Genomic DNA, 288358 nt, shown 5'->3' with positions numbered 1-288358 from the left:
GAGTTTCCAAAACCTGTTATTCCAAGTATCTCCATTGTTACTGATCAGGAAATAGCTAAATAAGATCTTCTAAAGAATGGTCTGATTAGGGTGGAATAGTTTTGACATTCACAATTCCCCTGAGGCCTGAGGAAGACTAGTCTCTCCAATGGGTCTTGTAAACATACCAGCTATGAAATTACAATAGTTAGAGATAAGGGGGAAGGGAGAGAGAGAGAAAAAGAGAGAGAGAGAGAGAGAGAGAAAGAGAGAGAGAGAGAGAGAGAGAGAGAGAGAGAGAGAGAGAGAGAGAGAGAGAGAGACAGCAAAATCAATGTTTTGTTGGGTACATTGACAAAAACCAATTAGGGGACAGTCCCCTTTGGCATAAGAGTGTACATTCAAAATAAATGTTCAATAAACCTTCAGTTCAATCAACCACACCCCAAGGTTCATTCTTGATCTTGATGTAATATAGGTTTTCTGGTATCTTTCTGAAACAGTTCATTCTCTGGATTTAGGAGTCAGCAAGCTTCTTCCTTGAAGATATTTCTCAAAAAAAAATTTCAAAATCTTGAATTTTTTTATTAAAATACAATCCCCGCCTAAAGTGGGTGTTAAAAAAAATATCCGTTCAGCTCAGGATGCATTGTTGAGTTATGGGGTATATGAGTCAGTTATTAAAAGAAATCAAAAACAATAAAAACAAAACAAACAAAAAACAAAACAAAAATATATAAAGGGAAAAATATGGAAGAAAGTTAAAGTTTTTTGGAGAAAGAAAAAAATTCAAAATTGGAATCAAAATACCAAATAAAATGTATATAAAATGTTTAGTAAACAAGAATAAATTCATAATGGGCCCTTGTACAGGTCTAATTTAAAGTAAGTTTCTATCCCACAAGTCTATAGGAGAGAATGCAGTAATATGTCACTTACCCATTTGCAGCCAATACTATAAGAAGGAAAGGAACTAAAATTCTATTTTGATAGTGAAGTGTCATTCCCTGGTCTGACTTTTTTCATTCTCAGTGATTTAGGGAGCCAGCATGTACTTCACAAAGGGTGTAGATACAAGGAAGTCCTACGACTTAACTTATGTAAAGCATCACAACCTCAAGTCCACATTAGTATTTCCTGTGTGCTCTTTTGGCACTATTCAGGTTAAGTCTGTGCTCCTTATTTTATTCCCACTTCCTGGAATCAGTCACAAACATCAATCATAGTCCCATAACAATTTATCAATAAATGGCAGGTTCCCACAGTTTAAAGCTTTGGGGTATGCATTGATATTATAGCAAGTATATATATATATATATAAAACATATTACTGCAGAAAAAATATTTAATTGTATGCAACTTTAGTACAAGAAATAAGGAAAAGGGGAAAAATCAAATATTCTAATCAAAATAAAAGAAAAGCAATAATAAAAATAGAAATAAAATAAATAAAAATTAAAAACTCTCCAGGGTACAAATTTTGAAAACACAGTTGAAATTGGTCCATCATCATTGCATATTTATTGTGTTTGTTTCTTGGGCTATAGATAATAATAATGGTGGATTTCAGGATGAAGAAAGGACTAGTATGACTTAAATGCTGTCCATTTAAGACTTGGTTTTATCTAATTTTGCCTTTTTTTTTGTTTGGGCAGTCTGATTTCTATTTAAGACTATATCATTCTATTCTCATAAGCCTGGAACAAATAGATAAAGTCCTAGGGAGAAAATAGTAAATGGATTTGCTTGAAATCCAGTAATTTACTGTTCCTTGATATTATTGACCTCAAATATAATCATGTGTAATAAAGTATTAGAACAAATTAAAACAGTTCAATCTTTTCAAAAATCTTTAATACATAAATACTGTTAAGACTTTTAGTTTCATATCAAAAGATTTCTAGAACTGTTAAGCAACTCAAATAATTGACAATAGTTTAAATATGAATGATGAGCAAACATGGCCCTACTTTATAAACACAGAATACATCTTCCATAAAAACTAATGTGTACATTAGGAAATGAAATATTTCCTAAATCTTAATTAATTATTTCATTAAAGATACATATAATGTTATTAAACAATAACATTCAATCATTAATCAATATTCAACCACAACTGTTGATAATGCACATACATTTTCAGGTAAATTTAACTCACTCGACAACTAAACCAATTAAATTATCAGGGAGGGTTCAGTTACTTATTTCCCTAGTTAAATCTTTTACACAACTCACATGACTTTCAGGAAAGCTCTATTTTTCACATCTAAAAAGGCTTTTGACTTAGTGCCTAGAAAGCAATTTAGCAAGCAATTTAATTTTTTGAAGGAAATACTAAAGCTCTCCCATGGCTTTTGTTCTTGAGAACAGAAATGGCCTGAGTGGAATACTGTCAAATTTATTTTTATAGGGGAGGGGAGTAGAAAAACATTTTTCAAGACAGTGAAGTTTTGAAAAGATAATCTGTAGTGATCTATAAGAGATGAGAGAAAAGAAATCTCCACTACATTGACGTTCTGTGTATAATTGTGAGGCAGATTAAGGGAGAAAATATTTTTTTTTTCTTTCCATGATTGCTTATGAGGAATTTGGATGCTTTTCTCCAAGCATAGTGAGGTAAAAATTCCCCAAAGATAAGGATTTTAAGAAGACACATTTCCTTCTCTATTGTTAATCAGAGGAGATCTGTCAGCAGAGAAATTAGCAAATACTAAATTGATCTTCTAGGACTTCTTGTCTTGGAAAAGAATGTATTCATTTATCCTTCACTTATATACTGGGGCTAGGTCACCCCTGTGCCCCTCATGTCCATTCAGTATTTAATTAGTTTAACAGCAATCAAGTGTTCTCCCAGGAAATAATTTTCATTTCTGTTCTTGGATAATGGAGACCATACACTATCAGTTTTCTGGTTTTCATAGTAGCATAAAATATAGCCCTGTGATGTCAGCAAATGCTTTCTCCATTCAGTGATAATACATAATTTTTATTACTATTAATGGTGTAGCCTAGGTGGAAAACAAAGGCTTGACTATCACCCAGTTCTGCTGGCAAACTTCCTGCTACACATGTAGAATGGTCAAAATAATCACTATAGTTGCTGCTCTTTTATATTCTAGATACTTCTTGAAGAGGGGTATATAGGAGAGATGTAAAGAACTTAGAATACTGAGGGAGTGGGATGGGGTTGAAGAAATAACTGACTCTTGTTTAAATTATGAATTTTCTCTGTTTCTAAAATCTTATGAAGACATGCAGAGCAAAGCACAAACTTGCTTTTCTCCCCTAGTGATTCCTCTTTAAAAACAATGCTTTAGGAAATAGAGGACAACTAGAAGACAATCAAGAAGGGAAAGCATTAGCACTAGGTAGTCATGCAGTGACTACTCTAAAATCATTTACACAGATTGAAGCATGCTAAATCTCCAACCTCAGAGGTCTAGGGGTATCCTTGTAGGTCTGGATCCTGAAATATATTTTTCCTTGTTCCTTAAGACATTCAAGTTAGATTAGCTATAAGCCATGGCAAAACCTGTACTCTTGAATATTTATCTTCAAATAACTTTTAAAACATGAGATAATTATTATCAAAACAAAGAAGTGAGGCTAAGTGTTCACCATAGAGAAAACAGATACAAGGCCTTTCTCTTTAGAACATTGTCTCTCCTTTCACCAGAATATACCAGGCAGAAAAGAGTTATAAAAGAGAAAGAAGAGGTTCTCTGAGTAGTCATTATCTTTTGAAGGCACTTTCTGTTCCAGCTAAGCAGTAAATTAAAGAAGATATTCTTTCCCAGATGGCTAGCAGGCCAGAACAATTTCCATATTGTCTATATGAATTCTAAAGTAGTTACTACCATCAGTCTAGCACTGTTCAGGCTCATATGAACTGAGTTTATTGACTTTTCTCCCATTATAGTTATTATACTCAGGAAAAATTAAAAGATCTATCATTAATTGTATTTCTATATCAATAATAATTCAAGATGGGTAAATATGGGAGACTTTGAAAGTAATTTCCAGAATTGAATCTGGTAAACAACAATGGTAACCTTTGAAAAGTGACAGGAATAATTATTAATAATTATTTAGTAAACTATCTAAACTTCAACTGTTAACAACTGAATATTAGAAGCAAATAGATAAAGTGAAGAATATAGATTATATAAGGACATAACCAGGGTTTTCCAGAGTCAGATTTTATTAGCTCTTAATATATTATTGCTAAATTTTTGGTGTATATATTTACCCTGCAAATTTCAGCAAATGCTGAAAACTAGGGTTTGATTGGTTATTTGGTTCACTTTTAGACATAAGAAAGTGGTGAAGAAAATGTTTAAATGCATACTAAACTTAAAAGTGTAGCTGTAAATATATCTGTTTTTGTGCTTATTACTCATATATTATCTGATAGCTTACCACTATAGAACTATTCATAATATTCTGCACTGGTTTCTGCAATGTAGGGTCTAGAAAACTAGTGGGCTTTGGATAAGCTAAATCAAACTTTGAGATTTCCCCTTTCTTAACTTCATTTGTAACCTATTATTAGTACAGGAAAGATTGAAATAATTGAATTTCTTAACTTCAAAATTTAGAATAAAAATTAAAAAGCTAGGGGTGAATGAAATAATGATATCACTTTAATTCCTGTTTGCATGAATGGAAGATTAGGATTTCTGCAACAAGTAAAATAACATGGAAATAAGTTATTTGGAAGAATATGATGTTTAATTATAATATTTCCTTAAGGTATTTGAGGTGCATTTTATCCTGAGTTATTGATAAATAACCTTCACAGAAAATGCATTCATCATTTTCTATAGGGCATATAATTAAAAGGAATTTTTGAATGAATGACATAACAAGCATTTACTAAATGTTTGTCATTTGCCAGGCTTCTGACAAATGATGAAAGGACTATAGGATAGCAAAACTAGTTCATCTGGAAAATGAAGAGAGAAATGTCACTAAAAAAATTTGGAAATAGCTACTGCAGGCACAGGAGATATGGTCTTTCTAATGATTTCTTGCATTTCTTAATTTGCATAAAGCTTAATGATTCTGGACAAAGTACAACTTCATTTTTGTTGGGCAAATTTTATTTATGTAAGGTTTTTTTGTAATTCCCATGAATATTTCTATGCTAAAACCATATGCAAACCAACTGAATTAGTTAAGCACTATCATAACTATATCAATCTTCAGAGATATATACAAATAGATATTTATACTTAATTATATTTTCTTATGAATTTAACTACACCTCCCAGCACAGAACATCATGAGACTTCCTCTCCTTAAGAAACAATCTGCCTAAATTGCTTTGCATCCTCCCCCCTCCCTTTCCCTTTCAATTTCCCTAATTATATCTATATCCATTACCATATCTATATCTATCCATATCTACAAATATCTAATCTCTTTGTATTAGTAACATTAATCTGTATCATTTATACATCCCTAGTAAATGCATAACAATATAATTGTATATGTAGACATATATAAAATATGTATTTATAAATGTGTGCACATGCATATATATGTGTATATATATTTATATGTGTGGATATCACTTGGCTCCCAGTCTAGAGGGTATAAAGCTATCAATTTAGACCATTTCTAAATCGAATCTCAGAATCTATTATTAAAACCTTTCCAGCACTGTGAGATCTGTATTACACTACTATCATCTTAAAGAACATAAATTTTTCTCCAGAATCACAAAAAGGCACCAGGGAAGGACATTAGTGAAGATATGTACACATACATTAGTGCACACACAAGTACATGAAATAACAATATTTTATATTTTGATGGAATAAAGTTGCTATATATTTACACATATGTACATCTTTTTATTTCCATATATATTTTAAAATATGAAAAATAATATGAAAGTTCATCAATAGATTTGCCAGCATTAAAGCTTTTCCATGATTTGTAAAAGTTAAATAATTTCACTACTTCATCTTCATCCTGAAAGATCACTTTAGCCATGGGATTCATATTGCTATTATCCATCCTTCTGATTGCATGGCTCTCCCTTGAAATTTAAAGACATTATACAATCTATTTCTAAATTTTTCACCAGACTCCAACATAGACCACTCTAGAATTTTTCTGACCCCCAATAAAGGATACTTTCAGAGGCAGAGACAGGGACTCACAGACAAAGGGACAGACAGAAACAGACATAGATAGAGACAGAGACAAAGAGGGATGAGAGAGAAAGAGACAGAGAGACGGATGGAGAGGGGTTATAGATTAATATCCCTTGGTCCTCTATAAAGAAAAAATCAAGCAACATATTTATTAAATACCTGCTATATATTATACCTGGTAACAGGAATATGAAGACAAAAGAAATTATACTACTAGAACTAAATGGGTTTAGGGATATATAAAAACAGACAAAAAATTCAAGTGATAAGACCATTGTAGTTTATTATAGCTATTTCTACCTTGATGATGTATGAATCTGTGAGAAGTAATTCAGTAAAGCTGAAAGCAAAAATACTTGACTTGGAGTTTTGAAACATCTGTTTTTGAGTCTTACCTCTGACACTTTAGTAGTACCTTTATGCCTATGAGATAAACACTTAGACTCTCAAGTTATTTCTCTAAAAATGGCAATAATATCTGTAATACCAAACTTAAAGTGTTATTAAGAAGCCCATGTAAGATAATACATTTTGGTAATTTTCAAATCTTATAGGAAATTATAAATGTCAATTGAAATTATCATCATCATCATCACCATCACTACTATACCCTACATCATCATGAATTTCTCTAAATTGACTTTCTTCATCATAATTTGAGGGGAAATATATAGAGGAAATGATCTTAAATCCCTCACCAAATCATTTGTGTATAATAAAGCCAGATGCTCATTATCTGCAGCAACGTAGGCAATCAGTAGTGTGGATAGTCCTACATAACTGATCACATTTGTATATAGCTTTAAAATAGTAGATTAAGGGAGTGGAGATTGTCTTGGAATGGATAGTCATCTACTCTTTTTTTTTTTTGAAATGTTATATCCTGAAATATCATACAAAAGACTTATTTAAGAGAATACCATTTGCTGAATCTAAAAACTTCCCCCACTTCCAAAACCTATCTCCAATATAAAAGTTACTGATTCTTTTTGGGTTTCCTCAAGAATATACATTAGACTCTTTTATCAAAATTGGGAAATGGTCAATGAGTGACTGCAGAGTGTATTTATACCACCAATATAAATATATTGATTGGATGAAAATAGCCATAACATTAACAACTTCACATTTTATTGATTGGTATCTAGCTTGGCAGGGGAAAAGTATGCTGTTTATAGATTATTTTAGATTGTAGCCACATGCTATCTTATTGTAAGAACTAAGCAGCATGGGTTAATGACAAAATTGATTACTTGCCATTTCTAAAATATCTAATTTCAAACTCATTCCTCAAGTTGATTTGATAAGAAAAAGTAAAACTTTTTTTCTCCTGATTTGATGTTTCTTACCTTTCTTACATAAGTTTCTTAGCTTTCAAAAACCCCCACACAGACAACCAAAAATAATTCCATAAAATCAACAATAAAATCAGTCAAAACAGATAGGAGTCCAGAGTGAAGATGAACAAGCAAGGACAACAAGGGAGAATGGTTGCTGACATACCTGGCTTTAGTGACATTTCTGTAGTCTCTGGGGTAAGTCAAAGAATAAAAGGAGGAAATTCACAAAGCAGCCCCACAGGGCAAAATTCATAACCTCAACTTGTGTGCTGAGCCTAGGAAGCCTGCATTACCAAAGATATCACTAGAATAAGAATCTGTAGACAAAGAGTCCTGGGAACAGCTATGACTGAATCAGCCTCAGCTACAGAGACCCCACATGACCCACTGAGCAAGTAGACACCTCAGAGTTAATGGATGCCAATCCCAAAGCGTGGCAACTCAAGCTGAATGGCTAACAGAAGAGAGAATTTGGAGGCCCAAGAAGTGGACTGAATACCTGCTCTGTCCCTGCATGTAGCAATAGGAGAGAAAGAGTGAGGAAGGGGCATGACCTGGGGGGTTTGTTCCCTGAAGGACTGGGGCCACACCAGTTGTGGTCACTCCAACAAGAATGGAGTCCCTGGTTGTTGCCACAGGGGAAAGAGGACTATTTGCAGTTTCAGGTGCAGAATTGTCTACTGCCTCTGTTTGTAGCATCTGATGTCAGTGATAGACTGGGGATTAAACAGGGGGCTCAGAATACATTTGACTCTGAACTATAAAAACTGAAATAGCTAAATGGGATAGAGATAAAAAACACAAGAAGTCATGAAGCCTGAGACAAAGGAATAAAAAGGGAACCCTAGGTCTCTAGGGGAGAAAAAAGTCAATAATTAAGTTGATTAGCATGGTTAATAACATTTTAAGAAATAAAGAAATAACAGTGAGTGAACAAGGGAGGAAAAAATTCAACTATTGATAGCTATTCTAAAGAAAGAAAAGATCTTGCCTCAAATTCAGAGGAAGTGAAGTAAAAACATCTACTTCAAAAACAGAAAATAAAAACAAGAAATGGTCACAAGCACAAAAGAGCTTTTGGAAGAATTAAAAAAAATACCCTCAAAAACCAAATAAGAAACTTTGAGGAAAGAAAATAAGAGTAATGCAAGAAAATAATAAAATTTTGAAAGAAAGATTACCCAAATGGGAAAAAATGATGCAAAAACACATGGAAGAAAACAATGCATTAAGAACTAGAACTAGACAAGGGGAAGCTAATGATTTACTAAGACAACAAGAAATAATGAAGCAAAATCAAAAGAATGAAATAAAAGGAGAGAAAATAAAACATCTTATTTCAAAAACAACTGACCTGGAAAATCAATCAAAGAGAGATAATATTAGACTATTTGGATCCCCAGAAATTTAGCACTAAAATGGTGTTTAGATATAACACTCCAAGAAATAGTTAAAGAAGACTGCCTAGAAATTCTCTAAACAGAGAGTTAGAGATAGACAGAATCCACCAATCACCACCTTAAAGAGATTCAAAGATGAAAATACAAAGGAGAATGATTGCTAAGTTCCATAGCCTCCAAATTAAGAGAAAATACTACATGCAAAAAGAAAAAAAGTACTGTGGAGATATAATTAGAATAACACCATACTTCAAGGCTGCAACATTAAAAGAAATAAGGACATGGAACAAAGCAGGTAGCAGAGCAAAAGAACTTGGCTTGTAGCCAAGAATAATACATTCAGCAAAGATGAACATAAGTATAGAAGGGAGAAAATGGGTAATTAATGAACTAAAAGAGTATCAACTATTCCTAGGGTGAAAACCCAAAACCCAGCAAAAAAAATTGATCTATAAGAAACATAGAAAGATAATGAAAGATTAACCATAAGCAAACCAAAAGGTCAAGTTGTTTGACTGTTGTATGGGAAATGTCATCTTTGACATTTGAGAATAGCACAATTCCCTGGAATCTTTGAGGGAATAGTTATGGATTTAAGACTCCAGGGTTAAGGAACTCTAATGGAATAAACTGAAATGGAACAGGAATAGACCAGGGAGAGGCTAAGTTTAACAGCTATCTCATATATATGGATGAACTGTCATGGAGAAGGGGTAGGGGGTCTGGAGGTTTGGGAGTACTAAAATCCAAATCTTATTATACCTTACATGAAGAGGGAAAAACATACACAATTAGAAGAGAAAAAAATCATTAATTTACAAAGAAACAGGAGATAAGGGAGATGAGATAAGGGAGGGTCTGGGGGACTGGAAGAATAAGAGAATGAAGAGTGGGTTAAGAGAAAGGAAGAGAAATGGATAAGAATAAAGAGGGAATTGAGGGATATCTAGAGGAAAATACAAATCAAGAGGTAGGGGAATAAGGTAAGGGGAAAATGGAATCAAAAAGAAGGAAGTAACCGGGAAAAGGGAGAGATTTTGGGAAAAGTGTATAGAATAGGACATAAAAGGTAAGGGGGGGAAGGGAAAAGGTAGTGACCTTTGGAAAGATGGGTCAATTTGGAAATAAGTGGGCAAGGGGAAATATTAAGAAAGGATTTGAGGGGAAGGCATGTGAATAGGAGAGGCATTAATAAAAGGAAATTAGATATCTTAAGAGGGATATGACAGAAATAAAGGAAAGGGGAGAAAAAGTGAGGATGAATCCAATATATGGAAATACACAACTAGTAAATATGACATTGATTGTAATGAGATGAATTCACATAATTGAAGAAAAGATATATCAGAAAGAATAAAAAAAAACAGGACCTGATAACGTGTTGTTTACAAGAAACAAACTGAAAATGGGAGACAAACAGGATGAAATTGAGGAGATGGAGTAGAATGTAGCATGATTCAGCTGTTTCAGGGAAGACAAGATTAGTTTTCATAATCTCTAATAGAGTTGGGGCTAAAATAGATATATTGGAGGGGATGAATAGAGGTATGGAGTTATTATGGATAATGAAGCATTGTAAATATTGGACCTGAATGAACCAAGTGCTGAAGCACTCAGATTTTTAAAGGAAAAACTAAATGTGATACAATAAAAATAGATCACAAAATAATAAGAGGTGGATCTTAATTTTTTTCTCTTAGAATTAGATGAATTGAACCCAAAAAATACAAAATAAAGAAGTTAAGGAGAGGAACAGAACCTTAGATAAAATAGACAAATAAGATACATATCTGGAGATCCAACACACACACACACACACACCTGCATCAGGTTAGTAGTAGATTTAAGCTTGATGATACATATATTCCAAACATAGATTTTGGTGGGACAATAATGGCTTAGAGAATATAAACACTCTGCAAAAGTGTTACCTTAAAACTCATTTTATGAGGGTAACCCTACTTCCCTGATGGATTTTGACACTGGACAAATGGTTATAAGCAACCCAGTGGTTATAATCAACCTGGGAAGAATATGGTCCTGGAAACAGATTCTGTCTAAGGACCAATCTAGAAAATTATGATTCTGGTAAGGTATATTATGCAGACAGGCTAAAGAGATAAAATTAAATGCTGATAGGAACATGGAGAAACAAGCATTACATTACATTGCTAAACGTCTTTGAGTTGTCTTTTTATGAAAATGAGATAGAAATATAAATGAAGAATTGTATAGCTTTTCATGCTCATTGACCTATAGAACCCATTACTAGGGTTAGGCCCTAAGGGTATTATTGAAAGAATAAAAAGTTGTTTATGTATGAAAATACTCATGAAAGCTGTGTTATAACAAAAAAAACTAGAAATAAAACAAATGCAATGAATGAGAGAAATGACTGAATAGATCATGATATTTGAATGTAATGAATTGCATTGTTATTGAAATGATTAATATTGAAAATATGAAGAAAAAAGAGAAATATATTGATGATGTAACTTCTAAAATTTTAAAGCTATAAATTTGATGAGAGTCTTGAATCTACTCATTAAGCTTTTATTGTACCTAAGTAATGAGAAGTCCCAAAAGAATAAATCTTGAATATCTGAAATTTCCATGTAGCTTATTTTTAAGTACTGAAATTTTATTTACTGTATTAGAGGCATTTAAATAATATATAATGTAACATGTTTTTCAACATGTTGCATATTTCTTGACTTTCTTAAATATTGTGCAGAAAATAATTTATTTTTTTCTTAAGTTAGCATAAACATTATAAAAATTAATAATTACATTGTTTTATGCTACACTAGTTCCTTAGAGACAGTTGATGTAGTTAAGACTATAACTTCTCCCCCAAAATAAAAATACTTCACACCACTGTTTTGCTTGAGTTCTTTTATTTGGAAAAAAAATTATCTGACAATCAGTGAATAGATACATCTATAAGCCTTTAATAATCACTTCCTAAATGCTAAGAAATTTATCAGGCATCAGGAGCACAAACTTGGAAATAAGACACTGCCTTGCATCAAGAAGTACGTTTTATCAGAGTAGATGACAAGGACACATAAAAATATGTGTAATGTGCCAAAACTCCTTACAGAATAAATGCTAGGTGGTTTGGAGAATAACTAGAAATTGAGGGAATAATAGTATATGACTTCTATTGTAGAATGTTTGAGAGAAATGATACAAGTCAGAATTAATAAGAATTAGTAATTGATTGACTGAGTAATAAAGAAGATAGAGAAATAAATGAAAGAAGACTCACTCAGAGTTTGGGGACCTGGGTGGTTAGAAGTGTGATGTCTATCTTTCAATCATGATTTCTTTCTGGGACATATGTGTCTGAGTGCAGCCACAACTCCAGTCTCCTAATACTTTGTAATCTAATGTGGGCAGAATAAACAGGTAAACCACTTACATAAAATCAAATAATATCCCCCAAAGAATCTGGGCCCTTAGGATTTATATAAATAATATATGTGAGTTTAAATTAATTTTAGTTTTTTTTCTGTTTTTTATGTGTTTTCATTCCCAAATATGTTCCAGAGAGGTTAGAATTTTGAAAAAAAAATTAATTATGCAACATTTAAATCGTCATCAAACCATGAAAATGACTGTGGTCCTAAAGGTCAAATAAAATAAATTAATTCTTGACCACCATCTATTTCAAGCATGTTAGTAATATTAGAAATAAAAAATTAAAAATATTCCATTACTTTAAAATGCTGGTAACAATATGATAAATGATTTTGACCATTCTGATGGAATTATGAAATTTTCATGTGTATGAAGTGTCAGGTGCTTAGTTGACATCAGACCACTTGTGGTTACTTCAATCATCCATTTATCTCTATCCTGTTTACTTTTTGACAGTTGAAATGGAATAATAAATACAGTGTATACTAGTTCTTTTTTAAAACTCTACTTTCCCTCTTATAATCCATATTATGTATTACCAGGATTCAATGATGCCCAGCACCAGACAGCTAAAAAGTGTCTGATGCCAAATTTGAACTCAAGACCTCCAGTCTCCATACCTGATTTTCTATTCACAAAGTCACCTAACTGACCCCTATTGCATATTTATTCTTAAAGCCAATATAGTTCTGAAAATAGTGAGAATATGAAGGAAGGAGCATGTTGACCAGTTTTGGTAAAAGTCCAAACCATCAAGCAATAATAGGTTATTCAAGTTCCTGTATACATTACTATAGAATGGAATAGGTTAATTCCTATGACCACTTTCAGTAGCATAATATCATAGATGGAGAATGAGCCAAAAAGTAAAACACAACATGAATTTACTGCAGATGTCTATACACCAGACTAAAGATTTAATGACCATGAGCATCTATGTATTAGAATGTGGTCCAAAAAATTACATATCTAGCATTTTCTTGACACTATTACCATGAGTGAAAAGAAGAATTTTTATTCAACAGACAATAGAATTGTGCTCATTGCTTTCCTTTGTGATCACATCAAAGACCAATGATTTAAAATATCAGAATTATCAGGGATACTGAGATACATTGGTAGCTGCCTACCTTCCAAGGAGATTCTGGGTAGGAAATAGTATAATATTATTATTAGGCACCACAGAAACATAAAGAGATGGCTGTTCAGCTGAAACACCATAGAATGGGCCATTGTTTCTACAGAAGAGGAAATAGTGAATATTAGATTAGGAATTCAAGAGTTCAGAAAATCTTTTGTGGCATGACACTATGTTGAGTTGAAATGGATTCATTTTTTTTAATTAAAAGGATGGGCAATGTGTTTGGTTTCATGAAAACTAGGAGAAAATATAGTTGTCTGATTTACATTTAGCCATAAAATAGAGTTAATGCATTGTTTTACTGATTCTTTTTCCCCTAGTTGCTAACATTATATTCTGGTAGCAAATACAGATTGAGAAAAAGACTTTTTAACTGACATAGAATCTGAGTCTGCTTGTTTGATGAAACATAATTTTTATGTTCTAATTTCAATGACTATTTCTTACTTTCATACATTTCCTAGTGGCAGGGTAACAGCCTTGTGTTAGAAAGAAGTACATCTAAATTGAATCAATGAGAACAATAGAATAATTCTTTAGTCTTGGGAAATGAATCAAATGACCATTGTAATATTCAATATATTGCCATTTTGGTTATTAGTCTTTTTTATTTCATATGAAATTATAATACATAGCAAAACAATAATATTACATGTTTCTTTACATATGTGTAATAAATTATAATGAATATACTTATTTAAAGAAATTAATTCTTATATTAGTTATGTGCGAAAATAAATATCTTATTTCCTTCTTGGTCCTATCACTTGCCCTTCCCAAGAAGATAGATAGTATGATATAGATAAGTGCCATTTTTTGAAAGAACTCTTCTGCCAAATGAAAAAAAAAATGAATGAGAAACCTAGTCATTCAGTCTAATTAATTTGGCTCACCAATAAACAAAAGCTTGCCCCCATTCTAAAGAGTATCATTCAATGCTGAGACTTTGCATGTATAAACAGTAGTCTATGTAGGATTCATGAGCACTTTTGGATCACAGAGTTAGAATTAAAAGAAGCTTCATAGGCAAAATATATTGTTTTACATATGAAAAAACGTGAGTTGCAGAGTGCTGAAATGACTTGTTTAAAGTCATGGGATAGTAAGCAAGAGAGAAAGGAAGCTAATTTTCTTTCTGCTCTCTTAAATATTGTCTTCCCATTCTATCTCCCTTAGAAGGACACAGGAGAGCACCATCATCCCTATAGGAATAACAATCCAGGAATGATCCTGACTCTTGGTTATCTCTAATTCCCACTTCATATTCAATCTATCAATTTAATTTTTGCTATGTCTTTCAAACCCCTTTTTACCTTTTCAGTGTTCTAATATCTTACTCCCCACCATACACTCTCAAATTCAGTAACATTATACTCATTTCTATTCCAGGTACAAAACACCACATCTCTTGACTATAGACATTTTCGCTAGCTGTCACCCTTGCTTAGAGAGCTTTAACTCCTTCTTTCTTCCTATTTTTCCCCTGGCTTCCTTTAAATCTCAACAAAAATCCCATCTTTTAAAGAAAGACTTTCCAAAACCCTTTTAATTCTGTCTTCTCTTTATTAATTGTTTTCTGTTTATCCTGTATATAACTTGTTCATATGTATTTATTTCCTTTCTCTCCTATTAGATTATGACCTCTTTGATAAGAGAGACCACCTTTTACTTCCTTTTTTAATACCCAGAACTCAGCACTAGTAGGCACTTACATATTTAATGGATATATGAATTATTCCTCTGTCTCTAAATTTATTGCATATTGGACTGTGCCATGCTGCCACTCACATGAGAGAATTGTAAAGAAGGAGAAGAGATGATGGGGATAAAGAGGGAATGGGGTGAAAGAGAGTGAATGGATTGTTCTATTTGTTCTTCTACTCCCTTACTTCTGGGAGGAGATAAGCCAGATACTGTCTCCTTGAAGAAAAGAGTATGTCTCCCCAGAGATACTTTCTGGGAGATGAAGGACAGGAGATTAGAATGGGATTGCCTCAGTGAGATGGCAGTATGCCTACCTCAGAGTAGCCCAAGACTCCTGAGGTCAAATCTGTTCTTGAGAGGCAAGATGATCTCTGATGCCTCTGTTTCCCCCAGGGACATTAACTGTCAGTCCTTTTCAGGGTCTTAGAAGTGGTCAACTGCCAAGGAAAGATGTCAGTTCCTTTGGTCAGACAATCTTGAATCACTGGAATCTGGGGAGAGGTGTAACCCTCCCAAATATTCAATCCCCTTAACTATGCTGTTTAGAGACAGTCCCAAACCAAAATCCTAAATGTCAAACAATTTATTGAGGTTCGAGAAATAAGGGGATGGCAGAGATGGCAGGCAGGAAAGTGGGTAAGATTTTCCCTTCTTGCAAGTTGGCCCCCCAGAGTCTGGAGGTCACAGGATTCTCAACCCTGACCTCTCCCTTTTGCCAACTGCTTTCTTGCCCCTACTCTCAAATAGCTATATCTTGAAAAATGAGTCTAGAAACATGTAAGGGAGAGAGAACGAAAGAGAAAGAAATCTTAGGGAAAGGGTCTGAGGATGGCTCTATTCAAAGTCCAAATCCAAAATCCCATTTGAGGATTTTTATACTGCTGTACTGCTGTAACTGCAAGTCTTAGTGGAGGTGTTCAGGGTTTCAGGAGGGACAGTAGATCTCTAAAGAAATACACTTCTTCTCAAATTCAGGGAATCCACCTCTCTCCTCTCCCTTCCCAAGCTAGAAGTGAACTGCCAGTTGGATTTTCAAGCTTCTAATTCCTCTTTAGAATTTTCAGCATTTCCTTTGCCCGTCCTCCACTCTCTTTTCAGTTGGTCTCTCCAAGAGCCTCATCTCTCCTCAATGTAGAATCTCTCTTCTCTTCTCTTACAGAATGCATATATGTATATATGCTTATATTCATGTTTATGAATACATGAACGTGTAGAGAAACTTTAAAATACATTCACGTATGCATTCATGTATATGAAGGTATGTATGTGCTCTTTTTGTATTTATGTGTATCCATAACAACAGTCAAAATCATATTATTTTACTTGTAGTTACATGTTTTACATAAGATTATTTTAGTAACTGTAAAATTAATGAATATACTTGTATCACTATTTACAAAAAGAATTGAAAAATGCTACCATATCAAGTTGTTATTTTTTTGCTGGTAAAATTTCACTCATATCCTTTTTTCCCTGTCACTACCATCTAAAATACTTGCTGAATCTGAATGTAGTATCTACAAATAACATTTCCACGTCCAGAGAAATGAAAGAAAGCATCAGAATTTCAATGTGTTTTTCACTGACTTGATCAAAATATCTCATATGGTATATCAAATCTGTAGCAGCTCTTAAATGGTTTTCTTGTCCAGAGAAATTCAGTAACATTTTGAGACAACTCCACTGAGGAAGAACCAGAGGTTTAGGTGAATATTAATGCCATCTTTTTCAAGAAGGGATTAAAATAGAAAGAAAATTAGAAAAGTTTTTTTTTCATTTTTATAATGTTAGATTAAATGATGCAGTTAGAAACTAAAATAATAGCATAGAGATTTATATTACCTATTAAGTATTCTTTTTCAGTGAAGAAAGTCTGAAATAAAAATGTCAATAAGTAGTATAAAGAAAAGACTTACATTATTTTTACTAGTAATTACCAAACATTGTTACCATATCTTGATTCTGCTGTTGATTATCTACTTGATATTAAAACAAGTAATTCAGCATCTTTGAGGCTCAATTTATTGATCCTGGCTTGATAGAGATATTCCTTCTATAACCTATGTTCCTATATTTCCCTCTTAGCTCTAGAAATTACTGTATTCTCCTGGACACTGAATGATTATTAAAAGAAAGAGTTTGACAGACTAGTTTTCCTTGGTACTTGTATATGGCATGATACTTTTGACTCATCAAGTTCTTGTTTGTGAGTACAAGTTCCTTATAAATAGGGGGAAATATTCAAATACTACAACATTCATACTTCACTGCATTGCTTTTGCTGACCACGCTGTGCTGAATTTCCATGATTGGGAAGCAAGTAATTAGGAGTGTGGAGGAAGCCATTAGCTGTTGGGAAGCTGGGTAGGACAGTAAACATATTTATTGACCTGGAGTCAGCACAACCTGTATTCCTGACTCCAAATTTGACTTCAAAGAATTTACTAGCTTTATGATTTGGATGTCACAACTTGTTAACCTTAGATCCTTCTATATTCAAGGAAGAAATAAGAAGACATGCAATTTGGATAGGGACACCAAGTGAATTTATTTTTCTGGACTATAGTTTGTTAAAGGAATTTTTGGGAAAAGCCCCCCTTTTTTATTCTCTTAATTTGAGATGGGGGCATAAGGCAATAATTAAACTTCCTTGAAAAAGGTTTTTTTTTTAATATTACATGTATAGAAAAGAAGGAAGTTCAAAAAGAAGTATAGAGCACTTGAGCAGTTTTCAAAGTAATATGTATAATTCCTTATACCCATACAATGAATCATACACGAACACACATATACATGTACATAAATATATACATATATATACATATATATTTTTAAAGCAATGCTTAAATATCATAAACAAGATGTGCAAGAAGAGAATGAAAGAGATACTCTATTTAAAATAACCACAACGAGAATGTTACCTGGAAATATACCTACCAAAATAAATCCAGGAACTATACAAACATAATTACAAAACATTTTTTAAACAAATAAAGACTGATTTATGTAATTGAAGAAATATTAGTTGTTCATAGGTGGAGAGAGCCAATATAATTAAAGTGTTAATATTACCTAAACTAACAAACTTATTGTGTTATCTCAGTTAAATTAATAAAAGTGTATTTTATTGAGCTAAAAAGAATACTAAAAAATTCATTTGTAAGAACAAAAGATCAAGGATATTAAAGGAACTAATAAAGAAAACAAAGGAAGAAAGTCTAGCAGAACCAAATTTTAACTTTATTAGAAAGCAGTAATTATCTAAACTATCTTGTATTGGCTGAGAAATTGAAAGATTTCAGTAAAACAGAACAGACATAATAAAATGGCAGTAAAAGATTATGATGACTAATATAGTATTGTATTAGTATAATAAATTAACAAATGTATAGATCCAAATTTTGGGGATAAGAACTAACTATTTTGTAAAAACTTGCTGGGATAACTGGAAAATTGTTGGACAGAAACTAGACGTAGACTAACATATTACACCATTGACTAAGATAAGATCAAAATGGATGCATGTCCAAGATATAAAGGGAGATAATATAATCAAAAGTAGTACAAGGTACATATTGCCTATCTGATTTATGGGTAGAAGAGGAATTCATGAATAAACAAAGAGATAGAGAGAATTGCAAGTTGGAAAAAAATGATAATTTTTAGTTGAGTAGAATTAAAATCTCTGACCCTCTGACTCTTTAAAATATGACACCAGATATTAGAATCAGTCAGTATTTAGCTAAAGGAAGTAATTAATCTAGGATTATGATTGACTAGCGATTAGTAGAATTATAATAGGTATATTACAAGATAAACATATTTTGTAAAGTTTTTAAGCAAATGGAAAACTTATTTATCTGATACCTTTTTAATGTTGTTTCTAAAATTTTCCAAGAAGCCAGCATTTGCAGCAGGGTGGAGCCTCATTCAAACAAAAGACTTGTGTATCATGTGACTCAGTAAAGGGAAAATGAGCATCCTCTGAAGGAATATCTACCAAATATAAAATGTGTATCTAAAGGAAGTTGTGACCTAACATATCAATTTAAGGACCAATTAGGTCTAAATAAGAAGCCGAGGACCTCCTCAAGTAGCTAATAACCACTCATTATAAGAAAATGAATATCCCATCCATTTCAAAATATATATCATAGTGTAATGACAGAAAATGTATTCCCCGTCATCCGATCAAGATGGAGGCTTAGAGGCAGCAAAAGTTCAGACCTCTGAAAACCCTTCCTTACCTATCACAAACTGAATGCCCCTACGCGACTGAAATTCAAATTTAACAACAGGACAGAGCCGGGGAACCCTCCTCCTGGACTCGGATCAAAAGGTATGACTTCCAAAAGCCTGAATCCTAGATCACTCGGGTCTAAGGGGAAGGCAGAAGGAAGGTCCCATGACCCCTCCCCCCCAATGCAGAGCGCTAAGCCCACTGCAGCAGCAGGAACCTCAGGGCCAGCAAAAGGGCCTCAGGGCCAGCTGTTCTGAAGAGCTCACCTTGAAAGCAACCTGAACCAATCTTGGGGGCATCCAACACAGATTTCAGGGAAACAGAGAGAGAAGGGGGGCTCCATCTGAGTATGACTGGAGGTTTTTGCTTCGGGGCACATCCAGTCCAACCTAGCTGAAACTAATCCCATCAGGAGTTCTCAGAGCTCAGGGAGGCCAGGAACCCTTGCCCCCTAGAGTGCAGGGTCTTTTGAAAAGACAGAAAACTCAGGGCCGGCAAAGACAATGAGGTACCTTGCGGACAGTGCTCTGCCAGGCTCAGAGCATGGACATAAGGCAGCAGAGAAGCAACTGGAGGGAACTGAGAGCAGTAACACCTGAAACTCTGACAGGCAGAGGAAGGCAGACCCTGGGCTTCTCCGGGAAGAGAGCGCAGCTGCGGAGAATGGACAATTTGCCTGGGGCTAAAGCCTTGGACCATCAGACAAATACACTAAGAGCCAGTCCTACTCACTCAGATAGAGATGGCAAATAGTACAGAAGTGCAAAAGCCTCAAAACACCAAGAAAAGCAAGAAGAAGGGGGTGACTTTGGAAACATTTTATGGAGCAAAAATACAAAATACAGAGGAGATAGAAGAGGAAACACAAACAAATGTTCCAAAAACCTTTCAAAGGAAATGGAAATTCTCCACAAACTATGGAAGAATTTAAATCAGAAATTATCAAAAAGATGGAAACTTTCTGGCAGGAAAATAGGGAAACAATACAAAAGGAACTCAGCAATATGAGAGACCAAAATATGCAAATGCAGAAACAGCTTGAAGCCTCAAAAAACTGGTCAGATCAAACTGAAAAGGAAAACCAGTCTTTAAAGATCAGAATCAGGCAACTGGAAGTCAATAATCTTGCAAACAAGCAAGAATTAATAAAGCAAAGTCAAAAGACTAAAGAATTAGAACACAACATAAAATATCTCACTAACAAGGTGACAGAGCTGGAAAACAGAGGAAGGGGAGATAATCTAAGAATCATTGGTCTACCAGAAAAGTCAGAAATAAACAGTAATATTGATATCATAATACATGATATCATCAAAGAAAACTGCTCAGAGATTCTAGAAACAGGGGACAAAATGTGCATTGAAAGAGCTCATAGAACACTCCATACACTAAATTGCCAAAAGACAACTCCCAGGAATGTAATTGCCAAATCCTAAGGCTTCCAAGCAAATGAAAAAATCTTACAAGAAGCCAGAAAAAGACAATTTAAATATAAAGGAACACCAATCAGGGTCACACAGGACCTAGCAATTTCCATTCTGAATGACCATAATGCATGGAACATGAGATTCAGAAAAGTAAGCAAGCTGGGTCTTCAACTAAGAATCAGATATCCATCAAAACTGATTATATATTTCCTGGGGAAAGTATGAGCATTCAATAAAATGCAAGATATCCAAGCATGACAATCATAACTTTGAACGTGAATGGGATGAACTCACCCATAAAACGTAGATGAATAGCAGAATGGATTAGAATCCAAAACCCTACCATATGTTGTCTTCGAGAAACACACATGAGGCAGGTAGACACTCGCAAGGTCAGAATTAAAGGATGGAGTAAGAACTTCTGGGCCGCAACTGATAGAAAGAAGGAAGGAGTTGCAATCATGATATCTGACAAAGCCAAAGCAAAAATAGACCTGATTAAAAGGGATAGGGAAGGTAATTATTTTGTTAACAGGGACTTTAGATAATGAGGAAATCTTAATAATCAACATGTATGCACCAAATAGTATAACCCCCAAATTTCTAATGGAGAAACTAGGAGAATTGAATGAGGAAATAGCCAGTAAAACCATAATAGTGGGATATTTGAACCAACCACTATCAAATTTTGATAAATCAAATAAAAAAATAAATAAGAAAGAGGTAAAAGAAGTGAATGAAATCTTAGAAAAATTAGAGTTAATAGACATATGGAGAAAAATAAATAGGGACAAAAAAGAATAAACCTTCTTATGAGAACCACATGGCATATTCACAAAGATTAACCATACACTAGGTCATAGAAACATGGCATACAAATGCAGAAAAGCAGAAATAATAAATCCAGCCTTTTCAGATCATAAGACAATTAAAATAATGATCAGTAAGGGTACATGGAGTACCATATCAAAAATTAATTGGAAATTAAATAATATGATACTTCAAAATTGGTTAGTTAGAGAACAAACCATAGAAACAATCAATGATTTCATCAAGGAAAATGACAATGGTGAGACATCCTTTCAAACCTTATGGAATGCTGCCAAAGCAGTACCAGAGGAAAATTCATATCCTTGAGTGCATATATTAACAAACTAGAAAGGGGAGAGATCAATGAATTGGAAAGGAAAATAAAAAAAACTTGAAAGTGAACAAATTAAAGCCTCCCAGAAGAAAACCAAACTAGAGATCCTAAAAATTAAGGGAGAAATTAATAAAAATTGAAAGTGATAGAACTATTAATCTAATAAATAAAAATAGAAGCTGGTACTTTGAAAAAAACAAAATAGACAAAGTACTGGTCAATCTAATTAAAAAAAGGAAAGAAGAAAAGCTTATTAACAGCATCAAAGATGAAAAGGGGGACATGACCTCCAATGAATAGGAAATTAAGGCAATCATTAAAAATTATTTTGCCCAATTATATGGCAGAGAATATACCAATCTAGGTGATAAGAATGAATATATACAAAAATATAAATTGCCTAGACTAACAGAAGAAGAAACATAATTCTTAAAAAATCCCATATCAAAAAATGAAATCCAACAGGCCATCAAAGAACTCCCTAAGAAAAATCCCCAGGGCCTGATGGATTCACAAGTGAATTCTATCAAACATTCAAAGAACAGCTAATCCCAATACTATACAAACTATTTGACATAATAAGCAAAGAGGGAGTTCTACCAAACTCCCTTTATGACACAAACATGGTACTGATTCCAAAGCCAGGCAGGTCAAAAACAAAGAAAGAAAACTATAGATCAATCTCCCCAGTGAATATAGATGCAAAAACCTTAAATAGGATACTAGCAAAAAGACTCCAGCAATTGATCAGAAGGGTCATTCACCATGATTAAGTAGGATTTATACCAGGGATGCAGGACTGGTTCAATATTAAGAAAACCATCCACATAATTGACCATATCAACAAGGAAACCAAAAAAAATCACATGATTATTTCAACAAATGCAGAAAAAGCCTTTGATAAAATACAACATCAATTCCTATTAAAAACACAATGAAGCATAGGAATAGAAGGGTCATTCATAAAAATAATAAACAGTATATACCTAAAACCATCAGCTAATATCATCTGCAATAGGGATAAACTAGATTCATTCCCAAGAAGATCTGCAGTGAAACAAAGATACCCATTATCACCTCTATTATCTGACATTGTACTAGAAACACTAGCAGTAGCAATTAGAGAAGAAAAAGAAATTGAAGGCATTAAAATAGGAAAGGAGGAGACCAAGTTATCACTCTTTGCAGATGACATGATGGTCTACTTAAAGAATCCTAGAGATTCAATGAAAAAGGTAATCGAAATAATCAACAACTTTAGCAAAGTTGCAGGATACAAAATAAACCCACATAAGTCATCAGCATTTCTATATATTTCCAACACAGCTCAGCAGCAAGAACTAGAAAGAGAAATCCCATTCAAAATCACCTTAGACAAAATAAAATAACTAGGAATCTATCTGCCGAGACAAACACAGGAACTATATGAACATAACGACAAAACACTCTCCACACGACTAAAACTAGACTTGAGCAATTGGAAAAACATTAATTGCTCATGGGTAGAATGAGCCAATATAATAAAAATGAACATTCTATCCATACTTATTTATCTATTTAGTGACATACCCATTGAACTTCCAAAAAAAATTCTTTACTGATTTAGAAAAAAACATAAAAAATTTCATTTGGAAGAACAAAGGATCAAGAATATCCAGGGAAATCATGAAAAAAAAATACAAAGTAAGAGGGACTTGCAGTGCCAGATCTCAAACTATATTACAAAGCAGCAGTCATCAAAACAATTTGGTACTGGCTAAGAGACAGAAAGGAGGATCAGTGGAATAGACTTGGGACAAGTGACCTCAGCAAGACAGTATATGATAAACCCAAAGATCCCAGCTTTTGGGACAAAAATCCATATTTGATAAAAACTGCTGGGAAAATTGGAAGACAGTGTGGGAGAGATTAGGTTTGCATCAACACCTCACACCCTACACCAAGATAAATTCAAAATGGGTGAATGACTTGAATATAAAGTAGGAAAATATGAGTAAATTAGGCAAACACAGAATAGTATACATGTCAGACCTTTGGGAAGGGAAAGACTTTGAAACCAAGCAAGACTTAGAAAGAGTCACAAAATGTAAAATAAATAATTTTGACTACATCAAATAAAAAGCTTTCGTACAAACAAAAACAATGTAACTAAAATCAGAAGGGAAGCAACAAATTGGGAAACAATCTTCATAAAACCCTCTGACAAAGTTTTAATTACTCAAATTTACAAAGAGCTAAATCAATTGTACAATAAGTCAAGCCATTCTCCAATTGATAAATGGGCAAGGGATATGAATAAGCAGTTTTCAGAAAAAGAAATCAAAACTATTAATAAGCACATGAAAAAGTGTTCTAAATCTCTTATAATCAGAGAGATGCAAATCAATACATCTCTGAGGTATCACCTCACACCTAGCAAATTGGCTAACATGATAGCAAAAGAAAGTAATGAATGCTGCAGGGGATGTGACAAAGTAGGGACACTAATTCATTCCTGGTATGGTTGTCAATTGATCCAACCATTCTGGAGGGCAATTCGGAACTATTCCCAAAGGGCACTAAATGACTGTCTGCCTTTTGATTCAGTCATAGCACTGATGGGTTTGTATCCCAAAGAGATAATAAGAAAAAGACTTGTACAAGAATATTCATATTCTTGTACATTCATATTCAATAATGCTCTTTGTGGTGGCCAAAAATTGGAAAATGAGGGGATGCCCTTCCATTGGGGAATGGCTGAACAAATTGTGGTATATGTTGGTGATGGAATACTATTGTGCTAAAAGAAATAATAAAGTGGGGGAATTCCATGGAGACTGGAACAACCTCCAGGAAGTGATACAGAGTGAAAGGAGCAGAACCAGGAAAACATTGTACACAGAGACTGATACACTGTGGTATAATCGAACGTAATGGAATTCTCCATTAGTGTCAATGCAACGTCCCTCAACAATCTGCAGGGATCTAGGAGAAAAAGCACTATCCACAAGCAGAGGACAAACTATGGGAGTAAAAACACCGAGGAAAAGCAACTACTTGACTACAGGAGTTGAGAGTACATGTCTGAGGACTCTAAATGAACAGTCTAATGCAAATACCAACAACATGGAAATGGGTTCAAATCAAGAACACATGTTTCCCAGTGGAATTGCATTGGCTAGGGGAGAGTTGCAGTTGGGGGAGGAAAAGAAAATGATCTTTCTCTCCAATGAATAATGTTGGAAATGACCAAATAAAATAATGTTAAAAAAAGGAAAATGTATTCCCCATACATTCTATCTCTCACCTCTTTGGAGGGAAAAATACTATCTCCCTACCCTTTGTAAGGAAAATATATCCTGATATAATGTAATATTAATTTATATAAGCAAGGGAAAACTCTTATTGCATTGTTTTAGGTGGGAGAAAACCTAATGACCAAGCCTTGCTGAAAGACAGTCTCTCAATAAACCTTTTATTGGCATGAAGCTTTCCCTCTTTTTTTTCTTTTAGGTTGTCTGAAAAATATTGGTCTCTTAGTACATTAAATTGAAAAGGTTTCATACACAAAACTAATTTAGTCAAGACTAGAAGTAAGGAGAAAATTGGGCAAAATATTAGAAACAATTCCTCAGATAAGGGTCTCTTTTAAAATATATACATAACTTTGTCTAATGTATAAAAATAAAAGCCATTCTACAATTGATAAATGGTGAAAAGATATGAAGAGACAGTTTTTGGATGAGGAAATCAATTCCATAAGTAGTCATAAGGGAAATTAAAAGCCTGAAATCATTATTCACTAAAGAAATGCAAATCAAAATTCTGAGATTTCATCTCATGCTTATCTGATATAAATAACAAGTGTTGGTAAGGCTGTGAAAAAATGGAGATACCAATTCACTGTTGCTAGAACTGAGAACTGACCCAACCATTTTAGAGAGCTATCTGGAATTATTCCCAGTGTTATAAATTAGTGTATAATCAGCAATATCATTGTTGGGTTTATTTCCCAATAAGATCAGAGAGAAAGTAAAAGAATCCATGGTTTCCTAAATATTTATTTTAGCTCTCTTTTGTTAACAAAGAACTAGAAATTGAGGGGATGTCTTTCAACTGGGGTATAGGTCAGCAAGTTGTGATATTTTATTGTGATGGAATACTACTGGGCCATAAGAAATGATAAATAGTTAATCCTTTTTAAACAGAAATATATACATGAGATTATGAAGATAGTAATTAGTAGAAAAAGAAAATATTATGTAAACCAATATAATTCATATTCAAAGCAAAATTAACTCATGTCTACCTCTAGAGAAATAATAGAAATATGACAGACATAATTTATAAAAATTTACTTTTTTATTATATATACTAACTTCTAAGGTATGGGGAGAGTTGGAAGGGGGTGTGATACCTGAGAGTTATAATGTAACAAAAAGCAAATAAATAATTAAAGAACAAGAGTTATGATAGAAATAAATGTCTTCCCATTAAATTCTAATACTTACTCCTGTGTATCTATTTTCTTCATTTTCTCTTTGTTATTCATTCTCCCTATGTAGGTGTGTTATCTTATTGTCAATAGCACAATTTACTTTATTTTTCATTCATTCCTATATCTGTCTAGTCACTAAGTAAATCAGCCACACAAACCACAGGGATTTTTTTGTTGCTTAATGTATCTCCATTGCCAAAAAAGGTGTACAAAGGAAAATAAAACAAAAGCTGCTTTCTTCAAAAATGTCATATGCTAATGCAGGAGAAAACATAAATAAATACACAAATATAAGATATATAAAAAGTAGATGTATTCATCATCACCATCACCATAATCATCATCTTATTAAAGTGTATATAAAATATAGTTATTTTCATATAAAATATACTTCACATAATATATAGAAAAATAGTCATTTTATAGGTTTTTAATAAGTTTTTATATGTGTCTGTTTAAAACCATATCATTTTAAAGGATATTTGCATCGATCTTTGTTCTTCCTTTTTTTCTCAAGTTTTTATTCATCCTGGATAATTATGGGAATATAAACTTCTCAAAAAACTATTGAACTATACTATGTTCTATAATTGGATTATTTTTATGGATTCTATTACATTCTAAATTTCAGTAATAGTCTTCTTTTCTAGTCAGTTTATCATACACTAAGTCACATTTGATCTCAAAATGGAGATTAAGAGTATTTTTCCCAAAAATTTGTTTTTGAAATAAGTTTCTCTTCACCTAAAATGAGATTTTTCTAGGCTTATAAATTGTAAAAGAAAAAAGAAAATAAATAAATATCTCTAAGCTGTCTCATTCTAGAGATGCATATTCCTTATATTTTGAAAATGCATTGTATTTTTAAGCCTTAAAGTAGGCAAAATAAATCAAGATTTCTTTGTCATTTAATAAGACTTATTAAATGGACTTTCTCTAACATGTAATTGTCTCCATGTGTATTAAATCAAAACTTTCAATGCATAACCATAATTTATATTCTTTCATAAATATAGTGATTATATCAGATGAATATGTTAGGCTATGGAATACTACACTTGCTTTGAAATAAAAAAAAAAAAGGTCTAGAAGCACCATCACCTAGTTTTCAATAATCCAATATCAAATAATTTAATTTGATAAAGATACTCTTTAATGGCATAATATCTCCAATTCCATGCTTTGGATATAATATATAATGCAAAATAAAAATAAAAGCTGACAATTATTTGAAAAGATTTTGACACATTAAATAGCAAAATAATATGGATCATTAAAATAAAACATCTTTCCACATCAATAAAAATTTCTTTCTTGTGAGCCAATTAAGACCATGTAGATAGAAAAGATTTCCTGCTTTCTTTCAGAGTTAATTTTCTTGTGAATAGATATGTTTGAATACGTAGACAAATTAGACAACTATATTTAATATGGCATCCCCCGCCCTCAGCAATGCAAAGCACTTACACAAAAAATAATCAAATATTAGGGCATAAAAAACATTACAAACAAATGAAGAACAGTAGAAATGTTGTGTGTCTTTTTCAGATCATAATGCAATAAAATAATATCCAATAAAAATCCATGGATAGAGATAAAAAGTGATTGGAAACTAATCTAATTCTAAAGTAGAGGTGAGTCAAAGAATAAAATTGTTTAGATAGAATCTGCTCCTCCCCCTCCAGGTGTTCTCCACCTAGCTGTGTGGCTGGATGTCACGTGAACACTCCAAACAGGTCACAGGTGAAGAACACTAGATTGACCCAGAACTAAAGGTTATGGGTCCAGGGTTCAAGAGAATGGATAAAAGGTGATGGGCAAGACACACATGGGCTCTCTATTTCCCTGACTGCAGCAGGGGAGAAGGATGGAGAATCATGTGGGATGATTTACATGTGGTCAAACTTAGAGTAGAAAAGAGACATTAAATCTATGTCTATCTGCTTTCTCTATTTCAAGTGATTATTAATAAACCCTATGGAAATAAGTACCTGGAATTTTTAATTAAATTTAACAAAATATAGAAACAATAATTTCATTGAAATGAATGACCATAATGATGGAACATAACAAAATGTATGAGATACAGATAAAGTAGAAAATAGAGGAAAATGTATATCTCTAAACATTTACATCTATAGATTAGAGAAAGAACAGATCCATGAATTAGACATATCACAAACAGGCAGAAAAAGAACAAATTAAATATCCCAAATTAAAAAGGAAATTGGAAATCTTGGAAATCAAACATAAGATTAATAAAGTTGAAAGTAAGAAAATCATTGAACTAATAAATAAAACTGAAAACTAGGTTTATAAAAAATAGTAAAATAAGTAAATGATTGGTTATTATGGCTTTTTAAAAAGGAAAGAGGAAAATCAATTGACCACTATCAAAAATGAAAATGGTGAATTCGCCCTCAAGGAAGAGGAGGAGATTAAAGCAACTATTAAAAGTCATTTTAGCCAATTGCATGCCACTGAATTTGATAAGCAAAGTAAATTGGATTTACAAAATATATACAAAAATATAAATTGCCCTAACAGAGGAGGAAACAGAATACTTAAACAACTCCATAATAGAAAAATAAATTTAACAAACCCTCAAAGAATTACACAGAGTAAAAATCCTCAGAGGAAAATATTTACCAAGTGAACTCTCCCAAACATTTAAAAGAAACTTAATTACAATGTTGGATAGACTATATTGAAAAATAAATAGAGACCAATGAAATCCATTTTGAAAAAATGATGCTGATACCTAAACTGAGAAAAGCAAAAACAGAGAAACCATGACTAAATTTCCCTAACATTGGTGCAAAAATTTTTAAGTAAAATAGAGAGGTGTAAAGATAATTTAGGGCTGTGACTTAAAATCTAAATTAATTGTTTGCCAGGGAAAAATCCAAAATAAAATAGTCAGTCTGGAAATTTATGGTAATTTTAATTAATATAGAGGAAAAGATTTTAAGGAGAAAGAGAGAAGAGAGTATAGGATTTTTCCTGCCTGGCCCGTGCCCGGGGGAGTTCAAGATCTCTGCCTCTAGGTCTCTGAAGATGAGAGGCTTCTAAGAAGATAAAGATGGAAAGTAAAGGAGAAAAACTCAGCAAGAAACTCACCATCGAACTGGACAATAGCTGTAGCCACACCAAGATGCAAAAAGTCACAGCATGCTGCCACCAGCCAACTCTCTGCTGCACAAGGTACCAGAGAGAGGAAGTGATGCCAAATATGTAGAACTTTTACTCTTGTGTATCCTCCTCTAAATTGTTCACATCTACCAATCACATCAGAGGGTTTTCTCCAGGACTGCCCATTCTTTAGTTCTCATCTTCTTTGATTACATTATATCTTTTGAGTTACTTAACACTTCTTTGTTATGTTCACCTTTTGTTAATTACTTAACTGTTTTGTGATTAATTTACCCTTTATATTTATTGAACACCTTTTTGTAGTAAGATTTTAAAATAGACTTAGCTTAAAAGTTCTACCTTCACTATAAAGTAAGAACTAAGTACCTTCATTGTTCAATCAGGAGATTACAACTTTCTCTTCACCATAAAGTAAGATCAAAGTAGGGTGGAGTAATTTAAAGTTCACAGAATCAAGGAAACAGCAACAATATACAGAATAAATAGAAGAATCATTCACTATGACCAAGTGGAATTTTTATCTGGAATGCAGAGATGATTCAATATTAGAAAATCTATCAGCAAAAATTACCATATCAATAACAGAAATCATATCATTATTTCAAAGTGTACAGAAAAAAGATTGTGTGAGATATAAATTTGGTAATTTTGATTATATTAAATTAAAAATGTTTTGTAAAAATAAAACTAATATAGCCAAGTTTAGAAGGAAAGCAGAAAATAGGGAAATTTTATAGACATTTTCTTAGAGGTCTTAGGTCTTAAATAGGGGCAAAACTTTGTCAAATGTGTAATAATATGAACCACTAAACAAATGAGAAATGGTCAAAAGATATAAACAGAAGATTTAGAGATGAGAATTCAAAACAATTTATAGTTATAGATAATGCTCTAAATAATAATTGATTAGAAAAATGCAAACCAAAGCAACTCCAAAATCTCATCTCATACCTATCAGAATGTGCAAACTGATAAAAAGTCAAAATGACAAATGTTGGATGAGGTATAGAAAAATTGGAAAATGAATATACTGGAACTATAAACTGATTCAAATATTTTGGATAGCAAATTTGGAATTATAAATAATTATAAATTTTTCCTCTCTCAGAACTAGATGAATATAACAGAAAAGTTATAAAAAATTAAAGTGGTGAATATATGTTTAAGTTATATATGATAGACTTCTGGAGGAAATTGAATCATAAAATAATTGTAAAATGGTGCATACCAATTGATCCAGCAATACCACTATTATTTGTTTCTTAAAGTAATTAGGGACAAAGGAAGAAGATGTATATGTTCTAAAATATTTAAAGCTGTTCCTTCTCTGGAGGCAAAGTACTGGATATTGCAGAGAAGCCCTTCAATTGTGCAATGGCTGAACAAGTTGTACATGTAATTGTAATAGCATACTAATTAATGTACCACAAGAAATTATGATAAACAGGTTTAAAAAATGTAGAACAACATAAAATGATATAAAACAAAAAATGATAGAAACTTAATGGAAGTAGAGGAGATTAAGAATACATGTCAGGAATACAAATAACTACTATAAAAGAAAAGTTTCATCATTGTACCAACAACCACAATATTATGATTACTGATATAGAACCAGATATCCTAGGTCAAAAAGTTAAATGGGCCAAAGGAAACACTGCTAACACAAGTTATAGCATCCAAATTTTTAAAGGAAAAACTAAATGAATTATAGATGGAAATAGATAATAAACTAATAATATTGGGGGATTTTAATTTTCCCTTCTCATAAAAAGAAAGATCTAATCAAAAACAAATAAGAATGATGATAAAGAGATTAATAGACTTTTATAAGAGTTAAATAGGAAGATATCTGAAGAGAAAATAATGGAAACACAAAAAAGTATGCTTTCTCAGTGGTACACTGCACTTAAAAAAAGTGTTCATATATTAGGACCCAAAAATATTACAATTAAAAGAAGAAAGCAGAAATACAAAGTGCATCCTTTCCAAAAATAATAAAATGAAAATTGTATATAATAAAAGACAGTGAAAAAGTAAAATCTAATTGGAGTTTAAATATTCTTGAAGAATGGATGGTTTAAATAATAAAATATAGAAATAAAAAATAATTTTATTAAAGAGAATTCTAATTATTAGTGAACACAAGAAAACCTATGGGACATAGCAAAAGCAATAATTAGAGGAAAATTTATATTTCTAAATGCTTATATTAATAAACTACATAATGAATGAATGAATTAGGCATGCAGTTTAAAAAAACTAGTTACAAAAATTCAAAATCCTCAATTAACATGAAATTAGAAGTACTAAGATTTAAAAGTGAGATTAATAACACAGAATATGAGAAAAGCCCTCAATTAATAAATCTAGGAACTATTTAAATGAAAATATTAACAAAATTGGTAAAACATTAGTTAATCTGATTAGAAAAAGTTTAAAAAGCATGTGAATGAATATGAAATTAAATTAAACATTAGGAGTTATCTTGCTCAATTATATGAACACAAAATTTAAAATGTAAGAGAAATATAAGAATATTCATAAAATTAAACTCCCTAGACTATCAGAGCAAGAAATAAAATATCTAAATATAACTATTTGATAAAAAGAAATTGAGCAAGCTATAAATGACATTACTAAGAAAAAAGCATCAGGACCATATGGATTTACAAATGAATTATTAAAAAATTTTAAGGATAAATGACTTACAATATTAAGTAAATCAAAATAATAGGTGAAAAGGAGTTTTATCAAATTACTTTTATGAAACAAATATGATGCTGAAACCTAAACCAGAAAGAGCAAAAACAGAGAAAGAAAATTACAGATGCAGAAATCCTAAAAAAAAAAACAACTCGCTAGGAGATAACTGTTACAAAGATATCTTGTGATTCAAACCATGAATCAAAGATGGCCTAATATAAGGAAAACTATCAACATAACTCACAATATCAATAACAAAAATAACATAAAAACAATATAATTATCTCAAAAATGCAGAAAATCGTTTTGACAAAATGTAACACTCATTTAACACTGAACTGAAATACTTAAAAGAGTTAAATGAATATATATGTGTGTATACATATAAATGTATATAAACAGTTTTTTTTTCTTAGAATGATATGAAATATTTAGTTGAAACCATTGTCAAGTAACATTTGTAATGGAGAGAAGCTAGGAATCTTTTCAATATGGTCATTATTGATCATATTATCACAAATGCTTACAATAGCAGTAAAAGAAGAAAAAGAAACTAAAGGAACCAAAATGGGCAAAGAGGTAAAAGAAATCTCTCTGTTTGCAGAAAACATGCTGGTATATGTGGAAAATCCTAGAAATTCAACTAAAAATTTAGTTGAAACTTTCAGTAATTTAAGTAGTATAGCATGATAAAATTAATCCATATAAAAATCAGCATTATTCTTATTTAAAAAGCCTTGCAAGAAGACATAGAAAGAAATATGTTATTTAAAATATTTACAAGTAGAATAAAATACCTGGGGTATACCTGCTTCCCCCAAAAAAATACTCAAGAACTATGCAAAAATATTTATAAAACACTTTTTTACAAAGTCAGTTATAAATAATCAGGGAAATATTAATTGTTCGTATATAGAGTCAATATAACTAAAATAACAACCCTACATGAACTAATCCATTTATTCAATGTCATCCCAATTAATTTACCCAAAAAGTTATATTTTTAGTTAGAAAAAAAATAACAAAATTCATTTAGGAGAACAAAGACAAAGCTATAAAAAGATCAATAAAAACTAAGTAAACTAAATGAAAACAAAGGAAGGAAGTCTAGCAGTAAGATTTCAAATTATATTAGAAAGCTATCATTTTCAGAACTATATGGGACTTCCTGGTCAAGATGGCTACTGAGTAGAAGCAGAGCTCTTCAGTTCTCCACCAAATGAGACAGAGTGCCTCAAATAGACAAAACCAAAATCAAACAAGTGAAGGAGTTCCACAATAGGACACAGCAGAGAACATAGGCAAAGTTGGGGCATTTCCACCCTAAAGGGGGCAAAATTCCCCCCACCAAGGAGTGAGCTCACCACCCCTCCCCCACTTCACTACCTTTCCAGAGTCTGAGTGAGCATGGGACACTCTTCTAAATTCTAGGAGGGAGGCTGATTGAGTTCAACACAGACTTACCTCTAAAAGAAATGACTCAGAACACTGGGAGACTGAGGAAATGTGGAGGTTGCAGAGCTTGGGGAGAGGGGGTGGCTCACAGCAAAAATGCCACAGAGAACTGTAAAAAGCCCTTGGGCTAAAACCTCTCCAGTGCTCAATACAGAGATCTTGCTACACTCCACACCCAGACCTCGGCAAGGCAATCTTTAAGTTCTTGGGAGCCAGACCTGCCTATAAGAACAGCAAGACTAGGGATGACCCCAGGAGGCAGAGGAAACATGGGGAGCTTGGGCAGAGAGGGGAGACTCAAAGGAAAATACCACAGAGACCCAAAAAATAGCCTCTAGACAAAAACCTCTCCAGTGCTCAATACAGAGACTTGCCTACACTCCACACACAGACCTCTATAAGGCAATCTTTAAGTTCTCAGGGCTGTACCTGCCACTAAGAGCATCTGGACATTGCAGAGGTCTGGGGAAAATATCCTCAGGGCAAAAACCTCTCCAGAGCCCAATACAAAGATTACCCACATTCCTCAGTTAGACATCTGACCTGGCAGGAACAAGGTAATGACCACCAACTCCTAGGAACTAAAATCCACAAACACCAAAAAAAAAAGAAGAAGAAAATGCTGACCCTTGATAATTTTTATACAGAAAAAACCCAGACTAAAGAAAACACAGCAGAAGAAGACCAAAAATTAAACACACCCAAACCTTCAGGAAAAAATGGAAATTGGTCACATGTTCTTGAAGATAATATGGAAAAATATTATTTGTAAGTGTCAAAAATTGCATTTACTATTATAGTAGTTAGAAGAATTACCCATAGGTAGAGAATGGGGTATGAAGTGGTTTAAAATCATATATAAAAAAGAAGAAATAACAGGGGGAATGGCATGAATAGAAACTTGAAGGAATAAGAAAATTAGGATAACCTATTCTTGAGAAAAAGGCACATGGGAGAGGGTAGGGAAGAATGCAACTATAAGAAGGAGAGGAAGAGAGTTCTAAAAGGTAATACTCAAACCTTATTCTCAGTACAATCAGTTCTGAGAGGAAATAGCATACTTTGGGATACTGAAATCTATCTTACCCTATAGGGAAGCTGAGAGGGGGAAACTAAAGGATGGGATAGGGAGGGGAGGTAAAAAAAGGGAGGGGAAAAGGGGGAAGACAATTTAATGGACTTTAAAAAACAAAAGGGGAATTAAAAGGGAGGGGGTGGAAAGGGATGGTGGAGAGGGAAGTAATTCAAGGGTGGAGGGTGTGTGGTGGAGCTTAAAAAGACCCCAAAAGAAAATTAACAGAGGAATAAGAAGGGAGGGAGAAGAAAGAAAGTAAAATAAGAGAGGGAATTGGGGGGGTGATTAAAAACAGAATACTGGTGTAAATGGAAATAATGAAAGAGGAAAGAGCAGGACAAGAGGAGAAAATGAAAATGTTGGGAAATACAAAGGTTGTAATCATACGTTTGAATGTGAATGGGATGAACTCACCTGTAAAGGAGAAGCAAATAGCAGAATGGATCAGAAACCAAAATCCTACCATATATTGTCTACAAGAAACATACATGAGGAAGGTAGATATGCATTGGGTAAAGTAAGCAGATGACACAAAATCAATTGGGCATTACCTGATAAAAAGAAGGCAGGAGTTTCAATCATGATATCTGACAAAGTCAAAGTAAAAACAAATCTAGTTAAAAGAAATAGGGAAGGTAATTACATCCTGATGAAAGGCAGTATAGACAATGAGTAAATATCAGTAGTCATCATGTATGCACAAAATGGCATAGCATCCAGATTTTTAAAGGAGAAATTAGTAGAGCTCAAGGATGCAGTAGATAGAAAAAAGTACACTAGTGGGAGACCTGGACCTTTCTCTATCAGAACTAGATAAATTGAAGCAAAAAATAAATAAGAAAAAAGAGAAGTGAATTAAATCTTAGAAAAATTAGTTAGTAGATATGTGGACAAAAATAAATAGTGACAAAAAGAAATACACCTTCTTTTCAGTAGCACATGGTACATTCACAAAGATTGACCATGTACTAGGGCATAAAAACATTGCAAACAATTACAAAAGAGGAGAAATAATAAATGGAACATTTTCAGACCATAATGCAATAAAAATAGTAATTAGTAAGGGTACATGGAGAGGCAAATCGAAAATTAATTGGAAATAAAACAATACCATACTCTAAAATCAGTTAAAGAACAAATAGAAACAATTAATAATTTCTTTGAAGAAAATGACAATGAAGAGATATTCCTTCAAAATCTATGGGATGCAGTTAAAGCAGTACTTAGAGAGAAATGTATATCCTTGAGTTAATATATTAATAAATTAGAGAAGGCAGAGATCAATGAATTGGGCATGCAAATTAAAAAAATTAGAAAGTGAACAAATTAAAAATCCCCAGATGAAGAAATAAGTGATAATTCCTTTTCCAGGATGGAAAATAAGGGTTTTTTTTTTCTTCAAATGTAGTTTCAAAAACAGGTAAATGGTATCCTTTGGTTTTAATACAATTTTTAAAAGGCTTAAGCCTATGAGAAACTTACTTTTAATGGGTATCTTTTCTAGATTTTCTAAATCTTCTTCAAAATAACAAGGTAAATAGATAGATAATTCAAATTTTGTTTTGCCAATTTTTTGGTTGAGGGAATTTGGAACTTAAAAAGTTTTCCAAGACCATAGTGCCACTAAGAGATCAGAGGTAGATTTCAGATCAGGGAATCCTGTCTTGATTTATAGTTCTTCAAAAATTTCTTTTGTAAGAGTAAATATTGACTATCCTTCTAATATACATTAAAGAGATTAATCATTTTCTGTTAAATAATTTAGAAATATAATTTGATGAAGAATTTATAATTATAATTCATCTATTATAATTTATAGTTACAAACATTTTCACTCAGATTTCTTAGAATCAGGAATAGAAACCCAGCAAAGAGCTTCATTAAAAAAAAGAAATTTAACAGTAGAAAAATTAATTATAATTTAGTCTAAATAGTTGAATATTTATTTATTACTATCATCATAGTTCTTATCAAAGGTAGCCACCTATTGTTGTAGAATGATTTGATTTAGTAATAATTCATGAATGACAATGTGGCATAGTTAACAAAAAATTATTCTGAAAGGCAAAAAGATCTGGGTTTAAGTTCTATTTCTGGCACATGTTGGTTATGTAAAATTGGACAGAATACTGGACTTCACCCTGTGCTAGAGAATTCTAAGAATATAATTTGCAGAAATGTTATTGACTTGAATTTATAGGAGGAATTCTCTGATGTAATTTCTCCCTATTAAGAAAAGAATCATAGTTTTAGTTCTTATCTTCCAATCATAATCATAAAAAATATATATTTAGAGTTTTGAAAACATTTCAGGTAACTTACAGTTTTTCCTATTCTTGGTCAAATAAAATTAAATACTTTCATGTTTGCTTTTGTACATGTCTGAGGGACTGTTTTATTTCTTTACTTTCATGCTTTAGAACTTTGTAGACTTCCTGGAGAATAGCTGGAATTTAATAAATATTTGCTAAATGTTGATGAACAACCACTTACTGGTGAGTTACTATTTGCCAGAAACTTTGCTTAGTGCTGATGTTGCACTGAAAGATAAATACATAGGACTTTCCCCAAAGAGCTCATATTCTGAGGGAAAGAACATAAAACCTATATTTATATATTAGAAGAAACAGGGTAAATAGAAGTTAATCACATAGGAAAGTTGGTTGCATGGATTAAAAGAATGAGGAGTACATAAATGCAAAAGGTAGTTTTTGAGCTGACTCTTACAACTAATGATTATGAAGTCAAAAAACAAATCTCCATATTTATGCATTCAAGGAATTCAAAAGCTAGAGCCAAGCAACTAAAAATACTTTTTATTCAAATAAAATCAGATCTTAACAAGTGTCATAAAGCATCAATTTCTCAGATAGGTTGAGCCAATATATAAAATGACAATTCTACCTAAATTAATTTACCTATTAAATGCCATACCAATAAACTATCCAAAATTATTTCATAGAGTTAGAAAAAAAGGAAAATAAAATTCATTTTGAAGAACAAAAAAATTTTAACTTCAAAGGAAGTGGTAAAAATATATTAAATATCTGATCTCAAACTGTATTATAAAGCAGCAACCACCAAAGCAATCTGATAATGACTAAGAAATAAAGTAGTGAGTTATTGGAATAAACTAGGCATTCAAAATATGATACTAAACAATTCAATACTCATATTACAATATTGTCTATCATACCTTTAGCAGTTTAATTTCCCTTATCTCTTTTAATTATATCTATTTTCTGCTTTTGCTTTTTCTGAAGTCATAATTGCTTTCATTCCTTGTTTTACTATGCCTGAAGTATGTTTAATTCTGTTCCAATCCTTTAACTCTGTGTGCTTTTTTGTTTCAAATGTGTCTTTTGTAAACAATATATTATTAGATTTTTGTTTTCTTGTCCATTCTATTACATGCTTCCTTTTTATTGGTGAGTTCATTTCATTCAAATTTACAGATATGATTACAGTATAGAGTTACCTCCATAGTATTTGCTTTCTCTTTCTCTCTGTCTCCCTCTCTTTCTATTCCTTTGTAAAGTTTAATTTTGCTTTTAACCACAGCCTCCCTTAATATACTAAAACTTTTATCACTTCCTCAACTTCTCTTATCTCCTTCCCCTCCTATTTCCATATTCAGTAAGTTATATTTCTCTACATAATCGTGTGTTTGTGTTCTTCCCTATTTGAACCAATTATTATGAGAATGAGGTTCAATGACTGTCCACTAACCCTGTCCCCTATTTTCCCCTCCCTTGCAAAATTTTTTACTTGAACACTTATTTTATATGGCTCCATTCCAACTCTCCCTTCTCCCAATGTATTCCTCTTTCTCAACTCTTCAGGTTTTTTTTTTTCAGACTATTTAAAAAAATGAACATATGCCCATGCAACTGTCTATGTAAATTCTTTTTAAATGCTCTAATAATATAAGATTTTTAGAAGTTCAATATGTGATCTTCCCAAATAGGAATATAAATAGTATAACTTCATAATTAGTCTTTTTATATTTACCTTTTTATGATTCTCTTGAGTCCCCTGTTAGAAGGTCAAACTTTCTGTTCATCTCTATTTTTTTTTATCTGGAATGATTGAAATCATCTGGAAGAGTTGAGATGGTTCAGTAAAGGCAAGAAAACCTGAATCTCTCTGAAAACCCTTTCCACAAATGTTAAAATAAAACTGTAAAACAAATACTAGAGTGTAAGAACCAACAAAGTTACAGGATGGGACAATTTTCTTGTAGAAGATAACTTAGAAGGTAGAGATAAAGTATTTTTCATTGTGGTAAGAGGGGTCAGTAGCAAGGCAGCACCAAGGAACCTGTCACAGCTTTATTCCTTCCACTCCTCAAGGTTTTGAAACCAGGTCCTGATCAGTAGTGAGATCCTAAAAGAACAGAGCACAACACTTCTACCTAAAGGAGTACCAATTTTCAGGAATTCCACTTAGAGAAGCCAGGTCTCAAGCCTAAAAAGAGGACAGGAGCCCCATTACAAGGTAGCTCTCTGAGTACCTTACCAGTACAGTGCACCCTGACCATGACAAGACTGTGTTGAGACCCCAAGTGACAACTCAATCCCAAAATGAATCCCTAAGTCCCAAATTAAGCCTGGCCATGAAAGACAATATCAATCCCTGAGGGAAACTGTATGAGCATGGGAAATGGCTTCCAGAGCTCTGAGGTCACAGATTATGATGACACCTTGAAAAAAATTGAAATTTATAGACAGCCAGAAATAGATCTGAATGTAACAAAAATAATATTTTTAAGTTCAAGTGAATGTCACCTTTGCTATGAGAACAGAGGCAACCTCTAAGATAAAAAATAATGACAAAGGCTAAGATAATGAATAAATATTAAAAAATATCTAATACATGGAAAATTATGATGGAGACCAGAAAAACTGAGACATAACCTCAGAAGTGGAAAATAAAAGTAAACAGATACAAACAAAACTTTAAATAAAAAACAGTGATTGATCTCAGGCTCTGAAGGAAATAAAAAAGATTTCAAAAATTAAAATTAGAGAGTTGGGGGGAACTAATGAAAAGAAGTGAAAATGACATGAGAGTAAAATGAAATCTTTAAAACACAATTGACCCAATAGTAAAAATGGTAAACAAATCCTATGAAGAGAATTCATTATAAAGTAGAATTTGCCAAAAAGAAAAAAAAAGGTACAAAAATCCAATGAAGAAAATAATTTTTTTTAAAAGTAGAATTGCACCAATGGAAAAGGAGATTCAAAAGCACAAAGAAAATAATAATGACTTTTTAAAATTGTGACATTCAAGCAGTCCATTAATTGTTAAACTGATTCTTCTGAATGTGTTTTCACGTTTAGTGATTTATCTGATGAGATATTTTGTAATTTTTTTCTATTTCTATACCTTTTCCTTTTGTTTTATTGCTTCTTAAAATTAGAATTCATTAAGTGGAAACTAATGGCTTCATAAGAATTCCAGGCTCATTAGGTGTTATGAACATAAGGATTTTACAGATATTAAATGACAAATGGAGGATAAGGAGAAATTAAAATATTTCTCCCACACACATACACACCTTTATGGCTACATTTTCTGCATTGTGAAAAATATAGAAGAATAGGTATATTTTGTAAGGAGTTAATGAAGCTGAGTAGTCACCCATATTTCATAACTGATATATCCAAAATTGTCTTAATTATTTCATTTTTTAAGAAAAGGTAAACTATTAATATCTTAGAGATATTTTCAAATAATTAATTTTAAAAGTCTTTATGAAACACCTTCTTTGTGCCAAGAAATTTACTAATTGCTGGAGATTCATACACAAAATTGCAAGGCTCTTAAATTAAGGTTTTTAAATTCTTTCAAAAGAGATAACATTTACAAATATGTACATGTGCATTCTATATATGTATATATACATATACATAGATATGTATATGTATATAAATCAATGGAAGATAATCTTCAGAGAAGGCAATGAGAACTTCAAAGATCAATAAGCCTTTCATGGAGTGTCTAAGTAAAGATTTGATAAAAATAATGTGTTTAAAATAATGTGTTTGAATGAGGCTTTTAAATTTAGAACTTTTTTATTGAAAAACTTGATTTGAGGTAAATTCATAAAACATTCTTACATAAATATATTTCTGATGTCCAAATAATAAGCAGAAATAAGGTTTTAAATGGTCCATAAATTGATATACATGTTTGTTTTACATGCTTTGTCTTATTTAAAATACATATTTTTTCTGACATAGTATAGCAAAAATATGAATTGACTTCTAAAATTATTCAGTACAAAGAAGATTATCTTAACTGTTTGATGCATTATTTTTTCTTATAAAAGATGTGTAAATAAACATTTTCTGCTATTTCAGACAAGTTAGACTCAATTTTTAAAGATTATAATATAGCATATATTTTATAAAACAAACACTTTACCTGATACAAAAGGAAAATTTAATAGATTGATATTATTTTAATATATTTTTAAATTAATATCAACAGTAAAAATGTAAAGAATAGCCTAACCTTCAAGAAGAAATTATCCCCTGATCACCTGATCCAACCACCTGAACCAATGTAACTAAAATCAGAAGGGAAGCAACAAATTGGGAAATAATCTTCATAAAAACCTCTGACAAAGGTTTAATTACTCAAATTTACAAAGAGCTAAATCAATTGCACAAAAAATCAAGCCATTCTCCAATTGATAAATGGGCAAGGAACATGAACAGGCAGTTCTCAGCCAAAGAAATCAAAACTATTAATAAGCACATGAAAAGGTGTTCTACATCTCTTATAATCAGAGAGATGCAAATCAAAGTAACTCTGAGGTATCTCCTCACACCTAGCAGATTGGCTAAAATGACAGCTATGGAAAGTAATCAATGCTGGAGAGGATGAGGCAAAGTAGGGACACCAATTCATTGCTGGTGGAGTTGTGAATTGATCCAACCATTCTGGAGGGCAATTTGGAACTATGCCAAAAGGGCAATAAAAGACTATCTGCCCTTTGATCCAGCCATAGCACTGCTAGGTTTTTACCCATAAGAGATAATAAGGAAAAAGACTTGTAGAAGAATATTCATATCTACACTCTTTGGGGTGGCCAAGAATTGGAAAATGAGGGGATGACCTTCAATTGGGGAATGGCTGAACAAATTGTGGTATATGTTGGTGATGGAATACTATTGTCTTCAAAGGAATAATAAAGTGGAGGAATTCCATGGAGACTGGAACAACCTCCAGGAAGTGATGCAGAATGAAAGGAGCAGAACATGGAAAACATTGTACACAGAGACTGATACACTGTGGTACAATTGAAGGTAATGGACTTCTCCATTAGAGTCAATGCAATGTCCCAGAACAATCTGCAGGAATCTAAAAAACACTATCCACAAGCAGAGGATAAACTGTGGGAGTAAAAACCCAGATGAAAATCAACTGCTTTACTACAGGGGCTGAGGGGAAATCACTGAGGAGAGACTCTAAATGAACACTCTAGTGCAAATACCAACAACATGGAAATGGGTTTGAATCAAGAACAGATGTGAATCCCAGAGAAATCACGCATTGGCTATGGGGTAGGGGAGGAAAAGGAAATGATCTTTGTCTCTAATGAATAATGCTTGGAAATGATCAAATAAAAATTATTAAAAAACAAAAACAAAAACAAAAATGCTTCTCGGGGACTGAAAACCAAATCTAACAACAGGACAAAGATAAGGCCCCCTCCTGCTGGACTCAACTAGAAAGGTACACCCCCAAACTTCCTGAATTCTAGAAGACTTGGGTTTAAGGGGAAGGAAGACAGAAGGTCCAAGAACCCCCTCCTCCACCTACAGTACTGAGCTTCCAAAGTTGTCTGGAATCTCTGGGCAGTCAAGTGTGCTAGTCTGGAAGAAGTACCTTGCTGACACAGCTGTTCTTAGCTCAGGGCTTTGAACACAGGCTACTTAGAGGCAGCTGGAGGAGAACCTCAGAGAAGGCAGCCCAATCAAAGATACTCCAGATTGCTGCCCCCTTTCTGAGGTTTTGGCCTCAGGACACATCTAACTCTGCAAGATCAACTCTGCCCTGCCTACCTTTAAACAATAGGGCAGATAAGAAGCCTTCAGAGGACAGGGAAGCTCAAGTTCCAACACCACTCTTCCACTAACAATACTGAGAACCTGATGACTAAATTCCAAGGGTGAAGGCTGCAATTACTAGAGATGCGAAACCCAGCTGCTTTTCAACTTCTGTGACAGCTGGGGAAGATCTGGCATCAGGGCTCACCCTGACCAATCAGCAGATCAGAGAAGAAGCCCCTTCAGGACAAAATAGCTGAAACCCACATATCCAGAACATAATGAAAGGAGCAAGACTACAGGCTACATGGACAAGACTACATGGGAGAAAGAATGGGGAATATTAGCAAACAACTTAAAAAGAAAAAAGAAATTACAAACAAAAGTGTCTATCCAGGCAATGAACAAATAGCAAATGAAACAGAGGAGTCTCAAGGAACACCAAGCAAAAACAGAGAAACCCCAGGAAATTGGACACAGATTTAGGAAGAACTCAAAATACAATTCAAAAAAACGAGAGAGGATGAAGACAACTGGGAAAAGAAGGTCAAAAGCAAGATCAGTCATTAGGAAACAGAGACACTTGTACTACAATGAGAAAATAATGTCTTGAGAGCCAAAATTAACCAGCTTGAAAATGAGGCAAAGGAGATGAAAGATGACCTCCAAAGAAAATCATACCAGGAGGAGAATGACCAAAAAGCCAGAGATGAAATCCAGTCTTTAAGAACCAGAATACAACAACTGGGTGGGAGGGGGGAAACTTCACCAGGGAATAGGAAACTACAAAACAAATTAAAAAAGAATTAAAAATAATGATGAAAATATGAAATACCTCATCCACACAACAGATGATTTAGAAAACAGGTCTAGGAGGGAAAAATTAAGAATCATTGGTCTACCAGAAGATCATGACAAGAGAAAAAGCCTGGACATCATACTACAGGAAATTATCAAAAAAAAAAAACAAAACTACTCTGATAGTCTAGAGCAAGAGGGAAAAGTGGAGACTGAAAGAATTCACAGATCATCTTCTGCACCTAATACCAAACTGACAACATCCAGGAATCTTATAGAAAAAATCAAGAACTACCAGACCAAGGAAAAAAAATATTACAAAATGCTAAGACAAAGTCATTCAGATATCATTGAACCACAGTTAGGATGACACAGGATCTGTCTGCATCTGCACTGAAGTACCAAAAGGAATAGAATATGTTCTAGAAAGCAAGAGATTTAGGTCTACAACCAAGAAACAACTACCCAGCAAAACAGACTATATTCTTTCAGGTGAACATATGATCATTTAATAAAATAGAAGATTTCCAAGCATTCATGAAGGAAAGACCAGATCTTAACAGAGATTTTGATGCCCAAACCCAGAATACAAGAGAATAATCAAAAAGTAGTTAAAAAAGGGGAAAAACAAATAAACAAACAAACAAAAAATGTTTCAAGAGACTCAATAAGTTAAAATGTTATGTATCCCTACAAGAAAAGAGGATATTGGTAACTCTTTAAAATTGTTATTATCACCTGGGTAGCTAAAAGTATTATACTTAAAGGTAACAGTGACAAACTGAATAAGATGAAATATCAAGACATAAATATGTATATAGAAATATGTATGCATAAATATATATATATATGCATATATTAATATATATAAAACTAAAAAAGAGTTTAATACTAAGAGAAATGGGAAAAGAAACAAAATGGGGTAAATATATATGTCATAAAGAAGTGCATGGAGGGAGTGGGGGAGAACACCAAAACAGTGGAATGGTAAAGAGGTTGGAGATAGGAAATACTCAATTCTCACATGCATTGAAATTGACTCAAAGAAGGAAAAACAACCAAATCCATTGGGTCAGAGAATTGATTTGCACACTATAAAGATATAGAAGGGTAACAAATGGACTGGTGGGGAGGGAAGCAATACAGGGGAGGGAAAGGATGGGGGAGTAGATTAAAAAGACCTGAAATAAAATAAGAAGGAAATAAGGAGTGAGGTTAGAAAGGGAAGTTAAATAAGGGTGGGAATTACGGGGTCAAATTAAAAACAAAACACTGGGGAAGATGGAAACAGTGAAAGAAAAAATGTCAGGACTAGGAGTAGAAATCAAAATGATGGGAATATACAGCTGGTAATCATAACTCTGAATATGAATGGAATGAACTCACCCATAAAAAGCAAGCAAATAGCAGAGTGGACTATAAGCCCAAACCCTACCACATATGTTGTCTACACAAAACACACATGAGGAAGGTAGATGCAGATAGGGTAAGATTAAGGGGATGAAGCCAAATCTATTGGGCATCAACTGGTAAAAAGAAGGCAGGAGTCACAATCACGATGTCTGACAAAGCCAAAGTAAAAATATATCTAATCAAAGGAGACAGGGAAGGTAATTACTTCCTTATAAGAGGCAGTATAGACAATGAGGAAATATCAATATTCAACATATATGCACCAAATGGAATAGCATCCACATTTATAAAGGAGAAACTAGTAGAGCTCAAGGATGAAATAGAGAAACTATACTAGTGGGAGACCTGAACGTTCCTCTATCAGAAGTAGATAAATCAAACCAAAAAATGAATAAGAAAGAGGTAAGAGAAGTGAATGAAATTTAAGAAAAATTAGAGTTTGTAGATATGTGAACAAAAAATAAAAGGGCACAGAATGGAATACATCTTCTTTTCAGCAGCACATGGTACATTCACAAAGATTGAACATGCACTAGGGTATAAAAACATTGCAAACAACTGAAAAAGAGCAGAATTAATAAATGCAACTTTCTCAGATCACAATGCAATGAAAATAATTGGTTAGGGTACATGGAGAGGCAAATAAAAAATTAATTGGAAATTAAATAATACAATTTTCCAAAATTGATTAAAGAACAAATCATAGAAATAATATGTTCAATTTCATAGAAGAAAATGACAATGATGAATCATCCTTTCAAAATCTATGAGATGTATCCAAAACAAGATTTAGGGGGAAATTTATACCCTTGAGTTCATATATTAAAAAATTATGGAGGGCAGAGGTAAATGAAAAGTATTGGGTATGCAAGTTAAAAAATTAGAATGCTAATGAATTAAAAATCCTCAGATGATAACTAAATGAGAGATCTGAAATATCAAAGGAGAAATTAATAAAATTGTAAGTAAAAGAACTAGTGATTTAATAAATAAAACTAGAGGCTATTACTTTGAAAAAAACAAATAAAATAGACAAAGTACTGGTGAATCTAATAAAAAAAAGAAAGAAGAAAACCAAATTAACAGTATTAAAGATAAAAAGGGAGACCTCACCTTGAATGAAGAGGAAATTAAGGCAATCATTAAAAATTATCATGCCAAATTGTATGGCAATAAATATGGCAATCTAGGTCATATGGATGAGTATTTTAAAGATAAAAATTACCTGTCTTGGCAGAAGAAGAAATAGAATACCTACATATCCCCCATCAGAAAAAGAAATTGAACAAGCCATCAAAGAACCCAGGACCAGAATGATTCACAAAGGAATTCTATAAAAAGTTCAAAGAACAATTAATCCCAATATTATACAAACTATTTGACAGAATAAGTGTAATATTTAAAATTGTTGAAGCTATAAACTTATAATTAAAATAGTTGAGGTTGTAAACTGTAGTGAGTTAAAATGGTGGAAGATACAAATTATGCTAGATATAAAAGTGGGTGAGTAAATTGTGACCTCAGAAAATATGTTTCACTGAAGTGTCTTGGTTTTAAATCAAATATAAGGTGGTTGCCATGGAAATATTCCCAATTATGAATATACCCAAGTCAACTGGATTTTATAGAGAATTTAATTAATAATACAATGAGGAATTAAAGAAAAGAGAGAAACAGAGAAAAAGGAAATAAGTATGAATGGCCTTAAGGTAACATGGCCTAGACCTGAGTCTTAAGAGAGAGAGAGAGATCAGTCAGTCAGTCTTTTATCACTCACCACAAGGTCTGTCTAAGCAAGGATTCTAGTGACAGAGTCTCCTCAGAGAGAGTTCCAGCCAGAGTCCTCCTCAAAGAGCCTTCCAGCCAGAGACTGTTTCAAAGGGCCTCTCTCAAGAGCCTCCAGAGGGACAGAGTCCCCTCAGAGGAGCTCCAGCGAGACCTCCTTAGAGATTGTCCTCCAAGAGCTTCCCTTCTCCAGAGCCTCTCTCAAGAGATTCTCCAAAAGGATTGTCATACGAGCTTCTGCTTTTTCTTATATAGGGGGTTTTCTCCTATGTCACCTCCCCTAAGTCCTTACATCTACCAATCACAGTAGACATTTTCCAAAGGACAACCCATTCTAAAAACACTGCTGGGTTGACTAATCCCTTTACTAAGTTTGAACCAGAAAAAACTTCTGAATAAATTTTCACCTCTTTGCTCCTGGCAAGTTTACAAGTTGCCTGACCTTTAATAGGTACTTAGCACTCCATTGTATTAATTCTAAAAATAGATATGGCTTAAAGAATTTTTTGCCTCATTATAAGTATGGGTTTAAGTACTTTCATTGTTTAGCAAGGAGTTTTCTCCCCTAAAGCAGTCTTAAGTACGGGTGAAGTAGAGGTCCTCCCATTTCTGATCCAAGTAGAGTTCTCACTGTCAAAATGGGGAATGTTCCCAGTATGGAATTGTTCCAATGGAGAATTCCCCAATGTGGAAATTTTTAACATTCACAAGTCTGAGAAATTTCAAGATTCACATTCCCCCCTGATGCATTGATCATTTAACATAATCAATTTGTAATCCCAAATGCATTTCTAACTATAGATATACACAATATTCAATTTCCTAAGAGAAATTAGAATAGTGAGGGAGGAAATAGAAAAGAAAAAGCAAAACCAATGTTTTGCTAGGCGCATTGACAGAAAGCCAAATTAGGGGGCAGTCCCTTTTGGCATAAATGTGTACATTTACAATAAATGTTCAATCAAAATTCAGTTCAATAAATCATATCCAAAGTACATTCTTGATCTTCTTGATGAAGTGTGGATTTTCTGGCATCTTTCTGCAACAATTCATTCTCTGGATATAGGAGTTTCAAGCTTCTTTCTTGAAGATATTTTCTCGAACAAAATTCAAAGTCTTGGATTTTATGTAAAATACAATCTCAAACAAAAAATCAAAAATTCCTGGATTTTATATTAAAATACATAAGCAAAGAAGGAGTTTTACCAAATTGCATTTATAACACAAATTTGGTACTGATACCAAAGCAAGGCAGGTCAAAAACAGAGAATGAAAACTATAGACCAATCTCCTTAATGAACATAGATGCAAAAATCTTAAATAGGATACTAGCAAAAAGACTCTAGCAAGTCATCAAAAAGATTATTCACTATGACCAGGAAGGATTTATACCAGGGATGCAAGGATGGTTCAATATTAGGAAAACCATCCACATCATTGACCACATTAACAAGCAAACAGACAAAAATCTCATGATTATCTCAATGGATGCAGAAAAAGCCTTTGACGAAATACAACACACATTCCTATTGAAAATACTAGAAAGCATTGTAATAAAAAGGCCATTCTTAAAAATAATAAATAGTATATATCTAAAACCATCAGCAAACATCATCTGCAATGGGAATAAACTTGAAACCTTCCCAATAAGATCAGAAGTGAAACAAGGATGTGTGTTATTACCTCTATTATTTAAGAATGTACCAGAAACACTAGCTGTAGTAATTAGAGAAGAAAAAGAAATTGAAGGTATTAAGATAGGCAATGAGGTGACCAAGCTATCACTCTTTGCAGATGATATGTTGATCCACTTAAAGAATCCTAGAGAATTAACTAAAAAGCTAACATAAATAATCAGCAAATTTAGCAAAGTTGCAGGATACAAAATAAACCCACATAAGTCTTCAACATTTCTCTATATTTCCAACATATCTCAGCAGCAAGAACTAGAAAGAGAAATTCAATTTAAAACCACCCTAGACAATATGAAATACTTAGGAAACTATCTGATGAGACAAACACGGGAACTATATGAACACAACAATAAAACATTCTCCACATAATTAAAACTAGATCTAAACAATTGCAAAATATTGATTGCTTATGGATAGGCACTAATATAATAAAAATGACAATCCTATCCAAAGTAATTTACTTATTTAGAGCCATTCTGATCGAACTACCAAAAAACTTTTTACTGAATTATAAAAAAAAATAACAATATTTATTTGGAAGAACAAAAGATCAAAGATATAAAAGGAAATTGTGAAAAAATGTGAAAGAAAGTATAAAGCAATGGTCATTACAACAATATGGTACTGGCAAAGAGACAGAAAGGATGAATGGAAGAGACTTGAGGTAAGTGACCTCAGCAAGACTGTTTATGATAAGCCCATAGATTCCAGCTTTAGGACAAAAATCCACTATTCGATAAAAACTGCTGGGAAAATTGGAAGACAGTATTGGAAAGATTGGATTTGGATTAAAATCTCATACCCTACAGCAAGGTAAGCTCATAATGTGTGAATGACTTAAATATAAAGAAGGAAAGTGTAAGTAAATTAGGTGAACATAGACTAGTATACATGTCAGATCTTTGGGAAAGGAAAGATTTTAAGACCAAGCAAGAGTTAGAAAAAAATCATAAAATAGAGATAATTTTGATTACATTAAATTAAAGGTTTTGTACAAACAAAATCAATTCAATCAAAATTAGAAGGGAAAAAACAAATTGGGGGAAATATTCACAACAAATATCCAAGACTTCACAATTTGAGAAAGAACTGGAAGCATCTAATAGAAGGGCAGATGAAGCTGAAAAGCAAAAGCAGTCCCTAACAATGAGAATTAAGCAACTGGAAGACAGTGAGCATGCAAAACAGAAAGAATTAATAAAGCAAAGCCAAAAAATTAATGAATTAGAAGAAAACACAAAATATCTCACTGAAAAGGTCACATATCTGGAAAACAGAGGAAGAAGAGACAATGTAAGAATTATTGGTCTGCCAGAAAAACCAGAGAAAAACAAAAACCTCGAAGCTATACTACAGGAGATTATAGAAGAAAATTGCCCACATGTTCTGGAGCAAGGGGGCAAAATAGAAATAGAAAGGGTTCATAGAACACCCTCTATACTAAATCCTCAAAAGACAACCCCCAGGAATGTAATCGCCAAATTCAAGAGCTTCCAAGAAAAGGAGAAAATCCTACAAGAAGCCAAGAAGAGGAGCTTATGATATATAGGGGCTCCCATAAGGATCACACATGACTTAGCAGCTAACACACTAAGAGACCTCAAAGCATGGAACATGATATTTAGAAAGGCAAGAGAGCTGGGTCTCCAACCAAGAATCAACTACCTAGCAAAACTGACTATATACTTCCAGGGGAAAGTATGGGCATCCAACAAAATAGAAGATTTCCAAACATTTCCTAAGAAAAGACCAGAACTTAGTGGAAAATTTGATATCCAATCACAGAAAGCAATAGAAACATGAAAAGGTAAATATGAAAGAAAGGGAAAAGGAGATAATTTTTTTTCTTTTTCTTTAAGTCAAACTCTTCTATAAGGACTGCATTTACAATAAATTATATATGTATTAATAATGTGGGGAAAATGTATTGTGTAACAATCAAAAATTGTATGCACCATAAAATTAGTTAGAAGAATCATGCATAGGGAAAGATTGGGGCATCAAGAAGATTTGGCGAAAGGGGGGGCAAAGAAAGGAAAACAAAGAGGGGGGAAGCATCGACAATACTAAGACTTACTTCAAGAAATTGGGGGGGGGGATAAATAGAATAATCTTTCTCATACAAAGATACACATGGGAAGGGGAGGGGAAGATCTCTTATATGAGGAGAGGAAGAGAGCGTGAAGTGGTATTACTTAAACCTTACTCTCAGTGCAATCAACTCTGAGAGGGAAGAACATCTAGATCCAGTGGGATCCTGAATTCTATCTTATCCAACAGTGTAAGAAAGAAAGGGAAATTAAGGAGGGAGAGGGAGGAGGGAGTATAATAAGGGAGTGAAGGAGAGTGGGGAGGGGAAGGGAGCATAAAAAGGGAGGGGCTAGAAAGGGAAACTTACCAAGGGAGGGGACTAGGGGTACTGACTTAAAGTAAATCACTAGTTCAAAAGGATATAGCTAGGGAAGAAAGGTAAGAACAAGGGGAAAATATAAAAATGCCAGGGAATCCACAAGTGACAATCATAACTTTGAACGTGAATGGGATGAACTCACCTTTAAAACGTAGACAAATAGCAGATTGTATTAGAACCCCAAACCCTACCATATGTTGTCTTCAAGAAACACACATGAGGCAGGTAGACACCCACAAGGTCAGAATTAAAGGATGGAGTAAGACCTTCTGGGCCTCAACTTATAGAAAGAAGGCAGGAGTGGCAATCATGATATCTGATAAAGCCAAAGCAAAAATAGACCTGATCAAAAGGGATAGGGAAGGTAAATATATTCTGTAAAAAGGGAATATAGACAATGAGGAAATATCACTAATCAATATGTATGCACCAAACGGAATATCATCCAAATTTCTAATGGAGAAACTAGGAGAATTGAAGGAGGAAATAGACAGTAAAACCATATTAGTGGGAGACTTGAACCAACCACTATCAAATTTAGATAAATCAAACCAAAAAATAAATAAGAAAGGGGTAAATGAGGTGAATGAAATCTTAGAAAAATTAGAGTTAATAGACATATGGAGAAAAATAAATAGGGACAAAAAGGAAGACACTTTCTTCTCAGCACCACATGGCACATTCACAAAAATAGATCATACACTAGGTCACAGAAACATGACACTCAAATGCAGAAAAGCAGAAATAATAAATGCAAACTTTTCAGATCATAAAGCAATAAAAATATTGGTCAGTATGGGTACATGGAGAGCCAAATTAAAAATTAATTGGAAATTAAATAATATGATACTCCAAAATCAGTTAGGGAAGAAATCATAGAAAAAATTAATAATTTCATTGAGGAAAATGACAATGGTGAGACATCCTTTCAAACTTTATGGGATCCAGCCAAGGCAGTACTTATAGGAAAATTCATATCCCTGAGTGCATATATTAACAAATTAGGGAGGGCAGAGATCAATGATTTGGAAATGCAAATCAAAAAACTTGAAAACAAACAAATTAAAAACCCCCAGAAGAAAACCAAACTAGAGATCCTAAAAATTAAGGGAGAAATTAATAAAATCAAAAGTGATGGAACTATTGCACTAATAAACAAGACTAGAAGCTGGTACTTTGAAAAAACAGACAAAATAGACAAAGTACTGGTCAATCTAATTTTAAAAAAGGAAAGAAGAAAAGCAAATTAACAGCATCAAAAATGAAAAGGGGGACCTCATCTCCAATGAAGAGGAAATTAAGGCAATCATTAAAAACTACTTTGCCCAACTATATGGCAATAAATATACCAGCCTAGGTGATATGGATGAATATTTACAAAAATACAAATTGCCTAGACTAACAGAAGAAGAAATAGATTTCTTAAATAATCCAATATCAGAAAAAGAAATCCAACAGGCCATCAAAGAACTTCCTAAGAAAAATCCCCAGGGCCTGATGGATTCACCAGTGAATTCTATCAAACATTCAAAGATCAGCTAACCCCAATACTATACAAACTATTTGACATAATAAGCAAAGAGGGAGTTCTACCAAATTCCTTTAATGATACAAATATGGTTCTGATCCCAAAGTCAGGCAGGCCAAAAACAGAGAAAGAAAATTATAGACCAATCTCCCTAATGAACATAGATGCAAAAATCTTAAATAGGATACTAGCAAAAAGACTCCAGCAAGGAATGATTTGTATTTATACCAGGTGTGCAGGGCTGGTTCAATATTATGGAAAACCATCCTCATAATTGACCATATCAACAAGCAAACCAACAAAAATCACATGATTATTTCAATAGATGCAGAAAAAGCCTTTGATAAAACACAACACCCATTCCTATTAAAAACACTAGAAAGCATAGGAATAGAAGGGTCATTCCTAAAATTAAGAAACAGTATATATCTAAAACCATCAACTAATATCATCTGCAATGGGGATAAACTAGATGCATTCCCAATAAGATCAGGAGTGAAACAAGGATGCCCATTATCACTGCTATTATTTGACATTGTACTAGATACACTAGCAGTAGCAATTAGAGAAGAAAAAGAAATTGAAAGCATTAAAATAGGCATGGAGGAGACCAAGTTATCATTCCTTGCGGATGACATGATGGTCTACTTAAAGAATCCTAGAGATTCAATGAAAAAGTTAATTGAAATAATCAACAACTTTAGCAAAGTTGCAGGATACAAAATAAACCCACATAAGTCATCAGCATTTCTATATATTTCCAACACAGCTCAGCAGCAAGAACTAAAAAGTGAAATCCCATTCAAAATCACCTTAGACAAAATAAAATACTTAGGATTCTATCTCCTGAAACAAACACAGGAACTATATGAACACCACTACAAAACACTCTCCAGACAACTAAAACTAGACTTGAACAATTGGAAGAACATATACTGCTCATGGGCAGGATGAGCCAATATAATAAAAATGAACATCCTACCCAAACTCACTTATCTATTTAGTGCCATACCCATTGAATTTCCAAAAAAAAAAAGTTTTACTGATTTAGAAAAAAAAAACATAACAAAGTTCATTTGAAGAACAAAGGATCAAAGATAGCCAGGGAAGTAATGAAAAAAAAAAAGAAAATACAAAGGAAGAGGTCCTTGCAGTCCCAGATCTCAAGCTATATTAATAAGCAGCAGTCATCAAAACAATTTGGTACTGGCTAAGAGACAGAAAGGAGGATCAGTGGAATAGACTCTGGGTAAGTGACCTCAGCAGGACAGTATACAACAAACCCAGAGAACCCAGCTTTTGGGATAAAAATCCACTATTTCATAAAAACTTCTGGGAAAATTGGAGGACATTTTGGAAAAGATTAGGTTTAGATCAACACCTCACACCCTACACCAAGATAAATTCAAAATGGGTGATTGACTTGAACATAACGAAGGAAACTATAAGAAAATTAGGTGAACACAGAATAGTATACATGTCAGACCTTTGGGAAGGGAAAGGCTTTAAAACCAAGCAAGACTTAGAAAGAGTCACAAAATGCAAAATAAATAATTTGGAATACATCAAATTAAAAAGATTTTGTACAAACAAAACCAATGTAACTAAAATCAGAAGTAAAGCAACACATTGGGAAGCAATCTTCATAAAAACCTCTGATAAAAGTTTAATTACTCAAATTTACAAAGAGCTAAATCAATTGTACAAAATATCAAGCCATTCTCCAATTGATAAATGGACAAGGGACATGAACAGGCAGTTCTCAGCCAAAGAAATCAAAACTATTAATAAGCACATGAAAAGGTGTTCTACATCTCTTATAATCAGAGAGATGCAAATCAAAGTAACTCTGAGGTATCTCCTCACACCTAGCAGATTGGCTAACATGACAGCTATGGAAAGTAATGAATTCTGGAGGGGATGTGGCAAAGTAGGGACATTAATGCATTGCTGGTGGAGTTGTGAATTGATCCAACTATTCTGGAGGGCAATTTGGAAATATGCCCAAAGGGCGAAAAAAGACTGTCTGCCGTTTCATCCAGCCATAGCACTTTGGGTTTGTACCCAAAAAAGATAATAAGTAAAAAGACTTGTACAAGAATATTCATAGCTGTGCTCTTTGTGGTGGCCAAGAATTGGAAAATGAGGGGATGCCCTTCAATTGGAGAATGGCTGAACAAATTGTGGTATCTGTTGGTGATGGAATACTATTGTGCTCAAAGGAATAATAAAGTGGAGGAATTCCATGGAGTCTGGAACAACCTCCAGGATGTGATGCAGAGCGAAAGGAGCAGAACCAGTAAAACATTATACACAGAGACTCATACACTGTGGTACAATCAAAGGAAATGGACTTCTCCATTAGGGACAATGCAATGTCCCTGAACAATCTGCAGGGATCTAAAAATCACTCTCCACAAGCAGAGGATAAACTGTGAGAGTAGAAACACCGAAGAAAAGCAACTGCTTGACTACAGGGGTGGAGGGGATATGACTGAGGAGAGACTCTAAATGAACACTCTAGAGCGAGCAAATACCAACAACACGGAAATGGGTTCGAGTCTAGAACACATGTGATACCCAGTGTAATCATGTGCTGGCTGTGGGAGAGGTTTGGGGGAGGAAAAGAAAATGATTTTTGTTTCCAATGAATAATGTTTGGAAATGACCAAATAAAATAATGTTTAAAAAGATCACAATGTACATACCTTATTTAAAAAAACAATTTACTACTTAAAAAAAAGAAATTAATAGCAATGAAAAATTGTTCTATATCTCTTATTATCAGAGAGATGCAAATCAAAACAACTGAGGTATCACCTCACACCTAGCAGATTGGCTAACATGATAGCAAAAGAAAATAACAAAGGTTGAAGGAGATGTGGGAAAGTTGGGACATTAATATATTGCTGGGGAGTTGTGAATTGATCCAACTATTCTGGAGGGCAATTTGGAACTATGCCCAAAGGGTGCTAAGAGACTGTCTTCCCTTCAATCTAACAATAGCATTGCTGGGTTTGTAATGAGATAATGATAAAAAAGACCTATACAAGAATAATCATGCCTGCGCTCTTTGTGGTGGCAAAAAATTAGAATATAAAGGAATGCCCTCCAATTGGGCAATGGCTGAACAAATTGTGATATATGTTGGTGATATAATACTATCGTGCTCAAAAGTATAATGAACTGCAGTAATTTCATGTGAACTGCAATGACCTCCAAGAATTGATACAAAGTGAGAGGAACAGAAGCAGGAGAATATTATGTACATAGTTTGATACACTGTGGTACAATCGAATGTAATGTTTTTCTCAATTAGTGGCAATGCAGTTATCCTGAACACCTCAGAGGGATTTATGAGAAAGAACACTCTCCACATTCAGAAGAAAACCTGTGGGAGTAGGAACACAGAAGGAAAACAACTGTTTCATTATATGGGTTGAGGGGATATGATCAGGGATGTAGACTCTAAATGATCATTGTAGTACAAACATCAACAACATGGTTCTGAACAGGGTTCTGATCAAGGACACAAGTGATACCCAATGAAATTGCATGTTGCCTACAGGAAGGGATGTAGGAGGGGAGGGAAAGAAAATGATTCTTGTAACCAAGAAATAATGTTCTAAATTGACTAATTAAATAAAATTTTCAAAATAAAATCCCTACTTTCATTAGAATTATAGAAATCTATCTTTTCCTATAGAGAATAGAGAGGGGAAAATGGCAGGAGAAAGCAATTAAAAACAATACTTTTGTAAGGTGGAAGAGAGTGAAAGGAGAGAGAAAGAACAGGATCAAAAGGGATAATTAAGATGGAGAACACTCAATTATTGTTAACTGTGAATGTGAATAGTACAAGCTCACCTATACAAAGGAAACACCAAAGTTGTGATCTGACCCAACCATTGTGTAGAGCAACTTGAAGATATGCCAAAAAGGATATAAAACTATGCATACCCTTAAATCTTGTAATACCCCTAGTAGGGCCCTATCTCAAAGATATTAATTAAAAAGGGAGTTAGTGAGAAAGGACCTACTTATATAAAAATATTTATAGCATCTCTTTTTGTGGTGTCAAAGAATTGGAAATTAAGGGAATTTCTATCAATGGGGAATGGGTAAATTAACTGTGGCACATAAAGGTTATGGAATTTGATTCTGCTATAATAAATGTTGAGTAGAATGATTTCAGCAAATATGGAAAAAACTTGCATGAACTGATGCAGAGGGGAATAAGCAGAACTAGAATAACATTGTGTACAGTAACAGTAATATTATACTATGAACAATTGTGAAAGACATAGCTACTCTCAGAAATCCAATGTTCCAGGACAATTCTGAAGGACTTGTGAGAAATAATATTATGCACCATCACAGAAGGAACTTTTGGAGTTGGAATGCAAATCAAAGCATACTATTTTTCACTCCAATTTATTCATGTTTTATTTTCAAATTATGGTTTTATCTGAATATTCTCTTATAACTATGACCAGTGTGAAAGTTTTGTATGATAATACAAGCATAAAAAAGATGAAATTGCTTGCCATATCTGGAAGTGGGATAGGAAAGGGCAGTAGGGAAACAGGATCTTATAATTTTGGAAAATATATTTTAAAAATCATAATTTTATATAATCAAGAAAAGATGTTTAAAATATAAAAAGAGTAAGAGAATCACTATTATATTACAAAAATTATATAAAAACTCTTCTCTTAATCTATATGCAGATATGTTAAGGGATATGATTGAAAGTAGGATTCAGATTAGTTGACTTTAATGAAGAATGTAAATGGAAAGAGGAGCACCTCTGACATACTTCAAGATAAAAATGACCCAATATGACTTTCAAGTTTGGTACAGATTTTCAGTAGAAAAGTATTATGTCATGGGAGACCTGCTAGCTCTACCACTAACAGGTCCTGTGTCTTTAAACAAATAACTTAACCTGTCTAGATTTCTGTTCATTATAAAGTTATTTATTTTCACTTAGAGCTTTAAATTCCTGATTATGTTTATTAAAACAACATTTAGCTATAGATCCAAGAGGTTTTAAATAATTCTTGTATTCTTAACAGCATTCACATGATGAAACAATTAATAAGAAATGCTGTTCTAATGTGAGGAGAAATTGTTTATCAAATTATATTTTTTAATATGTCAGAGTCCTTGAAGATTTCCTAGTCCTCACCTAGCCTTGAATATTTTGTATGTTTGAATTAAAAATAAATTACACTGTGTGTAAATGGGAACTGCTTTTTTCTGGCAATTTCCCCTAAAAGCTACAGTACTTAAAAAAGCATCCTTGTTAGAATTCTCTTTCTACTCAGTTTGACACTGAAGTCATTCCCTAAAGGATTTGAGTAATTTTGGTTTCTGAGTTCTCCTTGTTCCCCTGTGGCTTAGCAGAAGCCAAAAGAAAGAAAGATCCTCTTCATAATTATCCTTATTAACCAAACTCTATAGATTTTCCCAATCAGAATGTTTTGTCTAACAAGCCCATTCTAGGCTTCCATGTATCAACAAATGTTTTTGATATGCATATATATATATGTTTATATTTATAAATATATATATAAACACACACAAACACCTATGTGTGTATACACATATACATATGATTTTGCACACATGCATATGCATACATACATGTACATGTTTGTGTGCACCCACACAAAGAAATAACTCATAAATTTTTCCTTACTGATATACCTCTAAATATAATGGTTCTTCCTTTCTTCCTTCACCTACTTTTAGATCTCTTTCAGATCTTGACTTCTGAAGAGTGCTTGGAATTACAAAGTCTAAACTCACTAGAATATAATATGAATTATTAAGAGAGTTAAGTATAGTTTTTGAAAAGTTTCCAAAAAAAAAATAAAGTGGTTACATCACAGGTGGTCTATAATATTTCAAATTATTTTTCCTTTAATCAAGTATATCAGTGGATAAGATTCCTGAAACAGAATCTCTTCATCTTTCTCTCATATGTAAAAGTCTGCATGCATAAGTATGTGTCTGTGTAATATATTTACATATATATAGAAGAGAAGTGAAAATTCTACACACAGATGCTCCACCCATGAAAATTATCTATCTACCTATATGTAGCTATGTATTTACTCCTATATTTTTAAATTTATGTTAAAAATGTATCATATTTACTTCCCAACCATCCTCTTCATCTAATTTTTATTTCTTCTAAAATACAATACACAGGATTCAACACAATATTTCAAATAGTGTAGGACAAGCATGGATTACAGTGTGATTGTCTTCTTCATTCTGGTCACCAAATTTATACTAACACAACCTAAAGAAACAAGTTAACTTTCATCAGTACATTGCATGTTATTGATGCTTGAACTTTCAAACAATTCTGTGTTTCTCAGAAACACTCTTTTCTAGTTACATCTGCTCTATCCTGAATTGGTGTGATTGATTCCTTTACTAAAGTCAAGAATTTTATATTTTTCCCTATAAATGAAGTGGCAGGAAAGGAAATAAAGCAGTTTTCTCTCTCTAATACACCTTCCTGTAATTCATTTGAAATGAATATATAGTTCCACATTAGAATGTTGATATCCCCTAAAACATATGTGAGAGGGAAGGGAGTGGTAGTTCTTCATTGATCTCTAAATATTAAGGCTATCTTCAGGATGATTATTTATTGGGAAGTGTGAAGAGGATAGACTTGAACTACTGCTTTGTGAGGGTTTTTAGAAAAAACAACAAAACATTTTTCAGTCTTTTCCATATTTTCATCCTTTTTCTTTTATATTTTATTCATATTTACATTAAGTACTAGGAAAATTAATATGTTTTTGGTTGAATTACATGGCAAAGAAAAAAGACAGTTATTTGTGTAGACAATTCCTGAAAATGTACTTTTCCAGCTTCAGATATGGTAACTAGTGGGTCAATGAAAGAAGCCCTCTATTTTGAGCTGAAGACATGAATATGATCATGAAATTATTTCTATATATAAAATTGAAAAGTGTTTTTGTCTGGAATTTTCTAAATACCCATCCTATAATAAAGGGTAAAAAAAGATGTAAGTTGTTTTCTACTTTACTTGTAAATGACTGAAAAATAGCAAATGTTGTATATTCTGTATTTCTCTTTCTCTGTGGCTTCAACAAAATGGAAACTTATCATTTGACTTCTAAAATACAGATAGGTTTCTTTCATTGACCTAATGAAGGAATGAGGAAACAAAAGTATGAGATATCCACATGAAAATATATGCAAGAAAAATTTGTTTATTTCCTCCCACTTTTTCCCCTGGCTACCACACATAGTATTAAAAGTGAAAGATTAAGGTGAAAAGTGTTGTTCTCATTCTAAAACTTATTTTGAACTAACATGGAGCAGATGATTAAAAGTCTTATTGGGGGGGGTATAATAAAAGGTTATTATGCTTGACACAAATTCAACAATTTTGTTTCTCCAAAGTCCAGAAGTCAGCAGACTTAGTTTTGGAATGTCCATTGACTGTGTATTGTTCACATCTAATGGAAGCACTATCCTAAAGTCATCCTGTGTATTGACTGAATCTAAGAACAGCAATGGAAAACCTTTCAGAGATTTTTCTGATAGATGTAATGATATATCCCCAGGATCAGTACATTGGGTTATTGCTTGTAATTTACACAATAAATCCCTACCAAGAACATTCATGGGACATTCTGGCAAACAAAGAAATGCATGCTCCACAGATAAAGGACCTAAAGTAATCATTTTAGGTTGTTATTTTGCTACTCTTTCTGGTTTTACAGTTGTTCCTGTTACTTCCACTGTACCAACAGCTCTACAATCTTTAGGAAGACTTTGCAAAACTGATTTACTGGCTCCAGAATCAACCAGAAGGTCATATATCTGATCACCTATTATCACAGATACATATGGCTCTGTGCTGTTTGGAGGTTGAAATGTTTCTAATACTTGTGGTAGCACAGTCACATCAGTACAAAGCTCTTTCATTTCCTGACCATTCAAGTTTATATCTGCTTGAATTACATGATATTCCAAGGATTTTACATCATCAGTTTTTACACTACTCTCATTAGTCCTTATAACCTCCACCTTGGTATCATTGTTCTCATTTACAATTTCATTATTGTTATTCATTTTATATTCTTCATTAATTTCCCTTATTTAACATTCATTAGAATTTTCTATTAAATTTATATTATAATTTTCTTTTTCCTTATAATTATTAACAATAATTTTATTTTGTTTGATTTATTTAATTCATTTATATCATCATCAACCTCATTACCATTATACTTATTTTCATTTATACACCACTCATTTTCCTTTGATTCAATTACTAATGCATTCTGGGTAAACCTTCATAACAAACAGGCACCCTTGTTCTGGTCACCCTTCACCACCTGGCTATATTTTGGTCTAGATCTAGACTTTACCCAATCCTGAATAGTGGTCACATGGGGCACTTGCTGTTCCTGATAGCAGGCATTTTGGTATTGATTTACATTTCTCATTTGATAATTATTATGATTGTTGTTCCATTGATTGTGATTATTCTAATTATTATAATGGTTTTGCTCCAATTATTATTATTTTTATACTACCTATTAAAACCACCATTCCTATTAATTTGTCTCTTAATATGGCTCCTAGACATGCGGTCTCTATAAAAGTGTCCAACACAATCACATAAAAAGCATTTCCTGGGACCTAATATTCTGTTACTAGGCTTATAGTTTTTCCTAGGCTGCATGAATCTCAAAGCAGCTACTTCCTTGACCACTCTTATCTCACTGTCCTTAGGTTTAATTTCTGCTTCTCTGAGTTGTCTTTTTAGGTCTTCCACTATACCATATTTCTCCTCATATCTATCCTTAGTGTCAGTGGTTAAATATGTAGCTTTACATCTAAGGTCCTCTAGATCCATTTCTTCCCAATCTGGGTAATTGTTTTTAAAGGAAAGTTTGAATAGCATTTCTGTCAAAGATCCTTTTAATGTGAGCAAAGGTCCCTTCCTCTAGTATGTCCATGCTAAGGATTGTTTCAGCCACCTCAGTAATTCTTAAGAGGAATACCGTAGGTGTTTCTGTGATCTTTTGGTTAATTGCCTCAAGTTTTGACCATGCATTCAGTCTTTTTACTTTTTATTTTTTACTTACCCATAACCTCAATTATAGCTGTCCTATATTCCTTCATTTCATCATATATACCTTTGTTATTCATATCCATATCACATTGTTCCATCCAGGAAACCAATAGAGAGTTTGATCTTGTCTTCTCTACAAACTTGTTATGTTCCCTTTTAGTTAATAATCCCTTCATTAGCAACAGAAAATCATTATAGTCAAACAGATCTATTGCCCTTTTCATTTCCTTAATAACTCAATTAGGTTCATCTGTAAAGTTAGGAGTTCTCCTTTTAATCGATTCCAGCTACTCAAGGGTGAATCTTTTGTAGATTTTTACATGGAATATTTCATCTTTGGAAACTACAGGGAGATCCCTAAGAGAACACAAGGTAGCCATTCCACTAGCTTCTTATTTTTGTAATCTAGTAAGTTGTTTCATTTCCCCATTATTTCCAGTATCCCTACACTCATTTCTATTATTCACCATTGTATTTTCTTTTATGTATAACTCTATCTGGTCTATCTGTTGTTTCATTTGCACCAAATTTAAATTCTGAATCTTTTGTAACCCAGATGACCATAACTTTTAAGCATTTGCTGGTGTAAATAAATACCATTCTACACATAAACAAGACAGATAGACACAACAGAGAGTAATATGTGATAATACAGTTTTCAGTTTGATTTCCATTATAGGTTTCATACAGTCATAGTCTAAAAGCATTGAACATACATTTGGAAACATTAAAAATAGAATATAAGGGATATGCAGAATGCAATCCCACAAGATCTTAATAACATCCATTATTATGTCCCCTATCAGATTTTTATTCATTTGTAATACAGTATACACAGGTGAAATAGTGCTATTAAACTCCACTGTAATCAGATTTTACAATAAACAATCACAACATTGAAATTTTGAAATAAAAATTTTTCCAATATGGCCACCAAGAGCATCTGGTAATGGCCCTTTAATGTTTTTAAATGTCCCACAGCTTTCCCAGAGTCTTAGAATCCCACTGCCCCCACTCAGTGGAATGTACCACTCCATTGAGTGCCTTTAGAATGCACCAACTAACTGCCTGATCCTTATATACCCCTTATACAAATCACTAAGAAAACCATAAAATTTAGGTTTTACAATGTAGCTGACTCAGCCAACTGAAATATTACAATAAGATTGAAGGGATTTTAGGGAGGAAATATAGAAGGAACATATAAATATTTTCAATTTTATTAAACAGGAAGGGAAAGGTAAAAAGGAAAAGAAAAGAAAGGGAGTGATCTTAATTATTTTACCCTCTAAATTATAAGCTATTTGACTACAACTATCTTATTTCTAAGTACATTAAAAGCAAAGTCTTTAGAGATTAGTAATATTACAACAGTCTTTTGGTGGGAAAAGTACAAAATTCCCAAGAGAACTATCCAGAGGTGATCTTTTCTATATTTCCAGCAGAAGAATGAAGACTGCCTTCTTTTCCACAGACAAAGATATTCCTAGGCTTGTAATTTGAATGATGGTTTCTCAAGATGCTGCAGGAAAATAGTTCTCCTCCTTCATCCAGGTCCAAAGAGATTATCAGTTGCTTAATGTTTCTCTGGGATAATATTCTACCAGGTCCAGGGAAAATTCTAATCTAATGTCCTGTCAATCACTCATGTCCTAAGTTTCATTTCCAACTTTAACAGCTTCTACTTTAGTCAAACTTCCTTAAATATTACTTATACTTTTTTTCCATGCCCACAGCTAAAGTTATTGACATTTCAAAATTAATTTCAAGCACCAGCTAGCTACAACACAAAGCTTTTCCATAACACCTCCACATAAATGCCCCAAGTATAATGTATGTGTATACATAAGCCTGAGGTTTTAATCAAAATTCACCTATCATAAGGTCATGACTCAAATTGTCTCATGTAATGGATTGAGGTTTTATATCTTCAAAATTTTCTTTGAAGATTATGACAATTTATTCATCCATATGTATATTAATTAATCTCTTTTCATATACATGCCCACATATATATGCACATATGACCTTTATGCTAAAAAATGAAGCTTCTTTAGTACACTATCTGATTATTATCTTTGCATTTCCATTCTCCAACACAATATCTGGTACATAGTAAAGTTCACATAAACTTAAAGAGATAAATGTGAATGCATATATATTATGTATATATATGCTTTTTCATGAATAGTATTTTCTTTTTGCAGAACAAAGTGTCATCATATTATATGAATATAATCTTATTTATGACACAAATTGTCATTCAGGTATTGTCAACCATGATACATAACACATAATGCAATGATTACATTCTGAATGAGGTCTAAAATTTCAGTAGCTTTGTTAACATTGATATGTGAAAGCTCTAGCTGGCTCAGTGATATAATTCTCTTTTTTATTTCAGGATTGAATTTCACTATGAGACTAGAGGGTGCAATTGAGGACTGTAGTGAATAATGAATCTACCAAGAATATGGGAGTGAAATAGTGAGTAACAGTAACTTAAGCTATAGCCTACTGGAGCACATACTTTAAACTCTTTCTCTCTGTCTCTTTCTCTGTATGTGTGATTATTTTTTTACTCTCAAACCAACATTTATTTTGCTTAATTTTGTTTTTTATTTAATTAGGTATTTCCAAATTACATGGAAAAAAATAACACTTTAGAAAAATGTTGAGTTCAAAATTCTCTTCTTCCATCTAACTCATTCTCTATCTAAAAAGGAAAGCAAGTACATTGCTCTTCAGACCTCAGAGTGGGAAGGAACATCTTAATATGGTGAAACAAAGAAAGAGAGGAAATATGCAACCATGAAACAAATGTTTAGTTTAAGAGATGATACATTAAAGGAAAAGATCGATTAAAACAAAAAAAGAAAGAGAAAAAGATACCAGTGCTCTCAAAGAAAGAGAAGTGCCACAGTACCCATCCTTCTTATTCTTCTAATGTAACATACAGTTGGGACCCCATTACTACATCCTGGTTGATATCAACCTTATCAATTTCTCCATTAAAGTTAAACTGGACTTAATGCAATAAATGGTGGATTGTCTGCATGCCAAATGTATTCCTTGCATAACTGACTGTGTAATGGCTGAAACTGAATAACTGGAACAGAAATACTGAGTAGCACTGAGGATTGCCAAGGACCCACAATTTGAATATTTGCCATGTTCACACAAAGGAATATTTTCAGATGATTGCTTAGTCCAGATAGTCACTCAGCATGAATGTTATATTGTGGCTACAGTTGATTGGGAACTTAACTGAAGAATCTGGAAGATCCCTGGAGTTCCCATCATGTACATTTCCAACCACAGGTATAACATCAAAAGAATGTCAGATGGTTATGCAGCCCCTAGATTGTAACTTCAAGAGACTGTGTTTCCTGTGATTCCAGACTACAGAACAGTCAGTTAACAGAAAAGCACCACTGTAGACCACTTACTTGGTCCTATTATGGAAAATGCAGTTACATGAACTTATTTTTTTTATTTTATTCTGAAGTGTATCTTGTGTATCTTAATGAAAATCTCATTAAACACATTTATATACCTAAATCAATTTTGTTCAGATATTTCTATAGATGGTTATTCTGATTATCTCATTCTTCTTTACTACTGGATAATGATCTTTAAAAAAAGTACTTCAGTGGACTTTCTTCCCTTGCATCTACCCTTATTGTAAAAGCTGCTGTTATGTACATCTTTATTATATTGGGAATAAACATATAAGTGAGGGGAAAAAAGGAAAACAAAGCATACTTAGTGAAACATACTTCCATATTGACAGTGTTGCAAAAGAAGACAAACAAAATAAAGCAATAAAAAGTAAAATTAAAAAACCTTATCCTTGGGGGCAGTTAGTGACTCAATTGATTGAGAGGCAGGCCTAGCAATAAGAGGTCATGGGTTAAAAATATGTCTTCAGACACTTCTTAGCTGTGTGACTTTAGGCAAGAGTCTTAACCTCCATTTTCTAGTTTTTAACATCCTTTTGCCTAGGAGCCAGTGCACAGAACAATTATGCTTGGCTTTGTATTTGGAGTTCATAATTTTTTTTTCCTCTGGAGGTGGATATTAACTTTCATCCTGAGTCTTTTTGCAATTGTCTTTGATCATTGTCTTGATTGGTACAACAAAGTCTTACAGAATTGATCATACATAGTTTTCTTCTTATTTACACAGCAAGTAAATCAAAGAACTGTCATTTAAAATGGTGGTAACTTCCTGTGGCCAGATTTTTTTTTCCTTCAAACTTGGCCCTGGAAGACCTTTGGATGGGGACCTTGGGTTCCTCTTTGATTTTCCTTTAGGATTACCACATCAGTGAGTGGAAAAGTCTGATTCCCTTTCCTGGCTTTTCTGGAGGGACAAGCCTCCAGAGAGGCCTTCATCTTGGAGGAATCCTTGAGGCTAAAACCCTTACTTAATTTACCTCTGGGCCCCCTTTGCTGGGGTCTCTGAAGCCCTGCCTGGTTCAGTCCAAGCTGGAGTAATTATCTACCCTCTCTGGCTTCCTTACTTTCTCTCTTTCCCTCTATTTTCTAAATAAACTACCATAAAAAGTCATTCTTATTTGAGCAATGATTTTGGTGACCAGACTACTCCAGTATTCAATTTAAGGCATTGTTTTAACTTTGTTTGGAGTACAGTTTGAGAGGACTCAACTGAAACCTTCCTCTATTCCACCATGCTTCTTCCCCACCATTTAAATTGCATAGAATACATATTATTTATCAATTTAAATAAATATGAATAAATGAAAATTTTGCCATTCTATTGAAATGATGAAAATGCTTTCTTTGTTATACCAGTTTATATCTATAATATGAGAAATTTTGTCCATATCAAATAATGTGAAAAAAAATTTTAATCAACTCTTTTGCAATAATATTTTTCTAATAATGAGCATAGAAAAATGTATAAAATGATGTATCCTTAAATTATAATGCATTCAATATATTTTTCCATAATTATTCCTCATTTCTTTTGAAAGTAATATCTCTTCTATATACTATACTGATTCATTTACTTGTGCATCTGAAATTTAAAAAAATGTCATCTCTGTGAATTAAATTCTGAAGAACAAATGAAATATTTCAGCAATGATTTCAGGAAGATATATCCAATGGGATTTTAGCTACTGACTCCTCATAGAAATATTGACATTCATCTATGAAAATAGATAAACAGTTAACTGCTGCTAAAACTGACTACAGAATTGTTGGGATAAAACTATGTCCACATAAGGCACATTATGAGACTCATGAGACTCTAGAACAACAAAATTTCCTTTTAAGCCAGCAAATGGAATATGTGAAAGCGATGAGGCAATAAAATGATTTCTATATAAGAAAACTAGTTTGAAGTGAGGCATAAAAACATGAATCCATTCAAGTTGCTGTTTCCATAAACTTAATTTTTATAGTGGAGGCTCCTAATTTCTTATTAGAGAAATTTTCATCTAAAAATATTGAGAATGCACAAGACTAAGTCAGCTTCAGGATAAATCAAAATAAATTAAATATATCTTTCCAGTAGAATTCAAATTTTGTTGAGCTCTCTGACTAATTAGGATATTCAAGGTTTATATCAAACACCCATTGGTGAGGCTTTTACTTTATTGTCCTTAAGCTAATGATACCTATTTTGCTAATGTGATATAAACAACATCATAATAGGCTATTTTCTATCATATATGTATATGTATACTAAAATTGCCTATATTAAATTGAAATATATGCTTAAGAGGTACTTTGTATATATATACATATACATATGTATATCGTATTATGTATATTATATTTTTTTCACAAACATAAGGGTATTTTGGAATGGCATGGAATTTTAGATGATTACAGACACACAAAAATATGCTCATTGTCACAAAATTGGCGGTTTCCACAGCAGCAAAAGAAAATGCCTTGAGAATTGCTTCCTGCAATAATATTAACACATTTGAGTTCCCAACATTCTGATGACTTGACAACACTCATATTTTTCAACAGAATTAAAGGATCATAATATTGTCCTAATTCAAATTGTCTTAGTATTGAATAAATGCTCTCTGTTTACAAATTTGTACAAGAGATCCAACAATTTATCTTAAAATAGCATAAATGAATCAATAGAAAACACAAATGAATAGAACAACAGTAGGAATAATAATAGAGATAGAAAAAAAAAGATACATCACCTAATGGAGGATACTTCAACACCTAATTATTCTTAACTGGGGAGTCCCTTTATTAAGCATTCCAGAGTCCCATTTAGGAAAAAAAATACCCACAAAGAGACTTTTCCATGGCTGAACCTTCAAATCCACTTTCTAGTAAGGACTTTTATTGCCTTCAGAAGAAAGATGACTTTTTGTAAACTGTAGTTTGCATCACTGCTTCCAGGGCCCCAGTGACTGAGCCAAGATCCTGAGCCCCCAGAAGCAACCAGGAAAAACATGTCTCAAAATTTAATAAAGGGTCATGACAACACATTCTATGAGATAAGGGTAAATTTCACAGGAATATTCTTATCTTTCAGACATTCAGAGATTTGGGGAAGCTGATGAGAACTCTGGCCAAAATTCAAAGCAGCCCCAGTCTCTGCTGATTATATTATTATCCTATAATGCAAAGTTTAAATTCTTTTGAGAGTAATTTTAGGATAAGAAACTTGCTATCTACCCAAATCCAGAAAGTGAACTGTTTGGAGAATGCACCATTAAGATGCCTGCAGAAACCATACACTGTACCAAAAGATCCAGAGGGAACTTTGGGATGTGTTGAAAAGAGAAAGAAAACTATACTAATCCCATTAATGAAGATGGATACAAAAATCCTCAATAAAACATTAGATAGAAGGCTTCAACAATATGACACAAAGCTAATACCTTGTGACCAAAGAGGATACCTGAAATGGAAGGATTGTTTAATATAAGGAAAACTATCAGTGTAATTGACAATATCAGTAACAAAATCAATAAAAACATTATATTAACTGTAGCAGTCCACACCTGTGTTTACACAAGGAAAATAATCATTGTCTTAGGAGACTGCATGCTCAATCTTGCACATGGCAAGAAAGGCACTGACCTTTGATCCTAACAGGTTTAGGCAAAGAAATCAGATTTATTTGTTCTCACCAGGCTGAAAAAGGATACACCTCTATCTTGTCATAATTTACATTTGAACCAATGACAATCCACTATGTCTCTAATTAATATACATTATGTATATTTGCATATGAATGTCAATAAAGGATGAGCACACAGGACCAGCCCATCTCACTTGCCCACTTAGCTTCCTACCTCATTTCTATCTTTTACCCCTTATCTCTCTCCCTCCTGGAGCTAGGCCTCTGGCCATGCTCAGCTATTCTCATGGAACTTCCTCTATCTCTCTGAAACACCTTTCCTTCTTAATCTCCTTTCCTCTAGCCTGAGAGGTCCCTGTTTAGAGTCCTGACTCTAAGAGACCCCTGGCTTTCCACTCTTCTGATCTCTAAACTCATTCCTGATTCCCATGATGTTGTTTTAAGGTCTTCTCACTGTCTCATCTCCAGGTGTAGTGGGAAGACGGAGCTTAGGTCTGTGGAGCTTGATTTACATATGATTTGGTGTTGGTGTCTCTCTCTTCCCATTCCCATGGTGCAGTTCCTTTCCACAAGGAAATAACTTTCTATCTTTCCTTTCTTGTGGGGGAGCTGCGGGCAGTTCCCCCAACATTAACAAAAGTAGTAAAAGCCTTTGGCCAAATATAATATTCATTCCCATTAAAAATATTGCAATGTATAATGTGAAATTAGAATCTGCTACCTTCAAAACTATGATCCCCAGGAAAAACTACGATTCCTAGAACCCCACTCACTTTCTGTCATGTGCTGATTTAGATAGGATATAAATTGGGTGGAGTTCTGCATCTAGCTCTCTTTCCTTCCTGTTGGCACCTTTGGAAGAGTGGACCTACTTGAGCAGGTAGATTAGCTTGGGCTTTTGGTTTTATTTTGTTAGATAATCACCTTTTTTATTCCTTTACTTATAGTGATTATTAATAAATCTTATAAATATATATGGAATTGTTGTATATTAATTTTAATTTTACAGTAGGTATAAATTAATTATTTCCCTAAATTATATGAAGCATCTTATTAAAACCATACATAATATATGTAATAGAGAGAAGCTAGAAGCCTTCCCAAGAATATCAGGAGTAAAACAAGGATGTCCATTATCACCAATACTATTTAACATACTGTTAAAAATGATAGCAACAGCAAAAAGAGAAGAAAAATAAATTGTAAGAACCAGAATGAGAACAGTCATAATAAAACTGTCTCTATTTGCAGACAACATGATGGTATATGGAAAATCCAAAAGGTTCAACTAAAGCTAGTTGAAACTATCAATAATTTTAGCAAAGTATGAGACAATAAATGATCAGAGTTTTATATATTATTGACAAAATTCTGCAAGAAGAGATAAAAAGAGATGCTTTATTTAAAATAATCATAGATAGCATAAAATACCTGGATGTATGCCTGCTCCCAGGAAATTTATGAACATAATTATAAAACACTTTTTACATAATTAGATCTAAAGAATTGTAGAAATATTATTTACTCGTGGAAGGACAGAGACAATATAATTAAAATTACAATCTTACCCAAGTTAATGCACTTATTCAATGTTATTCCAATTAATTAATCCAAAAGTTATTTTATTGTGTTAGAAAAATAATAAAATTCATTTGGAAAAACAAAAGATGAAGAACATCAAAATAATTAATATAAAAGAATAGAAGTCTTGAAATATCAGATTTCATATTCTATTATTAAGCAGTAATTATCTAAAATTTCTGTCATTGGCTAAGAAATAGAATGCAGATCAGTGGAATAGAATACACATACAACAAACTGCAGTAAAAGATCATAGTTATCTTGTATTTGACAAAATAATAGAACCAGTTTTTTTTTTTATAAAAATCATTACTTGGTAAAATTGTTGGGGCAATTGGAAAGTAGTTAGACAGAAACTAGATATAGAATGATATTTTACATCATTCTCTAAGATAAGATCAAAATAAATATAAGATCTCAACATAAAAGGAGATATAAGTAAATTAGAAAAGTGTACATATCTATCAAATTTATGAATGAATTTATAAGTCAATAAGACACTAAGAGCATTGTGAAATATAAAATAGATAATTTTGAGTATGTTAAATTTAACTGTTTTGACCAAATAAAACAATGTTTTATTTGTACAAATAGAAGGAAACAGAGAATGGCGGGGGGGGGGGGATTGTTATAGTAAGCCTCTCAAATATAGAACTTATATATAAAACAGATACTCAGCTTTGTCAAATTGATAACAATAAGATCCAACACCTAGTAAGAATAGAGGGATAAGGGATAAGAGAAAATTCAAAAGTTGTCTCTAAAAGGGAGAGAAGAGAATTTAGCCATGAACCCTGGGGAAAGGTTCTAGAAGCAGAAGGCACTGCAGAGGAGAGTTTGGGGAGTTTACTGAGCTAATGGTCATTACACAACTGTTCTGTCTCTGATCTGGAATGGGGGGATGACTGCTTCATCAGCTCCTGTAACCTGAGTAGTTTCATTGAGAAACTTGGAGGATTTTAGGCTTGGAATATATATAGGAGAAGATTTGGGTTTCCCTGAAGTGCTGTAGACAATTTGGTTGTGACAATTAGGCTATGGTAAACCGAAATGTTTAATATCTGGGATTTGGGTTTTTTTTTACCTAAAAATCCAACCCCAGTCTTGGGAAAGGATTTATTCCAATTGTGAGTTCATTCTCATTAACCATTTTAGAGACAATTAAGTTAATTGATTCATAATCTGACATACTTAGTATAGATAGTCAGTCAAATGGGTTTTAGGGGTTTAGTCTGATCAGGGGGCTTATAAGAAGGGATTAAGAAGATCAGAAGGACTTCCTCATGAGAGGAGCATAGGAAGTAGGTGGAGATATAGCTTTGTAGATTCAGGGATATATTGGACCTTAACTATCAGTTCCCTAACCTCAATAAACAAAATAAATGTGTGTTTTCAGATAGTCTCAAAAGGTTTGCACTTCCCTGGTGGGATTTTCATCACAAATCCATCTGGGTCCTTCTCTATCCACATATCTACTTTAGGACATATATTTCTTTTTCACCCCAATTGATAAGTGGGAAAATGATATGAACAGAAAATTTTCAAATGAAGAAATTAAAGCCATATATAGGTATATTAAAAACTCTTTAAATCAATATTCATGTGAGAAATTTAAACAAAAACAATTCTTTAGCACCATTATAAAACACTTCTCACATGAATTAAGTCAGATATAAACAATTTTTAAAATGCTTTTGTGTTGACAAAGCTAATATAATAAAAATGACAGTTCTAATTAAATTATTTACTTATTTAGCATCAGTCATCAAACTACTAAAAATCATTTTATTGAAACAGAAAAAAACCCAATAAAATTTATTTGGAAGGACAAAAGATCATATCAAATGAATCAACGAAAAACAATGTGAAAAAAAGTTGTCCTATCTGTACCAGATCTTAAACTACCATATAAATCATCAAAACAATCTAGTACTGGATAAGAAATAGAATGGTGGATAATGGAATAGAATTTTTAGGGGGTAAATAACCTTAGTAATTTAATGTTTGATAAATCCAAAGCTTCCAGTTTTTGGATTAAGAAGTCCTGATCTAACAAAAACTTTTCAGAAAGCTAGCAAACAGTATTCACTTATAGCTATTGTTAGCATTTCTAATATTCTAGGAATCCTTGTTTCATATGTAATATTAACAGGAAGTCTTCTAGCTTCTACCTACTAAAATAATACTTGCTAATGGTTTTAGGAAGATACTTTGTATCAGTTGAATAAAAAATCCATTTATACTTATTCTTTTTCAGTGTTTTTAATTGGAATGAGTATTCTGTTTTGTCAAACCTTTTTCTATTTCTATTGATATAATCATATGATTTTTGTTACTCTTTATTGATACTTCTAGGAATTAAATTAATATTCAATAAGTCAAGTATTATTTTTATAAAGTTTACTATCTGACAAAATAGAAACAGGTGACTAAGTTTTATTCCTGATCAAAAAAGACCTGCTCCTCCAAAGCCACAGGAAGGAAAAGGAGACTACAAGACAGAACTACACCAAATTTATATTCTGCCTACTTCAGCAGGTAATTACAGGAAGAGAGTAGGGTGCTAGGAATCATAGTTATTCTGGGGATAGTAGTTTTGCTGGGAATTGTAGTTTTGCTGGGGATCCTGGTTTTTAGGGTAATAGATCAAAATTACACAATCCCCCTAAGATGCTTTGGAAGACTAGTCTCCCCAATGGATCTTGTAAACATAACCAACTTATAAATTACAAAAAATTGTGTTTAAAAGGGAAAGAGATCAAAATCAATGATTACTAGGCACAATGACAAAAAGCTAATTGGTGAGGCAGTCCCCTTTAGCATATGAGTATACATACACAAAATGTAAATATAAAAAATTTAAGAGTTGGACAAAATATATGAGAAATGTGGTTGTAGAAATTAATTACTCATGTCAGAATGACTTTTATGGTAGTTTATTTATAAAATAGAAAGAGTGAAAGTAGAGGAAATGAGAGAAAGATAATTACTCTGACCCAGTCCAAACCATGCAGGGTTTCAGAGGCCCCAGAAAAGGGGTGCCAAGAGGTAAATTAAATAAGGGTTCTAGCTACTTTCAGCCTCCTCCAAGAAGAAGTGCCTCTCCAGAGGCTAGTACCTCCAGAAAAGGCTGGAAAAGGAGTCAGCCTTTCACTCACCCATATGGCAGTACTAAGGGAAGATCCAAGAGCAGTCTGAGGTCCGAAGCCAGAGCTCCTTCAAGGCAAAGTTTAAAGGAGGAAAATAAAAGCCCCTCATAGGAAGTTACCACCATTTTAAAAGACAGTTCTTTGTGTCACTTCCTGTGTCTTCCTTCCACTTTTATGTGGACCAATTGCAACTTTTCCTTTGCTTCAGACTGCCCAGGAGGCAGTCAGTTGTTTTTGATTTGTCACTCACTAGCACATGTGGGTCAAAGACCCCCACACACACACTTAAGGATTAAGTGGGGGTATATTCATTCTTGATGGCTAAAATATAACAAAAATAGGAAGGGGAGAGTTAATTCCATCTTCACATATTATTTATTATATTGATAGTTTTTTTCATATTAAACCATACCTTAATTCCTGGTATAATCCTGTTTGGTCACAGGATGGTTATAATCTCCTTCTTGCTAGTATTTTGCTTAGGATTTTTACATCCATATTCATTAATGCAATTAGTATATTATTTTCTTTCTATTACAATTGTTCTTCTTTGTTTAAATATCAGCACCATATGTGATTTGTAAAAGGAGTCTGGTAAAATTCCTTCTTAAACCTGATACATCAAAAAATTATTTAATATTGAAATTAATATATTCTTATATGTTTGGTAGAATTCCCTTCTGAATCCATATGGTTCTGAAGCATTTTTTCCTTAGAAATTTCATTTATGGATAATTAAAGTTCTTTTTCCCTAAAATGGGTTTATTTAGGTATGGTATTTTTTTTTCTCTGATAGTCCAAAAAACCTATTTTTTTGTTAAATATATTTCTATTATTTTCATTGTTAATTTTTTTCCATAAAATTGAGCAAATACTCCTAATAATTACTTTCATTTCATTTTCATTGCTGGTATATTCATCCTTTTCATCTTTAATGATGGTGATTTAGTTTTCTTCTCCTTTTTAGTATCATATAAACAAATAGTTTATCAATTTTGTTGATTCTTTTAATAAAACAAACTCCTACATTTATCTACTCATTCAATGCTTTACTACATTCAATTTCATTGATCTCAAAATTTGGTCTTTAGTTGGGAATATTTAATTTGTTATTTTCTATTTTTTAATTGTATTCCTAATTCATTGATCTTTTCTTTTTCTCTTTTTTTTAAATATAAGAATTTAGAGATATGCATTTTTCTCTAATCACTGATTTTGCTTTATCACATATGTTTTGGTACATTATCTCATTATTTTCATTCTCTTTAATGAAATATTTATTGTTTCAAAAATAACCCCTTTGTTCTTTATAATTAAATTATTTAGTCTCCAATTTATTTTTACTTTTTTGTTTCCATGGTCTCTTAATATATTTATTTATAATTTTATTATGTTTTTGCCTGAGAAAGTTGCATCTAATATTTTTGTTTTTCTACATTTAACTACAATATTTTTTCTGCCATAATATATGGCCAATTTTTTTAAAGTTGATATATTCTGCTGAGAAAGTGTACTCTTTTCTGTTCCCATTTAATCCTCTCCAGATAGCTATCATATTCAACCAGTCTAAGATTCTATTCATTTCCTTTATTTCCTTCTTATTGTGGAAGGGGGGGAGGGTGTTGAGATTAGATTTATCTAGTGTGACAAGGAAATCACTTTAAAAGACTGATATATATTAATTTAAGGTCACCAAGGAATTCAGCTATGTAATTCCTAAATGAAAACTCAAGTCAGCCGTCAACCTTTTATAGAGTTTAATTTCAAACAGAAAGAAGAAAGGAATTAGAGAGAGAGAGAGAGAGAGAGAGAGAGAGAGAGAGAGAGAGAGAGAGAGAGAAAGGGGAGAGAAGGGAATAGGGCTTAAATACCCCTTCTGTTTAGGCTGGGCCAAAAGGCCCAAGCCCTTAGATAGCTGAGGCAAAGAAAAGAGATCAGTCCCTATTATTCACGTGACCAAAATGGAGAAACAGTCTCAAGGGCCTCCACCTCCAGCTTCCTTCAGAGCAAGCTTCTCAGAGCACCTCTCCAACCACTCAGAGCCAAAACTCTCCAACCAACCACCCCTCAGTCCTCAGACCCCTCTATCTTTAAGGAAACCATCCAAGTTCCCTCCCCTCAGTTCTCACATCTACCAATCACTGTCGATCATTTTCCCTGTGCCAATGGTGGCTCTAGCTTAACCCAGGACCGCCCAGAGGTCTCTGGCTTTGCACATGTCTGTTGAAGGTCATATTCTCAAATAATTAAATCTTGATCTTTTGCTACAGCCCTTCCTAAATCCTGTTACCCTGAGTAGGGTAGAGATTGGAATAATTAAATTTTGATCTATGCTGCAGCCGTTCCTAAATCCTGTTAGGACTGAGTGGGGTGGAAATTGTATTTTCCAAGACCTGGTTCTGTCATTCCAAGTATCTCTATTGTATCAATTCTAAAATCAATCATGACTCAAAGAAATTCCTGTTCTGTGCTTAAGCATAGGTCAAAGCCCTTTCCATTGTTCAGCAAAAGGTTTCTGTCCTAAAGTAATCTTAAGAAGGGAGGAGGAGGAACCTCCCATGCCAATGGGGTTCACATTCCAATAGCCAAGACCCACTATCAATAGGAAATTTTTCAAGTATGAAATTTCCCAATGGTGAAATTTCCAACATTTATAAGTCTAAGAAATTTTAAGGTTTACACTAGTTCCAAGTGTGGGAGGTTATAGTCTCCTACTATCATTGTTTTGTTACCTATTTCTGACTGTAACTCATTTAATTTTTCCTTTAAAAATGTGGATACTAAAACATTTGATGCATATAGATTTATTACTGATATACTTCATTATCTATGGTAGCTTTTAACAGTAGAGTTTCCCTGTTTATCTCTTTCAATTATATTTATTTTAGCTTTAAATTCATTTCATAAATCATGATTGATACCTACTTTCTTTGGATAATCTGAGGCATAGTAGATCCTGTTCTACCACTTTATTTTTCCTCTATGTGTATCTCTCATTTTAACATATATTTCTTTTAGACAATATATTGTTGTTTGTTTTTTTTAATCCATCCTGCTCTCTATTTTTGTTTCATAAGTGAATTTTTCCCATTCTTATTCAATGTTATAATTACTAATTGTGTATTTTGCTCCATTCTGATTTTTATTCCTCAATTTATCCTTCTCTTCCTTTATTTTTGTTCTATCCCTACTTAGATTTCCATTTTCCTGTCCAACCTCCAATTTTCATTCTTTCTTATAAATACTCCCTTTTTCTCTCCATTTGCCCTTCTACTTTCACACTGTCCCACATTTCTAAAGATTCCTTCCTTGTCCCTTCCTCATTACCTTTTCATTGTTATTCCAATTGCATTTCCAAAAGTCCCTTCTTTATCCCCCCAGCTGTGCCCTTCTATTTCTTGATATGGGTTTGTTTCTAAAAATTCTTCTCTTATATTCTAAAATCCCTACCCTTATCCCTCATTTTACCACCTATTTCTTGATATGTACTCCTTCTAAGTACTTCTCCTTTTTCTCATTCTCTTGTCCTCTTTTCTCTTAATACTCTTTGTTTTCATAGTATCTCAGTCCCTTAAGGGGACTCTTGCTTCCTCTCTTTTCCTATGTAAATCCTTCCCTTATCTCATCCCCCTTTCCACATTTTTCTCTGTATATGAAGAGTACTTTTTACCTTTGTAATTGTTGTTGTTTTGTTAGATCTTCTTGGTAAATTCTAGTTCTTAATAAATTGTTTTTTCTATGAATTTCTGGATGACTATTTCCTTTTGACTGATTTTTTTCTCCTAATTTTCTTGGTTTTCTTGCACAGATTTTAACTGTCAGGCAAAATAGTCTATCTATTGTTGGCTAACTTCAGTGTTAATGCAGAGTATTTGGGATACTGAAAAAGCTTTAAGAAGTGATTAGCATACAGTGAGGATTTAATAAATGTGATGATTTTATATATATATAATATATATATATATTATATATATATTATTTTATATTTATTTTTGTTGATTCTATAAATACTTCCATATGTGCATGTCTTCAAAATTAGAATTTAGGATCATTTTAATTAGCAATTATTTGAAAATGCATCTCTCAATAACTGGCACCTTCTTATTCATTAATTCATTATGTTTGACTTATATAACCTAATTCAGGAATGCATTTTTTTCATGTTTTTTTTTCACTTTACTCTTTCTTTTGTGAAGATTAAATTTAACTCTCCACTGATTGTGAAAATGAAATTAATTAACTCTCCCCTGATTCTGAAGATTAAATTGTAACTCCCGCCTGTTTTTAGATTTTAATCACCAGAAGTGTAAACACCCTACTTAAAAGTTGAGTAGGAAGATCTGATCATTTTTAGATTTAATCACCAAAAATGTAAACACCCCATTCACACTTGAGAGGGGGAGGTATGTGACCCAAGTGTGGGATAGTGGGTGATGAATCAGAATCACTGACTGCCTCCTGGGCATTCCTATAACAGGACTTCAACTGTGATTGGTAGACGTAGAATTAGGGGAAGGCACAGGGAGTGATGCAAGAGAAAGTGTCTTTAAAAGGGAGTTACAACTTCCTGAATGGGGTTCTACTGGCAGTTCTTCATTCTTTGAAATAGAGGCTGGAGAAGAATGTGCTGACTGGACCTATGACCCTGTTTCCTTGTGAGGCAGTTCTAAAATCTCTTCCTTTCAACTGATACATGAGGTGAGTGAAAAAGCTGATTCTTAACTGCTGGGTTTTTCTGAAGAGACTTCTCCAGGTCTTTGACTTTGCTGAGGCCTAAGGACTAAGTCTCCCTACCCAGGGCTGGGAACAAATTACTTAGTGCTTAAGCTAGATATCTTACCATATCCTCTCTCTAATTTCCTTAATTCACTCTTTCTACATTTTAAAAATAATTATAAATTATTTTATATCTCTTTGGAATAAGTTAAATTCCTGGTGACCACACTCTAAATAATCCAGTCCAAACCTTTTAAAAATAACTCCTTTTACACCATTACACCATTTTTTTCCCTCTTCTAAAAAATCCCCAAATACCATTTAGTTTGGTGGTATAGACAAAAGCATTAGGCAGCTTTGAAGTCTAAAGGGCAACTTAGATCATACCACCAAAAAGAATTAATTGAATCAAATAAAAATACTATAGGGCTTAAAGTATGTTTATTTCTACATTGTTGATAGGGGCTGAAAAAACTTGGCATATAAATAGTACAAAAAGATAGAATAACTTAATAAAGCTATAACCCATTTATGAAATTGTCAGGCTTTCAATGTTTAGTAATAGCATGACCTAATTTTTATCCTGCAAGTTTAATAGGCACAGAAGTTAAAGCTGGAATACAGCTAATCAGCACTATAGTTCATTACTTTGTTTCTGGAGCAGTCCAGCTTTTCCACTAAATTTGAAGTATACTGGATTGATGACATGCGGAAAATTCAAAGATGTATTTAGCTCTTCTGGTGGCCAAACAGGAAAAACAAATAAGTATTATAATCATTAACTTTTCATGAATGATGCGGTTGAATTTGGGATTAATTCAATGGTATATAAATTATAATTATGCAGCAAAATTCCCACTTGAAAAAGGATGCCTGTAATTTTAATTATGTTAAAATCAATTTCATTATAACTCACAGAAACTCTGGATATGACTATCCACTTAATGGTTGGTACATGGTAAATGAGAGACAAACTTACTAAAAAAAGATTATTTTAAAACAAAACAAAACAAACAAATAAACAAAAACCCTTCTGATACACAAGCATGTTGCTATACCAGCTCCAAGGAAAAGAAAGAAAATTTGAAAATAGTTCTTAGTTTTAAAATGAGAAGATGAATGGGATCATAAAATATGTTCACTAAACCATTTTATATTCATTAGAAATTCATGTTTTCTGAATTTTGCACTAACTGAAAAGAATTATTCAAGCTATATCTTATTCAAGCACATCCTAAGACAGAAGATAAACATCTGAAAATGCAGACAAACCTACATCTGAACCTACTCATCAGACTCAGCTCTTACTAGAAATCTCATGCTTCTCATGCTACCAAGGCTTCTACAATCCATAAGATACACAAGAAAGAGGCATAAAGATCACACTTTCTCCTTCAAGTGTCTAAAACAGACCATTAAGACCAATTTTGGTACTATCAAAAGGGATAGCACATGAGCAAATTTAGGGTAAAGGAGAGGTATATTTGGGTATTATGACTTTGAGGGGAAATTATAGGAAATGTGATTAATCTATGAAGCTTTTAATCATTATCAACCTATCAATTTCACTGAAGGGCTAGCAAAAACAGTAATTGTTGGCTAAGTATCTGATGAAGTTACTGCTCATAATTATGGAACTGTATTGTCTGGGGGAAATCAATAGTAGATAGCTCAATGAAGTAAAAGGGAGTACTAACTGAAACAAAAGATCATAGGGCAATTTCAAAATTAACACATAAAAAGCTGTTGTATTATGGATTTTATCAGTTGATCTACAGAACTGATATCAGTCCCTCTAATTCTTCTAATCCTCTACAACCCTGTCTCTAAATACTAGAATTCAAGAATCTCTTTATAATATTTGCCCATCCCTACTGCTACCCTCTAGTTGATTATGGAATCTTGTCTGTGTCTTGTTTTATGTACAAAAATTCCTGGCTGTTGTTGATCTGAGAAAGGAGAGATACAACTATTTTTGGACACAGATGTGAGGACAGTGGGGAGTGAGAGTATAAATAGATGAGAGCGGAGGTGCAGGTTGGCAACTGAATGAAGGAATGAGATCTCATTTTAAGATAGAGAATCTCTTACTAAAGAGTATGGATACATCTATTTTAAGAAGAAGGAAGCTGGAGAGTTTGAGTAATTATTGAGAAGTTCTGAAAAGTGCAAAAAGCAATCTGAGAGACTCACTTGATGGCTTCAAAATTCTCTGTAATATTAATAGGTCAAGTACTTAATGAATACAGGAATGGTTGATAAAATACTAGTGTGGACATAGAAAAACATTAAATAAACTATAGGGGAGAGAGGTTTGTATTTCACATGATTCTTAGTCATAGGGATTAAAGAAATAAGTCTGGTTCATTACAGTAAGGCATGTAATAAGGAGGAATATAGTTACTGAAAAAATCATTCTCATTAAAGTTGCTTTAAAAAATTTACTTGCTTTGTAGTTTGTCCATACTTACTCAATTTCATTTCATAACAGTAATAATAAAATATTCAATAAGAGGAAGGCATTCTGTATATATACACAATTTTCTAACACTGCAAACATTCAGCTATACAGATTGAAAACTTTTTGAAGGAAGAGATACTATCTTACTCTTATTAAAGTCTCTGTTACAAATGGCACAGCTCTTTTAACCCATTTTAAAATCTTTTAAAATATATTTTTGAGGCTTCCTTATATGTTCCTATGGCCTTTTGATTGCACCTCTGCCATTCTGCTGTGTTATACATGTTCTCTTTCTCTATCCCCTCTACTTTGTCTCTGTTACAAGTTCTTCTTTCCAATTGCCAAGCTTATTATATTAACCATTCTGTTACATTTTTCTAGGTTTTCATGGAGTCAGAAAGTCATGGATTGAAATGCTTTCTCAGATATAGCTATATAATTCTGATCACTTACCTGCTCTTTTCCTAAGTACATCAGTAAAATGAGGGAATTAAGTTAAATACTCTAAACATTCTTCTACTTTTTAGTCTACGGCTCTATGATATTTGTTTCACTAGGTCACCCTACTACTAAAAAACTGCTAAATAGCTCCATATTGCCCTCTGACTAAAATTCAGAAAACCTGGATTTCAAGACATGCTATATGAAAAGTATCAGAATGTTATGTCCTACTACTTTTATAGCCTTTTCATTCTATTACTCTCTGTAGTATTTATTTTAACCAAACTTGAATACTTACTGACTGACTATACATAAAGATTCAGTGGCTTTACTCCCTTTTTTTTTTTGAAATATTTAGAATGTTACAAACCAACCTGTTGGGCCTATTCTAGTTATTAGACACTAACCAGTATATCATCTCCTCAACAAAGTACTCCTTGATCCATTTCAAAACTGACTTTTTTTCTATTTCAATTAATCTATTTAGTCAATTTAAAACTCATTCCTTGGTTACAATAATCACATTATTTCCCTTGTACCCTCGAAATGCCCTTCACACAGCCGACACATACTTTCATTGAGTATTATTTGTGTACTTGATCAGAATCTATTTCCATGTTGTTGATGTTTGCACTAGGATGTTAATTTAGTCTACATCCCCAACCACATCCCTTTGACCCATGAATTCAAGCAGTTGTTTTTCTTCAGTGTTTCTACTCCCACAGATTTACCTATGAAGGTGGATGGTGGTTTTTCTTGTAGATTCCTCCAAGTTGTTCAGGATCACTGCATTGCCACTAATGGAGAAGTCCATTACATTCCATTGTACCACAGTGTATCAGTCTCTGTGTACAATGTTCTCCTGGTTCTGCTCCTCTCACTCTGCATCAATTCCTGAAGGTTGTTCAGGTTCCCATGGAATTCCTCCACTTTATTATTCCTTTGAGCACAATAGTATTCCATCACCAACATATACAACAATTTGTTCAGCCATTCCCCAATTGAAGGGCATCCCATTATTTTCCAATTTTTTTTGCCACCACAAAGAGCACAGCTGTGAATATTCCTGTACATATCTTTATCCTTATTATTTCTTTGGGGTACAAACCCAGCAGTGCTATGGCTGGATCAAAGGGCAGACATTCATTTGAAGCCCTTTGGGTATAATTCCAAAATGCCCTCCAGAATGATTGGATCAATTCACAACTCCACCAGCAATGAATTAGTGTCCCTACTTTGCCACATCCCCTCCAGCATTCATTACTATCCTTTGCTGTCATGTTAGCCAATTTGCTAGGTGTGAGGTGATACCTCAGAGATGTTTTGATTTGCATTCCTCTGATTGTAAGAGATTTAGAGCACTATTTCATGTGCTTATTAATAGTTTTGATTCCTTTAACTGAAAATTGCCTATTCATGTCCCTTGTCCATTTGTCAATTAGAGAATGGCTTGATTTTTTGGACAACTGGTTTAGCTCATTATGAATTTAAGTAATTAGACCATTGGCAGAGATTTTTTGTAATTAAGATTGTTTCCTAATTTATTGCTTCACTTCTAATTTTGGATACAGTTTTATTTGTAAAAATCTTATTTAATTTGATGTAATTAAAATTATTGAGTTTATATTTTGTGATTTTTTTCTAGCTCTTGCTTGGTTTTAAAGTCTTTCCTTTCCCAAAGATCTGAAAAGTATACTATTCTGTGTTCACCTAATTTTGTAACAGTTTCCTTCTTTATATTCAGGTCATTCACCCATTCTGAGTTTATCTTGGTGTACGGTGTGAGATGTTGACCCAATCCTAGTCTCCCCCAAAATGACTTCCAATTTCCCCAGCAATTTTTATCAGATAGTGGATTTTGGTCCCAAAAGCTGGGATCCTTGGGCTTATCATAGACTGTCTTGCTGAAGTCATTTACCCCAAGTCTATTCCACTGATCTTCCTTTCTGTCTCTTAGACAGTACCAAATTATTTTGATGACCACTGCTTTATAGTATAGTTTGAGATCTGGAACTGCAAATCTTCCTTCCTTTGCAATTTTTTACATGATTTCCATGGATATCCTTGATCTTTTGTTCTTCCAAATGAACCTTGTTGTGGTATTTTCTAATTCAGTAAAAAAAATTTTTTTACTAGTTCAATGGGTATGGCACTAAATAAGTTAATTAATTTGGAAAGGATAGTCATTTCTATTATGTTAGCACGTCCTACCCATGAGCAATCAATGTTTTTCCAATTTTTTAGATCTAGTTTTAATTGTGTGGAGATTGTTTTTTAGTTGTTTTCATATAGTTCCTGTGTTTGTTTTGGCAGATAGATTCCTAAGTATTTTATATTGTCTTGGGTGATTTTTAAATGCAATTTATCTTTCTAATTTGTTCTGCTGAGATGGGATGGAGATACGTAGATATGCTGATTATTTATGTGGGTTTATTTTACATCCTGCAAATTTGTAAAGTTGTTGATTATTTTGACTAGCTTTTTGGTTGATTCTCTAGGATTCTTTAAGTAGACCATCATGTCATCTGCAAAGAATGATAGCTTGGTCTCCTGATTGCCTATTTTAATACCTTCAATTTCTTTTTCTTCTCTAATCACTATAGCTAGTGTTTCTGGTACAACATTAAATAATAGAGGTGATGATGGGCATCCTTGTTTCACTCCTGATCTTATTGGGAAGGCTTCTAGTTCATCCCCATTGAATATGATGTTTACTGACGGTTTTAGATATATACTGTTTATTATTTTTAGGAAAGGGCCTTCTATTCTTATACTTTCTAGTGTTTTCAATAGGAATGGGTGTTATCTTTTGTCAAATTCTTTTTCTGCATCTATTGAGATAATCATGTGATTTTTGTCAATTTGCTTGTTCATATGGTCAGTTATGTGGATGGTTTCCTAATATTGAACCATCCTTGTAATCCTGGTATGAATCCTACCTGGTCATAGTAAATAATCCTTGTGATGACTTGCTGGAGTCTTTTTGCTAGTATCCTATTTAAGATTTTTGGATCTATATTCATTAAGGTGATTGGTCTATAGTTTTCTTTCTCTGTTTTTGACCTGACTGGTTTTGGGATCAGTACCATATTTGTGTCATAAAATGAATTTGGTAGAACTCCTTCTTTGCTTATTCTGTCAAATAGTTTGTATAATATTGGGATTAGTTGTTCTTTGAATGTTTGATAGAATTCATTTGTGAATTAATCTGGACCTGGTGATTTTTTTCTTTGGGAGTTATTTGAAGACTTGTTTAATTTCTTTTTCTGACATGTGGTTATTTAGGTAACCTATATATTCCTTTGTTATTCTAGGCAATTCATAGTTTTGTAAATATTCATCTATATCACCTAGATTGCCACATGTTTGCCATACAATTGGGCATAATAGTTTTTAATAATTGCCTTAATTTCCTCTTCATTAGAGGTGAGGTTTCCCTTTTCATCTTGGATACTGTCAATTTGGTTTTCTTCTTTCCTTCTTTTAATTAGACTGACCAGGACTTTGTCTATTTTATTTGTTTTTTCAAAGTACCAGCTTCTAGATTTATTTATTAAATCAATATTTCTTTAACTTTCAATTTAGTTAATTTCTCCTTTGCTTTTTAGGATCTCTAATTTAGTCTTCATCTGAGGATTTTTAATTTGTTCACTTTCTAGTTTTTTAATTTGCATGCCCAATTCATTCACCTCTGCCCTTCTTAATTTGTTAATATATGAACTCAAGGATATAAATATCCCTCCTGATTAATGCTTTGGCTGCATCCCATAGGTTTTGAAAGGATGTCTCATCATTGTTATTTTCTGCAATGAAATCATTAATTGTTTCTATGACTTATTCTTTAACTAACAAGTTTTGGAGAATCGTATTATTTAATTTCCAATTAATTTTTGATTTACCTCTCCATGTACCCTTACTAATTATTATTTTCATTGCATTGTGATCCAAGAATGTTACATTTCTTATTTCTGCTCTTTTGCACTTGTTTGCAATGTTTTTATGACCTCATACATGGTCAATTTTTGTGTATATACCATGTGCTGTTGAAAAAATGTGTATTCCTTTTTGTCCCTTTTTATTTTTCTCCCTATATCTTCTAACTCTGTTTATTCTAAGACTTCATTCACTTCTCTTACTTCTTTCTTATTTTTTTGGTTTGATTCATCCAGTTCAGATAGAGGAAGGTTCAGGTCTCCCACTGGTATAGTTTTTCTATATATTTCATCCTTGAGCTCTACTAGTTTCTCTTTTAGAAATTTGGATGCTATGCCATTTGGTGCCTATATGTTGAGTACTGATATTTCCTCAATGGCTAGTCTTCTTTTTATCAGGATGTAATTACTTTCCCTAACTCTTCTAACTACATTTATTTTATCTTTTGCTTTGTCAGATGTCATGTTTGCAACTCCTGCCTTCTTTTTATCAGTTGATGACCAATAGATTTGGTTCCTTCCTCTTACTTTTACCCTATGTGTATCTACCTTCCTCATGTGTTTCTCTTGTAGACAGCATATGGTAGGGTTTGGGATTCTAATCCACCCTGCTATTCACTTGCATTTTATGAGTAAGTTCATTCCATTCACATTCAGAGTTATGATTACCAGCTCTGCTTTCCTCAGCATTTTGATTTCTTCTCCTAGTCCTGCCTTTTCTTCTTTCACTATTTCCTTCTACACCAATGTTTTAAACAGTCCCACTAGTTCTCACCCTTAATTTACTTCCCTTTCTACCACCCTCCTTTCTTATCCTCCCCTTAAATTTATTGTAGTCTTTTTAAAAATAACCTTCACCCTCTCCCTCCCTTGTACTGCTTCCCTCCCCACAAGTCCATTTGTTACCCTTCTACTCCCCAATAGGATGCAAATCTATTCTCCGCCCCAATGGATTGGATTGTTCTTCCCTCTTTGGGTCAATTTCAATAGCACATAAGAGTTGAGTATCTCCTATCTCCAAAGTCTTAACCCTTCCAGTGTATTGATGTTCTCCCCCCCCTCCATGAGTTTCTTTGTGACATATAAATATACCCCCTTTTAATTTTTTCCCATTTTTTAGTATTAACCTCTTTTTAGCTATAGTTGTATATATATATATATATATATAATATACATGTATATGTATTTATGCATACATATTTATGTCTTGTCATTTCATCCTATATAGTTTTGTAAAAATAGACTCCAATCCAGGACTTCAGTCCCCAGAAATACTTGCTCAATGCCCTCTAATGTCACTGAATTCTCACCTGGGCAAGAGGGAAATGGGGTATTTAAACCTGGTTGTGAATAGGTTCTGCCCTGTTTCTGCTTGCAAGCAGACGTAGCTCTTTTCATAATTCAGGTGAGATTGTCTAGGCCACTGGGCCTAGACATGTCCTTTCTTATCCTGTATTTTCTTTAATCCTTAACCTTTAATAAACCTCTAAAAATATAATACTCCATGCAGAGAGAAACTAATTTCTACCTGCCTTAGTCTCCCCTAAATTTTAATCTTAATTAAATTTTACAGTTTTGGCAACCACTTCAGAAAAGTGAAATATCTCAATTTTCAGATTCTTTTCTCATTCTTTTCTTATCTCTAGTTCAGGCTTTAATAGCTACTGCCTAGAAATTTTTTTAAGTCACATTTTTCCAAGATGCTTTTTTAGAAAACCATCTTGATCAGTAACTGAAGGCAGCCATCTGCTTCAGACTTGCTTGATCCCTTCCCACCCCACCTGGCTCAGACTCTTCTGCCTGCCTGCCTGCCTGTCGCCCATCCACTTCAGATGGTCCCTTTTCCCTGCCTGCAGATCATGTCTGCCCCTGCTTTAGGCATCCCAGATTACAACAAGCCATTTACTTTGTATGTGCATGAGCGAAGAGGGGTAGCTTCAGGTGTTTTAACTCAGACTTTGGGACCTTCTCAGTGCCCAATTGCTTATTATTCTGACCAAATGGACCCAGTAGAATCAGGAGCACCACCATGTCTTAGAGGAGTAGCTGCTACAGCCTTACTAGTGACAAAAACTGTTAATCTAGTATTGGGATGTCCATTAACAATTATGTGCCCACATGAGGTAGAAGCATTTTTGATAAAACATAGAACACAGGCATTCTTAGATGAGAGAATTACAAGATATGAAATAACATAGTTAAATAGTGAAAACATTACTTTGAAATGTTGTACTACTCTTAACCCTGCCACCTTAGTTCCAGATTTACCAACTTCAGGAGGACCATTACGCAATTGTGAAACCTTAGTGTCCATGGCAGAAAAGCCTTGAGATAATCTCTTGGACACTACCTTAGACAATGCAGATCTGATTTTATTTACCGAGGGTTCCTCTTTTATGAGAGATGGCATAAGCTACTGGAGCTGCCTTAGTCTCAGAATTTGCCACTGAATGGTCAGCTTCATTACCCTCTAACATTAGCACTCAAGGAACAGAACTCATAGCTCTGAAGCACGCTTGTATAATTACCAAGGATAAAAAGGCAACATTTTATACAGATTCTAGATATGCTTTTGGCAATTGTCATTCAGTTGGAATGCTATGGCTCCAAAGAGGATTTTTAACCTCAGCTGGAAAATCTATAGCTAATGCAGAAATTATTAATGAAGTTCTTTCTGCTCTACAGCTGCCTGAAGCCCTAGCTGTAGTTCATTGTTCTGCCCATACAGGTGGCACTGACCCTGTCTCTAGAGAAAATGATTGAGCAGATGCTGCTGCAAAGGTAGCAGCCATAGAAGGACCTGAATTAATTTTAACATTAACAACAGCTGATGATTTAAATTTATCACTTTCCTATAATGAAAAGGAAGTGGAAAATGGAAACAAAAATTCAAAGCAAAACAGATTAATGGAGTGTGGGTGTCATCTGAAGGAAAACCCCTGCTCCCTAGAAGTTTCTATCCTCAAATTTGCCAATCTATTCATAAAAATGGTCATTTTGGCACCCAGAGCATCGTGGACTCTGTTAAGAGAGTATGGATAGCCCCTGGTATAACTACTATAGCCTCTAGAGCATGTTCAGCCTGCTCTACCTACCAAGCATATAACCAACATGCATTTCATGGCAAAGCCTTTGTTTGGTGTCCTTTGGCTTACACACCTTTTGAACATCTACAGATAGATTTCATAATAATGCCAAAGGTTGGAAGTTATAAATTTTGTCTAGTAATTGTAGATCATCTAACCAGATGGCCAGAAGCATTTCCTGCGACCTGAGCCACAGTGGATTTTGTTGCTAAGATACTTTTATAAGAAATGATTCCAAGCTTTGGACTACCAGCACGTATTGATTAAGATAGAGAAAGTCATTTTACTGATTCTGTCTTAAACCAGATATATTCTTGCTTGGGAGTAACTCCCAAATTTCATGTTCCATATCACCTCCAGAGCTCAAGCAAAGTGGAGAGGATGAACAAAGAACTTAAAACTATGATTGGAAAATTATGCACTAAGACACATTTAAAATGGACTGAAATTCTCGCTCTGGCCCTATTTTATCTTAGAAGCAGGCCTAGAGGAGACCTACACATCTCATCATTTGAGATGCTTTTTGGACATCAGCCTATACAGGCTAAAAACCTTTTTCCTCTGCATATACCTCACTATTAGGGGGAGATACTACTATTGCTTTCTATATACAGGAATTACAACACAAACTACTTGAACTTCATGAATCCGGAGCTGCAATACAAGCTGGACCACTAGACTTTTCTCTTCATGACCTGAACCCAGGAGACAAAGTGTATATTAAGAATTTCAAGCAAACTAGAGCAACTCAGCCTTCATGGGAAGGACCATTCCAAATATTGTTAACTACTCCAATATCTATAAAGATTGGAGAAAAGGACTCTTGGATTCATTGCTCACATGTGAAGTGTGACAAGGAAATCACTTTTAAAAGACTGATATATATTAATTTAAAGTTGCCAAGGAATTCAGCTATGTAATTCCTAAATGAAAACTCAAGTCAGCCATCAACCTTTTATAGAGTTTAATTACAGACAGGAGGAAGAAAGGAATTAGAGATAGAGAGAGAGAGGGAGAGAGAAAGGGGAGAGAAGGGAATAGGGCTTAAATACCCCTTCTGTTTAGGCTGGGCCAAAAGGCCCAAGCCCTTAGATAGCTGGGGAAAAGAAAAGAGATCAGTCCCTATTACTCACGTGACCAAAATGGAGAAACAGTCTCAGAGGCCCCCACCTTCAGCTTCCTTCAGAGCAAGCTTCTCAGAGCACCTCTCCAACCACTCAGAGCCAAAACTCTCCAACCCCTCCTCAGTACTCAGACCCCCCTATCTTTAAGGAAACCATCCAAGTTCCCTCCCCTCAGTTCTCACATCTACCAATCACTGTCGATCATTTTCCCTGTGCCAATGGTGGCTCTAGCTTAACCCAGGACCGCCCAGAGGTCTCTGGCTTTGCACATGTCTGTTGAAGGTCATATTCTCAAATAATTAAATTTTGATCTATGCTGCAGCCCTTCCTAAATCCTGTTAGGACTGAGTGGGGTGGAAATTGTATTTTCCAAGACCTGATTCTGTCATTCCAAGTATCTCTATTGTATCTATTCTAAAATCAATCATGACTCAAAGAAATTCCTGTTCTGTGCTTAAGCATAGGTCAAAGCCCTTTCCATTGTTCAGCAAAAGATTTCTGTCCTAAAGTAATCTTAAAAAGGGAGGAGAAGGAACCTCCCATGCCAATGAGGTTCACATTCCAATACACTATCAGTAAGAAATTTTCCAAGTATGAAATTTCCCAATGGTGAAATTTCCAACATTTATAAGTCTAAGAAATTTTAAGGTTTACAGAAGAAAACATCTTCTGTTGAGACTGATTGACTGTATCTTATCATATGCATTGGCGATAATAATCCATAGACAAATGGATGATGTTTTTTGAGAACACATTGAATTACAAATTTTTTCCTCATTTTTATTATTGCTTTTCTTTATTTTGATTAGAATATTTTATTTTTTCTCATTTCTTGTACTAAAGGTACACATAATTAATATTTATATTTTTCTGCAGTAATACAAGTTAATATATAAATACTTGCTATAATGTCAATATATACCCAAAAGTTTTAAACTATGGGAATCTGCCATTTATTTATAACATATTATAGGACAGTGATTAATGTTTATGTGCGATTCCAGAAAAAGGGATAAAAAACAAGGAGCTCAGACTTAACCTGAATAGTGCCAAAAAGAGCACACAGGAAATATTAATGTGAGACTCGAGGTTGCGACGCTTGACATATGTTAAGTCATAGGACTTCCTGGTATCTACACTCTTTGTGAAGTACTCATACAAGTACAAAATTTGACTATCAATATGGCTCCCTATATCCCTGAGTATGTAAAAAATCAATGAGGGAATGACATTTCTCCATCAAAATAGAATTTTAATTCCTTTTCTTCTTATATTATGGCAACTTCCTATAGTCTTGGCTGCAAATGGGTAAATGAAATATTACTTCATTATGTCCTACATTATGTGGGATAGAAATTACTTTAAATTGGACCTATACAAGGACCAATTTTGAATTTTTTTCTTATGTTTTTGATTATTTTTCTCTTCTTCTGATAATTGACTCATACAACCCCAAAACTCAACATTGCATCCTGAACTGAACTGGATGTTTTTTAACACCTACTTCAGGGGGGGGGGTTGTATTTTAATTTAAAATCTAAGAATTTTTTTGATTTTTTGTTTGAGATTGTATTTTTATAAAAATTCAAGATTTTGATTTTGTTTGAGAAAAGAAGCTTGCTAATTTCTAAATCCAGAGAATGAACTGTTGCAGAAAGATGCAGAAAATCCACACTACATCAAGAAGATCAAGAATGAACTTTGGATATGGTTGATTGAACTGAACTTTGATTGAACATTTATTGTAAATATAAACATTTATGCCAAAAGGGACTGCCCCTAATTTGGCTTTCTGTTAATGTGCCTAGCAAAACATTGGTTTTGCTTTCTTTCTTTTTCTATTTCCTCCCTCACTACTCTATTTTCCTCTTAGAAAATTGAATATTGTATATATCTATAGTTAGAAGTACATTTAGGATTACAAAATGATTATGTCAAATGATCAATGGGGAGACTAGTCTCCAAATGATCATCAGGGGGGATTATGAACCTTAAAAATTCTCAAACCCTACTTCATAAGGTTAGGATTGTAAACCTTAAAAAATTCCCAAACTCTACTTCATAAGGTTGGGTTAAGACCATTCCCCATTGGGGCCATTCCCCATTTGGGCAGTGAAGGTACTTAGATCAGGAATGTGAGAACTCTACTTAGATCAGGAATGTGAGACCTCTACTCCACCCCTACTTAAGTCTGCCCTAGGGGAAAATAAAGTTGTAAACTCTTTGCTGAACAATGAAAAGTACTTAAACCCATGTGTATAGTAAGACAAAAAGTTCTTTAAGCAATGCCTATTTTAGGACTAATATAAAAGAGTGCTAAGTACCTATAAAGGTCAATCAACTTGTGAATTGACAAGGAACAAAGAGCTGAGAAACTTACTCAGAGCTTTCCTGGTATAAATTACTCAAAAATTTATAGCTTCTTAGGTGTGAACTAAGAATGGTCTGTCCTTTGAAAACCATCTATTGTGATTGGTAGGTGTAAGAATTTAGGGGAGGTGACATAGGAGAAAATTCCCTTTAAATAGGAGCTCAGATAGAGCTGAAAGGAGAGTTGGATTGACATTCAGATGGAGATTCAGGATTGAGCTGGTGAAGTCAGCTGAGATGAAGCTGGCCTGGTGTCACTAGAATCCTTGCTTGAACAGATCTTGTGGTGAGTGATTTAGTACTGATTGATCTTTCTCTATAAGCTTAGGCCTGGGTTGGCCAGGGCTGCCCTGGGCCGGCCTATCCTTTTCTCATTATTCCCCTTTTCTCTCTTTCTCTCCTTTTCTTTAATTCCACATTTGTATTAATTAAAATCTCTATAAATCTCAGTTGACTTGTGTATATTCTAATAATTGGAAATTTTTCCCTGGAGACCTTATATTTGATTTAAAACAATACACTGTCTTGACAACATATTTTCTGTGGTCACAATTTACTCAGCCACTCTTATATGTACTACAATTTATATCTTCCACTATCACTATTTTAATCATTACAGTTTATGACCTCAACTATTTTAACTATTACAGTACCCCTAAAAAAGCCTCCAAAAAAGAAGCATCTCTCATTTATATTCTTCAGCTCACTATTTTACTTCCACCAGAATGATATATAGATTTCTTCATGATGTTCTAAACCCAAAATGAGTTTTAATTTGTTTAAAAATATGTTTATTCACCAAGGTTGAAAGATTTGCTATGATTGTAAAAACTTGTGACAAATATCCATCAATTCATAGGTTTAAAAGTGCCATGCAGCACCTTATATGAAATATGATAGTGTGTTTGTTTGCTATTGTAATTAATTGGGCTATTGAGAATTTTGGGGATTTTGATAACTACATATTTGTACTACTATTCTTTAAAAATGAAAAATGTTACCTTGCTCAATTCATTTGCCTTATACTCACAGTGGAGCATGGCCAGATATAAAGAGAAATTGGATCTCATTTTTGGTGAGAAAGCCTTGCATTCTATATTTTCTTAGCTGACACAGAGTGTCAATGATTATAAGCTATATTTTTGAATTTTTAAAAACTTTTATTATGTTTTTCTTGCATGTGCAATATACTTTTTCAGTTTTTTATTTTTTTCCTTTTTATATTTGAAGCACATGTCACCAGCATTAAGATTTTCTTTAACTTTTTGATTTTTCAGTACTATAAGTTTAAGATACATTTGCTAATGCATACCATTAAAAGCTAGACTATAAAAATGATGCCACTAATTATTTTTAAAAAATTATGGGACTTTGCTTAATGATTCTGTCTGATTCCAGGACAAGATATACACACAAGAGCCATTGCACAAGGCCAAAGAAAAGCCAATCTAGGATGGATTGATGCACTTCTAGGCCAATACAAAGGTCTTGAACCTAGTGTGAAGACTCAAGGTTACTGTGTTTGCATGTTTGTAAGACACAGGCTTTCCTTGTTTCCACACTCACTCTGAAAATACTCGCAGATGAGTATCCCCAAAACCTTGGTTCCAATAATCTGGTCTCCTTTTCTGCCTTTTCATAGTGTGGTACCTTTCTGTAGTCCTGGCTACTGACTGGGTAAATGCATCATTGCTTAGATCATTTTGGTGGGCCCTGATTCAAAGACCTGTTATAGATTTATTTTCCTTTACTTGGAATTTTTACACATAAGATTTTGATAGTCTATATTTTCATCCAGAAAATTTTCTTTTTTATTTGGATTTTTCTGATGTCTTTTAATTACTCTTGCCAATTGATTCATATACCTCATACTTTAGCCATGCATCCCTAAGTGATCCTGTATTTTGTTTTGTTTTGTTTTTTTCTTTTTCAATCACCCTCTTAACGGGGTAATGTAAAAAATATCATTATTTTTAATTGCAAAGTTTAAAATTCCTTTTGAGAAGAATTTTAGGTAAAGAAACATGCTACCTCTCTGAATCCAGAAACTGGACTGTTGGAGAAGACATCATGACGATGCCTCCAGAGCACAAACTGCACAAAAATGAACTTTGGATGTGGTTGATTGAACATTTATTTGTATGTATACTCTCATGCCAAAGGGGACTGCCCCCTAACTGGCTTTTTGTCAATTCCTCCAGCAGTTATTGGTTTTTTCTCTTATCCTCAAATTATTGTAATCTTTAAAATTGATTATGTTTTTATGATCTTTTGGGGAAGTTCTCCCCAGAGGATCAAATGGGGGAATATAAAAATAGACTCGAATCCAGGACTTCAATCCCCAGAAATCCTTGCTCTACTTCCCCAGAATTCCCTCTAATCTCACTGAATTCTCACCTGGGCCAAAGAGCGAGATGGGGTATTTAAACCTGGTTGTGAATAGGCTCTGCCCTGTTTCTGCTTGCAAGCAGACATGGCTCTTTTCATAATGTAGGCGAGGTTGTCTAGGCCCCTGAACCTAGACATGTCCTTTCTTATCCTGTATTTTCTTTAATCTTTAACCTTTAATAAACCTCTAAAAATATAATACTCCTTGAAGAGAGAAACTAATTTCTACCTGCCTCAGTCTCCTCTAAATTTTAATTTTTGCATTTGGCACTATTCCCTCTAAGTGTAATTCTTCTAGCTTCCCAGGTGATAATAACAATTTTTAAGAGTTACCAATGACCTTTTATCCTATAGGGATACATATCATGTGAACTTATTGGGTCTCTTAAATTTTTTTTTGTTTGTTTTGTTTTGTTTTTCTATTTTGCCCTCTTTTAAAATAACCTTTTGATGATTCTTTTGAGTTCTGTTATTGGGCATCAAATTTTCTGTTCAGTTCTGGTCTTTTCCTTACAAGTAATTGGAATTCTTCTATTTTGTTGAATGACCATACTTTCCTCTGTATAAATATTGTCAATTTTGCTGGGTAGTTAATTCTTGGTTGTAGACCTAGTTCCTTTGCTTTTCAGAATATTTCGGTCCTTCAGTATAGATGTAGCCAGATCCTGTGTTATCCTCACTGTGGTTCCATGGTATCTGAATGACTTCTTCTTGGCAGCTTGTAATAATTTTTCTTTGGTCTGAGAGTTCTTGAATTTAGCTATAACATTCCTGGGTGTTGTCAATTGGGGATTAAGTAGAGAAGGTGATCTGTGAATTATTTTAATCTCCAGTTTTCCCTCTTGTTCTAGAATATCAGGGCAGTTTTCTTGGATAATTTCCAGTATTATGATGTCCAGGCTTATTCTTTTGCCATGGTCTTTTGGTATACCAATGATTCTTAAGTTGTCTCTCCTGGAATGATTTTCTAAATCTACACTTTTGTGAATGAGATGTTCATATTTGCCTCAATTTTTTCATTCTTTTGGTTTTGTTTTATAGTGTCCTGCTGCCTTGTGAGGTCACTTAATTCTAGTTGTTGTATTCTGGTTCTTAAAGAGTGGATTTCATCCCTGGCTTTTTCAGTCATCCTTCTTCTGGTCTGATTTTCTTTGGAGGTAATCTTTCATTATCTTTACCTCCTCTCTCATCTCCTTTGCCTCATCTTTCATCTTCTTTGCCTCATTTTCAAGCTGGTTTATTTTCTGTTACCAGGTGACTTATCTTAGTTTTTAGGTTCTTTCCCCAATCGTCTTCAGCCTCTCTTAATTGTGTTTTGAATTTCATTTTGAGTTCTTCCAAAGCCTTTATCCAATTTGCTGGTATTTCTGTTTTATTGCATGATGATCCCTCCTCCTAGGTTCAATTTCCTCTTAGTTCAGTGCCAGTATAGATGCTGTCAATTTTAATTTCTTTTTTCTTTTTCTATTGTTTGCTCATATTTACCCCTTCTTTACTCCCTGCAGTTGTCTGTGCTCTTGCTCCTCTCATTTTTTTGGTTGTGGGGTTTTCTGTCAGTCTACCCTCATGGAGCTTTGTCAGGAGATCTCAAGGTGCAGTCAGTGGGGGAGGGGTGTTGGAGCTTGAGCTTCCCTGTCCTCTGGAGGCTTTTGATTCAATTAAGTTCAGATTGGTTGGGCTAGATATGCCCTGAGGCCAAAACCTTCTGGAAGGCAGGAGAAATATGAAGGGCTTCTGCAGCTGTGACCAGGCTGCCAGCTCTGTGCTTCCTCTCCACCTCCTTCCCCACTGCCTTTGTTCAAAGCTCTGAGTCTGGCACAGCCCTGTCCTCAAGGTACACACTCCAGACCAGTGCCTTTGCCCTCCCAGAGGTTCTTGCTGCCACTGGAGGCTTAGAGCTCTAGGTGGGGGATCCTGGTACCTTCCTTCTTCCTTTTCCTTAAACCTGAGTGTTCTCAAGTTCAGGCTTTTGGTGGGCATACCTTTTGAATTGAGTCCAGAAGGAGGGTTTCTTGGCTATGTCTTGTTGTTAGGTTTGACTTTCTATCCCCTAGGAGCATTTAGTTTGTAATTGGTGAGGAAGGGTATTCAGAGGTCTGAACTTTTGCTGCCTCTATGTCACCATCTTGACTCTACCTCAAGTTAAAAGATTTAGAAGTGAGAAAACTGATCATTTTGCCTTCAGCCCTCACATAAAATTTTGAATGCATTTCTCATACAATTATGTCATTTTATTTTCATATTTACAAGCACACATTTATTAACTAAGATTTATATATCTCTACTAGTTCTAGAAACAAGATATTTTGAGGATAGTGGAGTAGAAATTGGGAAAGCTTGAACTACTCAAATACTTTCCAACAAAACCTAAAATAACACTTCAAAATGAATACTGCAGTTACAGAACCAACAAGATAATAGAGTAAAGTAACTTCTGTAGACAACAACTTGAAAGGCAGGCAAAGAGAGTATATTTCATTATGGGTAGACAAGACCACAGAAATACCCCACCAAGAAGTTATGGTATAGGTCAACAGTAAGACCTCCTCAACCCACATCTTCTGTTCCATGTTCTGGGCATAAGTCAACATCAAGACCCTGAGATCCTGCCAAAGTCGAAGTAGTACAACTCTATACACAGCCTTTGAATTTCTAAACCCCAGTCCAAGATTTCAGTGAGGACCTGAACCCCAGTGCAAAGTAGTTAGCCCAGTAGATCAGGCCTGTGGAAGCCCAGAGTAAGGCCCAGATCCCCTACCCAAACTCAAGGCTAGCTTTTGAGCCCCAGGTGTGGAAATGAAAACTGAGGATGAGGAACCATTGTTTTAGAATATTGCTGTTAAGGGGAGCAGCAGTTGGAGCAGCAGAAGAGGCTTGTGTGAATGAGAGCTGAGAAAGGGGTCCTTGCCCTGTGAACTCAGGAGAGATGGGGGCTAGGACCGAAGTTCAAGACCTCAACCTGTGGGTACAGAGACTTGCCTCCATTGGCCTTACCCTGAAGATAGAAAATTCCTGATATATTTAGATCATTCATTGAAGAAAGCAAAAGAACCACATCTCCTGTTGAAGGGTCCTGTACCTTGAACTTCATGGGGTCACCTGGAAGACCAGTCCCATATCTTACTCTAGTGACCTGAATAGAATAAGATAGTGAAAGTGATTAGAGAGGAAGGAGGAGAAATTGAAGCCTGAGCCATATGGCTCATATGAAGAAGGAAAAGACAACATGTAGGGTCTTCTATTCCCACAGATCTATCCCCCCTTTTGTTACTTGAACTAGTAAAACAAGTTTTGAAGAAACTCATAGTCAGATTCAAATAATAGCAGTTTAGGAGAAACAGAGGGTTTTTGGCTGGGCTGGCCATTTAGACTTGGCTAAATGACAAAGAGCCAACAAGAAAAGTCTGCCTGCCTGACAAGTAGGACTTCTAGGGCCTCAGGCACCAGCCAAGACCTGAGGACAAGTGAACTCCATAATTCCCCTGAAGTCTACTTATTGAGACATAGCCCCTGTTTATCCTTGTCATAACATCAGCTTAGGAATACCTCTCTCTTGGGTTTGAAGGGTGAGGGAAAGAGAGAATTTTACAGAATGTCTCTAAGCCCCAGGGCTTCTCTTTCCCTCTACCTCAGCAGCCCTCCTTACCCTTTCTGTCCCTTCACTTCCTCCATTCCCTGTTACAACCCATCCATATTCCCTTTTATCATCCTTACATAGAGAAAAGCAGTACACAGAGTTCTTGACCTAATTGAGGCAAGAGGCCTAAATACCCTGCCAAAACTGGAACTCTGCAAGTCATCAGTATTCCCAGGGGGTGACTGAATCATCAGTGGGAGGTGGCTGTTAGAGATCTCAATCCACAGGTCATACTACCAACTTACAACACCTATACCAACAAGGAAAAACTGAAATTAGGAGAGTATCCCCTCTACTTTGAGAACAGAGCCCATCTTTAAGATAAAAGGAAAAGTCAGGGAAAAGGTAGAGAAAATGAGGAAACATAAAAAAATGCATTTCATTGCCACAAAATATTTTTATGGAGAAAAACAATATGAAGGCACAGACTCAGAAGGGGATACAGAAAACAAATAAGTTACACACAAAATGTCAAAGAAAAATATAAAATGATCTCAGGCTCTAGAAGAGCTCAAAAATGATTTCCAAAATTGCTTACGAGAAACAAGGGGAAAATGGAGAAGAAAAATGAAAACAATGCAAGAAGAAAATGGTGTGGACAATTGTGGTGAAGGAAGGTGATGGAAAACTAAACAAGATGATTTCAGAAAAAGCTCAAAAGATCTAATTGAACTGACTCAGAGTAAAACAAAAAGATGCTGGAGAACACTATAGCTTAGTGATACAACGATCTGGTGCAATATTGAAGGACTTATGACAAAGAAGGTTATTGGCCTACAGAGAAAGAACTATTATATTTGGAGTGCAGATCAAGGCATACTATATTTCAACTTAGTAGGTTTACAGTTTTACTTTTTACTTTGGGGTTTGTATGAGTATTCTCCTTTAGCAATGGCCAAAACAGGAATATGTTATAAATGATGATATATGTATAATGCATATCAAGTTGATTACTATCTCCAAAATTGGGAGAGCAAGGAGGGGGAGGGAGACAATTGTATCTTATAATTTTATAAAATGCATGTTGGAAATTGTTATTACATATAATTTGAAAAATGAAATATCTTTGGATAAAGTAATAAGAGACATATACTGAGTGAAACATAATTCAGAGCAGTGTGAAAATCATATCCATAATGTTGATTAATATAGTTTTTCATATTAGAAAACTTTTGTTGGACCCAAGGTTATTGGAATATTGTATCAACTCATTTTTTACAATGGAGTTCTTCTGGTTTCAATCCTGAGTGTCTTCTAATAAAACTTAAAACTAGGACTAGTCTCCCTTTTCTTATAGTCTTTGGATATTTAAAGTACCAACCTGGAGCTTTGAAGAAAAAATCATCATAGCTTCAATTACAGCACATAACTAGAGTCTCCCTGAGAAAATGTAAGAATAGGAGGCAGAGTCAAGATGGCAACATAGAAGCAGCAAAACTTCAGACTTCTGAAAATCCTTCCTTACCAATTACAAACCAAATGCTCCTAAGGGACTGAAAATCAAACCTAACAACAAGACAGAGCCAAGGAACCCTCCTGATGGACTCAATTCAAAAGGTATGCCCCCCAAAAACCAGAATTCAAGAACACTCAGGTTTAAGGAGAAGGAAGAAGGAAGGTCCCAAGACCCCTCTCCACCACCTACAGCACTAAGTCTCCAGGGGCAGCGGGAACTTCTGGGTTTGCAAAGGTGCTGGTCTGGAGGGAGTACCTTGCGGGCAATCTGTGCCAGGCTCAGAGCATCAAACACAGGTGGTGGGAAAGGAGCTTGAGAGGGAGCACAGAGAGGTCAGCCTGGTCACAGCTGCAGAGACCCTTCATATTTCTCCAGCCTTCCAGGGGGTTTGGGGAAATCTCAAGCTTCAACATCCCTCCCCTACAGCCTACACCTTGAGATCTCCTGACAAAGCTCCTGACAGAAAAACACAAAACCAAAAATAAAAAATATGAGAGGAGCAATAGCACAGACAACTGCAGGGAGTAAGGAAGGGGTAAATATGAGTAAATAACAGAAAAAGAAAAAAGAAATTATAAAAGCTTCTATACAGGCAATGAAAAAAGAGCAAACTGAACAGAGAAGGAGGAGGGAACATAAAGAAATAAAACAGAAAACTCAGCAAATTGGATACAGGCTTTGGAAGAATTCAAAATACAATTCAAAACACAATTAAGAGAGGCCAAAGACAATTGGGAAAAGAACTTTAAAAATAAGATAAGTCATCTGGAAACAGAAAATAGTGACTTGAAAGCCAAAATAAACCAGCTTGAAAATGAGGCAAAGAAGGCAAAAGATGAGGCAAAGGAGATGAAAGATGAGATAAAGAGGATGAAAGATGAGGCGAAGGAGTATGGCATTCCAGAAAGCAAGGGGACTAGGTCTAAAACCAGGAATCAACTACCTAGCAAAACTGACAATATTCTTACAGGGGATAGTATGGTCATTCAACAAAATAGAAGAATTCCAAGGATTTGTAAAGAAAAGACCAGACCTGAAAAGAAAATTTGATGCCCAAGCAAAAAACTCAAGAGAATCATCAAAAGATAATTAAAAAAAGAGGAAAAAAGAAAAACAAAACTAAACTAAATCCCCCCTTTTTTTTTAAAGAGACACAATAATTTGAAGTTATATTTATCCCTATAAGAAAAGAGAGAGGTAAATGGTAATTCTTAAGAATTGCTATTATCACCTGGGCAGCTAGAAGAATTACACTTAGAGGAAACAATTACAAACTGTAGAGGATGAAATGACAAGACATAAATATGTATATAGATATATGAATGCAAAAATACATATACATATATATATATAAATACACAACTGTAGCTAAAGAAGAGGTTAATACTAAAAGAAATGGAAAAAGAAACAAATGGGGATAAATTCATATGTCACAAAGAAGCTCATGGCAGGAGGGGGGAGAATATCAATACACTTGAAGTGTAAAGAGGTTGGAGATAGGAAATACTGAATTCTCACATGCATTGATATTGACTCAAAGAGATAAGAACAATCCAATCCACTGGGGCAGAGAATAGATTTACACCCTATAGGGAAATAGAAGGGTAACAAATGGACTGGTGGGAGGGAAGTAGTACAAAGGAGGAAGTTGGTGGGAGTTGTTTAAAAAGACTGCAAAGAAAATAAGGGGGGGTTAATTAGGGAGGGGGTAGAAAGGGAAATAAAATAAGTGTGGGAACTAGGGGGGACTGATTAAAAACAAACATTGGTGTAGAAAGAAATAAAGAAAGAAGAAAAGGCAAGGTGAGGAGTTGAAATCAAAATGCTGGGAAATACACAGCTGGTAATCATAACTCTGAATGTGAATGGAATGAACTCACCCATAAAATGCAAGCAAATAGCAGAGTGGACTAGAATCCTAAACTCTACCATATGTTGTCTACAAGAAACACACATGAGGAAGGTAGATGCACATAGGGGAAAAGCAAGTGGATAGAGCCAAATCTATTGGGCATCAACTGATAAAAAGAAGACAGGAGTCACAATCATGATGTCTGACAAAGCCAAAATATATCTAATTATCTAATAAAAAGAGACAGTAAAGTTAACTACATCCTGATAAAAGACAATATACACAATATGGAAATATCAATATTCCACATGTATGCACCAAATGGAAGAGCATCCAAATTTCTAAAGGATAAACTAGTGGAGCTCAAGGATGAAATAGATAGAAAAACTATACTAGTGGGAGAACTGAACCTTCCTCTATCAGAACTGGATAAATCAAACCAAAAAAAAATGAATGAGAAAGAAGAGAAGTGAATGAAATCTAAGAAAAATTAGAGTTAGTAGATATGTAAAGAAAACTTCAGAGCAGCACATGGTACATTCACAAAATTTGAACATGCACTAGGATATAAAAATATTGCAAACAAGTGGAAAATAGCAGAAATAATAAATTCAACCCTCTCCTATCACAATGCAATGAAAATAATAATTGGTTAGGGTACATGGAGAGGCAAATAAAAAATAATTGAAAATTAAATAAGACAATTCTCCAAAATCAGTTAGTTAAAGAACGAATCATAGAAACATTTAGAATTTCATTAAGGAAAATGACAATGATGAGACATCCTTTCAAAATCTATGGGATGCATCCACAAATGTACTCAGGGGGGAAATTTATATACTTCAGTTTATATATTAACAAATTATGGAGGGGAGAGGTCAATGATTTGGGCATTCAAATTAAAAAACTAAAAAGCAAACAAATTAAAAATCCTCAGATGAAGACTAAATTAGAGATCCTAAAAAATCAAAGGAGAATTTAATAAAATTGAGTGTCAAAGAACTATTGATTTAATAAATCAGTCTAGAGGCTATTACTTTGAAAAATACATATAAAATAGACTAAGTAATGTTCAATCTAATTTTTAAAAAGTGAAAGAAGAAAACCAAAATGACAGTATCCAAGATGAAAAGGGAGACCAAAACCTCCAATGAAGAGGAAATTAAGGCAATTATTAAAAACTATTATGCCCAATTATATGGCAAAAATATGGCAATCTAGGTAATATGGATGAATATTTATAAAAATATAAATTGCCTAGATTAGCAGAAGAAATAGAATACTTAAATAACCCCATAACATAAAAAGAAATTGAAAAAGCCATCAATGAACTCCCTAAGAATATCCAGGTCCACATGGGTTCACAAATGAATTCTATCAAACATTCAAAGAACAACTAATCCCAATATTATACAAACTATTTGACAGAATAAGCAAAGAAGGAGTTCTACCAAATTCATTTTATGACACAAATATGGTACTGATCCCCAAACCAGGCAGGTCAAATACAGAGAAAGAAAACTATAGACCAATCTCCTTAATAAATATAGATGCAAAAATCTTAAATAGGATATTAGCTAAAAGACTCCAGCAAGAGATCACAAGGGTTATTGACTATGTCCAGGTAGGATTCATACGAGGAATGCAAGGATATTTCAATATTAGGGAAACCATCCACATAATTGACCATATTAACAAGCAAACTGACAAAAATAACATGATTATCTCAATAGATGGAGAAAATGTCTTTGACAAAATACAACACCCTTCCTACTGAAAACACTAGAAAGTATAGGAAAACAAGGCCCTTTCCTAAAAATAATAAACAGTATATATCTAAACCCATTAGCAAACATCATCTGCAATGGAGATAAACTAGAAGCCTTCCCAATATGATCAGGAGCGAAACAAGGAAGCCCATTATCACCCCTATTATTTAACATTGTGCTAGAAACACTAGCTATAGTGATTAGGGAAGAAAAAGAAATTGAAGGTATTAAAATAGACAATCAGGAGACCAAGCTCTCACTCTTTGCAGATGACATGATTGTCTACTTAAAGAGTCCTAGAGAATCAACCAAAAAGCTAGTGGAAATAATCAACAATTTTACAAAGTTGCAGGATATAAAATAAAACCACCTAAATCATCAGCATTTCTATATATCTCCAACATATCTCTGCAGTAAGAATTAGAAAGAGAAATTCCATTTAAAATCACCCTAGAGAATATAAAATTCTTGGGAATCTATCTGCCGAGACAAACACTGGAACTATGTCAACACAACTACAAAATATTCTCCACACAATTAAAACTAGATCTGAACAATTGGAAAAACATTGATTGCTCATTGGTAGGATGTGCTAACATAATAAAAATGTAAAACCTACAGAAATTAATTTAATTATTTAATTAATTTATTTAGAACTACCAAAAACCTTTTTTTACTGAATTAGAAAAAACCATGACAACATTCATTTGGAAGAACAAAAGGTCAAGGATATCCAGGTAAATCATGAAAAAAAAATTCAAAGGGAGGAGGACTTGCAATTCCAGATCTCAAACTATCCTATAAAGCAGTGGTCATCAAAATAATTTGGTACTGGCTAGGAAACAGAAAGGAGGATCAGTGGAATAGACTTGGGGTAAATGACCTCAGCAAGACAGTCTATGATAAGCCCAAGGATCCCAGCTTTTGGGATCAAAATGCACTATTTGATAAAATTTGCTGGGAAAATTGGAAAACATTATGGGGGAGACTAGGTTTGGATCAACATCTCACATCATACACCAAGATAAACTCAGAATTGGTGAATGACCTGAATATAAAGAAGGAAACTATTACAAAATTAAGTGAACACAGAATAGTATACTTTTCAGATCTTTGGGAAAGGAAAAATTTTAAAACCAAGCAAGAGCTAGAAAAAATCGCAAAATGTAAAATCAATAATTTTGATTACATTAAATTCAAAAGTTTTTTAAAATTATTAAACATTATTTTATTTGGTCATTTCCAAACATTGTTCATTGGAAACAGAGATCATTTTCTTTTCCTCCCCCCCCCACCTCTCCCATAGCCGATTTTTGCATCTATATTCATTAGAGAGATTGGTCTATAATTTTCTTTCTCTGTTTTTGACCTGCCTGGCTTTGGAATCAGCACCATGTTTGTGTCATAAAAGGAATTTGGTAGAACTCCCTCTTTGCTTATTATGTCAAGTAGTTTGTATAATATTGGGGTTAGCTGTTCTTTGAATGTTTGATAGAATTTACTGGAAAATCCATCAGGCCCTGGGGATTTTTTTCTTAGGAATTTCTTTGATGTCCTTTTGGATTTCTTTTTATGATATGGGATTATTTAGGAAATCTATTTCTTCTTCTGTTAGTCTAGGCAATTTATATTTTTGTAAATATTCATCCATATCACCTAGGTTGGTATATGTCTATGTATATGTACCTAGGTTTGCCATATATTTGGGCAAAGTAGTTTTTAATGATTGCCTTAATTTCCTCTTTATTAGAGGTGAGGTCCCCCTTTTCATCTTTGATGCTGTTAATTTGCCTTTCTTCTTTCCTTTTTTTTACTTAGACTGACCAGTACTTTGTCTATTTTGTCTATTTTTTCAAAGTACCAGCTTCTAGTCTTTTTCATTAGTTCAATGGTTCTATCACTTTCAGTTTTATTAATTTCTCCCTTAATTTTTAGGATCTCTAGTTTGGTTTTCTTCTGGTGTTTTTTAATTTGTTTGTTCTCAAGTTTTTTGATTTGCATTTCCAATTCATTGATCTCTGTCCTCCCTAATTTGTTAATATATGCCCTCATGGATATGAATTTTCCTCTAAGTACTGCTTTGGTTGTATCCCATAAGGTTTGAAAGGATGTCTCACCATTGTCATTGTCCTCAATGAAATTATTAATTGTTTTTATAATTCCTTTTCTAACTAACTGATTTTGAAGTATCATGTTATTGAATTTCCAATTAATTTATGATTTGGCTGTCCATGTACCCTTACTGATCAATATTTTTATTGCTTTATGATCTGAAAAGTTTGCATTTATTATTTCTGCTTTTCTGCATTTGAGTGCCATGTTTCTGTGACCTAGTGTATGATCTATTTTTGTGAATGTGCCATGTGGTGCTGAGAAAAGTTGTATTCCTTTTTGTCTCTATTTATTTTTTTCCATATGTCTATTAACTCTAATTTTTCTAAGATTTCATTTACCTTATTTACCTCTTTCTTATTTATTTTTTGGTTTAATTTATCTCAATTTGATAGTGGTTGGTTCAAGTCTCCCACTAATATGGTTTTACTGTCTATTTCCTCCTTCAATTCTCCTAGTTTCTCCATTAGAAATTTGGATGCTATACCATTTGGTGCATACATGTTGATTAGTGATATTTCCTCATTGTCTATACTCCCTTTTAACAGAATGTATTTACCTTCCTTATCCCTTTTGATCAGGTCTATTTTTGCTTTGGCTTTGTCAGATATCATGATTGCAACTCCTGCCTTCTTTCTATCAGTTGAGGCCCAAAAGGTCTTACTCCATCCTTTAATTCTAACCTTGTGAGTATCGACCCGCCTCATATGTGTTTCTTGAAGACAACATATGGTAGGGTTTGGGGTTCTAATCCAATCTGCTATTTGTCTACTTTTTATGGGTGAGTCCATCCCATTCACATTCAAAGTTATGATTGCCACTTGTGGATTCCCTGGCATTTTGATATCTTCCCCTAGTTTTAACCTTTCTTCTTTAGCTGTATACTTTTGAACCAGTGATTTACTTTAGGTCAGTCCCCCTAGTCCCCTCCCTTGGTATTCTTCCCTTTTTGTCCCCTCCGTTTTAATGTTCCCTTCCCCTCCCCCCTCTCCTTCCCACTCCCTCCTCCCTCCCCTTTCTTAATTTCCTTTCTTTCTTACCCTGTTGGTTAAGATAGAATTCAGGATCCCACTGGATCTAGATGTTCTTCCCTTTCAGTGTTGATTTCACTGAGAGTAAGGTTTAAGTAATACCACTTAATGCTCTCTTCCTCTCCTTCTCATATGAGAGTTTTTCTCCTTCCTTTCCCATGTGTATCTAAGTCAAAAGTTTTTGGAGAAACAAAACTAATATGTCTAATATTAGAAGGGAAACAGTAAATTGGGAAATAATATTCATAACAAATACTTCTGACAAAAGTCTAATTACTCAAATTTATAAAAAAACTAAACCAATTGTACAATAAACCAAGTCATTCTTCAATTGATAAATGGACAAGGGACATGAATAGGCAATTTTCAATTAAAGAAATCAAAACTATTAATAATCCCATGAAAAAGTGCTCTAAATCTCTTATAATCAGAGGAATGCAAATCAAAACAACTCTGATGTATCACCTCATACCTATCAGATTGGCTAATATGACAACAAAGGGAGGTAATGAATGCTGGAGGAGATGTGGCAAAGTCCAGTGATTAACGCATTGCTGGTAGAATTTTGAATTTATCCAACAATTCTGGAGGGCAATTTGGAACTAGGCCCAAAGGGTGCTAAAAGACTTTTTGTCCTTTGATCCAGTCTTAGCACTGCTGGGTTTGCAGTCCCAAAGAGATAATAAGGAAAAAGACAAGTAAAAGAATATTCATAGCTGTGCTCTTTGTGGTGGCAATAAATTGAAAAATGAGGAGATGTCCTTCAATTGGGGAATGGCTGAACAAATTGTGGTATATGTTGGCGATTGAATACTATTGTGCTCAAAGGAATAATAAAATGGAGGAATTCCATGGAGACTGGAACAACTTCCAGGTATTGATGCAGAGCGAAAGGAGAAGAACCAGGAAAACATTGTACACAGAGACACTGTGGTACAATCAAATGTAATGGCCTTCTCCATTTGTTGTAATGCAGTGATCCTGAACAACTTGGAGGAATCTATGAGAAAAACCACTGTACACATTAAGAGGAAAAACTATGGGAGTAGAAACACAGAAGAAAATTGCTTGAATACATGGGTGAGGGGATATGGCTGGAGAGGTAGACTCTAAATGCAAACACCAACAACATGGAAATAGGTTCTGATCAAGGACACAAACAATACCCAATGGAATTTCACATTGGCTTAGGGATTGGTACGTGAAGAGGAGGGAGTAAAATAATGTGATTATTGTAACCAAGAAATAATGTTTTAAATTGACTAAATACATTAATTTAAAAAAATAAAAAATGTAGGAATAGAAAGTTAATAAATGGATAGCTATTCCTTCAAAAATATTCAGAGCTGATCTTTTTGTGGTGGCAAAAACTGGGAATTAAAAGGATATACATCATTTTGGGAATGGCTGAACAAGTCACTTTATATGATTTTAATGGAATACTATCATGCCATCACAAAAAATACCTGGAAAGATTTATATGAAGTGATGCAAAAGGAGTGAGCAAAACATGTCAATATTGCATATTGTAAAAGCAATAAACAATGGAAAACTGAAGAGTTTAACAATTATCATCAATTCAAGGATTCAGGACAACTCCAAGGGACTCTTGACAACGAAGGCTATCCATTGCAATAGAAGGAACTGATGATATCTGAACACAGTCTGATAATTTCTATTCTCTACTTTATCTCCTCCATGAATGTTTCTCTACTGTAATTTATATGTGACTTCTTTCACAAAATGATTAATATTGAAATATATATATATATTATATAATTTTATAATAATGTGTACAAACAATATCATATTACCTGTCAAATTGGGGAGGAAGAAAGGGTGGGAAGGAGGATGAGAACATGCATCACAAAATGTCAGAAAATTTTTGTAGTCTGAAATAAAATTAAGGAAAACATTAAAATGAAAAAAATAAAGTTAATAAATATATGTGAGAGAAAAATACCCTTGCCCCCTTATGTGAAGATTAGATTTTAGTATTACCAGTAGTCTTGAGATAATCATAATTGTAATTCTAAGATTGTTTGCATGTCATGATTTTAGAAGGCTTTTGTGAATATTCTGGTATAAGTATTAAGATTTTGGAATAAGGAAATAACTGCTTTTACATAGGTCAGTCCCACCCTTCAAAGTTGTTATGTTAGGCATCCTAACTTGTGATCCATTATATGTCAGGATGCGACAACTTTAGTTCAAAACCTGGTACCACTCAAAACCACTCCCTCTTATCTTATACATCATCAACCCAGTTATATCTGTTCCCCCTTTTCTATCCCTTCAAGTGATTCTTAAGTCATGATCAAATGACTTCATCTACCCATAAGAAATATTTCCTGATCACTTCAACCAATCCACATCTCTCAATTTTTGTCACTGACCTGTTTTTGTACTGGTATAGAAGTTGCCTCATTCTTTGGAGTACAAAAGAAGATCTCTCACAGTGCTAAGGGTCCTCTGGTCATGACAAGGGGTCCAGCTTTGTTGTGTGACTGGTCATCCCATAATAAACCTATCTTTATTTATGGCTTGGATATTTTGCTTATCATTTGCATACCTGTGATTAGAAGAAATTACACATGTATAATATTAATGGGACAGGTTCCCAAACCATAAAATAAATATAAAGTATAAAAGAAAATCTCAATTACACATTGAAAGAACAATTTAAAGTCAAAACCAATGACATCTTATGATGATTATTGTACTCTCAAGATAGGTATATTTAAATAAATTTTGCATTTCTCCTTGAATCTTCATTGTCCAAATTCCTGTCTATATCTTTTGGCAGCACAGGCCTGGTCTGGGTGAATTCACTTGCTAGTAGTTACCTTCTCCAAGACCACTGGAGCCCCTGTCATAGACAGTTCTCCTTAGTGCCAGTAATCTCTAATCAAAAAGGACCTAGGACCTCTGAAAGTCACAAAGTCCCTTCCAAGTGTGAAACTATCTTGGTATAGTACTTATTTATCTAAGATCAATAAATACCAAAGGCAAAAGAGGTAGCTCCAAATCAAGTTTGCCTAGGTAGGAGAAGCATCTCAAAATAGCCATAATGCTACTTGAAGCAGGAAAGAAAGAGAAAACTGAAATTTGATTCATTTTCTTTTAAATATCCACTAATCTGGAATGGTCCTCACAGTCAATTCAACTCTTGCTACAAAATATTAATTTAGTGAATTTCTTTAATGATGAAAAGGAATTATTTGCTTACCTACCATTTTATTTTACTAGACAAATAAGAAGTTATGTTTACCAAATTTATGAATGACAAAAAGGTAGGAAATTGGCAGATGCATTAAATGACAGGAACAGTGTTCAAAGAGAATGAAAAATAATGATAAAGTCAACAAGATGAAATTTTGTAGTATTTCACACAAAAGACAATGTTTATTGAACTGTATTACAGAGTATAAAATCTTGCTCTTAGGTTTAAGAAACTGAATGGACATATTGAATGCAGTATGGCCCACAAGGAAAATCAAGGTACATGAGTCAGTGGTCAGGTTTTAGATATCATCTAGGATGCTTTCTATCTGTATGACCCTGGGCAATTGCCCTGAACTTTGGTTTTCTCTTTTGTAAAGTGAATGAGATCAACATGACAACTTCTGATTTCCCTTCTAACTCTAGATCTAGTTCATCAAAATTATAATATGTTGTAGTCCAATGGAAACATAAGGCTAATTTGATGTTAGGCTGCCGGATATATGTGAATTATAGAATATAATTTTTCAATATTGCTAATTAGAACACAAGTGGCCTATTGTTTTCAGTTGTTGGGTCACATTTTAAGATGGATATTGATAATCTTGAAAATATTCAGAGTAGGAAAAGTAGATTGTGAACGATTCAAAAACCATTTTAAATAAGTTTAGAAATGATGTTGTAAAAATAGACTCGAATCCAGGACTTCAATCCCAGAAATCCTTGCTCCACCTCCCCAGAATGCCCTCTAATCTCACTGAATTATCACCTGGGCTGAGAGCAAGATGGGGTATTTAAACCTGGTTGTGAATAGGCTTGGGCTCTTTTTACTTCTGCTTCGGAGCACATGAGGCTCTCCACCTAGCAGGCAAGATGTGAGTGTTTGTGTCTAGGCCTCTCTCTGGCCTAGTCATGTGTTTTTCTTACTTGTATATTCTTAGGTTCTCAATCTTAAATAAACCTCTAAAAAATAATACTCCTTGCAGAGAGAAAATAATTTATACCTGCCTCAGTTTCCCTAATTTTTAACTGTTACAATGCAAAACTATCCTAAAGGGTATATGATAAAAAAATGTCTTCCACTTCCAGATAAAAAGAACTGATGATCTAAACTCAGAATAACACAATTTTTTTCACTTTCTTTATTAATATTTTTTTCTAATTTGAGTTTCTACAAGGTGATGAATATGGGGAAATGTTTTATATGATTATACATGTAAAATTAATATAAGATTGTTTATGAGAAGCAGCATAGTGGAAGGGCAGGGGTGGGAGAGAGAATTTGAGGCTCAAAATTCTTTGAAAAATTTTGGAGCTTGTTTTTACATTTAATTCAAGAAAAAATAATTAGAAAGGTTAAATTCAGAATAACAAAACATCTTTTAATATAATAATCATTTAACAAAGATTTCATTTAACTAGCACATGAGGAAACATATTAAGCTTGGGGAAGAGTAATACAAGGGGTTAAACTGCCAATCTTCTTTAAATATGTGTGGGTAAATAATATAGACAAGAAAGTAAAACTGGAACCAATAGGTGAAATGATAAAAGGAGGCAAATTTTTGTTAAAAAATAGGAAAGGTGTAACAATCAGAGTTGTGCACAACACATAGAACCTTAATTAGTAGCAGGTTCCTAGTCATAGAAATAATTCAAACAGAGGCTAGATGGGCAAATATTGGAAGTGCTTCACAAAAGTCTTTAGCATTAAGTGAGTTTGGATTAAATGATATTTAAATTCTCTTCCAATTGATGATTATTTGTCTCAGATTTGTTGCTCTTAGTAGCTTTCTCAAGGTCAGAGGAAACAATGGGTTAGAATGGTGGAGGAATAGACTTGATAGTGACAAAACTTGGAACCTATTAAAAAAGAGACATCTATAGTTTGAGAATGAGAAGGAAGTTTCTATATATAAACGTTTTACATTCCTAAAGGTAGCTAGGTAGCACAGTGAAATGTATCTTAGAATTGGTGTAAGGAAGATTTATTATTCAAATCCTGCTTCAGACAGTTACTAGCTATGTGACCCTATGTAAGTCACTTCACATCCATGTGCCTCAGTTTCATTTTCTATAAAAGAATAGTACTGTGTTGTCGTGAGGATAAAATAATGCATTTTCAAAATGCTTTGCACACCCTAAGCGCTGTATAAAAGCTAGCTATTGTTATTTTTCAATCCCAGCTATTAAATATCAATTCTACAAAGTACAGGAAGGTTTATAAAATGTAATTTTTAAAAAGCTGCTGAAAAGGGCTCTTATAGAGATTATCTAGTTCAATGCCTTTATTGTATACAAACTCTGCCCAAGATCACCTGGTCAGTATTATAATACAAATCATCATCAGACTTACAGTCTAAGCGCTTCCACTACACTATGCTGCTTTTTCCCAGCAGTCTGAGGATTAGTTGCTGGGAAGACCCAAAACTAGCAAATCTGACACTGGCAAATAGGAGCAGTCACACTGCTGAGGAAGGAGCCTGGAACCAAAGGGAGTGGGCGGGGCTCTGAGCCCAGAGAAAACGAAGGGGGCGCCCGAGAGCACTTCAGATCCAGAAAGACTGCCATGGCCTGGGAGTTTGGTGAGGCCGGGGGCTTCATGCTCCGGGAATTCCAGCCTGGGGATGCGGACGAGGTGCGGGAATTGTTCACTGAGGGCATGAGCGAGTATGGACCAGCTCTTTGTGTCCACGTGCTGCAGCAGCCTTGGGTGATGCTCACCCTGACAGGAGCCTTCCTGCTGCTAGTGGCCAGCTCGCACTCCCTGCTGCTGCCTGTGCTCCTCCTTGCTCTGATGCTGGCGGCCAGCCACCTGGTCCTGGGCCAAGTCTGGGCTCTTTACATCCGGCGTTGCCTCTCCCAGGACCTAATGGATATCGGAGAGGCCTACTCTCCGCAGCGCGGCGCCCGCTTCTGGGTGGCTGAGGCTCGGGGCCAGATAGTGGGGATGGTAGGCGCGCGGCCCGCGGAGGGTCAAGGCGCTTCTGGTGTGCTGGTGCTGAAACGAATGGTTGTGCGCCAAGACTACCGAGGCCGGGGCGTGGGCAAAGCCCTGGGACGGGCGGTGCTGGCCTTTGCTTGCGAACAGGGCTCCCGCGCGGTGATGCTAGTTACGCACCGGCTGCAGAGAGAAGCCCGGAACCTTTACCTCAGCCTTGGCTTCCGTCCAGAGGCACCACAGCCGCTTCCTACCTTTTATGGACGCCTGGCAGACTTTACACTCACCCGTTACCGCTATGACCTTGCCCCTGGGGACTAAGACTCTATCACCCGGAGACGACCTTGAGCAAGAAGATTGTGTCTCCTAGGAAAGGAGAGAGAGCAGAGCTGGAACCCCTTCCTCTTTCTCTCAGGGAGGAATCCACATCAAAGCGTCAATTAATTTCGGATTAACTGGCTTTGGGGTTTGAGGGGGAAGAGTGTGTGGGGTGTGTGTGTGTGTGTGTGTGTGTGTGTGTGTGTGTCCTGAAAAAGTCATTTCAACTCCCTCGGGCAAAGTTTCTTGCTATGGGATTGTACTTTGTGATTTCTAAACCTTCTAAAAGCAGCTAAATAGTGAATCTACACTAAAGACTGTGGAGCTGTATATTATATTGCAGGATATTTGGTGCCTCGCGTCGTATTTGTTAAATGTTCAAATTATTTTTCTGGGTTTGAGTTGGGGGTACAAATACACTTGGAAAGAAAAAGGATGTCCAAAATATTTTTTTAAACAATTACTTATTGCTTTCTTCCTTGAATTTTCTGAACCAATTTAGGAATTCATTAGCAATTCTCCTTCCTCTCCCCTCCCATTGTGAGACTAGAACTTAATGTTAAAAAACCAACATTTCTGTTAAGGAGCTTAAACATATCTTGAGCAAAAGAAATACCTGAAATTGTACTTGTATTGTTGATGAGCTCCCTGCCCCCAGGCCATCCTCCACCCCATCTCACTGGACTGCAATTACGTGGCATGTTTGAGTGGTAGCAAAAAAGAAGCTTTCATATCCAAAAATGAGCCTCTTACATGCCTGAAATTCTTTCATTGTCTTTATGAAGACTATTTGAAATTCCTTTCTTTATAATTTCATTTAGAGTTAATAAAAGCCTTCTTAAAATTAATTTTGAAAGACTGGGCTTATTAGCTATTCTTTATTGTTATTATTAGCTATATCTTCCTATGAATTATTTGTGAAATTTAAATCATCTCTAAAATACCTGTCTATGCTCCAGAGTAACAACCATTAATAATATATGACACCTGTCTTCATACAGGCAACAATTTTAATATGTAATTGCAATGGGAGAAAGGAAATACACAAAATAGAGTAAAACAAATTAAACACTAATTCAAGAGATCATTCTCTAAGAGTTTAGAGGAAGTTGGAGAAAAAATTATTATCAGCTGTGGTACAGGAAAGATTTCATGGAGGACAAGAACATAAAATTGAATTGTTTCTTGAAAAGAAAAGAACTTCTGAGTGAATGAGAATATGGAAGGAAGGAGGAGAGGAGTCATTTTGAAAGGGTTAGAAGCTTTAGGGATGAATAGGCCTAGGTGAGGTTCAGAATGAGGTATTTTAAATGTTTAATAGACAATGAGTGGTAAGGTGGTAGGAGAGAAGATATGCCAAGAATAGAGCACAAAAAAGAAGTGGAAAATGCCAAAACATATTTTTTTCCTTCAAAAATCTCCAAAATTTTCTAACTTTTTAACAGGGGGTTTAAAAAACAAATGTGTACCAAACCCACAGAAAGGCTAAGGACTTTGTGACTCTCAGAAGAGTTTCATTTCAGATTTGTGTTTGATTTTCTGTTGTAGCATTTACCGCACAAAATAATGAATTTGTCTGCTAATGATGTTAAGATCTGCTTTGTCATTGTAAACCTATATACTAGAGTGATCTACAAACAGAATGCCAGGTTTTCTACATATGTAAATCAGTGAGATGTAATTAATTTTGTCCTAGAGGTTAAAATATCTAGATGTTTTTAATTGTTTCTCTTGCAAGTTGATCTATTATTATAATAAGTGGACTACTAAGTTTAGGACACTGGCGAGCATTCAAAATTTATTTTTTTTGAAAGATTCCTGGTCAATTTTGGCAAATAAACAGTATAAAACTCAGTAACATGAACAAGTTCATCTTATCAGAAGAATCAAATGAACATGCATTCTGACATCAATTAAACAGAAACATTGCTATTTAGAAAATGTTGCTAAAAGTAGTTAAGATTATGAATGTTTTACAAAAATCTCAGAACTAAAAAATAACCTATGTAAAATAGGAATTTGAAACTCATCGTTCTAACACTGGGATATATTTATTTGTTTTTTCTGATAATTGCCTATATAAAAATATTACCAAAATAAGCAATTATGGACAAAATGGATTTGAAAGCCTAAATCCAAATGATTGTAATTCAATAGTCACACTATACTAAAAATATTTGTGTATAGGTTTTTACATTGTAAAAGAAATAAAGTTGAACAGAAATGAAAAATTTGCTAAACCCAAAATTTCCTTCACACAACAGCAAAAAAAAGTGGATCCTTGTTCACAATCTAGATGAAGATCAAAGTACTTTTCTTTTTTGTGAATTGGACTGTTTGGGCATGCGATTGTGGCTGTGTCATTGCCAGTATTATCCTTTGTGAGTCTGCATAATTGGTATGACCATAGTAATACTTCTGGGATATAATGACCAACCAGTTGACTGTTTGTAACAATACTATATGTGTGATCGTGTATATATTTATCTATATGCTTATTGATTTTTTCTTATATCAGGAAATAAGTATGTTTTTAATAATAATTTAAAAAATCAATGATCAAATTTACATTGCTGTAGTTTTATCTTTGTGTCAAAAGGCAGAGTGCTTTGTTAGGAAAAAAAACAACAACATGCTGATGTAGAGAAGTGCAATCCCCAATGCTCCAAAGTATGGCCAGAACCAAATTATAATATAATTGGGAAATATTTTACCAAAATCAATAAAATATAATAAAACACAAAAAATGTTAATATGCGGTTTTCTCACTTTAAGTGAACAGCAGGTATGTTGTATTTCTATTTGAATTTGACACCACTGAAGAAGAGCTTGACTACACTTGTAGTGATGTAAGAGCAAGTTATTTAAATCTGCTCTCTGAGTTTCAGTTTCTTCTCTGTATGAGTATGACAGTATCTGAGCTAGCAATTTCATAGATTGGTTATGAGGACACTATTTTGTAAAATTTAAAGCCCTCTGTCTTAGTGATCTAATATTACCCTTTTGAAAATTTTCAAACAACTTTTTAAATATCTTCAAGTTTTGTGATTCTGAGAATTTCTTTTAATTGCAATAAAATAAAGTAGAATTTAAATTGGCCATGCAATATCTAAATAAATGAACAATAGACTGAAATTCATTTTAAATGCAAGACTAATCCAGTATTAAAGCTGGTTAAGCTGTCACTAGAGATAATATAAATTGTCTTCATTAAGAAAACTAGAATTTCAGTGGTTAGCTTTGAAATCACCTCTGTCTTTTAACTTCTGAAGGACTTAAAGATTTGATGTTCTAAGATGTACCTGGCCCTGTTCAATGACTTAATATATTCAATGTTCATATGTTCAATAAGCAATGTTCAGTGCTTAAAAGACATTTGTTTTATTATCAGTTTTCCTAGCAGCAGCTTGACTATAAATTGTCCAGTACTAAGAAGACCAAAGAAATTTTTTGCCTTATTCTATAGTTCCTTTTGCATAACAGTAACTATTTAATTTGGAATTTAGATTTATCCTCTTACAGATAGAATTCTCTCTGATACTACACTGAGAGGAATCCTAGTAGTAAGTAGAGAACCAGCCTCAGCTTTAAGTTCTGCCTTTGTTGCATACTGACTTTGCGACTTCTGGAAGTCTCTTGTTGGTCCTAGGCTACTCTCTTAAGACCCTAAATAGCAGAGATGATGGATATTTTCACTGGAAAGAAATTTTCTAATTAAAACTTTCCAATGCCAATAAAACCAATGGTCCATTACTAATAAAAATATGGCCTACTATATATAAAATAACTGAGGATTATGGATGAACTCTAATAAATATATATTTTCCTATTTGTTATTTTAAGAAAATAAATTACCGAGTAAATTTGTTACCTAGGAACTGGAAGGAAGAGTCTAAATATGCTCTAAAACTTTTCATGAGTGTCTTAGAACAGTTTAAGACTATAAGATTACCTAAATCAACCAGATTAAAAAAATAGAATATCAGAATTTTATGACATATGGGACAGGAAAGAGTGGAGATAGAAATAAGATAGAAGAAAGACTGCTATTTTCCCTAATTAAAGTAATAACTAAACAGAAAAGACTTAACAGTTCTTTGATGGCAAATATATGAAGTTTTAGGAATCAGAAAATGGAATGATAAAAGAGGAACAGGAAGATTCTGGATTAAGGCTCTGTTTAAATTTAAAGCTAGCAAATTGTCTTCAATCTATATTAATCAGTCAAGAAGAATTTATTAAGAACTTAACTATGTGTTAAATATTGGGGTTAGTGATGGAGAAACAAAGAAAAGCAAAAGACAGTCCCTGCTCTTAAGGAGCTCAGTCCAATAGAGTTTGTTCACTGAAATGAGTCAGTACAAGTATAGTATGGCTTGGACTTCATATAGGATTCCCTTTGGTTTCCAGTTTTCCAACTCTTTTCTGGGTGTTCTGTTATAATAAGAATCACACTGTATGGAGGAAAGAGTGCTGAACTTGTAGTAGAAAGGCCTGTATCCAAATTCTGCCATTTATTAGATGAATGATTGTGACAAAACTTCTTTAATTAATATTAGATATTATGTAAATGTTTGAGAAATATAGTTAATGAAACAAAATAAAAAATAATTAAACATCTTATTTTTTAGTTGTTGGTCTTCCAATATATTTTGAAATGATATTTAATTTGTTACAGAAATATAATAATGTACTTAGTGAGCTTGAAACACTTGTAAGAAAGATATCTTAATATCTAGTTTGCTACACCATCTAGCAACAAACTTATACTTCAACACTGTGATTATAAAAGTAAGCTTGTAACATCTTATAAAAATAGGCTATTCTTCTGGGAAATGTTTCCCACATTTTTCAGTACAACAATTTTCCACACAGGGTTTAGTTGCATACTATTAACAATTGGAGGATCCAGTTCTATACTTAAAAAAAAAAATATTGGGAGGGTGAAACTACCTATTTTTAAAATTTTTGTTTGTACTTTTACAGAGAGAGATTGATTAGATTATTTAGTCCTCTAATGTCTTTGCCTTGTTTAGAGAGTTATAGTCACCTGAGGGAAAACCTCTCAAATCAAGTGATTTCTTCCTATTTGATAGAGTACTGATTCTACTGAGAGCTGCTGGGTATAAGTCAAAAAATAGTTGCTAGGTTACCAAATTCCCCTCTGCTATTGTAACCTTTGCACCCCTGTATAATCTCTCATTAAATTAAATCAGTTAGAAAGCTGCTTTCCAAATGAAGAAATTCCTTTATTTAGATCCTTACACATCATAACGACCCTAAATGTTTATTAAATTTCATGTTTCTATATCAGATTCTCAGGGATATAGAATATGTAATTTTTTCCCAGTTCAATTGATCTGTTTCAACTGTAGAAAGACAACTCTTGTTTCCAGATGGAAATATAAAAAAGTCACAAGGTTTTGTTTTGTTTTTTCAATTTTTCCTACCAGATCTACCTCCTATAATTTTAAAGAAACACCAAAGACATCATCTAACCTAACCTAGAGTTGTGCTAAATGCCAGACTGGGGATATATACCTGGGGAATATAATATGATAGAAATTTTATTTTATTTTTTAATTGGAAAAATGTAATTAATTAATTAATTTAGAATATTTTTCCATGGTTACATGATTCATGTTCATTTCTTTCCCTCCTTCCTCCCAACTCTTCCCTCTCCCCCCTCCCAGATGATGCACAATTCCACTGGTTTTACTTGGGTCATTGATCAAGACCTATTTTCATATAATGGATAATTGCAATAGAGTGATCCTTTAGAGTCTACATCCCCAAGTGATATTCCCATCAACCCATGTGATCAAGCAGTTGTTTTTCTTCTGTGTTTCTATTCCCACAGTTCTTCCTCTGAATGTGGATAGCATTCTTTCTCATAAGTCCCTCATAATTGCCTTGAATCATTGCATTATTGCTATTAGAGAAGTCCATTACATTCAATTGTACCACAGTGTATCAGTCTCTGGGTACAATGTTCTCCTGGTTCTGCTCCTTTCACTCTGCATCAATTCTGGAGGTCATTCCAGTTCACATGAATTCTTCCAGTTCATTATTCCTTTGAGCACAATAGTATTCCATCACCAACAGATGCCACAATTTATTCAGCCATTCTCCAATTGAAGGGCATCCCCTCATTTTCCAATTATATGATAGAAATTATTTTATCATGGTGAGACTGTAGGATATGGAGAATAGAGAGGAACAGAAGGTTTAGAAGACAGCCTATGCTGTTTCAACATTAAATAACATTTACTTACTATAGTTATATAGATAAATAGATTCAAGTATCACCTCTGACACAGTATAGATTAACACATATTTAGTAACCATGAAGACTTTGATTCAAGTTTTGCTTTTGGAACATACTTATTTTATGATACTGGGGAAGGTATTTGACTTCTCCCTTCTTTAAGTACTTTTCTAAGACTAGAAATTGCAGGAAAGGTACTTATCTCCAATGGAATATAAATTTTCTTTGTACCAATGAAATAAAAATCTAATTTTATCTTTTCTGATGATTATTCAACAGTTAGACTGAGATGGTCCTTAGAACAATATTTAGAAGGGTCAGCTTACAGGATAGACTTAAATGCCTAAGGTGTTTACTCCTTAGCTGGGTAGAGTTTGGATGTTAAAAGTAACTAAAAAGGATAAAGTGATGCATTTTTAGTACTGAAATTCTTTCAGCTACCACAATAGTTAAGCAATGCAAAAATGGAGATTTGAACCCTGGACTTCAATCCCTAGAGGTCCTTGCTCTAGTTCCCAAGATGCCCTCTAATCTCACTGAGATTTTCACTTGGGCGAGATCAAAATTTCTATTTAACTGGCTGTAAAAGCCTACTGATTTCTCTTCCTTCTTCTGCTTCCAAGGAGATGCGGCTCTCCACCTAGCAGGCAAGATATGAGTGGTGGTGAATGGGCTCTCTGGGCCTAGGCATGTGCTTTTCTTATTTTGAATTTTCTCTATTTCTTAATCTTTAAATAAACCTCATAAAAATATAATACTTCTAGCAGAGAAACTAATTTTAACTGTTACAGAAAAGAAGCTGTTTTTATAACCAAACTAATAGATTATAGTAGAGACCAATTTAATGAAGATACCCAGCACAGGTCATATCAGTGGATATTTGCAGCAGGAATGAAAATGTCTGAAAGCAGACTCAAAATTGAAAAGAGAGCAATGACATCATTAGAAAACATTAACTTAGTGGGAGTTAGTTGTTTTTTGTTACATGCTTCCTCACTACATGTGAGGAAACATTCATTGATGTTTCTTGATCAGCATGTTTCCTAAGTGCTTATTTCCAATGACTGAGTTGTAAATTGTCTGAAAATGTATGTATTTTTGTGACATATTTTGCTTTCAAAGAATTTCCTCTGGATGGTGTAGTAAAAGAAACGTGTTGGTAATTCTTATTGAACTATGGTCTTGAGTAAATATTTACCTAGAAATTGCCTTCTATTTATACAACTGCCTTTTTTAGTCTTTCTTGCTGTTTCTTCATTTATCATATATATATATATATATATATATATATATATATATATATATATATATATATATATATATATATATATACACTAACCACTGGATCTCTCCTAGGCCTTCTTCCTTTCCTTAAATACTTTTTAAGGTGATCTTTGCTCACTACACTTCTCCTCTAGCTTTTTCTATCTCTACCTCTTAAGATGCCTTCTTTCTACTATGTATCTATTTTATATATGCTTAGTTATCTACATGCTGTGTCTGTATTTGAATTTGTATTCCTGGAATAAAGGATAATTTTATTGTTCTTTGTTTTCTGAGGACTAAGCACAGTATCTAGCACACAATAAACATTTAAATGCTTTTTGTCTGACTATGGTTGTACCCTAAGTCTTCAGGGTTCAGTCTAGAATTCATTCCTCTGCTTGTTCATTCAAATTTGTTGCAGTAGTAAGAGACAATCACATTCCTTTCCTAATCTGATAAAATGACCCTAAATCATGGTTTGTCAGGGATTTTCCCTAGAATTGAAAAAGTGAGGTGATCAAGGACATGAGGGATGAAAGGCATATTATCATGAAAATTGAGGTCAGAAGATCTACAGCAATGTAAGTAGGACAGGAGAATAGTGCAACTGAAACTACAGAGACTACTACAGCTAAAACTATACTGAGGCATTAGGAACTTTAGTACCCTAGGGCAACAAAATTTAGAGCACAAGAATAGTACTTACAATATTTTACCTTTAGAACAACTGAGCAACTCATTCATTGTTCAAAAATATCAAGTAACAAGGAAGTGACCTGGTAATGTGCTTTCTTCTCTCCTTGCTTCCCTTATTCATTCCTTCTGAGATCCTGCCCAGTTGCATCCTTCTCTATCTTTCTCTCTTCACCTACCCCGCCCAACACATGCCCCTTTCCAGAAATATAGTATTATTTTGTTCCAGAAGCCTACTTTTCCCACATTTGTTGGAGTTCTGATATTTATTACTCAATATGCCTTATATTCTAACTCTCATCCTATATTGTAATTAATAAGATGTCATCCTCCTAATTATCTCAGCTTCTAAAATTGTTTCTTAGGAATCTGGGAAACAGTATCAACTCTAGTCTCACTGGGTGAAGTTTTCCAAGTTCTGTGCGACATAGACAAACTTGGAAATAAACAAAAAAATAAAATAAGCAATTGGAACTCAATTTATGCTGCATTTCACTGTTGATCTTAAAACATGTTTATGTGTAATGGATATATAGATATTTAGATCTAAGTGCCACTTCTTCCAAACTCTGAATCATTTGTCTGTCTATCTATCTATCTATCTATCTATCTATCTATCTATCTATCTATCTATCAGTAGCTACAAGGTATATTGAGAATTGAAAGAACAGAGTTAGGATGTTCTGTGTTCAAGTAAAACCTTTGGTTCATCATTGCTCAGGGACCCAGGCAAGTTACCAAAGCCTTCACTGATTCATCAAGAATGTGTTTTCTCACCATAAGATTCCTATACCATTGAAGTCACAAATCCAGATATTTATTCTCTGTCATCTCTATCTCTTTCAGGGAAAAAAAAGTTGTGTTTTGTATAGAATTCTAAATTAAGTAAAATTTTAAAGATAAATGTTATCTCTTTCAGGGACATAAAATCCTTGATATTAAATTTAGAATCCTTTATATTTTGCTAATTTTTATGAATGTTAATGAAATTGAAGATTTGAGATATGTGAAGAAAGCTGACTCTTAACTGCCTCAGGAGAGACTTGCCTCTTGAGAGCGAATTCCCCAGGTCTTTTCCTAGGCCTAAGGACTTTTCTCCCTGCCCTGGTTGAGCCAAGGGTCGGAAGTAAATTATTTAGTGCTTAAACCAGATATCTTACCCTAACTTCTCTCTGATTTTCTTACTTCACTCTTTCTATATTTTGTAAATAAAGTGTAAATAAATGTCTTTGGAATTAATATAATTTCCTGGCAACCCTATTTTAAATATAATCCAGTCCAACCTTTTTATATAAGTAACCTCTTTTTTTCCCCTTACAAATAGTCATATATTTCAGATCCAACTTTCATTCTGACTTAATTTCTCTGCTTAAATTATAATTGCCTCAGTTTTCCATTTCAGTTCATTGATGTAGACAAAAACTTTACACTTTGCTTGGTGACAAAAATACTCAAGGAATACACAGTATAATGTAGCACAGTTTAGTGAAAAGAATGCTTTAATTAAGGGTCAAAAAGCACTGGATTCAAATAATACTTTAGACACTTTCTATATATGTGACTCAGAAAATCATTTAATCTCTCTCAGCCTCAGCCTGTGAAAGTATAGCTCAATTTTTTGACCTCTTAAGATCTCTTTCATTTTGATGTCTATGATTTGCTTAATATGAATTTAAAAGTACATTTTATTTTATTTTCCACAATTATATGTAAAAACAATTTCCAAAATTTTAAAGGAATTTTGAGTCTTGAATTCTATCCTCCTTCCTCTCTCCACTCTGCTAAAATGTAAACAATGTGATATAGATTTTACATGTTCATTCCTGTAAAATATTTTTCCACAGTACTCATTTTATGGGAGGAAATTCAAACACAAAAATTAAGAAAGAAAAATGTTCACTTTGATCAGATTCAAATTCTATCAGTTCTTTCTCAAGAAGCAGATGGCATTTTTCATCATGAGTCCTTTGGGATTGTTTAAATCATTGTATTGACAAAAATAGGTAAGTTATTCATACTTGATCATCATATACTATTGCTGGAATTGTGCACAGTCTCCTGGTTCTTTTTACTTCACTCTGCTTCAGTTTGAATGTCTTTCCAAGATTTTCTGGGTGCCTCCTGCTCATAATTTCTTATAGCACAATAATATTCCATTACAACCAATTACTACAACGTACTCATCCATTCCCGAAAAGATCAGGATTTCCTCACTTTCCAATTCTTTACCTCCTACAAAAAAATGCTGCTTTAGAACCAGATAAAACATTGTACATGGTAACATCAATATTGTGCAATGATCAAATGTAATAGGCTTAGCTCCTAGCAGCAATAAAATGATCCAGAACAATTCTGAGGAACTTATGAAAAAGAATGCTATCTACCTGCAAAGAAAGAACTATTGGCGTAGGAATATAGATGAAAGCATAAGATTTATTACATATTTATTTAGGTATATTTTGGGTTTTTGGCTTTATGAAAGTATTCCCTTAAAATGAATAATATGGAAATATTTTTGCATGATAATATATGCATAACCCAGATTGAATTGCTTACCAACTAAGGTAGTGGGGAAAGAAATAGGGAGGGAAATAATTTAGATTATATAACTTCAGAAAACATGTGGAAATTTGTTATTAAGATGAAAAAAAATAAAGAACTGCAATACATATATTTATAATATATGTCCTTTCTCTTTTTTGTTCTTTATTTTTTTGAGGTAAAAACCTAGTAATGATATTATTGGGTTGAAAAGCGTATATTGCTTTATAGCCCTTTGGACATAGGTCCAAATTACTCTATAGGATGTTTGAATCAGTTCACAAATCCCCTAATAGTGCATTAATGTCTCAATTCCCCCATTTTTTCTTGTTCCACATTTTTTCATGTTTCTTTTATTACAGGTGTTCCGTGATATGTGAGATAAAAACAAGCATCAGTGCCTCACTCACTTAAATTTAAAAAATTAAAAAAAAAATAAAAAAAAACCTAGAGTCAGAAAATGAGAGTTGAAGAGATAGTAGTTTATCCTTTTCCTCATGAGGAAAGGTAGATTCACAGGGGCAAATTTAATGCCTGAATATAAAAAATAAAATAAAATAAAATTATATAATTTCCAAACATGGGTCATCCCCCCTGTAATATGTATAGGGATTGTTGAGATTGAAGAGGGACAGGGGGTAGTAAAGGTTTTTAACAGGGAAATGAGGAGCTGAAGGGAGAGGAGGAATATGGCTGCCTGTGAGGTAAAAGGTGAGAGATACACCTGCTGAGAGGCTATTTTGAAAATTGAGATTCCTGAGAAATGGGCCACCTATGATAGCCTGAGGGGATGTCTTCTCTATTGATTGATGATGAAGGTACCCCAGAGCAGGTAAGCACAGACCCTACTGGGGGACAAGCCTCCCCTCAGACCACAGTTGCCCAGCAGGGGTCCAATAAGGACCATTTAGGGTTGAATGGCTGTCCTTGGGTTCAGCTCCATCTATGTTCCCCTGAAATGATAGTCCTCTTATCTGACTGTGGCTATTTAAATAAAGATAACTTTAATGACGAGTTTGGATTGGGGAGGTGTCAGGGAAGAGGGAATCTGGATTTCCCTAGATTGGGTTTGAGTCTCTCTCAGCTTTTGAGCTGAGGCTAGGGCTTGCAGACTGGTGGATGGTTTCTTTTATTCCTGTCTATGCTAATCTATGCTAGTTTTCTTAAGTTCAAAATCTTTAGCAGTACAGAGCAAGAGGAAGAAAAGGTTCTGACTTTCAGAGTTGGTTGTGCCTATCTCTTCAGCTTGACACCCCTAAAAACTGGCCTTACAGTTCAAACTGCTTCCCTTAAGTCCTTCTGTTCAATGACATGATCACAGGAATCCAGAAAGAGTTTGGAAAATCAGGAATAGAGGCACATCTATCCAGAGACAGGGAGAGAGACTCTTTCTAGTCTGAAGGCCAGGAAGAGAGAGCCTGTCAGGAGACCAATTGCCACTCCCAGTTTCCCCTCTCCACCAACTGTCATTCTTCTCAATATCTTCTCTCTAACATTCCAGTGGTTGATTTTTCCATCTAATTGGCAGAAAGTCCAAATATTGCTTCCATTTTCCTTTCCACAATGATCCCCTTTTTTTGTTGTGACCTTCCCAAGGGCACTTATATTTATTATACTTACCAATCTACTAAATCTATTTTCTAACTACTTCTCCAAAAATAGTAAACTGCCCTCACTTACTCTATCACTATTCTATGCTAACTTTGTCTACTTTAAGGAATTCTATGCAGGAACATTTTGGTAAGGGTAGTTTTAGGCTTTTACAATAAGTTTAGTACAATTAATGTTTGAACAAAACCTTTGCAAAGAAATTTGAATCTTAGTGCTAATACTATTTACTCTTGCAAAGTTAAACTAAAACAGTTTTCCTATTTTATATATCTATTATTATTTATAACGAATATTATCTATATATATATATTTCCATTAAACACAATTTCAGCATTAGCCTTACCATAAACAATTAAAAGTTTATTATCTGCAAATGCAGCTTGTCTATTCCTAAGTATAACTGTTTATGCTATGTTTAACTTAACTTATTCCTAATCTATTCCCTATTTATTGTAACTATTCTCTAAGTCCCTATTCTAATACATAACCTAATCTTATGTACAACATATATATATATATATATTCTATGCTAAATATTTACAGACTATATCAGTAACCTAATTATAATATATATGTTATTTATAAAGATTATTTACATATAATACAATAATATACATCTTGATGTCAGTCAAATAGAAATTTCTATTGATCTTTCTATTTGCCTAAGACCTTATGAAACTAACTATATACATATTTACATTTTGCACAAATACAATTTCAGACACTTGTTTATTCAAACAAGTTCTCCCAATATATGCCAGTTTGTGATTTTGTGTTTTGTGTCTAATAGTGTTGTGTTGAATCAATATTTGTCAAGTTTCTTCAGATTTCCATTTATCATGTTGACTGATGGATCTCTTCTTTCTTCCAAGTTATGTAGTGTTGCATGCTATTCCCTAATATGGAAATTAATTTTGTTTTATTATTTCAATGCACTCATTTTCCATCTGTCTTCTTTTTATATGAACAAATTTACAAAGTTCAAAGTCTTAGCTGTCCATTTCAGTTTTTCTCTTTGCTTCTTGTCTCTGACAGCTTTTCTTGATGCTTTTCCTCTGGGCTACTTTAAAATCTTTTCCTCTGGGATACTTTTTTTCTGGGATGCTTTTTCTCTGGGCTGGAAAGTTGTCTTCTCACTGTGGGATGCTTAACTGCTGGGATCTTGTCTCCAACATTATGTCACTATTGTGTCTTTGTGGTATACTTTTTGATGTTACTCATTTTTTGTTTTCATTTGTCAGCACTCTTTTTTCTAATTATCTTCTATGTCTATTACAGGAGTGATGTTGAATTTTTCTGGTTTTACATGGGAACAGTGGAACCATGAGCCTTTTCCTGCAAGTTTTATAGCTGTTGGGGTAGTAGGCAATACTTCATGTGGTCCAGTTCATTTTATGTCTGTAGCCAATTTTCTATTGAAAAATTTTAAGTATACTTTGTCACCTGGTTTGATGTTTTACAAATTGTAATCCAGGGATACTGTTTGTTGTATCAAGCCCATTTCGTTCAACTCTGCTATTCTTGTATGTAAAGATTGTATATATTTTGTTAGTTAACAATCTCCACCAATCATTACAATGTAAGCTGGTTTACAAGGCCTTCCTTGACAAATTGTGTGTCCATATAGCATCTCAAATGGAGAGATGTGCAGATCTCCACAGGGTCTTGTTCTAAGATGGAACAGAAATAATGGTAGAATGTCTGTCCATTTTTGGTGTGTTTCTGCATAATATTTTCCTATCAATGTTTTGATGTATTTATTTAATCTCTTCACTTTCCCTGAACTTTGGGGATGATATGGTATGTGGAATATTGTTTGTATTCTTAGATTTTTATAAATTTCATTTAATATTGATTGACTAAAGTGACTCCCATGGTCTGAGTCCAGTTTTGTAGGAATCCCAAATTTAGGTATGATTTCTTTTAATAGGATTTTAACAACAAATGCTGCATTGTTATTTTGGGCAAAAAAAATTCTAGACATCTAGTCAGTCTGCCAATGATGACAAGGCAATACTTAAACCCTTTATCTTTCAGCATATTGATAAAATCTACCTGTATGCATTCAGATGGAGTATATGCTAAGGGATGACCTCCTAACCCTTTGGTCTTATAAATTCCCTGATTAAACTGCAGACAAATTTTACATTTTTGACAGACTATTACAAGAATATTCCTGGTGCAGTCCAAAATTGTCTCACTAAATTGATCATGGCTTGGGTTCCATAGTGTCCTTGGGCATGTATTGCATTGCACACGTGATAGAGTAACATTCTAGGCAGGATGGGCTTGCCTAGTTGCAAAAATCATATACTTCTTAATTGTTTCACCCATAAGTTATTTATCCATGATATCCATGATTGAAATTCCTGTTCATTGTAGGCATTAGTTTGATTGTCCTGCTCAGCTATTGAGAAATTCAACACACATAGAGGTCCTTTTCTAGCTCCAAATTCTGCTGTAATGTCAGCTCTATGATTTCCTAAGGATACATGATCCTTAGCCCCTGCATGTGATCTACAGTGGATTATTGCCATTTCCTTGGGCAGTTGTATGGCCTCAAGAAGTTGCACTATGAATTTGTCATATGCAATCTCTGCCTGCACTTGTCAAAAATTGTCTATATTTCCAAATTTCTGCTGTGGCATGAATTACTGAGAATGTGTACCAGAAATCTGTGTAAACATTCACCCATTTATCATTTCCAATTTGCAAAGCATTTAATAAAACAACTAGCTCTGCCCCTTGAGTGCTTATGTGCTTTGGTAAGGATGCATACCATAATGTTTCTGTTTGTGTTACTACTGGTGCTCTGGTGTACCTTTCCCTGTTAACTATCATTCTCAAATCATCTGTATACATTTCAATGTCAGGATGTTCCAGGGGAGTGTCTCTTAGATCATTTCTTGGTTTTTCTACTAACATTATTGTTTCTTGGCAATTGTGTATGGGTTCCCCTTCAAACAGAAGATCTGGAATCAAGATTGCTGGATTCAATGTTTGGCAATGTTTTAAAGAGCTTCTTTGCTTAGTAACACAATTTCATATTGAGAAAGTCTTTGCTATTTGCAAACTTGTAAATGACATTTCTTCAATATGGATTCTAGTTGGTGTGAAGTATAGACATTAAGTTTTGATCCTAATACCAAATCAGATGACTTTTGAATCAAGGTTGCTGTGGCTGTGATTGCTCTCAAACAGAGAATAATTTCTTTCTTAATTATATCCACCTGTGTACTATAATATGCCATTAGCCTAAAATTGGGTCCTAAAGTTTGAAATAACACTCCAGAAGCTATGCCTCTTGCTTCAAAGAGATGGAATTATTTTTTGTAGTCTGGAACAGCAAAAGGCTGGAGCTGTTATGATTGCTTCTTTGAGCTGTGCCAAGGCTTGGAAATGCTCTTTTTTTTTTAGTTTCAAAGATTCTGTGACTGTATTTTTGTTTAAGTCCATAAGGCATTTTGTTATTTGGCTATAACCTGGGATCCATTGTCTACAGAAAACTGGTAATCCTAAAAAGGCTTTTAGTTGTTTCTTAGTCTTTGCCAAGCTGAGCTTCTGTATGTCCTCTACTCTTTTCTTAGAAATCTTTCTTATCCCCTTTTCCAAGATAAATCCTAGGTATTCCACTTTAGACATGACCCATTGTAGTTTTGATTTAGAAACTTTGTGGCCTTTCTTACATAGCTCCAATAGGAGTTTCTTATTGTCTTGTTAACCAACTTTGGCAGATGGGGACACAAGAAGAATGTCATCCATATAGTGCACAATTTTGCTTTCTTTGAATTGGATGTTCTTTAAATCTTGTTGCAAGACTTGGCAAAAGTCTTGCTGTTGGACTATCACAGATTTACACTGGTAATCTTCCCCATATCATCTGAGTCTGATTCCAAGTGAAAGCAAAGATTTTTTTGGCTTTCCTTTGCAATTGGAATGCTAAAATTAGCACTAAACAGATCAGCAACAGTATACTATTGAGATTTACTTGGAATATCTGAAATTATTTTAAATTGGATTGGAATGACTGCATGGGACTTTTTTACATAGTTATTTACTGCTCTTAAATCTTGGACCAGTTTCCATTGAACTTTTCCTTCAGAGTCACATTTTGCTTTCTTTGTGGATATTATTGGTGTATTATATTCTGAATTTGTTGGGATTAAAATTTTCTGATTGAACAGGCTTTGGATAATCAGGTTGATTCTATCTATGGCTTTTTACTTAGTTTGTATTGTGGTATCTTTGGTGGTATCCCATCTTTAACTTCTACTTTTACTGGTGTCACTGACTTTAGAATCCCTACATCTGTAGAATGTGTAGCCCAAAGCCCTTCTGGTATATAACTTGGTATTTCAAATATTGTACCTTCATTCTGAACTTGTTCATCATCCACTTGCCCCATGAACTGCAATGGATAATGTTTTAAAGAGTCTTTGGTTAGATGTAGAAAGATTTTCCCTGATTTATCACATTGAATGGTTCCTCCAATTGTACACAAAAATTCCCTCCCAAGAAGGTTCATTGGGCATTCTAGGAATAACAAGAATATATGTTCTGTTGTTAGGGTTCCTACAGTTACCATTTTTTATTTTAGTTTTGGTACTCTATGTTTTTTTACCTGTTGCCCCCATTATTTGTATGTAACTTGTGATTTGGTTGTCTTCAGGAGATGTTTTTTTTGAAACAGATTTAGTTGCCCCTACATTGATAAGAGCTGGCTAGATTTCATTACCCACTTGTATCATGACCCTTGGTTCTGTGTTCTCATTTTGTTGGCATACTTGGACCATAAGTGCTTGTATTTCTATTTTGCTTATATCCCAGTTTTGTTCTTCAGCTAAATTACTTTTGTCTTGTGCTGAGAAATGTTGCAAATAACTATTGCTTGGATCTAATTTTTCATGTTCTTTGCTTTTAAAGTTATAATGTCCTAATAAGTTTAAGGTTTGTGTATTACAGACTTGCCAGATCTGTTCCCTCCCCTTTCTTGGTATCTTGTTCCACTGTTCCAAAATTTTTCTTTCTAATCTCTGTTACATCATCATCTAATTGGATTTCTTCTATCTGCTCTTTGGTTTTATTTTGTGCTTTTGGACCCCCAAGTTTATTTGCATGCAGTCTCCTTCTTTTTCATTTTCCTCATTTCCTTTCCCATTTTTCCTTTTTGAGGTTATCCCATGCACCTGGCTTCATAACTGACTTTGAATTTGTTTGGCAGCATATGAGACTACTTGCGAATAACATGGTTTTGCTCCCTGTTGGATGTTTCTCTCCATGGTTTCTAAATTTGGTGCTTTCAATGAATTCTCACAATTATGGTTACGCCATTTTGTATTTGTTTGTGTATTGTTGTTGCTCTACTTTATGTTGCTTTTCCAGAATGTCTTTTTATTGTTATCTTGGACTAATTGTGCCTTTAAATAACAGTCACTAATCATGTGACCCATTTTTCCACATAGGAAATATTTCGGTACATTTCTCCTTTGATTGTTTTGTGTGTAATTTCTTGTGGGTTTTTGTGATTGCAGAGTGGCTAGATTTTTTATTTCTTCAATTTCTTCATGTTTAATTGTGCTATTTGCCTCCTTGAGCTAAGTTTTAAGCTCTTTTATTATTTCATCCTTTTCCTATAGGATTTCTTTATGACCTGTCAATATGTAAGTTGCAGTTTTTCTTAAATCTCCAGACTTACTGTTTTCCAGTCTGGGCACTGAAGTTTAAAATATGACTTAATAGGTGCATTACTGCCTTTTATAAATTGTCTCCTTATGTGTTGGAGATTTTGTTCCGTTAAATTTTCAAATCCAAGTACATCCTTTGCTACATCAATGACTCTATCGAGGAACTTTAATGGATGTTCCCCACTCTCCTGTCTCAATTTCTCAATTTGTCCCCAAGTATCTGGACTTTTTGAAAAACATTTTGCCTCTAATAGATCTTCTCTGGCCTTTTTTAGATGACACAGATTTACATTATTAGATAACTCTAAGTCTGTTCCTTCCTCTGGCCATGATGTTAAATTTGAATTGTTTTTAGTTTCATCAATGAATTGTTGCCTTTCCCTCTTTGAAAATAATTCTGAGAGAAGAATTTCAGTGTCCTGGAAATTTGGATCATAAAGTCTAATTGTTCTTTTAAATTCTTTCAAACATTATACAGGTTCTGAAAACCAGGAAGGCATCAATTTTTCAGATTTTCAAGGTCAGCTATTGTAAATGGTTTATTTACATGGTTTAATATGAATTATGCTCCTGTCTGGTTGTAGGCTTGTTTGATCTCTTAGTGGCAATATTGGTATTCCACCATCAGCCTTATCTGTCTTTTCTTGCTCAACTATATTGTTATTTTTAGGTATAGCTTGTTGTGTGTTAATATTTTTGCAACTTTGTTTCTCTTCAGTTAGTTGCTTAATCATTTGCTTTAGTTCTCTGATCTCCCTCATGGCTAAAATTATCACAGTCATTTCATTGTCTTTTGCTTTTTGCCCATAAATTAGAAGCACACCTTTTTTTAGGGCAAAGTATAATTGGACTAAGAAGAATAATACTTCAGCATATGTGGGAATGAATGAAATCATGTGATCTACACTAATCTTCAGTCATTGAAAGTTTTCATTGATGTTAAGCAGAAAATAAATATAATCTGGAATCTTGACAAAAAATAAGTTGTAAAACATATAAAATAAATGTCCAATCAAGGCTAGATAACTCATGACAAATAATCATTTCTTTGCTGTCTTGTGTCTTGAAAAACCTTTTGCAAAGGAAAAAAAAAATTTAAATCTGGCCCTTTAAGTCACCTCCTCCCTTCAGAAGTAGTGTTTCTTATTGGCTGTGGTGTTGCTAGATTAGCTGCACTCAACACTGCTCTCAAAATGACTGCTTTCCACAGTTACATAGGCTTTTGAAATGTATGTAGGCCTGATTTCTGTGAAACTTCTCTGACATCTCCAACTTCCTTTGTCCACAATTCTTGGCAAAATAGGCTGGAAAACCTAGTTGGCTCTGCCAAAACAGAAATATTTATAGGGAAAATATACGGGATAAAAGAACAGGGGATACTAAAGTTTTTGCAACAGGGAAGTGAGGAGTTGAAGGGAGAGAGGGAATATGGCTGCCTGTGAGGTAAAAGGTGAGAGATACACCTGCTGAAAGGCTATTTGGAAAATTGAGATTCCCGAGAAATGGGCCACCTATGATAGCCTGAAGGGATGTCTTTTCTATTGATTGATGATGAAGATTCCCCAGAGCAGGTAAGCACAGACCCCACTGAGGGTCAAGCCTCCCCTCAGACCACAGTTGCCCAGCAAGGGTCCAATAAAGACCATTTAGGGTTGAATGGCTGTCCTTGGGTTCAGCTCCATCTATGTTCCCCTGAAATGATAGTCCTCTTATCTGACTGTGGTTATTTAAATAAAGATAAATTTTAATGACAAGTTTGGATTGGGGAGGTGTCAGGGAAGAGGGAATTGGGATTTCCCTAGATTGGGTTTGAGTCTCTCTCAGCTTTTGAGCTAAGGCCAGGCCTCGAAGACTGGTGGATGGTTTCTTTTATTCCTGTCTATGCTAATATATGCGAGTTATCTTAAATTCAAAGTCTTTAGCAGTAGACAGCAAGAGGAAGAAAGTTCTGACTTTCAGAGCTGGTTGGGCCTGTCTCTTTGGTCTGATGACCCTAAAGACCAGCCTTACAGTTCAAACTCCTTCCCTTAAGTCCTTTTGTTTGATGACATGATCACAGGAATCCAGGTAGAGCACACCATTGGGAAAATCAGGAATAGAGGCACATCTACCCAGAGACAGGGAGAGAGGCCCCTTCCAGTCTGAGGGTAGGAAGAGAGAGCCTGTCAGGAGACCAATTGCCACTCCCAGTTTCCCCTCCCCCAACCAACTGTCATTCTTCTCAATATCTTCTCTCTAACATTCCAACTGCTGTTTTTTTTTTTTCCACCTGATTGACAGAAAGTCCAAAACTTGCTTCAATTTTCCTTTCCAAACCCCTATCCCCTCTGTCTAACTCCCTTTGTCTGGGGGCCAGGACTCACAATCTAGGTGTGAAGTCTATCCCCAAAAAGAAAGATACATGAGCTCATCACATAGGAGGGGGTTAGAGTATCACCCTAACTTTTCACAGAAAAGTGAGAAAAGGAACAGCTTCATCTTGGACTGACTGGCTTTGTTCTCCTTGTTTTTTGAGCCCTGAAGATGCCTTTGAAATGAGATTAAAAAGTCTGGTCTAAAATACTAAATATCCTTGAAGCTGAAAGCATATTTATTAACAAATTCCTTTTCTCTCAGGGGTGGGAATGTGTGTGTATTTGTGTGTGTGTGTGTGTGTGTGTGTGTGTGTGTGTGTGTAAGTTGGTTGATTTACTTTGGGTATTACACACTTAATTCTATTCAATTCAATCATCTCATTCAGTTGCAATGGAGTAGTTTTTGTTTATTTATTTTCTTTCTTCTTTTAATTTTTATTTTAAAATATTTCCCTGCTTTATAAGATTCATTTTCTTTCCCTCCCCTCCCAGAGCAAACAAGAAATTCCACTGGGTTGTACAAATGTTATCACTTGATAACTATTTCCTATTATTCATTTTTGCTATAGAATGATTTTTTTAAAGCCTAAACCCCAAATCACACACCCATATATACATAGGATAAGTGATGTCTTATGTTTTGCTTTTGGATTTCTACTCTATAGTTCTTTCTCTCAATGTGGATAACATTCTTTCCTATAAGTCCTTCAGGAATGTCCTGGATTGTTCCATTGCTACTAGTAGCAAAGTCCATTACATTGGATTGTTCCAGTGTTTTACTTTCTATGTACAATGTTTTCGTTCTTCTCATTTCACCATTCATCAGTTCATTGAGGTTCTTCCAGTTCATATAGAAATCTTCTAAACCATCATGCCTTATAGCATAATAGTATTCAATCACCATTGTAATATTAGATATTAGAAAATAAGTACTGTTTTATTAGTTTAGAGATAAAAAGTAAAGTGGCTGTTTGAGAAAAGAACTGGAGTTTGAAGCATAGTTGAGAGAGCATGTTAATTTCAGATGTGACAGTTACAACTGTTTTTCTAAGTCAGTTATACTTTCTGGCAGTTGGGAGTTGATATCTGGCAGTTGGCAGAGAGACACTCTCAGAGAATCTCTTGCAGGGCTGGAGTAAGTAACTAACATCTTTGCCTCTCTCTCTCTCTCTGAGGGAAAGATCTGAAAGAACTCAGGGTTTTTCTTTCCCAACTTGGGAAACACTATTGAATATCTATTTTAGTTTTTATAGATTGTTTAACTCTGAGAGGACCAAAGAGAAACCTGGTCTTTGGTTTGAACTCTGAGTCTGTTACGACTCAGACTCAGAGTCTAACTTGAGGCTGGGTGAGACTCAACCAGCTAGCCTTTGCTATTTTATAATTTAAAGGCAAAGTTAAGATTTATAAAGATAATAGTGGTAATTTTTATTTAGATAGTATAGATTTGGGTTAGTCAGATCAGGGAGGATTAGTGTAGCCTGGGAAACACAGGAGAAGTAGTTCCTTGCAGAACCTGGGAGTTTATTTGAGTGGATTTAGAATTCCCCTAGAATTAGAAATCCTTTTTTTTATCCCTATATATTTCAAGAAATACATCATTTTCATAATGGGTCTCTTTAACATCCTTGCATCTGACCCTGAAGGGAATTTCACATTTGAGCTTCACTTCATCATTGAGGATACTTTTGATTACTTCTATCAAAAATATCTGAATAATTTTGAAGAGTTTTGAAAAGTTTTGAGCCTATATTAAAGTTTTTCTTTCCATATTTATGTAGCTTGCCATTATCTTATGTTTTTATTTATACAACATCATATAGCACAATTTGTTTAACCATTCTCCAATTGAAGGACAACTTTTCATTGTCCAGTTTTTTATCATCACAAAGAGTGTGGCTATGGATATTTTTATACAAGTATTTTTCCTTATTATCTCTTTGGTATATCAGAGTAGTTTTAATTTGTATTTCTCTAATTAAGAGTGATTTAGAGCATTAAATATATATTTTAAATAGAAGAGGCTCTCTCAAAAATGACTTTTACTGGATAAATTTAATAAATTTTAATGGGCTTAGCTAGCTTTCCTGAAAATTATATATTTTATTATATAAAACATATGTTTTTTATTAATAAGGAGATGAAAAAAGGAGAAAAACATAGAATTTGTGATTTTATTCTCTGAACACACACACACACACACACACACACACACACACACTTAATTTCCCCCCATGAGCAATAACACCAGTAGAAAGGAATATGAAGGTTTTTTGATCAATTTCAATGACTCACATATAGTTTCTCAGCAATCTTTACAAAATGCTGTTTGAAGTACACAGTGCATATTGATGCTTTTGAGGTTAATAATGTGTCAGAAGATTGATTCAGAATCAGTTAAGGCAAACGGATTTTTAATTTTCTTTAAATTTATCTCAGTGAAAATTATCATTTTCAGTTAGGAAATTAAATGTTCTGAAATTAAAATCATTGTACCTTTAAACTACTTCATGAAGTAACATCAAAATTTTATTGAGGAGGATGTCACTTATTTGACCAACTCATTTATATGGAGAAAAGTTGGGAATAATGAAGGATGTAAAAACATCCTTTGAAAAATAAATTTGTATATCATAAAAGCCTTAAACTTTATTTATAGGTGAACTCAATTATTCACTTAAAAATAACTTTAGAGTGTTCTAGCTGAGATTATCTCCAATTTCTTATATATAAATCTTGATTTACATTACCTTTTCTATATTGTTTTTCCCCATTAAAATTTGATATCCTTGGGAACAGGAACTACCTTCTTTCTTCTTAATGTTTCTTTTCTTTGTATCCTCATTACTTATCATAGTACCCAGTATATAGCAAGTTTTAAATAATATGTATTCACATTGTCCTGGGCATCATATCCCCAAAACCCGGGCAAACTGTAAGCAGAGAAATTACTTTTTTTCCCTTCTGTCCTTGTGACTCCTAACCCAGGAACCTCTGATAACTTCTATAATATCCTGTGATTATTATCATCCTTTGACTATACTTTAGATTTGAGATGGACATAGAGATGCACCTCCAGGCTACACCTTGATATCATCGGGCAGTATCTCAGACATCCACATGTCCCCTAAACTATAAGGGCCTTTAGGCATACCCTAATCAGTTTACAAACCCCCATTATGGAATGCCTGAGTGTTTACCATTTTAGAATCATGTCCACACTATGACACAACATCATGTTCCCAAACTGATGGATTCTGGGATTAGCCTTTCACTTGCTGTTCAACCTGGCCAGATTCAATATTACTTTCTAAATTAATAAATTTCTCTTTCTATTTTTAAGCTAAGTTTTGGAGTTTTGCATTCTTGCAAAAGGTATCCTTCCCGAACCCCAGGGGGTTCACTTCTAGCACCCCATAAAACATGTTATACATAACATTTTCTGACTTAATATGCTAAGAGATAAGATTATCAAGACTTCTGCTTCTGGCAGCCACAATGTTGATAAGGAATGCTCAGACCTTACCCAAACCCAACTCAAAACAACCACAAAACAAATGAACAAGCAAAAAACATCTAAAACAAATTTTACAATGGAAGAACCAACAAAAGATAGGATGAAACAGGATTTTAACCAAAGAAAACAGAGGGACAGCAGGAAGGACTTGTCTCACTGGGGTTAAAGGGGAAAGGATTGAAAACAGCAGCATGAAGAAAACCCAGGGCATGCAGAGGAGCAACCCAGCATACCCTGAGGAAAGTGAGGAGTGGTCTGGTGCAAGCACACCTAGGTGAGAATATTCAGGGGAAGGAATAACCTAGAACTTCCAACACCAGGCACAGCTGATAGCTTTGCAAAAGGAGCCAGCTCAAACCAGTATATGTGGCACCTGGAGGAATATAGGGATCATACTTCCTCCCCTCCAGGAATGGAACTAAGCTTGAACATTTAAGTAAGGTCATAAAAATTGTTCCTGATCCTCAAATGAGCAAAAGACAAGGAAAAACCCTGACTCTGGAAAGATATTTGAGCAACAGGAAAGACCAAAATGCAAGCATCTAAGAGAATAGCAATGCCCAAAATGGAAATATTTGAAGCTTCAGAGACAAATGTGAAAGGCAGTCAGGCTAAAACTGAACTCCTTGTGAAGTAGATAAAAACCTACAATCCCAGACTTCCCCCGAAAGCCTAAAGGGCCTCCCCAGAGAGTCTTAAAAACTCAGACTTAAAATAACCCATGGTTAAATTTGTGGCAGTAGGAAATGCCTCCACTGATAACAATGAAGTGCACCCCATCCTGCAGTAATGCTAAGAGCACAAACATCTGCTTCTGTGAGATATTGCTTGCTTGCTCCTGCCAAACCCTATAAGGAAATATACATGTATGAATTTGTTTGAATTCACCAATGCTTTCATTTGGCATGCGTGCCAAAGGAAGATTTCCTTTCAATCTGTATTCCTATAAATTCTGTGTATACCCATTGTTCTGCGTGACTCTCACCCTGAGAGAGCCCTGGCCAGTAATAAATGGTTCCTATAATTCAAACTTCTTGGTGTCTGTACATTGTTGAATGAAGTGCTCCAATTCACTTGAAGAATTCAAAAGGAGATCACAGAACTATAAGAGAAGTGGACTAAAAATTGTGAAAGGAAATGAGAGACCTAAAAATGGAAGTATAAAACCTTAAGCAAGAAAAAATGTGATTATATTGTTTCTTAGTACACAGAAGATTTGAAACAACAAATTCAAAAGATGAAGAACTAGATCTGTGGCAGTCCTGAAGTCAGGATTTCTTTTAAAAAAATTGATAAATTTTCATATAAGTTTTCCAAAATTATATGATCTATGATGTCTCCCCCTCTTATTTCTTCCCCCCATGCAGAGTTCACAAGTAATTCAATCTAATTTATACATGTGTTATCAAACAAAAGATATTCCCATATTATTCATTTTTATGTGAATAATATTATGAAACCAAAACCCCAAATCATATACCCAAATAAACAAGTGAAAATTCATGTGTTTTCATTTACATTTCTACTCCAACAATTCTTTCTCTGAACATGAATAATATTTTTTTCATACATCTCTCAGAATTGTCCTGGATTATTAGATTGCTGCTAGTAGCAAAATCAATCACATTTGATCAGCCCCAAATATTTCATTTACTTTGTATAATGTTCTCCTGGATCTATTTATTTCACTCTGCATCAGTTTAGGTAGGTATTTCCATCTCTTTCAGAAATCCTCTTGTTCATTATTCCTTATAGCACAAAGGTATTATATTACCTTCACATACAACAATTTGTTCAACCATTCCCCATTTGAAGGACATCCTTTCAGTTTCCTATTCTTTGCCTCCATAGGTCAGGCATTCTTAAAAGCAACAGAAATATCAACTAATTGGCTGAATCTTTAATAAAGAGAAAGAAAACTTCTAAAAAGCAAATACATATTATTTAACATTTATTAAGTGTCTATTCTGAATAAGGCAATGCATTAACCACTGAGCATACAGAGACACACTTCAGTGACACACCTGACTTCAGTGAGTATACATTCTATTGAAAGGGAGAAATTCAACATGTACACAGGAAATTAAACACTTCCAAATTTGCTTAAGGAGAAAGAACTGACAACTGAAGGTATTAAGGAAAAAATCTATATATGAAATAATGTGTGAGATATATCTTAAAAGAAAGGAGTGATTGTCAGGAGTAAAGGAAAGAATGCATTTGTTTCATAGATATGGATGGCTTCTTAAAAGGTGTGAAGAAAGCAGAAGATAGAATCTCAAGTTCAGGGAAAAGCTATTGAGCCAGTTTGGATATAATGTAGAATGCATGAAGGAGAATAAGATGAAATTTATCTTCAAAGGTTGTCTGAAGACAGATTATGAATGATGTTAAATATTAAGTTGATGAATGTCTATTTTATCCTAGAGGCATTTTATCCTTGAAGTGGCTTCTAAATATTTTTGAACAATAAAGTCGCATAGCCAGTCCATACTTTAGAAAAATTATTTTAACAGGAAGGGAGAAATACTAGAAGCAGAAAGGACAATTAAAAAGTTATAAGTACAAGTAAGAGATGATAAACAAAAAAACAAAAAATGTATTTTAATTTAGAGAATATACAATTCAGTAATTACTGAAAGTGTCTTTGTTCCATAGACTAATAGATATTTATAATGATGCTGGAACACCAAGAAAATATTAACTTTTATTCAACATATTTTGTTAACAAAGACAGGGTAATTTGTCATTAAGGTTTGAAATCATTCCATCAATAATATTTAAAACAAAATTGTCTTTAAGTGGTAAACCTATTCAAGATCCATCCTTGTGAAATGCTTTATTCCTTTTGAAAGTAAATAAATCAAATTATACCATGTTATATTTTTTGCCTGAAATTTTAAATACATTAGGTCAGGATGGAAAGATTTCAGAAATGCTATGCTACATGATGTTGGTATTTGTTGAAAAGGTTCCACTGTTTTAGTGATGGTCTTTTTTATAAGTTCTGAATCTAAAATTTCAACCATTTATCAGCATTAGAATTTTAAGGTATGGGTATTTGTTTTTTATTTTTGGGAGGAGATAAGGCGAGAGCTGTTATAAGAATTTCAGTTTAGAAGAAATCTCAATTTGAGCAACTAAATTTTTCTATGGGCAAAATTTAGTACAATATGCTCAACATATGATTTTTAAACTCAGACATTACTTTCATTGAAAAAGGACTTAAATTTAAAATTTATATTTACTTCTTTTATACATTAGAAAATGAGAATTTGTTCAATCAGACTTGAAGGAATTATATCCAACCAATTGGATGGCTGAAAGATCATTCATGGTGATGATGATCTTCATAAAATAAGTTTGCAAACTCTGGAAAATAGGAAAAGATAGAAAGAATCATATGCATTTACCAAGACCTCTCTGGCAATTGATGAGAAGGCTAGTTAACTTTGGTAAAAGTACTCAGCTCTTAAAAATAAATAGTTACTTGCCTTTTCCCTTACTCTTCTAGCATTGTGAGAAGGGAGGGGATGTATTTTTCCTTTCACTTAATGGCAAATGTGCCTACAGTAGAAAAATTTAGCCAACAAAACATGCCCCAAACACAGAGAGGAAGTCCAGAGAATCCTGCTACAGATTCAAACTGTACAAAAGGGAAGAATAAGCCCAAGGAGCTCAGATGAGCCAACTGACCAATGGAGATGCTTTTTCCATTGTATCTTGATTTAGAGAGATCATAGATAAGGACCCATATGAAAAATTCCCTTGCTTTCATAATCTTTTGGGATAACAGGAAAGATTCTTCATGGACACAAGATCAAAAATCATTAAAACTAAGACTTTAAAAAATTTGATTTTAAGATTGACTTCTTCTTGAGCTTCGTGTGGTGTTGGCCTTAGAATCACAGAAAACTGAACCAAAAAAACCAAAACCAAAGCCAAAAACAAAAAAAACTACACAATTTATATGTGACAATACATTATTCTTCTGATGATTGGAAGAAACAAGAAGTCTCACCTCAGGTCTTCTCATTTTTTCCCCATATAACAATATTCTAACAAATAGAATAAACAGTGGACCTGAAGTCAGGCACTGATTCATGCATGGAAGTATATATCCTAAAACTGGAGATACTCAAGGGACCTCATCTTTCAGTAGCCAGATCTACAGCTACTTGAGACCAATGAACAGGGAAGTGATTGGACACTAAAATTATGTTACCATATATTTAGCTTCAGATATATTAATATTAGGATATATTTTAGTTCTCTGATAATTTCAATGAATTAGCATAAAAGTCATCCATTTAGATACTATGGTGTAGAAAATCAGTAAGACTTATCCCTTAACCACAATTCAACCACTAAATAATGACCTTCTCTTTGTCTGATCACCATAAATATACTTTACATATTAAGTTATAGAAAAATATGTCAAAGTATAACTGGCATAAAAGGGATTGATTCATGTACTTTTGCTACTTACTGAATTATGATCAAGTTCAGAGTATATATGAGAGTAGGATGGCAAAACTTCAGCTGAAATACCAAATGAAATATTTTACCCCTCATTTTAATTTCTTTGGGATCCACTTCTATGCTTTATTGTATTATTTTGATTTAACTCTTTTCAATCTCCATTATGATTATTGGAGATCCTAAGAATTAATAATTGATTAAAACATTGACAAATCAATGAGTCTGATTAAAAATTGTTGGTCTTTGATTTTCCTTGCACCTGAATCTGTGGAAAAAAAAACTATACCTACTATACTATAAAGCATTGTGCTTAGAATGAAGAATACATGAGTTCAAATCTAGCCTCAGACACTTCTAGCAGTGTGATCTTGGACAAGACATTTAACTTCTGTATACCTGACAAAAGGATCCCCTGGAGAAAGAAAGAACAAACCACTCTAACAACCTTTCCAAGAAAACCATATAGACAGTTATAGCCCATGGGTTCATGAAGAGTCAGACAAGAGACCAGAGCTCATATATTAAACTTTTACTAGCTTGGTTACTTGGGCAAATCACTCAATCCCATTTGCCTCAGTTTTCTCATTTATAAAATGAGCTAGAGAAGAAAATTTCTAGCTACTCCAGTATTTTTACGAAGAAAATTCCAAATGGGTTCATGATGAGTTGACACAAATAAAACAACATGTGTCTCTATATAAACATATACAATTATGTCTTAGGCTATTGTCCTTTCCAATTGAAGAGGACCAAAAAGTTATTACAATGTCAAGGTCAGTATATGATGTTTATGACTGACTGATAAGAGCAATACAAGCTTGGAAATGTGCAGGTGGAAAATTTTCTCTATCACAAATCAGGTACAAATAAATTTGTACATCTCATATTTCAATCTACTACAATTCTGTTTTTCTCATATACAATAGAACTTTCTTTGAAGCAGGCATACCATTCTGCTCATTCCTGTATCAGTCTCCCATGTCTCAGAATTAATATTAAAATTATTGAAAGAGATCTGTAGAGTGTGTTTGTATTTCTTTTTCAGACTTCTGTGTGAGTGCTTGCCTGGAGTGAATTCTCTATAAAATTGTCATTTAGTCAAGCATTGAAACATGGTAGACAACCCATCAAAGTCATGCTTCTTTGATAACATTTAAATAGCACTTCAGCACAAGAAAGGATATTACCTCCTAGCACCTTGTCTTGCCATGCAACCATCAGAATTTTCCCAAGACAATTCAAATAGAAGCTATTTATTTCCTGGCATGGGATTTCTTTACTATCCACATTTTACAGGCATACAACTATGAAGTCAACACAACAGCTCTATAGCTATTCAGTTTGGAAGGCAGCCTAATATGTCTATTCTCCTATACATTCCTTTGGAACCTCACAAACATGGAGCTAGCTCTGACAACACATGCATCAATGTCATCATCTTTGTCTTCAGTAAGTTGGGTAGAGGGTGCTGGGAGATGTAGTGTCCCATGGTTCAGAGCCATTTTAAAATGCACATATTCCCCTGTGATCCTTTGAGAGACAAGTCTCCCCAATGGATCAAAACAAACAGAAATAAATTACAATCACAACCAAAATAAAGGGAATATACATCAATACAAGGGGGGAATGGCAACAATTTTTGCAACAAAATCAAACCAAATTCTTGGCACATTTTTACAAAGAAATCAGGGGATCATCCCCTTCACAGGTCTCTCTCTGTGTCTCTCTCTCTCTCTGTCTCTCTGTCTCTCTTTCTTTATATATATATGTATATATATATATATATATATATATATATATATATATATTCATCTGTTTTACACATCTATGTAAAACAAATAAATTTTTGACAAAAAATGAATTTTTTAACACCCCCCAAAGTTTAATTGTGTGCATCCATGTTTTTGCTCAGGATCTCCTGGAATAGCATGTGGTCTCCATGCAGTCTCCATGGGCATCTCCATTTGGATTCAAGGAGGCAGCAAATTTCATTCCTTAAAATGACTTAAAACTTTTCTTTCATATGAAATAAAAACACATTCCCCTCTCAGGAGGATATAAAAAACTGCAACAACATTGGAATCACACAGGGAACCATGTCTGAGGAATGAGACATATGAATCAGTGCCAATTAAAATCATCAGAAAAATATAGCAAAAAAATTCCCAAATAATTATTGGATGAAATTTCTAAATATCCAGTACTAAATTTTATATGAAACAATTATAAATAAGAAAAAATACAAAATTACAACAGGACCTTGAATAATGCCCAATTAAAGTAATCCATGTCCAACATCATGGACCTACCCATTCACTAGCCAGGACCACAGTCAACTACCATAGCAAGAAAGTTAGGGAAAAAAAGGACTAGATTTTTATTTCTTGGTCTGATATATTTCTTCTTTCATTGTTTCTTCTCAGGGATAAACTATGGAGTCAGAATAGCCAATTGTTAGGTACTTGATATAAATTTCACAAGGAGTGTAGTACAAGGAGTCCTTCATCTTAACATATGTTAAGTTCCACAACCTCAAGTCTAACACTAGGTTAAAGTCCTTTTCTTTTGGCTTAGAAGCTTCAACAAGTCTCAGCAATCCTACCCAGACAGTTTTATCTTTATGACCTGTGTGCTCTTTTGGCATCATTCAGGTTAGATATGTTCTTCTGTGTCACTGTGTAGCTATCTGTGGTTTTGTGTCACTGTGTAGATCAAATCTGTGCTCCTTTTTTTGTTCTCATTCCTTTGAATCAGACATATGTACTAAGTCCTATAACATTTAAATACTAATGGTAGTTTAAGTAGTCTAAGGCTTTTGGGGCAGGCAGTTACAGTTAGAACTAATGGACATAGTAAATCTACATGAATGTAATAATCTAGAATCTTTCAATTTAGGTAGATGACTTATGTTTAGGAAAATTAAATTGCATTTGCAATTATAAGAAATGTGCTAAAATTCAAAAATATATATCTCCTATAATCAGTGACAATCAAAAATATATATGTTACAATCAGTGTCACTTAAGGAAGAGTAGAATATAAAGGTACTTACCCAAGAATTTAGATGCATTTTCTTTTATCTTAGCCATGGTCCGTAGTGTGAATGCAAATGAGGTATAAAATCAATAATACTTTTATGTAAATACGAAAATTTCCACAGAAAATGCATAAAATGCAAATCAAGTCAATGTAGGTCATTAATACAGGTCACTAGATACAGTTTTTCTCTAAGGTAATATAGGTACAAAGAAAATACCAAATATTCAAAATTCACAAATACAAGTTTTCCAAATTATCAATTCAAGTTGTTATAGACTTCCATAAAGGCACAAATCCAGGGTCAAATACAGGATGACACAAATAAAGTAAGGGGGTAGACAGGTTCTTCTTCTTTGCTATCTTTGCTATGTTTAAGGGGAAAGAAAACTGAAAAGGGTTAATAGCAACAAAACAACAAAAGCAATAGAGTTTAAGAGGCACCACCTTTTGCCCCATATGGAGGAGATGTAGCACCCTGTGCAGTTCATGGACAAGCTCCACTTAAGAGATATTGTTGTGGGGTCATTTGGTTTGAGTTATCTGCCTGATTAATTTTTCTAGAATTATCATTTCTGAGATTGTGATTCCTGAAAGTATTCCTGTTATTCTGATAGTTGTTGTTCCTGAAATTATTGTTTCTATGGTTGTTGTTCCTGAAGGCATTATTAGTATTATAATTATAATAGGTATTATTCCTGATTGCCTGGAATAGATTTCTATAATTCATCATTATGTGGCCCTTCTTATCACAGAAGTGGCAGGTCAAGGATTGAAAATTAGATCCTTGGAGAAAGGCAAGTGGTATTGGTGTAGTATCATGCCCACTTTCTTGTTTATCTGTTTTGTCATATGAAGTTTTCAGGTCCTTTTGTATTTTTTCCAATAAATCATTAGTTTTTGCCATTTTTTTCTGCATGTCCTTTTGAGACATACAGAGCAGTCCTCTTAATTCTTCCAGATTCCTCTCTGGCCATTGTGGACAATGTGTTTTTTTTTTAAGCATTATTTTATTTGGTCATTTTCATACATCATTCATTGGAAACATAGATCATTTTCTTTTCCTTCCCCCTCCTCTAGCTACCCCTCCCCTAGCCAACGCATGATTCCACTGGGTATCACATGTGTCCTTGCTCTGAACCCATTTACATGTTGTTGGTATTTGCATTAGGGTGCTCATTTAGCATCTCTCCTCAATCATATCCCCTCCAGCCCTGTAGTCAAACAGTTGCTTTTCCTCAGTGTTTTTACTCCCACAGTTTGTCCTCTGCTTGAGGATAGTTTTTTTTTTCTCATAGATCCCTGCAGATTGTTCAGGGACATTGTAAAGCCATTAATGGAGAAAGATAATGTGTTTTAAAATACTCTTGGACCACTCTGCAAGAATTATGAACAAATTGACTCCATTGTTGTCTAATATCCCTTTTGGTAGAAAGGTCTAGATCCAGGGAACCAACCTCCCAGCTCAATGAGCCAACCTATATATTGGGAGGAGTTTTCATCACAAGATTGTGTAAGGCGGTCAAATTTTGTCCAAACATCTGGTCTGTCAGCACATTCTACCATTGCATTGAGCATGGCTTCCCTAGCATTGTTTAATTGTAAGTATTGTGAAGGAACATTATAGTTCCAATGAGGATCTTGAGGTGGCCAGTGTACTGCATTGTGCCCTCAGACTTTGTTAACCTGAGAGATTGTTATTTTTCTCATGTTCTGTTAGAAAGGCGTGAAATAATTTTTCAAAATCCTTATAAGAAGGATCACACTGGAAGAATATATCAACCATCTTTTTCATTACAGCTATTGATTTGTCTTCAAAGATTGGCAGATCTCTTAAATTCTTTTAAATCCTGGGGTGTGAAAGGAGTATATTGTCTTAAGTTTACCACATCCCCAGTTTGTCCTATTGTGGGCACTTGCCTTACGGGGAAAAGAACATCACAGGACTCAGTCTGTGGTCTCAATTTCTTTTGAGGCTTTTCCATGTCAACCAAAGCAGTACAAGATTTCCTCGGGGATGGTGTTGGTTGTGGACTGGGAGAAGGGACAGGAAAGGATGGGATACTGGGAGAGGGAGCAGGGGAGTGGGGAGAAGGAACATGGGAGGGAGGGTTGGCCAGGAGGTGCAGAACCCAAAAGAAGAGTTTTTCCACCTGAGACATATAAGAAGGGTCTGTCTCTATTTCATGAGAAATAGGATCTTCTCTCAGTAATTTGGGAACAGGTTCACAAAAACTTGAATTAGGGAATTAGACATTTCAGGCTTTCAAAAAAAATTCAGTTAGACAGTTCAAAAGGATCCTCCTTTTTCATTGGACAATGCCAAAAGTGTTTGACATTTTCCAATTGAATGTATACTGCTGCTTGTATTTTTGCTTGCATTCTTTAATTTGCATGTTAATTAATCAATTTTGCATATTAATATTGTGGATGAGGGAATTACAGATTGCATTTCAAGAACTTGTTGAAAAAAAAGAGCATGCAGGAAGATGATGGAATTCTGCTTCCTGTGGGGGATGGACTAGAATTTCTAGCTAAGAGAATCAGCTATACAGTTGGAGAGGGGGTTTTTTTCTCTTCTGATCAAGAAGAGAGAAGAGCATTCTGCTGAGCTCAACCTATCGTGGTCCCTCAGTTATATGAAGAAAATCAAATTAATCATCAATTCCTCATTAATTGATAGAGACTTTCACCTTTGGTGAACAGAAGAGATTACTCACAAGAAGATGTATTCTTTATCTGTAATTTCTCTTTATCAGGAAAATCCAATAGACTGACTCTACATCTCTTCAGAGACTTAGGTTCCCAAACCTGAGCCATCAACTCTAGAGGGGGAATTTAAAATTAACAGTAGTTAGGGATACCTATTTTTTCCTCTACCCTAAACTCCACATTCCTATATACTCCAAAGAATAAACAGACCTTATTACTTAGAAGAGACCAATCATCGTTTTTCATCTAATTTGCTAAGGGAATCAGGATAATCTCTATCAAGGGAAGAAACCAGAAATCAGAGACTGAAGGAGATTTCCTCCTTATCTCTCAGCTCTGGACCTTGGTCAAAACCTCTCATCTTCCCTTCTGTAGTACTACCTAAGAGAGGAAGTATTCTATCTCCTCCCTTACTCAGAACTTTTTAACTTTGGGTCCTGTTCCCTCTAGTACAATATTAAGAATTAGGAATAACAGATTTCCTAGTAGCATTATGAAAAGGAGGCATTCAGAAACCTTAAAGGTTTCCAATTTGGCAAAAACCTAAAGGCTTTCATATAGGGTAATGAACATGTTTGAATGATTTATTTATTTGTTTAACTTTTATTTATGCATTTGTTTGTTATGGTATAGAAATTTATATATATATATATATATATATATATATATATATATATATATATATATATATATATATATATATAACTGCTGCCCTCTTGTAGCAGAAAGTCAGCCTGCAACTCAGCAGAAAGAATTTTTTTTTTAGTGTTCAGTGTTGGCCTCTAGTAGTCAGAGGAGCAAATTGCTAATGGGGGATGGGAGTTGGAAAAGGGAATTGTAGGTAAGGAGGTGGAGTTAAGTCACTGTGTGGTGCCAGTGAACCAAAATAGAGGAAGGGGGTGGAGTTAGGGAACTCTTGGGTGCCTTGCTGTAAAGGGTTTGGGTTTTTGGGGCCTGAGAGTTGCCTGTTATGTACAATTTTGAGAGGTGTCTGAGGAAGTTGGGGTAGAGGGTTCTGGGAGGTGTAGTCTCCCAGGGTTCAGAGCCATTTTAAAATGCACAGTATACTTTCCTAGAAAGTATACTGTTAAGGCTACTTATTGACAGCATTAAAAATTTCTCCATTTTCTGGCTGGCGGAGAGCTTCTGTTTTCTCGTGTTGATTGTCTAGTTAAAATTATCATAAGTAGCAGAGAAATAATTCATACTATGTTGCATTTCAGCCTCAAAGCCTGCATTGACTATATATTTTTATTTTTTATATATATTTATATATGTAATTATATATATATATATATTTATATATTTTTATATATAAATATAATTACTTAAGTACAAAAAGTTGCATGCCAACAATCTCTCTACTTTAGCCTTGCCAATTTAAGTAATTTGCCATTAGCACAATAGATGACCTTCATATAATTTTCATCCTCACTAAAAGTATCTGAAAATATCATGCCAAAAAGCATGGGAGCAAGCACATAGGCCTGCTTTATGCTATTGGTGATTGGGAAAGCATGAGCATCATTCATTATCCAAGACCTATATAACCAAGCTGTCATGAAAATGGAATATAATACTGAGTAGCATCTTTGGGCAACCAGATTTTGCCATGATCTCCCACATTCTCTGATAACGAACAGATTCAAAGGCCTTGGTCAGATGGATGAACTTCGTGTACAGGCATCTGTTCTTTAAATTTCTCTTGTAGTTTTTGGGCAATAAACACCATGTTAACCATTCATCAGCCTTTTCTAAAGCAATGTCTTTAGAAAAGCAATGTGGGAAGATGTACATTTTCCAAGTGAAGAATAAGTTCATCAAGGAAGACTCTGGCAAGAATTTTGCCAGTAATGACTAAGAGAAACATTCTCCACCAATGTGTTGTTGTTACAGGGCCATCTTTTTCTGTTTCCCTTTTTGTATGTCTATGTATGTAAGCGTGTGTATATATATGTACAGGTATATGTGTACATATATAAGTTCATACTATATACATACTATATCCTAGACATCAACACATGTATACATGAATGCATGCATCTATATATAACGATATGTATATATGTATAGATTTATTTAGATATACAACTCTAATTCTCTATATAATTTTCTTCTTCTGAATTTTTAGCTTCCTATACTCATGAACTTGATTATAAATTAGGTAGTAGGACAGGTATATTAATAAATCTCTTGCATGTTCATTTTATTATACATGTATGTATATATGTGTAATATATATTCCTATGCATATTTTATATACACAAATATATGCATCTTTGATTCAATTGCATTTATAATTATTATCAAGTAAAACAAAAGGAACTATTTAACACTTAGCGATTGAGAAAAAAATCTATCTTTCTATCTAATTAGTATACATGTGTTCTATACCAATTAAATAATTCATCCTTAATCAAAAATCATCTTTCAATGCTGTTACAAAAATCAATAATTTCAGAATATTGATAAGTATAGATATATTAAAAGAGTCATTTTTAAGTAGAGTCCATTGAAAGTTTACTTTTCTAACTCCACCACAGTATTTTGGAAAAAGACTCATGAACTCTTTTCTAATCATCAAGCACAGAAATAGAAATAATCAAACAAGGAAAATACAAGGTACTCTTTATAGATCTTATTACCCTTAAAAAGAGGCTCAGGGCAGTACTTAATAATACTTTGTAAAGGTAAAAAAACAAACGCATCTTACAAATGAAGGACATATTACATGGACAAGATAGACTAAGGATTTTCACATATTTAGTAATATTATAAAAGTACATATGTGGCTAATTGATAGGTTATGAATATATTTCTGGGAGCAATCTGGATTAAGCAATAGTCATTTTCCATCACAAAAGCAAAGAAGGGTTTTTTTTTTGGCATTACCAAAGTGATGTTTGGTAAACAGTTTGATATCAGGGATGAGATATGCTAATAACACAGCCTAGGATGTGGGGAAGAATTTATGGATAATGGTAAAATGATTTCACAGAATTGCTATAGAGCATTCAATAAAAGAGGCATGTTTAGGTCAGGCATATAAAACAAAGGCAAATGAGGAGAAAGGCAGAATCTAGTTATCCCCAATGAGTTCAAGTCAATAGGTCTTAAGATAGTATAGTATACTTTAAGAACTGACAGATATGATTTACAGGACTTGGCAATGATCTTAGATGATGGGAGAGGTATCCCAGGATTGATGAATGACAAATGTCTTAATGGCCATTCTATTTTTATAAAAGAAGTGAGTATAATCTGCATACTTCCAAAAATATATTTCATTTCTATTCTTAGAACATTTCAGGAAATATTATTAAAGTCATCAGCTCTTTAAAATGGGAAAAATTAGTGACACCTTGGTTGAAACAAGAGTAAATCATAATAGAATAGTTTTATTTCTCTTTTTGATGGGGTCTTTTAGGCTGGATCTGACTGTGACAAGGGAATTTGTTTTAATTTAGTCAGTCAGGGACTTGAAATTCCCTTCCCTTTTAATTTAATAAATCAGGCACCTGGAGGTCCATGGAGATGTGCAAGTATACACATGCCCACAGTAAAAGAAAGTTGAAACCAAAGAGATGGGAAATTGATCCCACAAGCACTGCCTCCCTGGGCAGTGCCAGGAAAATTAAGGAAAATCCTGAGCTGGGACATGGAAGAGCTAATGGGTGGAGAAAACAACTTATAAAGGTATTTTCAGAAGGTTGAATGAGCATTCTTGCATTGGTCATGTTCTTGTTGGAGACACTACTGAGATGGTGACTGAAGGGAGACACTTACTCTGGTGACTCTTGCTGAAGAGACTCTCTTGGACTTGTTTTTGGAGATTGGAACTTTGTTTGAGGTGAACTTCATTCCATCAGAACGTAATTAAGGTATTTAGCTAAATTTATCTACTTCTTTCCTACATTTTACTCTCTTTACTGTCTCTACTTCAATTAAAATAAACTGTTAAAGCTACTCACAGACTCATAATTCATTTTTAATTATTAAAATTTCACAACCTTCAATAGTTACAATTTGGAGACCCTTTTAAAAAATTACACTTCATAACATGGAAGATAAAATTGACAATTCTGATTAAATAAAATCGAAATTTTGTTGACCAAACAATTCCAATACAGCATAGATTAGAAGAAAAGGTTTCCAAAGAAGGTGGAGGTGGCAACATGATATTGGGAGGCAAGAGTATGGCAGGAAAGTTTGTTGCAAGATTTCCCAATCCAAGTCTCACTTCTTGGCATATAAAGGATGTAATCAAATATAAAATGTATTCTAATATATATCTGTATCTATCTCTATATCTTTATATCTATAGTTCCTAAAGCTCTGCTTTAGAGGAAAAACTACACAAGTGAGCAGGTGAAGGAGAAAACTAAAAAATTATAGATATTTAGGGGAAGGATTATGAGAAGATGGTAGAGTAGGACATGAAATTACCTTGCTCTCCAAATTCTCCTGCAATCAAAAATAACTCCACAAAATGAATGCTAAAAGAAGGGGGAGGAATGAAAAGAGTTGGGACAAAAGGTCAGCTTGGGAGGAGAGTCTCTGACTTCCCAGGCCTTGGTGCCACCTGTTATCTATCCACCCTGTGAATTTTAATTTGTCAACTCTTTTCTTCCCTCTTAGTCTATCACCTATATAATGGCTATACTTTACTCCTTTAACCATTTTGGTCACTTGGTGAGCAAGTTCTATTTTACACTATCCTTTTGTCTTGAGTTCCTTGATCCTATTTCTATTGCCAATCTTGTTCTGCAAAGTTTCCACAATGGATCATTTCTATCATCTGTTCCATGCCTTCATTCTTAATTGATATACTGTAAAAAGTAGCTTGAAAAAAGTCTTGAAACCATAATACTGTAGTGGTTTACAAATTTATGTTGAATAATTTTAAGGCAACCATTATTATATAATTATTTCTGAAATATCTCCAGGACTGCTTTCCATTACCAATTGGATTGCAAGTTGGGTTGCCAGGTGATGAAGGAAGAGAATAATATTTTGACTAGCTTTATTTACAACATGAAGGAAGGGGAAACAAAATTCAAGTAGCCCACTACAAAAAAAGAACAATGCAAAACCTTGGACTACATTTACAAAATTCCTGAGTTTTATGGGACAAAAGTGTGTGATTAGGAGCGAATCTGAATTTGTAAAAGGGAGTACTATACCAGTGAGATAAAAAAATTCATTTATGTAGTCAAACACATAACATTTCCCCCTTAATCTACAAATATTTTCCATTCTAACCCCATAGTTTTCCACGTAACTAGCTGCAACCTATAATACAAACATAGGAATTTTTAAGATTTCCATTGTATATTTGAACCTGAGAGAAATTTTATTTGATAAATATACACAATTATCTGCTAGTAGAGTTTATTGAGGCAAAGTCCCTGGAGAATAGCAAAAGCATACATTAACTGTTTAGGTTTATATAGTAGTCACTATATATGTAGAAATTATATAGTAATATAGTACTAACTATATATATTTGATAGTGTAATAACTGTCAAGATGAAGTCTTGAACAATGAAGAGAGAGACGATTTTGAATCAGAAATCCTTAGTTTAAGTCATGAAATGTACTGGTTATGTCTGGGAAATCCACTTAAAATCTTAGTGCTCCAAGCCACTCTATAAACAAAACAGTAAGCTAAAGAATAGTTGAAACTCTGCATTAGAAGGAATTTCCTACACAACAGTTCCCCATAACAACAAATTCAGAAGTTCACTGTCTCTGCTTAATAATTTGTTTACTTTCATATAGTATGTATTATTTCATGAAAAACTGCATACATAGTACTTTATTTTCAAAATTCAGCCATAAAGAGAGTAGAACAAGATGCATTATAATCATTTTATAACTAAGGAAATTGAGATTCAGAGGGCTTAAGTTAATTTCCAAGGTCACATCTATTACATGAAAGAGCTGGGATTAAAAATTACTCTTCTGACTTAAATTCAAAGTGTATTTGACTCCTATGGCATGACTTTCCTTAAGAAATGGAAATAGTGAAAGCATATTAATTAGACTGAATTCTATCAATCTGATATTAAAATAAGGAAATAAAAAATTAATGTGACTAATAAAATGTTCAACATTTATTTAAAATTAGGAGAAATGATACAGTATGCCATCAAATCTCATTATTTCAGGACCCAATAATTTAGAATTTTTGATAACTCAAGGACATCATACATGATTGTTTTTGAATGAAAATTAGAAACATTTGCTTTGTGAATTTTCCACACATTTTTATAAGTTAGGGGAATCGATTAAAAGAAAACTAAGTTTTTGGAACAAAGATTTCTTGAGCATTAGGTCACATTTTATATTTTATTACCATTAAGTATTGTAACTATTTCATCACAATCCCTTTCTACTAAATGACCGCTTTCACTTCACTTCAATTCAATTGCATTTACTACTTTGGTCATTTTATTTTGCTGACTTTGAACAGAGCATGTGGAAATAGAGGATTTGACCTTGTTAACTTCATATATAAGCATTGTTGGGGGAAATGTTCACTTGAAGTTAAACAAAATAATACATTTACTACAAAAAAAGAAAGAAAGAAAGAAAGAAAGAAAGAAAGAAAGAAAGAAAGAAAGAAAGAAAGAAAGAAAGAAAGAAAGAAAGAAAGAAAGAAAGAAAGAAAGAAAGAAAGAAAGAAAGAAAGAAAGAAAGAAAGAAAGAAAGAAAGAAAGAAAGAAAGAAAGAAAGAAAGAAAGAAAGAAAGAAAGAAAGAAAGAAAGGGCAGCTTGGTAGCTCAGTGGATTGAGAGCTAAGACTATAGATGGGAGATCCTAGGTTCAAATCTGGCCTCAGACACTTCCCAGCTGTGTGATCCTGGGCAAGTCACTTGACCCCCATTGCCTAGCCCTTACCACTCTTCTGCCTTGGAGCCAATACATAGTATTGACTTCAAGAGGGAAGGTAATGGTTTAAAAAAAGAACCAAAAAAACCCATTAACTTTATATGAAACTTAGCGTACTTTAAAAGTGTTACTTAGAATCTAGATTTTAACACATCCAGTTTTCCCCAAAAAATATATTGGATATACTCAATTACTTAAATGTGTAAGATTTTGTTATAAAGAGGGGATACTTCTGCACCTGTGATTTTAGTGATGTAGAAAATTCCCATGTAGTAATATTCTTGCTATTAATGTGGTTATGCTACCTTCATTTCAATTTATAGTGTCAGAAATATATCTAGAGCCCAGGAAAATCAAATGACTTGCCCAAGATGACAGAGATAGTATGTTTTAGAAATAGGACTTGAACCCAGAACTTGCTATCTTTGATTTCTTGCTACCCACAAATGCCCTTTTTCTACTCTATGTAATGAATTTGAATACAACTAGCAAATTTATCTGTGCACTTTTGAATTCATAATTTTCCTAAATACAGAAGGTATCAAAAATAATTAATTATGGAGAAAATGTGGTGGGATTTTGTCAATTATTTCCTCCTTAATAATTTTCTTTGTTCTTGTTGTAGAAAGATCACCTGTTTAATAAGAGAAAATTTAAAGGCAAAATGACTTTCAAGAACATTTGACATGTGTTCTTCATCTTGAAATAGGACACTCAAATAATTAACTGTTGTTCTTTAAACTAAGAACCACAACTCTTTCTGGTTAAAAGTCAAATATTAACAAACAAGAAATCAGAGTTGGTATTTATATGAGAGGAGAATGTATTTTATTTTCAGTCAGCTATGTGGATGGACTATGTAAAACACACATGCAAAGTAAATGTTGGTATCTCTCTTAGATGTATAAGAGTTCTTCTGTATGGTTCTTATATGGTGTATATGGTGCTTTCAGGGAGGACTACCATCTCTGCTCTTAGGGTTTGCCAAACCCTCTTCTGAGATATTCATTGTAATGATGGGGAGTAGAAGAAAAGAACTGTTGGGGAAAATGGAAGTTTAGAGCTCCACATTGCATGTGGCCTGAACGGCAGATTGGAACTGAATAAATATTTCTGGGAAATTCTCCTGAAGAGGGGGTCTTGAGTATGGACGCACAGAAAGGAGTGGTAGGAAGAGCTGTTTTTTGGGGCCATTTAAGACACCTTTTGGGATTTCTGACACTAACAGAAATTTTAACATTTCAGGTTCCTGTTTAAAACATTGCTAGTTCCCAACAAGAAACCTAATTTATTCAAAGACTTTCATTCCATGAACTATTGAGATACTGGACTCAAATCTATGAGCATTGCTGTCTTCCATTTTTTCTACCTCTCCCCTAACTACAAGAAAACCTTGTATTTCAGTAATTAGTTTTATTTAGAAAGAGATTTAGGCTAACCCACAACCCCTCTAACTTTGCCCCAATAAAAAATTAAATCAAATAAGTAGTCAGATAGCAAATTCAATCTCATTTATTTACATCTTGAGAGTAAGTCCATTGGCAGACTTCCATCTTGTTGCCAGTTTTCAAGAAGACACAAGGAGGAGACTTGTCTGTGCCCCAAAGCAGTGCAAACTGTAAAAAATAGACTCGAATATAGGACTACAATCCCCATGAGCCTTTGCTCCACTTCCCCAGAATGCCTTGTAATCTCACCTGGGCCGAGATCGAGAAGATATTTAAGCAAAGGCTTTTGAAGGGCTCGCCCTTTTGGACTTCCGTTTTTGGAGCAGAGGCGTCTCTTCCATGATGTGAGGTTATTTTGTCTAGGCCTCTGGCCTAGGCACATGTTTCTTACTTGTATATTCTTAATCTTTAACCTTTAATAAACCTCTAAAAAATATATATTCCTTGCAGAGAGAAACTAATTTCTACCTGCCTCAGTCTCCCCCTCTCCCCTAAATTTTAATCTTTACAAAACCTTAAATGAGGGGAGATTTCCATTTTGTCTCCCTCAAGTAATTCAGGAACTCTGGGAGGGAGTAGTGAGGGAAGCCATTTTCATCAACCCTTTTCTCATTGCCTTCAAACCTCATTTCTCCATCTAAGAAATATGAGTCCCCCCAAAATATATCATAAACTTTTGGTGTTACCTTTCACTTAATTCTCACCAGGGGCTCCAGATAGCTGTAACATGTGAAGTGTACAGATCCCAATCAAACTATCTTGGCATATGATCTAAGCCATATTCAGGGTAAGCAATAGGCTTCAAACACATCACTAGGCTATATCTACCCCAAGTATTGGGAAGACTTCCTCCAGGTAAATGGGTGAATAAGAACAATTTGTTCTAATGGTAATTAACTTGAATGAAGCAGAAGCTGTAGAGTATTTAGATATTGGTCACACATTGAAGGCAATAAGGGCATCATCTACTGTCCCCTATGTCATCCTGACTTTTGACATCTAAAGATTAAAATTAATATACAACAACTAGAGTATTATATTTTATGAAGTTTTATTAATAATAACTAAAGCAAAGAGCTGCTTTAACTCAGTCTGGTTATAGGTCATGAGAGAGCATGGGAAGAATTATGGCCCACTTAAATACTATTAAACAAAAAACAAGGATCCAGGAAAAAGGAAAAGGATTCTAGGTAATATAGAAAAGAACTTTGGATAATATAGTTTATTTTAAGGGTTCAAAAATTTCTTACTATGTATTCCCCACTGTCATCCTCTGGGGGAGATCAGTCTCCCCAAAAGGATCATGGAAACATAACTAAAATAAATTGCAACAATTTCTAGATAAAAGGGGGAAAAAAGAACAAAACCAACGATTACTAGGTTGACAAAAAGCCAATTTTGGGGCAGTTCCTTTTTGCATAAGAGTATACATTCAAAACAAAGGTATTTCAATCCCCCCATAGTTCAATTCACATCTCAAAGTTCACTCTGGATATTCTGGTGCAGCGTGTGGTCTCTGCAGGCATCTTCATGGTGAGGAGGTAGCAAGTTTCTTATCCTAAAATTGCTCAAATTCAAATGAAAGTCCAAACAATAATATAGAACACCCCAAGGTGAATATTAATACATCCCTCTTGAGGACAATAAAGGATACACATAGGAATTATAAAGGGATAAATGGTTGAGTTATGAGGTATGAATCTATTTGGAAAAGAAGATCTAAAGTATCAAAAAACATTCAAACAAAAAAAGAAAAAAAATAACTTGTGGATAAAATATAAAATATCAAATTCTTATGTCTAAAAATTTAAGAAAAGGAAAAACAAACAAACTATAACAGGTCCTTGAATCAGGGCCCAATTAAAATGATTGGAGCAATTATACATTTACTCAATTAGTAGCCAGAACTACAGAAAGTTTGCCACACAATGAAAGACAGAAAAGGGACTAGATTTCAGCAGCAAATGAGAGCCAGGATGGCATCAAAAAGGAGGTGCTCAATAGAATGTGGTTCAGAGGAAGTTCAGCCTTTGACACATGTAAAAACAGCCACAATATTGAACCCCAAACAAATTCAAGTCCTCTTGTCTTGGCTCAAAATTACATCAATTTCACTGGAATCTGGTCCCTTTAACTTGTGCTTCATAGGCACTATCCAGGTGCTCTGTGCTCCTTTAGCACTGTACAATGACTCTTTTTGTATTCCCTTCTCCTGGAATCATACAGAATCATTAAGCAAAGTCCCATAGTATTTTAATAATCAATGACATCATTTTATAGTCTAAAGCTTTTGGGGGTATATATTAATATTAGAACAGATGTATTTTAAACTTATATTACTCTAAAATAAAAAAAAATTAAAGAAAAATCTTCTCAATACTGGTGACATGTGCTTCAAATACAAAAGGGAGAGAAAAATAAAACTGAAATTGTATAGTGCACATGCAAGGAAAAACAATAATAAAATTTTTTTTAAATCAAAAGTATATAGCTTACAATTTGTGACACATTGTGTCATCCAAGGAGAGGTAGAATACAGAGGTTTCTCCCCCCAAAATGAGATCCATTTCCTTTTTAACTTGGTCATGATCCTTTGTGTGAGTGCACATGGTTGTCAGAATAAAACATTAATACAGTAGTACAGTAGATAATGCACATTCAAAGAAAGTACCAAAGTCCCCAAAATTCACAATAGCCTACTTAATTAAAATAGCAAACAAACCTACTCTCATATTTCCCATGAGTTGCTGAGTGACATTTAAAGAAATCTATGAACTGGTCTATATTTGTCACAATGTTTTACAGATGTATCAATTCTTTCAATCTTGGCAAAGATGTTTTTAAATAAAGTAAAACTTATTTGTGTCTAGAACATCACCAGGAAATCTAGATTGCTCCAGTGGAAGTAAATTGAACTGAAGAGTTAAATTAATATATGCACAGAAGCTCTTTTTGTCTTCCTGCTTTATACACAACAGTCTTTATTATATATATATATATATATATATATATATATATATATATATATATATATATATGAATCAACCATTGAAAAAACCACTAGTTAATTAAAATTATTTCTGAAGACCCCATTAGAATTGCCATTTAAATTCTTAGCTCATTAAATTCTCCAAAGGTGGCATACAATTTAACCAGTTTTGTTGAAGTCCATCCATCATAATCTATATGACAAGGATTGGTCAAGGTATTCATGGGTTTTTACAATGATATTGTGTTCTTCAGCAAAGGTAAATGTACAAATTAAAGATCTATATAGTCAAAACATAGTAGCTTAAAATGATTCAGTATTATAGAAAGGTATTGAATAGATTAGATTAGATAAAGGTATTAGATTAGATACAGATAAACTTAAAAAATTAAACCTTAAAGCAATCAGTGTAATAGAGGGAAAATGGGAGAGATATTTGTGATAAGGGGAAAAGGGTCATAAAGGAAATGGAGTCTTCCCCCTCTAAGGCAAGGACAGAGTGAGGAGGTGAGGTTGATAAGCCAAGGGGGAGAAGGAGAATGGATTTATCTTTTCCCCCTCAGTACCCTATGACAAGCCTCCCCTCACTTTGGCTGCCTTCCCTTTGACTGTTGGTTTCTATGAAGGATCTTGTTGAAGTGATAAGTTCTCTTGATATGGTGATAAGATATGGTGGTAAGTTCTCTTCTTATTGGGGAGAGAATGTCACTCTCTCTCCCCCTCACTCACAAGTTTCCCTCTAGTAATAGTTGAATCAGTTACCAAATCTTCTTAACTGAATTTATTAAAGGGAAACAGAATGAGAACTGGGCAGGTAAAGTGTAGGAAATTGATGTTCAGGAAGGAAAGGAGAGAGAAGGGGCCCCTAATTAACTAATATAATTTCCCCCAAAGTCAAGGTAGATCAGGTTTGGTTCACCTGACCCCTTGGGGTCAGAATAAAGAAGACTTTAGTTCTAAGCTGCATAGTAAGTGTCCAAAGTTCAAATTTAAGGAGGATGATGGAAATTTTTTTCTTGTTGGACAGTTTGCATTTCAAAGTCCTGTCTACTTGGCTTGTCTTCCAGTGATATCTGGATCAGGAATCACAGGAAAAGAGATTACTGGATCAGGGAACTAGCCAGGGCTAACCTCTCTGGTGTGTGGTACCAGACAGAAGGCAGTTTCCCAAATGTTGGATCAGCTTAGTTCTCCTCTCTCGCCCAAGTTCTGTGTCTTGTTTCACCATCCCACTGCTGTAGAATTCTGCAACTGTTTCCAGTTCATTTCTCTCCAAGATGTCAAACCTTCTCTTACATCAGTAAATACAATAATATAAGCAAATAAGAAGGTATAGGCAGGCAGTGCAGTTGAAATCTTTTTCATCAATCCAATAAACTTGTTCTATATTAAAGGAGAATAAACTCAAAATAGTTAGCAATAAACTTCCAGATCTCTTTAAAATTTCCCTTCCTCTACTTCAGTATTTATTATCCATTTAATTTTTTTTTTTTGTCAGAGCTCTGAAGTTTCTGAGAGAAGCACTGAGCAGAATATAAAGAATTCCCATATGGGATATTGTACAGAAACTGGGTAGATCAAAATGACAATTTGATATAGGGAGATGTGTCTCTCCCTGGAATCTTAAGATTAGTGGAGCACTCAACTGCAAGGTATCCAATCATCACAAAAACCTCAAGCATCAGAAGTAAGAAAACACACCCTAAAGCTCTAAGCTGCATGAGCTCTATAAGGCTCTGTGGAAATGAAAGCTGCTTGAGGTGGGCAAAAAACTGAGCTATGCTTTTGAACAGCATTATTCTTAAACACACATACACATAAACACACACACACATACTGAATGGAGAATGTTTACAGAGTAAACAAGTTAGGAGGCAAAACTTTGAGGGAAATAATAGCATATTTGCATATGATAGAAAAAGTACTGCTCCTTGGTGTTTTGGGTCCAGAGAAAGAAAGAAAGAAAAAAAAAAGGCTAATTTCCCAAAACTGACTTTAAATCCAATAATTTGGAACTAACTGTCCTCTCTGGGGGGAGGGGGGGATAACAAAAACTTTTAGTAACAGCCTTCTAAACTAAGTGTTGTAAATCTTAAAAACTACTCAGACTATACTTTAGAAGATTTGATTTTAGCTATTTCCTTATTGTAACAATGGAGATACTTGGTCTAAAAAGAATCAGGAATGTATTGGGAACTTTTAAAATTACTACACCCTAATTAGACATACTTTAGGGGAAGATAAAGTTGTAAACTTCTGATTGAACAATGAAGGTACTTAACTCATACCTTATAGTAAAGCTAGAACCTTAAGCTAAGTCTATTTTTAGATCTAATACAAAAGTGGGTTAAGTACCTATAAAGGTTAAATTAATCACAAAAAGGTCAAGTAACTCACAAAAAGTAAGCTTAACAAAGAAATGTGAAGTGCCTCAGAAGATATAATGTAACCAGAAAAGATGAGAACTAAAGAGTGGATAGTCCTGGAGAAAATCTAATCAGAGAAGGTGAGAACTAAAGAATAGGCAGTCCTGAAAAAAAGAGTCTACTGTGATTGGTAGACATGAAAATTTAGGGGAGGTGAAATAAGAGAAAATTTCTTTAAAAGGAGGCTAAAAAGTCAGTTCAGGCAATTGAATTCAATTTACAATTAAATTCAGTTTGGAGTGGAATTGGGTTCTGAACTCAGTTCAGGTGATGGAGTTCAGTGGAAGATTGGAACCCAGCTTGGAGACAGTTTTGTGGTGAGTGATAAGACTGACTCCCTTTCCCTTAGGCTCAGGGAGGCCACTTTGGCCAAAGCCTTTAACTACTGCCTGGCTCAACCTGAGCCAGAACAGTTTAAGTTAATTCTCTCTCTCTCTTTCTCTCTCTCTCTCTCTCTCTCTCTCTCTCTCTCTCTCTCTCTCTCTCTCTCTCTCTCTCTCTCTCTCCTTTCCTTAATTCCTTCTCTCTCTATTAATTAAAATCTCCATAATTCCCAGGTGACTTGGGTATTTTATTATTTGGGAATCATCCTTGGTGACCAAATTATTTAGATTTTAAGTCAAAACACTAAAATTATCCATACAGTGTCAAAGATCAGTTTTTTTTAATCTGCTTGAAAATTAGAAGGGATGTTTTTTGTTTGTTTGGTTTTTTTGTTTCTTTTTTTCCTCCAAGCTGAAAAATGGCTATGGCTGGCTGGACAGAGATTGGGGTGGAAAGATTTTTTTTATATGTCACCCTTTCAGGGGGAAACAAAAAAAAAACAAAAAAAATGTGCCTTGGAATGGTAGGTGGGTCTGGTCATGGATTGTTGGAGGGCTGGAGATTGGGTGGGTATAGCTCGGACTGAATTGGCAGAAGCAGCAGTGGCAACAGGCAGTACACAGTGGCCACAATAGTACAAAACAGGTGGGTGGGCAGAATCACAGGCTTGAAAAAATATATCTATTCTATCTTAAAAATATTTGAGGATTCTATCTCTTCATGGTCATTCAAATGTAAAGTTTAAAATTAATATGAAATAACTAGAGTATTATATTTTATAAAGTTTTATTAATAATAACTAATACAAAGAACTGCTTGAACTCAGTCTGGTTGCAGGTCAAAGAGAGAGCATGGGAGGAATTACAGCACACTTAAATACCATCATGCAAAACTGAGGATTCAGGGAAAGGGAAAAAGATTCTAAATAATATAGAAAAAAAATTGGGGTAATGTGTTTTTTTTTTAATGTTCAAGAATTTCTAACTTTATAGACAACACTGGACTTTGATAACTCTGGAAGAGTGAAGCTAATTTTGTGTAAGTTTGTTTCACTTAAATTTTCATTCAAGACATCATCTGAGAGTTGTCTGGTCATATCTTTTGACCATTTTTCAATTGGGGAATGCTATGTATTCTCATAAATTTAACTCAGTTCTTTATATATTTGAGAGATGATGCCTTTCTCAGAGAGAGTTGTTATAAAGATTCCCCCCCACCAATTTTTGCTTTGCTTTATAACCTTTGTTGCATTGATTCTATTTGTGCTGAAACTTTAATGTAATCAAAGACATATTTAATATTTCATAATGTTCTTTGTTTTATTTTGATTTAAACTCTTTATTTTTCATAACTGTGACAATTAAAATATTTTGTGCTCCCCTAATTTGTTTATTTTATCAAGTTTTACTTCTAAAAAATGGACCAATTTTGACTTTACCTCAATATAAGGCATGTTTCAATTTATGTCTAATTTCTGCCATATTGTTTTCACCCCTCCCAGAAGTGGAAAACTAGAAAAAAAAATTTTCCCCTGAAAGTTTGGATCTTTGGATGTCAAATAGTAGATTACTATGGTCATTTACCATTGTATTTTGAGGGCCTAAGCTATTCCAGCGGTCCTCCATGCTATGTCTTAGACACTGCCAGACTGTTTTGATGGTTGTTGCTCTATAATATAGTTTTGGATTTTACATAGCCACCTTCCTTCATTTTTTTTAATTAATTGACCTTGTAATCTAAATCTTTTGTTTTCCTAGGTCAATTTTACTATCATTTTTTCAAGATCAGTGGATTAATTTGGGGGTAGTATGGTTTGTATGGCATTGAATAAGTAATTCAATTTAAAAAGAATTGTCATTTTTATTATATTGGCTCAGCCTACCCATGAACAATTATTGTTTTTCCTGTTGTTTAGATTTGACTTTATACTAAAAGTGTTTTGTACTTATGATCTAATAAATCCTGGGTTTGTTTAACAAGTGGATTCTCAGGTATTTTATATTGTCTCCAGTTACTATGAATAGGAATTCTTTTTTTATATCTTGCTGATGGGCCTTAAATCTATTTAGTTATGTAAAAATATTCCAAATCAAAATTACTTGGAGAAATTAATATTAAAACAACTATGAAATATTGCCACATACACACTAGACTGGCTATAATGATGAAAAGGGAAAATGATAAAAGTTGGAAAGGATATGGAAAAAAGAGACACTTATATACTCTTAATTGAGCTTTGAAGGGTGTTGACTTAGAAAAAAACCACCAAACTATTAAATAGTCAGAAAAATCACTCTTTAATCAAGGGAAAGGGGATTCAATGTGATAGTAGGCTGAGCTGCAAGCCACACACCAATGCAGAGTCCTAGTATTGAACTCTGGTAGCTCTGGACACTGACCCCTGGGAAAGCCAACCTTGCTAGATTGGACAATTCCAAGGATCTATTAAAGTTGGGAAGCTTAAATACCTTTTTATGTGAAACATGGCAGCTGAGGATGAGAGGGACAGTTGATTGACTTTACAATGGTAATAAAGAAAAATGATGAGTTCCAGACAAGAATAACAGTGAGGGGCTGATGCTTTATAATGGACACAAAAGGGGAGGACCCAGCCAAGGGCTGGGCCATCTTGGTAACAACTTTGGCCTAAGGGGAGAAACCACTGGGACAAAAGAGATACTAAACATATGATGGGATTAGCTATTCCCACTCAAATTACCTTAAGGTCTATTGTTAGTCTGAGACTGGTGAAGTAGGACTTTCCCTCAGGGAGGAACTCTCATGTAACAAGGTGAAAGCCTCAGGTTTAAATCTTTCTAGGCTAAAAGTTTGGGGGCTTCTGGATTCCACATTGACAACTGATAAAAAAACGTTTTTGAGAATAATATGGAACCATGTCCAAAGCACCATTTCCACTACTAGGTGATTAAAGAAAGGACAAAATAACCTATCCGTTGTGGGGTACTAAAGTTGAACCCAAGATTCCAAAATTTAGCTTTAAAATAAAAAGACATTTATTAATATAGAAAGTAATGTTCAGAATGTCCAGGAGGATAGCAAGATGGAATAGCAAGATGGGGAGCCATTCCTTGGGAGGACAGCATGAATGGAAAAGCTGTTCCCCAGACAACATCAATTCTGGGGATTTTATATTCTTTACAATAGTGTAACTGTGATGCTGTGTCATGATGACTCTAGAGCAGGGTTATCCAAACTGTGGCCCATGGACTACATGTGGCCCCCTGAGATCATGTATCCAGCCCCCACCACACTTCTGGAAGGGGCAACTCTTTCATTGGTGGTCAGTGGGATGAGCACTGTATGTGGCAGTGCCACAAAGCGTGGCTTCACTTACATACAGTACCACTTCAGGTGACATAATCCTTTGCGTGGCATCTTAGAAAGATCAAAGGATTATGTGGCTGTAAATTGGAAGACTTCAAAATGGTTAGCAGTGATTTAGGGGAGAGGATTTCACACTGTGTATACTGCTGCCCAATTAGGGTGAGGGTTAGGGTTAGGTTTGTATAGTCTGGCCCTCCAATGGTCTGAGGGACAGTGAACTAGCCCCCTGTTAAAATGTTTGGGGACTCCTGCTCTAGAGTGTTAAACACTCAGGCACTCAGTGCGGGGTTTGGGCATCTGACTGGATCTACATGGAGACATAGGGGTTGACCTTCATAGTTTAGGGGACAGATAGACATCTGAGATACAGCTTGATGGTATCAAGGTGTAGCCTGGAGGTGCATCCCTCTGTTCATCTTCAATCTAAAGGACAATCCAAGGAGCATAATTGTCTTAGGGTCCCATAGGCATTATCATATGCTTTGGGTTAGGAGTCACATTCTATACATAATTTTAATGTATCAGACCACTTGTCTAATTATCATTTTACCTTCCCCTATACTGCTGGTAAAAACACTAGTATGTTGGACTAAGAAAGAAGCTCTTACAACCATGGTTCTTAACCACAGAAGTTCTATACCATCAGAGCTCTATGCCATGGAAGCTCTATTTCATCAGAACAAACTCACTGTCTGACTACTTCATGTTGGAACTTTCTTTGTCTTTGTGTCTTTCTTCTTGCCTTATACTCTTCCTTCCTTAGACTTAAACCTGTTACCCATTTTTCTCTCAGTGTCTAGTTCCCTTTTCTGAGTGTTTTTTCCCACTAGGAACTTTTGTGAAGCTGCTGCATGGCTTCAGAAGGAATGCCAACTAATTGGGGAATGGCTAAATAAATTGTAGTGTAGGAATGTAAGTAAGTGATGGAATAAATTTCATAGGTTGTCTTTAAGAGAAAAAGGAGGAGAATTTGGATAAAAGCCCTGAGGGGAAAGATTCTGAAAGGAGAGAAGGATCCTAGGATTAGCCTGATTTTAACTGTCACTCTGGATCTGGCTTTCCACTGAGCTGGAAGGAATATCTTTGCTCTGGCATTCCTCTGGAAATCCTGATCTTGTGGAAAGAGTTGGATATTCCTGGGTGGGAGATCTGCCTCTGAGGAGACCTGCTTTTCCCTGGTGTACAGAGATACTGGTTCACTTATCTGAAAGATACTGGTAAGAGATCCACTTGGCTAAGGTAATCACAAAGGTTTGTCACCTGGAACTCTAAGTTAATTAGGAAGCCAACCCCAGGCTTGAGAGGAAATTCAGGCTACTAAGGAGTCCAGTCTCCTTAGCCTTCTTAAAGACAATCTGGGTAATTATATTAGCAGATAGCCAGATAGCATTTAGGTTTTTAAGTAAGAGCAGAGAGTGGATAGGCAGGGCGTATAGAAGCAAAGAAGAGTATCTCTCTTGGTGGTATTTAGCAGGTGGGTTGAGTTTAGATCTGTGGTTTTAGGACCCTTCCTACCGTTTCCCTTTACTCCAACAATCAAAATAAACTTGATTTCAAAAGCCTAAGTGTTTTGTGTTTTGCTGGCTCTGGGGAGGACCCTACATGGATGTTTCTCATCTCCCATCCATCTAGGCCTTTCCCAAACAATCTACCTTCCTTTGGAGGAAGGATTTTATTTCAGTAGTGTATGCTTATAATACTACTGTACAATAAGAAACAACAAACACAATGATCACACAGTACTCATGCTTGGAAACACACACACACATACACACCCACACCCACAAACAAATAACCAGAAAGACTTTATATGGTGATGTAAAGTGAAGTGAGCAGAACCAGCATAATTTTGTATTTAATAACAGGAATAATATATGATGATCAACTGTGAATGACTTAACTATTATCAACAAGATAAAAATTCAGGAAAACTCCAAGGTACTTGAGATGAAAAAGGATGTCCACTACCATAGAAGGCACAACTAAAGTCTGAAAACAGAATGAAACATAGCATTGTTCATTTTATTTACTCCACTAATTTATCTCTAGTATAACAATATACATTCTGTAACATGACAAACATGGAATTATGATGATGTATGTAAAATCCATATCATTTTATCTGCTTTCTTAGATAAAAAAGAGAATTAGGAGTGAAGAAGAAAATATGGATTTCAAAATGTCAGAAAAAAACTAACAATTATTTCAGTGTAATCTGGAAAAAATTAAAAGGAGATAGACATACTAAAGAAAGAAAAAGTGAAGACATCACTTTATGATAAGATTGGTCCTCTACTAAAACAAAAGATGAGCATCAACAAAATACATCAATCTCCTTTCAACAGTTTTTTTTTTTATTAAAACACATAGGCTATTATCATCTTATTTAATGATTAATTCAATGTTAATGCATTCAAAAGTATTTTAGGTTTATTTGTTTATTCACAATAAAGAATAAAAGTTTTTAAAGGATTAATATTCACTGTTCCTAGTCCACTAAATATTTTTTGATCTTTTACTTAGTTCTTTATATATTAAATCTGTTTTTTCTCCTTATGAAATGCTTAACATTTTCTAAATGTGAACTTCTTATGCTATCACCCAATTAACTTTGAAACTTCAATTCTTTTCATTAATCATATTTAAAATTTTATTCCATTTTACCAAATTATATTTATCTACAAGGCCTACCTACCTACTGTGGTACAGTCTTAATGCATCTTTAGGAAGTTTCAGAATACTCAAAGTTGTTAAATGGTAAGTTTGACTAGTAATAAAGGTGGTTGAGGCTTGTCACTGTTTAGCTGGTCCTTCCTGGCCTAAGGGTAAGGTGGATATCCTCAGGCCTGGAATTCACTCACCAACTGGATCTGACTTTCTTGTTGATCAAAAATAGGTTTATTCAAGTTGATATTTAGAAATTAGGAAAGGATGATTGACTAGGAAGATCCCTAATCTTTTCCCAAGTTATTTTTTTTCCCAGTTTTCCCAGTTTTCCCAGTAACCACTGGCCCTCATGGGTTGCTTCTGTGTCCAACATGGTTGGACCTATTCTATCTCCTTCTCTATCTAGTTCCCACTGTCCTGCCTAAATAAACGAACCTAAGCCCATCAAACAGTTATTGAATCAAAGTCAGAGCTCATTGATTAATCAGGGGGATGGTGACAGAAATGGCTTAGCCACCACAGTCTGTAGTCTTAGCCTACTAGAGGTAATTTAGGAGTCCAAGTCAATTTCACTGATAGAGTCTTCTTGGGAGTCAACAGATGTCAATTAAATGTCTGGGTTCACTCAGGTGTAACAAGAACTGATATAGTCAATTTGTGTGGATTTCCACTCAATTTGGAGAGAGTTTAGGGCAGGAGATTTGTCTTCCTCCACAAACTCTTCCCTCTCCCCCAACTACCAGCTCCAGCACTCTGAACTCCTCCTGAAGAGTTTGAAGCTTCCTCTTACATTCCATCTTTTGCATCTAGCACACTCCTGTCTCTGGCCCTTCACATTTAACCAAATTTCCACCTTTCAAAGTTCAGGACAAGGAAATGTGAACTTTATAAGATAGTAAAGCAAAAAACCTTTAATAAGAGAAATTACTCATAAAATGAAGTAGGCAGAGAGCATTTTTGAAAAAGGCAAACAAGGTCCCTACTAGAACTGAATACCTATATGGCACCCTGGCATACTCCCTCTTCTGATCAGTAAAATCTGATATGCTTTTTGGAGAATGCTTATCTTGTTCAAGCAGGACCAGGTATTTAAATAGAAAGAAACTGTCAAGAGAGACTGATGCTGATTCATGCTAGTGGAGCAAGGGAAAACTCCAGGAGGATTGAAGAATAATTTATATTAAAGGTACCTTCTGGGATTTAGGGCCAATATTTCTGGTCTTTCCCTGACTGATTCAGCTTGACTCTTAAGGATTTTTTAGTTTCCCCAGGGTTTCTTCCTTTAGTAGGCCAAGGAAGCTTCTATGTTCCTAACAACATCTTAACCATCCTTAGTTATGGGGATCAACAGATAATCTACTCCCATGTTTAAGGTTCTATAATAGACCCACTGAACCCCCAAAACATGAGACTCCATTAATATACTTACTTTTGACATGTATCTAGAGTATATATTAATTCAAAACAAATAATAATTCAATCAAACATCATAATGAATAAAGTGACATGAAATTATAGTCTGAATACCCAAATGAGGCCCACTCTTCTACAGTTTGCTAAACCATCAATTGGGGGAGGCAGATAGAGAAGAATCAAAATTGTCCAATGAAAGCGCATGAAAAGGATGCATATTTTGAATAAATGTAGCCAGAGTACACTCATGAAGAGGCTCACACTAGGTATGATTAGAGAATTCATATGGAGGGATATATATATATGGGAGTCAAATGAAACTAAAGTATTTCATATCTTTTTTTTTTCTCTGCTATCAGTTTGGCCTGTCTTCTCTACTGGAGTAGAACTCCATTGGTTTATAGACCCTCTCTCCTTTAACAGCTAGTAGATTTCCTATCTTTAAGGCTATTCAATAGACTTACTGACTTCCAGCTGCTATGGTATAATAATTAGAAAGTCCATCCTTGATAATGATGAACTAAAAGTTTATTTGTCCAAAATCTATGTTATGAGTCACTATACTTAGCTAAGGACAATTGAACACGTCAGCCAGAGTACTTCTAGTATAAAGTAAAGTCTATAATTTAAATTTGCTGTGTCTAGTGATGATTCATATTCCATTATTTCAGACAATTATTTGGCTTATTTCTAAAAAAAAAAGTCATAACCCTCTTTGAATCCCTGAAAGTTGTCTATGTCTTTGAGGCAAAAAAGAAAAATTGAGGAAGGGAAGATAATAAGAATTTATACATCACCTACATTGTGCCAGGCACAGGTAAGAGCTTTTTATACATATTATCTCATTTGAAGCTCACAATAACCCTGGGAGATAGGTATTATTATTACATACCTATGTATAATTATTATAGACCTTTTATAGTTGAAAAAAATGAGACAGAGATTAATGGACTTATTAAGGGTCACATAGCTACCTAATGTCTGAAGTTAAATTTAAACTTATTTCAGTATTCCATCTACCATAAAACCAGATACTTTAAGAGAGAAAACAAAAAAGAAAATTAATTCCTTTACTGAAATAAAATAACAAAAACTATTGACTGGGTTTGTACATCCTGTTTTGCCCCCCAAATCCTTTTCAGCTTATCATACAAGTAAATCTAAATAAAAGTTAAGCAAAAAGGGCATAGTCAATGCTTGAATGTGTTGGAACTTCCTAGAATAGCAGTTTCTTGTTGTATCTTTAGAACAGTTCAGGGTATCCAAAACCTAGTACAGGAAAAAAAGAAGTCACAATATAGTAGAGCACAGAGTCTATACTCTATTGAAAGGAAATACTCCTGAAATAAAGAGAGAGATAGAAAGAGACACAAAGGCCTGCCAGGTAGAACTGAGTACCTCACTGGGATCCTTTTTCCACAGAATAGCTAAGATTATTGTCTCTGTGTATATGTTTGCCTGTGAGAGAGAGAGAAAGAGACAGAGATAGAGAGAGAGAGACAGAGACAGAGAGAGAGACAGAGACAGAGAGAGAGACAGAGACAGAGAGAAAGGAAAATAAAAACAACCATGGAGACTCAAATTCAGATATATTAATATTTGAGTCATCTAGGTAGAAATGGTTTGTAATAAACTTCATGAAATTTGAAGTCTTAGGTACTCCAGAATAGAGTTCTGACAAAGAAAAGAGGGAATTATAGGATTGATCCTTTGGGAATATATCAGCAAATAATTATCAAATGCCCACTCTATTTCAGGCATTGTGCAAAATAGGTTCTAGAAATATAAAGACAAAATCAAAGTTTTCATTTCCATATATTGAATATATATATACATACATATGTATATATAATCATACATATCCTTAAAGCTGGAAAAATCATTAGAAACTCTAACATTTATATAGTACTTACTATGTGTCAAGTATTGTGCTGGACATTTTACAATTATTGTCACATTTAATCCTCACAGCAACCATGGGAGGTAGGTTTCATTATTATTCCTACTTTACAGATCAGAAAAGTAAAGCAAACAAGATTTCACAGCAACTAAGAGAATAATGAAAGATTAATATTCAGGTTTTCCTGATTTCAGATCTTCTGCTCTACTAAGTCAACTAGCTGATCTTTAGTCCATTATCCTTACTTTGTGAGGTGAACACTGATATTTACAGTGGGCAGATAGAAGTTGAGCATTTATTCCTGACTTTTGTCAGGACAGGTATCATTAAATATTGTGTTGCTTTATAAACTAGAATATGCTGTATTCCATTAACCTGGTGAATGTTGGTCTACAAGGACAAAAGCAAACCATTCCCTAGAGTCAAATAGTTTATGTTATAAAGGGGAAAGACAATAAAGAAAATAAATACAAAGGAAACACAAAGTGACTTCCTGGGGAAATCTGTAGTACTTGGAGTTTGGAGGGGAGTGATCAGAAAAGCCCTTGTGCTAAAGGTAATGGTAGAACTTGATCTTGAAGGAAAGCAAGAATCCCCTAGAGGTGTTGGTGATGAAGGAAAGCATTTTAGGCAAGGACAGTAACTTGTTTTTTTTTTGTTTGTTTGTTTAAAACATTATTTTATTTGGTCATTTTCATACATTGTTCATTGGAAACAGATCATTTTCTTTTCCTCACCCCCTAACTCCCCCCACCCCTTCCCTAGCCTAAACATAACTCTTCTGATTCTGCTCACTTCATTTTACATCAGTTCATATAAGTTTTTCTAGGATTTTTTGGAAATCATCCTGTTCATCATTTCTTCTTCTTTTTTTTAACATTATTTATTTAGTCATTTTCATACATTATTCATTGGAAACAGATAATTTTCTTTTCCTCCCCCATACCCCCACCACCCCTTCCCTAGCCTACATGCGATTCGTCTGGATATCACATGTGTCCTTGCTCTGAACCCATTTCTTTGTTGTTGGTATTTGCATTAGGGTGCTCATTTAGCATCTCTCCTTGATCATCTCCCCTCAACCTCTGTAGTCAAGCAGTTGCTTTTCCTCAGTGTTTTTAATCCCTCAGTTTGTCCTCTGCTTGAGGATAGTTTTTTTTTTTAGTTTTTTTTTTTCTTGTAGATCGCTGCAGGTTGTTCAGGGACATTGTAAAGCCATTACTGGAGAAATCCATTACGTTCTCTTGTACCACAATGTGTCAGTCTTTGTGTACAATGTTCTCCTGGTTCTGCTCCTCTCACTCTGCATCACTTCATAGAGGTTGTTCCAGTCTCCATGGAATTCCTCCACTTTATTATTCATTTTAGCACAATAGTATCCCATCACCAACATATACCACAATTTGTTCAGCCATTTTCCAATTGAAGGGCATTCCCTCATTTTCCAATTTTTGCCTACCACAAAGAGCGCAGCTATGAATATTCTTGTACAAGTCTTTTTCTATATAATCTCTTTGGGGTACAAACCCAGCAGTGCTATGGCTGGATCAAAGGGCAGATAGTCTTTTATCACCCTTTGGGCATAGTTCCAAATTGCCCTCCAGAATGGTTGGATCAATTCACAACTCCACCAGCAATGTATTAATGTCCCTACTTTGCCACATCCCCTACAACATTCATTACTTTCCATAGCTGTCATGTTGAACAATCTGCTAGGTGTGACGTGATACCTCAAAGTTGTTTTGATTTGCATCTCTCTGATTATAAGAGATCTAGAACACTTTTTCATGTGCTTATTAATAGCCTTGATTTCTTTAACTGAAAATTGCCTATTCATTTTGCCCATTTTTCAATTGGAGAATGGCTTGATTTTTTGAACAACTGGTTTAGCGCTCTATAGATTTGAGTAATTAGACCTTTTTCAGAGGTTTTTGTTATGAAGATTGTTTCCCAATTTGTTGCTTTCCTTCTAATTTTAGTTACATTGGTTTTGTTTGTACAAAAACTTTTTAATTTGATGTATTCCAAATTATTTATTTTGCATTTTGTGACTCTTTCTAAGTCTTGCTTGGTTTTAAAATCTTTCCCTTCCCAAAGGTCTGACATGTATTCTATTCTGTGTTCACCTAATTTATTTATAGTTTCCTTTTTTATATTCAAGTCATTCGCCCATTCTGAGTTTATCTTGGTGTAGGCTGTGAGGTGTTGATCCAAACCTAATCTCTCCTATAATGTCTTCCAATTTTCCCAGCAGTTTTTATCAAATACTGGATTTTTGTCCCAAAAGCTGAGGTCTTTGGGTTTGTCAAAGACTGCCTTACTGAGGTCATTTACCCCAAGTCTATTCCACTGATCCTCCTTTCTGTCTCTTAGCCAGTACCAAATTGTTTTGATGACCACTGCTTTGTAATGTAGTTTGAGATCTGGGACTGCAAGGCCACCTTCCTTTGTATTTTTTTTCATTATTTCCCTAGATATCCTTGAACCTTTATTCTTGCAAATGAACTTTGTTATGGTTTTCTCTAATTCAGTAAAATAGTTTTTTGTTAGGTCAATGGGTATGGCACTAAATAGATAGATAAGTTTGGATAGGATGGTCATTTTTATTATGTTAGCTCTTCCCACCCATGAGCAATCAATGTTTTTCCAGTTGTTTAGATCTAGTTTTAATTGTGTGGTGAGTGTTTTCTAGTTGGTTTCATATAGTTCCTGTGTTTGTCTCGGCGGATAGATTCCTAAGTATTTTATATTGTCTCGGGTGACTTTAAATGGAATTTCTCTTTCTAATTCTTGCTGCTGAACTGGGTTGGAGATATATAGAAATGCTGATGACTTATGTGGGTTTATTTTGTATCCTGCAACTTTGCTAAAGTTGTTGATTATTTCAATTAGCTTTTTGGTTGATTCCCTGGGATTCTTTAAGTAAATCATCATATCATCAGCAAAGAGTGATAGCTTGGTCTCCTCATTGTCAATTTTAATACCTTCAATTTCTTTTTCTTCTCTAATTGCTACTGCTAGTGTTTCTAGTACAATATTAAATAATAAAGGTGATAATGGGCATCCTTATTTGACTCCTAATATTATTGGAAAGGCTTTGAGATTTTCCCCATTGCAGATGATGTTTGTTGATGGTTTTAGGTATATACTGTTTATTATTTTTAGGAAAAGCCCTTCTATTCCTATACTTTCTAGTGTTTTCAATAGGTATGGGTGTTGTATTTTGTCAAAGGCTTTTTCTGCATCTATTGAAATAATCATGTGATTTTTGTCAGTTTGCTTGTTTATATGGTCAATTATCTGGATGGTTTTCCTAATATTGAACCATCCTTGCATTCCTGGAATGAATCCTACCTGATCGTAGTGGATAACCCTTCTGATGACTTGCTGGAGTCTTTTTGCTAGTATCCTATTTAAGATTTTTGCATCTATATTCATTAGGGAGATTGGCCTATAGTTTTCTTTCTCTGTTTTTAACCTGCCTGGCTTTGGGATCAGTACCATGTTTGTGTCGTAAAAAGAATTTGGTAGAACCCCTTCTTGGCTTATTCTGTCAAATAGTTTGTATTGTATTGGGGTTAGCTGTTCTTTGAATGTTTGATAGAATTCATTTGTGAATCCGTCTGGACCTTGGGATTTTTTTCTTAGGGAGTTCTTTGATGGCTTGTTCAATTTCTTTTTCTGATATGGGGTTGTTTAGGTAATTTATTTCTTCTTCTCTTAGTCTAGGCAACTTATATTTTTGTAAATATTCATTCATATCACTTAGATTGCCATTTTTTGCCATATAATTGGGCATAGTAATTTTTAATGATTGCCTTAATTTCCTCTTCATTAGAGGTGAGGTCTCCCTTTTCATCTTGGATACTGTCAATTTGTTTTTCTTCTTTCCTTCTTTTAATTAGACTGACCAGTACTTTGTCTATTTTATTTGTTTTTTTCAAAGTACCAGATTCTAGTCTTATTTATTAAATCGATAGTTCTTTGACTTTCAATTTTATTAATTTCTCCTTTGATATTTAGGATCTCTAATTTAGTCTTCATCTGAGGATTTTAAATTTGTTCACTTTCTAGTTTTTTTAATTTGCATGCCCAATTAATTGACCTCTACCCTTCTTAATTTGTTTATATATGAACTCAAGTATATGAAGTTCCCCCTGAGTACTGCTTTGGCTGCATCCCATAGGTTTTGAAAGGATGTCTCACCATTGTCATTTTCTTCAATGAATTTATTAATTGTTTCTATGATTTGTTCTTTAACTAGCTGGTTTTGGAGAATCATATTGTTTAATTTCCAATTAATTTTTGATTTAACTCCCCATGTACCCTTACTAATTATTATTTTATTGCACTGTGGTCTGAGAAGGTTGCATTTATTATTTCTGCCCTTTTGCACTTGTTTGCAATGATTTTGTGCCCTAGTATATGATCAGTTTTTGTGAATTTACCATGTACTGCTGAAAAGAAGGTGTATTCCTTTTTGTCCCTATTTATTTTTCTCCATATGTCTACTAACTAAGTTTTCTAAGATTTCATTTGCTTCTCTCGCCTCTTTCTTATTTATTTTTTTATTTGATTTATCTAGTTCGGATATGGGAAGTTTCAGATCTCCAATTAGTATAGTTTTTCTATCTATTTCATCCTTGAGCTCCTCTAGTTTCTCCTTTAAAAATCTGGATGCTATGCCATTTTGTGCATACATGATGACTACTGATATTTACTCATTGTCTATACTGCCTTTAATCAGGATGTAATTACCTTCCCTATTTCTTTTATCTAGATTTATTTTTACTTTGGCTTTGTCCAATATCATGATTGCTACTCCTGCCTTCCTTTTATCATTTGATGCCCAATAGGTTTGGCTCCATCCTCTTACTTTCACCCTATGCGTATCTACCTTCCTCATGTGTGTTTCTTGCAGACAGCATATGGTAGGGTTTTGGATTCTAATCCACTCAGCTATTCGCTTGTGTTTTATTGGTGAGTTCATTCCATTCACATTCAGAGTTGTGATTACTAGCTGTGTTTTTCCAGCATTTTGATTTCTACTCCTGGTCCTGCCTTTTCTTCTTTCACTATTTCCTTCTATACCAATGTTTATTTATATTCAGGCCCCCATTCCCTCCCTTATTTTACTTCCCTTCCTACCCCCCTCCCTTCTTATTCCCTCCCTTATTTTCCCCTGTGTTCTTTTTAAAATCCCCTCCCTTGTACTGCTTCCCTCCCCACCAGTCCGTTTTTTACCCTTCTACTCCCCTATGGGGCACAAATCTATTCTCTTACCCAATGGATTGGGTTGTTCTTCCCTCTTTGGGTCATTTTCAAAGTACGTAAGAGTTGAGTATTTCCTGTCTCCAACCTCTTTACCCTTCCAGTGTATCAATGTTCTCCCTCCTCACACCATTAGCTTCTTTGTGACATATAAATTTAGCCCCATTTATTTCTTTTCCCATTTCTTTTAGTCATAACCTCATTTCTTTTTTAGCTCTAGTCATGTATATATATATATATATGTATATATACATACACATGTATATGTATTTATGTATGCATATATCTGTATACCTATTTATGTCTTGTCCTTTCATCCTATATGGTTTGTCACTGTTCCCTCTGAGTGTAATTCTTCTAGCTGCTCAGGTGATAGCAACAGTTTTTAAGAGTTACCAATGACCTCTTTTCTTATAGGAATACATATCATTTTAACTTATTGAGTCTCTTATAAAATTTTTGTTGTTGTTCTGTTTGTTTTTTCCCCCTCTTTTTTAATTACCTTTTGATGATTCTCTTGAGTTCTGTGGTTGGATATCAAATTTTCTGTTCAGGTCTGGTCTTTTATTTATGAATGCTTGGAACTCTTCTGTTGTGTTGAATGACCATACTTTCCACTGTAAGTCAGTTTTGATGGGTAATTTATTCTTTGTTGTAGACCTCGTTTCCTTGCTTTCCGGAATATTGTATTCCATGCCTTTTGGTCCTTCAGTGTGTATGCAGCCAGACCCTGTGTTAACCTCACCATGTTTCCATGGTATCTGAATGGCTTCTTCTTGGCAGCTTGTAATATCTTTTCTTTCATCTGATTGTTTTTGAATTTGGCTATAACATTTCTTGGTGTTGTCAGTTGGGGATTAAATACAGGGAGTGATCTGTGGATTCTTTCAATCTCCACTTTCCCCTCTTGTTCTAGGATCTCAGGACAGTTTTCCTGGATAATTTCCTCTAGTATTATTTACAGACTTTTTCTTTTGTCGTGGTCTTCTGGTAGTCCAATTATTGTTAAATTGTCTCTTCTTGAACAATTTTCTAAATCATCTGTATTGTGAATGAGATGCTTCATATTTCCCTCAATTTTTTCATTCTTTTTGTTTTGTTTTATAGTGTCCTTCTGCCTTGTGAGGTCACTTTATTCTAGTTGTTGTATTCTGGTTCTTAAAGAATGGTTTTCATCTCTGGCTTTTTGGTCTTTTTCCTTCTGGTCTGATTTTCTTCGAAGATTGTCTTTCATCCTCTTTACCTCATCTTTCATCTCCTTTGTCTCATCTTTCATCTCCTTTGCCTCATTTTCCATCTGGTTGATTTTGGCTTTCAAGACACTATTTTCTTGTTTTAGTTCAAGTGCCTCTGTTTCCAGATGACTTATCTTAATTTTTAAGTTCTTTTCCCAATTGTCTTCAGCTTCTCTTAGTTGTGTTTTGAGTTCTTCCACAGCCTGTATCCAATTCGCTGGGATTTCTAGTTTGTTGTTTGCTGATCTCTCCCCCCTCTGTTCCATTTGCTGAGTAGTAGCTGTCTATTGTAGTTTCTTTCTTCTTTTTCTGTTGTTTGCTCAAATTCACCCCTTCTTTACTCCCCGTATTTGTTTGAGCTCTTGTTCCTCTCATTTTCTTTGTTTTGGGGGGGACTTCTATCAGTCTCCCCTCTTGGAGCTTTAACAGAAGATCTCTTGGTGTAGTCTCTGGGGGAGGGTTGTTGGGTGTTTGAGCTTCCCTGTCCTCTGGAGGCTTTTGATTGTCTTAAAGTCCAGCAGTCAATGAGATGGGTGGGGAGCCTGGGCTTCCCTGTGTTCTGGAGACTTTTGATGGGATTAGATTCAGCTGGTTCTTTCAGAAGATTCTGCTCTCTAAGGGGGGAGGGGTCGTAGCCTCCCTGGGCTCTGAGGGATCCTGATGGGATTAGGTTCAGCTGGTTGGACTGAATATGCCCTAAAGCAAAAAACCTCCTTCTCCACCATCTGTGTTGAATGCCTGGAGACTGGCCCAGGTTACTTTCAAGGTAAGCTCTTTGAAGCAACCCCTTTGCCAGCCCTAAGGTTTCTCTCCTTTCAGTAGCTCTGAGGGCTCCTGATGGGATTGTGTTCAGCTGGTGTCCTAAAGCTGGGACCTCCCTTGAGACTCAGTTGGAAGGACCCAGCCAGGGGGCTACAGGCTTCCCCCTACTCTCTATGTTTCCCTGCCGTCTGTTTTGGGCATCCCAGAGACTGGCTCAGGTTGCTTTCAAGGTGAGTCCTTCAAAATAGCCAGCCCTGGGGCCCTTTTGCTGGCCCTGAAGTTCCCGCTGCTGCCGTGGGCTCAGCACTCTGGGTTGTGGGGGAATGGGTCCTGGGACCTTCCTTCTGCCTGCCCCTTAGATCTGAGTGATCTAGGGTTTTGTCTTTTGAGGGGCCATACCTTTTGATCCAGGTCCTGGAGGAGTGTTCCCCGGGTCTGTCCTGTTGTTCAGCTTGAATTTCAGTGTCCTAGGAGCACTCAGTTTGCAATCGGTAAGGAAAGGTTTCTGAGTTCTGAACTTTAGCAGCTTCTAAGCGCCATCTTGACTGGAAACAAGGACAGTAACTTGTACAAAGGTATAGATGAGGAATATGCAGAGCTGTGCATGAAGAATACATGGAGGTGAGTAATGTGAGGTAAGGTAAGAAAAGTTAGAAGAAGTCAGGTTTGAAGAGTTTAAATGCTACAAAAATTTATATTTGATCCAAGAGGAAATGTGAAGCCTCTGGTGCTTTTGGACTAAGGGATGAAATGGTGACGCCTGAGCTTTCTGGAAATTGCTTTGCTGCCTATGTGGGGGAGTTATTAGAGTAGACAGAGATTGAAGGAAAGTTAACTAGTTAGAGAGAAGTTGCAAAAATTCAAGCAATGGGGAATTAAAATAGGATAGTGGCCTTAAAAATAGGAAAGAAATGTGTATATATAATTGATGTGATATTAGAAATGATAATATTTGGCAACTGATAAGATATATGGGATGGATGAGAATGAACAATTATGGAGAATCCTAATCCATGTTCTCTGTCCTGAGCATTGATCCTGTCTCATCAACTGATCAATATACGTTTGCCATTGGATGCCCCTTTGGAATTACCTTCTCTTTCTAACATCTCTTTTCTAAACTTCTTTTTTCACTTAACTGTGCTTCCATCTTTCTAGTCACTGGACTTCACTGTTTCAGTATTTCTTAATTCCAGTGGGTCTTAGTCATAATCTTATTCAAATTATGATTGAAGAAAAAAATTCCTCTAAAATACATGTAACTTTTTCTCAGAACCAAGTTCAATATTCTCTTTTCTCTTGCCTCCTTCCAATGTCATTAGGTGCCACGCATTGTCATTTATACTTTCACATCTACTGAAGCCATACCCTTTTCTCTATTCAAAGACTCAGTAACAATTTATTACTTTATCACCTTTCGCTTGGATTACTGAAATTTTCCCCATTGTTTTCCCTATTTCTAAGCTCTCTTCTATGCAATCAATTCTCTTCACAGCTGCTGTATTAATATTTTCAAAACAAATCTGGTCATGTCACCACTGTTCTAAAGTTTTCAGGGTTTCCACTTTACATCTAGAGTCAAATACTAATATCTTCACTTTTTAAATCCCTCACTAATCTGTCTTTAGCCCCTATTAAATCATATTTCTCATTACCTCCCCTTATCCGGTTTATATTACAGTTTCAGTCTTCTATTAGCTGTCCTACAATGTACATTTCACTTATCTATGGGCTATCCATTAGTTGTCTCCTAAGTAGATTCCAATTTCTCTTTTCTCAGTTTTATAGTATCCCTAGCTTTACTTAAGTCAAAAATGAAGTCCCAACTTCTTATTTCCCAAATATGAATATGTTTTCACTTCCCCCAAATTATTTTTTTGTTAACTAATCTGTGTACATATTTTATTAAAGATAATTTATTTGAGAAATTTTCTACCTCTAATAACTAGTACATAAATATTTGTTTAAGTATATTGAAGTCTCATTATAATATTCCTTTAGCAGACCTGTCATTGAACAGCACAAACACATATATGGTAAAAGAAAAATGAAATATTATATAAAAAACTAGCTTTGAAATATACTACCTCTCCAAATCCTGAAAATGAACTCTTTGGAGAAGGCACCATGAAGATGCCTCCACAGACTATACACTGCACCAGAAAATCCAGAGTGAACTTTGGGATGTGGTAATTTGAATGCATTTGTTTTGTATGTATACTCTTATGCCGAAGGGGACTTCTCCCTGACTGGTTTTTTGTCAATGTGCTTAGTAATCACTTGTCTTGTTTTGTTTTCTCTTATCCTCAAATTATTATAATTTCAAAGTTGGTATATTTACAAGACCTATTAGAGAGATTAGTCTTCATTGGCTCTAAGTGGGGGCGTATATAATTGAAAATCTCTCACCCTAAAAAAGAACTACATATCCCAAGAGCCCACTGAGTTCCTGTCATTATGTACTTCCTGTAGACAGAGGATAAAGGGAGTGGGCATTGAGGCTCTTGATCTCAGATGTAGAATCAGCAATGATGGTGGTGAGTGGAGATGGCTAAAAATGGCTAACTAGCCATAGGCACATGGTTTTTATTTTGTATCCTCTTTATTCCTTGATTTCATCTGATCATTAATACATCTCTTAAAATATAATATTTTATTAGAGATTTAATTTTTACAATTAGTGCCAGTGGATGTGAATGAATAGCTATATTAGAGAATGTTGACTGAAAAATCTGGAAGTGAAGAGCCTTTTATGAGGGGAGTTTTGTTGGAGATTATATTGCATCAGTACATTTCTCCAGAGGGATACCTGGAAAATAGTACTAAGGGAAAAAGAGAAATTCTGAAATAAAATTGACCTAAGGAATTTAAATATTGTATAGTGAACACAATCCAACTTTACTAGAGCTATTTATTCCCTGGAAATGAATGGTTGAAAATGAAAAATTACCTTGTTTTCTACAATGCCTAGTTCTCATCACTGCATTCATTCTGTTATGCATCATTTTTAATCTAAAACAGATTACTCAAACTCAAAATATTCAAATATTGAAAAACTAAATCATTAAAGTATATTAATTTATTAATCCCCTCTATCCAGAGTATCTTGTCACTTCTGTTCAATTTAGTACAACTTATTCATTTAAAAAATAGGACTGGAACCACTTCCATGTCAAGATGGCTCCAGAGTAGTAGCAGAGCTATTCTCCTCTACACCAATTGAGACAGAGTGCCTCAAAATGACAATGCCAAAGTCAAACGAGTAAAGGAGTTCCACAGTAGGGCACAGCATGGAAGGTAAGCAAAGTTAGGACATTTCCACACTAAAAGGGAGCAAAATTTCCCCCACCAAGAGAAGAGCTCATCACCCTTCCCCTACCTCACCTACATTGCCAGAGTCTGTGTGAGCATGGGACAAATTTATAAGTTCTAGGAGGGAGACTGGTTGAGGTCAGCCCAGACTTATCCCTAAGAGAATCTAGACCCTGAATACTGGGAGGTGGAGGATATGTTGTGATAGGGTGTGGAGCTTGCTCAGAGAGGGCAGCTCAAAGCAAAATGCCACAGAGAACCAAAAAAATGTCCTTGGGCAATAACCTATTCAACACTTAATACAGAATCTTGCCCACACTCCACACCCAGACCTCTTCCAGGCAAAATTTAAGTTCTCAGGGACTGGACCTGACCATAAGAACAGTAACAGTAAGAACCCCAGGAGGCTGAGGAAATGTAGAGATAGGGTGCAGAGCTTACACATAGTGGGCAGCTCACAGCAAGATACCACAAAGAACCAAGGGAAGTCTTCAGGCAGAAATCTCTCCAGATTTCAACACAGAGACTTGCCTACACTCTGGACTCAGATTTCTTCCAGGCAATCTTTAGGTTCTCAGGGATTGGACCTGCCTATAAGTGCATCAAGACTAGGGACCCGAGAAGGCTGAAAAAATGTGGAGATAGGGAACAGAGCTTTGGCAGAGAGAAGCAGTTCAAAGAAGAATGCCACAGAGACCCAAAAAATAGCCTGTGAGTAAAACCCACTCTAGAGCTCAATATAGAGACTTGCCCACACTCCACACCCAGACCTCTGTGAGGCAATCTGGACACTTCTGAGGACTAGGAAAAATATCCTCAGGGCAAAAACCTCCCCAGAGCCTAATACAAAGATCACCCACATTCCTCACTTAGACATCTGACCAGGAAGGAACAAGACAATTGGCACCAACTTCCATGAACAAAAATCCACAAACACACACATACACACACACACACAATAAGAAGAAAACCCTAACCCTTGATAATTTTTGTGCATAAAACACCCAGACTAAAGAAGAGAGAATAGAAGATTAAACAAACAAACATAAAAAAATGGAAATTGGTCAAAAGTTTTTGAAAACTTTAAATCCGAGATTGTGATAAAAATTGAAGAGATTTGGCAAGAAAAGTAGGAAATAGTTCAAAAAGAAAATAACAGTTTAAAAGACAAGATCTCCCCCTAGGAAATTGAAGCCCCAAAGTCAAATTAAATAATTAGGAAATTAAAGACTAGAAATGATCTGCTGGAAGCCATGAAAAGAAGTATAGATCAAACTGTAAAGAAAAACAAAAGATCTTAGCTGAAAACCAGTCATTAAACATTAGAATTGGGCACGTAGAAACCATTGATCTCACAAGACAGCAAGAACTAATAAAGCAAAGTCAAAAAAATGACAGATTAGAAGGCAATACAAAATATCTCATTGAGAGAGGAGTTGACCTGGAAAACAGATCTTAGAGAGACAATTTAAGAATCATAAGCCTACCTGAAAACATGGAAACAAGTAGAAACATTGACATCATACTACAAGGAATTATCCAAGAAAACTGCTCGGAGGTTCCACAACAAGAGGGCAAAATTGACATTGAAAGAGTTTATAGGTCACCTGTTACACTAAATCCTCAAAAGACAGCCCCCAGGAATATAATTGCCAGATTCAAGAGCTTCTTAGCTAAAGAGAAAATATTATAAGAAACCCGAAACAGACAATTCAGTTATCAAGGAACACCAATCAGGATTACACAGAATTTTGTAGCATCCACACCAAAAGACCACAAGGCTTGGAATATGATATTCAGAAAGGCAAGGGAATTGGGTCTACAACCAAGGATCACCCACCAATCATAATTGACTATATACTTCCAGGGGAAAGAAACCAAAGCCAAAAAAACATTTTTTACTGAATTAGAAAAAAAAAACAGTAACAAAGTTTATTTGGAAGAACAAAAGATCAAGAATATCAAGGGAAATAATGGAAAAAATATGAGAAGAAAGGTGGCCTAGCAGTAACAGATCTTAAACTGTACTATAAATCAGTGGTCATCAAAACAACATGGTACTGGCTAAGAGACAGAAGGGAGGATCAGTTGAATAGACTTCTGGTAAGTGACCTCAGGAAGACAGTCTATGCTAAACCCAAAGATCCCAGCTTTTGGAGAAAAAATCCACTATTTGACAAAAACTGCTGGGAAAAATGGAAAACAGTATGGGAGAGATTAGGTTTAGATCAACATCCCATACCCTACTCCAAGTTAAACTCAGGATATGTTAATGACTTTGACATAAAGAAGGAAACTATAAGTAAATTAAGTGAACACTGAATAGTATACCTGTCAAATCTTTGGGAAAGGAAAGACTTTAAGATAAAGCAAGAGTTAGAAAAAATTACAAAATGCAAAATAAATAATTTTGATTACATTAAATTAAAAAGGTTTAGTACAAACAAAACCAATGCAAGCAAAATTGGAAGGGAAGCAACAAATTCAGAAAAAAATCTTTATGAGAGAAATCTCTGAAATGGTCTAATTGCTCAAAATTATAAGGAGCAAAATCAATTATACAAACTATCAAGCCATTCCCCATTCAATAAATGGGAAAGGAACATGAATAGGCAATTTTTAGATGAAGACATAAAAACTATTAATAAGCACATAAAAGTGTTCTAAATATCTCATAATCAGAGAAATGCAAATCAAAACAACTTTGAGGTATCACCTCACACCTAGCAGATTGTTCAACATGACAACAAAGGAAAGTAATACATATTGGAAGGTATGTGGCAAAATTGGGACATTAATGCATTGCTGGTGGAGTTGTGAATTGATACAATCATTCTGGAAGGAAATTTGGAACTATGCCCAAAGGACACTAAAAGACTATCTGCCCTTTGATCCAGCCATAGTACTGCTGGGCTTATACCCCAAAGAGATAATAAGGAAAAAGGCCTGTCCAAGAATATTCATAGCCACACTCTTTGTGGTGGCAAAAAAATGGAAAATGAGGGTCTGCTCTCCAATTGGGTAATGCCTGAACAAATTGTATTATATGCTGGTGATGGACTACTACTGTGCTCAAAGGAATAATAAACTTCAGGAATTCCATGTGAACTCTAATGACTTCCAGGGATTGATGTAGAGTGAAAGGATCAAAACCAAGAGAACATTGTACACAGAGACTGATACACTGTGGTAAAATTGAATTTAATGGATTTCTCTACTAGTAGCAATGAAATGATCCAGAATTATTCAGATGGACTTATGAGAAAGAATGCTACACCCAGAGGAAGAATTGTGGGAAAAGAAAGAGAGAAGATAAACAACTGCTTGATCACATGGGTCGATGGGGATGTGATTGAGGATGTAGACTCTAAAAGATAACCCTAATTCAAATATTAATAATATGGAAATAGGTCTTGATCAATGACCCATGTTAAACTCAGTGGAATTGTGCATCAGATATAGGAGGGTTTGGGCAAGAGGAGGGAAATAACAAAAGTCTTACAGCCATAGAAAAATATTCTAAATCATCCAATTGAATAAAAATGTCAAAAATAAATAAATAAATGTAAGAAACCATTAAAATAAAATAAAATAAAAATAGGACTGTATCCATATTATATAAATAAACAAGACTGATTCAGATCTTTCTTTGCAAAGATACAATCTAAGTTCAAAATAATGATACTGTATTCAGACTGGGTCCCTGAAGTGCAAGTGTTTTCTGTACTCTCTGGGATAAGATATACCTTTATTATAGATAATACAATATGATAAAAATACTCCAGGAGTGGATGGAGTCAGATGTAGGTTCATAAGGTAATGTATAGAGAGTAACAAACTCAGATGAAGACCAGTTTAGTCTGTACTTATTTGGATATTGCTCAGTGACAGTCTCTGGTATATCTCCAAATATAGGTCAAATGAAGTTCTACTGAGGCCTCAAAAAATGGAAACTCAACTGTATTCAATTTTTTTGAATGGCCACAATGTTGTGTCAAAAATAGTGATATGGTAGTGACAGCTATTATGATATTAATAAGAGTTAGGAATCTTCTTTTCTAGTAGTTCATATATCTGTAGCCAGAGATGTTCCTCTCTTAATTATTCAGAATATGTTTTCATCAGTTACTTATATTTAATCACATTCAAAAAGCTAAGGAGATTCCATTCAATGCCTTTCCATAGCCAATTAAACAGTATTTGAATGGTTTGAGCAACATTATTTTGGAACTGGATCCAATGACTGGCTATTTCATAATGTTAGGCCTTATGTTCTATTATATTCAAGTTGTACTTTATTCAATAAAATTTCATAATCCCAGAGTTTGAAAGACACTTTGGGTGCCGTTCCACTGAACTTGGCATCTTCAAGGCAATTGGAGATGTGAGATTAGAGATCAGTGGAAAAGTTTGGGCAGGATAGGTAGATATGAGAATCGAAACATGAAGATAGTAATTGAATCCAGGATAGCTGATGAGATCACAAAATGTAAGAGTAGAAGAAAATTGGACAATGAATAAGATCATGCACTGATGGGCTCCCTATACAAGAATAAGTTTTTTTCTAGGGCAAATGGAAGACACCTGACTCTTACCACCTTCGATCAGTGAACATCATGTCAAGCAGAACATAGAAGTCAAACATCATTCTCAGATTAACAGCTCACTTAATATCAATATCAATTCACAATTGGTCATGTAATTATAATGACCATTCATGCATTATCTCTGTGCATTCATCAAATAAATGAATCAAATTCAATTTTATAAAGAAAGAAAAAAAGAAAAAAAAACTAAGAGGTCAAGTTTAGGATAGCTGACTTTAAGAAAATTTTAAGAATCTTGTGTAAATCCTTTACAAGTGGACTTTATTTTAGGATTTCCAGTAAGACGGGGTGCACTACCATCCAAGGCATTGGCATTTTTTTAATGATTTGAGTTTTATGAAATTTTCCTATTAGTAAACTGGAATCTAGTAGGTAGTTAAAGTTTGTGGATTGATTATTAAATCTGACCCTTCATCTTCCATCTGCTACTTCTAATCTGTTCTCTGAGGTTAAGAACAAGTCAATTGTCCGCTCCACAAGAATATTCTTCAAATTTTCTTAAAGTCAGCTATCCTAAACTTGACCTCTTAGTTTTCTTTTCTTTTTTCTTTCTTTATAAAGTTGAATTTGATTAATTTATTTGATGAATGCACAGAGATAATGCATGAATGGTCATTATAATTACATGACCAACTGTGAATTGATATTGATATTAAGTGAGCTGTTAATCTGAGAATGATGTTTGATTTCTATGTTCTGCTTGACATGATGTTCACTGATCGAAGGTGGTAAGAGTCAGGTGTCTTCCATTTGCCCTAGAAAAAAACTTATTCTTGTATAGAGAGCCCATCAGTGCTTGATCTTATTCATTGTCCAATTTTCTCCTACTCTTACATTTTGTGATCTCATCAGCTATCCTGGATTCAATTACTATCTTCATGTTTTTGATTCTCAAATCTACCTGTCCTGCCCAAACTTTTCCACTGATCTCCAATCTCACATCTCCAATTGCCTTGAAGATGCCACTAAATGGATGTTAGGTGGGCAACTTAAACTTTAAATGTCTAAAACAAAACTAATTATTTTTCCTCTGAAACACTCCCTATCTCCTACCATTTTTTCTTTGATAAAGTGCATCACCATCCAATCAGATCCCCAGGATCCTAACCTAGGTGTCATCCTCAACATCTCCTTTACTCCTGTCCTTCTACCCCTATATCCAATCATTTGCCAAGGCCTACTGATTTAACCTTTGCAAAATAGTTTTAATGTGCTCCCTCCTTACTTCTGATACTGTCACCACTCTGGTGTAGGCAGTCATTACCAGATTCCTAGACGATTGGAAAAAACTGATGGTGGGTCAGTCTGCCTCATGTCTCTTCCTACTCCAAAACATCTTTCCATCCTTCATGAAGTCCCCAAACTGATTTTCCTAAAGTGAGGGAATGATAATGTCCAGTTCCCCATTCCCATTTTCCACCACTCAATAAACTTCAGCAGTTATCTATATCCTCCAGGATCAAATACAAAATCCTCTGGCATTCAAAGTTCATCATGATCTAGCTGATCTTAATCAGGTGCTGAGCCAAAAAACCATAACCTGATAAACATCTTGCTTGTGATTATCCTCCTTGAAATTATGTAGATGGTTCTTTGGACAACAGAAGCATAGTCCATTTGTTCCCGTACTTGAAGCTTTCCAAGAGTGGAACCATACTAGGCTTCAAGAACACCAGGGTCACCTCAACAACACAAAAGAGTGGAATACTGCCTGAATGTAAAATAAAGGACAATTTTTATCCCAGAACTATTGCAATTCCTTTATGATTAGGAATTTCTGTTATCTCTGACAACAATATTTAAAGCAGGGTTCATTATATAAAGCTTTTAAAACTATTTTATTTTTCATTTTAAAACAACAGTGTACAATATCAATTAATAATAGTTTAATATCCAAATTTCCTATGCCCAAAATAACATACTTTGACTAAGAGAAAGAAAGCTTCTTATGAATTGAATCATTCAGAATTATGTTTCCCATTCTATATAGGGCAGAACATGATTTTAAGTGTTACTTGTTTTATGCTATGTTTCAACTTTAATCATTTCTAAAACTCTCAAAGCAAATATAATTTGAGTTTTTCTTCTGGCCTAAATAACATTTTTATACTTGCTTACTCTTCTCCCTCAAATGACCTTTCTTATGCAATGAAGCCCTTTTAAAATTGTGTTTAATGAGATGTGTATAACCTTAATTGAGTATCCTCCTACTTTAGTGCTTTAAAATCCATCCACTTGAATAAATCTTCAGACTGGCTAAGCAAACCCATGTAGAACAAGACAATTGTATAACTTAAGAAATGTATCAGCAAATGAAAAGAAAATTACAATTGATATTGAATTGAAAACTAGCATTACACATGAAGTGACCTTTTCCCTAGAATTATAATCTACATTTGATTTCATAGCATATTCATCTTTCCTATCTGTACTTTTAATAGCATTTTGGTATCATATTTACATTGAAAAGGTGTAGATGGGCACACTTCAAAGAGACATTTTTTTTAAGATTCTTATAATATGCTTGGAAACTATTAAAGAAATTAACTTGAACTTCAGTTTTGCCAAATACATTCTGTCATGGGACTAAAAGGGAACATTTTGCTGAGACATCTCATTTATTTAAATAAGTGAATGTTCTCTATCCAACTCTTTTTCATATGTCAAGGGATGGCATTGATGTGGAATTAAGATTCTTATTATATTTATTCATTGAGTAGGTATAGTGAATTTATTTAAATTTTACCCATTACTGATTGAATTTCAATGAAGAACCACAGGAAGAGGAAAAAGAAATTTCAATAGGCAATTGTAGAGGAAATTATACTAGAAAGGCTACGATTAAAATTAATACTTGGATTGAAAATGTAGGTGAATTTGATTTGTCCTTCACATTGACTGTACTTCTTCCCATTGTTTCCAATTAAGCAAAAGTACAGGTCTAATGTGAGGTGGGTATATACATGATGTTTACAAGTCTATATATATACATAAGCACACAGACATAACCACACAAGCATGATGAAAGACAATCTGCCCATTTACTCTAGGTCATACAATACATCTATGTGGGTATACATACATATATAGTGTATACAGCATATATGTGTATACATACATATATGCACACATACACACATACATATGTATGTGCTCATGTGTGTTGAATGCCCCCCATGATTCAGTTCGAGGTCTTTTGATTCCATCTCTACCATTATTTAGTGCATTATAATGACTAGAATCCTAGGACTAAGAACAAAAAACAAGGGACTAGGACTAATAAATTATCTATTAATCCCAAAGGGCTTTCTGAAATACAAGTATATTCTGGGCTTTCAGGTACACACATCATCATTTGAAAACCGACCTTGCTTGTTTCTTTAGTCTTTATGGATACAAAGTCAGTTTTTTCTAGAATATTCCTCCAAATGGAGGTCATTCATTAAATATTCCTAGATGTGATGTCCTCTTATTCTTTTACCAGCCAAGAACTGAGTCAAATTTATTCTTAATTTTAGATTATGTTTCATTGATAAAGGAATTTAGAAGCTTAGAAATTCTGAAAGGAGTGGATTCTTTGCCCTATATTATCTTGTTATCCTTCTTATATTACTGTTTCCAAATAGGAATTAGAAATTTTTACTTTGAATATTATCTATATGTAATCCACAGATAATAAACTGGGGAATAATACAATTTTAAGAGGACAAACATGAGAGTCTTGCATAAACAATAAATATCCATATTCAGATTTCACACTATTTAGGGAGGTCAAAATGAAAAGCAGTTTGGTAAGAAGAGCTCTTTTATACTCTACAACAGTGGGAAATCAACTTACTACCCAAAGAAAGATTAATTACCTCATTCAAGTGTAATTTATTAGTTTCTTTTCCCCACCCTCTAAAATTATAGCTTGTTATAATAAAAGAAACAGATCTATGTTTTTCAATTATGCATTTTGGCAAAACTCATTCATGGGACAAATATACTAAAACAAAACTTATTAAAATGTGATTAAAAAGCAATCAACAGGGGCAACAAAAATAGTGGTAAATGAGATAAAAAAAATCACCACAGAATAGACATAGATTATTAAATACTTAGGCTTTACCATAAGATAGCTCCTGAGCTAGACATAGTAAGGGCTACAAAATGTGAATCTTGAAATTTCTCAGACTTGTGAATGTTAAAAAATTCCCCATTGAAGAATTTTTCATTGGGACAATTCCCTATTGGGACTATTCCCCATTTTAAACAGTGAAGCTACTTAGATCTAAAAAGTGAGAACTCTACTTAGATCAGAAATGGGAAGACCACTACTCCACCCCTACTTAAGATTGCTTTAGGGGAGAAAACTCCTTGCTGAACAATGAAAAGTACTTAAACCCATACTTAAGCCATGCCTATTTTTAGAATTAATACAAAAGGTTGATAAGTACCTATAAAGGTCAGGCAACTTGTGAATTTACAAGGAACAAAGAACTGGGAAACTTACTCAGAGCTTTCCTGGTATGAATTACTCAAAAATCCACACCTTCTTAGGTGTGGACTAAGAATGATCTGTCCTTTGAAAAGCGTCTACTGTGATTGGTAGATGTAAGGACTTAGGGGAGGTGACATAGAAGAAATTGCCCTTTAAATAGGAGCTCAGACAGGAGCTCAAGAAACTCATTCTGAAACATTCAGATGGAGGATTGAGCTGGTGGAGGCAGCTGAGATGAAGCTGGCCTGGTGTCACTAGAATCCCTTGCTTGGACAGATCTTGTGGTGAGTGATTAAGATTAAGGACTGACTATCTTTTTCTTTAGGTTTAGGCCTGGGTTGGCCAGGGCTGCCCTGGACTGGCCTATCCTTTTCTCATTATTTCCTTTTTCTCTCTCTTTTTCTTAATTCCACATTTGTATTAATTAAAATCTCTATAAAACCCAGTTAACTTGGGTATATTTCATAATTGGGAATATTTCCCTGGCGACCACCTTATATTTGATTTGAAACAAGACACTGTAGTGAAAATATATTTTCTGTGGTCACAATTTATTCATCCACTCTTATATCTACTACAATTTAAGTCTTCCACTATTTTAACTCACTACAGTTTAAGGCCATCAACCATTTTAACTATTACAGTTTATGGCATCCACTCTTTTAAATGCTACAAAGAGGCATATGAGATAGCTAAGATATAAGAAGTGAAATCAGATTGGGAAGTTAAAATATAATACAATTAAATTAAAAATATAGACATGATAATTTTGAAGTCACTGATACTGAAGGAGAGTCCAATTTCAAAATTCTGCTTTGCATCTACTGCCCTGCTTGATTTCAGCACCAAAGAATAAGATGGCTCCATTGGGATTGCAATTTAGTTAAATAGCACACAGTGAAAGCTGACTAATTACATTTTAAATAAAAATCATGATGCTATAAGATTTTGCACAAGTGTTCAATGAATGGTGTTTCTGTAGTAATTAAGGAAATAAAAATAATCTTTTGTAGATTGTTCTTAAGAATTACAACTTTTTTTTTTAATTCCTTCAATCTTAGAATCAATACTGTGTATTGGCTCCAAGGCAGAATGGTAATGGCTAGGCAATGGGGGCTAAGTGACTCACCCATGGTCACATAGCTAAGAAGTAGCTGAGATAAAATTTGAACTCAGGAACTACAATTTCTAGATCTGGCTTTCAATCAATTGAGACACCTTGCTGCCCCTTTAAGAATTACAACTTAAAATGACACCTTAAATCTTTTTTCACAAAAGAAGCAAACATTTGTTCTCTATTCATTATATTTTTATGTTTGTGCAATCAGAGGCTGAAAGCCCATTTTCATATGTGTTTTTATTTATGGAGACTGAATACTCAATTCCTTATGTCTGTGAGGGCAGGAGTTAGGAAGAATCTGAGAGCAGAATTTTGTTTTTCTGGCTTTAAGTTTGAGAGAGAAAACATATGGTTCAAGACTCTTTTCTAAAAGATAACTTTTAAGTTAGGAAAGACTATCGGAAGAAACTGACATGGAGAGGAGCTGGACCCTCAGTCATATCCCTCACAATAGTAGAAATGTCAGAGAATATTCCCTTGGGTAAGATATGAGACTGTCTTGCTAAGTTGAGCTGATCTTGATTCCAACAGGAGAGTTCATTTATTTTTTATATTTTCTGATATACATTCATCTGTATACTTCTTTAAAAAACAAATTAATTTGCTATTCATTATGTGTGTCTTTGTGTAACTGACATTTGAAATAAAGAAACTCAATCCTTAGATATGTAGCTTGGGACATTTTCAAATTGAAGGGTTATGAGGGGAAAGCTTAAACCAAAAATTATTCCTCCTAGGCTAATAATATTTGGTTAGAAATAAAGTTATAATTCTTACTCAGCCAATTTTAAAAGTGATTGGTCTCTCTCAGGTACCAATCTCCTCTTTCTTCTGTGGCAAAAATCAGTTTCTCTTGGAGAAGGATGGGCAAAGGACATTTTAAAGATATCTCCGTATTCCTCCAGGGGAGCCATATCCAGAAAGACTCATATGTGAACACATAATATATCTAGGTGATACACAGAGAAACACACCTAAAATTTGCTTCTGTTCATAGTAATCTTACTATATAAAATTGGTCAAGCTTGAATTTCTAACATAGTTTATGCAATTGTTGAATATTGTGTTTTTAATGGAAAAAACTATCTCTTTAAGCTAAAATTGTAACCTCCACTCCCCAGTTTACAATTAACATATGGATAATTTACAAATGGATATCTCCATAGATAAAAAAAATTATAAAGGTGTTTAATTTTCTCAATTTTGAAGATACATTAAAAGCTAAGTAAATTTCTTATTTCAAAACACTTTAAATTTAAACTAAATATTGATAGAGCAATATAACCTCTAACTTCAGAATTCAGATTTTTCTTGTGGATTAATTCTTGAAAAACATAGAAGGAAAATGAGAAGGGAAGTTTAATCTGAGGTCTTCTAATAAAAGGAATCATAGATTATTTTTTTATTAAGATAATTTATTTACAAGTGTAACAGTCCTTCCCTCTCCACTTCACAATACAGAAAGCATCATCTGTGAGACCTGCTCTTAAAAATTAAAATATTTAAAAATTAAAAATCTTTCAAGATTCTGCCCTTCAATTCACACTCTGGAGGTAACACTCACAATTTCTTCTTCTAATATTAAATTGGAAGCTGTGTATGATGTTCTCTTGGTTCTACTCATTTCACTGTTCATTATCCTATGTAATTCTCTCCAAGTTTTATTGAGATAAACCTACTCATCATTTCTTATGATGCAGTAGAATTCCACCATAATCATACACCACAATTTGTTTAGCCATTTCTCAATTGATGGGTTCTAATTCTATGCCACCATGAACAGAGCAGCAATAAATATTTTGGAAGATACATATTCTTTTCCTTTTTCCTTTATCTCCAGCAATGATATTGTTTGGTCTAAGGGTATATGTAGTTTTTATACATAGTTTTATAAGTCTGAGTGAAATTCTAAATAGCTCTCCAAATTGGCTGGATCACTTCACAGTAGAGATTAATTTTTCAAAGTTAACAAAAGTTCTAATATCAAAAATTTAACATATTTGTAAAGCATTTCTAACCACTCATCAAATTTTACAAAAGAAGATGAAAGAATAGGAGAAAGAGTAGGTCTCCATGCTATAGATGTTCTGTTGAATGTGAGGAATAATTTTAGGCTATAGTGATATTTATTAACATAAAGAAGGACAATGGATACTAGGAATCTGATATGAATGTGGATTTACATGACTACAAATAGATGGAACTAAAGAAAAAGGCCCTATTGTATAGTTGTGTAAGATACCACACTCTCATAAGAATATTTTCCATTTGATGATTTTGATAGAATATAGTAGGGATTAAATTTACATAAAAATAAACAAATCATTATTTTTAGAAATGGGTTAAAGGGAAAATCAGTTATAACTAGTTGCAATGGTGATGAATAGTCACTAAATATTTATGTGTTCATTATTTTGACAAATCATTTCAAGAGAAAATGATAGATTATTTTAGATTGGAAGGAGTTCAGAGGGAATATAATGAATTATTTTCTTCCTTTTTCTTGTATTTTCAGTTAATGTTTATTTTAAACTCCATTAAACTAAATAGTTATTATGAACAGCTTCCTTTTTTTTAATTGAATAATAAGATCAATTTGTAGCTGTCAAAGTAAGCCTTCTAATCTGGACTTCTTTCTGGGCATCCTTCTAGTGTTTTCTCTCAGTTTTATAAAATAAGGCACAAAAATACCTTTCTTCCTTCCTTTTCACCTCTCCTTCCCTTTTATCCAATGCTCTTCTACTCCTTTCTTTCCTTCTTTATTTCTTTCTAATCTTCCTCACTCCTCCTTCCCTCATTCCTTTCTTCTTTCCTTCCTTCCTTCTATTTTTTTTATGGAGTTTAAGATCTGGTTCTACCAGAAACCCTTTCTTCCTACTTCTTTTGATTATATCCCTTAAGATTCTTGAATTTTGGCATCTAAATTATTTTTCTAGTTTTATAAAATATTCTGTCAGTACTATAACTGATATGAAAAAAGTAAATTAATTACGGTAGTATGGATATTTGTATTATATTGTGGCAACCTACAGTTAAGTAATTGATATTCCTTCAATTATGTGCACCTGTATTTTTAAAAAAATTATTTAAATTCACAAGGTTCTTTCAAGTAGATAGACTTTAAACATACTGTAGGTATTTTAAATGTATTTCTCTTTCTGTCTTTTCATATTGGGTTTTGGCAGGGAATGCTCATTAATTGCTGTGAATTTGTTCAATATCTTTTATGTTTATTGTATTTAATTATAGCAATTAACTTGCCAGCTAACTTTTAGAGACCATCATATTACCTGAAAAAAACTGCATTATTTTATTCCTTCTTTGAATATGTTACTTAATTCCATTTTCTGGTTTATTTATTTATCTAACATTTGTAATATTAGATAAAATAAACATTGTAAAGATTGACATCCTTTTTGCTTTAACTCTGGTCTTAATGGAAGTATCTCTAATCCTTATGAATTACATACAAAGTTTCATTTGTTTCAGATATGGAAGACTTATTTTAAGGAAAAGTCATTTTTTCTTATGTTATTTTGTGTTTTAATGAAAATAAGTGATTAATTTAACCAGAAGTTTTTAAACACATAATAAAAAAGTTAATCCAATATTTCATCTTCTACTACATTTTCCTAATATTGTATCATCAACAATCCTGGCATAAATCAAATTTTATAATAAGCCTTTTTATTTTAACCAGGAAGAAAATTGTATACAGAGAAGATTGTTAATTAAGGCTAGGAACTAAATCTCCACAGATCTAGTTCATTGTTGCTTTCTCAATAAAAAGCCACATGTAGAAAAATGCTTTCCTATCAACATTTTTCTTCTGAAATGACTGTACAACTTTTATGAATGAATATTGAGAGCTTTAGAAAAATGTTGAAGAATTTGGGTTCACAATGAGCAAAATAATCTTTCATTTTACTTAAGAAAATTTTTGGATACAGCACAGTAATAATGTTTCTGGGCCAAAGGGTATGTATCATTTTATGTCCCTTTCAACATGGTTCCAGAATATTCTCCAGAGTAGTGTTATCACTTCTCAGCTCCACAAATAGTTTTTGAACATCAAATTTTCTACATCTTTTCCAATATTTATTATTTTCCTTTTTATCATTTTAACCGGTCTGCCAGTGAAGTGGCATCTGAGAGTTGTTTTAATTTGCATTTCTCTAATCAATCTGGATTTGGAAAAAAATTCATATCACTAAAAATGGTTTTAATTGCTTCATCTAAGAATTGCCTATTTATATCCTTTTATCATTTGTGTATTCATAAATGTTTTGTATTCATATAAACTTGAATTGGTTTTCTATATTTAAGAAATTAAGCCCTTTTCAGATAGACTTGTTATAAAGATTTTTGCTAAGTTGTCGTAAGATAGAATTCTACACCTCTATGTGGATTTATCATCACTTTTTTTTGCCAATTCCAATAAAAGAAGCACTTAGGCATTTGTTCATCTCCCTCTTTGAAGAGTTTTTCTGCCTTCAAGGTTTTTTTTTCTCTCTTTTGCTCCTTTGGAAATTATTTTTCTCCATATTTTTTTCTGTATGTTCAAGTCTAGTTGTATTCTCATGTTGAAGGGAGTATTATTTTGTGCTTCTATTGTGTCTGTGATCAGCTCAGCTACCTGAGTCTCAGACTTAGCAAGCAGTAGAGGTGACATTGTTGGCTTGCTCTATGGATGTTTGCAGTTTTTCAGTTCATGTGTCTCAAGTTGGGTTCTGCCTAATCCAATCAAGACTAAAGCTTGAACTCCTGCCTGCCCTGGACTATGCCTGACCTCTGTTCTAGCTGCACTATATAAGGACCCTTTGATATATTGAACATACTTAAATATATGTATATATATTCTCATATAAATGTTTTTAGTGAAAAATATACAAAAATCACTTTTTATGGTTGCATTACACTGTAAAATTAAAGCAATTAACTTTAGAATTTAAATGAAAAAAACTTTCCTTTTATTTGCTTGGTTAATAACTAAAGCTCTCTAATTTGTTATGGCAAATTCAGATATTTTCAACTATTAATCCTTTTTCTTTACTTTTAGAGCAACTGAGATCTAGGAACTTCATCAATGAATCAGAGTTTTAGATTTAAAAGAAATCTTATATATGATCTAAATAAACCATTTCACTATTAAGATAAGGAAAAGGATCTAAAGAAGAAATGAGGCTTAAGATTAAAATAGCAAAACTGTGCTTCAAACCTAGGGTATATGGTTTCAAATTTATTGTTCCATGTCTTCATTTGGTATAATAGAAAAATAGTTCTACTGACCCACCCTTAAGTGCCATTGCTTTGAAGGACTTTTGATCTTCTCTGTTTGCTCTGATATTTTATTCCAAGGACTGTGAGGTCTTATCTATCAGTTCACTGTTGAACTCTCTAAGGTATCATGTTCTATCCAATTAGAATTTAATTTCTTTGCAATTAAATAATGTCATGTTTTTCTATTTATATGTCCAGCACACAATGGTTGACACATAGTATGAGTTTTCCATGCCTTTTCTTTAATTGAGTAGTAAGAAGACTGCACATTTTATTCTCCCTCACCTCAGTCTAGGGTTGGGAAATAATTTCTATATTTCCACCCACATTTTCCCCCTACTCATTCTTTTATTTAAAGCCTTACCTTGCAATTTAAAATCAGTACTGTATTTTGGTTCCAAAGACAAAAGAGTGGTAAATATTAGTCATTGGGGATTAAATGTCTTGCCTAAGGTCATATAACTAGGAAATGTATGAAGCTAGATTGGAAGCCAGGACAGCCTGTCTCCAGCCCTACCTGTCAATTACTTGAGCCAACTTGCTGCCTCTCACCTTGTCATTCTTGTAACTACTAATATATTTTAAATATTTCTTTCTAGAATCAAGGTTATAGCCAGTGCATATGAAGGAGAGAAAAGGTATATGACAGGGATTTGGCATTTCCAAGTACATGAACAAGACAAAAAGAAGTTCTATTTTTTTTTTGTCTCCCTATAAATTAAAACTATCATGGTAATTTCTTTTTACTGAATATTCTCATCAACAATCATTATTCTGTTTCATTAAATAGAATAACTGCCTTTTTACATGGACATTTCATTGATTTATTCAACTTTTGAAGAAGAGTACGAAATGTTGAATTCATTTTTATCCATCTATTTGTCTATCTATCTATTTTATCTATCTATCTATCTATCTATCTATCTATCTATCTATCTATCTATCTATCTATATTCTGCAAGTTCATAATAGTATCTGAAACACAATAAATGGTTATTTTTATTGTTGTTTTTGGATTAATGACTTGTAGCAACTGGCAGATAAGCACATACTTTTTGATGAACAGAAAAGGAAAAATTCTTATCAAATTGGTTAGCAATAATTTGATCTGCTCCATATTTTCTTAAATTTATGACCCATGCCTTACTACTCTTTTTCTTGATATCCATGTAACAGCTTGTTCCTTTATTATCTCCTGTTTGTGTCTTTGTGTTGGAACTAGCTTCCTTCTTTCTTTTGTTCTTTCATTCCTTCCTTCCTTCTCACTATTCCCTTTGTTCCCAAAATTTCTAATTAATAATGTTGCCTAAATCTGAATGTATAACCACCTTACACTTGGAAATTTCTATCAAACTGAATGTCATCCATTCACCATTTAAAAAAATTAATTTATTTAGTCAATTTAGAACATGAAACCTTGGTTACAAGAATCATATTATTTCACTCCCTTCCCTGTTCCCACCCTTCCCGTAGCCAACAGGCAATTTCAGTGGGTATTATTAGTGTGCTTCATCAGAAACTATTTCCATGTTGTTGGTGTTTGCATTAGGATATTCATTTAGAGTCTACATCCCCAGCCATATCCCCTCAACCCAAGTATTCAAGCATTTTTGTTTTTCTTCTATGTTTATACTCCCACAGTTTTCCCTCTGAATGTGGATAGTGTTTTCTTTCTCATAGATCCCTCCAAGCTGTTCATGATCACTGCACTGCCACAAATGGAGAAGTCCATTACATTCAATTGTACCAGAGTGTATTGGTCTCTGTGAACAATGTTCTCCTGGTTCTGATCCTTTATCTCTGCATCAATTCCTAGAGGTCATTCTAGTTCCCAAGGAATTCCTCTACTTTATTATTTCATTGAGCACAATAGTATTCCATCACCAACAGATACCACATTTTGTTAAAACATTCCCAAATTGAAGGGCATCCCCTCATTTTCCAATTTTTGGCCACCACAAAGAGTGCAGCTATGAATATTCTTGTACAGGTATTTTTCCTTATTATCTCTTTGGGATACAAACCCAGCAGTATAATAGCTGGATCAAAGGGCAGACAGTTTTTTAGAACCCTTTGGGCATAGCTCCAAATTGCTCTCTAGAATGGTTGGTTCAATTCACAACTCCACCAGCAATGCATTAATGTCCCAAATTTGCCAATCCCCTCCAGCATTTATTACTTTCTGTTGCTGCATGTTAGCCAATCTGCTAGTTATGAGGTGATACCTCAGAGAAGATTTGATTTGCATCTCTCTGATTATAATAGATTTAGAACACTTTTTCATGTCATTATTAAAATTTTTATTTCTTTAACTGAAAATTGCCTATTAATGTCCCTTGCCCATTTATCAATTGGAGAATAGCTTTGGGTTTTTTGTACAATTGGTTTAGCTCATTATAAATTTAGGTAATTAGATCTTTGTCAGAGTTTTTTGTAATAAAGATTGTTTCCCAATTTGTTGTCTCCCTTCTAATTTTGGTTGCATTGTTTTTGTTTATACAAAACATTTTAATTTGATGTAATCACAATTATTGATTTTACATTTTGTGATTTTTTCTAACTCTTGCTTAGTTTTAAAGTCTTTCCTTTCCCAAAGATCTGACATGAAAATTTTTTCTGTGTTCAACTAATTTGCTTATAGTTTCCTTCTTTATATCCAAGTCATTCACCCATTCTGAGTTTATCTTGGTGTTGGGTGTGAGAAGTTGATCCAAACCTAATGTCTCCCATAATATCTTCCAATTATCCCAGCAGTTTTTATTGAGTAATGGATTTTTGTCCTAAAAGCTGTGATCTTTGGGCTTATCATAGATTGTCTTGCTGAGGTCACTTACCCAAAGCTATTCTACTCTTCCTCCTTGTTGTCTCTTAGGCAGTAACAAAAAGTTTTAATAACCACTGCTTTATAGTATAGTTTGAGATCTGGGACTGCAAGGCCTCCTTCTTTTGCATTTTTTTTCATGATTTCCCTGGATATTCTTGATCGTTTGTTCTTCACACTGAATTTTGTTATGCTTTTTTCTAATTCAGTAAAAAAGTTTTTTGGTAGTTCAATGGGTATGGCACTAAATAAGAAAATTAATTTAATTGTCATTGTTATTATGTTAGCTCATCCTACCCATTAGCAGTTGATGTTTTTCCAATTGTTTAGATCTAGTTTTAATTGTGTGGAGAGTGTTTTGTAGTTGTGTTCATATAGTTCCTGTGCTTGTCTTGGCAGATAGATTCTTATGTATTTTATATTGTCTAGAGTGATTTTAAATGGAATTTCTCTTTCTAATTCTTGCTGCAGAGATGTGTTAGAGGTATATAGAAATGCTGATGACTTAATGTGGGTTTATTTTGTATCCTGCAACTTTGCTAAAGTTGTTAACTATTTTGACTAGCTTTTTGGTTGATTCTCTAGGATTCTTTAAGGAGACCGTCATATCATCTGCAAAGAGTGATGGATTGTTCTCCTGATTGCCTCTTTTAATACCTTCAATTTCTTTTTATTTCTCTAATTGCTACAGCTAGTGTTTCTAGTACAATGTTATATAATAGAGGTGTTAAAGGGCATCCATGTTTCACTCCTGATTTTATTGTGAAGGTTTCTAGTTTGTCCCCATTACAGATTATGTTTGCTGGTGGCTTTAGAAATATACTGTTTATTATTTTTAGGAAAGGCCCTTCTATTCCTATGCATTCTAGTTTTTTTCAATAGGAATGTGTGTTGTATTTTATCAAAGGATTTTTCTACATCTAGTTAGATAAGCATATGACTTTTGTCAGTTTGCTTGTTATTATGCTCAATTATGTGGATGGTTTTCCTAATATTGAACCATCCTTGCATTCCAGGTATGAATCCTACCTGGTCATAATGAATAACCTTCATGATCACTTGCTAGAGTCTTTTTACTAGTATCCTATTTTTAAGATTTTTGCATCTATATTCATTAAGGAAATTGGTCTATGTTTTCTTCCTCTTTTTTTGACCTGCCTGGCTTTGGAATCAGTACCATATTTGTGTTGTAAAAGGAATTTGTCAAATAGTTTGTATAATATTGGGATTAGTTTTTCTTTGAATGTCTGATAGAATTAATTTGTGAATCCATTTGGACTTGGGGATTTTTTCTTAGCGAATTCTCTGATGATTTGTTCAATTTCTTTTTCTGATATAGGGTTGTTTAGGTAGTCTAGTTCTTCCTCTGTTAGTGTAGGCAATTTCTATTTTTGTAAATATTCATCCATATCACCTAGATTGTCATATTGATTGTCATAGCATTGGGCATAGTAGTTTTTAATGATTGCCTTAATTTCCTTTCCATCTTGGATACTGTCAATTTGGTTTTCTTCTTTCCTTTTTTTTTAATAATTATATTGACCAATCCCTTGTCTACTTTATTTGTTTTTTCAAAGTACCAGCTTCTAGTCTTATTTATTAAATCAATAGTTCTTTGATTTTCAATTTTATTAATTTCCCTTTGATGTTTAGGATCTCTTTTTTAGTCTTCATCTGAGGATGTTTAATTTGTTCACATTCTAGTTTTTTTTTTTAATTTGCATGCCCAATTCATTGACCTTTGCCCTCTCTAATTTGTTAATATATGAACTCAAGGATATAATTTTCACCCTCAGTACTGATTTGGCTGCATCCCATAGATTTTGAAAGGATGTCTAATCATTGTCATTTCCATCTATGAAGTTATTAATTGTTTCTATGTTTTGTTTTTTAACCAATTTTGGAGAATCTTATTGCTTAATTTCCAATTAATTTTTGATTTGTCTCTCCATGTATCCTTACTAATTATGATTTTCATTGCATTGTGATCTGAGAAGGTTGCATTTATTATTTCTGCTCTTTTGTACTTGTTTGAGATGTTTTTATGCCCTAATACATGGTCAGTCTTTGTGAATGTACCATGTGCTGCTGAAAAGGTGTATTCCTTTTTTTCAATATTTATTTTTCTACACATATGTACTAACTCTAATTTTTCTAAGATTTCATTTACTTCTCTTACCTCTTTCTTATTTATTTTTTGGTTTGTTTTATCTATTTCTGATAGAGGAAGGTTCAGGTCTCCCACTAGTATAGTTTTTCTATCTATTTCATTCTTGAGCTCCCCTAGTTTCTCCTTTAAAAATTTGGATGCTATAGCATTTGTTGCATACATGTTGAGTACTGATATTTCCTCATTGTCTATACTGACTTTTATCAAGATATAATTACCTTCCCTATCTCTTTTAATTAAATCCATTCTTAATTTGGTTTTGTCAGATATTATGATTGCAACTCCTACCTTCTTTTTAATCAGTTGATGCCCAATATATTTGGCTCCATCCTCTTACTTTTACCCTATGTATGTCTACCTTCCTCGTGTGTGTTTCTTGCAGGCAGCATATGGTAGGGGTTTAAATTCTAATCCACTCTGCTATTCACTTGCATTTTATTGGTAAGCTCATTCCATTCACATTCAGAGTTATGATTACTAGCTGTGTAGTTCCTGTATTTTTATTTCCACTCCTAGTCCTGCCTTTTCTTCTTTCACTATTTCTTTCTTCACCAATGTTTTGTTTTTAATGAGTCCCCCTAATTCCCACCCCTTTTTTACTTCCTGTTCTAACCCCTCCCTTCTTATTCTCCTCTTATATTCTTTACAGCCTTTTTATACTACCTCAACCCTCTCCCTCCCTTGTACTGCTTCCCTCCCTACCAGTCCATTTGTTACTCTCTACTTCTCTATAGGGTTCAAATCAATTCTCTGCCCCAATGTATTTGATTGTCCTTTCCTCTTTAAGTCAATTTCAATTTCAATTTCAATGCATGTAAGAGTTGAGTGTTTCCTATCTCCAACCTCTTTACATTTCCAGTGCATTAATGTTTTCCCTTCTCCTGCCATGAGCTTCTTTGTGATATATATATATATATATATATATATATATGTGTGTATTTATGCATACATATATCTATGTAAATATTTATGTCTTGGCATTTCATCCTACAGGTGATAATAACAATTTTTGAGAGTTACCAATGACCTCTTTTCTTATAGAGCTACATATCATTTTAACTTATTGGGTCTCTTAATTTTTTCCCCTTTTCCCCTCTTTCTTAATTACCTTTTGATGATTCTCTTGAGTTCTGTGCTTGGGCATCACATTTTCTGTTCAGGTCTGGTCCTTTCTTTATTAATTTTTAGAATTTTTCTATTTTTTGTTAAATGACCATACTTTTCCCTGTAAGAATATAGTTAGTTTTTCTGGGTAATTGATTCTTGGTTATAGATCTAATTCCCTTGTTTTCTGGATTATCATACTCCATGCCTTTTGGTCCTTCAGTATAGATCCAGCCAGATCCTATGTTATCCTCACTGTATTTCTATAGTATCTGAATGAATTCTTAGAAGCTTGTAACATTTTTTCTTTGGGCTGATAGTTCATGAATTTGGCTATAATATTCCTGAGTGTTGTCATTTGGGGATTAATTATAGGAGGTGATTTGTGGATTCTTTCAATCTCCACTTTTCCCTCTTGTTCTAGAATATCAGGGGCAGTTTTCTTGGATAATTTCCTGTAGTATGATGCCCAGGCTTTTTCTTTTGTCATGGTCATCTGATAGACCAATGAGTCTTAAGTTGTCTTTCCTGGAATGATATTCTAAATCTTTTGTTTTGTGAATGAGGTGCTTCATATTTTCCTCAATTTTTTCATTCTTTTGATTTTGTTTAATAGTGTCCTGCTGCCTTGTGAAATCACTTGTTTCTAGTTTTTGTATTCTGGTTCTTAAAGACTAGATTTCATTGTTTGTTTTTTGGACATCCTTCTCCTTCTGCTCTGATTTTCTTTCGAGGTCATCTTTTATCTTCTTTGCCTCATCTTTCATTTTCTTTGCCTCTTATTTCATGTCCTTTACCTCATCTTTCATTTTCTTTGCTTCATCTTTCATCTCCTTTGCCTCATTTTAAAGCTGTTGTCTTTGGCTTTCAAGACACTATTTTCTTGTTTTATTTCAAGTGCCTCTGTTTCCAGATGACCTATGTTAGTTTTTAAGTTCTTTTCCCAGTTACCTACATCCTCCTTTCATTGTGTTTTCAATTGTATTTTGAGTTCTTCCAGAGCCTGTATCCAATTCACTGGAGTTTCTGGGTTTTTTTTTTTTTTTGCTTGGTGTTCCCTAATCCTTCTCTGTTCTGTTTGCTCTTTGTTCATTGTCTGCATAGAAGCTGTTGATTGTAATTTCTTTTTTCTTTTTCTGTTGTTTGCTCATATTTACCCCTTCTTTACTCCCTTCAGTTGCCTGAGCTCTTATTTCTCTCCTTTTTTGTGGCTTTTGGCTTTTCTTTCTGCCTTTAGCATTTTAGCTTTGTCAGCAAATTTCTCAGCACAGTCTTTGGGGTAGGGATGTTGGAACTTGAGCTTCCCTGCCCTCTGAAGGCTTTGATGGAATTAAGTCCCCTGGGATGGGCTGGATGTGCCCTGAGGCCAAAACCTTGGGAAGTGGGGCAATATTGAGGGTTTCCAATATTTCAACTAGTCCACCCTCTCTGAACTCTGCATCTCTTCTCTAACTGCTTCCCCACTGCTTTTGTTGGATGCTCTGAGCCTGGCACAGCTTTGCCCACAAGGTACTCCCTTGAGACCAGCACCTTTGCCTGCCCAGAGGTTCCAGCTGCTGCTGGAGGCTTGGCTCTCTAGGTGGGGGAGGGGTCCTGGGCCATTTCTACTTCCTTCCCCTTAAACTGGAGTGTTCTCAAATTCATGCTTTTAGGGGAGTACCTTTTAGGTAGAGTTCAGAAGGAGGCTTCCTTGGTTCTGTCTTGTTGTTAGGTTTGATTTTCAATCCCCTAAGAGCATTTAGTTTGTAATTGGTGTGGAAGGGTTTTCAGAGGTCTGAACTTTTACTGCCTCTACACTGCCATCTTAACTCTGTCCACCACCATTTTTTTAATAATCACTAGAGTTTAAAGTTTCTCCCAGCCACATTTTTTAACTTCTTTCTCAGAACTAATAGAAAAAAAAAACATCCTGCATAAACTGGACTCCAAGAAGTCTAGGACCCTGTGATTATCATGGAACAAAATGTATTCTGTGTAAAAAGTTATAAGAGGAATGCAAATACTTCTGTAGTGTGGAAAAAAAATGTATTCTACCCCTCTATAGAGCTGGATGAACTAACAACAATGGGGAACATTATAGCATGCCAGAGGACATTTATACAATTTGGTAATTCAACAGCCTTGTGAAAATGATTGGTGTTTGAGGCATTGTTTATTTCTTAAAGAATCTGGAACATCAAGCATTTATAAAACATATTGGGATCTTTTCATTATTATTGTTCATTTGTCACATCTCTGTTTTTCCTCAGGAAATACAAACATTTCTTCATGAATATTTTTTCAACATGCTTCTTTCTGGATAAATAGCCTTTCACAACATAATCAATTGAAATCATAACCTATTGTTCCCCCAATATCCTTATAAATATAAATTTTCAATAAGATTAAGTACACCAGTAAAAGTAAAATATATTTTAAAGGATATTCTCAACTTCATAAATGTATCCCAACACTCAAAGTACATTGTTTCTAAATTGCTAATCAGTTCTCAAACTTTAACCATTGGACCAAAGCACTCTTTGCCTACAGGTGTAGCTATTTTTCTTCTTTGGCAACTTAACAGTGGTATGTTGACACATGAGCACTTTAAGTCATGAGCAATTTGAGATATTGAGCAGTCACGATCAGGATTTTTGCTTTAAGTCAGGAGTGGATATTTGAATCATGAGCCTTAGCTATCCCCCCCCCCCACCCCAGTAGACAGCCTGTGGAACAGTTAATTTCTTAAGCTACAGGAGGCTATCTTGTCAACTTCAGTGTTTATCTGGCCATGCAAGCATCTTTACTGAATTGCTTTTGATGTCTTCTATATTTTTTCTTCATTTTCAGGTGATTTTGGGGCAAATTTCATAACTTTTAACCATGTGTCCTGAAGATAAAGGACTTGAAGGAGTTACAGCAGCAGCATATGGAGGTTTTGCAGGAAATTAGTGAGGAGGAACTCGAGGTGGATAAGGTAATCAGTACAAGCAAGATTAAGGAAATATTGAAGATGTGGGGAAAATTAAAGAGTTTATTGAAAAGACAAACCGAGAAAAAAGCTGCAACGAGTTGTGCCTGGGAGCTGTGTAATGACACTTGTTTCACACATTATTTAAAAGTTCTTTAAAGGAGAAAGAAACAGACTTCAAGTAAAGTGTGTCAAAACAGTCAAAATTCAATGAAAATGATGATAAATACATTAAGTAAAAAATAGCAATTAAGTTTAGCAATAAAATGACATATCATAAGTAATGTGTAAGGTCAATTTTGCATTTAAATGTAGCATTACATATAAAGAGAGTAAATTATGTGAAGCTATTGAGCAGGAAATGAAAACCTTCTCTTTCAGCATCTATACCTGATCTTGAAAGTAAATAACATTTTATAAGCAAGTTTATTTCTTTACATCCTTTCTTAAATATATTTAGTAGTTATTTATGAAGTACATTTTCATATTTAAAAGCATATAAAATAAAAAAAACCTGTGTTTTGGGGGAGCAGAATTGATTAATTGAATTTCTATTAATTTAAATGGGAAAATTTGATTTGAAAAACAAACAAATTGAGTTATGAGCTTAGCCAAGGAATGAATTAAAATTGTGTGTCAAAGTACCATTGTATTTACAATTTAGTAATATACCTTGCATCTAAAATGTCATCTGTAGTTCTAATTAGAGACTTTGTTAGGATACTTTTGTGGTATTTTGAAAGCTTCAACTTTATATAAAGATACATCCACTTTCCACAATCTGTTAAACATCTTCAAATGGAACATTAAAAATTTAATAATTCTACCCAAGGACTTCTAATGAATGAGGAGCCAATGTGACATGAAGATGCAGGGTTTGAACCCTTTACTCTGCACATTATTATCTGAAATTATATCAAACGTAGTTTACTTTTTGATGAGAAAAATTTATACTCTAACAAAAGATAGCTGACCAAAATCAATAAGGGCCTTAACCATTGGAATAAATTATTAAATTTGAGGGCAAGAATGACATCCATTTAAAACTTTTTATAAAGTTTTCAACCTGAAAAAATACAGAAGTACTGAAGTAGTTATTATATATGTCTTTAATTGAGATAGTAAGATTAATCTGGGAAGCCACACAGAACCTCAGTCCTGGGACTTCCACTTAACTACAGAATGTTCTGTGCTTATATAGATTTTAGAAGAGGGGGAGAACTTGTGCCTTGTCACTCACTTGGGAACTGCTCTAGTCTCAGAGTCTAAAATGAAGGTAAGAGGACTAGATGCAATAGACAAAGGCTAGAGTACAGGAGAGTAGTTTATATATGAAATGAGAAACTAAGAAAACATAAAAGGTATTTAAGTCTTGATTATATCTGCTAATCCTAACTAAAGTAATCAATGGGTGCTTTCTGGTTTATGGTTCAGTATGGGACAAGGGTGGTCAAAGAGGTTTCTTAAGGACAAACTGTCAGGAACAAGGGTCAATTTAGAGTTTCATAAAACCAAGTTCTCAAGTTCATAGCCCACTCAGAGAGATAGATTCAACATAATTAAAAATGAATAAATAAATGCTTATGTGAGAGTAATATGATTTCTAACTCTTACCCATAATTCTTAATATTTGGTAGACTTTTTATTGAGGGAGGAAAGATTGCAAATGCAATTGCAATACTCCCTTAAAAATATAATTTCAATAATTATGACAGAAGAAAAATAGGTGAAAGGACCAAAAAATGGAATGAGAGAAGAATTTAAAGTCTAGAGAATTTCTAGAATAATTAATTCATAAAATTCAATACAAATCATTAATTTACAAAGATAATGGAAATATCTCTTTTCCTTGAGGTCTGAATAATATTGCAGAGATGGAGTAGGAATTTCCTTTTTGCTAGATCATTATCAAAGACTTATAGTGAAGCAATACATTAAAGAAAAATAGATTTTGAACTCATAGTCAGACCTGAAGTCCTTTTACCATCATTGATGCTTGATGATAAATGACTTAGAGATAGAGATATAGACATAGATGTAGATAAACAGATATAAAGATAGATGGAAAGACATATTGATTATAGAGATCCTCCTATATATTGATAGTTAGATCTATATTTGTACTAATATCAACATTGATATTTATATCATCTATATTGATATAATAGAAATACAAATAATACAAAATATATCTCTATTTTTTATCTTTCCATCTATCTATCTATATAGTAAATTGCATGGAATAGCTTTAAGAGGAAAAGAGGAAAATTTGGATACAAGTCCTGAGGGCAAAGATTCTATAAGGAAGAAAAGGATCGTGGGAGTTTTTACTGGCATTAACTGTCACCTCTGTTTTGGCTGAGCTTTTGCTCTGTCCATTTTCCCTTGAAAATCCTACTCTTGTGGAAAGATTAATGATTCCTTGGTTTGAGAATTTTCCTCAGAGTATACTACTTTATCCCTGAAGCACAGAGACCCTCTGCCTGAGATCTATGTGTCAGAAATCCACTTGGTGACAGTAAACCCCAGGGTTTGGTCATGTAGGACTCTGGGTATACTTGGGAACAAACCCAGGATTTAGATACATCTCAAATACATCTGTGGGTCCTTCCTCTTCATCTTTTTTTTTTTTTGATAATGCATAGTAATTAGTATAGTATAGTAGGATAGTCATATAGCTGGGTTTTCTGAGTCTTAGTTAGAGATAAGGTGTTTAGAGTAGCTTGAGTGAATTCTCAGGAAGAAGAAATAATTCACCATGAGGTGAAAGAGGTTGGGTGGAGATTAGATCTATAGTTTCAGGTACCTACCTACCATTTCCCCCTTATTCCTATTATAAAAAATAAACTTTGATTCTAGAGCCCAAAGGGTTTTGTGCTTTGGGCTTTGGGCCCTGAAGAGGTTCCTAGATGGGTGGTTATTATGTCCCTTCCATCTATGAAGAATTTTAATTTCATAGCTATCTATCTATCTATCTATCTATCTATCTATCTATCTATCTATCTATCTAACAAACTAAGTGAATTAGTGGATAGGGTGCTGGGCCTGAAATCAAGAAGACTCATCTTCTTGAGTTAAGCTATAACCTCAAACATTTACTAGCTATGTGACACTGGGAAAGTCATTTAACCTTGTTTACCACAGTTTCTTTATCTATAATGAATTGAAAAAGGAAATGGCAAATCTCTCTGGTATCTTTTCTAAGAAAAGCCCATATGAGGTCACAAAAAGTTTTGTACATGGCTAATAAACAACTAGACAACAATATATCCAATGCATTGAGAATTCAAAAATGATCAATATCTTGTTGCCATTTAATTACTACTGATTAAGACCACAATAATGGTTGTCAATGGTAGTCCAATTTGGACCACAGAGAATAATGCACTATATAATATCCAATATCTTTTTATCTTTAAATCTATAATTTTATGGTGAAAACCCTTCCTATTGCTTACATAGAAGAATCATATTTATTAAATAATTACTTCTTTAAATAGGTATAAGTCTTCCTAATAATTGGCAAATCTGGTACATAGGTACCTACAGATGTCATGATTTTACTTTTTTATCTTTATGAGGAGACAGAGAGAGAGAGTATAAGATTAGATGATAAAGACCTAAGTAGATCTATAGGCATAATGGAAAAGTTGAAGGAATTTTATTGTTGTTCTGTTGTTTCTGACTCTTTGTGACTTCATAAACTGTAGCATGCTATTCCAATGATGTATCTTTTAACATTTTAATACAGTCCATGAGCTTTTCTTGACAAAAATGTGGTAGTGGTTTGTCATTTCCTTCTCTATTGGATCACCTTTTGTCAGAACTCAGTGTTATGGCCTATCCATCTTGGATAATCCTTCATGGTTATCTGAACTATCATGAATTTTGCAACTGCTCCACCACAGGAGAGGAGGATAATTTAAAAACAAAGATTTAGAGCTAACAGGGTACCTGGATTTAATTTAGTCAACCCTTTCATTTTACAGTTGAGAAAATTTGAATGCAGAGGTTTATCTGCATACAAATAAGAATAGGTCTTCTCTTAATTTCTTTTTTCTCTCATTTCAGACAGTTACTCTGAGGAAGCATCTCTGATCCTTTTCATGATGGGTCAAGATTGCATTTTGAGACAAGAGTACATCAATGTGTAAGCTAATACTGTACAATTTTCAAGCATTTTTTTTAAATTTTAGAAATATAAAGAATTATATATTCTTACATATTATATTGATATATTTTTATTTTTGAAGATATAGAAATTTCCCTGAAATCTACAGAGCTACAAATGTTCATTAAATATCTGTCACGTGGAAAATCAATTTTTAGAGTCAAATTAAACTTTCCACAGAACTTATTTTAAACTATTCTTAAAATTATTGTCTCAGTATAGGAGCCAGATATGACACCAACACTTCAAAATCTCTTTGAAATCATGAAAATGGGCCAGAATTTGACAAAAAGAACATGGAAAGAAAAGTGATAAGAACAGAATCTTAGAGAAAACCAGTATTTACGCAGTGATTAATCAGTGAAAGAGGTAACAAAGGAGTAGCTAGAGAACAGTAGGAGAAAAGAGAATACAATGAAAATGCAATTTACCAGAAAAATATTCTAATGGGGTATAACAGAGAAGAATAAACATTAACAAAAATGTACAACAATTTAGGAGGATGATAACTTAAAAAATCCAATGAATCCAATGAATAAGGAAGTTATTCACAAGTTTAGTGACATAAGAGTAGTGACTAGAAGCAAACTTCCTTTGCCCCTTGTGCTATGTAAACTTTGTATTATAATTCCAATGGTATAGGTGACTCCACTTTTAGAGAAAAGAAAAATTGTATTCTAAACTGTGAAATTGTGATTCTCTTTTAATTCAGAGATTTACCTTGTTAACATTTTGGCAACTATTCTATATACTTAATGACAAAAGCTATTGGCTTAATTATGTTGGGAATCCAAACAAGGCAAATATTTTTGATGCTATTCATAAATATTTCATATAGGCCTAAATTTAAAGGATTTCCCCCCATCAATGACAATAATTGCAGGAACATAGGATTTAGAATTGGAAGGAATCACATTAGTGCATCTTCAGTGTGGAAAACAATATGATTCCTGAATTGGAGTGCATAATTTTACTATAAATACTTTTATCATAGTAGAACTAATCAGACTATTTGAGATGATAAAGAAAAAAAAGCTAGGAGCATTTGTTTGAGGAACAAAAACTATCCCTGATTCCTATTGCCCCCATTCTTAAGAAAAGCATGTCAGTAAATTAAATGTTGTTCATCCTCCTAAGAAAATGTCATGAATTAAAGAACTGATTCTAATGAGAAAATGACACCAGAAAATATATATTTACCTAATATTTATTCAAGTTGGTAAATAAAAGATATTGGAATTAGAACATTTGATAAGCCACTGACTTCAAAAATAACTATCAAGTAGATGGGGAGAGTTAAGCAATAAATTTTAAAAGTTTGGGAAAGACCTTTGCATTCTTCTGAATCCTTAGATAGCTTTAAATAAAACTGCTTTGGTTTGAAACATTACTGTCTTTTATATAAAGAGACAGATTGCCTTTGACAGCTTCAGGTAGGTATCCAATGAAGTAATCTATAAAATGTTTAATATTCCCCAGGTGTGTGCCTGCTGAACATTGCCTTAACTAATGCATTTCAATCTGAAAACTACACAAGCTCTTTCACTACAGATGTGATAAAGTTCCTCCAAACCCAGCATATGTTCCAATAAATAAATGCATATAATGCATTGTATACATTGTATACTTGGGCATCATGACATGTAATGAAGGCATCAAGACCAAATATATAACCTCAAATGAATAACCTGACACCTCCAACTGATATGATTAACTAGAAACCTGAGGGAATATTACTCCCCTAGAAATAATTCGAAAGCAATTCTAATACAGAATACTATGTCAGTTTTTCACATGCAAAATAAAGGAACTAAATATAAGAAGAGATCCTCTTGGAAAGGAAAATGTCTTAATTTTATGTAAAAAGAGAAGCTCAAGTATGTTTTCCTTCTATATTTGTTTATTTACTTACATGACTTTGTACAATAATATTATATTATACTTATTTCTATATCTGGCAACTTTACCACTATATTGTGAATTCTTTAATGGTTAGGATGCTGCTGCAGTTATTGTTGTGACCCTCATAGCATCCTGCACAAAGCTTTGCAAGTAAATATTATGCCATAAATATTCATTGAATGGAAGCATGATTAATAAGAGTTATGATATTGTTCATTTACAGGGAGGCAATGAGCTAGATATTTGACAATATCTATGTAAAATGTTAATTGAGTTGATACTAGAAAGAAGTTCTTTATGGTTCAAATGCTTTTATGAGGAAAATTTCTCAAATCATCATCATATAATTGTGAGTAATGAACTTTGGGGTCAAAAATATGTCTTTTCTGTTTATTTTCTCTTCCATCTGTACCTCATAATAATAAGTTCATTGAACTTCAAGGAGATAATATGAAAATACATGAATATAATACAACCAATGTCATATTGCCTGCCTTCCTGGGGAGGAGGGAGAAAAGAGGGAGGAGGAAAAAATGAGACAGATTTTGGCACATAGCTAATGTGAGAATTTGATTTTCTTGTATAAGCATGCTTATTATAATTTATTAAATATGTATTATAAACATAATATATCATACCATTATGTCATATATTACCCTATATGAAATATTATAACTAAAATCTTTTCTTATATCCATTTTATATAAAATATTATGGTCATTCTTTAATTTAAAACTATTTCAGCAATCTAATACCCTAAATGTTAGCTGATACACATAAAATTATATCTCTTTGTGGATATGCATTTTTATTTACTTACATGTACTACCAGTTGTTTTCTTTCACTAGGTTTAGATAAATCCACATGAGGAAAATTTTTCTACCATGGTAGGTAGATACTGAGAAGTTAATTGTTCTAGTCTTGTAGTCCCAAGAGTATATATGACTTGTCCAGGGTAAAAGAGTGAAGTGAGCAAAAGATAAAGTGACTGAGTATACTCAGTCTTCTCAAAATCTTGATTTTTGAAGTCATGTATGCCAATTGTCAGCAAATCGTGACTGAGCCCTGCCTTCCTCAGCTTGGAACTGGACCCCCAATTACCATAGGAGAAAATCTTTTATGCATAAACAACAATAAAATATATAATTAAAAGGAAACAATATAATATTATGCAATCTGATTTCTAATGGAATGGAAGATTAGAAACTTTCCAAGCTGGGAGGGGAAGAGCAAACAAGAAAAATTATCTCAATTTAGAAAGAGATGTCCCATTCTTTCACAAGGATCTGTATAAAAGGAACATGGAAACAATAACTGATTGAACTATTTGAGGCCACTTTTCAGATAAGACATATGGATTGCTTACAATATATGACTGTGAGAAAAGTTCTTGCAGCAGTCCTAAGATCTGACTGCTTTTCTGGTCAACATAATGAGACCCCTTTGTTAAGGGACTATAAATATCAGGTTAAAGTGGTCAAATTTCCCAGCCTTTGCAAGGCTCAGTTCAAGAAATGCCATCATGTTTTCTCCCAATTCCCACAATTAAGCAAATTTTTCTCCCAAGCCAGCAGCTGGATTAGATCTGAATTTGGATAGAAAGGGAATTGAGTTAGCTCCAGTTGAGGTGCAAAATGGAGTCAGTGGTGTTCACTGAACTGCCACAATTTCCACTACCAATGGCTTTCCTAATCCCCTTAATTCACTCAATTGTCCTTAACAACCATTTTACAGCATAGATGAGACTTAAATCCAATTTTTTTTTTAATTTTAAGGCCAGAGTTTCATACAACATGCCATGACGTCTTTCTAAATGTAAATATAATAAATACTAATGACTTATATGTTATAATACATGGCTGTATGATACATACATACATCCTTAAACACACACACACACACATACACACACACACACACACACACATACATTTTTAAAGAGAGGCAATATGGTATTATAAAGAACCGGCTTACAAAATGAATATGAGACTAAGATAGGAGAAACAATTTCAAGTTGTATCTTAAGGACACATTAGCTATATGACTGGTTAAGCCATTTAGGAGCTGTGCTTTAACATTCATGTGTATTAAATTGGGTATTCCCTCATTAGGAGTTCTCTATAAAAATTACTGCACTGGTGTGGACGATTTGAAATATTTAATTTTATAAAAAATTTCAAAGATGTGTTAACAGATAAATCTGTGAAAAGATGAAGAATGTTGCTTCTGTATCTGAAATATGTTTTGGTCTACTGAAGGAAGAGAAAACTAGGCCTGGACCTGTGGAGCTCTTTTACTCAGACAACAGTCTTTGAAGCATGTTCTTTTGGGAAGAAGAGATGGCTTAGCTTCTGGGTGGTACACATATCATTAGGACAGAAGATACCCCTGGCCTATAACTGGTGGTTGAGTAGCAAAGAATAGAGAATTGTTTGGTGAAAAGAAGCAATTCAATAAGTTCCTCTCCACAAATTTGATGTAAAAAAAAATTGGAAAACCCACCTGATCTAATGCTGTTGGGAAAATCCAAATCAAAAGTTTCAATGAATCTTTTGTTCAGTCTAGCTGGACATAAAGGGACAGAGAATTACTAGAAGCAATATAATGATCCAGGACAATTCTGAGGGACTTATGAGAAAGAACACTAACAACATTCAGAGGGAAAACTATGAGGATAGAAACACAGGAGAAAAATATATCATGTATCATGATCATGTGGTTCATGGGGATATGATTAGAGTTTGGGCTTTAAAATATCACTCTATTGCAAATATGAAAAATATGGAAATAGGTTTTAAACAATGATATGGAGTAGAGAGGGAAGATGGGTGGGAAAATCATGAATCATGTAACCATGGAAAATATTTTAAATAAATAATTTAACTTAACAAAAGTTAATTAGAAAAAGAAAAAAAAATCATATGGTAGATTTGTAGAAAATGGTAACAAAAAAATAAAGGGACAGAGAAGTTTTCAAACACTAGGGATGGAGTCAGGTTAGGAACAGCACCCTGGCTAGGAGAAGCTATGGTTCATTAGGGAAGTATAACATGTAACTAAATACCTGTAGAACTATACTAGGGTAGCATCAGAGATATGGACCAATGAACAACTTATTGCCCACTACCCAGTACTGAGTCATAAATCCAAAGTCAAGTGAAAAGGGGCTGGAAAGGACAGTATAGAGGGGGAAAAGGGAATTTCTAAGGCAACAGGAACAATTTTTGTGGCTCAAACTTCAGGTACAAAGCAAGGACTTAATTTCAATATTTGGTCCGAAAGAATAATAAGCTGGAATCCCATACCAAAAATGAACCTGCTATTCTGCAACTCTACACCAACAGAAATACCAGGTGGTTGCTAGAGGTGGAATCAAGCAACAGTTTACTCTTACAAAGACTCAAACCAAGACCAGGATATTGCAGAGCTCAGTTCAGAGGGGCAGCAACAAAATAACTATTGTTCAAATCATCTTGAGAGTCCTAAATACAGGGTGGTCCCTAGATTGTTCATGAGATCCTGGAATAATACAATACTCAATACTTCAAGGGAGTAGTCACAAGCCTAGCCTTCCTTCTACTAGAACTGCAAGGGTGAGATTAGGTTAGAAGAATGGGCAAACAATCAAAAATAATTCCACAATAATTACCTATTACGTTGACAAAGATATTCAAGACATAAATTAAGAACAGAAAGACTCTCAAGCACATACAGTAATTGCATGAAAGAAAAATATAGCTTTAACAAGATCCCAACTAAAATCCCCAAAAGAATTGAAACTAGAGTTAAAAATGATTTTAGAAATATTTTTGTATATGGAATGAGGCTGCTTAAGGAAAAAAATAGAAAAGAAATGAAAGCTGTAGAAGAATGAATGGTAAAAACATTAAAAACTTAGTACAAGAAGTACAAAATCTTGTCTAAGTAAAAAACTCCTGAAGATTTGGATGGACAAAATAGAAGCCAATGACAAGATGAGACAGTAAAAGATATTGAAACAAATCCAAAAGGTTGAAAAAATTAAAGCTAATATAGGGTATATCACAGCAAAAACAACAGACCTTGAAAATGGATTGAGGAGAAAATACTTAGTAACCATTGCTTTATCTGAATAGTCTGACAAAATCAAACAAAAAAAGATCCTAGACATTTTATTTCAAGAAGTGTTGAAGCTAATCATGTCCCTTAGAACCAAACAACAAAGTGGAAATAGGAGACCAAAATATTATATTTCACTTTCCTCTTTCTAATACAGAAAAAAAGTTTTGCATTATTGTATATAATCTATGTTAGATTGTTTGCTGTCTCATAAAGTGGGGAGGATAGAAGGGGAAAGAGAATTTGTCAAAAAATAATAGTTAAAATGCTATTTGTAATTAAAAACAAAATATTATTAAAAAGCTAAAAAATAAAAAAAAAACAAAGATAAATTCCTAAATGATAATTCCCAAGAAAATCCTATACAAAATCTAGAGCTTATAGGTCAAAGAAAACTTGATACATCTGCTGGGGAAGAGGGAATGAAATCAGATACTGAAGAGTTACAATCAGCCATATATAATTTAGAATCTTCCAGCATAAAGGAGTAGAGAACTTTGAATATGATATTACAGAAGGCAAAGGATATGGGCTTGAAGACAAGAATAACATACCCAAAACTTATAACATTATCAGGCATAAATAGGCAGTCAATAAATGTTTATTCATTCATTGATGCAGAAAAGCTGAGTATAATGTTATAAGGAAAAATATATCTTTAATAATATAGGTTAATGAATGAATATTGATAGTTTGTACAGGCATTTTCAATATAATTAAATATCTGAATAGAATGACATAGAGTATTATCTAGGTGGGAGAAATTCAGATTAAAAGAAGCACTCATACTTTTCCTATGCACACATTATATTTTATTTTATAATTTATGCATTTGGGTATGTTTTGCCCCTACACTCTCTAATCTCTGGACCATCCACTAATCCATTCTCCCTAATCCCCAAGACTTCTTAATTATTTTCCTTTTCCACTTTTACTCTTCTACTATTGAGTGTTTTTAGAGTAGAATTTTTTTAACCATATATATATATATATGTATATATATATATATATATATATATTGAGTACTATAATAATCTTGAGAAGCTCATTGGTTTCTACAAAGGAAAATGCTTTTAAATTTTAAAAATGCATGGAACTACAAAGGAAAATAGCTATTTTGAACTAGTTAACCATCTATCAATACAAGAGTTGATATAAGAGCAATTTTATAGACCCCAATTTAAGAACCATAAAATCTTATTGCCAAGCTTCATTATAAATTTATGTAATCTTATTTGAACACTCACAGCTTAATGTGAAATTTATTTATTTCTTATTAACTCCCTATACATATCATCAGTGTCAGTTGTTTCAAATAATCTTCTCTTAGACTCCCAACTGTACCAACTCCCAACTCCCAACTCCTACCAGCAATATCATTATCATCAGATTACCCCATCTGTCACTGTACTAAGAATCACTGAGGTCATGTGTAGTAAGCTAGGCCATCTCTTCTTTTCTCATTTTCAAACTTCTTTATGTCTCTCTGGATTCTCTTTCCTTTTGTTATGTTTCAGAGGATAGAGTGGTTACCTTTCTCCTTTCAAAATCTAAGCCTACAATTTTTATGCAGATTATTAAAAAATGGTAACTCACATCATCAAATCTAAACTCAAATTAAAAAAAATTATTTTTACTGTCTGAAGATTGTGTTGTTAATCATTTCAATAGTACCCAACTCTTCAAGACCCAATTTAGGGATATCTTGGTAACTATCATAGAGTGATTTCCCAACTCATTTTACAGATGAGAAAATTGATGTTAATAAGATTAAATGACTCACCCAGGATAGCAGGATAGGATCAAATAGGTAGTAAGTGTCTGAAGCAAGACTTGAATTCAAGTAGATGAGTATTCCTGATTCCAGGTCTGGCACTTCATCTACTGTTCCACCTTTACCTCTGCTTGAATGGCTTGTCAAAACCTCAAATATATTATACCCTTTGTTATACTTATAATCTTCTTCACCAATCATATCCATTTTTCTTAACACTTCTATTTCAGGTGGTGGTCCCACTATGTTCCTTGTTTTAAACACTAGGAATTGCAGACTTGTCTTTGACTCCTCTCTCTCTCATATTCTTCATGTCTAATTAGATGCCAAGCCCTATTGATTCATCCACTATGATATCTCTGCCAACTCTGTTCCTCATTTATATATCCTCACTACCAGTATCTCTGGTTGAAGTCTTCATTTTCCCTCATCTATACTATGGGTATAGACTTCTACCTGGTCTTTCTACATCCATTCTTTCCCCTCACCACATCATTTTCCCCAAGATTCTCCAAATATTTTTCCTATTATGCAAAAATTAAAGTGTTAATTTTATCTTCAAAATTTCTGTTGCCAAAGGAAAACATCAATTTTTAATGTTGGAATTCAAATACTTGAATATGATTCCTCTGTCTGAAAATCTCTTCTTATTCTTTGAAGTTTTTTATATAAATATTTAATTTTGATTTTATTCTAAATATTGGTACACATCTAATACCTAAATTAGTTTGCAAGCTCACAATGGGGAGGAAAATGTGGGGTTTCTATATCTTCCTTCATAGCAGAGTGTCTTGTATATGCTATATACTTAAGATATTTGTAATTACTTTGGAGTTCTATGACCCAATAATAGATTATAAGCTTTAGTTATGAGATGACTAGAGCAAAATAAGATGGTTTAAGTATTCCAAATAACATATGCCTTTTTAATTCAGCTTATGCTTATTTTCATTTTTTGCCATCTCTGGTATGCTGCCAGTAATGAAAGTGAAGCTTATCTGCTTCCATCTTCAAATATCCTTACTACATATTCAAGTATCCTTATTTCCTTTTCTGAAGATAGAAAGCAACATTTGTCTTTCTGCAAGCCTGAAGAACCTATCCTACTTTCCATTATTTGCCAAAAGTAATTAAATGTGTTTCTATAACCTTCAGATATATGTTTACATGTAGTAGTAGTTGGTAACCGAGGATGACGATTGTCTTTGTGCGTTTTCATCTATGGTGTATAGATGAGTGTGCACAAAGACACTTGCACGTGAAGGAGATTTAAGTGGAAAAGTCATTGCACAGAGACAGTCCCACTCTCTCAGCATTGGAAGCCTGGGTCTAATGGCATGAAAAATCATTACACCTGGAGACCTCCTCAGCTGCATTGGATGGCCATGTTGTCCTTTGTGCTCCAACACGCCCTAAGCACTCCACAGTGCTTTGCTGCGTTGCCATCTCAGCCGTTGAACCTTCTTATTGGTTTCTTCCGTCTGTTCAGCCAAAGCAGTCTTCACATGCTGGGTGAGCAAAGCCCTGGTTCACCAGGGGTCTATGACTTGATGGCTACCCTCACAAGGTTTAGCCGGCCTGTGGAAGCCATTGCCTGGGGTGTGGCCGCTGCCGCACGCTAGTAGCTACTAGGAGCCACGAGTGAGAGCTGGGTATCAGGTGAGGGTCAGAGGCTGGAGAGCTGCCCTAAGAGGGCATGACAAGCCCTCCATACCAGAGATACTACCCCTCCCTGAGCACCCCATACACCCCTGTATACATGTATAAAAACACTATATATATATCATAGTAGTCTCTCGGTGATCGAGAATGACGATTGTCTTTGTGCAGTTTCATCTACGGTGTACCCTCATGTGGCTTTGGAGTCCAAAGGCTGAGGCGCAGAGTTTGTGGCACATGGGGCATGGGATGCCAGTTGTTACGGGAGGTGCGGTTGTGGCCTGGTGTCAGTGTTCACACGCGTCGGCAAGATGTAGACGTCGCTCATCTTCAAAGGTGGTGGCAGCATGGTTAATGTGGGTTCGCCAGCTGCTTCTGTCAGAGGCAGTGAGTTCTAGTTGCTTTGGTGTTATGCCAGCCCACTTCAAGTTGGACTTTAGCTGATATATATATATATATATATATATATATATATATAAATATATATATATTTATATATGTGGAAATATGCACACACACCATGGTGCTCTCTTGACTTTAGCTTTTTGCCCAAAATATATAAAACAAAATCAAAACAAAATATAAAATATATTTGACTTTTGAATACCTTTTGATTTAACAAGGAGAAAGTCAAGATTGCATAGAGTAAGAATATTGTATCCAAAAATTAAAGACATGAACTTAAATCCTGAATATTCTATGAGCTCTATGTGTAACATTGAAAATATCATATGTTTTTTTGAAACTCAGTTTCCTAACCAGTGATGTGAGGGGATGAAGTTATATGACTACAGGGTTATTTTTATGTTTAATTATTGTCCTCAAATGAAATGTCCATTAGAAAACAAAAATATATCTTTGTGTTCTGGAATCCACAGTTAAATAAAGTATATATGGGAAATTTATTCAAAGTAGAATATGTTTTTCTTCTTGGAATCTATAGAAGTAAATTTAGTACCTAGAAAAGCAGTATGAAACATGGCCAGAAATCATCTTTTAACATAAATTCCAATGAAGGCACAAGGGAGAGAACCAGGAACATTGCTCCATGAAAGGGAAATAATGATTGTGAAATGTCATAAGGCCATTGCTAGGTAATTTATACTCTTCTTTGGACCAAGGGCAGGTCTAGTCTTTGAAGACACTTAGATTGGGAGCTAGACAGTATGAAGAAGTTTTTCATCTTGTAGCTTCTTATTTCAGTGAAAATTTTGACTAAGTGTTAAGATCAAGAGTAAAAGTGTTGAACAGTGCCTTCTACATTTCCATGTCCCAGAGATCAACCTTTGTTTCCTGACCTTTGTTTAAGCATTACTGGTTTCAAAGGAAATACATCTCTAAAAATCTAAGGGAGTCTAGAGTTTTAAGATCAGGTTTTTTTTCATAATATTTGTATTTGTGTGGAATTCAAAGTAGGCCAGAACATAATTTTCAACAAAATAAATTCAAAACAAAATTTCTGTAATTTTTGGAATTTTTTTTTAAATCTAAATGTATTTTTCCCTCATAAGTTAAGATGTTAATGTAATTGCATAGAAATGTTCTCATTTTCTGTATTTAGAGGAAAAAAAAACACATATCTTTTTGACAGCCTCAAATATCTTCTTAAAATATCTTTTATTTCATGAAATATTTTAAATAGATTTTAAAATATATTGAAGTTTGGAGATATTCAGAATTGAACAAAAAAGGGTAAAATGATAGAAGGGATAATTAAATAATGGTTATGATCTTCCATCTCAGGTCCAATAGTGTGAAAAGAAGATCATAGTATTACTTCTAACAGCTGCTCTAGATGAACAACTATAGGAGAACTAGTTTACAGGCACTTAACAACAACCTAAACACATTTGGAGAAGAATAATTGAAGCACCATGCATGCTAATGGAACTATCATATGAAAAGCAGAGAGAAAAGATGTTAGGTTACGTTAGTTTTAAATTTAAGCAGAGTAACTATAATTTGAAATTTATGTCTGTTTTTATCTTTTTGAAACTTCCTTTCATAGGACTTATAGAACATACTGGAATATTCCTGACTGTTTAGAAAAAATTTACCAGTCATTTTTTGGTCAATTTTATGGGCCATATCTCTGGATAAATATCCCAGAGAACACTACATTTTGTTCCCTTCCCTTATCCCTGTGTAATTTCTCACAGAGTTTGAAAAACCCTCTGTAATTGTAGGAAATTATCATTTAAAATTTCTTTCTCATTTTTCAAGTGCATACCACATACAGTGATAACTCAGTTTTCATGGATAATCCATCTGAAAACAACCAAGGAAATCTGAAACTGTGGAAAACCAAGGCAATTATTTCCATTTGAATCAAAGTAAATCCAACTCATTTATTCTAGACACTCCAAAATACCTACCCAAAACACATTATAATAAATATAAAATAAATATAGGGTTTAATACTAACAACAATAAGAAATTAATATAAAATGAGAATAAAAGACAAACGTAAAGAATAAATGAGCAACTGAGCAGAACCTAGACCATCAGAATGCACTACGAGGCTGCCTACCTTTTGGCTATCCTGTGCAGCAATGACTCCCCCAACTCTAAGGACCTGAAGAAGATCCTAGACAGCATCAGCATCTAGGCAGATGAGGAGTGGCTCAAAGTAATTGGCAAGTTCTGAAGAGTTGACTGAGTGCCCACCTGAATACTTGAATGCAAATGTTTGACCAGATAGCCCCCGTAATGCTCACACAAAGGAGAAACAATGTGGCACTGAGCAGGAAAATGCATGGGTTGCTCTTTGTTTTTGAAAAATTAGCAGTGAGGGCATGTGGGCAGGCCAATGAAATCCAAGTCAACTGACAAAACCAAGACAAAACTTTTGGGAAAAAATCAAGGAAAACCAAAACTAGAAATAACTGGTCAAGGAAAACCAAGGTATTACTGTAAATTCTGACTCTGTCCCAAGGATGTGATGTTAAATGTTTTACAATTAGCCCCCTAGTAGAGAGAGAAGAAGCTATATAATTTTAAATTTTATCAGTATTAACATGTCCTCCATCATTTTTTAAACCTAGCTATTTCACAAAACAATAAATCAGGGCTTTATTTGTAGTGTTTGCTAATTTTTAAGGTGTAAGTACTCACACTGAAAATTTAGCAATCAACTCACTAGGAGATGAGAGCTGGCTTCAACAGATTCTATTACTTCACGTCCATGTAATGCCTTTATCCTTTCTAATAAAATAAACTTTAATAGAGATGGAGGATCTGAGGAAATAAACATTTAGTAAGTGCTTGTTATATGTCAGGCACTGAGCTAATCATTTTATAAATATTATCTCATTCATTTCTGAAAATAACCCAGTGAAGTAAGTGCTATCAGAATTTTCATTTTACAATTGAGAAAATTGAAAAAGTCAAAGGGTAAATTGACTTGCCCAAGATCATGTAGTAAATTTCTGAGGATAGATCTGAACTCAGATCTTCATGATACAAGATTCAGGCCTCTTTTGGCTACACTATCAAGATGCCTTTTATTATGTTTCATAAATATATTATCTTCCACTGGACTTAATGAATTAACAGAAGGAATAAGACTGGGAAAATGTGGCAAATCCTCAGATATTCTGATATACATTTTAGGATTTTAGTTGATTGCAAGATTAGTAAGAAGCAACATTAAATTACTGTAGCATAGAATGTTTATGTATTTTTTTCTGCATTTAGTTAAACATAGGTTCTAAGAATAAAGATATGATAGTCTTGTTATGTCAACCTTAGCTTAACCACATCCAGATGACTTATTATTCATGACATATTTTTAAGCTCTAGTGACTGATTGGTAGGATTTTTCCTTGCTGAAAGGAGTGACTCTATATTTGACTACTGAGTTATCCATCTATGTAAACCTGTGTTCCTATGTTCACTGACTCAGGATCCTTTGATTCATTTAACCACAATTAACCATGGGAGAAAAAAATTAAAAAAAGGAAATTTATAAAATTCCAGAATGTAAAAAAATTTAATGGTTTATAAATTTCAAACCTCCCAAGTGAGTACAAAACATATTATGGAGAAGTCTGCAAATTCAATAAATGATTAATCTCTTCTTGTTCCCAACCCCATACTCCCATATGAAATTCTACTATTTTCATGGATGGAATTCCTTGTAGCATTATTTCAGTGACTTTGCTTAAGAAAGTCCTTTTTTGTAATAATGGCTCCAATGTATAAGAGTAGTGGTGTGGGTTGTGCCCTCATATCTGCTGATTAGTAATCCACTGATTCTGTTACTTGTGGTTAAAAGCAGGTATTTACTTATATCTGTGATTTTAGTCTTCCAGGGTTAGTCTTATAAAATATCACCTATAGATTCCAGATCCTAATGTACCATGGCATTCCTATGTAACCTATATTGTTTCAACCAGCTATATTTAGTCAGTATTTAAAAGAGTCCCCTGATTGTCAATTTACCAAACTATCTATCTAATCTGGATAAGTAAAGTTGGCAATTATCCTAATCACAATGACCTTTTAGTCAATAAGTTAAGAGAAATTTCAGTCTAGACTACCCATTGATTGATTACTCCTAAGATTTGCATTTACTTGGCTCCTGTGAATTTATCCAGTGACATAATGATAATGCTGGGAAGAGATGTTAAGATCCTATCTTTTTATTGGGTTACATTGCACTGTAAGACTAAATATGCCGCTAAGCAACCACCTGTGCTAACCCATGGGATTGTTGGGCTGGGGAACTACACATTAACATGAGTATGAATAATAAACTACTTATAATCCTTTGAGTGACTAATTTACAGTCCAGTACCTCATTTGCAGTCTCCTCTCCTAGTTTGTCCTTCAATTGAAGGTAGAATCATTCATGATAAAAACTTGTAAATTAAAATTTTTCTTTTGGACAAGGAGGTGAGGATATAATGAGCCAAAAATTAGAAAAAAAAAATAAAGAAAACAACTCCTCACAATAGATGCAAGCTTCTTCTAGAAAGGAATATGCTTAGTACTACATGCATGAGTCCAAATAATTATTACATGTATAAGTAGATATAACCTGAAATAATATTAAATAAATTACAGAGACTAAATGTTTATCAATTTTAAAGTTTCCTCATTCTTCTAATAATATTGATTGTCTACATGAAAGAAAATACTATCAATCAATCAACAATTATTTATCAAGTACTTACCAGACATTCTGGTAAACAATGAAAATACAAAGAAAAGCACAAATAAGGTCCCCGAGCTCATTTTGTAATGGGGGGATACTCTGCAAATATCTATGTACATATCCAAGTTATATAGGAAACCAGCAAAAGATTAAATGCTCTTAAAGAATCCACCACATAAGCTGAGTCTTGAAGATAACCAAGAAAGATAATAGTTGTTTGTGTGGATTGTTGGTGAGGCAGAAGATCACTTCAGTCATGAGTAACAGCCAATGCAAATGAAGATTCTGGATAAGGAATATAATGTAGAAGGAAGAGTAAAAAGGCCAATAGTCTATTGCAGAATGCCCAGAAAGTAGTAAAGTATAACATTACTGTAAAGGAAGGAGGAAATCAGATTGTAAAGTGCTTTAAATTGAATGTGTTGATTTTATATTTAATTTGAGAGGCAATAGGGAATGAGTGGAGTTGTGTGTGTTTGTGTCTATGTGTTTGTATGGAAGGGGGCATTGATATATTCAGACTTGCATTTTAGATAAATCGCATTGGAAGTTGAATGATGGTTGGATTGGAGTGGAGAGACTTGAGAAAGGAAGACAAGTAGTATCCTATAACAGTAATCCAGGTGTGAAGTGATGAGAGTCAATATAAAAGGAGAGACTGTGAATAGACAGGGAGGGCATAGGAAAAAGTTACAAGGAAAGTTGAAAGGATAAAACTTGTCAAGAGTTTGGATAAAGTGAGTGTGAGTGAGGACTAAAAGCCGGCACTAACCTTTTAATCCTGTTATTGAAAGAATGGTGATACTTTCCAGGTAATGGAATTTTCAGAAAAGGGAGGTTTTATGGTTGGAAATGATGACCCTTCTACTTTGATATTTTTCATTTGAGACATCCATGAGACACCCAGTAAGAGGGAGATGCTGATAATTGTACTTATAGATCAGGAGAGATGTTAGCACGAGAAGTAGGATCTGTAATTATCTGTTCAGAAATGATCATTGAACTTGTGACAACTTGCGATTATCATGTACAACATATTTCAATACTTGCTAAAATTATTCTCACTGGACTTTTAAAATGTGAAATTAATCTGTTGATCTCACTCTCCTTTCTACCCTCAGCAACTTTCACCACCTACAAATTTTAGTTCAAACTCCTATGCTTGTTTCTCCAAAGCTAATCTAAAACATACCTTTTAGAAGACCTTAACTCCATAGAGTTCTTCATTTATCTGAATGCTTATGCTCAACCTATAATGTTCTTATTAGGTACTCTAATCTTTCAATTCAAATTCTACTCATTCTTTCTTAACATTGCCCCACTTCTCCACTCCATGGCCCGAAAACTAACGACTGCTTGATTCACTCTCTCTTTTTTTTTTTAAGTTACTGTACTTCTACAGAAAACTCTGTTGTGTGTCTAACAATACACGTTTTTCAGAAGAGCCTGGCAGAAAAGGTGAATGTTGTAACTATATGATATCCTGATTTTATCAATGTTTTGATAATGTGTCACTGTAGAAAACATACAATCATGTAAACCAGATAATAGTTTAATATGAATCCTGTTTTAAAATATTATAACATGTCATTCTTCACTACTCCATCCTCAATGTTTATACATTTCCCCTAACATATCCCAATTAAGTCAGATGGAAAGTTATACCAACTTCAATGTACTTTATCACTAGTATTTTTCATTCACCTTCTCATTTCCATCTATTCTTTTGAAACTCAGCAACAAATCAGTCCAGCTCTAGGTTCTTTGTTGTTGTTATTTTGCTTTTTTAACTCTCAATATCCTTTGAAGTCATTAAGGTTTTAAAGGGACACATTTCTCCTCTCTCCCATTAGAATGCCCGCATTGCATCATCAAATTATCTCCTCTTGCAAAATTTTAATTTTTTTTTATTTTTCAAATTTCATTTTAATTTCTCTTAATTTTTTTTGTTTGTACTTATAGCTCTTAGTTTTGGTATTTTCATCAAAACAGTTTGAAAGTCTTTTATTACAGTAAATAGTCATTTTGGGGTAACTGATATTATGCCCTGCTTTGCTGTCTAAATTATTTTCGTTTTAAAATAATTCTTTGCTCTTTTGAATATTTTCATACATGGATCTACTTTAGATTATTTTAGAAAGTATGAAGGTTTGTATGTTGCTGGCTATGATTCTTTTGTATTTGAATTTATTTTATTTTATTTTTGCTTGCTTATTATAGATTTTCTTGACATAGATGTCCTGAATTTTAGGTATGTTAGTGTTGGATTTTTCCCTCAGTGGTTTCCATTAGGAAAATTTCCATTTTCATATTTACTTATTTTTCTTCCTTTATAATTTCTTGAAATATAGGCTTCAGTCCTTTTATTTCACTCAGGCTAGCCGATGATGCTTCAATAATCTTTCCTTGTCCTGTTTTCCAGAAACTACTTTTTAATGTCAGACATATTATTTTCCATCATTTTATTTTTTCTATAACTTCCTGCTGCCCTTTTGTGCCTTTTACTTATTTTTGTCTATTCTAGTTTTCAGATAATCTGTTACTTAGGTAAAGTTTAGCACTTACTCTTCAAATCATTTTTATTCTTCAAAATATATTCCTTAAGAGGTTACTTTTTATTGTTATGGTTAATATCTTACTTCATTTCTTCATGTTGTCCTTGGGGAAAGAATCTCTAATTTTGTCTCTCTCTTTTTGTCGATAGATAGATAGATAGATAGATAGATAGATAGATAGATAGATAGATATACATATATCTATAACCTTTGAGAATCCACTGAAACACACTATGGAGTTACTTGTTCCTTTTTTATGGGATCTCTCAAGATACAATTTTAAATAATAATTATTAATGATGATTAAATAGAGCTATATCAGTGCTTTCTTTTACTTACCAATTTCTCCTCTTTTAATTCTTGGGATGGAGATTTGTGACAAGACCAGTTTCTGCTACCTTTGTTTTTTGGATGAAGTGCTTCTCTCTGGTATTGCTCTGGATCCCTTTGGTTTGGTATGCTTATTTTTATTTCTAAGGAATATAACCCTCACTAATTTTATGTGCTCAGAATGCTGGATCTTTCAGCATACTTTCAATAGTATTTAAGACAGACCATCAGGGACTTTGGCATGCATAATTTTGCCATGACCTAGTCTGTATGTTGCCACTTAGATCTATGTTATTACTTTTTGGCTGTTTCAATCGGGTCTGATCCTTCAGGACGTCATTTATATTTTTCTTGGTGAAGATAATAGAATGGTTCCCCATCTCTTTCTCCAGCTCATATTACAGATAAGAGAAGTAAAGCAAATTGAGTTAACCTATTTCCCAAGGATTGAACAGCTAGTACATGTCTGAAATCAGATTTGAACTCAGGTTTTCCTAACTCCAAGTCCAGAACTCTATCCACTGTGTCATTTATTTGCCCAAAGTTCTACTTATTTCCACTTTAAGGTACTTTCAAAGTCCCCAACATATAGGCTATTTCCCAATTTTGTTATTTCTTAGCTCCTTGGGACTTTCTTGGAAGAGCAGGGGTTTAGACTACTTTTGGACAGATAATATCTCATGTTATATTGTGGCTGACCTATCTTTGATTGCACTAGGATGTTTTAATTTGCTTGCAATGACTCTAATATTTATAACAGTCTATTGGCATTTGGCTGGATTTTTGCAAAGATCTCAAGCAGAAGATCAGACTGCAGTTTCACATCTAGTTTCTTCATTATTATTTAGTGTAGTCAGACATTCAGGATTTTTTCTTTTTTGTTTTTGTCCTTTTTCTTCTGAAACAATTATATAGATATCTTGTCCATTGTCCATTATATACCTATGTGCACACACATGTAAACATACATTTATTTTTATGCAGACCATTTGTTTTCTGGTAATATATTTCTCTGAAGATACATCTTATATATATATATGATACCAAATTCAAATAGAAATAGATCTCTGTAAGCTGCATATTGACTTGGAACACAATTGCATTTTAATATAATTCTGGTGATACTGAGAAACAAAATCCTTTAACAGCTTTGGCAACAAATTTTCTTGCTTTATATGATTTCTCAACCTTTTTTTTTTCATTTTTGCTTTAACCTGGTCCCACATTTCATGGACTTCTTTGCCCACTGAACAGTTCTCTACTTCTGTCATTTATTAAACTATAGTTTTCCATGATTGACCTGAAACCAGGAAGATTCATCTTCATGAATTAAAATCTGGTTTCAGATATACACTAGCTGTGTGATCTTAGCCAAATTTCTTAACCTTATTTACTTCAGTTTATTCATTTGTAAAATGAACTGGGGAAGGAAATGGTGAACCACTCCAAAATATTTGCCAAGAAAACCACAGATGGGTTAACAAAGTCAGAAATGACAGGAAAACACCTGAATAACAACAATAACAACAACAAAATTCTATGATTCACAACTGTATAACATTAAAGAAGGAAAATTGATTTTAAAAAGGACTTTTTTTTCAAGGGAATAACTTGGCATTTTTTAAATTGCTGCATTATTTCCCAAAAGTAATGCAGTCTGCCCTGCTCCATATGTTCAATTTTGGTCCTTGCTTATTGTCCATGTGGACTTATATTTCCAAAACATAATGGAAGTAGTTTGGGGATGAAAGGGAGAGAAAATGTATATCTATCTTTGAATATTTTTTCTTATACTTCTAGTATTCCTGACATCATTTTTATACGGAGAGACATCTGAAAAGATAGCACATATTCAATATCATATATATCTTCTTTCTGGGATTTCTTTCTTCTGTTCTTCCCTCTTTTAATTTTCTGGCATCTTTCAAGTCATAACCATTGAACTCTACCATTCTAAAAGACCTTAGCTCATTTTATAATAGCTGAAGCCTCAAGTACTTTCCCAAGATAGACAGGTAAAGTCAGTACTATCCTAATCTAATAAAAAAATAACAATAATATAGTTGACTTGAATTTATTCCCAAGTTTCAATCTCTTACAAACTCTCAGTGGTTTATTCCATATAGATAGTTTCCTTTGACTTTACTGAGAATTTGAGTTTCAGAGAAACTATTCAGTCATGCAGAGGTTATGTGGTAGATTTTCAGAAAAGCAGCAGATTATTTTCAAGAGGTCAACCTTATAGATATCAGCAGTAGAAACTGCTAAAATGTCAAATTGAAAATGATAATTATATTTCTAGTTTGCTGAAATAAAACTATTTGAAATAATCTGGGAGAATTACTAAGGAGAAGTTTCATATAGATTTAAGCAAACTCAGTCTAACAAAAGACATTCTGTACATTAGTATGAAATAATGGTTCCAATTAATAGATCCTAGAAAACTTAAGGATAATTAATAACATTTTAATGATATTTTATTACTATATATGATATATTATTAATAGAATGACAGAAAAGATGAACATTGTAGTTATACTATATCTTTGCCTAATAATATTGTAGATTCTATGGAATCATGTGACATCAATAATAATTTAGTTATGGATCATTAGTACTTTTCAATATTTTAAATCAATCGGACACCTTATGTTTGCAAAAAATTATAACGAAGAAATTTTTTGAAGTTCTTTATTTTATCATATATATTTTTTAATTTTTCTGAGGATTATTCAGATCAGATGACATGTATCTGAGAAGACTTTATAATAATAAATTAAATTATATTCCCGACAACCATCAACTTCCATCTGGATCCAATCAAGCCTGCATCTTCAGACTAAGCTAACACCTGAGATCCTCAGACCAATCTGTGTAAGAAAAAATTCACAGATTCAGAACTTAGGTAGTTTAGAAGACTAGTTATTAAATATTAGCTATATTTTTTGTTTTTCTTCTAGTCTTGCTCAATTCAGTATGTATTGTTTTATAAACTCATATTTCTTATATTTGTCACTTTGTATTATATCACATATCCATTTACATTTAGATATTGCATTTGAGCTTACCTTTAACCAGCTTATGGGCAATTATTTTGCCACAAAATGCTGCCAAGAATAGTTTAATATGTAATATATCTGCCTTTCACATTTGGACATTTTTGGTTCTTTAGCTGAGTTAAAGGAATAAAGAACAAGTATTTTTTTGATGTATACTATGTGCGAGGGTCAGCTAAATGATACAGTGGCACAGTCCTAGAGACACAAATACCTGAATTCAAGTCTAAATTCAGATACTTGCTAGTTGTGTGACCCTGGTCAAATCATTTAATTTTGTTTACCTCAATTTCTCATCCATAATTTGGGCTGGAAAAGGAAACAGCAAATCTCTCTAGTAACCTTATCAAGAAAACCTCAAATGGAGTTAAAAAGATTCAGATACAATTAAAATGACTGTGCAACAATGTGTGCCAGGAACTGTCCTAAGTGCTTTACAAATATTTTTTGCATTGGATTATCACAATAACCCTAAGATATAAGTGGTATTACAATCCCCATTTTAGAATTAAGAAACTGAGACAGATATGTAAGTGATTTGTCCAGGATTATAGAATCAGTAAGTGTCTAAGCTTGAATTTGAAACCAGGTCTCCCTAATTTAAGTCCAGAAATCTATCAAATATGTCCCCTTAGCTACCTAAATATAGAGATTTTTTGACAGCAGGAATTATCAGTCATAAAATAAAATTTTCTATATGAAAAAAACATTAAGTAGATATTCAGAAATTCTCACTTCAAATATTGCTTCTTAAATAATATTATTAAAATACCCAAAGTGGGGTAGAGACAAAATGACAGAGTAGAAGCAGGGAAAGCTTGAACCACTCTGAGAATCCTCTCCAACCAACCTATTGAGAGAAGGGAGGATGAAGGTAGCAAAGGTTAATCATTAAATTTTACTATCATCTTAATTGACTCAATGAGGTAATAACAACCATTCTCACGTGGGTATAGAATCCTACCATGCCATATAGAGAACCAAGAAGTAAATAAGACATAGGAGTATCACAGAAGGAAGAGGGAAGTAGAGGATAGTCATTAAAAGGAAAACACTGCAAAAAGGGACAGAATAAAAGGAGAGGGAAAGAGAAGAATCCATAAGGGAAAATAAGATAGAGGAGAATGCACAGTTGATAATCATAACTATGAATATGAATGATATGAACTCACCCATAAGAAGGAACCTGAAAGAAGAGTGGATTAAAAAACAGAATCTTATGTTTTGTTATTTACAAAAAATACATTTGAATCAGAGACATACACACTGAGTAAAGTCAAAGGTCTGGAACAGAAATTATTGTGTAATACCTGAAATAAGAATATCAGGATTAGTTGTCATGACCTTAGACAAAGCTAAAGCAAACAGAGATTTAATTAAAAGAGATATGAAAGAAAATTACATCTTGCTGAACAGGACCATAGACAATGAAGTAATATCAATATTAAACATAGGTGCACTAAATGCTATAGTTTCCAAAATTGTTCAAGGAGAAATTAAATGCACTTCAGAAAGAAATAGTAAAACAATACTAGTGGGATACTCCAGCTTCAGGCTTTCAGAACTAGATAAATCAATGAAAAAATAAACAAAAAGAGGTGAATGAAATTTTAGAAAATTAGAGCTAATAGATCTCTGTAGAAAATTGAATAGGAATAAAAAGAAATATGTTTTTTATCAGTATATGGAATCTTCATAAAATTGACCATGTGTTAGGGGATTAAAATTTCATAACCAAATGCAGGAAAGCTGGAATACTAAATCCATTATTTTTACTTTAAAATGTAATAACAGTTATAATCAATAAATTTCCATGGAAAGAATTTTTTAAAATTAGAAACTAATATAATTCTAAAAAGGGGTAGGTCAAAGAAAAAATTATAGAAACAATCAATAATTTCATTAAACAGAATGACAATGAGGATAGAGGAAATAACATACCAAAATTTATGAATACAGCCAAAGCAGAACCTAGAGGAAATTTTCTATATCTAAATGATTACATCAACAAAATAGAGAAAAAGGAAAACAATGGATTAGACATGCAACTAAAAATAAATACATAAAAAGTAACATATTAAAAATCCCCAATAAAAGATTAAATTGGAAATTTTAAAAATCAAAAGAGAAGAGAATAAATTTGCAAGTAAGAGAATCATTTAACTATTATATAAACCTAACAGTTGCTTTCATGAAAAAATAGAAAGGTCACTAAGTGTAGTATAGTATAGTGGTAGTCTCTCGGTGATCGAGTATGACTATTGTCTTTGTGCATTTTCATCTATGGTGTACCCTCTTGTGGCTTTGGAGTCCAAAGGCTGAGGCGCAGAGTTTGTGGCACATGGGGCATGGGATGCCAGTTGTTACAGGAGGTGCGGCTGTGGCCTGGTCTCGGCTTTCACGCGCAGTGGCAAGACGTCAACGTTGCTCATCTTCAAAAGTGGCAGAGGCATGGTTAATGTGGGTTTGCCAGCTGCTTCTGTCAGAGGCAGTGAGTTCTAGTTGCTTTGGTGTGATGCCAGTCCACTTCAAGTTGGACTTTAGCTGATCCTTGAATATTTTCTTTGGTCGGCCTTGTTTCCTGAGTCCAGCTGACAGTTCACCATAGAATGCCTGTCTTGGTATTCGCTGTGGGTCCATGCGGATGATGTGTCCAGACCATCGTAGCTGGGTTTGGAGGACCATTACTTCGATGCTGGTGGAGTTGGCTCTGTCCAGGACTTCCTGATTGGTGATTCGGTCCTGCCATTGGATCCTCATGATTGACTGGAGGGAGCTTTGGTGGAATTCCTCCAGCTGTTTCATGTGCTTCCAATACAGTGTCCATGTCTCACAACCGTACAGGAGCGAGCTGAGGACCACTGCGTTGTACACTTTGAGCTTCGTCGCAGTGCTTACACCGCTGTGTTGGAGGACTTTGCAGGGCAGCCGCCCGAGTGCCTGGCTGGCCTTTTGGATCCTGGCATTAATCTTGTGGTCTAGGGACCCATCATTGGCGATGGTGCTGCCCAGGTATTTGAAAGTGTTTACGTTAGAAAGCTGCGTGCTGTTGATTGTAATGCACGGCTGGTTAGTTGGCCTCCCTGGTACAGGTTGGAACAGCACCTCTGTTTTGCTGAGGCTGATAGTCAGGCCAAACAGTTTTGTTGCGGTGGAGAACCTGTCCACAATGGTTTGGAGATGATTTTCTTGGTGTGCCATGAGAGCACAGTCATCTGCAAAGAGAGCTTCCAGGATGAGTCTCTCTGTTGTCTTTGTTTTTGCAATCAGGCAGCGAAGGTCAAATTGTGAGCCATCCAGTCGGTATCTGATGTAGACGCCCAGGTCTAGATCCATCACAGCATGTCTTAATAGTTGGGTGAAAAATAGGTTGAATAGTACCGGAGCGAGGACACAGCCTTGTTTCACACCATTGGAGATGTTGAAGTGATCGGAAGTCTCTCCACCAGATAGGACTTCCCCTGTCATGTCGACATGAAAGAGCTGGATCAGTTTGACTAATTTTGCTGGGCAACCGAGCTTGCTGAGGATCACCCACCATGCTTCCCTGTTCACTGTGTCGAACACCTTTGTCAGGTCTATGAAGACAATGTAGAGACTCGGGTTCTGCTCAAGGCATTTTTCCTGCATTTGCCTCAACATGAAGACCATGTCGATGGTGCTGAGATCTGGTCGGAAGCCACATTGTAATTCAGGCAGGTTCTGCTCTGAAACAGATGACAGGAGTCTGTTGAGTATAACACGAGCGAGGATCTTTCCGGCAGTGGAGAGTAGTGAAATGCCTCTGTAGTTTCACTAAGTAAATTAATTAAAATTAAGGAAACATCAAAATCAAATAACTAGTATCAAAAATGAAAAAGGAAAATTCACTACCAATGAATAAGAAATTAAAGGATTTATTAGTAACTATTTTGTGCAATTATATGACAATAATTCTGACAATCTAAGTGAAATGGGTGAATATTTAAAAAGTATAAATTGCCCAGATTAACAAAAGTGAAAATAAAATATTTAAAAATCACATTTCAAAAAATTTTTTAAAAGGGGAAAGAAGAAGAAATCAAAGAAACCATCAATAAAGAAAAACATACCCAGGACCAAATGGAATCCCAAGTGAATATTAACAAACATTTAAAGAAAAATCAATTGCAATCCCCTATAAACTATTTGGGAAAATTGAGAAAGTTTCTGGATACAAAATAAACCAATCTAAATCATCAACCTTTATATCTCATATATTTATATGTCACTCTGTCTGTCTGTCTGTCTGTCTGTCTCTGTCTCTGTCTCTGTCTCTGTCTCTCTCTCTCTCTGTCTCTCTCTCTCTCTCTCTCTTTCTCTCTCTCTCTCTCTCTCTCTATATATATATATATATATATATGTATATATATATATATATATGTAGAAATAGAGCAAAGTGATAAATGTTGGAGGAGATGTGCCAAAATTGGGACACTAATACTTTGTGGAGTTGTGAACTCATCCTGGAGTGCAATTTAAAACTATGCTCAAAGGGCTATGAATTTTATGTGCTTTGATCCCAGGTCTGAATACCAAGGAGTTCATAAAAAAAAAGAGAAAGAACCTACTTTGTTAAAAAATATTTATTGCACCTATTTTTCTGGTGGCAAAGGATTGAAAATTGAGGGGATGTCCATCAAATGGTGAATGGCTGACCGAAGTATTGTATACCTTGGTGATAGAAAACTATTGTGCTATAGCTGGAAAGAACTACATGAAAAGATGCTAAGCAAATTTTGCAAAACCAGGAGAACATTGTACACGGTAAAAGCAATATTATATGATGATTGATTCCAAAATACTTAGCTCCTCTCAGCAATATGATGATCTGGGACAATTCTGAAGGACTTATGACAAAGAATGCTATCCTTCAGAGAAAGAACTACAACAGTCAGATGGAGATCAAAGAATATTATATACATTCGTTTATTTAGGTTTTCATTTTGAAGTTTGGGTTTTAAATGATTATTTTCTTTCAACAATGACCAATATGGATGCATGTTTTGCATGATGATTGATATATAACCCTAATCAAATTGTTTATCATGTCTGGGGGGGGGGAGTGAAGAGAAAGAGGGAGATAATGTGGATCTTATAATTTTAGCAAGTATATGTTGAAAATTCTTATAACATGTAACTGGGGAAATAAAATACTCTGAATAAAAATACTCATGTGAATATGTATATTAGATACACAATTATATATGTATGTATGTGTGTGCATGGGTAGCTAATATCAAAATAATAATGGATTTTTGTCATGTAAAATTGCTAGCAGTTTAAAATATAAGATATCAAATTTAACAAATGAATAAGCAAATGAGGAAGGACAAAAATGAATATTTAAAAAACCAGGACAAGTGGATAAACATTCACATTAAGAAATTGACAGAGTCCCACTCTGAACGATTGGAATGGAATTGATATAGTATATATAATATTTATTACCTGTAATGAAAGGAAATCAAAACATTTACAAAATTTGGTTGTAAGAAAAAATAACAACATTTATAATCAATCATTTAACCTTGCTCATTTGTCAATTCAAGTCCTGTCATTTGATGACCTTGAGTGTCATTTAAGTGAAAAAAGTGAAGAATTTTGGACTCTTGGCAGGTTAGGAGTTTGATCAGAGCAAAACTATCAATGTAATTATATGTTAATGCACTGTAAATAGAATAATGAAATATAAATGTGATATTTATATTGAAAATGAGTTAAAAAGCATTTGCTTTACTTAAAATGTGACAGACACTATGCTAATTGTTGGGGATGCAAATAGAAAAAAAAGTAAGATTTCTTTTCTAAAGCAATTTGCATTCTTCTTTAAAAAGACAATGAACATATGCAAATATTGATCATGGAAGGAATTTGATAGGAAAGTAAAGCTGATAGACATGGGTTTTCTAAGAAAGAAATTATTGATCTGTTTATTATTCAATGCCCAGAGTTGAAAAAATTGGCAGCAGTGGAGAAATAGTGCAAAAAATGGACATGAAATAATTTAGTGAGGGTCTGGATTGTGGTAGAAATGGTTCTTTATTCAAAAGGAGAAAAAAATTGGTCTAAAGGTTTGTAGACTATATGGTGATATTATTGCTACTATATTTCATAAATGTTTTCTTCAAGAAGAGAGTTCAGCATCTTTGGATTCAAGTACCAAATCTCTCTGACATGCACAAAAAATATGCAAACATATGCAGAGACATACACACACACATACACACAAGCCCCAAAACTTTATCTTCACAAAGAGAAAAATTAATTCTTCATGAGGTAGTCCTATCAGTTTTCTATGTACAGGAAGAACAAAGAGCAAAAAGAAAATTTAAGGAAAAATGATCATGACAGCAAATGATACATTAGTATCAAAAGTTTCAAAGATAATAATGGTAGAAAAAGAGAAATTAATAAAATAATAAAAACCTGCACAATTAACTTTCATTCTTAATTCAGAGAAATTTTGCTTTTACAACCTCTTGACGTTTATAGACTTCTTAGAATAATGGTTATAAATACATGAAATGCAATATACATAACTAACAAATCCAGTTATATTGCTTTATTTATTTTAGATTGGAATTATATTTTATAAAATGGATGGAGAGACAGAGAATGTTTATATATGTACATGCATATACATATATGTACATGTGTGTATATATATGAAAAGAAGTTCAAACTCTGTTAAGAACTCTTACTCTAGAGATTTAATAGTCAGGCAATATGCATTTATTAAACATGTACTGTGCACCAAGTACTGTGTTAAATACTAAAAACACAAAGAAAGGCAAATGACAATCCACATTCTTTGAGAAGCTCGTATGTACAAATATGTACTAATGAACATGATAGATTGGAGATTATCAACTGAATTCAAGGTACTACTATTAAGGAAGATTAGGGATAGTTTCTCAAAGGCTGGATTTCAGCTGGTACTTAAAGGAAGTTAGGGGAAAAAGGAAAGGAGAAGAGATATAAGTCCAGGCATGGTAGACAGCTAATAAAAATGTATGGGGTTAGGTGATGAACCTAACACATCAATAACAGAAAGGCCAGTATTGATCTGCATGAGTAAAGTTCTGGAAGATTGGAAAGGCAGTTAGGAGTCCAGATTGTGAAGGGTTTTTAAAGTAAAAAAAATTATATATTTGATCCTGTAAGTAATAGGTGGAGTTGATTGAATAAATCAGTGACCTGATTCAAAATATTGGATTGTGGAAGACATCATAGATATAATATAACTTTCCTCCATGCTGATTTTATCATATGTATAGAATAATAATATCAATTGTAAAGATAATTACAAAAACATTTCTATTCTGTATTTTAGGAAACAAAGTATAAAAAAATAGCAATGTTACTTGACTTTGGATCATTCATATATGAATACAATAAATAATGAGATTATGTAAACAACTCATGTTTATGTAATTCTTCAAGGTTTAAAGGATGATTTGCTTAGATTTTTTTTATTAACCTTTCATCAACTCTTTGAGGTAGGTTGTAAGTTTGTATATCCCCCATTTAACAGAGGGAAAAAAAAACAGCTGAAAAAGGTTTCCTTTACTTGCATAAAGCCCCACAGCTAGTGTCTAAAGAAGAACTCTAGCCCAGGGCTTTACTACTTCAGATCAAACACCCTACTTACTATGTTATAAGAATAACTTAAACATATATTGAGGGCATCTTCTGTGAAACAATAAGAAAAAGAAAATAGGCTTTCACAAATTACCTTCTATAAAATACTTTTTTTCTTGTCATATAATTTCCTGAAAATGCAGAAAATAAAAAAAAACAACACAATGAACTTGATAGATTGAATTGTCCTTAAAAATTCCCTTTCATTAATACATTTTCCATGCCTATGACAAAGATGATAATGAAATTTTTATATACTTACACTTAACTATTTAATGTAATTGTTTTAGTAATCTCCTGAATATTTTTAAAAGTATGTGCTTTTCAATGAACAAACATAGTTTTTTCTGCCTCCCACTTCCCTAACATTATGAAAAAAAAGAAAAAATGTGCAAAATCAATCAAACAAATTCCCAGGATTGTTTATATCTAAAAATATGTTTTTTTTTTTTTCCTGCCTGCTGATTCTATTACCTTTCTGTCAGAATGTAGATGGACTATTCCATCATTGGTACTTTGGAATCTAATGATTGCATTCATCACAAGACTTCCAAAGTTGATCTGATCATTTCTCAAATGAGAAACTACATCTACTTCAAAGAAAACTATCATGGAGGATGTACATAACAGAGTCAAAATGGAAAATAATTCATTATAGAGTGTGAAATCATCTACATCCTTCTTTATTTGGGTGGTATTATATTTTCATCAAACACCAGAACATTTCAGTTTTCTAAATGAGATTTATATTCAGTAATAAGAATGGGGTCTTATGATGCACACAGGAAAAAAAAATCAAAAAGATGAAAAAAATACCCATTTTCCAAAGTATGATATATAATTCAACTGAATGCCACTAAAGTTGGCTTTTCAGGTTATATGTCATTTTACTCAAATGCAATGTGAGAGAGTTTGCCTAGATGACTTCTCTGATCCCTTCAAACTTTAGATTTATGAAGTTATTTTTGGATAGTCCTGTGTATTGAATAATGAACCAATAATAGAATTAAAAAAGAATAAGAGAATACAGTAGAATGCTTTGGGGAAGTTTTTCAGCTTTTTCACTATTTCAATCTTTTAACTGAAAAAATCAATTTGAAAAAATTTTCTTTTACTTATATTCCATAGTTTTTAATCAGGTTACATTCTCTGAGGAATCCAAATTTCTGGTGATCCAACGATCAATGGAAAAGGTATAATGGGTCTAAAAAAATGACAGCATTTTACCAAAGATGAATTTTACATGAAACACTGTTGTTATTATAAAGAGACATTTAAATATGTATGCATGTATATATATATATCACATGAGAAGATGTAGTAATGAACTGATCATGTATTGCATTGTTATTCATGAAATATAAAAATATCAAAGAAATAAAAGCAGAATATTGTTTGTAGAGAACACTTCCCTCCTCCCCCAAACACATATAAAATTTTTTTGAGAAAACTATGAACTAAATTCTCATAGAACTGTAGGGTTATGGGAGGGTTATAAAATAACTTTTCTATATTTCTGGAGGCTATACTCTCAGCCATGAGATCATATATTCTTACTCTTATGACTACTTCAGGAGAAAAATTCAGTGCAGTTACCTAAAAATGGCATGGAATGAACCTCTTTCAAAACAGACTATATAAGCCAGAATCTATCTATCTATCTATCTATCTATCTATCTATCTATCTATCTATCTATCTATCTATCTATCTATCTATTATCTATCTATCTATCTATCTATCTATCTATCTATATTATTTAGCTAACTACTTCTGAAGAAAATTATAATGTTAGCTTAAGAAAGGACAAATTATCTATTGTTCCATAGGCAGAATATGAATGGGTACATAGGAAATGCTTGTACTGATACCATTGAAGAACATCTCTTTAATTGATTTAAATTTCCCCTTTTTTACAAAATGCTTTTTCTATTAGCATTATATAAAGACACTTTTATTTAAAGGCATTAATAAGAAGATATGTACATTACTTGTAAATAAAACGGATAAACGCATATAGAACAAAACATGTAAAATATATCAGATTATAAAATATAAGACTATCAGACCATAATGTATAAAAGATTAGGATTTTTAATTACTTATAATTCATTCTACTAATAATATAGTTTAAATATTTTCCAAGAATCAAATTCAAACTCACCAAACTATAGTCTGAAGAATCAACCTCATTTGATTGTTATTTTTAATGTGATTTTTTTTCTACTTAATTCATAGGATTCTTCTTCTATGTCACATTTTTTTTTCTTTTTAAAATTTAATTTATTTTTTCTATATTACATGTCGAGACAATTTTTAATAATCATTTTCAGACATTTTATAAGCCATGTTCTCTCCCCTCTCGCTTCTATCCCTAAGACAGTAGGTAATATGCTATAGGTTGTACATGTGTTATAAAACAATACATATTTCCATATATATCATATTGTAAAAAAAGACATGTATCACATGCATTAGATAAAAATTCACAGTGTATGTCAAAATTTTAAATCATCAACTATAATGGCTTAGCTGTTCCATTTGCAAGTGTTATTAGTAACATGAAAGGAAGATCATTTTGTTCTGATGATAAACAGCAAATAGGGACTCGCTATCTCTTTAATTATAATTTTGTTGTTTGCACATTCTGTCTTTTCTTCTAATTATTGTTATGTCTTATTCTCCTTTTAAATTAAAAAATGATTAAAGATGGTTAGAAATGCCTGATTTCATATTTATATCACTAGTGCCTACTGTGGTCCTTTACATGCATTTAGTGTGAAACAAAAGACTTTTTATTTAACAAAATAATATTCAATTGTAAATTTCATCATTTCCTCCATGCTTCTTTCCCCAAAAAGATATGTAGGGATGACAAGAACACATATAAGCCAATAATATTCCCAATTCAGTGATAATCAGTGTAGATTGAAGGCAATGAGGGCCAAAGCAGCTAAGTCCTGAAATGAAGAGAGGACTAGGAATGTAGTTATGAAGAACAGAGTTCAAATCTGGTTTCAGACAAATAATCGCTGTATGACTCAGGATAACTAAAAAATTAAGGAAGTTTTGAAAGATAATATATATATGAAATTGGTTTTGGCATAATAGAGATGAGGGATTGTCACCTGGAAAATGATAGCAGAGTATTCATTTCTCTGAGTTCAACTGCTATGTCCCTTCCCTTCATACTGAAAACAGACATTATTGGAAATTAGAATATAGAAGGGTAAAGCAGAAAGATAAAGTATATCCTCTCCTCAGTGGTACATGGTACCCTTAGGGAAAAACCGATAACATATTAGGAAAAAAAACACTATATAGTTAATTACAGAGAAGCAGAAATATTAAATATATCTTTTTCTGAGCACAATTCAATAAAAACTATAATTTCTCAAGAGGGCCAACTTGGCCCTCCTGTATATCCTATTATTGTCACCAAAGATATCAAAAAAGAAGTATTCGATCCAGTTTAATAATTTTGGGACAAAACTGCTTATATTTTAGAATTATGCTGTTTTTGATGGGATCTAAAAAGAAATTAGAAAAATATGCAATTCAGTGTTAAATTTCCACAAAAGCAGGAAAAACATAAAACAGTATACAAATAACTAAAGAATATATATTTCCCTTAAAATTTTAAAGGTTATTAGAATTATTTTAGGAACATTTCATTCTTTATAAAATCCAAAATTTATGTATTTTGACAATTAAAATTATTAACCTTTTAAAAAGGAAATGATTCAGTTATATGTTATTGATGATAGCTGAAGTCAACACTTGAATTCAAGTCTTCTTCATTCAGTCAACCAAAAGCTGGATGCCACTGATTGGCGTGTGGAATTTAAAGGAAATTAAATTTTAGCTTTGGCTTAGGCTAGGTGACCACTGGGTTCCTTTCAGCCCTGAAGCTAATTATATGACTCCAGAGCATGGGAATAGAATAAACAATAGGCTACAAAATACTGGAATGAATGAATTAGGTCTTCTGATCACTTTGTAAGTATTTTTGTTTCTCTGTCTCTGTCTCTCTCTGTCTCTCTCTGTCTCTGTCTCTGTCTCTGTCTCTGTCCTGTCTCTCTCTCTCTCTCTCTCACATACACACACACACACACACACACACACACACACACACACACACACACACACACTTCTTTCCATATAGAAGTATTGGTTCAGAACATTCACTAAAGTGCTTCTTCAATTCCTCATTACAGTGTGGAGGTGACCCTGGATTCTCAAAGGATATTATGGTGGAGTATAACTCTGGCAGGACCTATCAAATGAAAGGTACTTCAAATACAGATGCAGCAAATGTGTTTTTGCTATTTAAGGATCAGCCTAGCCAAGTACAGGGAAGTGCATCACTAGAAGATTGCCTACCAAGTTATTATTTTTCTTTCAGCTAGAAACAGACAGCACATATATTAGGGCTTAGAGGTTTACAGTCAGCATTGGGTAGGGAGGGAGTCATGTAATGAATCAAAAATCCTTGAAAATCAAAGCACTGGTAGGGATGCATTTTTTGTAGCATGGTACCTAAGGGCTCTTTTGTGTGAAAATAGATTTGCTACATTTTTTCCCTAAACCAAAACATGTTATGTTAATGTACTTTATTCTTTTTTTTTATTTTTTGAAGACGTTTTATTTTAGCAATGTCCTTGTCTCAATGAAATGAATCAGAGGAAGAGTTCAATGTTAGTAATTATGTAGTTTTGAATAAAAATTAATTAGCAGCTTTATCAGTCCCATTTGTCAAAGTAATTTGTAATGCTGTTTGATCAGAAACATGTTGGATTGTATCTATATGTAATATAAAGTTTTCAGAAAGGTATAAAACATGTGACTTTAGAATTCATTTATAAGTGAAATTGCTCCGTGTTCATCTTTTAAAAGGTCACCACCCCATTTTAAAATGTATTGGTTATCATTTTCTTTTGAAATAAATGTTCCCTTTACTGTTTTTTTCACATCACTATCCAAGTGCAAGATTACATTGGCAATGTTCACAGGTTAAAACAACAGTAATATCACCCAAGCTTTAGATCTGATATTTTCCAAACTTAGATATGGAGTACTTAGAGGCCATGGATAAGTGCAGAGTGATGTATTAGTCTTCCAATATATTGCACTTTTCTCCTGCCCTAGAGTTTCTTTACCATTGTTGAACAGGTGATTTCCAATTTCTTAGGTTGCTGTTACTTTGTTTTCTTTTTAAGTATGATTAATTATTAATCTATAATTGGTAATCTATATATTAATTTATATATAATTTGTAATATAATCTGTATATAATATGGTAATGTTAATTACCATAAGACCATTTGTTTATACATTTTTGGATATCATTTTATGTTGTTCTTGATTTAGTGATGAATTAATATTGAATTGGGATTTTTTAAAAATATTTTTTCTTTAGCCTCCATGAGAAACAATATGATTCTAAGATATAAACAGTTTCTCCCCCAGGATGTTATAATTAAATTTCTTTGGAGACAGAATTTATAATTATTTGTTAATAAAGATTAGAGAGAGAGAATCACATGATCACTGAGTAGCACCCAAATAATCTGATTTTGCCAGGCTGTCTCCATTTACCAGCCAAAAGCAGTTATTCCAGCAAGTCTCCAGCCCCTATGTGCCAAGAGCTCAGTTCCCCAAAAGAGGGAACTTGCTTCCTGATTCCCTTTTCTTTTAAAGCCATTTAGGCAACCCTGCTCTGGGTCTCTCTGGTTGACAGGCTTAACCTCAGTCCAGGTTCAAACCCTATTTTTAAGGTGTCACAAGTTGTGCAGGACTAAAGTCAGCCCCTTCTGAGTGGTAAGGGAGCCACAGAATAAGGTTTATTATTTATATTAAAATCTCACAATTCCCTGTCTGATTCTTGGGGAGACTAACACTTTAATCTCCTCAGTGAATCATTGACATGTACACTATCTATACGTTTCAGGATTGTCTTGCTAGGGTGCAGAATGGTACAAAGATACACATTTCATGGAGAGACTAACTACATTGGGCTTTTCCTAACATATTAAAAAAAAAGATTGATAGGTGCTTTGACATGGTGGCATTCCGCCTTTTTGGCACAAAGGTTTTAAAATTAGGATAAAATAAAGATATTTGAAGGGAACAAAACTAGATGGAAGGTCCAAACCCCCACAGTTCAGTTCATTATATGCAAAGGTTCTCTCAGAACCTCTGCTGTAGTGTTTGATTTCTGGGGACATCCTCTATTGCTGTTATCTTTTTAATCCATCTGGAATTATGATGGTCCTTAAAGCATCTTCTCCAGGATATCTGCTCTCCTGATGCAGATTATTGGTGATATTTTTTCCTAAGACTGCTTTATAAAGAATGTAGTTTATAGACTTTTAGGGAAACTTCACAATGCTCACACAAGAGAATGAGATATTGCTCAAGATCTAATCCATTAACAACCTGTGTTACCTGATGGTAAACCAAAATAATGTTTTAATATAGTGACTATTTATTTATGGCAAAAATAGTAGGACAGAAAAATATTGATACAGATATATTAAAATCATAACAATTCCCTGCTACATATAGTGGAGGTAGTTTATATCTATAAACATATAGATCAGATGCACAAAAACTGCAGTTACCCACCATCTGCTATGATTAAAGAAAACTGCAATGCTGAAGAAAAAGGAAAACAGAAGTCTGACAAACAGAGAAATGGAATCTCCTAATTTAATTTCTTGTGAATCATAGAAATTAAAAGCCAGAATTAGAGCCAACATGTGATATCTTTCAGTCTCATGCATTCTAAGAGGCTGAAATAGAGAACACCAGTCTAAGAACTTTGCTGAACAGCCTGTTCCTTGATTATCCCCTGAGATAGTTCACCCACTTTGGCACTGACATTTGCCACCCTTACTGGGGTTATTGACATTTGTGATCATCTGCTCATCAGCACTGCCCAGGGCTTGTTAGCAATCCTTTTGTACTTTTACTGGAATCAGATTCAAACCTCAGTTATAGTCCCATAAGATTTAATAACCAATGACAAGATTCAATATTCTAAGCTCTGGGGTTTGCAATGTTGTCAGAGCTGTTAGACACTGTAAGCTGATTCTTCAATATGAAATATGAGTTATAATTCCATAAACTGAAATTTAAAAAATGATAATATTTAAATGGGAAAGGAATACAAGTTTAAAAGACCATAACTCAAATGCCTTTAAACAATGTAACAATTAAAAGTATACAAAAATAACATTTTATTAATAAAAAGTTAAATCTATTATCTTTAACATAAGTGTAAGTTTTTCTCATGGTGAAATGTTGGCATATATTTTAATACAACTAAGGCAAAGTTTGAAAAGAACAAACATTCCAAGGATTCAAAAGGCCCATTTGGTCACAGTTGGCAACAATACTATAAGGGTAAATTATGAATTAAGGACAATTTAGGGTTTTGGTAGCAAAGGACTGTCTGAATGCCTGAAGCCCAGCTTGGAATATTGAGCCAGAGTTCAGGCTTGGAATTCTGAGGGACTTGAAGAGTGGAGTCACCAACTGTCAAGGGGTTCTTGGAGTTTACCTGAGCTCTGAGACTAGTCTTTTCTGTTCTCTGGATCTTTTCTTGGGAAACTTGGAAAACTGGTGTGACAGTTTGGATAGGAGAGAAAGTACAAGTTGGAGAGTTGCTGAACTAAGAGGACGAACAGAAGAAGAAAAATCTCTTTTGTATCTCTGTGTGGCTGGAGGTTAGAGGCATTTTTCTGAGTCCTATCAAAGCCCAGAAACTTGACCTAGCCTGACTAGGCTGAGAACTTGGCTAGGCTAAAAGTTGAAGAACTGAACTGAATTTTACTTAGAGGCAGTAATTTCAGATTTATATATAAGTATAATAAATATTAGAAATAGGTTTATTTAGAATAGATTTGGGTTTAGAATAGTATAAGGAGATCAGAGTAGACCTGAATTTCAGGTGGAAGAGATCTCATGAGAGGCTGGTGAAAGAGGAGTGGGTCAAGGTAGACCCCCTTTAGCTTTAGGGATACTATTTAGGGAAGCTCTGCTTCATCTATCCTTACCTTTCCTTAAAACTGTTAGACCTTATTAAATAGAGTTTTTGTTTGTATCAGCTGCCTCCAATGCTGTATCAATTAGTTTTTCTTAGGCAGGCTATACTGTTACAAGGCCTCAGCTTTAGCTTAGCTGGCAATTAAGTGGTTTGCTAGCACCACAGCCAAACCCTGCAGAAGACAAAGTGTATCTTATTCTCAACTCTACAAAACCTCTGTTATGTAGCCATGAGAGTTTCCACAGTGCATCATCAGAGGCCATGTGAGTTTTTGAAGTGAATTGCTGAGTGTCATTTAGAAATCTTTGAAGCTTGTGGATATTTATAACAATTTCACCTGATCTATATATGTAAGAACAACAGGTCTGATTAATAAGAACTCAGGAACCCCTGGAAGTGACTGTAAGCATATCAAGGGCTAACTGGTTTTGTATGATCAGGTTTGGGAGATGGCGTGAACTATATATTCTGAGTCAATTTCTCAACCTCAGCAGAGATATTTCTAATAGTTTCTATTACTGCCATCATGCCCCAAATAGGTATAGTAGCCTATAAAAATCCTGAGCTACAGAAGAAGTGGCTACTAAATTAGGCCTGGGACTCTATCTCTGTGTATGCCAGCAAGTGCCCAGATCCCTAGCTGTCTTCAGGGCCAATAAAATGATTATGCACTGACCGTAGGGAGGTAACATGGACTAAACCACAGTTCCCATACAAACCTTGGAGAAGGGATGAGTAAGCTGAAGAGTTACAAACATAAAATTGTCTGGGTGTCTAAACCCCTTGGGAAATTTGTCTTCAGCTAAAATGAGGCAGTAACAGTTGGAAAATAAATGTATTTATATGAAATGTCTTTAATGATATTGAGCTTTGTCTTAGCAAAATAAATTTTGAAAATGTAGGGAAGAGAATAGTGAGATTGCACTTCAGATTCTTATGTCTGCTATTCAATGATCCTTTAACTCTTTTACAAGTCAAAGGTGGGCACATGGTCAGTCAGTGGTAGTGGGTCAACCAAATATCTGAAAATTGTCTTAGAAGACATATTAAAATCAACAGATTTGCAAATCTGTCAACATCTCTAAGACCAATGAAAGAGATCATGACCAGGTAAATGAGCCCTAACTGTCACTATTGATATTATTGATGTGACATATAACAAAATCAGAAGAGGCAAAAGACTTGTTTGGCAAAAAACAAACAAACAAACCAACAAAAAAACCTTCATGAGTAAGTTGTAGCAAAATCTCATTCATATGGTCTGGAGATGTTGCCAATGATAAAACAGAGCTCTGATGGAGAGAGTGACAGAATCAGCTTCCATTAGGTCTGGTGAACTTGCCTTTGTATAGGGTTTGTCTTATTTGGCTATGGACCTTAATAATAACATTTTCTACAGTCCAGTCATCAGAAGGAACAAAAGAGTGAAACATAATATGGATTAATGCTAAGTACAAAATATTACCAACTGAGAGTAGCATTTTAAAACAGGATAAACTAAATTAGATATAACTATAAACAACCTAATCATAAAAACAAAAGAATAAAAATTAAAATAAAACATAATTTTTAAAAAAGCAAGAATGCACAATAAAAGTGACAAGATACAGTTAACTAGGTTCCATATATAGTACCCATTTTTCTTGAGAACAATAAATCCAGGAGTCTTTTTCTCCAATTTTCATGGCAGTCTAAGTAGTAACACTTGAAAAGGGCCAAGCAGGCTGAGTCCCTTCAGTTCACTGAAAGTTCCTTACATACCCTTATCCACTGGATATAAATCATAGAGTGTGAAGTCAAAGAGTCTAACCTGTACTATAGCCCCCAAGTCATGAAGTTCATATAATTTTGCCTTAGAATTTCTGTATATAAGAAATAATAGAAATGGACTCTCCTAGTAATGATGAGCATGCAGAGGGAAAAGTTTTGTCTTATATAGGGGAATGTCTAGAAAACATAGATCTCCCCTAGGTCTTGCTGTGCAGGTAAAAATAGGGTTAAGGGGAGAACCTCAGGCCACTTCAATTGAGTCTCAGTGCACAATTTCCCAATGATGTTTTTTAGTTCTTTATTTATACATTCAACTTGGCTTGAGTTCTGTGGATGGTGGAGTATATGGAATTTTGGAGTAATTCTGAAACAAAAATAAACTTGTGATGAAACAGAATCAGTAAAATGAGTTCTCCTATGAATCAATGTGTGCAGGTGGGTCAAAATTGAGAACAATCTCCCTCAATAGCCTTTTAGTAACAAAAGATGCTATGGCACAAATACTAGGGAAGACTTCTCTCCATCTAGTGAATAGGTCCACTATAACAAGCAAACATGTCCAGCTTTGGCATATTGATGAAATACATTTACACATTTTTAAAATGTATGTAAGCCAGGAATGAAAATCAAAAGCATTGGCATGAATATCATGTTAATTATATGTCTGACAAGTAGGGAAAAGGCATACACAGAGGAGTCTATTTTTGTAATACCCATGGCCACCCAAACTGATTTAACTGAGTCCATTATCCCTTGGCTACCAAAGAGGACAGTCATATTTGATGATAGAACCTTCTAGGAAGTAGGTGTTTTCCTTCTTATGATGTCCAAACCTCATTAATCATTTTAGCTTTAAACCTGTACTTCCATTTCTTCTCTTCCTATTCATTATGAGAGAAAAATATGGTTCATTATTAGTTGTCAGAGTTAAAATTAATTCAAGTCCTTCTAAGACAGCAAGTGTAGCTGCAGTGTCTTCCTACTGATTTCATCTCGAGAAAGATTCAGTTCTTCTATATGGACAGGGCAATGCATAATAGCCAAAGCTGTTGATCATTGAAGAGCAGAGAGTAATTCTTTAGTGATCTCTGCATTTTCAATAATATACCAGCAGAAATAAGAAAACTCCTCTGTATCCGAAGCATCCCAAAAACATGATAGACCCCAAAGTATACCTGGACTTCATATAAATTGTTTTTCTCTTCTTCATAGCAATTATATAGCTTTTTTGGAGGGCTAACAATTACACTCCCTCAGCACTACCATTAAAAAGTAATGAAGCTACCCAGATGGTACTGTGATCTATTATAAGCATAATATGTGTGTTGTATGCCATCCCTTATAAAAGAATAATCATTAGTATATGGATTAAATCAGAATTTTTAAAGGTGTGTCAAGAGATCATTATAGAGTATTTTACCTATATACCCTAGAGATGAAAAATTACCCAGTGTTTCCCCAGAGGCTGAAAAGCCAGGAAGCAATATTGTAGGAACAAGAACTGCTCAGTATTTAAGGGTGATATTTTAATTCTCTAACAAAGTTATCTCATATCTTGCAAGCTTTCTTTCTGAAAATGCCTAGGATCTATATCAGAACAGTAATGCCTTGACCTCATCGGAGAAAAGAAGAATACAGGATTATTTCTATGGATTTTTTCCCACCCGTAATGCTTTGACAACAATGACAACACTGAAGCAAGATAGTACTCCAGTGGTCACTGCACCCATATGTGCAGAATAGTATTCTACTAGGTGTTGTGGTGGCCCCAAGGTTTGAGTCAAGACCTCAGAAGCTATTCCTCTCTGCTCAAGTTCATGAAGAATAAATGGTATTTTATAGTCTGAAGTTCCTAGAGCAGGGGCAGTACAGAATGGCTTCTTTTAATTATGTGGGAGCTAAAAGTGTTGAGAATCTAACTGAACTGGTTCAGGGACTAAATGTTTATTCAGGGCTTCAAGGGGCTTAGTAATTTCCCCATAATGAGAAACCCATAGTCTAAAGAACTCTCTTGACCCCAAGCTTGCCCCCATATCTCTCCTAGAAGAGGGAGCTGCAAGGTGATAAATCACTTCCATGCACTTTAGTGCACAATTGGAGAAATGGAGAGGGTTTCAGCAGCTAAAGTAAATATTCCACTTTTTTGGAAGACATCCATGAATCTTTGACTTAGAAATCTTGTGGTCTATGAAGGTCTAAGAAGAAATGTCTGTGAATCTGGTGCTGCTAAAAGTAAATCATCAAAATATTTTAGTAGAGTGCAACTCTTAAAAATAATACTAGCTAGAGCCTATTAAATATTAGAAAATGAAGTTGAACTCCCCCAAATCCCTGAAGTAACCTTGCCCATGTTCACAGAGAACATATCCAGGTAAAAGTAAATATTTTCCTAGGATCTATATGGATAGGAATAGAGAAAAATGCAGAACATGGATCCAAAACTGTAAAATATGTAGCTTTGCTGGGGTTTAAGGAGCTGATGGGTACAGAATTTGGAACCAATAAATGCCTATTTTTAAAATGTTAATTAACTATAATCAGATCTTATACAAACCAAAAAACAGACTCCCTATTAGGGCCTGGCTTTGGCTTTCTTTTTTTGAGAGAGTATACAGATTATATTCATATTTGCATTAAGTTATTACCCCTTGTCCAATTAATAAAATTACTGTCAACATGCCTGCAATAGTTTCCTGGCTTAAAATGTAGTGAATAATGGAAGGGGGAACCATCTATCTTAATTTGAACATGAACAGCTGGTTTAAGTAGGCCTGCATTGGAAGAGGGTGAAGCCCACCATATTTCAGAGATACTGCCTAGAGTTTCAAAGAAAAGTGTTGTTATTATCTCCTGATTATCAGGGAGAAGGACCAGAAATAGAGTTAGAGAGTCCTTAGGCAATTGTAGAGACAAATAGTTGTCTGGATAACTTGATATAGTGGACTTCAGGTTATTTTTGAGATATCTTCCTAATAGATTTGTGAGGGGAATCAGGCACTAAGGGGAATGAATGTTCTTCCAATAAAGGGTTCATGGAAACAATGTGAAGAGAAAACTTACTAACATTTTGAGGCTTCCCTGACACTTCTACTAAATTAAAAAAAAAAAACAATAACAAAAACAAAACAATAAAATTACATCCAGAATCTTGTTTGCTCACTAAGACTGATCTGGAAACCCCATTGCCCAGGAGACAATTATAAGTGTTTCCAACCTTAAGGGTCTCATGAGGCTCTTTAGTAGGGGGAGGGGAACATCCCAAAACCATTGGTATGAAAACAGATTTCTGGAAAGAAGTAGACCTTACCGTCAGAATTGTAGGTACCTTCCCCTACTTTGCACCATCACAAATAGTGGCTATTTATCTGATCCCATACCATGACTACAGTTCCCTTGACTGACATCCTATTTTGTATCATAAGAATTATGTTGGAGTCTCTATTATTTCTCCAGTTTTGTTTTCTAAATCCCAAATTTTTCCACCAACAGTTGATTGCTACATGACCTGACCTGCCACAGAAAAATAAAACTTTATCAAACCTCTCTCTGTGTTAGAGTATTTGAAACTTCTTTCAAAGTAGCTATTATTTCCTTAACTGTAGTTGTTAAAATGGAGTCAAAATAACAGTCTCTCTTTCCTGGTCCTACTTAATTCAGCCCATTTTTTTTTCCATTTAGGCTTTTTCCTTTTCCTCTCTGTCACACTCTTCCAAAACATAAAGAGCTATCCCCTTGAATTGCATTATGTTCATAATAGCCAAGTCTGGACAATGCTTTTGAAATTATTTTTTTATTTTGGGGGAGTAGTAGTTCACAAAATGATTCCATATGATGAAGGCATCAATGGGCTTAATTGTATTCAATACTGCATACCTCTTTTTGTTATTACATACATGATCATAAAGCTGGTTTGGAGGCTCATTTCCTTCTTGATTATCATATTCAAATGTTTTTCTAGTTTTCTGGGTAATTAGAGCAGTTCCTCATTCGTTTCAATAGTGCCTCCCTATTATCATATAATTTCATATATTATTGAGGATTGTTGGGGTCCCATTGTGGTTTCATAACGCCATTGTTTTGCATCCTCATTTTGAGACTTATTAGTGGCCTCAAAAATTTCCTGTCTTTCTCCCTCATTGTGTAAGGTATGCATTTGATGCATTACATCACCAAATTGTGATGATTAAAATTCCCTGCAGACTATCTATTAATTTATAATTATTTATTAATAAAGATCAGAGAGGGAGAGAGAATCAAGTGATCACCTAGATATGCCTAATTAATGAGTTTGCCATACTGTCGGCTCACCAGTGGTGAGCCAGTGGCTGCACCAGTCAGATTCTCTAGCCCGTTTAAGCCAAGAGCTGAATACCCAAAAAGCGTGACCTACCTTCTCCAGTCCACTTTTTCATACTTCTATTTAGGTCACCTTTGGGTCTCTCTGGTTAGACAGAATTAGCCTCAGTGCAGGTATGAGCTATGCCGTTCACTCGCACAAGTCACACGAAACCAAAGCAAGACCCTTCTGGGTGGCCACAGAGCCATGAGGTGACCATTTAAAGGGTGGAGCCAATAGTGATCAAAAAGGGTTTTCAAATGTATTAAGTTAAATTCACATGATATGAAGATACCAAGGAAAAATTAGACCCACTGAGGAAAACCAGCCCTGCTTTTAAATTTGCCTGAGATTTCTCATAAGGTCCACATCTTTCATACAGAGACACTGCTCCTCTTGGCCAAAGGATTCTACCTTCTACTATTCACAGCTACATGACCTTTCTTATCACAGAAATAGCATCATATTGACCCTCTGCCAACATATTACTATTTCTCTCAAAGGAGCTAGGATTTCTTTAATTGCATTTGTTAATAAAGGAGCTAAAGAAACTACCCTGTTTTCTTTGTTCTATCTTTTTAAAAAATCCTCTTTTTCAGCTTTTTCCTTTTCTCTTTTTTCACAGCCCTCAAAACATATACTGCTATTCTCTTCAATTTCTCTATGTCCATGCTAGGCAAGTCTGGATAGCTCTTCTGTAAATGTTCTCTAATTTCTGGGGAAGAATGATTTACAAAATGATTTCTTAACATTCTAGAGTCTTTCTATTATGATACATCTAGCCCAAGATATATAGTTCCTAATTCAATAATTCTATCATAAAATCTGGTTGGCTTTCATCTTTTTTGCTGGTTTATATATTAAAATTTTGTTCAGTTCTCTGGTCTTGAGGAGTATGCCTTCCTATCCCTTATTAAAGTTTCCTTAGCTTCATGGAATTGCACATAGTCCTCAGCTAGATTTGGATTTCATTTTGGGTCTTTTAAAGGTCATTTTTTATTTTTGCATTCTCATCCTGAGAATTATTGGTGGCTGAGAAAATTGTCTTTCTTTCTCTTCAGTTAACAAAGCATAGTAGAGATCCATTATTCCAGTTCAACTTGGATTACAGATCCTAAGTATGTTTTCAAACCTCTTAAATACAAGCAAACGTTTAACATCAAAGGAAGATGTTTGATAAACCCATCTATCAAGGCCACTGGAGGAGAATAGAATGGGATTTATTATTTTTACTAAATTTCCTTTTTGAATCTTGTGTAGAAACTTCTGTCAGGGAGAAAATGCCTTTATTTGATATTTCTTTGGTACCTATCACCCAGTCTGAAGTCTAAGCAGAAATGAAACCCATCACTTGTGGAGATGGGGGAGGTAGGGAAGAGAAGGAAGTGAAAGGAATAGAGCAGCAAGGGGGAAGGAGAAAGAGGAGAGACAGGAGGATGAGAAAGGGCAGGGGCAGGAGGGGAGTAGGAAGTAGGGGTAGGTAGTAGTAGTAGGAAGTAGGGGAGGATATAGGAAAGGAACTGAAGAAAGAGGAAGAAAAAGGAAATCAGGAGGTTAGGCAGTAGAAAACCTGGAATTATAGCAGGACTCACTGGAAGGAGCCAGGATGAGATAAATCAGGGGGTGGCTCTTAATACTGAATGAGGAGTTAAAGAAGTTTCAACTGGAAATTTGGTGGTATAGTGAGTATAGAGTTTGGCTTCATAGGTGAGTCTAAAAAGTGATAATAAAGTAAATAAAATAAAAAGTAAATCCAAATAAACCAGCAGAAGAGCTCTTTGGGATTATTTATTTCTAATGCCATCTTTAAATCTCTCAATGCCATAAAGTCAAAGGAACTATATCTAGGCCATAAGAAAACCCACCTCAACCAAGATTTACAGAAATAGTTTTCTTCCTTGTCAGCCATGGCTTTATGGAAATATCCTTATCATCTCATGAAATCGATTCCTTATACAATGGACTTTCCTTTGGGATCCATTTAGAAATTTTCAGGATATGCGCAGTATTACCCATTGTCTAAACCTAAAGAAATTCTCCAGTTAACAGAAAGATGGAACAGGAAAAAAAACCCAAACAATTTTTCTAATCTTATCTCCAGGATTCTCCCTCTCACATTTTAGTGCTTCATTTTTAATCTGTTTCTAAAAAAAAAAACAAAAAAAAAACTTGTTTTAAAAATTTATCTGAATCTTCTTTCTCAAGAAATCACGTGAACTTTCTGAACCACTTTAAGCAGTGGTTCACTAAAGCAAAATTTGTTGTTCAAAATTTAAAGATATTATCTCTCTAACTTAGTCATGATCTACACTTCAAGTATACATAATTTTTTCTCCTCATAAAAACTTGGAATTTTTTTTAATAACAACTGAGACAGATTCTAAAAAAGACCACAATTCCAAAGTTTGAAAATAACTATTCACAAGAATAAGCAGTGTTACTTACTTTGTTTTAAAAAGTATTCTCTATATTAACACTAGATTCTTGAATTCAAAGCATAAGTGAGGATCCTGGAATATAAGAATTGAAATTTGAAAGAGAAAGGTAATAAAGTGATTAAGATATGAAGTGCACAAGGAGATCCACCCAAGAAATGATTGTGAAAGCAAAAATGACCAATTAATCTTTCTACTAGAAATACAAGGATCACAGTTTATCAAAATTTCCAGTTTTAGGAAACCTCAACTATCTAGTATAGGAAAATAATTAGAAGAAAAGCCTGAGAAACATTGAAAGAGCTATCATAATGTGTGGGTCTTGTTGGCCTGCAATATCTATATTAGGACTCTCCAAAGCCATAATAGGCTTCATATAAGGCTCATTACTTAACAAACTTTGTTGTCTGACTTCTCAAAACCACAGTGCATTAGAAACAGTATACTCAAAAGGGAGAGACAGTTTTGGCTGTTATATGCAAGCGAAATGAGTAGCCTAACAGAAGAAAATGAACAGGGGTGATATATAAACACAACAGCAAGTAACAACAAATTGTTCATAATGATAACTCTGAGTCATCAAGAACAACAAAATATTTGTTCAATAACTATTCAATTTATCTATTCAAGGAAGGAGATTGTGTTTTTGAAAGATTTATGTGAAAAATAGTTAAAATAAACATTGATACTTAAAGGAAGCAGGCTTTACTTATATAGAAGATTCCTTTAGGTTCAATCTACAAACCTATGATTTTGACAAGCCGGATGTTAGTGGACAATCAAGTCTCCATGAAGGTCATACAAAGAAATGAAAGATGCCACTTCTCACTTCAAAGAACTTAACATGTAGAGATTCAAAGAAGATGTTAAAAAGGTATGACATGCTAAATATCTCTAGAATTTAGTAAATACAAAAAGAAAGGATACTATTTATTTACTAAGTGCTGTATGAAGCTAAGTGTTTCTATGAAAGGACAGTTAGGGAAGGCCTCCATGAGGACCACAGATTTATTAATAGCTACATAGTATTTACATAATTTTCTAAAAAAGGTACTTTGGATACTTTACAAAGACCTGTTATTCTGATAATTAGAGTAATCCCCAATTACAAATGATGTATGAAGAAAAATCCAATCAATCTTTAGAGGGAATGAACCGATGATTCCTGAGTGCAGACTTCAGAATATTTTCTTCACTTTATTTCACCTTTTTCAACATGACTAATAGAGAAACATATTTCACATGATTTCATAGCTATAATGGGTATTAATTGCTTGCTTTTTCAATAGATATCAAAGAGACTGAAAGAAGGGAGAAAATTCAGGAGTTAAACAATTATTATCTAATTTTCTTTCTCTTACCACCTTGAAACATGTGCAATGTTATCTTTATTTTGCAGATCAAGAAACTGAGATAGTCAGAGGTTAAATAAGGTCCTTGCTCAGGACCACAAAGCTAATAAATGTCTGAGACTGCATTTGAACTCAGCTTTTCTTGCCTACATGTTCTACACTATGTCCATTGTGACACTAGAAAAGGTATGCCTTGAGGTGGATATACCTTGAGTAAATGTATATATAACTTAGTGAGATATGAAGAAAGTCTTCCAGACCAATGAACAAAGTATTATTAACAAAAGATAATTGTATATGTATTAATTATGACAATTCTCCAAATTTTTGACTCGTTTGGTCAAGATTTAGATTCATTAATTTTATAAGATATCAAGGAAAGACAAAAATAAAGTATATTTGGCAAATGTAATCCTAAGGGAGGGCACAGCTTGTATGTTCTTTCTAGTATTGTGATAAAGCTCTAAGGGTACAAGCAAAAGGAAGATAATCCCTTACTTAAAGAAGCTTACATTTTAATGAGGGGGGGAAATATTTAAACAAATATATAGAAACCATATATATACAGGATAATGGAGATTTTGATGGAGTTTTCCATCAAAAGATGGAAATATTGAGAGAACCTGCCAAAAATTAATAGAAAGCAAACTTTTGCTAGGACTTTAAAGAAAACAAGAAAACCTGAAGGTGGAGATAAGGAGGGACAAAATTCCAGGTTTTGGTGGTGATATGGAATCCATTCAAAATGGCCACTTAGGCAGGTCAATGCATATATAAAAAGTATAGGAAATATGAAGAGTGTTATACTATATGAGAACACTAGAGGTTTAGGACCTTTAAATGATTAGGCTCGTCTGGATTGACAAATCTAAGAATGAAAGGAAATGAAATGAAGAACATGAACTTGATCTTGAAATCTCTAAAAAGACTTACATGAATTGCAGAGAGTACTGGACAATATCAATAACAATATGAATGAGGTGAAAGAAGGATGACATGAATTTCAAATAGTGAGAAGCAGAGTTACAGTGATTATTTAATATATGGTCTTATTCAATGGATTTTTAAAAATCTACTTTTGGAGAGCAATATTCATGAATTGTAATTTAAAGTTACAGATTTGATTATTATATATGAAGTATGCCATTCACCTCAGACACTCATCCAATTCTCAGTTGACTATTATTATATCTGGAAGGCAATACACAAGATGTTATAGATCTGGGCAAAGATAAATCTATTCAGAATATGGAATTTCTGAAGTTGAAGGTAATGGGGAGATATTTTTTACTCTCAAGGCAGCAGAAATCTTTTATTAGATGAACCAACAAACCCTGGAACCTTTTGGATACAACAAAGAATGATCTAAGGATGGAAACAAGGCTCAGTATAATTCCTTCCATGTCTATGAGGAGGGAAACCAGGATAGGGATTGTCTCACAGACTATATCAGTGAATTTATTTATCTCTATTGCCTCATTTCTTCCTCCTTATGAGGGAGTAGACAATGTTGATACAGATTGTAATATTTTTAAAGGGTTATTAGAAATTCAACAGGGTAAAGGAAGAATACAGAGCATTTCAAACATAAGGAATGGAAAAAAGTAGTCATTGAAGCATGTTAATACAGGATACATTTCAGGGTCAGAGTAGCTCTATTTGGTTGAAGAATTATGTATGTGGAAGAGAATAGAAACCGTCAAATGAATAAGTTTCATCAAAATGACTACTATGACTTATCCCAATACTAAAACCAATGAAAAGAGTTATGAAAAGAGAAGAGTAGAAAGGTAAAATGGTACCAAATTATATAGGGTCTTATATAACAAATAATAATAGATGTAAATGGGAAAGGGATCTCAAGTCTTACTTAATCTAATATTCAGTTTTACAATATGGAAACTGATGGCTGAGGAGATTAAATACCTGGGTGAAAGTCATAAAAGTTGTAACTGGCAAAAGTGGGATTTTAATACCAATATTATTATCCCCATATCATGCAATTCCTATTGCCAAATTATTTCCCCATTCATAGGTTTCAGGAATTATATTTAGAATCTTGAAGTGAACCAAATTTCTCCTTTCCTTGTTACTATTCTCCCATTCAGTGAGAGGAGAAAGAGGAAATTAACAGTCAAATAAGTTGTCATGCCTGTGTTTGAATACTGGAACTGTTGTGATTTCAGAGAACCAGGTTTTGGGTAGGACAGAAATATAACTGAGTGGAAGTCTGGTTTAGTAGATAGAAAACTGATTTCGGATTCAAGAAGTCCTGTGTTTAAATTAAGCCCTATTTCTTACTAATCTTAGCTAAATGACTAAAGGACAAACAGAGATACTTAACTTCTCAATGTCTCCAGGAAAATCACTAAGATATAGAAAATGTGCAAATAAAATACCAGGAAGTTCTACAAAGCTCTGAGCTTTTTAGTCAGAGTCAAAAATCATTTATTGTGACTTTATTAAATGATTTATTAAGATTAAGGCCTGTGTGCCAAGCACTGTGCTAAATGCTAGGCATACCAAAAGAGACAAAAATCAGCCTTTGTTCTCAAAGAATTCAAAATCTAATCCTGGAATATTATGTAAATGACTATTAACAATCAAGATAAATACAGGATAGATTGGAAATGACCAACAAAGGAAAAGTACTAAAAATAAGAGTGACTGAGTGGTAAATGGGAAAAAGAACAGATTTGATGGGATAGGATTAGTTCAAGCATGTTAGTTAGGATAAGGAAACGGTCTCTGGTTTCTATTCTTGGTTCTATCACAAACAAGTTGTATGTTTATCATCTTTGAAAAGGAAGATGCTGAATTAAATTATCTTTGAATTTTCTTTCAGCTCTAAATATCTATGATTCATCCCTACTTTTCTGCCTACTCACACAATCTCAAATGCCTCCCCTGCAGTTTGTCCTCATCTAGGTGACATTCCTACCTAGAAAAGCTCAGTGTCATCTGTTAAGTTTTGAGATTTCCCTATGCACTTGCTCTTCAAGATCAGTTATAAAAATGTCAAGTAAAGAGAGTCTTATCTGTGTTAATAGAACAGTGGCATAGATAATTACAAACAGTGGGTAATACACAAATTATTAATATTTTGTTTTACAATTTACTGTGTTTGCATGTACTCTAGCCAATTTACCATTTCATTATCTTGCTTAAGTTGATCCCAAAATTAGTTTATTTTCCCTTGGTACCACATAGCTGAAGGTGAAGGAGTCAGCTCATTGGTATGCTAGGTGATGTGGAAATTAGTCAAGGATTAAAAATGTGACAAGGATAATCCAAGCAGTGAAAAATCAAGAAAACACCTATGTCAATTTCAGAACCAACAATATGAAGACCAAATCAGTAGCAAAATAATAAACCATTCAAACCACAAATTTTAAACCATCCACTTTGTTAGGCACTAAGTATACAGAGTTTAAAGTGAGTCAGATATGAACTGACCTCTAAACTTAAAACTTTGGATGGTGTGGAACACAGACACACATATATGTGCCAATGAAAAATGTACAAAATTCTTAATTTGGAAGAAAGATACTAGTGTCTGACAGGGGGTAGAGGAAAAGAAAAAAATTTATAGAAGATGGCTCTTAAGCTGAGTCTTAAAAAAAAGTTCTAAGAGGAATTTTTTAAAATTATATTTTACCAATAGGGTGGAGGAGGGAGGGGAAGAAGAAGATAGCAAGTACAAAGGCATGGAAGTTGCACATGAGGTATATATAGTAAGAAGCAACACTATATAGTATGCATAATATACCAGAGTATGCATGAAAGAGGCATCATGTTTAATAAGGCTAGAAAAAAGAGAATAGTGCTAGATTTTGAAATGAATTAATGACATTTAAAGATGATCCTAGAGATAATAGCAAACCACTGGAATTTATTGAGATGGTAGATTATATGACCAATCCTGCACCTTAGAATGCCATTAACAATTACATGGAAGATGGATTGATGCATTAGTCATGGAAAAAGATGAAATTAGAGTCAGTGATGTATAAGTGGAGAGAAGGGATGAATACAAAATATGTTAAGTGAGAAACAAGATACCATAGCTGATGTGCTATGCAGGGTGAGGGACAGTGATGAGTCAAGGATAACACAGAAACTGTAAGCCTGAGAAACTAGGAGAATGGTAGTGCCATCAATAAGCTAATTAAAATTAAACAAGAGGTGAGTTTTAGGAATTCATTAAGTTTCATTTTGGATATATTGGATCTGAGAATTTCACTTTGAAATGAAATGTATGGTTATCAACTCTCATGTGTTTTTTAACCCTTATATTCCATCTTGGAATCACTACTGTGTATTGGTTCCAAGGCAGAAGAGTGGTAAGACTAGGCAATGGGGGTTAAGTGACTTGCCCAGAGTCACACATCTGGGAAGTGTCTGAGGCCAGATTTGAACTAAGGACCTCTCATCTCTAGACCTGGGTCTCAATCCACTGAGCTACCTAGCTGCCCCCCTTTCGTGGTTCTTGATTGGAGCTTTTAAGAGAGGAGAAGGAGAATTAAAACTAAGGAAAATGAAGAGAATTTAGGGAGGTGGAATAGCATCAACCCTTATTCTTGGTTTCTTTGAAACAATGACTGTTTTGACAGTACCTCTTACTGCATACTTCTCCTTTCCTATCTGGATTTTCATGAGATAAAACTTATTTTTAATTCTAATCAAATTCAATTCACTTGGATTAAAAACATTTTATATTAGAATTTGAGTATATATATACTTCTCTCCCCCCCAAACAAAAGAGGAAGCAAATTAAGATAGACTCTACCTTCAAGGAGTTTACATTTTACTGGAGACTTACAAAATGTTCATAGATAAGTAAATATAGTTAAAATATAGGAATGTGATAAAGGGAGTGAGAAGATAATTAACAACTTTAGATTGGGAAAATATTAATATTAGGAAGAGATTTTTAGGCACATGAGAGATAGAATTTTATATACAGGGAAGAATGGAATTACTAGAGGAAAATGTGATGCTTTGAGAAGCAGACAGAACTCCATATTCACAATAATTGACAAAAACGTGTTTTGGGCCACTCATTCCTATCTTTTTCACTAACTTAATTTTAGCCTCTTCCTTTAACTTGAATAAAAATATGTCCCTATTATCTCACCTTGATCCTTGCCATTCTTGCTCTCTAATTTCTTCAAAATATTATAAACTCTCTAATCTACTTTCATGATATTAATTACATATGGGTATTTTACTTATTTTTATTTTTTAAACCCTTACCTTCTGTCTTAGAACCAATACTGTAGATGCCGTGTCAGTAGTTCTAAAACATTATCCTGCTCAGAAGCCAACAATTTCTCCACATTAACTAAAGCTCTATGGAGATAATAGCATGAGCCCAGTACAAATGTGACAAAATCCTAGGTAGTACTGACAGTCAAGACACTTTAGGCTTATTGAGGAAAGCAGCAATGAAAGACAGGACTGTACTTCTGCTCTGAGATCTATGGCAAGGCCAGATTTCTGGAGCGAACTACTGGCCTTTGTTAGGAGCCAAGATTAAGCTCCAGATAAAAAACTAGAAATTCCTTAAACAGGCTAAGCTCCTCAGACAGTGTAAAATTTAAAATTAAATCTCAATAATAAAAATATTATATTTTATGATGCTTATTAAAGATCATTAGAAATCAAAGAATAAAGAAGATACAAAATAAAGACCATGTACCCATGGCTGGTTAGCCATTTTTAGCCATCCCCACTCAACATCATCTATGCTGATTCTACATCAGAGAGTGGGAGCCTCCAAAGCCCATGCCCTTTTTCCTCTGTCTACAGGAAGTATGTAATGACAAGAAGTCAATGGGCTCTTGGAAAATGTAGTTCTTTTTAAGGGTAACAGATTTTCAATCATACATTCCCCCCTTAGATGTGCAGAAAACTAGTCTCTCCAGTGTGTCTTGTAAACATACCAACTTCTAAACTGCAGTAATTTGAGGATGAGGAAAAGAGAACAAAACCAATAATTGCTAGGTGCATTGAAAAAAAGTCAGTTAGGGAGCAGTCCCCTTTTGACATAAAAGTATACATTCAAATTAAATGTTCAATCAACCTTCAGTTCAATCAACAACATTCAAAGTTCATTCTGGGTCTTCTTGATGTAGCTTGTGGTCTGTGGCAGTATCTTCATGGTGCCTTCTCAGAAGAGTTCATTTTCTGTATTTGGAGAGTTAACATATTTGGAGAGTTAACATATTTCTTAACCTAAAATTACTCTCAAAAGGAATTTAAAATTTGTAATTTAAAATAATAATAATAATACATTCCCCCTGAAAAGGGTGTTGAAAAACACATTGATCCCTTAGGGATGCATAGCTGAGTTATGAGGTATATGAGGTATATGGTAAGAGAAATAAAAAATAATAAAAAAATTCCAAATTAAAAAAAATAAATTCTGGATGAAATATAGACTATAAAAGTCTTATGTGTAAAAATTAAGTAAAGGAAAAAAAATAAATCCATATCAGGTCCTTGAATCAGGGCTCAATTAAAATGATTTAAGCAATTATGCATTTACCCAATCAGTACCCAGGACTATAGAAAATTTGCCACACCATGAAAGACAGAAAAGGGACTAGATTATAGGAGCCAGGTAGTAGCCAAATGTGAGATACTTGGTAGAATGTGGGACAAGGAAGACCTGCCTTTAACACATGTTAAACAGCCACAAACTTGAACCCCAAACAAGTTCAAGTCCTCTTGTCTTAGCTCAAAATTTTCATGAATCCCAATGGGATTGGTTGGTCTCTTTGACCTTGTGCTCAATAGGCACTATGCAATTTAGCTTTGTGCTTCCTTGGCACTGTGCAAGGGCTTTTTTTTTTGTATTCTCTTGCCCTGGAATCAAACAAAATCATTAAGCAAAGTCCCATAATTCTTTTTTTAAACAATCAGTGTCATCATTTTTATAGTCTCAAGCTTTGGGGACATGTATTGACATTATAGCAAATATATTTGAAACTTATACTACTACATATCAAAAAAGTTAAAGAAAATCTTCTTAATACTGGTGACATGTGGTTCAAATACAAAATAGAAAGAAAAAATAAAACTGAAATAGTATATTGCACATGCAAGCAAAAACAATAATAAAAGTGTGTTAAAAACCCAAAATATATAGCTTACAATCATTGACACTCTGTTAGCTAAGGAAATGTAGAATACAAAGGTTTCTTACCAAAAATAAGATCCATTTCTTCTTCAAACCTGACCATGATCCACTGTGAGTACAAACAAATGATTTTCACAAAGTAAGAGTATTTTTTAATAAAGAACAATAGTACAACATGTAATGCATTTTAAAAAATATCAAAATTCCCAAAATTATAATAGCCCATTTAATGACAATAGCAAACAGACCCACTATCATATTTCATGTAACTTGCTGTATGACAAAAACAAAAACAAAAACAAAAACAAAAAAATCAACCATATGAACTGATGGATATTTGTCACAATTTTTACAGATGTAGCAAGTCTTTTAACCTTGACAAGTATATTTTTAAACAAAGTAAAACTTATTTGGATCTAGAACATCTCCAAGAAACTAAATTTTTCTGGTGGAAGTAAATTAAACTGAAGAATTATGAAGAATCTCTTTTTGGCTTTCTGCTTCAAAGAAATACCTCAGTAGGAACATTTCTTTGTTTCTCTACCTTTAATACAATATTCTTTAAAATATAAATATAAAAAAAAAAACCTCGTCCATTCAGAAATGACTAATTAATTAAAATTATTTCTGAATATCCCTTAACATTACAATTAAATTCTTAGCTTATTAAATTCTCTAAAGATTGTTAGCCAGGTTGAGTCCATCCATCATCTATGTGACAATTAACAAATGCAAAATGGGGGGAAATGGCTTTTTTGGGGCTTTTACAATATTTTACAGTATTTTGTTCGGTAGTCATAAGGTAAAGGTAACAGAATATATCTAATAGTTAAAACACAGTAGAATAAAATGAGTCAGTGTAACAGGAGAGTATCAAATACATTTAAAATATGAACTTAAAACAACAAAATTAAATCTTAAACAAAACAGTCAGCAAAATACAATAAGATGCAGAGACTTTCATTAAAAAATGGAGTTTGAAAAAGCTTAAAATTTCACCTCCAGACCTTTTAAAGTTCCTTTTTTCTAAAATTCAGATCCCTATTATCAGTACTGTGGGATATCCCATAGGGAGAAAGAACATGGTTTTGAGGAATCTCAAACAGGATGAATCTTAGAGACTGGGCAGGCCCAAATGGCAAAGGCTTGTAGGGGGATGAATTTCTCCCCTGAATCTCAGGAAAGATAATTGAAAGGATCAGTGGTAGAAAGAAAAAAACATTCTAAACCTGGAAGCTGTCTGAAATAGGCAATGCAGTCCTTTTATCATAGAATATGCTGTGATTGTAATCAACTTCCTGTTTGGAAGAGTCTCTCCCTTCTCCTTGTCCCCTAGGTAAAATGCTAGTTTCCCCAGAGGGAGTTAGAAGGCTAATCATTGCCTAAGGAAAAAAACACACCTTTTTTTTTTACCATCTGCCTGAGGAGGGACTCCAAGGACTCCTAGCTTCTTGCAGCAGCAATCAGTCCAACGGAGGCAGCAACGAGCTATCAGGGTCAGGATGGAGGCCAATTTAGGATCAGAGCTGGAGATCAGGAGTTGGGGAAGGGGGGGCAGGGTGACTGATCTTGGTCTAGACGATCAGGAGGAAGCAGTATCAGCAAAGCCACAGTAAGCAGGCATCGAGGAGGAACTAAGGAGGAATGAGGAAGGACACAAGCATTTGGCGGAGAGAAGTGGTTTATTTCTTCTTTGCCAAGAGTCCTCCCTATAAAAATAGGCTGGCCAGTAGGGAGAGCAAGCAACCAGACAAAAAGTAGTAAAAGGAAAATGCAGCAGCTCCAAAGTGTAGCAGTCCAGCCCATAGGTATTATGGAGAGACAAGGATTGTGAGTGAGCACATGGCCATCCTGCGCATGGCAATGAGGTCTATTCCCAGCGTGGCTGAATTTAGGGCGCAAAACCTTACTTCCTCCTGTATCACTCACCTGAGGATAATAACCCCACCTTCACCTTGTCATAAGTTGCAATTATCCAATGGCAATACACTAGGTAACTCATTCATATGTATTCAGGCATCATGTAACTGATCAATATGTATTGACAACATTTGTATATCAAAGAGAATAAAGGGAATGGGACACAGCCAGCTCGACCACTTGGAGGACATTGACAGGTTTGCAATGGAGCAACTTCTCCCTTTTCTCTATCCTCTCTATCTTTCTCCCTGAGGGCTGGCCTCTTGGCCAGGCCTTCCTGTCTCTCTCTCTTTTCCAATGCTAATACCTAGCATTATCTAACTCCTTTAGTTTCTAATCTCCTTTCCTATTGAGCTAGCATTTTCCTCTGACCAGTGCAGTGTTAAATTGAGATCATTGGGTGGAAGAGCCTGGATAGTAACGCCCAGTGGTCGGAGCAGGCTGTGGCTCCCGATCAATAATTGATTACTGACTCATTTATTTACATCTCTAAAGCCGGCTCGTCCACGCCCTTCACGGAATCCAAAACTTCTATCCTGTTTCTATTTTCCTTCCTTGAAACCTCTCGCGGGCGGGGAGGTTTTACAAAGAGAGTTGGAGATTTGTGAGGGTGGATGGGGTGGGCAAAAAGCCTTGGCAAGAGAAATGTGGCTTAATTTTTTTTTTTTTATCTAGGCTATCTTAAAAATTTGAGAGGTTCTTCTCTGACTAGTGGTTGCCATCAATGTAAAATTTAAAATTAAATCTCAATAATAAAAATATTATATTTTGGGATGTTTATTAAAGATCATCAGAAATCAAGGAATAAAGAAGATACAAAATAAAGACCACATACCCATGGCTGGTTAGCCATTTTTAGCCATTCCCCACTCACCATCATCTATGCTGATTCTACATCAGAGAGTGGGAGCCTCCAAAGCCCATACCCTTTTTCCTCTGTCTACAGGAAGTACATAATGACAGGAATTCAATGGACTCTTGGAATATGTAGTTCTTTTTAAGGGTAACAGATTTTCAATCATACAACAGTAAATGTTGAACCATATCTACAAAGTTTATGCACTATTCTAAGGCAAGAGACCTTGGGGCTGTGTCTTCATATACATGTATGCAAAGACCAAAAAGCCTTTGAATTGTGTTATTACTGAATCACAACTATGTTCCCTCCTTTTCTTATAAGCCCCCTAATTCCTGATTCATTAATTTTGTTGTAATATTTTTGACTCTTGATTGCTTCATGATGGTGTAATGCTTTTAATTTTCAGTGTTTTCTATGTCTTGTTTGCTTATAAATTCTTCCCTCATTCATAAATCTGAAAGATAAACTTTGCCATGTTCACCTAAATTGTTTATAATGTTAATCTTTATTTCTAGATGAAGTATCCATTTTGACATTATTCTGGTGTATGGTGTTAGATAAGAGTCTATGCTTAGATTCTGCCATAAATAGTATTTTCTTGTTTTTCTATCAGTTTTTTACAGAGTGAACACTCTCTCCAAAATCTTGAATATTTTGCTTTATCAAATAATAATTTGTAATGGGCATTAACTACTAGGTATTGATTACCTAAAAGTTTTTATTTAAACTTTTTTCATCAGTATTCATTTGGAAAATGTGTCTATATTTTTGTTTCTCGGTATTAGCTATTCTGAGTTAAGGTATCAGCAGCATATTTGTGTCATGACAAGGGTTTGGAAGGACTCGTTCTTTACCAGTTTTTCCAATTTTTTTTTCCAAATACTTTTCCAAATAGTTTTTTTCAAATACGTATTCCAAATATGTAATATTGGAACTAGTTATTATTTTAATGATTGTTAAACTCACTTGCAAATCACTCAGGCCCTAGGGTCTTTTCCTTAAGGTATTCATTGATGACTTATTCAAATCCTTTTTCTATTATAGGGTTAAGAATCTTATTTCCCCTTTTGTTAGTGTAGTTTATATATATTTGTAAATATTTGTCTATTTTACTTAGGTTGCCATATTAATTGACTCATAGCTGGGCAGAATAGCTTACAATATTTGATTCAATTTCTTCTTCATTGGTTGTGATTTCAATTTTTTTTGGATACTGGAAAATTTTTTTCTCTCTTTAAAAAAATAAAGTTAATTAATTGGTTATTTATTTTATTTATTTTTTCATAAAAGCAGTTCCCTGTCTTATTTATTAGTTCAATAGTTTTCTTACTTTCAATTTTATCATCTGTTTCTTTTTTTGTTTTCAATGGAGGGGTTTAATGTGTTCTTTTACATTTTTTTAAATGCATATCAAATTCATTGATCTATCTTTCTCTGTTTTATTGATGTGAGTATTGAGAGGTATAAATTTTCCTCGAAGTACAGCTTTGGCAGCATCCCATAATTTTTTGCACATTTTCTTCCCTTTGTAATAATCTTTAAAGAAATTGTGGTTGTTTCTCTGACCTGTTCTTTAACTAATTCATTCTTTGGGATAAGATTATTTAGTTTCCAATCATATTTAGTCGTTTTCCTACTGACTTTTCTGGAATGTAGTTTTTAATGTATATATGGTGTGGAAGAGGCATGAAAGAAGAGAGAATTTCATGCATGCAAGACAAGGAGTAAAGACTTCAGATGTCAGTCAGGAAAGAACATTTCAAATAGAATGTTCCCAGGAAAGTCAGTTGGAGCCTGTCCAGGAGATGAACTGAGAGACTGCCTTAGCTTCTGACCATGGGAGAGACTGACTTGGTTTCTGACCAATGGTGAGACTGGCTTCTTCTGTCCTAGGCTGAAGGACCCTTGGGGGGTGCTTCTGGAGCAAGGCTGAGAATAAATTAACTTTTGTTGGTGTCTTTGTGTAATTGGAAAAAAAGATGATTAAACAGTTGTCCTCCCATCTTCTTAACAGATTTGTTACAGCTGTGACAGGACTGACATTTCCTAAAATCCTCCTAATACTACTTATAGACCAGGGACAACCCTATCCCTCTCACCTCATCTTACCTCAGTCCTCCATCCTGTTATTCCAAATAAATCCCCTTACATGAGAAAGGAAGAGAAAAGAGTGTTTCCTCATAAACCTCAGAGTCCACTCAGGGGGAAGGGGCAAAGCCAAAGGCTTCAGAAAAGAGTGGTGAAGGGATTGAGGGAGGAGGAGGGTAGGAAAGATATTAATCTATTAGCCATCAGTAGTGATCAATAGGTAACCCCAGAATATATCTCTCTAGTAGTATCTCTATCTCTCAAAAGTATCTTCTATCTCCATTATAACTAGTGTGAATTTCATAACTACTCAACCCTATTCAGACCATTCTTTAGAAGATGGGATTTAGTTATTTCCTGATCAATAACAATAGAGATATTTGGAATAACAGAATCAGGTCTTGGAAACTACAATCTCCACCCTACTCAGGGTAACAAGATTAGGAAGGGCTGCAGCAAAATTCAAGATTTAATTATTTGAGAATATGGCCTTCAACAGACATGTGCAAAAAAGACAGACCTCTGGGCAGTCCTAGGTCAAGGTAGAGCCACCATTGGCACATGTGAGACACAGGAAGTGAGTGAGGACAGCTCAGGAGTTCTTGTGACTTCCTGTGAGGAGGGAGAGAGGGGGTTGGAGCCTGGTGCTTGGAGTGGGAGGAGCCCACAGACTGTTTTCTCCATTTTGGTCACATGAGTAATAGGGACTGATCTCTTTCTTTGCCTTGGCTATCCAGGGCCTTGGGCCCGATTTGGCTCAGTCTAAGCAGAGTGGGTATTTAAGCCCTATTTCCTTCTCTTGCCTTCCCCTCTCTCTTTCTCTCCCTCTAATACTTTCTTCCTCCTGTTTGTAATTAAAACACCATAAAAAAGGTTGGTAGTTGACTTGAGTTTTCATTTAGGAATTACATAGCTGAATTCCTTGGTGACCTAAAATTAATAAATATCAGTCTTTTAAAGTGATTTTGATATCACATTGTGGCTGACCATGGAAGTCTAATGAGTTCCCTCAATAAACTTCCTGAATTTTCTTGCCTTTTTACTCTACTTTCTCACCACTCAGTCCTTTATTTTTTTAATTTTTATTTGGTCATTTCCAAACATTATTCATTGGAAACAAAGATCATTTTCTTTTCTTCCCTTCCCCCCCTCCCACCACCTCTCCCACGGCCAACACGTGATTCCACTGGGTATCACATGTGTTCTTGATTCAAACCCATTTCCATGTTGTTGGTATTTGCATTAGTGTTCATTTACAGACTCTCCTCAGTCATACACTCAGTCCTTTTTAATAGCTAACTAGGCTTAAAGACACAGCTGCTAGAACAAGTGAGTATAAAAAATGTCTTCTTTCTTCTCTTTTCTCCTTAAGTTAAATTGGAACCAGCAGTTTTTCTTTTTCTTCCCCTTAATCTTAAGGGACAGCTGTGTGGCTCAATGGATTGAGAGCTAGGCCTAGAGACAGAAGGTCCTAGGTTCACATCGAACCCAGCTGTGTGGCTCTGATAGTTAGATAGAACACAGTTTTTTTTTAAATCCTAGCAACAGGGCCCTAATGTCCTGGCTGGGAGACCTATTTCTAAATATCCTTTCCCTTAGGGAACAACTGCCTAGATTCGGAGTGAAAAAAAAAAAAACCTGTGGAAAGTTTTTGCTTTCTCCTGCTCTCCACATGTTTTGTGAAGACCATTAGAAAAAAAAAATTACAAAATATGTATATGTAAATGAATACTACATTCTTCAACATTTATATGACAGTTGAAAAATTAGGGACATTGAGGAATGCAGGATACCTCCAATTTTTTATATTAATATATAATGTCATTTTTGTACTCTTCAATATTGTATTTAGAGATTCTAAAATTAAAAAAAATATATATATTGAGGATAAAATGCAAGCCTAATTAGAAGATCTAAAATGTTTCTTACAGAATCAATTGGAAAACATCCACTCTACCAGAAACAAACATGTTTTTGAAACTTTGAATGAGGAAATTTCCTTCCCGGAAATAGAGATGGAAAACACCTTCCCTATAGCTCAGTTAACAGACGACTTCTCTCGTGTAGTGCAAATATGGACTGAATTTAATCCCCAAAACCCTTCCTCTGCAATCTCAATTTCTCATGTTCCCTCTCCTACAGAAAACCAAATTCCAGCTCAAAGGGGATCTAGTCCTCCTAGAGAAACCTGTCCTTGTCAAACTGACCCACAGGTACAAAATTCAAGTAGAGGCTTCTTTCCTCGAAGAGAAGTACCTGAAATAGGATGGAATGGGGATGTAGTGACTTTAAGACACAGAATAAAATTTACACCCCAAGAAATAAATGAATTTACATGAAATATCCCCACATATGAACAAGATCCCTTTCTAGTAACAAAAAAATGGGAGACAAATTTTTTCAGTATAATCCATCTAACAAGGAAGTTGAGAACTTGCTATAGGCTTTTTTATTGAACGTGAGAAAAATAAAATAATTGCTCATGTCAACAAAACCTGGGGGCGGAATGCAGCACATTGGCAATCTCAGGATCCCGAATGGGACTATAACAACCCTGAGGATTATCTACAACTGTACTGAGAGAGTCCATCTTTGGATGGACATACCTCCAGCAATGAGGGAATGTGCAGACAGTACAGATAAGTGCATGGAACTTGAAAAAAATTAAACAAAAGGAGGAAGAAACACCCTCTAGATTCATGGATAGAATAATCGAGTTTGGGGACAGATACCTGTATTGGGACCTAACTAAAGAGAATATCTTAAGACAAGTTAGAAGGATCTTTGTCAATAACTTTTGCAAACCGATTAAGAATTATTTTAGAACACAATGTCCAAGATGGTCAGAGATGGACCTTGAAGAATTGCGAAAAACAGCTCTATATGTTTTAAAGGGAAACAAAGAAAAGGAGGAAGAAAATAATGATGACATGGAGGAAATGAAGAAAGAAATGAGATGTATAAAAGATAGGATAGCTAAATTAGAAAGTGGGCATGTTAATGAACCAACAACACTTGCTCCTCTCCAGAAATCTAATTATCAATCCATTATCTGCCACTTCTGTGAGAAGAAGGGCCACAAAATGGTATAGTGTAGAGCTTTTCTCAAGATTATAGGAAGGAATACTCAGTTTAATAACAACTACAGAAGTGATAATTATAGAAGTAAATGTAATTATGACAATGAAAACCACAACTTTAGGAATGACAACTATAGGAATGTATATTGGAAAAATGATAACTCAAATGAAATAACTCCACAACAATATATAAAAAATGGTGCTCATCCAAAAAATACTCGAGGTGCTAATACCCCTCAGGGGGGTGCCCTTCAGGGGGGCTCTTTTCAGGGGGGTGCCCAAGGAACTTCCCAAACACCATGAAGGTGTCTGGGGGGGGCACAGGAATCAGAGGATACAACCTTCAATTTTCTGGACCCTGATATTCTACTACCCATTGTCCCTTTCCACTACCCCCCCATACTAATGAACCCCATGTTACTTTAAAGGTGGGTAACACCTATTATGATTGTCTATTACACACTGGAGATTCCTGCTCTGTAATAAAGAGAACACCTCATTTACCATGTTATTCAGTTGGCTCAGAGAATGTAATGGGAGTATCAGGAATACCCCAAAGAGTTTAAAGATGTCCCCATAGAATGGCCTGTAGCACCCCTAGCGGTACAATATTCCTTCCTTTTGATGCCTGACTCCCCTTTAAATTTGCTGGGGAGGGACCTTATATGCAAACTCAGAGCCACAATAACTTGCTCCCCAGATGGTTCTTTATCATTGGAAGTACTGGAGGAATCTTTAAATTTACTCCCTGTAATTCTCTCAGAGAGTCAGGAGATAAAAGAGCATCCCACCTTTGCAATACCTGAATGTATACCGGAGACTCTTTGGGCCACATCCTCTTCTGATGTAGGCTTACTTAAGTTGGCTGTTCCTGTGCAGATATAAACTAAATCTAGCCTACCACCTTCCATTCCTCAGTATCCCCTCTCAAAAGAGGCAATTGAGGGAATTACCACAGTAATTAGCTCATTAATTGCACAGGGAATAATAATCCCTTGTAAATCTGAATACAACACGCCCATTCTGCCCGTTACAAAACCAAAAAGAGGGCCCGATTGCAAAATCTCTATAGATTCGTGCAGGATTGAGGGCTGTGAACAATCGCAATATAAAGAGACACTCGGTAGTTTCCAATATCAATACTTTTATTTCTTCTATTCCTATCACAGCTACATTACAGTAGTAGACTTGTGCTCAGACTTCTTTTCCATACCCATACATGAGAACTCGAGGCATATCTTGGCTTTCACCTGGCAGGCCCAAAATTATTCCTGGAGTAGTTTGCCACAAGGTTTCCTAAACAGCCCGAGTATATTTGCACAAATTTTGGGACAAGATACAGATAATATAAAATTTTAAAACAGCAAATTAATCAAGTATGTAGATGACCTACTCTTGGCTTAAACAGATATGGAAACATGTCAGGAAGATAGCAAACACCTTCTTTTGGAATTGCACAAAAGAGGTCATCAGATCTCAAAGGATAAGGTTCAGTGGTGTCTCCCTAAAGTAGAATATTTGAGATTCATCCTGACTGCAGGTGCCCACTTGATTTCTCCCAAATGAATTGAGAATATTCAAAATTTAAGTGCTCCTACCACTAAGAAACAGTTGAGAGTAATTTTGGGAGCAACAGGGTTTTATAGACAATGGATTCCTTGCTATGGGGAAATTACTAAACCCCTTATAGCACTAACAATTCATTCAGTCCCTGAACCCCTCAAATTAGAACCAGAACACCAGTCAGCTCTATCAGATCTAAAAAAGGCTATCCTGTCTGCCCCCGCTCTAGGCATCCCTGATTTCAACAAGCCATTTATTTTGTATGTACATGAGTGAAGAGGGGTAGCTTCAGGTGTTTTAACTCAGACTTTGGGACCTTCTCAGTGCCCAATTGCTTATTATTCTGACCAAATGGACCCAGTAGCATCAGGAGCACCACCATGTCTTAGAGGAGTAGCTGCTACAGCCTTACTAGTGACAAAAACTGTTGATCTAGTATTGAGATGCCCATTAACAATTGTGTGCCCACATGAGGTAGAAGCATTGTTGATAAGACATAGGACAAAGGCATTTACTTATCAGCGAATTACAAGGTATGAAATAACCTTGTTAAACAATGAAAACATTACCTTGAAGTGCTGTTCAACTCTTAACCCTGCCACCTTGCTTCCAGATTTACCAACTTCAGGAGAACCATTACATAATTGTGAAACATTAGTGTCCATGGCAGAAAAGCCTCAAGATGATCTCCTGGACACTCCCTTAAACAACTCAGATCTGTTCTTATTTACTAATGGTTCTTCTTTTATGAGAGATGGCATATGCTACATTGGAGCTGCTGTAGTCACAGAATTTGCCACGGAGTGGTCAGCTTCACTGCCCTCTAATATTAGTGCTCAAGGGGCAGAACTAATAGCTTTGAAACCTGCCTGTATAATTGTAAAGGGTAATAAGGCAACAATTCATATGGATTCTAGATATGATTTTGGCATTTGTCACTCAGTCGGTATGCTATGGCTCCAGAGAGGATTTTTAAACTGAGCTGGAAAATCCATAGCTAATGCAGAAATTATTAATGACGTTCTATCTGCTCTCAAACTGCCTGAAGCCCTAGCTATAGTTTATTGCTCTGCCCATACAGGTGGCTCTGACCCTGTCTCTAAGGGAAATGACAGAGCAGATGCTGCTGCAAAGCTAGCAGTCATAGAAGGACCTGGATTAATTTTAACATTAACAACCACTGATGATTTAAATTTACCACTTTCCTATAATGAAAAGTAAGTGGAAAAATGGAAACAAAAATTTAAAGCAAAACAGATTAATGGAGTATGGGTATCATCTGAAGGGAAACGCCTGCTCCTGAGAAGTTTCTATCACCAAATTTGCCAATCTCTTCAAAAAAAACGGTCACTTTGGTACCCAGGGCATCTTGGACTCTGTTAAGAGAGTATGGATAGCCCCCGGTATAACTACCATAGCCTCTAAAGTGTGTTCAGCCTGCTCTACCTGCCAAGCATATAACCAACATGCATTTCATGACAAAGCCTTTGTTTGGCATCCTCTGACTTACACACCTTTTGAACATCTACAGATAGATTTCATAACAATGCCAAAGACTGGACATTATAAATTTTGTCTAGTCATATTAGATCAACTGACCAGTTGGCCAGAAGCATTTCCTGTGACCCAAACCACAGTGGCTTTTGTTGCTAAGGTACTTTTAAAAGAAATTATTCCTTGCTTTGGCCTGCCAGCATGTATTGATTCAGATAGAGGAAGTCACTTTACTGATTCTGTCCTAAACCAAATATATTCTTGCTTGGAAATAACTCACAAATTCTATGTTCCATGTCATATGCAGAGCTCAGGCCAAGTGGAGAGGATGAACAAAGAACTTAAAACTATGACTGGCCATCTTGACTCCACATCAGGATTATTTTATTTTTATTCAATCTGCTCTCTGTTTCTATTTTTTCTATTTCATGGGAAAGTTCTTCCCATTCATATTCACAGCTAGAATTACTAATGGTGTATTTCCCTCCATCTTATTTTGTCCCTGTTGATTCTTTTATCTCTCCTTTAATCTTTTTTCTACTTACAGGTGTTTTGTTTTCCACCAGAGTCCCCTAATATGCCCTTGTTTCTCTTTCCTGTCCCTTGTTTTTTTTTTTCCGTCTTATTTTGGATATCTGCACAATCAATCCATCTTCCTTGTTTCTTGTTTCCCTTTGTATATTCCTTTTCATTGTTCTAATTGTGATAAAGTTCTGATGTATCTCAAGTACTTCAGGTTCTTTGCATACTTAAAGTACTTTTATAAACTAAAATATCACAGATTCCTTAAATATTTAAATTTCACCTCACATGTAAATGGACTCATTTCAACCTTATTGTAAACTTTAAGTTTTCACTCAAGCTTTCTATGTTTCTCTTGACTGTTGAATTTTTTTCTTTGCAAGTCTTGTTTTTTGGTCTGAAATTCCTCTATTATATCAATATTTGTTCACAAAAGATTATGCTCAGTTTTGCAGGATATGTAATTTCTAGTTTAATTATTAGATCCTTTGTCTTTCCGAATATCATATTCCATGCATTCTGTTTCTTTAATGTAGAAGCTGCAAGATCCTGTGTAATGCTGAATGTGGCTCCATAATATTTTAATTGTTTACTTCTTGATACTTGCATTACTTTTTGATCAACCTGGAGTTATATAATTAGGCTATAATAGTTATGGAATATTTTATTTTGGGGTCTCTTTCAGAAGGTGATTGGTGGATTATCTTAACTTCTCTTTTTTTCTCTTTTACAAGCATATCAGGTCAATTTTTACCAATGATTTCTTTCAATGTAGTGAACATATTCTTTTTTATTATTTGATTGTGTCTTTCAGGTATTCCAGTGGTTCTTAGATCATCTCTTTTGTATATATTTTTTGAATCAGTTATTTTTCCTGTGGGGTACTTTATATTTTCATCTATTTTTTTCATTCTTTTGATTTTATATTATTATTTTCTGATATCTTATGAATTTATTGGCTTCTATTTTCCCAGGTCTAATTTTTAGGCAGTTAATTTCTTCCTTGAGTTATGAACATACGCATGCTCATTTTATTAAAAAACTTTGTAAAAATTTTAAGTCATCACTTTTTGTAGGAATGATATATAGGTTGATTACATGCATCTAAATTTCTATAACTGTTCTTTTTTATTCAAAGTTGATATTTATTTAAGACATTATAATTTCATTTGGACAAAATTGACTTCAGAGAATGAGAATATGGATATCTAAGTAAAAATTATATATACATAGATAAATAGATTAATAAGCATATATTATGCAGGTATGAATGGATATATACATATATATGTAGTCCTATATTTATTACAAATTAAATAACATATATTTAATTTACTTAATATATGTAGAAGAAATGTCTATTGAAAAAGGAAGGAATAGTGTAACAAAAATGTAAAGTTTCTGCAGTTTTATAAATAATTTAAAGCAGCCCTATTCCTAGTATAGGACATACTACTGCCATAGTAAATGTGTGTATGTTTGTGTGTATACACACACTCATATTTAGGCATATATCTGTACACATACATGTACATATAGAAAGAATATTTAACATACACATCCATGCAGAAATGCATACATTTATACATATCTAGATATTTACTTCCTTCACTGACAAATAGAGTAACTGCTGCTGCCCCTGTCTCTATCATATCTTTACTCCAAGAGCTAGGCATGTTTATTTGATTGTGTTTCTGATTGATTATAAATTAGCAGCCACAGTGGAATGACCAGAGAATAGTTTTCACCATAAAGAGCAGAAAGTTGAGAATTAGGGCAATTTCTGGTACTCCTATTGTTACTTCTGGATTTTAAATTTGTACATGAGGCAAAGGGACTGGACTTGCCATTTCATTGCTATCAGGAACTCCCATAACCTCTATTTATAAATTCATATTGGCAATTTTGCTACATATAGTGTAAAATTAACATTTTGATGGCTGGAGGGCTAGATTATTTGTTCAATAACACAAAGATGCTGTATTGGGGAAGCATTCAATCAGATGATTTCGGCTTTGAGGGAATCTCTCAAGTCACATAGTGAAGTAGACCTTTAAAACAGTTCCTGATTTCTTTCTATTTAATTACATTTTTCTCTACATTTGAAAAAGTGGAGTTGAATAGCAAATCTTTAGTTTTTTTCATCTAAATTGTAATCATTAGCTCTGCAATTGAGTCAACATTATGTAATGCTGATCTGAATATTTTCCATTAATTTCTGTCTTTAAAATTTCATAAATTGAGAGGCCATCAGTCTTTCAAATGTATTTTATTTTATAAAAAAAGTTAAGACATACAACATCATTGAAGGTGGCATTCATTGATTTAATCAATGAATTCACACTACTTCTCTTAAAATAAGAAAACATTAAAATCTAATGTCTTTGTCAGTAGATATCCTGGACATATCCACTCAATTAAAGTATTTTAAAAATATATTGAGAAATCTCTTCAGAATAGTAGAAAAATTTGTTCATGCTTTGTAGGCTTTATGTAAAATATAAAAGTGTGTTTAAATACATATAATAAGTGAGCTTTTCTGTTAATATATTTGCCACATTTCTAGGAGTACTAGAACTACCGACAACATCTACCTCAAGAAGAAATGATAAAATGGAAGAGATGAAAAGAAACAGATTCATGGCTCTTCCAGGAATATAGCTGAAAAAATAATATCCTGATAAAGGTTTGCATTGGCAATAAATTTTCCAGCTCATGTTAAGAATCCCCTCTGAAACCATAGCATTCCAATAACATGACAAATGTAGAAGGCATAGCAGATGTCTGTGTAAATTCTGACTCTTTTATCTCAGTGATACAGGCATGTTTCAAAGCTGTGAGGTCTGCACCCTGTGAGCTTATATTTGAGTGTAAGGAAGCTGACCACAGAATATCAGATTTGATAACCACTGATACTTAAATAACTATATAGGTATAAAGCATATAACTATTTAGGTATCTGTATACCTATATAGCTCACACCACCCCTCATAAATGAAGAACCATTTCTAAATAATATTAAATTTGAATTATCCAGAGGAGTGTCCAGTAAATCATTATGAGGTTTATCAACAATGGACACTAAAGATGTACAATCGTGTAAAGGTTCTCCTGAAACTGATAAATCAGGGAGCAAAGTTGCAATATTAAGAACTCCTCAGTGTTTTAGTGTGATATGTTCATTATTCAATAAGTTTATTCATTTGGTCAGTAAATGCCTGTGCCCTATGTCTTAATAACAATGCCTCGATCTCATATGGGTACATTATGGTCAGAGGGCAGTACCAGATTGGCAGATTTATTTACCAGTAAAGCTGTGGCAGCTACTCCTCTAAGGCATGGTGGTGCTCTGGCAGCTACTGGGTCAAGCTGAGCTGAATAATAGGCTACTGGGTATTGAGCAGGTTTCAAAAGTTGAGTTAGAACACCTAAAGATATCCCTTTCTGTTCATGGACATATAAGCTAAATGGTTTATCATAATGTGGTTTGCCTAGAGCAGGAGCAGACAAGATAAGTTGTTTTAAATTTGAAAGAGCTGTCAGGTATTGTTTCCAATTCAAGTGGTTCAAGGACCGAGTTTTTCGTGAATGCTACAAGGGACTTAGTGATTTCCCCATAGCAAGGGATCCACTGCTGACAAAATCCTGTTCCTCCAAGAATAGCTCTCAATTACTTTTCAGTGGTAGGAACACTTAATTTTTGGATATTTGCAAATATACTTGGGAGAAATTAAACAGGACTCACCACTCAAAATAAAGCCTAAATATTGTAACTTGGGAAGATACCATTTAACTTTGTCTCTGGAGACCTTGTGATCTTTCCTATGTAGCTCTAAAAGAATGTGCTTGCTATTCTCTTGGCATGCTTTAGCATTTGGTGTGGCCAAGAGCAAATCATCTATATACTGAATTAAACAGCTGTATTTAAATTTTATGGCATCTTTATCCACAATTAAGAATTGTGTGAATGAGGAGGCTATCCATGAACCCTTGGGGAAAATAAGCCCACACTAAGGGGTCCTACAGACACTATTCTAAGGGAAAGTTTGGGAACCTTTAGCAGTGTCCCTGATACTCCCACAACATTAATTGATCCAATGGAACTGCAATCTGAATTAAGTGTACCCTTCAATACAGACTGGGAAGCTGCAGTGTCCAAAAGACAATCATAATAGGTGTTACCAACATTTAATGTTAAATGGGGATCATCAGCATGGGGAGGCAGAGGATAGGGACAATGAGCAATAAGACATCAGGGTCTGAAAAATCAAAGGTTGTATGCTCTGATTTCTATGCTCCAACCCCCCCATACACCTTCATAATCTTTGGGTAGTTCCTTGGGCTCCCCCTTAAGGGGCAGTGGCACCCTGGGTGGTTTGGGTCAAGCTCCATTCAAAATATACTGCTGTGGGATCATTTGATATGAATTGTCATGTTCCTGCTTTATGTTCTTAGAATTATTATCAATGCTAAAGTTATGATTTCTGAAATCACCATTATAATAATTATTTCTATAATAGTTTCTTTGGTAATTTTTCCAGTCAATAGCTTTTTACTGCCTGGAACAAAGTCCTACATTCCTTAATTGCATTGACCTTCCTCTGACAGAAGTGGAAGGTAAGGTAGACTGATAATTATATTCTTGGAGAGGGGCTAGTGCCATTAGTTGAGCATCATACCCTTTGTATTGTTTATCAAACCTATCCTTTTAAGTTTTGATTTCTTTTTTTTTAAGGTTTCTATGACATTATCAGCCTCTTACTTTTTTTTTTTTCTTTTTGGCCTTTAAAGACATAAGCAGAAGTTTTCCTCAATTTTTCAAGGTCCATCTAAGGATACCATGGGAAATATATCTTAAAATAATTGTGGACCACTATGCAAGATTTGTTGACAAAATGTTCCTTTATTTGCTTAATATCTTTGTCTTTAGAAATATCAAGGTTTGGGTAATGACCCCCAAGCTCAATGAATTTATCCACGAATTGTGAGGGTGTCTCATCATTGGATTGTGTAAGGCCTTCAAATTTGATCCATGTTTCCATGTCTTTGGGTCATTCTTGCAATGCTGTTATAATGGCTTCCCTACAATGATTTAATTGCAACAGATCCTCAGGACTGTTATAATACCATTCAGGGTCATGAGCTTGCCAGTGTACTGTACCATGACCCTGGACTTTGTTAACATGAAAGATGATCTTATTTTTCTCATGTTCTGTTAGAAAAGTGTGGAACAAATTCTCAACATCCTTAAAGGATGAGTCATATTGATAAAAAATATCAGCCATCTTTTTGGTCACCATGGTAGGTTCACCTTCAAATTAAGGTATATTATATTTCAGTTTGCTAATTTCTTGAGGAATGAAAGGTATATGGTCTCAGGATTACCACATACCCAATGTGTCCTATTTCAGGCACTTCCCTTAAGGGGAAAAGGAATTCATAGGATTCAATCAATGACTGTTGTTCCTTAGAAGGTGACTGTGGGGATGCTGAAGTAACATGGTTAGGAACAAGTACAGTAGAAGGATGAGATTTCTTTGGGGCTGGAACTAGCCATAGGGTGAGAGAAGGGACAGGAGAGGATGGGGGATTAGAAGGATCAGGGCTGGTAAGATCAGCCAGGAATTGCAGAGCATGAGAGAGTTGTTGTAGAGTACAAGAGAGAAGAGTCTGTGTCTGATATAAATGAGAGGGTTTTCTTGTCTCCATTTCAGGAGAAATAGGATTGTCCTCTATTTGTGGTTCAGGAACAGACTCAAAATTCAGACTAGTTTTTGGATCAGGTCAGTATTTTTCACTAGATTATTTAAGTAGTATTTGAAAATTTCTGATTAAATTTTCTGTCGGCCTGGATTTCTTCTTTAATCTCTTGTATAGTAGCATTTTTGTCTCAATATTGAAAATCATAAAAAATAAAATGTCCTAAGAGTATAAGGATAAGGATAATTCAGAATCTTAAATGTCTCTAATTGGGCAAAAAGCAAAACATGTTCATACATAGTAGCATTTATGAAGCTTAGCATTTTGATAAAAATGTATATTATTTATTTTTTAATTATTATCATTACAAGTGGTGGGGGTAGGGTAAGATGAGGTGTATTTAGCTTATGTTATTTTTTATGATTTTGTTGGATTTTTAATCTTAACAAAAGGAAAAATTATTTAAATACTTATTTGTTGCTGCCTTCTAGTGGAATCAAGAAGCCACTGTACCTAAGTAGGCAAAGGGAAAGAAAAGGAATGAAAAAAGAAAGAGGAAAACTTAAAAAAAAAAAGAAAATTAAAAATATAAAAATAATTTTAAAAAATTATTGTTCAGTATTGACCTCTAGTGGCCAAAAATGTAACACTACAGCAGGGAAGGATTAGGATCATGATTAGGGATGGGTTTCAGGGTAAGGGGTATGCTTAGGAACTGCCAGAATCCAAAGTTGAGGATATGACTACAAAATTTGGCAGAGACTGAGAGAGAGGAACTAAGGCAGATTGGGGTGGAAGAAAGCAGGTCAGGAACTCCTTGCCAAGGCAGAAAGCCTTTTGGAGGATAGGAGGCAACCAGATGCCAGGCAGGGAAAGGGGCTTTCCTTCTGCTCTGAGTGGTATTGGGGAGTGGAGCTTATACTCACCAGCTAGAACAGGAGCAGGTCAGCAGAAGTGGCAGAAAATGAGGGGATGTGGCAGTTGAAGGAGTGGCCAAGCCAGGAATGATTAGACTTGAAACAGTGGAGGGGATCATAGGGGAAGAAAGGAGAGCTCTCAGTCTGGCCTCTTAGCTGGGATTGTGCCGCCAACAGGAAGCAGCTTTGGCTACAAACCAGTAGTAGTTAGGGGGTAGACCTAGGGTGTTGAGGCTGCCTGTAGCCTGGCCGCTTGGCCAGAGGCAGAGGGAGGGGAGCTTTAGGCAGGGAGATCAGGAACAGCTAGCAGCGGTTTGAACAAGAGCGAAGTAAGAATTCATATCCTTAAGTGGTCAGCCAATTGTAAAGATTAAAATTAATACCCAAATACTCCAAGTTTTATTTTAATACTATTTATTAAAACCCAATTTGGAGCAAAAGGAAAAGTAAATGCCAGGGAAAAGCCTAGCTGCGTCTAACTCCACATTGCTCCAGTCAGGGTGCTTCCAGGAGAGAGCACCAGCATGAAGGAAGTCAAAACTGAATACCAAATTAACAATGCCACATGACAAGAAAAGGACAAGGGGATTGTGGCGAATGTAGTCTTTAAGGTTCAAGATTCTAAATCAATACACTAGAAAATTGTTATATTTTTTATACCTCATTAACTGTATATCTAGTCTCTTGTGGACTGTTTTTTTTTTTGCAGTATTCATTGTATGTCCATTTTGCTTTAAAGGGTTCAATTCTAGTTCATTGTGTTATAACAACTGCATGAAAGAGGATCTTTGTTTTTATTTTTCCTATCTGATGTAAGGTTTTAAAAAAATGATATATACCTTGAATATTCAGGGTAAATTGGATAGAGGGTTTAATTCAGAGGGAGAGCAATCTGTGTGTATACATGTGTTAATATATATTCATTTATATATATATATATGTATATATACATACACTCATTATGTATGTATATATATATATATATATATATATATATATATATATATATATATATATATATATATATAATACATCCCTATGATAGTCTGACAAAGCTTTTATTTCCCTTATCAGGATAACTTAGAATGAGTAAAATAAAATACTTGAGATTATAAAGGAAATCAAGTCTAAATACTAATATTGTTAAGCAAGAATCCAGGTTAAGAATATTTGCAAAAACTATATAATATGAAGCATGGACTCTGTGGAATTTAGTTCTCTCTTCTCCTGAAGGGAAGATACACCTTGAAGCACTATGACATGTACAGGCCTCTTCCAATACCTTTGTCCCTCTTTCATTGAAAAGGAAGAAAAAATAGATCAAGCTGATTAAAATTCAGTCTTGATGGATGGAGCTAGGTGACTCAGTGCATTGCTAGCCAGCCTCAGGGACAGGAGGTCCTGAGTTCAAATTTGGCCTCAGACACTTCCTAGTTGTGTGATCTTGAACAAGTTCCCTGATCCAATACTTAGTATTGATTCTAAGACAGCAGAAATTAAAAGGGTTTTCTTTAAGTCTTTATTAAGCAAGAACATAAATGCACATAGGATCAAATTGGTCTATTCCATAAAAACACAGGGTAGATATGACTAACAGCTATTTTTATAATTCTCAATGAAGGGAGATGGAAAAGGGGCTGGAATGGGCTGATCCAGTGTTGGATCTGCAATGGTATAAGAATAGAGTTTCCAGGGGCAGGATAACAAATCCCCAGGTGCAAGAGGGAACACGGACACTTCTGGTACAAAATTTTAGTATAAGACAGTAATAGAATAAAGTGATTTAGTCTCAAAGTTTCAACAATACAGTGGTGCACTGAGTCTTGGGGCCAGATGTCCCATAGTTGAGGTCAAATGATAAACTCAGAGCTAGAAAATGTGGGACTAGAAACCAGAGATGCCAAATCTGGAACTAGACCAAACAGAGTGACCCTCATTCTTAGAGAAACCAAAGAGATAATTAGTGGGATAAGCCAGTGGCTTTCTACCCAGGTGATAAATTTCAAAGACAGTTTCTTCATATTACTTTGCGTCCTGAAGACAATCACTTTCTCGAAATCACTCTGAGTTCTAGACAGAATCAATCTTACACATTATCATCACCCACATAGTAGGACAACTCCATCATATCAAAAAAGTTATCAAGACAATTTAAACTGGTGTATTTACAGATATGCCTCATTTGTTGAAATGTTTAAACAATTTGTCATTAGGCCCAGAGAACTTTCCATACTTCACTTTGGACATGGCAAATTATACTATTTATAATTTTTTTCATTTGACCAGAATTGACATCATGATGGTTGGACTTCTTGTCCCCTCCAGCTGCTTTATGCAAATAGAAAATAATGAAGAGTGTCACACATCTCTTATTATTCATCCTGTCCTATTCACTATTTTTTTCATTCCCAGCATTCAGTCCTGTCAGGATGCTCATCATTAGCATTCTTTTTCTTTCTGTGTTCTCCGAGCTTGTCTTCCTTTCTAGATATCATAACTTCTTCTAAAATATCTGATGCTTTTTATTCTTACACTTGTATTTTCAGAGTAAATTTCCTCATTATCTTTCTTCATCCCCTTATCTTTCCAGAATTATCTGCCTTTATTGTTTTCCTTAACCCAGGCTTATTTTTAATGAAAAATTCCCATTTGCTTTACTGCTACCTGAGGTATATTTTTGTAAGAGGCCTTATAATTACCAGGTATTTGCCAATATATAGTGGAATTATTATTTGCATTTTCCAATTGGATAGGAATTTCTGCCTTTATTTCTGAGCTTCCTGATTCTGCACTCAAACACTCTGATGACTTTTTTTTTATTTTAACTATCTGATGTTCTAGGTTCTAATAAGAGGTAATATCAAAAAGGATTATTTCTGTATAACATTCAATATGGCTCAGTATGAACATATATAATTACTTCCCACATCCTCTGGAAACATTACATATAGGATATACCCTATAATATACATGAGATTAACATATAGTGTTTAAATATTAGGTTGTAACCTCCTTAAAAGCAAAGTTTTCTATTTTTGCATCATTTATACTTAGCACAGGATCTTACACAAAACAAATGTTTAATATATATTTTTTGAAATAATTGAACTGAATAATTGAATTTAATTCTTCAGAAGCAACCAAATGAACTCCTGATCATATTTCATTGCTTAATTATATTATCTGATGTTTATTTATGAATTATTTTTTATTATCTACCTAACTTCTGATTACTATATTATCATCATCTTACTTCTAGGCTCTTCATTCTACAGGTACTGTATCTTTTAGTTTTTCACAAATATCTTGGAAAGTGATCATCTGTGATGCTTGCATGAACACATATATACATATCAACATGTATGTATATGTATATACACACATATATACATGTTTATATATATGTTTTTATATAAAACACATACCTTTATCTTCTGTCTCAGAATTGATATTATCGATTCCAAGGCATAATCAGTAAGGTCTAGGAACTGGGGATAAGTGACTTGTCCAGGGTCATACAGCAAGGAAGTATCTGAGGAGATGTAAACCTAGAACCTTCCATATCCAGATCTGCCCCTCTAATCACTGAGACACCTACCTGCCTCTTGAAATATATATATATATATATATATATATATGTATATATATATATATATCTTTGTAACTTGGGAAACTTCTAATCATATGAGATGTAGAATTAACCTATTATGAGAAATGGCCTCTTAATTGTTGCAGTTGCTGTATTAAGTTTTATGTTTCTTTTCTTTTTCATTTATAGTAGATCTTATACCATTAAAAAACTGGGGTAGCATTAAAATTGGGTCCACATTATCTTGTTGCATCTTTACTTTTAAGTCAGTTTAAAGGGAGAAATTTTGAAATGGGCTTTCGACTTAAATATCTTTTCCTCTGATTATTTCTTCTTCAAAGAGCATGATTGTTACATAATGCAGATGATGATGATGATGATGATAATTACAAAGAATGCAGAATGATTACTTGCATACATAAGATAGTAAATATAAACATATAATATCAAGGTAATAAATTTCTAAAACTTCTTGGGGGCAATAATGAAATATTGATATATTGATAAGTGATAATAATAATGAAATAACTAATATTACTACTAATAACAAACATATTAAAACTGAACTCATTATCTATTCCATGAAGGTTAGAATTGGAGAATAACAACAAGTAGGGGGACACCAGTCAGGGTAATTTATGATGAGTATTTACTCCAAACCTGATAGAGTAGCTTTGAAGGCCCTTCAGGAATTCTGGTAAGTTTTTTTTAGAAGGACTTTGTGATACCAATAATATTGACATTTTATCTGGACATGAGGTAGCTAGCTGGATGGATGGACAGACAGACAGACATACAGATAGATAGTTAGATAGATAGATAGATAGATAGATAGATAGATAGATAGATAGATAGATAGATAGATAGACAGACAGACATAAATTCTTGATTCATACCAAATAACTGTAGAACCTATTGACTATGGGGGTCATATTTTTAAAATAAAAATAATTTCTATAAATACTGTGTTCCTCTCTAGGAAAGACACATCATTCATCAATCTGTCCAAATATTGTGGTGATATATGCCATTACTCTTGCCAACATCTTTAAGTCAAAACTCAGTTACCCAATTGTATGCATTATGCAATTAACTATACAATGTCAGTCAGCATACTCTTTCAAAAAGAGAAGATGAACAGATTTGGAAATTATTATAAAAATATTTAATATTAGTAAAGGCCAGGTCATGATGTGCGAATATTAACATTTTATCACTAAAAAGAGTGATAAAGATTGAAAGGTGTTTTCAAAACACATGATAAATAGTTTACAATCTTTAGAAATTGTTCTGGATTTCAGCAGACAACAGTTCACTTATCAGAGTCTGACATTGGGTATAAGCCACTGGATTTGTCTAATGCTACACAAAGTATTTTAACTCCAGAGAGAGCTTTTGAAAATCTCAGATCCAAGAATGAAATAAAAATGTAAACCATCAGATTATCTTTTGAAGACTTTATACTTCCACAAGGTCTGTATGTTCTTTAGAAGCAGGAAGGACATTTGACTCCAAAACAGCTAAGGACCAACAAGGAGCAATGACTTACATGGATGTATCTGTAAACTTCACCTAGATTTTTGTCAGAAGGAAATAGACAGAAAGATTTTGCTGGAAAAATCATGGAAATGTTATTTGTTTTAAACTTGTAGCATCAAAGCCAAATGTAATATATCTTCTGAAGAGAAGGGAAGTCAACTCTCTAGATAAAAGAATAAGACATCTTAAGAAAAAATTGTCTTGAATTTTTACTTTCAGTCATCATTTTCATTTCCTCCTACAGCTTTGATCCAAATCACTAGGTGCTCCAAACCCAATAAGTGTGTTTTCACTCTTTTTTCTTACTAGACAGGGGTCCTTCATGCTTCCACATCAATTTATTTCCACCCTACCTTCCAGTTCCACTACTTGTGATGTTTTCTAATGTTATGATTATAATTATTTTGAGAGACAGAGGGTAAGAAATATCAATTTATTGATTACATAGGTTTCTTGATTAGGCCAACATCACAATCAACAAAGAGACCGAAGTCAATGGCCCTCTTGATGACCACAGACCTTCAAGTTGAGTATGGCTAATCAATAAATAGAGTTTTAGGAGGTCCTAATCAGCTGAACATCCTAATTGAAGAACAGCTAATTAAGAGGTGGTCCATCAAACTATCCTCTCATCCTCAATATTATGTCATGGATAACATGTACACAGAAAACATACCTTGTCCTCTTCATTTATTAAACAAGTTCCTTTAAATGGGAAGACATTCTTTAGAATTAAAGAAAATGAAAATGGAAAAAAATGCTTGTTTGTATTTTTTTATTCTCAGCAGTTAGCAGTTTCTGACAGATGACACCACTTCATAATGTTATCAATCTGTGTGTGTATGTGTGCATGTGTTTGTATGTCTACATCCTGCTTACTTCAAAAATCAGAAGATCCTTCATTCCAATCAAAATAAAGATCAAGGTCTACTTTCTACATGGAATTTTTCCTATCTCTTCAAATGTTCATGTCCTTCTTAACTACTTTGCATTTAATTATTGAATACTATTTGTATTGATGATTGATGATCTTGTACATACTTATATGTACATATTATTTACCAATAGAATATACGTTTTTGAAAACCAGAGATTATTTCATTTGTTGTGCTTGTATCATTAGGGCAAAAAAATGTGATACATAATAGGCACTTAATAAATTCTTGCTTGTTTGATTTAGATAAATGTCCAGTTATTAGACTATTTCCCTTCCTTTTTTGGATAACTAAATTAATAATTGAATAAATTATCGCCATCTTAAAATCAGTTAAAAATTAGATAACCATTAGTGAGCTTTAAAATTTAACAAGTCTTCAATGCTAGAATATTTTAAGACAAGTTGCATAGGTTATAATCCTAATTTTATTTATTTATTTATTCATTCAATAAAGATATTCATCCATGAATTTTTTCTCATGGCAAAATCCTCTTGTCTTGATTTTGTTGTTGTTATTTTTAAAATTCTTTTGTTCCCCATTAATATTTTGCCTATACCACACCATTTAACTTTATTTGGTTATATTGTCCTCTGTCTTTAATCATTTTCTGTTGGTTGATACCAGTAGCAGATGTAGAATAAAGTAATATGGAGAACAAATAGGATAATAGAAAAGTAGAGACATGCCTTCCTCTGGAAGTGCCAATTATAAATGATAAATTTTAAAATATCTGAAAATAGAAATAGGTATAATTCACCAAAATAAATCTGCCTTGTGTATTGTGCATTTTTTCCATTTTCTTCTTCTGGGAAGTTAGCTATCATTTCTATTTCTTTTATTTAAAAAAAACAATGTAGTTTCTTGATTAATATGTCCAATGTCATATTTTAGATATATTTTCTAAAATCATTTCTTATACCAACATACAACCAACAGAAAATGTTGTCTGAGAGCCACAGAGTTGACTAAGCATCACACCACTCTTCAAAATAATGAAATAAAATATTTTCAAAAATAATTTATGTGTTTAAAAGGTGAAAAATAAAAAGAATACTTTCAGAATCCTTAAAGAAAATAAAAAAGAGTGTTTAAGAAGCATGAAACAACCCCATGGCTGAATGTTTACATACATACATTTTCTCTGAACACACAAACTGCTCAACTATTGAAGGAAATTTACAAAACAGGAATATTATCCATCATCTTGATTAAATGGGGGAGGGGAGAAGAAAAGAGGAAGGCTACCATTTGCCTCCCAATTTGGTACACATCTGGCATGATTTTGTATAGTCTCATTCCATCTTCTGCATTTCAAATCCCAAACTACTAAATGTTAATTTATGTCACAGCAGATAGGATGCCAGCACTGGGGGGATTCATATACACTGATAAAATTCTGTCATTTTCTTTAGGGTGTAATTCTAGTTTGTTTCTGTACAGTATATATTGAGATTTCTTTTGGTTTGGGTTGTAATGGATTGGGCATGGTTTCAGTGGGTTTAGAGTAGTATATGAATGAGGGACAGTCATTTTGACTATGTACACATTCATAGTCAGTACATAGCTTCAAACTAGTAACACTATTTCCTTAGGTCTAGTGTCAAACTGAACCATCTGACACACTAGCTCCAATTTCATCTCTGGCTATTTTTCTGCAAACCTCAAATATTCCAGC

The 288358-nt window shown here is 34.0% G+C and overlaps 1 protein-coding gene and 1 pseudogene across 1 annotated transcript; both read left to right on the top strand.

Moving 5' to 3' along the window:
• Positions 1-64445: 64445 nt before the first annotated feature.
• On the top strand, positions 64446-65031 carry LOC100618545 (rRNA-processing protein FCF1 homolog; annotated as a pseudogene).
• A 46457-nt stretch (positions 65032-111488) lies between these two features.
• LOC100027946 (N-acetyltransferase 8-like) lies at positions 111489-116962 on the top strand. Its single transcript, XM_007501398.3, has one exon. It carries the CDS (start codon positions 111650-111652, stop codon positions 112340-112342), a length of 693 nt encoding a protein of 230 aa, XP_007501460.1. The 5' UTR covers positions 111489-111649; the 3' UTR covers positions 112343-116962.
• The last annotated feature ends 171396 nt before the right edge of the window (positions 116963-288358 follow it).

Source organism: Monodelphis domestica, chromosome 8, assembly GCF_027887165.1.
Source record: "Monodelphis domestica isolate mMonDom1 chromosome 8, mMonDom1.pri, whole genome shotgun sequence".
NCBI lineage: Eukaryota > Metazoa > Chordata > Mammalia > Didelphimorphia > Didelphidae > Monodelphis > Monodelphis domestica.
The sequence above is the reverse complement of the archived record's forward strand: the minus strand, read 5'-3'. Positions and strand labels throughout refer to the sequence as shown.

Bases quoted from the DNA above. Each gene is read 5' to 3' on its own strand.
- LOC100027946 (XM_007501398.3), top strand. From the start codon at position 111,650: ATGGCCTGGGAGTTTGGTGAGGCCGGGGGCTTCATGCTCCGGGAATTC.